This window comes from Carassius auratus, chromosome 44 (assembly GCF_003368295.1).
Source record: "Carassius auratus strain Wakin chromosome 44, ASM336829v1, whole genome shotgun sequence".
Taxonomy (NCBI): Eukaryota; Metazoa; Chordata; class Actinopteri; order Cypriniformes; family Cyprinidae; genus Carassius; species Carassius auratus.
In genome coordinates, this window is record NC_039286.1 from 892,733 (window position 1) to 1,181,090 (window position 288,358).

General features: G+C 36.8%; 6 protein-coding genes and 2 long non-coding RNA genes across 15 annotated transcripts; 5 read left to right on the plus strand and 3 right to left on the minus strand.

The window, feature by feature from the left end:
• Positions 1-2,806: 2,806 nt before the first annotated feature.
• On the plus strand, positions 2,807-5,137 carry LOC113062042 (uncharacterized). Its single transcript, XR_003278497.1, has 2 exons — positions 2,807-2,965; positions 3,119-5,137. It is a non-coding gene; the product is annotated as an uncharacterized LOC113062042 (long non-coding RNA).
• On the minus strand, positions 5,004-6,761 carry LOC113062041 (granulins). Its single transcript, XM_026231549.1, has 5 exons — positions 6,621-6,761; positions 6,340-6,534; positions 6,066-6,203; positions 5,537-5,666; positions 5,004-5,398 (listed from the first exon to the last, which is right to left on the minus strand). Exons 1-5 carry the CDS (start codon positions 6,711-6,713, stop codon positions 5,385-5,387), a joined length of 570 nt encoding a protein of 189 aa, XP_026087334.1. The 5' UTR covers positions 6,714-6,761; the 3' UTR covers positions 5,004-5,384.
• Positions 6,762-40,484: 33,723 nt separating this feature from the next.
• Positions 40,485-42,529, minus strand: LOC113061969 (uncharacterized). The gene is made up of 3 exons (XR_003278474.1): positions 42,293-42,529; positions 41,359-41,442; positions 40,485-41,078 (listed from the first exon to the last, which is right to left on the minus strand). It is a non-coding gene; the product is annotated as an uncharacterized LOC113061969 (long non-coding RNA).
• A 5,694-nt stretch (positions 42,530-48,223) lies between these two features.
• LOC113062043 (cyclin-dependent kinase 6-like) lies at positions 48,224-87,067 on the plus strand. Of its 3 annotated transcripts, XM_026231552.1 has the most exons (8): positions 48,224-49,033; positions 50,411-50,739; positions 54,790-54,925; positions 60,487-60,654; positions 72,785-72,894; positions 81,929-81,979; positions 82,098-82,233; positions 82,663-87,067. In XM_026231552.1, exons 2-8 carry the CDS (start codon positions 50,516-50,518, stop codon positions 82,810-82,812), a joined length of 975 nt encoding a protein of 324 aa, XP_026087337.1. In that variant the 5' UTR covers positions 48,224-49,033; positions 50,411-50,515; the 3' UTR covers positions 82,813-87,067. The 3 variants fall into 3 exon arrangements, 2 of the variants coding, with proteins under 2 accessions (XP_026087337.1, XP_026087336.1); XR_003278498.1 differs by lacking the exons at positions 48,224-49,033; positions 50,411-50,739; positions 54,790-54,925; ... (1 more) ...; positions 72,785-72,894; positions 82,663-87,067 and adding exons at positions 75,150-80,274; positions 80,855-80,946 and having other exon boundaries at positions 82,098-82,174; XM_026231551.1 differs by lacking the exons at positions 48,224-49,033; positions 50,411-50,739; positions 54,790-54,925; positions 60,487-60,654; positions 72,785-72,894 and adding an exon at positions 75,150-79,242.
• A 1,525-nt stretch (positions 87,068-88,592) lies between these two features.
• fam133b (family with sequence similarity 133 member B) lies at positions 88,593-93,822 on the plus strand. The gene is made up of 11 exons (XM_026231555.1): positions 88,593-88,750; positions 89,283-89,380; positions 89,485-89,563; positions 89,656-89,739; positions 90,045-90,074; positions 90,294-90,368; positions 90,480-90,578; positions 90,831-90,878; positions 93,035-93,115; positions 93,239-93,289; positions 93,463-93,822. The coding sequence occupies exons 1-11, from the start codon at positions 88,727-88,729 to the stop codon at positions 93,550-93,552; spliced, it is 759 nt and encodes a 252-aa protein (XP_026087340.1). The 5' UTR covers positions 88,593-88,726; the 3' UTR covers positions 93,553-93,822.
• Positions 93,823-94,093: 271 nt separating this feature from the next.
• Positions 94,094-104,174, plus strand: LOC113062044 (HEPACAM family member 2-like). Of its 3 annotated transcripts, XM_026231554.1 has the most exons (10): positions 94,094-94,746; positions 98,773-99,129; positions 99,929-100,213; positions 100,760-101,059; positions 101,605-101,730; positions 102,182-102,203; positions 102,293-102,327; positions 102,810-102,883; positions 102,995-103,145; positions 103,916-104,174. In XM_026231554.1, exons 1-9 carry the CDS (start codon positions 94,686-94,688, stop codon positions 103,103-103,105), a joined length of 1,371 nt encoding a protein of 456 aa, XP_026087339.1. In that variant the 5' UTR covers positions 94,094-94,685; the 3' UTR covers positions 103,106-103,145; positions 103,916-104,174. The 3 variants fall into 3 exon arrangements, 2 of the variants coding, with proteins under 2 accessions (XP_026087339.1, XP_026087338.1); XM_026231553.1 differs by lacking the exon at positions 103,916-104,174 and having other exon boundaries at positions 102,995-103,435; XR_003278499.1 differs by lacking the exons at positions 102,810-102,883; positions 102,995-103,145; positions 103,916-104,174 and having other exon boundaries at positions 101,605-101,985.
• Positions 104,175-104,977: 803 nt separating this feature from the next.
• LOC113062046 (syndetin-like) lies at positions 104,978-213,215 on the plus strand. Of its 2 annotated transcripts, XM_026231556.1 has the most exons (29): positions 104,978-105,146; positions 106,591-106,659; positions 112,606-112,728; positions 113,297-113,368; positions 117,780-117,833; positions 122,486-122,556; positions 124,043-124,160; positions 124,279-124,314; positions 125,901-125,983; positions 133,720-133,762; positions 134,709-134,807; positions 140,581-140,721; positions 149,224-149,359; positions 161,704-161,795; positions 161,903-161,997; positions 162,395-162,493; positions 164,759-164,849; positions 166,059-166,235; positions 167,774-167,892; positions 169,022-169,128; positions 169,829-169,950; positions 173,585-173,659; positions 174,587-174,667; positions 194,411-194,559; positions 197,718-197,814; positions 198,472-198,630; positions 204,653-204,774; positions 211,573-211,762; positions 212,234-213,215. In XM_026231556.1, the coding sequence occupies exons 1-29, from the start codon at positions 105,114-105,116 to the stop codon at positions 212,351-212,353; spliced, it is 2,973 nt and encodes a 990-aa protein (XP_026087341.1). In that variant the 5' UTR covers positions 104,978-105,113; the 3' UTR covers positions 212,354-213,215. The 2 variants fall into 2 exon arrangements, with proteins under 2 accessions (XP_026087341.1, XP_026087342.1); XM_026231557.1 differs by lacking the exon at positions 173,585-173,659 and having other exon boundaries at positions 104,979-105,146.
• Positions 213,216-226,859: 13,644 nt separating this feature from the next.
• On the minus strand, positions 226,860-283,110 carry LOC113062047 (calcitonin gene-related peptide type 1 receptor-like). 3 transcript variants are annotated; one of them, XM_026231560.1, is made up of 17 exons: positions 282,812-283,110; positions 266,737-266,811; positions 251,892-251,957; positions 249,601-249,763; positions 248,616-248,723; positions 247,755-247,858; positions 246,661-246,829; positions 246,428-246,538; positions 246,012-246,124; positions 245,158-245,249; positions 239,955-240,081; positions 237,067-237,220; positions 234,695-234,755; positions 234,530-234,596; positions 233,966-234,184; positions 233,837-233,878; positions 226,860-229,124 (listed from the first exon to the last, which is right to left on the minus strand). In XM_026231560.1, exons 3-17 carry the CDS (start codon positions 251,934-251,936, stop codon positions 228,903-228,905), a joined length of 1,797 nt encoding a protein of 598 aa, XP_026087345.1. In that variant the 5' UTR covers positions 251,937-251,957; positions 266,737-266,811; positions 282,812-283,110; the 3' UTR covers positions 226,860-228,902. The 3 variants fall into 3 exon arrangements, with proteins under 3 accessions (XP_026087345.1, XP_026087344.1, XP_026087346.1); XM_026231559.1 differs by lacking the exon at positions 266,737-266,811; XM_026231561.1 differs by lacking the exon at positions 282,812-283,110 and having other exon boundaries at positions 266,704-266,754.
• Positions 283,111-288,358: the final 5,248 nt, after the last annotated feature.

Below are 288,358 nucleotides of genomic sequence, written 5' to 3' on the forward strand. Positions count from 1 at the left end.
CTTGTCAAAATGGTCAAATATTTATGGTTTAGGTTTTAAGACCCATAAATGAAATCGTTTGAGTGCTGTGAGTGTAAACATCTTACATCTTTATTAAGTTTGGTGTTGTTTACACATAGCCATCGAGTCTCTTCCTTCACATGCTAACAAACCAGAATGAAATTACATTTTCTGAATATATAACAGCTTGTCACTGGGGAAGGTACATTTTTATACTTTCTTTATCCTAAATGGAGCCTGTTAGTACCTTGTAGTAGTTGTAATGTGTATCCATAAGGTACCCTTAAATTTTGCCCATATTTGACTTTAATTGGTCTTGAACATAATCATTTAATATGTTAACATGATCCTGCAGTCATACAACATAATTAGAAACTCTAAACTCAAAAAGATTTACTGCAAACATTTGCTTGTTTATCATAGACTGTACTCGTACTCACTCTTCACTTGAAAAATGCAATTATGTGAGAATATATGAGTAGAAAAACGCCTCTCAATGAAAACTCACCTAAATGACACTCATTTGGATCATCCTTGTCAACTTCGTTAATGCATCACAAATATGACCTCCGAGTATACAATGTCTTAAGACATTTCTCTTTCAGAAGGGATGCTTCTCAATGCTTGTATCAGCAAATTATGAGAAGTTAATGAAAAGAGAAACCTGAATCTAGAATCATGTCATTATCTTATGAAATATATATGTGAAGTATATTAAAGACTACATTGGTATACATGCATGTTTTGAACTGCAGGACCTCTCTGAGTTGGTCCAATTAATTTTTTTTATTTTTATTTATTTTTTTTTGCCAAAAGAATCATCTTGTGTTTAGGTTTAAAATAAGTCAAGTTTAACAGTTCTGTGATCTTTGACAAATTCATTAATAACAGCATAAATGCAATATTACAGAGCACTGCTCAGTGTATATTCAATGGCTAGATATATGTATTAAATTAACCTTTTGTTTGTTTATTTGGGAGAAACATTAGACTGTGTTTTTATTTTATTTTTTGTTTTGCTTTTTGTTTTTCATTCATGTCCTATGGCGGTCGTTTCTGACAGCTAACAAGAGTGACTTGTTTAGCCTTTTTGAATCATGTACAGGTGTTGGTCATATAATTAGATTCCCAAATTCAGAATATTACTTAAGACCAATACAAAGAAAGGATTTTTTAGAAATCTTGGCCAACTGAAAAGTATGAACATGAAAAGTAAGAGCATGTACAGCACTCAATACTTAGTTGGGGTTCCTTTTGCCTTCTGCAATGTTGGGTCTGGCATCTTCCTCTTCACAATACCCCAGAGATTTTCTATGAGGTTAAGGTCAGGCGAGTTTGCTGGCAGGGATTTTGGCGAGTTTGTTTGCAGGGATACCATGGTTCTTAAACCAGGTCCTGGAAGCTTTGGCACTGTATGCAGGTGCCAAGTCCTGTTGGAAAATGAAATCTGCATCTCCATAAAGTTGATCAGCAGCAGGAAGCATGAAGTGCTCTAAAACTTCCTTGTATACGGCTGTGTTGACCTTGGACCTCAGAAAACACAGTGGACCAAAACCAGCAGATGACATGGCACCCCAAACCATCACTGACTGTGGAAACTTTACAAAGGACCTCAAGCAACGTGGATTGTGCGCCTCTCCTCTCTTCCTCCAGACTCTGGGACCCTGATTTCCAAAGGAAATGCTAAAACTTTGGACCACTCAGCAGCAGCCCAGTCCTTTTTGTCTTTAGTCCAGGCGAGATGCTTCTGACGCTGTCAGTTGTTCAAGAGTGGCTTCACACAAGGAATGTGACAGCTGAAACTCATGTCTTTCATACGTCTGTGTGTAGTGGTTCTTGAAGCACTGACTCCAGCTGCAGTCCACTCTTTGTTAATCTTCCCCACATTTCTGAATGGGTTTTGTTCACAATCCTCTCCAGGGTGCAGTTATCCCTATTGCTTGTATACTTTTTTTCTACCACATATTTTCCTTCCCTTCGCCTCTCTATTAATGTGCTTGGACACAGAGCTCTGTGAACAGCCAGCCTCTTTTGCAATGACTTTTTGCCCTCCTTGTGCAAGATGTCAATGATCATCTTTTGGACAACTGTCAAGTCAGTAGTCTTCCCCATGATTGTGTGGCCTACAGAACTAGACTGAGAGACCATTTAAAGGCCTTTGCAGGTGTTTTGAGTTATTAGCTGATTAGGGTGGGGCATTAGGTGTCTTCAATATTGAACATTTTCACAATATTCTAATTTTCAGAGAAAGTGAATTTGGGATTTTCCTTAGTTGCCAGTTATAATCATCAAAATGAAAAGAAATAAACATTTGAAATGTATCAGTCTGTGTGTAATAAATGAATATAATATACAAGTTTCACTTTTTGAATGGAATTAGTTAAATCAACTTTTTGATGATATTCTAATTATATGACCAGCACCTGTAGACGATATGAGTGTGCGTTTATGACTCTCTATTATAGATCAGTGGTTTACATAGCATGATGTGTGACAAAAGTCTAAGTTTCATATCTTTCTGGTGAAGTAAAAAATTTGAATGGTTCGAAATCGAAATACACCTTGACAACACCTGAGTGACTGAATGAGTTAATTTAATACAAGGTTTAATTATATTTTAAATTACATTTTAATGATTTTTTTTTATTAAATGTTCAATAAAATGCCATTAAATTGGTGCGTATCTTGTTCAATTAGGAATTAAAATATGTAAAATTAATTTTGCAATTGCCAATCACCACGATAACAATTAATATGGTCGTTTAAAAAAATGAGACTTGTATTTTGAAAACTTTTGAATTTTGAATTGTGTTCTTTGGTCGCTGGCTTCACCACACAAATGGACCGTTCGGTCTCTAATCCCTCTATGTGGGACACACAAAAAGTGTATAAACACCATGAGCAACAAAATGTTGCCGAAACACGACCAAAATACAGAGAGGGAAGACGCCTCAAAGCTGTCAAGGTGGGCTTATTTTATAAAAATGTTTTAGTGTATGTGATTATGTGATTTAAGCATAACGTACTAATCAGTGTGCGCCTTCTCTGCAAAGATGTTAGTCATCTCTCTAGGTTTTGAGCCACAGCCAAATATGTTTGACTGAATCACTGATTTCAGGTGTATACCATCAACTTGGAGTCTCGGTTCCTTGATAGTTCAAGGGGTTCCCGCTATCGGAGTGATGACCGAGCTGGTGCAGCTCTTTGCTCTGTATGGAGTGATCGAGGAGTACAGGGCGCTGGATGAATACCCAGCAGAGCAGTTCACTGAAGTCTACTTATTTCAGTTCCAGAAGCTGACGAGTGCAAAGTGAACATGTTTAAAGTGAGCTTGAGCCGCAATTATTATTGTTATTTTTATTTTAGTTTTAATGAAAGAAACCTCTTATGCTCACCTAGGCAAGGCTGCATTCAGTTGATCTGTAGATTATATTCTTTCATCCATGCCGAGATGTCTGCCAGGCAGCCTAAGATCTGTGCAGCTACCATTGGATCATCTGGTTGGAGTGAAAGATAGAGCTGTGTATCATCAGCATAGCAATGGTAGAGAATCCATGTGCCTGTATGTTGGGATCCAGTGGTGCTGTGTATATGGAGAAGAGGAGGGGTCCAATAACTGATCCCTGAGGAATCCCAGTGATAAGTTGATGTGCTTTGGACACCTCCCCTCCCCAAGCCACACTGAAAGACCTACCAATGAGAAAGGATTCAGACCAGGAAGTGGAATCCCTGTGATGCCCAGTGATGAGAGGTGAGACAGAAGGATCTGATGATTGACAGTGTCAAAAGCAGCTGCTAGATCCAGCAGAACAAGAACTGATGATTTGGAATCAGCTTTTGCAATCCACAGGGCTTCCGTGACTGACAGTAGTACAGTTTAAGTTGAATGGCCAGTCCTGAAACCTGATTGGTTAGCTTCCAGTTTGAGGTTCTGTAAAAGAAACAATGATCTGGAACATCTGGTTGAAAACAACTCTTTTGAGGGTTTTCACTATGAATGAAACGAGAGAGACAGGTCTGTAGCTTTCTGTAAGTGAAGTTATTAAAATTAGTTGTTGTTTTTTTTTGAGCAGAGGGGTTACCCAAGCCTGCTTGAATGCAGTGGGAAAGGTGCCAGTGAGTAAAAGGTCACCAGTAAAAGGTTTTTATCTTTGACCGTCTTTTCAGAATCAGAATAAGAAACTTTCCCATCATGGTCATACAGTAATCCTGAAAAAAAATAAATGATAATTATATAGATAGATAGATAGATCGAGAGAGAGAGAGAGATGTAGATATACATTTATGTATATATTGTACTTAACAATGGTTAATTATTACTGACAAATGGCAGGACCATTTTCATTAAGGCGATCTCTACAATGTCCTTAATCCTCCAGTGAGATGTATCCATTTTGTATAAATCTATACACTGAACAAAATTATAAACACAACACTTTTGATTTTGCCCCAATTTTTCATGAACTTGAACTTAAAGATCTAAGGCTTTTTTTATGTACACAAAAGGCCTATTTCTATTAAATATTGTTCACAATTCTGTCTAAATCTGCGTTAATGAGCACTTTTCCTCTGACGAGATAATCCATCCACCTCAGGTGTAGCATATCAAGATCCTGATTAGACCACATGATTATTGCACAGGTGTGCCTTAGGCTGGCCACAATAAAAGGCCACTCTACAATGTGCAGTTTTATCCCACAGCACAATGCCACAGATGTGGCAAGTTTTGAGGGAGCATGAAATTGGCATGCTGTTGAATATTAATTTCTCCACCATAAGCCACAGCAACACTAAGTATTACAGCAGCATGGTAGTCTAATTTATTAAAATCTTTGGTTAAAAGATTTCAGTATATTAAAAACATAAGCTGTTGGAAGTACATTGAACTGAAAGAACAATTTGTCCCCTTAAAAGATTAATTCATGATAAATTATAAAAAGTACAAACAAACTAAAAATATCCAAAAACAACAGTTCAATGAATAAATGACAATGAAATTTGACTGCAGTTCTTTAAAGTTTTATTTTGCATTAATTCAGCTTGAATCTATATCAACAGTAATTGTCTTCTGAAAGCTGTCACACTTGGTTAGAATAAATGCACATGATAATTCAGGCAGTTTTTAATAATCCAAACAGAGTAAATGCAACACAGAATAGTAGCAAGTAGAGACAAGACCTGACAACCAAGAAGTTAAACAGTTCAATTTAAATACATGACCAAATGGGGTGATAATAAATGATTGATAGTATACAGTCGACACTAATGAGTGTCCATAACAACAAATTAACAAAGGGAAAATGCTGCGTGAAAGTGTGACAAAAGCCTCTTGCACTTGGTAAGTCTTTAATAAGACCTGCACCCAAGTCACGGGGGTTGTTTACTTACAACACCATCTCTATAAAAGAAAGAAATACAAATAATAACATGAGCAAACACAAATTTTTATTATTGATTATGGGTTATATTAAAACCTATGTTCGTCTAAATTTATATAAGTGTCATGATTATGATAGCAACATAAAGTTTGTTTTACCATTGCAGCAACCCCACTGGCCGGCTGCTGTCTTGCAACAGAACTGCTCAGTTGAGCAGTAGAGATTTCCATCACAATGAACTGACTCAGTCTCGCTCTTCCATTTAAGAGCCTGGTCAATGGGCACAGACTGCAACAAAGATAAATACATATGCAGCTCAGATAAATATCTTTGAATAATAGAATATAATATACCATTGAAGTCATTATCTGTCATGCATGTAGGTCATTGTTACACAGTGGTTTTCAGTCTTGGTCCTGGGGTTCCATCGCTCTGCACATTTTGTGTGTCTCCTTTATTTACCACACCTCATTCAGATCATCAGTTCATTAGATGAGAGCTCAGATGTCAGAAAAGAGAGACATGCAAAATATGCAGAGCGGTGGGTCCCCAGGACCAGGATTGAAAACCACTGTTTTCGTGATAGGTTAAATTACTAACAACACAGAGTTACTGGTTGGATGGTTTGCATTACTGGTTGCATATAGTTTGCATTATTTTAGCATCGTATACAGAGTGCTGACTCACCTGAGGTTTCTGGATAGCCTTGGTGGCCGGCTCAGCAGAAGATGGCAGTTTCAACCACCCCCTCAAACAAAGGGTCGATGACGCATCGCAGTGATAACCATGACGACAGCAATGGCGTCCATCTCTGCAGCACTGACCCTGAAAGAGTGGGAAGAATGAGCCAGGGTTAAACATGGAACATACCAAATTTCTCCCAAGGGAGACGAATAAATGAACTTGACTTGACTTGACTTGATAACTTAACAGAGTATAAAAGAGTTACTGATTCACTGACCATTGAGAATGGGCAGCAGTACCAAATACCAAAAGGAGAACGACAGCACGTTGTTCCGCTAGGACATGTAGTAGAAGCATCACAGAATATGATAGAAACAGAGGCACTGTCAGACTCTAATGGGCCTGAGAGATCCATCATTGGCTCATCTGCAGCTACAAGAGCTGCCATGAGTAACATCAACACTGGAACCATCTGAAAACATTAAAGGAATTTGTTTTATATTGTTGTAGCTTTTTTTTTTTTTCTTTTCTCCTGACAGTGAGAATAAGAACATTTACCTTGCTGTCTGGGTCTCCTCTGGTGTAGATTGTTTTGCTGCTGGTTGGGTGGTCCTGTGATGTTCTGACTGTACCTCTTTTATATGTACCCATGGCTCCTCCTACAGTAAATACAGGAAATCTCTTCAGTTTGATTTTAATCAGGACATTTAGATACCACTTTATGATTTTCTGAACATACAGAAGTTTTTTTCATGATCATAATGTTATCAGATATGAAAGAAAGGGAATGAGAGTGAGGCAGAACTTTACAGAGGTAGTGAGAGGATCACTTCCTCCCATCCAAACGCATTTATTTAACAATGTATTTGTTATTAGTAATAAACATTAATTAATCAATGAATTAAAAACATATTATTACGGTTAAATAACTGTTTAATATTTTTTTTAGATGTTATTTATTCCTGTGCTTATTCCTGACTTTTTAGCATTTGTTATTTCAGTCTTTAGTGTCACATGATTATTCAGAAATCATTCTAATCATTTCACCAATCAATTTAATGTGTCCTTGCTGAAAGAAGTATTAAATAAAAAAAAGAACCTTTTGCATTACTTGTTGCATAAAGTTTGCATTACTTTGGAGCCACTGACAGATCTGAGTTTTCTGTATATATATTTCTCACTCATAAATATCTATATCTACAGCGCCCTCCAAAAGTATTGGAACAGTTTCAGCTCATACATTTTTTACATAAGAAGAAACTTTAGAGTTTCATTCCTGTATCTCATGATCATAATTATCTGGACAATTTAACTTAAAGCAAATGTAAAAGTTTGGAAGCTAGAATTTAGCTGCAAATCCCTTGCATGCAATCACAGCAGTGACTCCACGACCCATAGATATCACCAAGTTCTTGGTCTCATCCTTAGAAAAGCATTTCACTCAGCCATTTTCTGCCTGTAGTCTCTTCTTCAGCTGGTGAAAAGCATGTTCAGTTTGATTTGTTGTTTCTTTTTACAAATGGAGGGAGAAATAGAATTGACTTTACTGTAATCGAGAACATGCCACAGTGTGCTTTGAAACCTATTTTTTTTCCTGTTTAAAATAATTGCCTTTTTATTGTCCACTGTTTATTTGCAGCTTGAAAATATTCAATAATGTTCTATTACTGCTGGAAAATTAGATTAAATGATATCAGTGTAAGTTAAAATGCACTCAGATTAAAATTATACAAGTATGTGCAGTACAAGGTCATTATAACATGATAGGTTGCATTACTGGTTGCATTGTTTCCATTACCATGGCATCATATAGTATCTGATCCTGCGTTATGTGTGCATGTGTGTCATGAGATTCCAGGTCTGATTAAGATGTCCTAGCAAAAAAAAAGTTAGAACAAATATTTATTTTAAATTTATGCGAGAGAGTTGAGAAGATTGCATTAAAATGATTTCTTAAATAAAATTTCCCAAGCTCTGACACAACATTTGCAAACCGGATATTTTTAAATTGAGGTTGCCATTCACTTATTATGTAATGTCTGGAATATAAACATTTATTTGAAAACCACACCAACTGCCTATACACTTCTATTCCTTCACTTTTTTTAATGCAGATTGTAGTTGTTGTTGTTTTTTCTTTGACTTCTATACAGGGACATATGACATATGACACATGGAGGGTATATTAAACTGTCTGTCATGCAACCTTATGTACATCAAATGCAAACATGCCATATTTTTTAATCTTTGTCTATTATTAATCCAAACACAGCTTAAATTAAGTCTCAATTATAGTGCCTCACCACTGCAGACAGCAAACATGTAAACGGTTTAGTTCACCCAAAAAATGAAAATTAGCCTGTGTTTTATTCACCCTCAAAGCATCCTAGGTGTATGTGACTTTTTTCCTTCAAACGAATCCAATTGGAGTTATAATAAAGATTCTCCTGGCCCCTCCAAGCCTTTAAATGGGGGTAAGTGGGTGTTGGTTGTCAAATGTTTATTACGTTTGAAATATGGATATTTATCTTAGAGACATGCATGGATTTGCTACAGGAGGACTTTATTCACTACCCAGAGCCGTGTGAGGAATGTTTTATTACGGATGGGTGCAATTTATTTCACATCTTCTAAACACCTGCTTTCCCCATTGAAAGGGCTGGATTCGTCTGAAAGAAGAAAGTCACATGATGCTTTGACGGTGAGTAAAACACAGGCTAATTTTCTGGGTGAAATAAACATTTAAATCTAGTTTACCTTTAACACTTTAACACTCATGACTATCTTATCCTCCCGAAAAAAATAAATAAATAAATATATATATATATATATATATATATATATATATATATATATATATATATATATATATATATATATATGTGCGCGTGTATTGTGGACTATATCTTCATAATCATCATTCATATCCTTCTTCTTCCTGACCCCAGACTTTTGAATGGTGGAGTATACAATTAAATGTCTCCCAGGGAAAATACTTATGAATAATGATATAATGAATAATATGAATAATAATATTAAATGATTAATAATATTTGTGAATGTGCTTGTATGACTCAACAGTGCTTATGTTTGGGAATTAAACATTTTATAAGGATTTGGTTGTGAAACCCCATTATCTTTCTGACTCCATCCATTCAATAAATAAACCAGTTCAACATTTATACTTCTTTTATTTTTTCAATAAATAGGAACATAAAGAGAATTTGCCATTGAAGCTCTTGATAGAGATATTATGCAACATTTATAGCTTCCTTATAAGATTTCAACACTAACTGCCAGCCCGTACACTTCACTTTTTAATACAAACGTTGAATTAAGTGTGGTCAGTTACAACCAGTTGGTTTCCAAATTATTCAGCTGCTTTAATTGTTATGTTTGTTTGCAATTTCTATTCTAGCATTATAAATTATATTGTATTAGTGATCACATACCGGTCAAAAGTTTGAATTCTAATGTTTTTAAAAGAAGTCTCTAATGCTCACAAAACATGCATTTACTTGATAAAAAATATATAGAAATATTACAATTTAAAATGACTGTTCTTTATATATATGAAAACATTTAAAAATGCAATTTATTCCTGTGATGGCAAAGCAGAATGTTCAGCATTATTAGCCTTCCCATATATATATATATATATATATATATATATATATATATATATATATATATATATATTTTTTTTTTTTTTTTATTTATTTATTTATTTATTTATTTTTTTGGAGTAAGATAAAGAAATAAATACTTAAACTAAAAAGAGAGAGAAATGTATAATTTTACTCAGCAAGGATGCAGTGATTTATGTTACAAAAATGATTATTGAACTTTCTATTCATCAAAGAATTCTGGAAAAAAAAGTATCACAGTATTTTCAACTGGGCTGGGATTTCTAAATCGCCCAAAACGTCGGGGATTCATCTTTTTCTTTCTACATTGTGTGCCATTTATTGTGTTCGTTTGAGTTCGTTCGAGTTTTCTTAATCCCGCTCCCGCTGAATTTCTGACCATAAACACCCACTCCTGCAGTTTCGCTCCCTGAGATTTTTGTGCCCCGTCCTGCCCTGTCACATTCTAATATTGCATATAATTTTATTTCAGGTAGCCGCTGTCAATATGCGCATTTCTTTTGAATGAGAGCTCGATGTTGACTTTCACTTTCGATTTTGCAGTCGCGCACTCTGTGTAAAGGGAGCAGACATAACAAGAATTTGTAAGATTCCACCCGACAGCCCAAAAAAGCGGAATCCAGTGTCCCGGTCGAAGGTTTAATGCCTATTCGATATTTCACTTGTGCTTCTAAATTTATCTGGATTTAGTTTAAAATTTAGTCTAGCTCCGTGTTCAGGCTGACTCCAATTTCACTTGATCATTAAATTTAGGCAGTAGTTAAAAACTGATCACAAATATCTATTGTTTATTATAGTTTTTAAGATCGTTACGATGATTTTTTCAATAGCCTACTTTTATCAATTTTCCTAAACTCTTAACACATTTAATACAACTGTACAATTACACATTTCTTGTTGCTTCGACACAAAATGCATAGAGTTATCACACATTTAAAATGCGTGTTTACACACAAGCTCAACCAAGATCATAACAATGTAATTTTACTGACAAATTTCCAAATGCTTTCACACTGTATGCCAGATCAGATAACATTATGTTCTAAAAGTTACTTATAGGTTGAAGTCAAAGTGAACAGCTGTTCATATTGTGAATCTATCTATTTTATTATATAGCTAATTTACAGTAAATAAAAGTGCTTTGTACTGTTACTGTAAGCAAACTAAGACTTGCTATAGCACTTGCTCTTTTGTTGATTGCTTCCATTGTCCTCATTTTGTATGTCACTTTGGACAAAAGTGTCTGCTAAATATTTAAATGTAAATGTAATGAAAAGTGCACTCCTTGCCCCTTACTCCCCTTTTCTCAACCCCATGGAAGGTTTTTCAACATCGTCCCTCCAGATGTCCCTCCAGGATGCAATGGATGCTGAATGCCAAGACATCACAGCTGAACTATACCGGGAAGGAGAAGACATACCAAAAGATACTTCCCATCAATATGCCTTGTCAGGTGTGATGTGGATGAGATCATGTGACCAAACGCAGAGTACCAGGCAGACTAGATTACATTTATTTTATTTTATTTTATTTTACTGTGACTTTTTCTGTTTGTTTATTTTGTAATTTCACATAATACAGTAAATTACAGCTATATTGTACTTTTGTTGTTGTTGTTTTCTTGCATTATTTCTCTCTCTCTCTCTCTCTCTAATGTCCTGTTGCAAATAAAGTATTTGCTGAAATTCTGTCTCTGTCTTTTCCCCCCCATAAACCGTTCACTCTATACTCTGAGATGGTTCATTCAATTTTTGTACTGAATTTTTGCAGCAAAATCAACAAAATACATGTATTTACTAAACCCAAAAACAAAAAGAAACTGTAATGTAAAACACAATCTATGACCAATGCATTATACTGTCTATTTTATAAGGTCAGACCTGACACCTAAAATAATGCAGTTTCTGTAATTCCATTTGATGTTAGTGTTTTTATTATATTGTGCTATGATTGACTAAATGTTCCTGTAGAAGGAGAATATGTGGCAGTGTTTTGGAATAAAAATTTGATTTTGAGACATGTTTGCAGTGTTTTGGTAGATGTAGTGTAATGTGTCAGGATATTACGTAATTTGAAAATGTGTGTTGAAGTTTAGTTTTTACAATGTGTGATTTTGAGCATGAAATTAATTGTTTTGTCAGTTGTGTGTTGTAGGTGTGTTGATGTGTTAAGAGTTGTGTTAAGAGAAAATTGTTAGAAGTATTTAAAAAAAATGTAATTTAGATATTTGAGTATTTACATTTAATCATTTAGCAGAAGCATTTATCCAAAGAGACTTACAAATGAAAACAATAGAAGCAGTAAGACCAACAAGAGAACAACAACAGTATACAAGTGCCATGACAAGTTTCAGTTAGTCCAGTACAGAACACGTAGCCAGAAAAGATAAGTGCTAGCATTAGTTGGTTGAGTGCTGGCGAAAAAGATGAGTCTTTAGAGGTCATTCCACCAGCTGGGCACAGTCCAGGAAAAGGTCAGTGAGAGTGATTTTGGCATTTTTAAGGCATCGTTCACTTGCAGAGCACAAACTTCTAGAGAGCACATAAGATTGAACTAGTGAGTTTAGGTATGTTGGTGCTGTGCCAGTGGTCATCTTGTAGGCAAACATAATTCCCTTGAATTTAATACCGAATTTGAGCCGCTACTGGTGGCCATTGTAACCTGATGAGTAGCGGAGTAATGTGAGCTTTTTTTGGCTAATTGAAGACAACCCTCACTGCTGCATTCTGGATCAGTTGCAGAGGCTTGATAGTACATGCACGAAGGCCCGCCAGGAGAGCATTACAATAGTCCAGTCTGGATTGAACAAGAGCTTGGACAAGAAGTTGGGTGGCTTGCACTGACAGGAAGGGTCTAATCTTCCTAATGTTGTATAAAGCAAATCTGCAGGGTCGGGTCGTTGTAGCAATATGGTCTGTGAAGCTTAACTGATGATCCATGACATATGATTGATAGTTCAAACTAATGAGTGTCCATAACAACAAACTAAGGGAAAATGGTGCTGACTGAAAACATAATTCATGTCATGATTGAGATTGCAACATAAAGTTTGTTTTACCACTGCAGCAACCCCACTGGTCGGCTGCTGTCTTGCAACTGTCACGATCATTAGATGGAGTGCCCATGAACTTCGGTACAGGGCACTCCACTCAGGACCATTCCACCCATCAACCACCAGATGCCACCATATCATCACTTGGACACTAGCACCTCTCATACTGTTGCACCACACCCGAACTACATTCCCCATGAGTCACTGTATCACAATCACCTTGCCACACCTGCACCTCATTCATCAGCCAATTTCCTTGCCACACCTGCACCTCATTTACCCACACACATAAAAGCAACACGCAGGCTGCATCCGAAATCGCATATTTAACGAGTAGGTACTAAATTTCAATAAGTACTTACTTAACGAGTGCTAAAAGAGTACGTACTCTACACCCAAATCTCGTTGAGTATGAATGAATTCCGCCATGTTTACGTTATCATGTGACCTATGACGTTATAACAACTTCAAATATATGACTGACTGCTACAGGTTTAATATTTACTACCTAAATATTTTGATGTTGATGCAATTTGCTCCTTTTGTGGTCGGTCTTGTTGAATACACAAATGCCCTTTTATTGTTATTGTAGTTTTACCAATATATTTGTGTTGTTTTTATGTTTTAACTATTGAAATGACCCACAGTTTAATCCTTGAAGATTGAACACTTCATAGCATCAGTAACTCCACAACCCTACCTCGTATGGTTTTCCTCAGCTTTTGCAGTATTTTTAATATCTGCACAAATTAGACGTTGATCATGTGCTTGAAGATCTCGGCTTTGGAGAAGAATGTTGATTTTACACTTGAAAAATGTAAGTATTACTACTTAGAAATTAAGATTACCTCAGAAAGCATTTCTAGCCCACCCCAACACTTATCAACAATAATAATGATAAATGGTGACTAATAATTATATATATTTTTTTGTAGAACAAATTGTAATTCGTTTTTTTTTTCATATCTATGAATAACTTCACACTAGACAAATGCAGCTAAGATGAATACATCTAAATATTCAGTCAAGTAGTGAATTAATGTATGTGTTAATGAAACAATTAGGCTATATTTTATTTACTGACAACAACAGGAGACATGAATAAACAAGTAAAATTATAAATAAAAGTAACCGTCACAATAAATAAAATACAAGTCAACAACACATGAAACAAAACTTTATTCAGAAATTTTTCTGTATTTGAATGTTTACAGACAGTGAACCCGCATCCGTCCATCAGGTCCCTCACTGCTGCAGTCAGACTGAATCTGATCATGATGAGAGAGGGACATTGAGTCCTTGTCTGAGTGCACAGAGGAAGGAAGACCATGATGAAGACCCCGAACCACACAACCCTGAACAAGAGCAGGAGAACATGTGCGGGATGATCTGACTGCTGCTGTGTCTGCTCTCCATGAGTACCACGACCTGGAAAACACTTACACAGAGTAAAACACTTTGTCATGTTGTCAGCATTCTATTTATTGCTGAATTAAATTTTATATTTTTACAATTGCATGTTAATTTGATAAAGCTTCATTATTTCTGTCAGCAGAAGGTTTCTGGATCAATCTTCACCGGTGTGTCTTTACTCCAGGTGACTCCAGAGGGATTGAGATCCTGTAATAACAGCACTGTAAATCACTTCAGATAAAAGTGTCTGGCAAATTAATACATGTAAATGTGAATGTTGTGAATGCTTTTTTTGAGTCTTGGGCAGAAAAATGCTCAATAAAGCTGTTTATTTCTTAAAGCTTTTCTTCAATGTTCTACTATAATATTAATGCATGCATACATTTAATACAGTTTCTATTTGGGGTTTTAAAGGGTCAGGTCATCTAAACATATAAATTCAGTCATTAATGACTTGCCTCCATTCTGTTCAATCCTTTGCCTGAACATAAAGGTGATGTTGGTCAGGTTTCTCCTGCTGGTTTGTGTTCATACAGTATCAGTCAATGGAGCCTGACTTTCAGATTCTTTGTGACATTATTTGATGATACTTTAGAAACTTCTGAAACTTAGGTTTTATTGACTGATGTTGTATGAACAGAAATCAGCAGAACAAACTTGACCAAAATCACATCCTTGTGTCTTTTGGTTTTTCTCTAGATGTTCTCGCTGGCTCTGGGGTCACTGAAGATGAAGAGACCACAGCAGCATCTGGTCCTGATGAGAAAACAAGAGGAGATGCAGTGATGGAGCATTTCACCCATGGCAATCCATCTTCTCCATCCTCAGTGCACACAGCAGTCTGCAGACATTTCAGATCCTATAAAGATGCACAAACACAAAACAAAAGCAGTCGTATTAACAGCACAGTGTCACTTCATTTCTGTATTAGAAGTAACAGAATGATCTTACTTTATATTTTTCTTTCAGGTTTTTTCCACAGATGCTGCTGTCACCTGCTCCACCACAAAAGATCTGCATCAAATGTACAGCAAACAAGAATCAGAAAAGTGCTGTAATAATTGTTTATTAATAAACTACAACTTAAAATGTAAAATATGTTTTGATGACTGTAGTGTACTCATTGAGAATCTTTGATGGCAGCATTTCTTCATCAGTCTCTCTTCATCAGATAAACACACGTGTGTCTCATCTGTCCCTGTAACATCCAGACAAGAGTCAGTCTCTGTCATTTATCTGTGATATACTGCATTTACATGTTGAGATAGATGCTGATGTGTTCACTCACTTAATTTATCAACAACACTAATGGTCAAATGAAATAGATAACTTATGTTTACTTAATGTAGATTTATTTATTTACATTACTTTCGTTCATCTAAAGCAATGTAGACAGTTTATTCTACATAATAACACACACATCTCTCACTCAAATGTCTGTTCATGTGATTTGCTCTTTTGCAGTTCCGATAGAACATTTCTCTGTCTCATATTAAATAAACAATTAATCGTCTTTAAGATTGATATGGTTCATGTAAATCCACTTTGGAGACGTACATATGCTTACTGGACATCCGCTGTTCGCTTTACATAATAAAACATTGTAACGATAAAAACTCCCTAATCATCGGGAAGAAGGAGGCGGGAACCGGCGCACAATCAAAATACTTTAATAATTCAAAAATAAACAAAACAGCGCGTCAGCCCCTCACGGCGACTGACGCGCACAAATAAAAAGCAAACACATAAAATAATGTCCCAGGCCTGGTCCTCTCTCGTCCTTCACGGTCGTCACTCCAGTTTTATATCCTTCCATCTCCTACGTGGGACTCGATACTGGCGGTGGGGCGCAGGTGTAGCTCATCTCCAATCTCTACACCTGGCCTCACGCCTCGTTCCCACGCCTCTCGGCCCCGCCCCACTCGCCACAAACATGTTTTGATGTTTTTCATCACAAATATACTATGATGTTACTGGCTAGCGTCTTCACCTTAACAAATCAACAGTTTACTCTACAGTAGCTCAACAAATACGATTTTATCACATGGGAACCGTGTTTTGTTTTATAATACTCACCTTTGTAAACACCCTCTACGCTGCTCTCCTTCACGTTCGATGACGATTTATCCCTTTCGCGTGGCATTCTGGGATTGAAAAGTTACCTTGATGAACCCTTCAAAATCTTCTCTGAAGCAGTAGGACATCCGGGGATTACTTGCCTACTGTTTTATGGTTTAAGGTTTCGAACGTACTTCTTTCTTCAAATACTCGTTTTCCGTACTATATAGTAGGTGAGTAGGCATATTAGAACTCTTTTATGAACGCAAAAGATTCAAACATACTAATTTGTTACATACTGCTTTTTCAATACTATATAGTAGAGAAGTATTCGATTTCGGACGCAGCCAATCACTCTCACTCACTGCGAAGTCTTGTTTTAGCCTGTCTGACATCTCTGAGCATTTTTCCTTGTGTTTGTTCTTCCCGTGTCTGATCTTGGATTGTTTAACTGACTCAGATTCTCTACTGCCTGCCCTGATCTCTGCTTGTTCCTGTTTTCGATACTGTTTATCCCTGACGCCGTTCCTGAATTCTACCTGTTTGACCATTCTTAAATAAAGCACTGCATTTGGATCCGAACTTCGCCACACCAGGATCCAGCAGCCCGGTAACCCCTTGTCACCGAGGTATCAGTTCCAGTTTCCATATCAGCCTAACCATGAATCTGTTCGACCAGCTATTAAATCTACAACAAGGAATCTATTGAGGACTATGTTCAGAAGTTCTGTGAGTAAGTGTATCAAGTTCCTCTAAATGATGAAGCTTTGTTTAAGGACTTGTTTGGAGTCAATGATCCTATTAAATCATGGTTACCTGGAGGGGAATTTAATGGCCACCTAAGGGATCTCATAGAATATGCTCTTTTGTTGTGTGGCTCTTTGTTCACTGTGGGTGAGGCAGAGGACCGTGTTGAAACCCCAGAGTCACTGCACAAGATGGCCGCCAGTCCGGTGCCGCTGCACAAGATGGCTGCTGTCGACTGTCCAGAGTCAAGTCAGGACCCCGTCGACTGTCCAGAGTCAAGTTAGGTCCCCGTCGACTAGGTCCCTGTTGATTTCCCAGAGTCACTGCACAAGATGGCTGCCAGTCCGGCGCCGCTGCACAAGATGGCTGCTGTCGACTGTCCAGAGTCAAGTCAGAACCCCGTCGACTGTCCAGAGTCAAGTTAGGTCCCCGTCGACTAGGTCCCTGTTGATTTCCCAGAGTCACTGCACAAGATGGCTGCCAGTCCGGCGCCGCTGCACAAGATGGCCGCTGCCATCGACTGTCCAGAGTCAAGTCAGGTCCCCGTCGACCAGGTCCCTGTTGATTTCCCAGAGCCTAGTCAGGTCACCGTTGACCATCCAGAGTCAGGTCAAGTCACCACTAACACCCAAGTCATGTAAAACAACAGTTAAACTTCATGACTTCCCAGGGCCTAGTCAGGTCACCGTTGCTCAGGTCCCTGTCCATTTCCCAGAGCCTAGTCAGGTCACCATTGCTCAGGTCCCTGTCCATTTCCCAGAGCCTAGTCAGGTCACCGTTGATCAGGTCCCTGTTGATTTCCCAGAGCCTAGTCAGGTCACTGTTGACCGTCCAGAGTTAGGTCAAGTCACAGTTGATCTTCATGAGCAAAGTCAAGTCACCATTAACCTCCGTGAGTTAAGTCAATTCACAGTTGATCTTCATAAGCAAAGTCAAGTCACAGTTGATCTTCATGAGCAAAATCAAGTCACCAATGACCTTCATGAACAAAGTCAAGTCACCATTAACCTCCGTGAGTTAAGTCAAGTCACAGTTGATCTTCATGAACCCAGTCAAATAACCAAAGACCTACCAGAGCCTCGTCACGTCTCAGCCGAACTCCCAGAGCCTCGTCACGTCTCAGCCGAACTCCCGCTGAACTCCCAAACCCTCGTCACGTCTCAGCCGAACTCCCAGAGCTCTCGTCCTATCCTGTCACAGCCATGAAGGCCGTCTATGAGCTCACACTCGTTCCAGTCATGACTATGGAGGCCATCCAACAACTCTCTTTGTCTGTCCTCTCATGGTCATGGAGGTCCTCCATGAACTCACCACCTGCCCTGTCACGGCCACGGAGGCCAGCTACCATCTCATCACAGCCACGGAGGCCGCTATTAACCTGTTTATGTTCTCCGTTTCTAGTTCTCCGTTTCAGCTCCACCTGACCAGACTTGCTCTCCTGTGATATCGACTCCACTGTGGTGGTCCTCTGCTCTGCCCTGGTGGGCTTCTGTGCCCGAGTTGAGCCCACGGCGGGCCCTTGTTCCCGAGTTAAACCCACGGCGGGCCCCTGTTCCTGAGTTAAGCCCACAGCGGGCCCCTGTTCCTGAGTTAAGCCCTGTTCCCGAGTTAAGCCCACAGCGGGCCCCTGTTCCTGAGTAAGGCCTGTTCCCGAGTTAAGCCCATGGTGGGCCCCAGTTCCTGAGCTAAGCCCTGTTCCCGTGTTAAGCCCACGGCGGGTCCCTGTTTCCCATGTCAGGTCCAGGAAGTGCTTCAGATCTCCATGTTAGACCCAGGAAGGGCTCCAGTTCCGCCTTTTCTTCCCTGGTCCCCGGCCACTGCACTTCCACATGGACCTGGCCCTCCATCCCTCCCCTTGTTCCACCGCCCTCCTAGATTGTTTTGAGCCTCTGGAAGCCGGTCCTTTGGTAGTCATTGTCTGTCATGCATGTAGGTCTTTGGAACACTGTGGTTTTCAATCTTGTTCCTGGGGTTCCACCGCTCTGCACAATTTGTGTCTCTCCCTTATTTACCTCACCTCATTCAGATCATCAGTTCATTAGATGAGAGCTCCATAAAATGCACTGTTTGTCAGAAAAAAAGAGACATACAAAATATGCAGAGCGGTGGGTCCCCAGGACCAGGATTTAAAACCACAGTTTTCGTAATAGGTTGCATTACTAGTCACATATTTTAAGTTACTGATTGCATAGTTTGCATTATTTTAGCATCACATACAGAGTGCTGACTCACCTGTGGTTTCTGGATAGCTTTGGTCATCAAACGGGAATGAGAGTAAGGCAGAACCTTAAAGAGGTAGTGAGAGGATCACTTCCTCACATCCAGATGCATTTATTTAAAAATGTATTTGTTATTAGTAATTAACATTAATCAATCAATAAAAAAATATATTATTACAATTAACTCTTTAACCTGTTAGCTCTATGCAGTGGCGAGGTGCTATGATTGAGACTTCATTCAAGCTGTGTTTGGATTAATAATAGACAAAGTTTAAAATATGGCAGAAAAAAATCTGAAATAAATTGTGACCTGGACCACAAAACCAGTCATAAGAGTAAATTTTTCGAAACTGATATGTATACCTCATCTGAAAGTATAATAAACAAGCTTTCCATTGATGTATGGTTTGTTAGGATCAAACAATATTTGGCCCAGATACAACTATTTGAATATCTGGAATCTGATACTGCAAAAAAATCGAAATGTTTAAAACATTTCCTTTAAAGCTGTTCAAAATGAAGTGAAAATGACAAAGTAGGGTGATTCATACTCGGAATTAGTGCTCTGCATTTAACCCATCCAAAGTGCACACACACAGCAGTGAACACACATACACCGTGAACACACACCTAGAGAAGTGGGCAGCCATTTTTTGCTGCAGCACCCAGGGAGCAGTTGTGGGTTCGAAAAAAGAAAAATCTATAGTTTTGACCCATACAATGTATTTTTGCCTATTGCTACAAACATACCCCAGCGACTTACAGTAAGACTGATTTTGTGGTCCAGGGCAAAAATTTTGCACTTGATGTCATTGAGGTTGTGTGGTTGACAGACTGACAAACTTAAAACAGTAACCATGAAAACTAAAGGTTTAATATACCCTCTGTGTCACATGTCATATGTCCCTGTATAGAAATCAAAGAATAAACAACAACTACAATCTGCATTAAAAAAGTGAAGTGAAAGTGTGGGCAGTTGGTGTGGTTTTGAAATATATGTTTATTTTCCAAATGTTACAATATAATGGCAACCTCAGTTTAAAAATATCCGGTTTGCAAATGTTGTGTCAGAGCTGGGGGAATTTTATTTTAGAAATCATTTTAATGCAATCTTCTTAACTTCCATAGCATAAATGCAAAATAAATATTTATTTAAACTTTACTTGCAAGGACATTTTACATTTGACATTTTTTTTTACTATTGCTTAGACACAGTTTTACAAACAAGGCTCATTTTGTCAAAACACTACACACAATTAACACATCCACACACACAAGTATCAGAACATCACAGAATTTTTGCAAAAACTAAGCACTTCATTCAAGACTTTACAATAATTTAACAAAACCCAATTTTGGTACCATTAACACACACATGATTCATACAGTTGGATTCTGTTTCTATTTCTAATTTTTATGCAGTTTTTTTTTTTTTTTTTTTTTTTTAGATATTGTTAATGTACATGAATGTATTGACCGAACATAACACATGAGACAAGTACTGCATATTCATGAAAATATTTATTTTATAATATAATATTGTAAAGTCTTTCAGTACATCATTGCAATCAGGCTGCATTTTGCACTGAAAATCTGAATATATTCCAAATACAATTTAAAGTAGTACATAAACTTTTTTGGAGATGAGTAATCAATACCTTAGCATCATCTTTTCATATTTTATTTAGAAGACGACAACGACAACAAAGAAAGTTAAGTCAAACAGAGAGAAAGGGACCGATGTGTGTACTTCTAACATGTTTGGTTGGTAAAATAAATGTTGTAAATTCACATCACAGCGTCTTACGTGTCCGGAATGGATGTATTCTTGAGACTATAAGGTGACAATAATATAATAAGATAACCTTGTTTGAAATGGGTTTGGCTAAAATAAGATTTTGGTTTCGTCTATACTACTAGGTCCTTATGCTATATTGACTGGGTTAAATAGAGTTGCATTACTAAAAATAGACTAATATACAAATTTCATTGACTAAAGCTAGACTAAATGTCATCAGTTTTCATCGACTAAAACTACACGAAAAAAGTAATGGATAATTCTGACTAAAATAAGACTAAAATGGCCAGACTTTTAGTTGACTGAAACTTGACTAGTCTAAAAAGAGTATTTTAGTTCTAAAATTAAAACTTAAAAATTAAAATAATACAATAATATTACAATTTAAAATGACTGTTCTTTATATGAAAAAAAAAGATCTAGCAATGAGCTAACTGATCAATGATGCAACTGCTCAAAATACTATATAACTGTTGCATTACTCTTGAAGCATATTTTTAAAAGGGGGGTGAAATGCTCGTTTTCACTCAATATCCTGTTAATCTTGAGTATAGAGTAGTACTGCATCCTTCATAACTCCAAAAAGTCTTTAGTTTTATTATATTCATAAGAGAGAGATAGTCATTACCGATTTTTCCCGGAAAAACATGAGCGTCTGGAGGTGTGACGTGTGGGCGGAGCTAAAGAATCACGAGCGCCAGTAAGCTTTTGCGTTGAGAGCATTTGGAAGCTGTGACATTACCGTGAGGAAAAAAACATCCAAAACAAACCATGGCTAACAGTCAGATTCAGCGTATATTTATGATCCAGAATCAGATCCAGAGGCTGAAATTTAACAAGAGCAGCATCAGCAACGACGTCTCTATGTGGTATGTATTGAGACTGTATATATTTGCTTAGCGGTTTTGGAAAATGACTAAGTTCCTTTATGTCTTCTTTTTTTTTCTTCTTCTTTTTTTTTTAAGCTGTACATGTGGAAAGTGCAGTTTGATGACAACATCGCATGTTGTTTACTTGATGTGCTTACGCACCGATAGTTAAGTTAACAACACAGAGATATTTGAAGCAGTTTTACTCACCGCCTGCGGTTCCAACACATGATCGTGACCCCTTTTCATTGGGACTGCATTATCCTTAAGAAATAAACGATGTGCAAATCCGGCGTCAAACTGGGCCTTGTTTGTAAAACAATCATCTTCGAAATGCAGGGAACAAACAAAAACACTTGCACAACTCCGTTGATGCTCTGTAAAAATAAACTCCATCCACTGGTCCCTAAATGCTGTTTAAATTAAAAAAAAATTTTGGCAATCTGTGCAGGGTTGTCTTGCCCTGCCAACCAAAAACACACTTATTTTGTGACAATTCGGTCTCTCGCTCTGATCAGTGATTGTCTGTGCTCTCAGTGCTCTGCTATATGGGAGCGCGCGCTCTTCCGGGGAGAAGTGCCCTTAGGACCCATATAAGGAAATTCCGCTCCATCTAACGTCACACAGAGCCGTACTCGAAAAAAACTTTCCGAAACGTGTGACAAACAGGAAGAGGTATTTTTGGAACAAACTTACAACTTAATTTTTTAAACTTTGTCCATGTTTAGCATGGGAATCCAACTCTTTAACAGTGTAAAAAAAACTCAGTATGCATGAAATAGCATTTCACCCCCTCCTTTAATGGAAAATTATGAACATTATTACAGTTTTTACAATAATTTTTGCACCAATAACTGAACCTTAATGTCATTTTTCAAAATCCTAGACACAAAACTCAAAAGAGCCATAATTTGTAACACAGGCTGTTCAGTGTTCAAAACTTTGCATATTGCATTGATATCTGTAAAGAGGCCTTGCATTTGCAAAAGCACTGGCTGAAAAAACTAAATTACTATAAAATATCATAGGAACATTACTTTAGATCACCCATACACAATATAACAATAGTTTCACTGTTAAGTTGTGTTAATACAATCATTAAATATAGTTGTTCAAAACACATGATGCAACTTTCATTATGGTTCTACACATTCATTCATCATTCTAATAGACTAGAGTGAAAAATACAGACACCTACAGCAGCCTACAGTAAAATGTCAACTGGAGTGTTCCTCACTGCACTTCTATGTTTTTTTCAACCCTGTCTTGTGGATTTGGCCACAGGTTTTTGGCCATATCAAAATGTATGTTTTCATTAGCTGAAATCTTGGAATCTTGGCATGGCAAATAAAGGCCTGGCGTTGGTCACCTGTGATGTCATCGCACGCATAATTCATGGCCAGGGGAAGAGTGACTTGTTTGTGAGCCTTCCACCTCCATGTAAGGAAAGGGGAGTATGTGGGTAAATACAACTGTGGATGGGCCTGAAACCATGATCGCACTTGGTGCTGTTGTTAGGAATTCTGGGCTCGCTGCACTGATTTTGCTGTGGGGCCTCCTCAAAATCACATTCAGTGGGGGCCAAGCCACCCAGCAAACATCATTCTGGGCCACTCTCAACCTCTCCTCCATGTCATGGACAGGTTAAAGCCTGCCTTATCCAAAAATATGAATGGCTTTCATCAGCTTCCAGCTCTGTCACCCTCTAAAATACATTTACTGCATTGTAGGAAAAACAAATACTGTTTTTATTCATACTACAAATACTGATAACAGTGATATAGAATTTTGGGGGATCCCCCCCCCCCCCCTACAAAATGGTTAATAAATTTTTTTAGAGGGTGATAGAGTAATGATCTAAAGTGATGTATCTATGATATTTCATTATAAAATTTGTTTTTTGACCCAATGCTTCTGCAAATGCAAGGCTTCTTTAAATATATGAACAGAGAATGAAAGGTTTTCAACACTGAGCTGCCTGTGTTACAAATAATGGCTGTTTTGAGACTTGTGTCTAGAGTTTGGAAAAATTACATTAAGGTTCTATTATTAGTGCAAAAATTATTGTAAAACCTGCTGTGAGTTATTTCATCAATCGTTTTCTAATTATCTAATTTTCTAATGATTCAAGTGGCTTTACTTTTCTCTCTAGTCTATTACAATGATGTATGAGTGTGGTGAACCATAGGGTTTTGAAAAATGACATTAAGGTTCAGTTATTAGTGCAAAAATGATTGCAAAAAAACTGTATGAAAGACACCAGATGTTATATTGAAACTGTTTTATTGGGAAACTGGTTTATTAAGAAAGACACCACACGTTATATTGAAACTGTTTAACGGGAAAGTGGTTAATTAAGAAAGACACCACACGCTATATTCAAACTGTTTTATTGGGAAAGTGGTTTATTAAAGTTTTTATCTGAATTGCTAAAACATTAAACCCCAAACTCTGGCCCAAATTCTTACTAGCTTAAATCAATTTGTCAAATAAAACACTCTTTCTGCTAGACAAACACATTCAGGCAGTTAGGCTCTATGTGCAAATCTCATGCACTCTTTTTTACAAAACTCTAAGAACAAACTCATTCACTTAAACACTAATCACACTTTGATGCATTTGTACTGCAAAATGCTAAACACAAGCTGCAAAGGTTAGACACAACTAAAACACAATTGTCATCGTTTACACAGAACAAATCAAAATAGTTCATACTTGTTTATAATGAGGATATCAAACCTACTGTACAAAAAATAAGCCAGTTCAAAGTGCACAAGTGGCACAAGTCACTGAATGATGCTACGAACAATAGAAGGAAACAATTTGAGAAGTAGGGGAGGAAGAGTACATGTAAGAAGTGGAGGATGAGGAGAGAAAGAGTAAGGTTTAGAGAGTGTTATCAAGGCTGGATCTGTCAGACCAGAGGGGTTTTTCTCTTTGTCTAGCAAAAAAGACAACATAATTTGTGATGTGGACGAAGTCTCCAGGCACAAGCACTAGGATATAATGCTGAGACAGAATGAATCTCTCAATGACCCTGATTTTACACTTGCACCACTTGAAGTATTTGAGTGTACTTTAACATTCTATTCATGTAGAGTTTTATTTGACCTTTTTGGCCTTTGCAGTTGGACTGCAGTATTTTTCCAGTATCTAATATATACAAACATTCACTACTATTCAATATTCAGCACAATACTGTTCTTGCAGTACATACAGTAGACTTATAGAATATATTCACCTTACTCAGTTGCAATTACTGTACTGTACTTTTTGACAGAATTCCAAAATTGTTTAGTCAATATAGTGTCAATATAGTATACTATTACGTGAATCCAAGATGGCGCATTTTTTCTCATGGGGGGAAACCTGTCTGAAGTTTAAAATCATTAAAATCGCTAGTTAGTGGCTTTTGAAGATTATTCTCAAAGAGAAATTAATGAGTGGGGAGCCACCAAAGACAAATAACGAAACACCAAAATAACCTGCCTGATTTATCACTGTTTCCTCTAATACATTAGAGGCTGTTGCCCCCATCAAATTGAAAAAGGTTAGAGAAAAACATACTGTGCCATGGTAATAGTAATACTCACTCGTGGAAAAACAGTATGTCCAGCTATAGACAAGCCCTTAAAACTGCCAGGGCCGAGCATATCCACAAACTCATTGAAAATAATCAAAACAATCCAAGGTTTTTATTTCGCACAGTGGCTAGATTAACGAATAACCAGACGCCACCTGATTCTAATATTCCATCAACGTTTAGTAATAACTTTATGAATTTCTTCACTGATATAATAACAAATGTAGATTCTACAGCGTTTAATACTTCAGTCTCATCCATCGCACCCAAAGATAAACTGCAGCGCTTTACAACTATGGGACAGGAAAAGCTGTACCCACTAAATTACTGAAAGAGTTGTTACCTGTATTAGAAGACCCGCTTTTCAACATTATTAACTCATCTGTATCTTTAGGTCACATCCCAAAACTATTCAAGCTGGTGGTTATTAAGCCTCTTATTAAGAAACCACAACTAGATCCTAGTTAACTGGCAAATTATAGGCCTATTTCAAATCTTCCATTTAAGTGTAAAATGTTTGAAAAAGTTGTGTCTGCTTAATTGAGCTCCTTCCTGCAAAAGAATGATCTGTTTGAAGTAGGTTTCGGGCCCCACCATAGCACAGAAACTGCACTTGTTAAAATTACAAATGACTTGCTTCTTGCATCAGATCAAGGCTGCATCTCATTGCTTGTTTTACTTGATCTTAGTGCAGTGTTCGACACCATAAATATACTCAAAGATCGGTAGGCTCTAAGATGCTTTAGATCCTACCTGTCCGATTGCTACCATTTTGTTTATTTAAATGGGGGGTCATCTCATTTATCACAAGTAAAATATGGAGTGCCACAATGATCTGTCCTAGGTCATCTTCTATTTTCAATATACATTTTGCCCCTTGGTAATATTATTAGAAAATAAGGGATTTGTTTCCACTGTTATGCTGATGATACTCAACTATATATGTGTTAAGAATGTAAAAGTTATAAATCAATAATATATAAGTCAATAATTTTATCCTATTAAATTCGGATAAGACAAGAGATATTAATTATTGGACCAAAAAACAGTACACAGAATCTTGTAGACTACAGTTTGCAACTAGACGGATGTACTGTTACTTCCTCTACAGTCAAAAATCTGGGTGTTATGTTAGACAGTATCTTGTCTTTTGAAAACCGTATTTCCCATGTTACAAAAACAGCATTCTTCCATCTTAGAAACAGCTAGTTCATGCATTTATGACCTCTAGACTGGACTTTTGTAATGCACTTCTTGGTGATTGTCCAGCATCTTCAATAAACAAGCTTACCAGGTCAAGAAAATATGATCATATTACCCCAATTTTACAGTCCCTGCACTGGCTACCTATTAAGTTCCGTATCAGTTACAAATTATCATTACTTTCCTATAAGGCCCTTAATGGTTTAGTTCCTGTGTACCTAGCTAGCCTTATACCACCTTACAACCTACCACGCTTCCTAAGGTCACAAAACGCTGGACTTTTGGTAGTTCCAAAAAAAAACTTTTTTTTTAAATCCTCCACCATTGTACCAGTTCCAAAAAAGCTAAATCCAGCCACCCTGAACGACTTCAGGCCAGTGGCACTCACGCCAGTCGCCATGAAGTGTTTGGAAAAACTGGTTCTCACACACATTAATCACATGGTCCCGGACACGATCGACCCCCTCCAGTTCGCCTACCGTCCCAACCGTTCAGTGGACGACGCAGTGGCCTTTGCTCTACACCATATCCTGCAACACCTGGACAACAGAAGAACATATGTGAGAATGTTGTTCCTAGATTACAGTTCGGCCTTTAATACCATCCGCCCGGGCAGGCTGACTGAGAAGCTGACAGACCTCGGCGTCCCGACTCCCACCTGTAACTGGATCCTGGATTTCCTGACTGAAAGACCACAGGTGGTGAGGATGGGAAGGAGGGTGTCTGCAGAGCTCATCATCTGCACAGGATCACCACAAGGCTGCTGTCTCAGTCCTAAACTATTCACCCGGAACACACACGACTGTATCTCCACCCAGGACAATACCATCATCATTAAGTATGCGGATGATACCACCATTCTGGGCCTCATCAAGGGGGGGGGGACGAGTCGGGCTACAGGAGTTTGGTGAACGACATTCTCACATATGGTGAGGTGAACGATCTTTGCCTTAACACAGACAAGACAAGAGAAGTAATCATGGATTTCAGGAAAAACCCACCCCCCCTGCAGCCCCTCATCATCAAGGGGACTGAGGTGGAGAGGGCCGACAGTTACAGATACCTGGGACTGCAAGTAACATCAGATCTGAACTGGACTTTGAACAGTGAAAAAAGCTCAGCAGAGACTGTATTTCATCAGGCTGCTTAGAAAAGCTGGTCTGCACTGTCGTCCTCTCACCAAGGTCTACAAAGGACTGATAGAGAGCATCCTCACCACAGGCATCACTGTATGGTATGGAAACACCAATAAGACAGAGAGGAAATCTCTGCAAAGAATCATAAAGACTGCAGAGAGGATTATCAGAACAGAACTCCCCTCCATGGACACAATTTACACACAGCGTCTTCAGAAAAGAGCAGAGAGAATTATCAGAGACACACTACATCCAGCTCACTCCCTGCTCATTCACAAAAACTGTACATACAATCTCAGGCACAGACGAGCGGACAGCATTATCACAAACAGATCACGTTTTTATAAGAGCTTTTTCCCAGCCACAGTGAGACTCTTGGCCAAAACAAAATGAACTACTGTCTATAGGGTCTGTGTAATATGCCTGTGTATTTGATTTATTTATTTATAACGTAACTTTTGCATTATAATATTATTGTTATCTCTGGGGCCTGTGTAATATACCGGTGTATTTTATTTAGTTATTTATAACGTAACTTATTATTGTTATCTCTGGGGCCTGTGCAATATGCAATATACTAGTGCAATTCAGAATGAAAATCTACATTTTTATGGGTGTTGTGCAATTTACAATGTATATGTGTTATAGATACTGTAGATTTATGTTTTCCTTGTGTGTCTTTTTAAACTTGACTTGACTCTCTGAGCAACAACTGCACAAGAGTTCCTATGTGTGCAAGCACATCCTATGATAGCAAAGTCGACTAAAGGATGTAGAGCTTTTTCACATTTGGCTCCCAAACTCTGAAATAGCCTTCCTGATAATGTTCGCAGTAAAGACACACTCTCTCTGTTTAAATCTAGATTAAAAACACATCTCTTTCGCCAATAGTGCATCTCATAATTTGTAACTGCAGTTGTATCTGATCAAATGTGCATTATTATTCCTTAGCTTGGGTTAAACTAATTAATTTTACTTTGTTGGAAGCAGCTATGCTAATGATGTCTCTATTTGTTTCTCTGTTTTGTCACAGGACTTATATCCTGTGGTACCTAAGATTTACACAAGCTCCAGTCTGGATCCAGAACACCTGAGAATAGATGATGCCAGCTCCATCAGATGATGCTAACTGAAACAACATACAGAACTAACAAATATTGCTATTTACTATGCAATCACATTATAATTGCTGTTAATAGTGTTCATCATCTGGTTGACTATGTCTTGTATAATTGTTTTTTTAAAATCCTGTCATTTGCACATAAACTGGTCACCACTTATAAGCTACTACTAAATATTGTAGTAACTTAATTGTCTGTAAAGTTTCTTTGCAATGATTTGTATCGTAAAATACGCTATACAAATAAACTTGGATTGAATTGAGTTAATCATAGGTGATAGTCAGATAAGTAACTCCAAGGGAATGTTGAGACCAGCTAGACAACGGTGAGATTGAGCGTGATGGCTTAAATATGGTTCTTGATTAACTGGGGCAGGAGTGAGTGGTTAGAACTCTGGTGACTCAGATCAGATATAGGAGGAGATAAGGAATTTGGTGCAGTGAATGGAATTGACTAATGTTAAGTGGTATTTATGAAATTACACCATACTATACAAAAACCGTACAACTTTACTACGTTTTTTTCACAACAAAGGTTTCCCAATTTTGAATTTCTGAAAAGGTTTCTGTTGTACAGTAAATCTATTATAGATCAGTGACCAAAACCTACCATGGTAGGCCTACTGTCATGGGTTATTTTGACTTGGTAACAATAATAGCATCCTCTGTGAACATGTACTACAGCAATGTTGTTTTGTACATATTCCCTGGCTGTACCATGGTATTCTTTGTAATTAGAACAGTGTAGAACAGTAGAACAGTGTAGTAACATTGTTTTAAAATAATTTGTTTAAATTAAAATTTTGTTATAATTAATATTGTTGTTGTTATTTTAAATATTAATATTTAGGTTTAGGTTTTATTTCAGTTTTTACTTTTTTTTAGAAAATAAGTGATTAAACTTATTGTGAAGAGTCCGGGCCCTGCGTTTCTACCTCTCACCACCAGAGGTCGCCATCTCCCGTCCTCCCGGACTCCATTCCCCAAACTCCATGCACCTGTTCACACATCACGCCCTCAGCTGTTCCCCATTGTCACAGACTATTCTCCTCTCACTCACCACTCTTCCTGACTGAATTAATTGTATTTCGAATTCTAAATGTATTTGTAATCATTCCTGAGTCTGTTTTGTTTTGCCTTGTTGGCCTTTTTGTTTATTAAAGAGAAGTCTTTCACCTGCATTTGGACCCAGACTGTTTTTTTTCTACGGTGCTGCCTTACCAGACTGTGACACTTATTTTGGTTAGTTGTCAAGACAGTGTTTTAATTTTTGTTTCTAATTTTCATTTGATTAAATGTTTCCATCTAATATATTGTTTTAATTAACAGATGTTTTTAATAGAAATAATTAACAACAATAATCCTGTTTGGAATACCAAGTAATTAAATGCTATAGGTGAATATGATAACCATAGTACTATGCGTGACAAATACACTTTTACCATTTTCATGGTAACACTTTACAAAAATGTTTGTTTAATCATTAAATGGGTGTGTGTGTCTTTAAGATACTAAAAAGGACCGTCATCATGGAGTATATTTCAAAAAAGTTGATGGATTTTATATATCTTATATGTATTTTATAAACCAGTTTAGAAGTGTACTCTTTCATAGTCCTTTTAGTATCAGTAGACACTCTGTGAGAGGTTAAAATCCAGTAGGAGAACCTTCTCAAACCGCTCCGGCTTTCCTTCTTTTATCAGTCTGTGTGTACAACAGTCAACCTCAGGATGGCGCCATTGAATCACTGGATATGTCTGCTGATCATTGAGCTGCAGTGCGTGTAAAGCAAAACAGGACAGTCATCTCCTGTTCAGTAATAAAGAAGCACATATCAAGAAATGTGAGTGTTTGTATATATATGATGCAATGGCAATGACTGCATCTTTTTTGCAATGGCTTGCACTGTTTACACTTGCTCGGATGGTTGTGATGAGCATAGGACCTCTATGCTGACATTGTGCAGGATGGAAAGACACGGCCTGAGCCAAGAGAGGCTGGAGGGAGGCCGCGGTCACACTGCAGAGCCACTATCCCAGTCTGAGCCCACCTCATTGAAGATGAGGCACTGCTTACTTATATTATTTCCTGAGAAGAAAGAGATAGAATAAAGGGGGACGTGTGCAGCTAGCATAGTTTAGTGCAGGTTGGCTGCCAGAGACAATGAGCAAATATACAGTTCTCTGGTCATTTGTAATCAGAATCGGAAAGAGCTTTATTTCCAAGTGTGTTTACACACACAAGCGATTTGGCTCTGTGACAGGAGCTTCTAGTGCAAAGTTAAAGTACAGACATAATTAAAAATTCAATATAACACTAATAATAATGAGAACAGACAGTAAATAAATACAAAATAATAATAACTATGAAGCATTAAAAATATAGAGAAAAAATATCAAAAGACAAAATTTGACTGTGCAAATGTGCAAATGGCTATATAAAGATGATCAGTGTTGAGAAGTTTACAGATGTTGGTACAGATTGTGCAGTCATGAGATGTTATGTATTGTTCATGTGTAATATGGCCTGAAGGAAAAAGCTGTTCTTGTGTCTGGCTGTTTTGGTGCACAGTACTCTGTAGCGCCGGCCAGAGGGCAACAGTTCAAAGTGGAAGTGGGCTGGATATGAGGGGTCTGTAATGATTTTACCAGCCCTTTTCCTCACTCTTTCCTCACTCATGAGTTTTTGGAGGTTAGGCAGGGGGCACCAGGGGCACCAGGCAGATGAAACACGACTGCCTTTCTTAGGCCTCGTCCACACGGAGACGGACCTTACCCCAATCCAATCTTTTTTTTCCTCGTCTCAAGAAATAGCAAAGACGGAACACATTCACATATATTCACAGAAACGCGTCTCCGTGTGGACGGGGCCTTAGTCTTCTGTTTTCTGAAGACCTGGTTCACTCCTTCTACACTTACCTTAAGCGGAGGGGGGTTGCAGGGAGGGTAGGTGAATGAGTGAAGTGCAGATCAGAGCGGGTGTGGGGTGTGAGATTGGGCTTTTCGAACGGGCAGTAAAACACATTTAGGCCCCGTCCACACGGAGACGCGTTTATGTAAATACACACAATTTTTTTAGCGGATAGGCGTTTCGTCCACACGCATCCGGTGTTTTCGTAAGGTGAAACCACTATTTTTTGAAACTGGGTCCCAGAGTGCAAATTTGAAAACGCCGTCTGCATTTTCGTCTGGACGGCTAATCCGTATATTTTCTGAAATGATGACGTCATCAGCCCACGTCTCCCCCCTAGTCAGACACTTCTACGTCACGTAACAGCAACAAAAACATGAACAAACACTGAACGATTGTCTTTTTATTAACTTACATTAACACAAATTAATAAATGTATTATTCCATGTTCGATTGTGTTCCACGCGCAAGGTTTATGAGCATAGTCCAAGTCTTCTTCTCTGTTTTTAGTGTATCTCTGTGGCAGAATTACAGCGCCACATACTGGTCTGGCATGTATACTACATCATTTTGTGGTTTCGTGTGGATGCGGATATTTCTTGAGACGAGGAAAAAAAAGATCGGATTTAGGTAAGCTCCGTCTCCGTGTGGACGGGGCCTTAGATTGTTACCCAGTTGTTAATTCTCCACAGATCACAGGGGTGGTGTCTTGTTCCTGGTGATTTTCCTCAGACCTGTCCAGACTGATTCCGGGTTGTTGACTGAAAACTTTTTTTTAGCTTTTCAGAGTAGTTTTTTTTATCCACTCTGATCTCCTTCATTAGTCTGTTTCTAGCCTGGTTATACAATATTTTATCCTCACTTCTGCAAGCATCGTCTTTGGCATTACAAAGCTGTCTGAGTTTCCCAATAAACCACGGTTTATCATTATTGAATGATAAGAATGTCCTGGTAGGAATGCACATATCATCAACGAAATTGATGCATAATGTTACAGTCTTTGTGAGCTCATGCAGATTGGTGGCTGCCGCTTTAAAAACACTCCAATCAGTGCAGTCGAAACAGGCTTATAAATCCTGTTGTGCTTCTTTAGTCCATCTTTTAACAGTCCTTATTACAGTTTTAGCTGATTTTAGTTTCTGCCTGTAGGTCGGAATAAGATAAGATAACCGAACAGTTATCAGACAGCCCCAAAGCTGCGGGACAGGGTGATATGCATCCTTTGTTGTGGTGTAACAGTGGTCCTTTATATTTCTGTCTCTGAAATATAATTATATTTCTGTCTCCATTTCCGATATTTGTTCAGCCAGCTTTTGCAGCACTGTGCTCACGCACAAGTTTTGAGGGATGTAAACATTCACAAGAATGAATGAAAAAAACTCCCACCGTTAGAAGAAAGGTTTACAGTTTATGAAGAGCACCTCTAACTTAGGAGAGCACATCTTCTTCAGAGTTACATCTCAATACCAACTTTCGTTGATGTAGAAACACTATCAACCACCTTTTGTTTTTACTGTTAACTCAGTGATGCGATCCGTTCTGAACAGCTGGAAGCCTGGCAGATGTAGTGCATTATTCAGAATAGAACAATGCAGCAAATTTTGAGAAGTCCTTGTTTGTGCTGGTGAGGAGTAGTAGTTCATCCATTTTTTTTAGGACGGGATCGGAGATTTGCTAAATGGGTTCTAGGAAGTGCAGTTTGAAAGCCACATTCCCAGAGCTTAACCAGCGCGCCACCACACTTAATTGTTTCTGTCTGATCGCGTGTTTGGACAAAACTGCTTCCCCTCCAACTAGAAATCCAACAAAGTGTCTGAATAATTAAAAAGTGGAAAAAATCGTCTGGTGTGGTTTGCCGTATGTCCAGTAGTTTGTCTCTGGTAAAACTGATAATGACTAAATACAGAACATACAAACACAACAGCAAAAGAATGGAGGAGCGCCACACCGAGGCAGCCATTCCTGTTTTACAATCATGATTGTAAAAAAAAGAAGACAAAATTGAAAAAAGACATACATATATATATATATACCTGTAGCATATACAGTATAGTTTTGTTCAAAAGCTTTTTTTAAGAAATTAACATTTACTCAGCAAAGATGTGTTAATATGATCAAAATTGACATTTGAGACATTTTAAATTTGACAAAAGGTTTCTATTTTAAATAAATACTAAACATTCATCAAAGAATCATGAAAAATAAAAAAAATTTCATTATTAAACAAATTTATCCTTGTTGTGAAAAAGAGCCAACATCAAGACTTAAGCCCCTTACGTGTCTTACATTTGCGGCTATAGAAAAAGGCTCTTCTTTTCTTGATTATCATTGCAGTCAGGCGATCTGGTTGGCACATTCGGTGGGCAGTTATCCTCCCCACAACGGCAGGATTTTATCCCACAACATGTGAGGCCCAGAGATAATAATAATAATAATGTCTCCTAACGACATGACTGCACATGCAGCCCTGCAAAAGCGTATTGTTAATGCTGAAGTTCAAGCCATATAGACTTATAAGACTCATATTCTGCTGTAGATTTCCTCCCACATTTCTTTGGTAATGCTGTGTTGACTGATGGTTTGTGGCGTAAGAATGCGTGAATGTACTTAGTCATGCCTGAAGCTGCGCATTTTACCTTTTCACACTATAACTGTCCCTCAACCTAAAGCATAGGAAACAAGACTTCTGATTTCAATACAAGTGACAAAAGAGAAATAAGCATAAATATGCAGTACATAATAAGCATTTCATAGTTCCTGTAACTACTGATGGAAATACCCACTTTATGGCATGTTTGCACTCCATGAACTCAGAAAAATTTTAGTTATAGGAGCACTTTTTGATGGGGGACTAAATGAGTTTTTATCTCAGAGTAGGGTCTAACCCAGCACTGCCAGTGATGTAAGTGTTTGTTGATTGTCCTTTTTTTAAAAAGCTGCAGAAACACACAATTTGCATATACTTTCTCCCTGAACTAACTCCATGAACATGTAAATCAGTGATAGATTGACTGATGCTAAAGGCTAGGCACTTCTCTGTCCTCCATCCTCCAGTTGTTGATGTGGTTGAATGCTTGAATTGAGTCCTGCAACCAGGAAGATGGCCCTAGGGGAAAGTTTAGTTCTTGGGGGATCGCCCTGGTGACTGGTTCCTTTAACTGAGTTCCTATTACTACTTGGTACGAAATCCCCTATAACCATAACGTAAATATGAAGCTTTGAGTTATTTTAAGCAATTTCATAACTCGACTTCAGTAATGGATTAATTATTTATAAGCTATTTTCTCTTGGTTTGTGTGCCATCTTGGATTTATTTTTTCAGTGCATAGGGGATTGCTAAGGATAACTTTTGGACCAATTATTGTTTATGGAGTCTGTGATGCCTTCAAATGTCACCTAATGGGGAAACATGCAAGGTTTTAGGACAAAATTTTGTGTATTAGCTTTCTAATACAAGAACATTCAGAGAGTAAGGAGAAGACTAGAAAAATGAAGAGGAGAAATCTTGATGCTCACTATATCATCTGTAGTAACAGAAGTCAAGACTTTCAATTACAAGAGGCCATGCATGAACGGGGTATTTATTCATTTATTTAATTTAATTTTATTTTTCAACAGTATCTTCTATATAGAAAATAGCTGTTTGGAGTCGTTACCAATATGGCCGCAGAGTTAACTGACTTGCATTAAATTGACTTTGGTTATATATTTTTTTGGACACGTTTAGACAGTGCTGAATTTTAAACGTGTTTCAGAATGACTTAATTTATAAATACAGCTGAAAAACAACATGTACAAAAAAATAGAGGAAGTGACAACTACAGTTTTTAGACTGGATTGCATTGGGCATTGAGCTTAATCTCACTAATAATTTACAGAAACACACACACACACACACACACACATTTGTTTTTGTGAAAGTGAGGACATCCCATAGATGTAATGGTTTTTATACTGTACAAACTGTATATTCAATGGCCCTACACCAGCCCTACGCCTAACCCTAACTCTCACAGAAAACTTTGTGCATTTTTATTTTCTCAAAAAAACAAATTCTGTATGATTTGTAAGCGTTTTGAAAAATGGGAACATTATTTACTCATAAGTCTCCCTCTCCTTGTAATACCTGTGTCATACCCATGTCATTATACAGAGTTGTGTCTTGATATCTCCCACACACACACACACTTTCTGTCTATTTATCTTACTTAATTTTATAGTATATTATTATATATTTTACAAAATAGTGTTCATTTTAATGCAATGGAGCACAAATCCCAATAAGAATGCTTTGGTAGCATGGATGAATTAGTGAAGTATGAATGTGTGTGCATAAGTGATTTATTTTCCTCACATCAAGCACGTTTCCTTTATTCTTTAAGCACTTAGCCTCAGCCTGCCCTCCCTGATGACTTCTTGCACAGCTCTGCCTGAAAATGTCTTCACATTCTTTACTTGCTAATGGCTTAGACAGTCAGAACAGTAGTGTCTATGTGTGTGAGAGTGCGACGTCTGCACTTCTGCCTCGCCTCTTTAACGCATTCCACTTTCACTCAATCTCGCCCACACATTAGGCATGTGACTGCCAGTGACAGGAAATTAAGGATGTCAAATCCTGTACTCAGCTATGCAGTGCCACATTCTCTCCAAGAAAACATTCTCAAAAGCTCGCCAAGCTTTAAAATGTTGTCTGAGCCCAGCAGTTTTTTCTTTAAATCTTCTAAAATTCCAGAATACAAGTCAGGATAAATGTAGGACTAATTTTCCCCTATAGCTTTCTTTTTTTTTTTTTTGCACCAATCCGTCACAAGCATATGTTTGTAATCTTAAAGGGCAATCATGTTTTTAATTTTATATATATTCAGTGTGCTCCACTTTCCTTTCAGGTACTCAGAGAGGAGAACATTTTAAGACTGGTCAGCTTGACAGTGTTAAGACTTGATCTAAACCCCACTGCTATGACAATCTGGCGCTTTTCAATCAGCTACTATAAGTATGTTTTGTTATTAGTATTTGCTTCTGAATGTTCAAATGTGGAGTTTTGTGCGTAACGTGTGTGTGTGGCTGAGTGCACATCTGTAAGAGAAAGAGAGACAGGGTCACAAAGTGGAGTCAGCTGTCTTAACCATCCGTGGCTTGTGTACTGCAAACACATACAAGCTTCATTGCTGTGTCTATCAATCCAATCTGTTCCCCTTTCAGGCTTGGACTGATGGTAAAACTAAGGACATTATTAACCGTCTTTACATTTATTTTGAAAGATGAAGCTCGCGATTATGGAAAGGGGCGTTATATATCTGACGAGTGCTTGTGGTGTTCAGTCAATCACAAAGCAGTGGGTCAGTTGGCCAATCAGAGCAGACTGTGCTTGTCACAAGGAGGGACTTTGTAGAAAATTACACGTTTGAGAGAGGAAGGGCATAGAGGACTGTACAATAATGTACAGTATTTGAAAAATAATGTGTTGTTTTAACATTAAAGCATATCAACATATTCTGGTACACCAACTACACAAAATTATCTTTAAAAAAAGCATCATATGACCCCTTTAACAGTATTCTAAGTTTCTTTTTCGCTAAAAATGGCACATTCCATTTTTATTTGCACAAATCTAATTCTATACACTTGTCGCCACCAATTGGCATATCAATGTAGAAAGAAAAATCCCACCACTAATGAACAGATGGTCTGATAAACAGTGAGTTGGACTGAACAGTATATCAGCACTCTTGAACGGCACTCGACCCGAGGTATTTTGGCTCAGGTGATTTTACTCTGTCACCAAATTATTCAAATAGACAAGCCAGATGGGATTTATTCAACTGCACACGCACACATTGCTTCACCAAAACTTTCAATGTTATATTCTGCAGTTACCACAACTGCGATTCATGTAAATATGATAGACCTCCAAACATGCGGTTTTATTATTTTGAAAAAAGAGCACTTAAACCTTATTCAAGTAAAGTCAAGTAAAGTTCCATGTGTCCAAAAGCATGCTGATTGGAGAAAAACTGATACTACATAATCCTTAATGAAAGTAGTTGCTGTATAATGATTTATATGCCAATCTAAATCAAAGCACTGGTAGCGGCACCTTCAAAGACCTTTAAGATCAAATGATCCTTTATTTCTTTTTATGGCATATATATAAAGGACTAAACTATAAAGGACTATATGAATTTATGGCTACAATATTTACACAGTGTGGTTTCTTGACATATTGCACAATATGGGTGACAAAGCAATAACACAAAGTTAGTGCGAATATGATGTGAACCACAGTTTCCACTGGAATGTCATTGTTGACAAAGCAAGCAAAAGCAAAAGCTGTTGCTAAGCGACAACATCGGATATCTTACACTCATCTTACACAAAGAAAATGACACCAAAACACTTCCTTCACTGTGTTGGTTGCTTCTAAGTAAATATTTGCACTCTGCAAAACTAATTTAACAAGTGGCATACAAATGCCTACTGTAAAAAGCAATAGCTAAAAATATTCACCTTAAAATGAACAGTTGTACTGAATCAAAATATGAAAGCAAATTGAACCAAAAGTTATTATGGCTGGGTTCCATCATTTTCTGCTTCAGAAATTCTCAATTCGATTTCTATTAATTTCTCTCTATTTTGCTTACGTATGAATCTCTCAACTTTGTAGATATACAAAAATATACATTTATAAAATGAACAAGGTTTAAACTACGCCATTTAACTGCTATTATTTAAAGAGGGGGTGAAATGCTATTTCATGCATACTGAGTTTTTTACACTGTTAAAGAGTTGGATTCCCATGCTAAACATGGACAAAGTTTCAAAAATTAAGTTGTATGTTTGAAGGAGTATTTTTGTTCCCAAAATACTCCTTCCGGTTTGTCACAAGTTTCGGAAAGTTTTTTTCGAGTATGGCTCTGTGTGACGTTAGATGGAGCGGAATTTCCTTATATGGGTCCTGACGCAGTTCTGCCGGAAGAGCGCGCGCTCCCGTATAGTGAGGCTGAGCAGACATTTCACTGACCAGAGCGATTCACTGATCAGAGCGAGAGCGTCGCGAAATGTCACAAAAGAAGTGTGTTTTTGGTTGCCAGGGCAACACAACCCTGCACAGATTACCAAAAAAAAAACAGCATTAAGGGACCAGTGGATGGAGTTTATTTTTACAGAGCATCAACTGAGTTGTGCAAGTGTTTTTGTTTGTTCCCTGCATTTCGAAGATGCTTGTTTTAAAAACAAGGCCCAGTTTGACGACGGATTTGCGTTTCTTTTATTTCTTAAGGATGATGCAATCCCAACGAAAAAGGGTCACGATCGTGTGTTGGAACCGCAGGCGGTGAGTAAAACTGCTTAAAATATCTCTGCCTCCTTGTTAGTGCATCCAGTCCCATGCCGGAGACCCGGGTTCGAGCCCCGCTCGGAGCGAGTCGTTGCTGCTGCTGCTCTCGTTCAGTTTCAGCCTCGGGATCTGATTCTGGATCATAAATAAACGGCTGAATCTGACTGTAAGCCATGGTTTTTTTGGATGATGGTTTTTCCCTCACGATAATGTCACAGTTTCCACATGCTCTCAATGCAAAAGCCTACTCGCGCTCGTGATTCTTTAGCTCCGCCCACACGTCACGCCTCCAGTCGGTCGTGTTTTTCCGGGAAAAATCGGTACAGACTATCTTTCTCTTATGAATATAATAAAACTAAAGACTTTTTGGAGTTATGAAGGATGCAGTACTATTATATAGGTACTCAAGATTAACAGGATATTGAGTGAAAACGAGCATTTCACCCCCCCTTTAAAAGATGCGTTTTCTAGTCTTTTTTTTAAATCATTCATTGAAAGAACTACCCAAAATAATAATTTGTTCAGGAATCAGATTAATTGAGCTATATGATTTGAATTCACCAGTGTAATTTTTCTTGAATCTGATCAAACTGTATGTTATGGAGCCAGCGAGATAAACTCAAAAGAAACGTGTTTTCTTGCCATTATTTCTTTACATTATTATTACTATTATTCATTTTAGATAATATTTGGTTGCTTTTGTCGTGGAGGTGTAGGCCACCAGGTAGGCACCACTGCTGCAAAGTGGCACCTGAAAAAAGGTCAATATTTGGGATTTTAAGAATTGAGATTGAGATTGTTCAAATAAAACTTGTGATTTATCGGAAATGTGTGTGTGTGTTTTTTTAAGCCAACCCTATTCATTATACATGTAAAATAAAGCAAATAGTCACTAATATTAATGACTAATATTCAAATCTCTGAATGCAATAGTTCAAGACACCCTAAATGACCCCCAGATGAACTCTCACAGTATTTCACATACACTGGTAAAAATGATGTGTTGGATTTACTTAAAATATATATGCACCATTTTTGCAACACACTTTTTAAGTAAACCTAACTTGGAACAATTTTACTTAAAATAAACAAGATAATCTTTGTTATATGAACTGAATTATTTGAGTTCACTCAACGTTCTTTACTTAAAATATTCTACAATATATAATCTACCAAGTAATCTCAAATTGTGTTAACTTAACATTTAAACTAATTTATATTGAAAAAATTGAGTTGAACCAACTAAGCATTTAAACTGATTTTAGATCTTCAGCTATTGGTCTGCTTAGCCATCGCAACTAAAATAAATTAAACAAGCAAATTACACAAAATAAAGCATTTCAGTTTATTTTTTTGATAGGCTGCGGTGAAGGTGAAGCCTAAAACCACACATCATGAATTTACAACAAAATGTGACAAATATACAAATGTAGCTTAATTTCCAACATGTTATTTTCTTGATTTTTCACCCTTTGCAACACTTCTTAAAGGGTTTACATTTTTCAAACATTTACTTTTGTACAAAATTCCCAATTAAACTAGACAAAAAAATAATTTTCTTTCTTTCTTTTATGTTTTGTTTGTAACACAGAGATTAAGTTTGCAATAGATTTTTTTTCACCCTTTGCAACAATTTTTCTAACATTTACTTTTGGAACACGCGACAAACATCCTAAGAATAAATCAAGAATTTAATCGAACAGTTGCAGACAAACATTGCACATTGATCTCTTTGGGGTAACTCAGATTAATTGCATAAATTAGGCCAAGCAGAAAAACACAAGCCTTTGCAACACCTGCCAATCCCATCATCACCTCTATGCCTTCCAGCACTATCCCAGTCTGTAATGGATCATCTGTTGAGCCACCTTTCATGATGATTTTAAGTGTGAGCAGTTCCAGTTTCTCCTTATTCTCATGAGTATCTTTAAAAAACAAAACAAAGCAAATGTGTATTTACTTACAACACCACTTGATATTTTTTCTGATTGTTTCTCAGTGCAAAAAAAAATTCATTGCAATGAAATAACACACAAAAAAATAAGATTTTGAAATAGACATTTATATTTTAAAATTAAATAAGTGATTTACAGCCATTCATTTTATTTCTATCTCTGTTGGTTGAATTTAATTAACTGCCTTTACATAAGTTGTTTATTTAGTTTTGGAGAGTAACTTGGTTTTTGATCGATTTCAGATGCTCACCTGATGGTGCTTGATGATATTCTCAGAGATGCAGACAGTTAAGCATAGATTTACAACTCCTTTACGTTGTTCCACAGGGCTGGTCTAAAAAATACAACAAGTGCGGTTTGTTATGGTGCATACACACAAAATCACAACTATACAGCGAATCCATAGAGTTTGTGAATCAAGGCATTATTTGACCAATTCATCTCTAATGACAGTGAAACCGCTGATGGAAATGGAGTTGAAAGGAAAATGAATTTTGAAAGAGAAAATAAAAATCTATACACCACAACAATGATCTGAAATTTCTAGAGTGAAGATTTTTTTTAAGCTAATTGGAGAATGGCCAAGTCAGATTCCCACAAAATGTTTTCATTATTTACTCATCCTCACACTGTTCCTGATTAATGACTTTCTTTAGATAAACAGATAAACAGAAATATATTTTCAATCCTGATCCTGAAGAGCCACCGCTCTGCACATTTTGTATCTACCTTAATGGCACTCTCTTTGGCAGAGGAAACACAGGTTTAAATTTACTGTTGTGATCATAATTTAGAAGGTTTACTAGACAGAGGAATCATTGTCATTTAGAAATAAGTTTGCATGTGTCTGAATCGAGATCACCATTACTTAATTATCATGCATACATATTGACATGTAGCACATATTTTACAATGTAATATAAACCAAACCTCAAAATTAACCTGTGCTCAGGCCCAGACTGCCACTTATAGAGAACATGAGAACAATTATTATTATTATTATTCTGGAATGGGTTAACACAAACAGACTCTGTTTTCATCAGTATTCATAACACGTTTCTAATTTCAGAAGCATTATTCTAAGCGATTCAGAAATTCAGTTTAACAGTTCCTTTTTAGATCACAAATGCAATAAACGAGATAAATCTAATATTATACTTAGTTTTCAAAAAAAGTTAGCTTACCTCTTCTCACCGTCTTCACATGTGCTTCACAAAATGGCTCCTTGGCAGGAAACAGCATATCACTGGCTCACAGTCAAATACTTAAAATTTTATGCTATATTTACTTAATTTTAACATAATTGTACTAGTAGTTGTCATTACTTATTTTCTTTCGTTGTATTTATGCATACACTTAAGTTCACTTTGTAACTCATATTTTTGTGTTACATAAACTATATATGTTAAGTAGACATTGAAAAGTTATAAATACTTAGTTTTTTGTTTTTAATATATTTACTTTTATAAGTAATGGTTGTTCAGACAACGAATCGTTTTTTTCAGTGTAGGCAGTAATGTACAGTATGCATCTGAATTTCTCCAAACATAGGCTGATTTTGGAACAGTGCTTCATTTTCACATGAATGTGAGGAGCAACTGTCAGTTTATAAAGTTAAAGGGACAGCTCTGTGTGAGCTCTTCTATCCCAAGCCTCAGAGCTGAATAAACAGTAGACAGCTGGCCTGGGACAATGGCACCTCAGTTAATGATTAATGCTGTTAATGAACAAATCAAGAAAGCTCTTGATACTTTCCAGAACTCTTTACTCACAGCCAGCGATGTGCTGACCCTTAAAGGCCCCTCGTCACGGGTCCATGGTAGAAGTGCTTTGGAAAGGAGAGGCAGAAAATTGCAGTCACAATTTGTATCATTACAGTCCCCTCTGAAAAAGGCCAGATACGCGTGAGTCAGCACGCTATGGACTGGCTTTGTTTTTAAACAGTACTAATGCAACATTGATACTGTGTTTAGCCTCAAATGCTGATGTCATCATCACAATATAAGCAATTTCCTGTGCTGAGAGAGCTTCTGCTAAGAACATAAATTCAGATCGGCTACAAAACACAGCGTTGGCATTGATCCTCTGCTGTGATAGTGAAGGCTTTGAGATCTATGTGATATCCTTACGATGTTTATTCCGCTTGCGCTCAGTCCCCCGCAAATCACTGATAAATGGCTATTCATGAAAGTGATAACAGATGTGAGGGTCTCATTGAGAGCCAGTGAAAGTGTGTTCTGTATGTGATGTGGAAAAGCGCTGTGTGTTGGACCCTCCATTTACAGAGGTGGCAGGTGTTCCTCCGTTCTCCAAAAAAAGCACGTTTTTATGTTCCTCCTCGAGTTAGTTACTTGGTTTCCATGGAAATGCTCAACAGAAAGAGTCTTGTCTTAAGGGGCCTGTGCCGGGGAAGGCTTTACTAGCTGCCTGGACTGGACTTCAGTGAAGAGGGGTAGAAAAAAGGGGAAAAAAAGATGAAAAATCAATCCAACATTGAAAAACAATTGAGCATTGTCTGCGCGTCTGATGCTGAGACTGGATGTTCAGAGCAGATGTTTCATATGAGAGAGTGCTGGGCTTTCATAGTACAGATAGCGTCACTGAATTATCTTAAAGTGTCCTCTTTATAAGCAACAATTTATTTATAAAACACTTAAAGGGATACTTCACCCCAAAATGAAAATTTTGTGATTAATCACTTACCTCCGTGTTGTTCCAAACCCATAAAAGCTTCTTTCATCTTTGGAACGCAATGTAAAATAATTTGGATGAAAACTGGGAAGCTTGTGACCGTCCCATTGACTGCCAAGTAAATTACACTGTCAAGGTCCAGTATGAAAGTATGAAAGACATCATCGGAATAGTCCATCTGCCATCAGTGGTTCAACAGTAACATTATGAAGCAACGAGAATACGTTTTGTACACAAATAAAACAAAAATAATGTCTTTATTCAACTATTCGTCTCTTCTATGTCTCTCCACATCACCATAGCACCATTTTGGAGAATAACAGCAGAACACAGGCAGTGTACGCTCTTCTGTCAGTCGCGCCACAAGGATACGTTTGCTATGTATATTTACGCTTTGATTTAAAAGAAAACAGCACATCCTTGTGTTTATCATTTGACTCTGAAGACTGGAGTAATGGCTGCTGTAAAACAGAAAACAAATATTTTAATATTTTAATACGTTATATGATTGCATATTACTGTATTTTGTATATATATTTTTTCAAATAAATGCAGCCTTAGTGAGCATAAGATACTTTTTTTCAAAAACACAAAACATCTAACCGCCCAAAACTTTGGAAAAGTAAGCTATTGGCAACCTGAGTGGGTGAACAATAGCTGCATCTCAGTTTATTTAGACTCTGAATGAGGTTCCCACTCCAGTTCTGCAAGTTTGAGAAGTTAACTTCTAAAGTTAAGTGTTGTTTGATATAACTGAAGTGCTTTAAAGGGATAGTTCACACAAAATCTTAAATTCTGTCATTTTTTACTCACCCTCATATCATTCCAGACTTGTAAGACTTTCTTATCTTGAGGATCACAAGAAGATATTTGTTTGTCCATACAATCAAAGTCAGTGGGGTCCAAAACGTCATCACTGGATTCTTTACCTTGAACTGTATGGACAAAATAAATAAAAAAAAAAATAAAAAAAACCTCAAGTCACTTATAAGAGAAAGCTGACAGTCAGCATGATGGTGAGATTTTCTGCCTCTGTGATGTGCACACATATCTAAATGTAATTTACTAATTTTGAACTTTATTTCATGATGTAAAAATGATATTGACAGGACTTGATTGATATTGACACAATATAAGAATTTAGTTTTAAAGTGATCTTTTGCATGTGTCCTGTGTTTTTACTCTGTCAAGATGATACTTATCATCATCATCCACCCAACAGCATCTGGGAAAAGTGTTGCTGGCAGGGAATGCTGTGGGAATTCTGCTGTCTCAGACTTGGACTGCATTGCTTTTAATAAACAATGTTGCTGCTCAAGCCGAAACATTTTCTGATACTTTTCATTTCTGTAGGCTGTAGCATGACCTTTTGTAGCATGACCTCCTTACCGTGTCCATGAAAGGGTCCCTAAAGTCAGCTCAGCTAGTTTCCATTGGCTCCCTTTGACATGGAGCACAATACGTAATTGTGGTGAAGAATAATTATTTTGCCCTTCCTTTCGACTTGTCAACTATCATTGTGATTTTGTCTGTCCATCTTTTGACCAGGTTTTTGATTGAATGAATTGTTTCAAGATGAGCAGAATGCATTAGATCATTACATGAGATGGGAATTTTATGTTTTGAACATATATTCAAGTATATTTATGTTTGTAAAAGCATGTTGGAGTACATCAGAACAATTTGAGACCTTGCTGGTATTTTACATGTTCTGAACTTGCAGACAATATGTTCTATTTGACAGTGTTTAATGGATACATACACGTTTTATGGTATTTGATTAATAATGTTTTTATAAGAGGAATGGGTTGAAGTGCTTCTTTAACAGGTTTGAAATGTTTTAATATAAATTTTTAACAGTTTTACATTCAGAATACTGCAATATAACAGTTAAATGAACACATTGTATTATAATGGTTTCCATGTTAAACAGTGCGTGCTTCAATGGTTCTTTGTGTGATTTCACAATAAATGTATCTAAATTGTTAACAGACTATTAACTTTTATTCTTAGGTTAGGGTTAGAAAAACGTAACTTAGTAACACACAGTTGTGTAAGACGCCTACCAAAAACATTGCATTAATGTGTTAACTAAAGTGACAATTTGTGTGTTATAGTTTTAATTCAAAACGTGTTATCCCTGAGCACACTCAGAACATGTGCTGAAATTAACACGTTGTGTTGTCTTTCACACATTTGTTGTAAGAGTGCAGACACTGCGTTTGGGGTGCGATCAGCAGTTATTCTTTGTGCTGGGGGGACAGTGAATCAACGAACATGAGGACTGTCGAGATCCCTTTCACAAATGCTGCCTCCATGTGTGGCTGAATCTGATCTGAGAGGCTAACCGGCCTGGTATCTGGTTAGAAGTGTATGGGGTGGAAAGGTAATCTGGTAGAATGTCACCTGCTCTCCACTAAAGAGAGGCTCTCTTACATAGACAGACTGATCCCCATCTGCCACTCAAGCTTCTCAAATAACCACAGAGATTGTCATTTAAAAAGAAACTGAGAGTGTATGATTGGACCCTTTAATCTACAGTATATGGCTTACACTGTGTTCAGCCAGCAGTTACTGTAATGATACACAAAACATCTGCAAAAAGACATATAAGACGATTGAAGTTTTATAGATTCTTACTCTAATTAGAACCTCAAATCTTAACAGCCTAAAAACAATTGTGTGGCAATATAAACAAATATTGTAAAGGATTTCCAAAAAGTCACTGTAAAAAAAAAAAAAGAAGTTATTTTAAAGAAGCAAAAAAATAATAATAAAAAAGGAAAGGAAAGGAAATTATCACTGCAATTACTTTTTTTTTTTTTTTGCTGACTTATTTATTCATTTTTTTATTTGTAGCATGTGCTTTTTGTTGTTTTGTTTTTTTTATAAACCATTAAAGCTTTTACTGGGAGACAATTAAAATGCTTTGGTTAGTGTTAATTATCTCAGCCACAAAATTCCTTTTCATCCTTACACAAAAAGACAAACGTAAAAACAACACTCACGACCATGAGTTTCATTCGCTCATTTATCTCTGTGCCCTGGTCCCCAATAATTATTTCATGTCACATATATATTGATAATATTGCTGCTTTCTAGTTTTAGATATACATATAGTGAATCATTTGAGTCTTGTTTTATAACATCTGCATCGCTCAGACTTTTCTAAGAATGTGCAACCGTTTCTCCTTTTTCAGAATGGATACTTTGGCATGGCTCAAAGGACAGTGAACATACCACACACAAACCAATTTAATTGTTTTGTTTTTCACTGCCTAATAAGCATGTGTATGCATGGTAATGTATTCAGTCTGGGAAATGGCTCTCAGAGCTCATTTAAAATGAACAATCATGATGCATAAATGTACAGGGAAGCCTTTGCAGTTATTGCTTTAGAGCCCATTGTGTGTAATGTGTGCTTTGTGATGCAAAAAAGTTGAATTTTAAGTTGACAAGAAGGGGCACACATGGAGAAACTGTATCGGCAGACAAACCTACTTCAAACTCATCATCTGCCCCCATGCCGAACCGCTCTCACTCTAACCATGAGCGCTCAGTTTCTCTGAATACTGAAGATGAGCAGATTCATTCACCTCATACAAAGCCCTCCCACCTATAGCCAACAATACAACTCATTTAGGAAGATTCACCCATATTCTTTGCCTGATTATCAACACTTCACATTTTTTTTTTACAGTATATCCAGTATATATGTAACAGAAGACCAGGTTTTACCAGGCTTTCATAAGGCGTTTAAATAAAATATAAAATCAAAGCTAAAAGTGTTTTGGCTTCATCTCAAAAAAGATAACATTTACTCACATTATTTGATTTACACAGGGACAAGACAAATATATATTTTCATTCTTCACTCACATATAATTTATTGCTAGGTAGTCTCTAGACAAGACGATATACAGGACAGCAGTGCAGTATTGATCCGCAAAGGCAACATGGATCCAGTGACACTGAACATGAACCCTATCATGACAATAACTGCAAAAACAAATGAAAATTCCTGACAAACCCCTTTGAGTTGTGATCCCAGAAATGTTGTAAATTTAGGCTACAGATAATCTACTACATGATTAATTAAAATTCATTGTAAGTATATCCTGTCTGGCCAAATACTTGTACTAACATACTTGAACACACACTAAAATATTAATTATATATATAATTCCATATTATATATTAATTATAAATAATAATAATACAATTATAATAAATAAAAATAAATAAAATCAACAACAAAAAAAAAACATTTGACAACAAGGAAAAGGAATGTAAAAATCATACAATGAAAACTATATTTAACAATTGCATCTACATTCAAGATAAAGTATATTGTGAAAGTTTAGAAAAAAAGTTTGGGCCAGTCCTGTAAAGTTAGAATTTTTCACTTTATCACATTCTTCTTCCGTTAAACATTTTGTACTGCATTTCTTATCATTCCAGTACAAAAGCCGTATTTTTAGAAACATGATTTAACATATTAAAGATTATCAACGGTACAAGATCCCTGCAAGTCCATTAGTGCAGTTGTTGATCAGGTTAATAAAAAACATGCATTCATTTAGAAGAGGCAATTTGTGCATTCATTTAGAAGAGGCAATTTGTTGCTCCACAAGTCTGGATTTTCAGATCCACAAAGTTTCCATTAGATGGGATGAGGCGTCCAATAACCTTTCCACGTCCCAGCTCTTTCCCCCGCGGTGATCCCGTTTTGACACCGAGACAAAAACCAAAAAAGCAGTATGAATGGTGAAGGAGCGAGCAGGCAGGGAGAAAGCTAGAGGAGGCGGTTAGGCTTTGTAGTCGGTGAGGAATGCGGAAACACTCCTGCTCTGTGTCAAACTGCTCTGAGGGGGTCAAGGCACATTCAGCCAGCGTGGGAAAGCGAGGAGGAGACCGAGCACACACACGCTGCATATTCCTGCATAGATGGGAAAACATAAAGGGGGAAGGACGGCCATTGCAGATCGATGAATATCAGTCACTTTTTGTTGTCCACCCCGCTCTCGAGGGACTGATCAGTCGATCTTTCACTTGATTTGCTGTTGCAGTGGTGTGGTACTGGTGGGAGATGGGGCTTAGCGCGTGCACCATGGGACTACCTGTGTGGCCCTTTGCGAGGACACTGCACGAGCTGTGATGCGTGAGGAGACGGTGGGAACTTACTGAAGTTTATGAATGACGCGAGACTCTCCGGGCGGAATTTAACAAACGGGGTAACTATACTGAGCAGAGTCATTCACTTGCGTTACTTCTACTTTCAGTACGGGTGTTTGAATTCACAGGGCTTTGCGTGCACTCTAGATGGATTATTAGAGAAACGCGTTCATGTTTGAGTGTGTAAGCTAATGCATGCGCTTTATTGATATGCACGGCTAAACAATGCAATCAGTAGACAACCACGTGCTCAAGGCTCGTGTGGCACAAAGAAGAGCAGGGAAAATTTAGTCATTTAGAAATCTCAGTCCGTTTATTTTTATTGACAATATGCGCACGAGTTAGATTCCAAGCTTGAGTCTATTCCAGTCGTTTACTGTACGTTAGGGATACATGTGTTGACTCAAAGGTTAAAACGTAGCCTAGTTATGGATCAGTGACGTGAAGTTCTTCAGACAAAAATTAAATACCAAATTCATACAGAATTATTTGAAGAGCCATTTTCTGTGATTAACATTTGTTGAACTTCTCAATTAAACACTATTATGATTATTTAGATTATATATACAATTTATGTGTATTTATTATTTAAAATAATTTGTACTTACAACATATATGCCTATATTTGTGTGGCTTAAAGTGAAATATGTCAGGGTGGTGCAACTGCTGAAAAGAGTATATTTTAAAGGTAATTTTCTACTATTGTATTTATTTTTATTTTTGTAATTGTAGTTTTTTCTAGATTTAATTTGTTTTATATATATATATATGTCTGTCAGTGTGGTTTAACTACCATGTATTAAGCCATTTTGTTGTCATGTGACAAGAAATCTATAAAAACAGGAAATATCACATTGAGGTCCATGTAGACCCTTATAACTGGATGTAAAGGTCATTATTTTTATAGCCAATACAATTAATAATAATAATTAAAAAATATGAAAACAAGTTTTGTTCAGGTCAAATCAAGAAACCTAAATCACTTTTTAATATTTCTAACTCAAAAAATGTATAACAGTCCTTTAAAAATAATTAAGTTGTGTGTTCAGGCGCACGTTCAATCTGCAAAGAATTGATGGTTATTCACGTTTAGAGTCATTATTAGCTCGAGATGCTTTAAAACCAACGTAAAAAACAGGCGTAATTCATCTAATTTGACACTTTAACTAGATATTTAAAAGATTTCTGCTTTATATCACTTGGGAAATCATTTGTCATTCACACATAGGCTGTGCTTTATTATGTAGAACATCAAACGTTGATATATTAACTGGACTTTTTTTATTTGGCCGTTAAGGCGGCTAAGCTAGCTTTGAGTATGTTGTATTTATGGTTTAAGCTACATGTCTGTTATCTTCAGTGCTTAGATAAGATTTTATTTAACTTTGATCACATTTGTGTTTACCTCTGCCTCCTTTTGTGCTCGCGCTCTACAGGCAGTGCACGTGCCAGCGCTGCTCTCCCAATAATGCCTTTGTGAAATATCCGCGCGCTCGTCACTTTTCGGGATTCCCCGCAGTACGCAGTACCCGTGTGAAAAAATGGACAAAGAGAGCTTGACCCAGCAATATGAGCCGGTGGCTGAGATCGGTGAAGGTGCATACGGAAAGGTGTACAAAGCACGGGATTTGAAGAACGGGGGCCGCTTTGTAGCCCTGAAAAGAGTTCGGGTGCAGACCGAAGAAGAGGGAATGCCGCTGTCGACCATCCGCGAGGTGGCGGTGCTGAGGCAGCTGGAGTCCTTTGAGCATCCCAATGTGGTCAGGTAAAAAAAAAAAAAGTGGGGGGATTGGTGGTGCCATTGATGAGGGATGCATGATAACAAGTCTGCTTTGGGTTGATTATAAATGATGCTATAATTCCTCTTGCTGTGTGTATTTCCTGCAAGGGTTTGTTTGAAAGTAGATAACCTTGATATTGTAATGTTTTAAAACATGATTAAAGGAGCGAGGAAGAAGACATTGCACATTCAAAATGTTTCTGTTAAGAAAAGCCTGGTGCTTCAATGGAAATGACTTTATTCCTCATATTACAGGTTTCATTTCCTGCATCTTTCTGTGGCCCACAATATGAAATATGACTGCTGTCATATACTTTTCTTGATATCAGAGGATATTATACTCAAAATCCTGTCCCTACCAGTTGTTAAAAAACTTTTAGGTTGGCTATGTTGCAGTATGTTAAGTACTATTGGTCCTTCTAGTCAGCTGGGGTGGTCTGGTAATATGCAAAATAGGGGGTCAGATGTCATGTGATCTTATCCATAATACTCAGTAGGGGTGGGCGATATCTCGATATTTAAAATATATCGAGATATTTTTTAAACACGATATGGATTTTGACATATCGTATATATCGATATGTTGTTTATATTTAATTCTGATTCCGCCACTTTGCTTCTTTGCCTTCTCTGTGCTTTCCTCGCCCCCGCTCGCTCGCCCCCGCCTCCTTGCTTTTGTCCCCACTCCCTTCGCGTGTATAGAACTAGTCTAAAAAACAAAGTCTAAAAACAAAAGGAAAACTGGCTCCATTATATGGAGATACTTTGGTTTTAAGGCGTAGGACGAACAGAAGGCAGATGTCTAACGTAGGGCCCAATGATTTCCGCGATGCAGAAAACGCGGACGGAATCCAGTCATAAAAACGGTATTTACAGTTAAACGCGGAATGTCACGGAATTGGTTAAATTTTGAATGAATTATCAAAAGTAGGTCATGCACTTAAATCAAATCGCAATATAGACTAATATCTGCAAATATTAACCCAGAAAAGTCTATTTAAATATGAATCCTGCATGTTCTGCGTGTCTGTGTTAACGAATGGAGCAGAAGCGCGTCTTCATTCATTAAACACACGGAAGCGCGTGATGTTCGCGCTGATTTCAGCGTCTTTCCTCTCACTGATAAAGATGTGAACACATGAGGAACATCTCCAGAACTGAACGAGAGTCACTTCATGAGCATCTGACCATTTGATTTGAGTAAAATTAGCTCATATCACATCATAGACTGTAGTATTACATACACAGAACTGTAAAGGTAAACCCGTCAAAATAAAAGTATTTGGCAGAAATATTTTAATATTGTTCAGCAGAATGTACATAGCCCACTACTACTATTATTAAAATGAAATGAACATATTTTTTTAAGGAATAATCACACAACATTTCTTCCATGTTTTATTTTTAATAGTAAATCCCCTTTGTTTACCAAAAAATAAAGTTTGCTTAATTTTAAATAATTAAAAGATAAATTAAATAAATGTTTTATGCCTTCATTTGACAACCAGAAAAATGTAAATACACAGAATTTCTGAAGGGAAAAAATTTCACATAAGGCTATTTTAAGATTTTTTTAAACTAATTAAGTTGTTTTTATGCATTTAAATAATTACACATGCTAAAACACAGAATTAGGTAACAATAAAGCATATGGTGAAGAAAAAAAATAAAACGTTTCATAGGGCCCTAAACATGTAATATTTGGCATATTTGTTTTTGCAGTAGTTTTAGGGGGGTTATTTTTCCTGTAAAGATATCGAGATATATATCGCATATCGAGATATAGCAAAATATATCGAGATATATTTTTTGCTCCATATCGCCCAGCCCTAATACTCAGTGATCTCTAGTGTGTAGGCTTCCTAAGATGTTTGGGTAAAATTGCCCAAAAGTTGGTTCAGACATACCCTATATCATGCCTATGATTTCCTGTCACGTCATTTTGCACTCACCAACCCTTGTTCAAGGGAGTTCCCCTAAGAACTTAAAGACAACTGAAACACTTATTTCCATTTAAAGATGGCTGCATAAGTTTGGTGGATTCGCACCCATCAGCTACTTTTCTTGCAGAGCATTATGCCCACTCAGTTTTCAGTTGCTAAAACAGCTCAAGTGTGGTGAGCTTGCTGTTAAATTTGCAATAGACGTATATATTGGCTAATTTGAGATTACTGGCATTAGATGATAATTATCTTAACTTGGCCACTGAATTTTGTGAAAATATTATGTAAACATAATGTACTTTAATTTGAGCCTTTTTACTGCATCCTTTTTGCTATATTGGTATCAGCATTGGCCTCTGATGTATTCATATCTGTCAGTGACTAACCATAATGATAAAATGAGTCATCTTTCCTCAGAAGCAGAGCATCTCTGCAACATTATCTAGTGAACCAAACCACAGTGTCTTCTCTCTTTGCATTTAAGATGCGTATGTCTTCAAGGAACAGCTATTCGGCTTCGGTTGTTTTGATAATTAGAGTGCTATTCGGAACATTGACACATGCACTGCTCTGATAATTCACCTTTACTAGTCAACTGAAACCATATCCATTGTTGAGCTTTATGTGCAGATGTGAAACCATTGATGCACGTATATCTGTGAGCAATCGGCTGTCTTTTTCAACTGTGAACAGATGTATTTTAATTACTTATCATCTGTGTCTGGCATCAAGGTTATCTTGTATTATTTTGGCAATGTGTGTTGATATTTTTAGCTTGGTGGCATATGAATGTCAAAATGGGTAGGTGGAAAGTCTTGATTTAGATCATCAGTGACTCCGTCAGGGGAGTTCTTGTTCTGGTTCAGTAAAAGGAGGACTGAACTCATGTCATTGGCTGGCCTAGCTCAAGGTTTTAACCTTACCATGGACTGTTGTGCACTAAAAGCTGCTGAACATGTATATTGTAGTCTTTTGGCTAGACCAGACAAATTTAGCTGGTTTGTAATTTGTCCATGGAGCAAATTCATCTTTTTCATATTGTTTTTCCTTTTGTTTTATCTTTTGCTCTAATGACAACAGCGCTCAAGCCGTGTGACCTCTACAGGTTTGTCAAAAACCTGATGATCATGTTCTCCAGCATGATTTGAAATGTTCCGAATAGCATTTTGAGCTTCAATAAAAGAACATGATCAGTGTCCCGATTAGTCACCTAGAAATAGTGCATAATCTGAAATATTTCTTATTCGTTATACATCAAAAGCTTTTTTTTTTTACCTTCCCACTTTTTAAATGTTTTCATTAGGGTTGCAGACTTTTGGGCCCCAATAGTTTAAGTATATGTGGGCTCTAGAGAATTTTTTTTTTTTTTTTTTTTTTTTTTTTTTTTTGTAGAGCGCAAGGCATGAAAGCGAATGGAAGAAAATTGTTTTAAATGAAAAAACTGAACAGTATTAAGAGATGTAGGGGCCTGAGAATCTTATAGGGCCGTGTTTTTGGAACGCCGTGAAAGTGCAGGCAACTTCTCAGTGCTTATAATGAGAATATTATTCATGCCATATGTTTTGCTGGTTAAAAGAGGCTTCATTGTGGAGGCACAATCTGGATTCCAGCAGAAGCGTTTCCTGGAGGTTCAGTTTATGATGTCATGGGATCGAGTAACATTACCATAAAAGATTCTTTTTGTAGATTACAGATATTTGACATTGTCTTTCACTAAAAGTCTGGGATAATTCATTATCTTTGCAAGCGACATCAGGCAATTGGAGAACTCCTCCCCTTCTGTCAAATATCTTATGTTGTGATAGAGCATGCATCTGTGTCCTTGAAGAACAAGTAGGAGTTTCAAGTTTTTGGCCATCTTGCATTGATGATGCTATGCTGACAGGTCATGACAATGTTATTTTGAGGACAGTGTCAGCTTGTCTTGTTTAGAAGGTTTCTGCTCCATTCAATTTATTGCAGATTATATTGTAGAATTTGCATGACCTATTTATATGTATTCTATGAACTTGTCAAATACTAAATAAGTTACAGAGATCACTCAGACAGCTTTTAATGAAAGCGTTCTTGATTATGTCTTTCCCTTGTTTAGGTTATTTGACGTATGCACAGTTTCCAGGACTGACCGGGAAACCAAACTTACTTTGGTCTTTGAGCACGTGGACCAAGATTTAACCACATATTTGGAGAAAGCACCTGATCCAGGAGTGCCTCCTGAAACCATAAAGGTACCTTCACACCAGCAAATAAATCTCAGTATTGACAATCAGGCAAAGAAACAGTAACCTGATGCCTTCAGCTGAGAACTTTTATAGTTTAAGGTCCCCATCAACAAATCAAAACAAACCCTTTTTGCAGTTTAATGCACATATTCAATGTAAATCCTGGTCTTACTGTGCTAAATTCATAACTGTGTTTATAATTATTGTGTTTTATAATATTTTAATTAAAATAAATAATTTGCTCTGCCTCTAAAACGATTTCCATTTTTGCTGATGTCATGAATTACAATATGTTTCAACCACAATATGTTGACTGTTAGGGATAAAACAAGATCTTTTCTTTAATTTTACTAGTTGAAAATCCAGTTTTATCTCTAAATAAGTCAGGGGATGGAAGTAAAAAGGATTGTGCATAACATTTAACACTGACCTTAAGCTGTAACTGAAAAGAATGAACTGATACTGCAAACTGAGGGAAATTTTGAAAACCTACAATAATAACTTGTGTTACAGGTAAGCATGTTTTATGGATGCTTAATTCAAGCAGAATTTCATTTCAATGGTTCATATAATTTTTCAGTAGGTATTCTTATTTTTATTTTTTTTATACATTATAATAAGGAATTTTTTATTTGTACTTTGAGACCCTGAGCAAAAAAGCAGATGAAGGATGGCGCTCCCTCAGATCACATAGTCCTGTCCTTTTGATGGGCAGTGCATGTGGTGGATGGGCTTCTAATTAAAGGGCTGGGTGCCTGTGTGCCTCTATTTTCATTCAGCTCTGGCTTTCACCAAAGATTGGCCAGAGGAATGTTGCTTCAGTGTATGTGAGTCTGGAAGTGTCTGTGTATGTTAGTGGCCTCCCTCTCAGCCTTTCACTAGAATGAACCTGTGGACTGCAAAGGGCTTCCATAAGGGGCAATCAGTAATTCAGGCCAGATATCATTTTCATTAGTCTAGAAATAAGCCTGGTGTGTGTCCCGTATCACTATCCACTTATGTTCATCCAGAAAGCTTTCAGCGGAAATTGTGTTTTTTTTTTTTTTTTTCAGATCATCTACTCTGCCGTAATCTATTTTGACTTTTCCCACATGGTAGTCTTTCAAATCCATTCATCATATTTCACTACCTCTCCCCCTAGGACATCTTACATTGATCTCTCTCTTTGTCACTTGTGCCAAATTAAAATAGAAACAGAAGCTAAGAAACATTTGAAAAGTTTAAAAAGTGACACCTAAGGGTTTCCTCTGCAAATTTTGTATATCATTAAGGAAGGATTGTGTATCGATTTACCTATAGCACATATCTGATTCTTTTGGCTTGCCATACTTTTAGGAATCATTGTGCTTCAACAGTCAAATAGGCACATATTATGTTAAAATGCCCATCTTGTCTTATGACTAAAGATAAACTGATAAGAAAGAAGTGTATAAATAAATTGGATCCCTGGTATAACCTGGCACCAAAATAATATTTTGTATTTGAAATACGTATTTGAAATACATGTATGATAAATACTGCCCATCCCTATGTATCATGATATAAGTTATCATGAAATAAAATTACTCATATAGTGAAATAAGATCTTGGTAATATTTCATATAATATAATCATATTTTTCTTCTAATTAAATGAAAGATAAATGAAAACGAAAAAAATCGTATTGATCAAGTCACAAATGAACAGATAATAAAAAAAAAACATTATTTATATTTATTAAATATATAATAAAATTAATAGTCTCTTATACTTAATTTATGCAATACACCGTCTTCCAGAGTCTGAATATTTTAACCAAAGAGCTCTTGAATATGCATTAGTGAGACTTCATTCTGTCAGGCCACACAGACATCAGATAACAGACATCAGTTGCAGACCCTCCCAAAGAAGCCCAGCAACCTTATTCACCACCCTCCTAAGGACACCAGATTGCAGAGGTCCCAGCCTCCACCCCATTCCAGCCCCCAAACTGCCCACTTCTGCCCCATTTCAGACCCACCGCATGCTAATTGATGAGAGAGGCCCCGGGAATCAAATGAGCTGGAAGGAGATCAAGCGGCCGGCCCTGCATTGGGGAGAGCGGCTAGGCTCTCCGGCCCGCGCCTTCCTGAGGCCTGTCTCTGGTCCATAAAGGAGAGCCTAATGAAGCATGGGGAAGGAATTACACTAACGCTAACTGGCAGATGTCCTGCATTGTGCCAGGGTACAATAAACAATATGGCTGCCTCTCATGAATTAGCATGAGAAAGGGGGGTGCCTTCTGGAGGCTCTGTTTTGACTGCTGTTTTTGGGGAATTTTCTTTTTTTTTCTTCCACTCTCTCCTCTGCTTTTTTCCCCTCCCTTTTTCCAAGAAGAGGTACTTTAGGACAGGTGCTATCAAATCTTTCCTTTGTTTAGAGTCTGAATGCCTCTCAGCAAAGCCTTGTTATTTCAGGTTGGTTTAATTTGAGGCATTAATGTTTTGATTGTAAATTACGGTGCCTCTGTTGTGTGAATAGCATGTTACAACAAAGAACTGTCTTTAAGAATCATTCAGATTCCTCCTGTTAGGTTACTCCTTTTGAGATTACAACATGAGATTGTATGACAGGTATATCAAGGTTGATTTTTCCACTAAACTGAAGTGCTTTCCAGAGTATCACTTAAGCAGATCACTCATAATTGAATGCTTAAATTAATGTTAATGAATAGGATTATTTTTACCCACCGCATTCTTTAGAATTCAAAAGTTATCTATCTAATTTGTAAATGAAGTAACATTTTGTATTTATAAATTGAGAATTTCGACTGATTTAATACATCCTTTCTGAATAAAGGTAGTCCTTTATTTAAAACAATCCTACTTATAAAATATTATATGCAGCAACCAATTTACACAATTAAACAACACAATCTGCAGATTTTCCTCTAGAAACAGCACTGAAAATGAGCACAGACTCTTGTTTGTCAAGATAATCAGATACATAACACGTACATAAAAGGTACACATGCTACATAAGGAGATGATATGCGTATTTATCCTCGGGTTACGCTTCTGACTCAGTTGTGTACCTTTCCCTTTCTTTTCACCTTTGTCTTAAGGAAAAAGTGGGCCAACCGTGGGCCATTTTAGGCTGAGACAGAGAAGCTGGTAGGGGGTGATGCCGTTTTAGGAGCTCCCAGAATAACTGCCTGTGCCTGAAGGTCTGAGAGGTCATGGCTGGATGGGCATTCAGAAAAGCTCCTTGTTTATAATGGCTGCCTGACTCTAACACACACACGTTCCCAGTGCAGGCCCCCAGTGCTCACATTGTGAGGACCTCCATCCCCTTCCCCTCGCCTGGTCTGACTCGTGCCGTTTGCTGTGTTCTGCTTGAGTGTGCACCCCATTGTTTCAGTGGTTTTAATCACTCACCAGCTGGTCTGGGATTGAACAGTGCTGCAGGCTCAGATCCATGTCACTTGTGAGGTCTTGGCAGCGAGTTTCTCAGGGGTAGGCTGCCACCGCTTGATACCTCTGCTTTGGAACAAGTTAAGCAGCAACTGTGAGCAAATGCTCCCCCAACCCGAAGACTTTTTCTATCCCTCTTTACAGAGTGCCCTATTTGTTTTTGTTTTTTCTTATCCGTTTGCCAGTTAAACCTAAAACCATTATCGTCAATTTCTACCGAAGGAAATGACAGTTAGGTTGCTGTCTTTTCTCCCCACCTTCTTTTAGAGCGTGTTGCTGTGTGTGTTTTTCTTCTTTTGCTTGTTTGTTTTGAATTTCAGTATCATGGTCTGATTTCATATCGGCCCTTAGGCAGAACGAGACAATACACAATTAGCTGTGATCCTGGGACAGCTGCAGGGAAGCAGAGGCCTACAGATATGGAGCCTTAAGGCTGTATGTCTTTCCTGCTCTGCCATCATGTCGGTTATCAACATCTGCTATAATTTAGGTTTAAAGGCACATGCACACTGTTTCCCTCCCCTCAACCACACACACACACACACACCTGCCACTTTATTAGGTACACCTGTTCAATTGCTTGGTTTAACAAATTGCTAATCAGCCAATCACATGGCCGCATCTCAATGCCTTTAGGAATCTAGATGTGGTGAAGATGATTTGCTGAAGTTCAAACCAAGCATCAGAATGAGAAAGAAATGGGATTTAAGTGACTTTGAACATAGAATGGTTGTTGGTGCCAGACGTGCTGGTTTGAGTATTTCAAAAACTGTTGATCTACTGGGATTTTCCGCACCACCATCTCTGGTCCGAATGGTCCGAAAAAGAGAAAATATCCAGTGAGTGGCAGTTGTGTGGACAAAAATGCCTTGTTGATGTCAGAGGACAATTGAGAGACTGGTTAGAGATGATATAAAGGCAACAGTAACTCAAATAACCACTCATTACAACCTAGGAATACCATATGCAGAATACCATCTCTGAAAGCTCAACACATTGAACCCTGAAGCAGATGGGCTACAACAGCATGAGACCACACTCCTGTCAGCTAAGAACAGGAAACGGAGGCTACAGTTCATGCAGGTTCACCAAAATTGGACAATAGAAGACTGGAAAAATGTTGCCTGGTCTGATGAGACTTGATTTCTTCTACGACATTCAGATGGTAGTGTCGGAATTTGGCATAAAGAACATGAAAGCATAGAACCATCCTGCCTCGTCTCAATGGTGTTGGTGGTGTAATAGTGTGGGTATATTTTGGCACACTTTGGGCCCCTTAGTACCAACTGAGCATTGTTTAAATGCCACAGCTGACCGGAGTATTGTTTCTGACCATGTCCATTCCTTTATGGCTACAATGTACCCATCTTCTGATGGCTACTTCCAGCAGGATAGTGCACCATGTCACAAATCTCAGATCATCTCAGACTGGTTTCTTGAACATGAAAATGAATTCACTTTACTCAAATGGCCTCCACAGTCACCAGATCTCAATCCAGTAGAGCAGCTTTGGGATGTGGTGGAATGGGAGATTCACATCATGGATGTGCAGCAGACAAATCTGCAGCAATTGCATGTTGCTATCATGTCAATATGGACCAAAATCCTTGAGGAATGTTTCAGACACCTTGTTGAATCTATGCCACAAAGAATTTAGGCAGTTCTGAAGGCATAATGGGGTCTAAGGTGTACCTAATAAAGTGGCCAGTGAGTTTATATACTGTGTGTGTGGGGGGGCATGTTTTTCAGACATATCAGGACAGAACTCTGTATAATGACATGGGTATGACACAGGTATTACAAGGAGAGGGTGACTTATGAGGACATAACCCATGTCCCCATTTTTCAAAACGCTTATAAATCATACAGAATGAGTTTTTTTTTAAGTAAAAATGCACAAAGTTTCCTGTGAGGGTTAGTGTTAGGGGTAGGGTTGGTGAAGTGCGATAGAATATACAGTTTCTACATTATAAAAACCATTACGCCTATGGGATGTCCCCACTTTTCACAAAAACAAACAATGTGTGTGTGTGTGTGTATCTTGATATTAGTCCATTTCAGTTTTTTTTGTATATCCACTTAAGGTTATTAAAAGATATTTGGAATGACTCCGGTCTTCTGGTTTTGTTTTGGCAGGATATGATGTACCAGCTGCTGCAGGGTCTGGATTTCCTCCACTCCCACCGTGTAGTTCATCGAGATCTTAAGCCTCAAAACATTCTAGTCACTAGTGGAGGACAAATCAAGCTGGCTGATTTTGGTCTGGCTCGGATCTACAGCTTTCAGATGGCTCTTACTTCCGTGGTGAGTAATGGGGCTGCACAAGTGTCTTAAGCAGCACAGTGTTTTTCTTAAATTTCATATTATGTCATAAAAATACCACACACACAGAGGTGACACGCGTCAAACATTTATCTTTGTAGCCTGAAGTACAGTACATGTATTTGATGTTGTCTTAGTAGCTTTAGTAATGTGACATGCAATCATACATACAAATAGATTCCTTGAGACCGATATGGATGATGTCCAATCAGATGTAGCACTGAAAGGCTACCTGTTAGACATGTGCCTGAAAACAAGCGTATAATGTGTAAAATGAAACCTGCACAGGTTGTACAGTGACTTTTGCCTCCATAAAATGGATGCCAACCTTTAATATCAAATTCTCTTGAGGATGTCAAAAGACAGCACATAAACTAAAATGGACAGTGTGTGTTTTCTCTACTTAGATAAAGTGCAAGTTAAGCCAGCAGCTTTTTTGTGCATATATTTAACATGGCTTATTTTTCACATTTTTAAATTTAGTTAAGATGTCAAGATGCAAATACTGAATATATCATATCTAATTACAGTTGTTACCATGGTCCATGTCACATATACAAAGGAGTTCAAGAGCATGCTACATTAACCCACTTTTTTACATCTCATTCAGTTTGCAGAATCTGAATGACTGCCAGTGGCTTTTGTCAGTTGTGTGGTTTCGGTGGTTTTGGCTGCTGTGCAAAAATGTTGTTTCAGTTCTTTAATAAGGGGCTGCTGGCTGTTAAGTCGTTGGGCGGGTGAGTCTTTGAGTTCACCTGGGGATCTACCACTAGAAAATATCCCCTCCGTTTTACCCCACCCCACACATACTGAGAAAAAAAAAAAAAAACGTGCGATAGATAAGGCAGGGGGTTGCTTACAGTGAGCATTGACTCTCTGGCTCTCCTGATTAATGTTCCTGTGTCTGGAATCCCCCTATCACCCGGCCTTCAAGCAGCTAAAAAAAATCAATTTCCTCTCTCTCTTGACAGTTACAGGAATGTCGTTATTGTGTATGCAAAAGCAGACGTGCTGTTATGGATTTTGGCTCCTCATTCTATGACAACACTCAGTGTTAGCTAGTAGTTTGCCATGCTGACATAAACTGAACATTCAAAGACTTAAGAAGTGCTGAATGGACCAGCTGGCTGAGTCATAACTGCCCACCAGAATGCTTGCAGAATTTCGATGATTCAAAACAGACTACCGTTCTCAACGCAAAGAGGGGAATCAGACAGTTTGTATAAAGTAAATGATATCTGTTTTGCATAAAGCATAAAGAAATATCCCCTTTGGGATTTTTCTGTACAGTGTTTGGTGGTATTTTTTGGTGTATGTGATTAAGCCTTTACTGTAAGCATATCTACTAATATACTTTTCATCATTGTTGTAAAAGATAATACGGACTACAAAACTCAGCTTTACTGGCTTTCCACTCTGCTCCCGCCTTGTAGATGAGAAAAACCAAGCGACCAAGGGCTGAATGGACCACCCATCGTGTGCACAGAGAGGTGGAGATTAGCCTGACCCTACAAATCTCATGGGTCTATAGCATTGTTGATCATTAGAATGACTCTGGTTCTCTTGGTGGCCTTTGTCCACCTCTGATTGACAGCTTAAAGCACAGACACAAAACAAACTTTTATTTTTTCCTTTTTGAATGAATTAGATGCCTTTTTTCCTACCCAGGATCATTGGATGAATGTTTCTTCTTTAATGTTTTCGTGACACTTTTTCGGAGTGAAATGTCCAGAGTATGGCATTAAATGTGTTGAGTTTTATCTGAAGCAGATGAATGTCAATCCTGCATAGTTTTATTACAAGTGGGTGAAAATTAAATGCCCGGTGAGTAGAGCTAAACGTTTAATTCTCCAATGTGTTTGAAAATAATGGATGGCCTACACTAAACCCTACCTTAAACTTAACTGATAGTGTTAACAAACGAAAACCTTAGATAAAAACACATTTGCTGAAGCACCCATGACATTTTAGCAATTTTATTTTGGCTTATGTTTTATGGGATTCATACCAGAGCACTCTGCATTGCAAGTACAGTACTATACCATGTCAGCTACAGAGCAAGTTTACTATGCCAGAAGAGCCATGAATTTAAACCTGGCTATGTGATGCAAAGCGGTTTAATTTACAAATTATGCACTGTGGTAATAGTGTTTTGATGTCATAACATAGTATTGTGCCATGTCAAAATAAGAATTTATGAATCGATAATCTGCCACTGTAATCATAATTTTTTGTGAAGGAACAAAGGTTGCATTTGTTTTACCACCTCTAGTGTTCATTTCAACTGAAAGCTGCAGTAAACTGTATATGTAGGTATGTTTTTGGAGTTTTGTAGGTACAGGCATGTCCACTATGATGCATGCAAACTGTAATCAAATGAACTGTATGGGTTGAAATCAATTGCGGCCTCTTCCTTTATACCAAATGGTGTTACTGTAGAAATAGAGGCAGCTGGGATTGTCCCATGAAAGCGATTAGGATTCTGCTAAAGCAGACATCATGTGCACCACATTGCTCATGAAATTGGATTTAAGCCCGAGACACACCAAGTCGACGTCCATTTGCCATTGTTGGGGTGACAGCGAGCAACGGTCGGGCAAGTTTGTTTGGTATGTTCCACTTGTCGGGCTCACATCGGCTGCAGTTTGCCCGATTAAACATGCTGAATCGGCGTCAGGGCCATTGATGAGAGTGAGAGCTCTGATTGTATGTTCAGTTTAGCGAACAAGTCAGTGCAGAGAATTAAAGTGTAAAAGTGATGAAAACAAGCATGTGAATGAAGGCGGTTCAGACAGAAGGCTATTTAGATGTTACATGATTTTTTTTTTTTCAAATCATTCTAATATGCAAATGTTTAATCTGCATTTATCTTGTATATCTTATTTTTGGTTTCTCCTTTTGAATGACGAATATATACTATTAAAAGCTGCTAATATGAACAGCTTGTTCCTCTCAAGGAAAGTGCACAATGCATGTGTTAGTTTGGTGTCAGTTGTAGTCTGTGCAGTGTGTTCCAGCGCAGCTTATTGGTCCGATGCTGCCGACGCAAGGCTACTACACCGTTGGCTTTCGTCGCCCGCTAGTTCTTTGATGTCGGCTTGGGGTGTCCCCGCCTTTAGGGAACAGCAGGCAAATGCCTCTGATCATTTATCTGACTGATTGTTGTAAATGTTTTACATCTTTTAAGTGATAAGTAAGCATACATTAATCTAGTGCTATGCTCCTCATGTAAGACCTCCAAACATTTTTGCACTGAACAAAGAGAATGGGCTTGTCCACTCCTTTTATCATCTTATAAAACATACTTATAGGCCTTTCTAAAATAGATGCCATCTGCAGAAGTGATCCAAAAGTGCATGAGAATCCTTCAAGTCCTTTGGTTGGTTTTTTGTAGGTTAGCTGAACAAGTGGCTGTCATGACTCAAATTGTGGTGAGATTAAAAGAATTCCTCTTTTCCTGCAACGGTTTTTCTGGATACCACAAACTTCATAACTTCAGTGCTGTGGGTGTCCTGTGGGCCCTGTCACTTCCTTCCCCTCTCATGGTAGAATGAATCCCTTATGTTTGTATCACCTAGTGACCATAGTTAGACTCTTGTTCTGTAACAGAAAACCATTCCACAATTGAATGCTGATTGAGCTTCACTGAACAAATGTGGATGACAGATATGTTAAAATCTGAAGCTGATCGTGTCATTTGACATCTGATGGGTTTGGGGCTTCAATTTACAGAATGATTCTTAACTCTAAAACTTAAATAACAAATATCTTTTATGAGCTGTTTTATTGATTCAAAAATATAAAGTGCAACCACAGTCTGATTCACAAATAATTGACTTAATTTTTTTAAGAGTCGTTAACTAAGACTCGCAACCTCAAGGGTAAATGTTTGCGAATAATTCTGGCTGTTTTATTCATGCCACCAGAGTGGTCCGATTCATTGAAAATAACTCTTATGAGTTGAATTGTTCAAAAAGACATTCAAACTCATAAAGCCCAATTTATATTTCTTTAGTTGTTTTAAATAATGATTTGATACTTATTTGCCACCGTCATGGCTATAATTCTTCTCTGACGACCCGCTTATTCTTCGGCTTTTGTCGTGATATTCAAGGTTACACCATCAACATGCCTGTGGACACTGCAAACTAGCGGTTTGCACATTGACGTGGACAACGACGCAGAAGTATAAATGAAATCAACATCGCAAAAGCCTTTAGAGTAGACTGACCAATTATGATAATGTCATTAAATCTCAATGAGGAGTATGTTACAGCGTAAAACATGTCACTTCCTGTTGCCATCCAGTGGCGCCTGTCATTTGGTGGTGCTATGACTATCACTGAATATTGGTTTATAGATGCCTTCAGGCTAGGACTACTATCAAACATTAAGTTTGGTACAGACTGAACATTGTATTCCAGTGTAAAACATGCCAAACATTGTATGTTTAAGCTTGTATAAAACATTCCAGTTAATTTTGCCAGCAGGTGGCTCTGTGATTATAATTGAATATTGGCATGATTATGTCTTCAAGCCAGGAATTAAAGCATAAACGTGAAGTTTAGGGCAGAATTGACATGTCTTGTTTGAGTTTATGTAAAACATGCCATTTCCTGTTGCCAACAGACCTCACACTTGTTAAATTTGGGGCGGATTGGACAATCTATGTTTGAGTTACAGCAACTTCCAGTTTCATGCCATTAATAGCATGTTTTAACCATTAGCAAAATGATGCTAGCATGGTTTAACATGTTTCTACCATGTTGCTAGCATGTTTTGCAGTTGCTGGCATATTTTAGTACATTATAGTGTAAAACATACCATTTCCTGCTACCAGCAGGCGGTGCTATAATTGTAACGGAATATTGACATGTAGATGTGTTCAGGACAGGACTCTTATCAAACTTGTTAAGGTTGGGGCTGATTGGACATTGTATGCATGAGTTACTGCAACTTCCTGATTTATTCCATTAACCCATTAATACATAACTCGAGTCTTTAGCAACCCGAGACATCATTCACTAACCTTTTCGCTAAAAAGAAAAAAAAATCTTTCTTAGTAATACTCAGGCTATGCATTATAAACATTATAACAAGTAAAAAATAATAAAATATAAAAGAATGTATGTTTTCTGCTGAATTTTTTGTAAAAAATGTATAGAGTTGCGATCGACCCAAGGTATGTAATATAGTTTAAGTATATTTTTCCTGTGCAACAATAATTAAATATCTGATGACTCAAATGCAATTCACCTTTATTCCTCATTTAATAAACAACGATGACGTGATGCTTCACTCATAGCCTCACCTTATCGCAGGCATAAAGCAAAAGAATATCAGCAAAAACTGGACTGGATGCATTTAAGGGTTAATAGCTTTGCTAAGTTTTGCTACCATGTTGCTAGCCTATTTAACACATGCTTTTTAATATGCTGCTAGGAATCATGTCACATGTCACTTCCTGTTGTCAGCAGGTGGCGCTATGGCTATAACTGAACATGGGCGTGGACAGGTGTTGAGGACAGAACTCCTATCAAACATGTAAAGTTTGGGGTAGATTGGCCATTATTTGCCTGAGTTAACGCATGGCAAATTATAGAATTTTGTCAGGCTTCCAGGGACACGCCCATCAACGAAAACTCAAGATCTTTGCAATTTAGCATCGCCAAGGATTTATGATTACACTCACTAAATTTGAAGATGATGCGATTTGTATGAGTAACTGTTAAAGTTAAAATGTTTAAGTATGAGGCCTGAAAATGGCAAAAACTGCACAAAAACCATAGAGGAATTTCAAAATGGCTGACTGCCTGTTGCGACATTTTTTTAGGTATTCAGACTAATGTTTTAGTGAATAAACTCACTGAATCTGTTCGAGTGGCTACTGATTCAACATCTGACTCACTGAACTTTTATCATTGATTTCGATGATGTCGGGCTCAAAATTAAGCAAGTTTTGTGTGCTTACGCAATGCGAGTATCATTTCTGATTGTTCGTTCATATGGCAATGTGTAAAAATATATGTATTTATTTATATAAATATAAATATTAACTTTTTTTGATCAATTTACACAACTTGACTGGTCATACAATCCTGGATAGTAGCTACTGAAGATGAATTAGATGAGCTAGCCTTTTTTGGCTCTCCAAACAGCTTGACAAGTAGGGCCACAGTCCAACAAACTGATAATGCAATTAACGGCCCACTCCATCTGTCCTCTCATTAAGCACGTCTGGTCAGATTTGCAGCCGGAGACTCACGCCTCTTCTAATCTCTCCTGGTTGCAGGCTGTTGCGGATGATAATCATTGTGATGTGAGCATGAATAGGAAGAGACACACAGACAACCTGCTGTGTTTTAAAGTCCCCGCTCTGATCAAAAGTAAAGCTAGGCATTCTTAAATGAGGCTGTCGTTGTTTCAATATACGTGCAGGGAGGGGAAATGACTCATTGTTTGACAGCAGAAATGATTCAACCCCTTTTACGAAATGAATATGCTTAATGGGATTTCCATTTTGGGCTCAGCTTTAGTGTCCAGTGCAAACCAAGAGTATCCAATCAGATCTTCACCTTCAAACCGAGAGTTTAAGCGTGCTAGCGGAAGTCTGACAGAAACGTAATAGTTTAAATGGAGTACATTTTACTTGAGCTTTGTTTGGAATATTTGTTGCATGTCATAGCAACAAAGTTAGTGATCTTCAAATTAAATAATTCTTATAGGATGCTTTGTCTAAAAATAAAAATTGGAAGATTTTCTTATCTGCGTGTCACTACAAACTTGTATGACGTTCTTCTATGGAACCCAAGAGTGAAAGTAAGTTATACAAGTTTGTAACAAGATCACATTCTCATCGTTGTTTGGCAGGTCCCCCGTCCCACCCTTACACTTCAAAAGAGGTCACACTTTCAAGGAGATACACAGACACATGCGCTTTAGTGCTTCCACTTGGCCGAAAGAGTTTTGTTCGTATAAAACCTTTCCCATGTGTCCATGACACTTAAATTTATCAAAAATGTAGCCATGCTGAAACAAGCTATGGGCGTTTGCCGTTGAAACAAGTTTTAAAAGGCACAGGGCGGTTGGTACGCGGAGTTTTACAAATCATTACGTTTCTTAGCAAGACATTCTGTCCAAACCATAAATCTTAATTATGAAAAATTGTTTAGGTTCAGCTGAATCCAACCAGATTTTTTTTTTAGACCGGTTCTGGTTTGAGATGAGCGCAGTGGCTTGTTTGTTGCCAGACAATGTGCTTCTGCTTTGGACAGACTCAGAGGCAGCGGCATGTCTGGAAAAAGGAAAACATGGCACATAGGAGAGCACGTGCGGCACACTCTGGGAATGTTTAAATATCTCCCCCGGTATTTCAAAAAAAGAGAAAGGAAGAGAGAAAAAATCAAGCGGAGAAAGCAGGGGGCTTCTAAACACCAACGGACACACAAAGAGTGGCGCTGTATGAGGGAGCGTCTTATTTGGTATTTCCTGTGTGACCTCTTTTGCTAACAGTCCACAGAGAGCGCTGAACCCTTGCTCCCAGACCCTGTCAGTATTAAATGTTGACAGACCAATGGCTGCAGGCCAACTGGGAGAATTTGGGGGGACTGATTTGGGGGTACGTTGCAGGATCCAGTGGCATCTGGATATTAAAGCCTTGCCTGTACCAGAGCAAAAAAATAATAAAAAATTACAGCATATATCAGGAATTTTCCAACTAATGATGTGCGGATGTGGTAGCGCTGGGGAAAAAGAGTCTGACTGCGCTTTCTTTGTTCGCTCAGAGAGGGCCCCATACAGCATTCCTGTTAGCTCTGCATACTTTGGCAACAGTTGTGGAGTTTTTATTTCTTTACTGTATACAGTTTATGCTGCTGCTCGCTTGGGCCTTCATATATCTTTCTCCAATCTCCAAAGCTGGTAGTATTGTTGCCATTTTTAAACAGATTTTTAGGGGAAAACCCTTGGGCTTCACAATAATAGTGTTTACAGCCTGTTTGACTGTGAAGCAAAGAATGGCTCGTCCCAAGAAAAACAAGGTTGGAGGTGAAGAGGGAGGCTTGTTCAGTATGCCTGCAATGTGCAAGCACAGCAAACACAAAAATAGACTGTGCATTCAGTCCAACCGTATTGTATAATTAAAATATTTTATAACTGAAACCTTTTTGCACCGGATGACAGTTTTAGTTCATTTTTTTTTTTTTTTTTTACTTTATTTTCAACTTATTTTAACTAACTTAAATCATGTTAAACTTTTGTATAGTTAAATAGTTTATATAAATAGCTTTTAAATAACTCCAGCCTTCTGTTCCATTGCATTGCGCTCTGCCTTGCTTTTTTTTTTAAACATAAGATCATCTTATGTAAATTTGCCTCTAAGTAAAGCATAATTATACATGTAGGTCGAATTAGTTGACTAGTCACTCATACGATCGACCAACTACTCAGTTTTGAAAATATGTAATTTAGTGTGCAGAGGGCTTTCAGGAGCTAGCTAATGATATCACTCACTGATCTATTACCAGCTGAATAATGGGTCATCATGGAGGCGCATTTTTAGCAAACGGCATTGTACTGTGCCAAGTTAGCCGACTTGCCCCTTTAAACGTGTCCGGGGGCGGCCTGAAAGAATGCGGATGAATGTCTTGTGTTGAAGGGGCCTTTTATCCTTTGCTTCCTTTGAGAGACAATGTAAACAGAGGCTCCTAGCCAACTCCATCAGAGCCAGGCTCATTCTGAATCACATTGTGTCTCTATTGTTTTAAATCTATTGAGGTAAATCAAAAGGAGGGGTTTGGGTAATGGGGGCTAGAGGTGCATTAGCTGGAGTGGGGTAGAGAGAAATGCAGGGTGGCCCGGTGCAAGAGTTGAGCCGCTGGATCGTTTGGATATGCTTGGTCAGTGGCGCTGAGAAGAGTTTCTTGGTTTCCCTCAGGCTGAGAGGGCCCACACTGTCTCACAAGATAGGAATGCACAGAATGCTCTCTTTTAATCTAAAGTCAGCCAGAGCTGTTTTATCTGACCCTTTTATTACCGGCCAGTTTCAGAAAAACCTCTGTAGGCCACCCTGTCGCACAACCACTAGCATGGTTAGAAATTTAGAGAGGAGAGAGAGAAACTTTAAATGCAAGCATGTATTCATGCTCAGTCCAAAGTATACAGACTGGAATCTTTTCACTTAAAGGACATTCTTTCCAAAGCAAATATTATATGTAATCAAATAAAAAGCAAACCATATCCAATGATGAAATGTTAAATCAAAATGGTTTTTTTAATCATTATCAATGTTGAAAACAGTTGTGCTGCTTAATATTTTTGATGAAACCATGATACATTCTTTTGAGTGGCATTTACTTAAAATATAATTTTTTTGCAACATTGCAAATGCCTGATCAATTTGAGGTTTCCCTGCTCGATAAAATTTGTAAATAAAAAAAAATTAATCCTACTGACCCAAACCTTAGAATGGTACTATAGATGTCACTCAGTGGTCACTAAATAGAAAATTGCAGCGTAAATTAAAAAGTACCACCCTAAACAACCTGTACAAAAACTATTCTAAAAGTTGTCTGTTGTATGCAACATCTGTACGCACCTAAAATTACTGATAATAGAGTGGTAGAACCTTTTAATTTAGTGACCCGCAGGACTAAATGGGTTAATTTCAGCATTAAAATACCATGACTTGCATAACATCCTTTGCTTTCAACATTCTACTTTTTACATTTACAGTAGTCCCTCTGTCCTTTTGTTTAATAATGGTTGTATTAAAATGATGATGAAACAAGTTCCTTTTCTGCAAACCTTCATCAATTTACGTCAGAAGCTACATGCATATCCTTTGAAGTCATGGCATACAGCCTCTCTGACATATATTCTGTGTTTGACGTGAGCTTGGGTGATGTGAGTACATTCCGTCTCCGCTACTATTGGCGTCATGATGCAAACTGTGGCATGTACCATTTGACAGAGGAACTCTGTGGGTAAATGTCACAGGCTGTTGCCATCTTTGAGTGTCATCCATGAGAGAAACATCGAAGAAAACCACAGCTCTTGCATGCATTGTGATATTCTCAGAATGCACTGTGTTTTATCATGTGCCTTGGTACAATAATTCTGAAGTGCTGTCAGGCAGTTTGTCTAGTACTTTTGATGGTTTACAGTGTTTGATCACTGCAGTGTATCTTAACCTTTACTAAGCTGCAGCTTGTTCGAGAGATGCTGTGTGAGCCAGCTATTGCGTGTATACGCTTGCGGTATGGCCTTTTATTAACACTGTCATACAAGCGGATATACTTCAGTTTGAACATCAGCAGCGGTATGTGGTTCTTCCTAGAAGTCAAGCAGCATACTCTCTTTTTTTTTTTTTTTTTTTTTTTTTACATTTAGATAAGACAACAGCAGTTGACAAGCTCAGCTGAGCCAGAATGTTTGGATTGAAGATGATAGAGTCAGGTTGGGCTTTCAGTCTTCTGAAATGATTGTTCTTGTTTGACTCGATCAGAACGAGCTTTTAGAAGTATTTAGAGCTTAATATTGAAGAAGGCATTTAGATGAGCCAATATAAACTTTAAACTGTCCTTATCGTAGTATTTGAGTCAGAGTCTCACCTGGTTTGAGTCACCATGTGTCTGACCTTTGACTTCCAAAATTTGTATAAACAAAAAAACAATTTCCTAATAAAGTGCTGTTCACCAGAGGAATCTATTTTAGAATATGCAATGCGCTTTTGCTGTGGTCACATGGTAACAAAGAGGCCAAAATGTTTCATCCTTTTTATTTCACCTTCAACTTCCTCTCCATTTCCACTAAACCAGGAAGACTTAAATGAAAAAAAGTGTCAACACAGCACTTGCAACTTATTTCGCACTGCAACCATTATAACATGAATGAGTCATTGGTTTTTACAATTAGAATGATTTACATACTGAATCTGAATGATTTGCATTCAATTCAAGCTGACAGTGTTGTCTAGAATTGATCCACTGTAGTGTCAGTTGTTGGGCATTTTTACCCCAAAATGTACTGACAACCACCTCGATAGTGCAGGGTGTAAAATTGACCACGGTTTGAATGCAAAATGCAGCCATGCAAGGTTTTTTTTTTTTTTTTTTTTTTTTTTTTTTTTTTTTTTTTAAACCATAAATTATAGTCATTCATAGTTTTTACTTGAAAAACCTAAACATTTGACAGTGAAATTTGTTTTAAACCATTTACAGTTTTTAAGTGTAGACATGTCTGGTTAATTGAACCGAACCAGTTCTTGATGCGTCTTGCATTTATAACCCAAGAATTAACATTCATGAAGGTTCATTGTTTTTCGCTGTAAGGATTTACTCTTTTTCTTCAGTTCCTGGCGTACCCTCGAGCACTGCACGTTTTAGGATACGAGTCACTGATATACGCTCCAGGCTTTGCTTACAAACACAGGCTGGACTGATTTGGCTGATAATCCTGGGGGTTTCTGGGCCCAGAGCCTACTGGGAGGAGAGCGAGAGAGCGAGCGCTGAGGAGGGAAAGCACCTGGAAGCCATCCACCCTGGAGCAAGGTCACTGAGTTTTGTCTGGAGGCTCTCCCTACTGTAGCTGTTAACAGCAGTGTCCTGCATACTGAGTCTTCCTGGGCTCCTGCAGCCTGTATAAGGTGTTTGATTGGTCATTACAATATAGACTGAACAAGCACTCATGTATGGGCATTGCCAGCAGCAATACAGTTAAAACCCTGTGAAATTACCTTAAAGAATAGATTTTTTTTATTTTAAAGTGAAAAGTGACGTGAGGTATAGCCAAGTGTTGCGTCCCATACTCAGAATTTGTGCTCTGCATTTAAACTATCCAAGTACACACACAGCAGTGAGTAGTGAACACACACACACACACACACACATTGAACACACAAACAGAGCAGTGGGCAGCCATGTGCCGTGGTGCCCGCTGAGCAGTTGGGAGTTTGGTGCCTTCCTCAAGGGTCTCACCTATTGACCATTTTGACTAAGAATTGTCATTGATTATATAGTCAAGAGCTACTCCTACCAGTTAGTGGCCGGTAATGCAATGTAAATAAGGATATCTAGTATTTATTTTTCTAATGATTATATTTGTGTGTGTGCAGGTGGTGACATTATGGTATCGCGCTCCTGAAGTGCTGCTTCAGTCCAGCTATGCTACTCCTGTGGATCTGTGGAGTGTCGGCTGCATCTTTGCCGAGATGTTCAGACGGCGGTAAGTTTACACAGCATTACTGTTTAACTCATTTACTGTAAAACAAAGTCAAATGGAGGATCTAAATGGGTATCGTTCAGTTAAACGTGTCAAGCATGGATGACCTGAGTGCTTGCATGTGTCCGGCACAAAGGGAGCAATGAGAGTTATGATTTCTATAAAGAGGAGCCCATTCATAATTATTGCCCGGGGTGCATCTCAGAAATGTACCGTGTAGAACTATACTACATCTGACCACTTTTTTTGCAGGAGGCTGAGGTTAAAAAAAAAAATAAACCCTGTGTCACTCACTGTAGTTGTTACAGGCACTACAGACCTGATCCGTTCATCTGTCTGCGGTTTAACGAATCTTTCCAACCGCTTTACTCAACGCTGGCATATTTATTAATGCTGCTCAATCCAGTGACAGCAGGATTTAACAGTTCAACGGTTCTTTCTTTGTGGCTTCTACTTCACCAATTAGCCTCTTAAAATGATTTCTTTAAAACTCTATAAAGAGAAAACTTAAGATGCATTACATTTGCTCCCAAGAATATTGGAACAAGAGTTTTGCAAATAAATTTTTGTCATCATTTCTTAATTCAGTGAGAATACTGATATAGATTATCTCTATATCTAGGGTATGTGATGCAATTTCTCTAATTAAACTGGTCACCAATCTTAACTCTCTGAAGTGCCAGAAAGGCACACATTTCAAAACAGAATTGTGCGTGAAAAAAGTTCATGTGTGTATGCATTGCTGCCACATTCCATTCCTAGCTGTTCGATGATGTTGAATAAACCACCCCTCATCGTGTCGCTCGTGCGTGGGCAGATGTTATTTTCTCCTGACGTGCCATAACAAGTGCATAATCGGATAAAGAGAGGGGGGATTTGTAATGGAAAGCACAGACACGAGCATGGACACACTTTAAAACGCATCCGGTGTTTCACATTCTGTCAAGCTCCCCTGTCCACCCCTTCCGCCATCCATTGATGGTGTTTGCTTTACAGGAACGGTAGATAAACATTAGCTGACTCAGTGCTTAATACAATAATCTTATAGGAAACTTTCAGATAGGAAAGTTATGATTAGTTGTGTGCGCATAACTACATGTTTAAATGGTGGCTTTGTGTTTGTTAATTACTATAGAAACCCTAAAACAGCAGTTATATTCATTCAAGTGTTTGGTTTCCACTCTCTAAAGCAGTGTGCCATAAAAACGCCACTGTGCTGGGCTTCTGGCGAGCCTCCACGAGGGCCTGAGGGTGGAACAGTTAGGGGGGCTTTCATTGCTGCTACCAGCACACCTTTTCTCCTCCTGCAGGTGATTAAGAATGCTTTTTAAAAGGCCACCTGTTGCAGATTAAAGGGCACCTGGGACTAGGTTTCTCTTCTGATGTCTGAGAAGTGCACCGCTCTGTACACGCCAGCTCCAGTAAAGGAGGTATTCGATTCACCTGAGAGTTGTTATAAAGATGTAGAGCACCTCAGCCAGCAACATATTGTATGGCTTTGTTTAAGATGGAAGTTGAACTGTTAAAGGGACAGCGTTTTCCTGGAGAGGATTGCGTAATGTTTTGTCATTTTGTCAGGTTTTGTCGAGGGTTTTATAAAATCGGTTTACTTGTCTGAATGCTCACAATGCACAAAGTTTAGACATACTTCATGCAAGTCTGTATCTGTGTCTCATGGAGGATGTAGTGATCAGTCAGTGTGTTTCTGAATGACAGAAAGTGCTTTTGACATTCTGCTTTTACAAGGGTTGAGCCTATCGCGTGAAGCGTTAACGCGCAACGGCTTTCAGGTCCTTGTTTTCACAACCTTAAGCTGCTCTCACAAGAAGAAGAGATACTGCCTATAAAATGTAAATAACAATAATGAAGTGATTACTGTGCTTTATTTTATTTCTTCAACAACGTTCACGTTTTGTCTTTTGTTATAAATTCAGCACAACCTTTTCTTTTTCAGTGAGAATTTGCCCTCCCTCAATGTTTGGCTGTATTCAGTAGGTTGCAGAAGTGTGCCTCAATTGAATTATTTTATTTTTATTTTTATTTGTTATGTTATTTATTTCAATGTATTTACCTTTACATTATTTATCATTCATTTTACTTGTCTTTTTCCTTTTTTTTTTTTTACATTTGATTATTTTGTCAGTTTAATTTTATATATATATATATATATATATATATATATATATATATATATATATATACACACATACACACACACAAAGTATTTATTTTTATTTTTATGAATGCACAATGTTTAGAAAGTCAGAGGGTAATTGTGGTAGATTAACTCAATAATTACCAAATTGTTGTTTTTTTGGCCATAAACAGATACCTCAAATGTGTATATATTTATGGGCCATAAATTACTATTTAGTATTAAGGCGTCTTATTTTGTGTTAAGGAGTTTGCCATAATCTTCTATTATTTTTATTAATAATAATAAGTCCATTAAGTCTCTAAGTTCAGGTTGCTAAGTATGGGGTTGCCATAACATATTCAAACTTAATTATGATTAATTGGTTACATTTAATTGATATTTCTCTTAAAAATGTAAATTTGTTTCCTTAACCACATGAAGCCAGCATGGACAAAAAAAAAGCGTTTTTCCAATGACATTGCACATGTAACTGAACTTTTCCTTTCATGTATCCTGGACACTGTTATTCGTCATGACTCGCACCTTTTCCGGCCTGTGTTCAGCGATTCAGATACACCGATGCATTCCAGAGGTGACTGGCGTGGGTGGAATGTGGAAAGAGACACTCAACCGCGTGTGCAGGCCTGGTGTGTGCCCGTCTGTGCCCACTCACTCAGGAAGCCTCTGCCCCGCCATAATGTCTTCCTTGTGCAAAAAGCCACTAATTCATTCAGACTAGCAAGTAGCCCAAAGGAAGGCAGAATGTGCTTTAGAGATTTTCAGCCATAACCTTACTTGTTTTGGCATGACACTGCTTTAGGTGAGATCTTTCGCTCACTGTTAGAAAATAGAAGGACTTGTGTGATTTAACTGCTCGGGACTGAGTTTGCTTTCGAGGGCTTCAGCAGTTGATGCGGTATGTGAAAGGCACGATAATGGCAATTTTCTTTTTAACAAGGAGGTTGACGGTGAAAGGGATCGGAAGCATCCGGCGCGTCCATCTCACCTGCAAAGAACGTTCAGCATCTTAACCGCACAAAGACGCCTTTGTATTGCTCTCTAATAGTCTTTCCGGAAAATATGCATACTTTTGTTTGGCTTGGTTTTGTGGTGTAATCTATATTACATGTTACCACTAGAGGGCAGCACGGGCATGTAGATGGGGGAGTACTGCATGAGCAGAGTGAGAGACGCACAATGTTATTGTTGCAGCCTGTTAATAAAGCGGCTTGATGAACACTCAAGGGAACAGTCTTTATTTGTAAAAGAACCCAACGCAACATGGTGTCAGAAGTGGCTGTGCTTTGAGAAGGAAGTCAGCTTTACGCCCGGCTAGCTATTATGAGTGAGGAAGACCAAGCGAGAGGTGCCTCAGCAGCGGGAGCAGCCGCGGCGGCAGGTCCAGTAATGGCGGCGGCAACCTTCACCATCAAACCACCGGAGCCGTTTGATTTTGCAAAGCCTCAAGAGTGGGAAAGGTGGAGTAGACGGTTCGAGCGTTTTAGACTGGCAAGTAACCTGAATAGTTCTTCGGAAGCAAACCAAGTTAATACTCTGGTTTATTGCATGGGAGATGAGGCTGACGACGTGCTAAGAGGGCTCGAGCTAACGGCCATGCAGCGCCAGCAATACAATGCAGTCAAAACAGCTTTCGACAGACATTTTGTCCCAAGAAAAAACGTGATTTACGAGAGGGCAAAATTCAACAAGAGAGTGCAACAGCCATCAGAACCTGTGGACACATTTATTACAGCTCTTTATGCACTAGCAGAAAACTGTGAGTACGGTGCTCTTCATGATGATCTTTTGAGAGATAGGCTTGTAGTGGGTCTTAAAGATTCGTCTCTGTCAGAAAGAATGCAGCTTGACAAAGATCTCACCCTAGCTAAAGCTATCACTATGGCAAGACAATCTGAAGAAATAAAGAGACAGCAAACTGACCTGAGAGGTGAAGTTATCGCCAGCAAAACAGCTATGGATGCAGTACAAATTAGAAAAGCCAAGCTGAGTAAGTTTAAAACCAAAGAGCAAAAACAGATTAAGTCTCCGAAGTTTCAGCAGACCAAACATGACAGTAAAGCATGTTCCAGGTGTGGCAAGGCACCCGCACACGCAGCAGTGCAGTGCCCAGCAAAAAATGCAGAATGCCATAACTGTGGAAAACGCGGACACTATGGTAGAGTCTGTAAGTTCAGCACATCTGTGAACGAGGTTGCGGACAGTGCGGCTGGACTTTTTCTGGGTGAGGTGGATTCTGGAGAAGAACCATGGCTGGCAGACATAAACGTGGGCGGACATAAGGTGACCTTCAAGTTAGACTCCGGAGCAGATGTGTCTGCTATTTCCGAACAAACATTTTTGAGCTTCAAACTCAAAGACAAAGCATTGGACAAGGCAGAAAAACCACTCTATGGACCGGGTGGGGCTGCGTTAACTGTTTTGGGGTCTACCACAGAGACTATTGTGTATGGTGATAGGAGCACTATTGAGAAGATCTATGTAGTCCGAAACCTCCGCGTGCCACTGCTGAGTAGAACTGCTTCGGTGAGACTGAAGCTTATCACCAGAGTCGATACTATAAACAAAGAGACAGTGACTAAAGCATACCCCAAGTTATGCGAAGGACTTGGGCGGGTACAAAAGCCATACACCATAAAACTAAAACCTGATGCAAAGCCCTTCTCGCTAAAAGTGCCAAGGCGCGTGCCACTGCCGCTCATGGGCAAAGTTAAAGAAGAGCTGGACAGAATGGAAGGGTTGGGAGTTATTAGTCGCGTGGACGAGCCGACCGACTGGTGCTGTGGCATGGTTGTAGCTCCCAAAAAGGACAAAGAGAAGGTGCGTATCTGTGTGGACATGACACCTTTAAATGAGTCCGTGTGTCGTGAAAGATACATACTTCCTTCTGTAGACCAAACGCTAGGCATGCTCACAGGTGCTCAGTATTTTTCTAAACTTGACGCAAATATGGGCTTTTGGCAAATACCACTATCCAAAGAGTCTGCACTCCTCACCACCTTCATTACGCCATTCGGCAGGTACCATTTTAACCGTTTGCCATTTGGCATCTCCAGCGCGCCCGAACATTTTCAAAACATGATGGTGACGGAGGTTACAGCAGATCTCGAGGGAGTCGTCTGTCACATGGACGATATCCTGGTCTGGGGATCGACCGTAGAGGAGCATGACACAAGACTGCATGCTGTCCTGCAGCGGGCAGAGAAAGCCGGCGTTACGTTGAACATGTCGAAATGTGAGTTTAACAAACGAAAAGTAAAATTCCTTGGATTCATCGTCTCAGCAGATGGAATGAGTCCTGATCCAGACAAAACCCAAGCTGTTCAGGACATGAAGGAGCCAAGCAACGTGAGTGAGCTTAGGAGCTTTCTCGGTATGGTGAACCAACTGGGGAAGTTTATTCCAAACCTTTCTGAAAAGGATAAACCACTGAGAGACTTACTTTCAACTAAGAACATGTGGTACTGGGGGCACGACCAGCAAAAGGCGTTTCACAACCTTAAACACGAACTGTCTTCTCCTCCTGTGTTACAGCTCTACAACCCGAATAAGCCACAGAAAATCTCCGCGGATGCCTCTTCATTTGGCCTGGGGGCAGTCATGCTACAGAAAGAGGGAAATGTGTGGTCACCAGTTGCTTATGCTTCCCGATCTTTAACACCTACAGAGCAGCGCTACGCTCAGGTGGAAAAAGAAGCGCTAGCTCTTACGTGGGCCTGTGAGAGGTTTAATGACTTTATTCTAGGCCTTCACTTTGAACTCGAAACTGACCACAAGCCACTAGTGAGTCTTCTGGGAGGACAAGCTTTGGATGCGCTTCCGCCGCGGATACAGAGGTTCCGTATGCGCTTAATGAGGTACTCATACACAATAAAGCACATCCCTGGCAAAAGTCTCACCACAGCTGACACACTCTCACGCTTACCGCTTACAAACAGTGTTACGGGCGATGATACAGATCTTATGGAGGACACTAATATTTACCTTGAATCTGTGCTAGAGGGCCTTCCTACAAGCAGTAAATATCTGGCAGATCTTCAAGAGCAGCTGATGTCTGACAGTGTCTGTTCTCAAGTCATAAGGTACTGTGCAGAAGGCTGGCCGGATCGTAACCAGCTACAAGGAGCGGTGAAGCACTACTGGCCTGAGAGAGCTGTTCTGAGTGTGCACAACGGACTACTACTTAGGGGCACAAGGTTAGTTATTCCTGCTAACATGAGAAACTCAGTTTTGGACAAAATACACGAGGGGCACCAGGGGGTGGTTAAGTGCAGAGAGCGTGCCCGTCAGGCAGTGTGGTGGCCAGGTTTAAGCAACCAGATCAGTGAACTTGTCCTCAAATGCAGACAGTGCATACAGGAAAGAGTCAATGCAAGAGAGCCTTTAATGCCCACAGATTTACCTGAAAGACCATGGCAGAAGTTAGGTGCTGACTTGTTCGCTCTGAAAGATAAAAACTATCTGTTGCTAGTGGACTACTTCTCTAGGTATATAGAGATTGCTCAGCTCAGCCCAACTCGCTCTGCCAATGTCATTGTGCATTTGAAATCAATATTTGCACGTCATGGAATACCAGAGATACTGATCACGGACAACGGCCCGCAGTTTGCATGTCAGGAAATGAAAGACTTCGCAAGTGAATACTGTTTTGAACATGTGACCAGTAGTCCCAGATACCCCCAAAGCAACGGTGAGGCGGAGAGAGCTGTCCAAACAGTTAAAAATCTCCTCAAGAAAGCTAGTGATCCGTACAGAGCTCTATTAGCCTATAGGACCACAGCGCTGGCAAATGGCTACAGCCCTGCACAGCTACTCATGGGGCGTCGACTTCGTACCACCCTGCCGATGCTTCCAGAGGCCTTACAGCCTTGTGTGCCAAATCTTCGACAACTTCGGCATGTAGAGAGGGAGAGAAGGATGAGACAAACCGAATGTTTCAACAAAAGACACAGAACAAGAGATCTGGATAAACTGATACCCGGAAACCCTGTTTGGATTGCAAATGCAAAAGCAACAGGCACAGTGACATCTGTCCACTCAACTCCACGGTCCTATGTCATCAGTGGACCGCAGGGAACTATTAGAAGGAATCGCAGTCATCTTGTGCCTTTGCCGATATCAGAGACTCATACTGAAACACAACTGACCCAGTCTAATGAAAGAAACACTCCTGCAGAGATACTTTCCGAGCCACAAGCACATCAAACACCAGATGTTGTTCGAACCAGGTCTGGTAGAGAAGTGGTAAAACCAAAAAGACTGGATCTATAAAAGAATGCATTAACAATTCAGTATGCTTCGAATAAGTCTGAATATGCCTTAATCTAATGTGAATTTGTGCATTGAAAATGTTCTAATGTTTCAATAACTGTTCGATAAGGGAAAAGAAAATGGTATGGAAAATGTTTATGCCCAGACATTTACAGTTGGCTACCAATGTGGCATTTATAAAAAAAAAAAAATATATATATAAATGCTAATGGTTTGAGTTAAAGCTAAGGGTAGTTAACTTACCTTCAGTAAGGGGGATGTGGTGTAATCTATATTACATGTTACCACTAGAGGGCAGCACGGGCATGTAGATGGGGGAGTACTGCATGAGCAGAGTGAGAGACGCACAATGTTATTGTTGCAGCCTGTTAATAAAGCGGCTTGATGAACACTCAAGGGAACAGTCTTTATTTGTAAAAGAACCCAACGCAACAGGTTTCTCACTCATCTTTTAATTAGTTTTAAGGGTGTTTGAACATGACGGAGGCGTAGGGAATCATGCATGTGCTCACTTCTGGCCCTTTTGTCTGATTACAGTTGAGCTCAAGTTGAGGACGGTTGTCAAGAAAGAGCGGTTGCTGCTCGTCTTGCTGTTGGGCGACATCTGGTGGTGGCCTGGGGAATAACAAGTGCGGTTTTGCAGCTTAGTCTAAGACCTAACGCTTTGATAGTGTGCTTATTTTAGCTCATTAATCATATATCTTTATTTCTGTGCTTCTGTTTTTTCACACAGTTCATTTTTAGTCTCTCTCACATGGGGTATGTGGAGAGGGAAAGCAGATAAATAGATTTTTTCGCTCTCTTTTACTCTGTGTGGTGTGTTTTGGAGACCGAGCCCTGTGCTTGTGGCTCCTGGAATTTGTGAGCATGCCAAGGGAAGCATGCCCGCCCACGGGTGTCCTGACTGGCCGGACGCCACAGGCCCCAGCAGCGGTGCAGGCCGGTGGACTCCAGCATGTGCTGAAGAAGCCCTCAGATCTTCTCAGTCTCAGGCTGGCCAAGAAACAACACACATACAGTAGACCAATGTCTGTTATGTGGCTTTGGGGCCTTATTTGTACAGTGAAACCTATAAGGATTTTCTTTCCCTTCGCCTTCATGTCTAGAAGACAGGCGGGAGACTGTTCGTGATTATAGCAGAGCGTACATCTAAACATAACCTGTGTTTTATGACTGTCCCTGCAGTCTTGCACATGGCGTTTTTTAAGCTATTTATTTATTTTAGTTTATTTATTCGTTTCACTTATGTATTAAGGATTATTCATTTCAGTTTTAGTTTATTCATTCATTTGTTTTATTTATTAAAGACTATTTTAGTTATGTTTTATTTATTAATTTCATTTGTATTTTTATTTTTACTTATAGATTTATTTAATCTTTTAGTTATTTTAATTTATTTATTCACTTCATTGTTTTACTTATTCAATATTATGTTAGTTTGAATTTATTCATTTCAGTATTATATAAGAATCACTTTGATTTATTTATTTTATATAATTTATTTAATAGTTTAAGTTTATTATGAATACAAAAAGGTCCTTCTGGGTCTAGTTATTGCTGTAAAAGGAATCATGCAATTAACTGCAATCTTTCACCATTCTCTATCTTCAGCCCTCTTTTCCGTGGGAACTCTGACGTTGACCAGTTAGGCAAGATTTTTGAGTGAGTACCATAATGGTCTAGTAACTCCAACAATAGCTTGTTAGAATTGTTTAATTGGACTGTATTGAGATGTAATTAAAATAAAAGCAAACTGAATGTTCTGATTGTAATATTCCAGTGTGGTGGGGGTCCCTTCTCCAGAGGACTGGCCGCAGGAGGTGGGCCTGCCACAGAGTGCCTTTTCCCCTCGCCCTCCCCAGCCCATAGAGGACCTGGTGCCTGACATGGATGAGCTGGGCAAATCACTTTTACTTGTAAGTAGACATCAACACTGGGGATATTTTTAATGTCTTAATTGTAGAATGCCATTCTATGAAACCAAGACCTTTGCCATTTTATCATGCAAATAATGTTTTAGTTAAAGTATATTTTATTATATTAAGCTTACATTTGATTACATTTCACTTAATTTATATAATTTTCTTGGATGCAATTATGCCTTAAATCACTTGCTTGTACTTAACAAAATAAAACAAGCAGACTTTTATTTCATTAAGGGATGATGTCATTATCACAACTTTATTTCTTTTTCAAAAGTGTGATGTGTAACCTCTAGAGAATGCATATGAGGGACACAAATAGCACCTGTTTGTAGAAGGACTTTTTCTTATATACATATATAAAAGTGCCATAGACTGTGTTTACTTATTGTTTTCTCTTCTTCTTATTTTCTCCCTACGCAGCGTTTTCTGTCTTTTAACCCCTCCAGAAGGATATCAGCTTATGATGCACTGTCTCACCCATACTTCCAGAGTCTCGACAGCACCAGCAAGAGTCTGTACGCCCAACCCTTTCCCAGCCAAAAGCCCTCCCTGGAGGAGAGAGCTGCTTGAAAGACATGCTTTCCCACTGTAGACCCCCATCCAGTCCCCCTGTGAACCAGTCTTCCAGAGCATAACGTCACATGCTGCTTTTAAAAAGATCACCGCAACTATTGGTGGATCATGTTTTGTCTTTGCCCTCACTACTGCCAGCTCATCCGGATCAACATCATGCTGCCTGGAATTACATGTTTGACAATATCAGAAGCTGCTCTCGTCTCCCACCCACCTTCCTGAAAGGAAGTCTGTCTGCTCAGAGGAAAATGTGCTTCTCGAATCTGAAGCCACATCAGCACACTGCCAGGGATTGTCCGTCTGTTTGCATCAATGCAATGTACAGGTCTAAACTGAGTCTTAGCTGCACATCACTGCCATGAAACAGCAAGGTCTTAAGTGGGACCGTGTCCGTCTCACTTGGATTAAGCAAATGTAGAACCACAACTACTGCGAGATTCAGGCCCGTTGAACGGAACCGATTATTTGACACCTAAAGATATAACCGCTAATTCACTTTTGTGTTTTTGAGCTCACACTTTCTAAGTCCTCAGCCAGGAGGATTTTTGTGGTGTTTTCTGTTTTATGTTGTTACTCTGCAGTTCAAGCAGGAGAGTGTGGACACATCTCCTCATGTGACTTTTTATTTTTTTTTAATGACTGCATAACCACAGACAAGCAGCTTCATTTAGTGCTCGGTTTAATATGGCATTTCATCACAAGCATCCTGGTATCCTGAATCGTCCAGGACAGAGCTACCAAATGCTTTGAAGCACTAGTTAACACCATATTTCCTTGATTATAATGTGTAAGTGATTTTACCTTCCATATAAGTTTCACATCCTGTACACACATTTTATCTCAGTGTTGATTGTTGACTTTTTTTTTTTTTTTGGCATGTTATGTCTTCATTTTAGTGAACTTGAAGGTGTAGGTTGTTGTAGAAATCCCGTCGATACATATACCAAACAGTCTGCACCCTGTTGTCAGGGATTTAGCGTAGAGACGTAGTCGAAGGATGACCCTCGCCGGGTTGCATGTTGACTTTAGGGTTGGTTTAGTGCAGAAATAAACCAAGATGGCTAACAGAAATACATGTATGAAAGTGTTAGAGCATAGTTATGAAAGTCTAATAAAAGTAACTATAGAGTTGGTGAGCGTTAAGTTCAAGGTCAGGTTGCGAGATTCGTTGGAGGCTCGGAGAGTAATGTATTATCCCATAATTCAATGATTAAGTCCAAGTCCTTTCTTATACAATCAAATGCTGCATCCTTCCATTACCAATTTCACTTCATTGTCTGGATAGATCATCACAAATGGCTAACAAGTCGTAATATCTCCTAGATGGTTTGCTTTCAGTGCCGTCATGTTTAGCGTGTGATGGTAAAAGTGGAGGGAAGGAAGGACGCTGCTTCAGAATTTAGCATTTAGCCTGCTGAATCCAGTTGAAGCTTTTGGATGAGGAGCAATAGGCAAGCACTGTAGTACTACAAAACACTCACACAGTTAAAGGGATAGTTCACCAAAAAATGATGATTCATGCTCCAAACCGTCTTGTGGAACACAAAAGGAGATATTTTAAAGAATGTTGGCAGCCAACCAGTTTTGGTTACCACTGACTTGCATTGTATGGACAAAAACAAACACTGAGACATTTCTCAAAATACATCTTTGCATTCCGCGGAAGAAACAAAGACTTACCGGTTTGGAAGGACATGAGGGTTCGAGTAAATGATAAGAGAATGTTGATTTTTGGGTGAACCATCCCTTTTAGAACCGATGCTTGATTCATTTTCTCAGGATCAGTAAACTCATTCTGTCACATTCCAAGCTCAGGTCTATTTATGACTAGTTTTAGATTCAACAAAGGGTTCAGGTTTTAGCTTAACCATTAATCTCGCAGTAATCCTCATCGATTATGGACAGATAATGTAACATACAGTTGGTCATTTCAGCATTTATCATTTTTTATTTATATAATATTATTATTATTAATAATATTGATATTATATTGTATGTATTAAATCACTGTCGTGTGGTAACTTTTGTACTGTTAGCATTTTTGATTTCACAAATATTCTGTGATCAGCTATCCGTTGTCTCAGTGCATCAGTCTATCAAATGATTTCAGTTTCTAATTGGTGTGTAACGCCACCAGTTTTAAAATCTCCACTGAACTGACGTTACGATGGCTTTACCCTCCTCCAAATAAGTCTGAGATGAGATTTGGTGATTTCAGAGGGCATTAGATAACAAACAGTGTAAACCAATGTAACTGTAGGCCTTTATGTAAGTGGGTCTTGTACAGAACTAATCCGTTTTTTGAGCTTGGTTAGTAATTCTTAGTGTTTTAACATTCTAAATGTATTAAATGTTAGGCTTTTGAATGTACAACCCATTCTTGTTAGTGATGGAAATTAATTTTGGCATGATGTCATGCTGGATAAAAAAAATAGCACCTTTTGATATTTGCATTTCCCCATTTTTTTTTTTTTTTTTTTTTTTTTTTATGATTTGTTTTAGTTAGTCCTCTTTTAAAATCACTTTTGATTTGTGTGATCGGATATCATTTTAAGCAAATTACTTTTGAAAACGCTGGACATTGGTACATGTTTTGCTCCCTACATTTTGTGCTTATTTATTACCATATTATATTAGTTGGCTGTAATGCTTCAGAAGGCATTCTGTCAATGTACTACTCAAATTTGTGAGTGGACAGTGATGAACTAATGGTGCTACACCTCACGTCACTGCAGACTTGAACAACTCGAATCAATAAGGCAAATTTGTTCCTAAAAGAACAGTAACAATAAAAGTGTCTTTTTAAATATTCTGTTTTATTTTGGTTTCCTTTTTATTGTATTTTATTTGCATTATATTTTATCAGTTCTACATGATTTACTTTTTGCTATGTTTTCCCATTTATAATTTACTCCAGACAGAGAAAACTTTGAATTTAAAATCATAAAGCTGGAAAATACTATCCATTAAATCACAGTAATGTAATATGCTAATTCATCCACCATGCATACATATTCTAATCAATGTGCACAATCTTTTTATTCTGTTTAGCTGCTGCACAGACACTGTGTAATGAAAATGAATTATTACCATTATAATACAACTTTGTTCCTTTATAAGCATATTTTAGTCATTAATAATCAAGTGTTATATCACTTTAGACTGGCTGAAATGTATATGGTTCATTCCACTTATTCTTTAAAACATGTAAACTGAGTGGAATGATTTCTGATGTTTTATGATGTATTTCTATTTTATAATCATATGTATGTCTTATATTTTGTAGTTATGTTTTATGGATTTCTGTAATCATTTAAAAAAAAATATATATTTTAGTCTTTTAACTGTGCACATTGATTAGAAGTGGGAATTGTTTTTCAAGGGTTTCTTTTTTCACACATTGGCTGGAGAGTGATGTTTTTTTTTTTTTTTTTTTTTGCAAGAAACCAATCTGCGGTGTACATTTTTAATGTTAATGTTGCATTTTATGTTTTCAGCTTTGTCATGAGATGTGGGGATGGAAAAATGCTTTGTTTAAAAGTCTTGTTCAACTGTATGTAATTCTACTGCTAAAACATTTAGCATTTTTCTGCTTTTAGCATACAGATTTTGTTTTTGTTTGTTTTATGTAATGAAAGCGCATGTGGATGGACTGTAGATCACATGCATTTGACATTACTTTTTTTTTTTTTTTAAAGCCTGGTTCATCTAGTCATGACTAGTCCAGTAATGATGGTTAATCATAAAGGAAGTATAATTTATCTCCTTTTATGATGAAATACTGAAATTCAGTTTAAAGTGAATCTCTTTTAAGCTATATGTTATTCTGTTAAAACCGCGTGTTCTTGAATTGAAAGCAGATGCTTTGTTGATTCATTTCAGTGAGCTACTACATTGTCAGTAAAGTGCAAATAATTGTATGTTTTTTGCAAGAACCAAATTGAATTGAGTGTCGGTCATTGTGCCCTTATAGGACCATATTAGTTTGTTTTTCTTTGAATAAGGATGAATGAGATATGGTAGTGTTGTGGCTTTGTTTTTGTATTTTCTGGACTGGTTTTGCTGCTAATGTTTGTCTTAGGCTCTGGCTCCTGTATGAGTTTTATTAAACTGGCCCACCTAAAGATCCCAATTTGCTGCCATTGAGAAAAAAAAGCTGCTTTTGCATTTTGTTTTATATCTGTATTTGCCTGACGTTCTCATATTTTTGTAAAATAAATATTCCAGTGTGTTAAACTGGGTTGTAACATTGACTCTATTGATTAGAAAAATCTGAATGCTTCTCTACATTTCAAAAGTCCTAAGTATGAATACATGTTTTATTATTTCACGTTAGTTCAATTGGTAGAGCATTACACTATCAAGCGTACGGTTGGGGGTTCAATTCCCCGGGAACACATGATAGGTAAAAATTGATAGCCTGAATGCACTGTAAGTCGCTTTTAGCGTCTGCTAAATGCATACATTTAGTTAAAATGGGGGGTAATTGAATAAACCTTGAGGTACAGACACTATTAAAGAATAAACGTATGGTGCTGTAAATCTTAAATGATGATAAAATTGCAGTCAGTATCAATTATTAAGTGAATATCAAGTCATTATTTTACTTTTTTATGCATTTAGCTGACACTTATCTAAAAAGACTTACAGTGCATTCAGGGTATAATTTTTTTATTTTTTACCCAGTATGTTTGTTCCCTGAATTGAACCCACAACCTTTTGCACTGCTAATGCAATGCTCTACCACTGAGCCACAGTTGTAAGTGTTTTAGCAATGGGAAGAGATATAAAACATGGGACTTTGAGATTGGTTATGATAAGATTGGGCTTCTCTGTTTAGGGACAGTGTTCCCATTTTCGTGTTGTAATTTGTGCCCTCAGTAGTTTTCTTTTTGTGCTTTCATACTTTGATTTCTCTGAGGGCTTTTATGAAAGCAGGCCTAAGATCAATTGTCTGAGGAGTCTTGGTAACACTTTGGTTTAGCAATATGATCGCACACAACCATTTATACGTCATAAGTATTAGGCATAACAGGTAAATCTGTGTTTTCAGTTCAATAAAAGTTCATTGTGACTCTTTTTTTCAACACTCCATTTTCAAGTTTCAGTGTATTTTAAATAACAGTTCAGTTTTCATATATGTCTTTCTTTATACAAGTCTAGTATGCCAATTTGTGTCAATTTGTCAGTGATCCTTTCAATGGTACATGGGCAGCACTCCAGGCCCCCTGAGTTAAATAATCGTAATCGACGCCACACAAAAGCGAATTTCTATTCTATATGTTTTTTTTTTGTATAATAAAACTATGAAGGCTACTTTAAAGGTGGCACAGGACCCTGTGTGTTCTTAATCCGGGTCTGTTCAGTCTCCAAAAATACAGTAAAGTTATGACAATTTAAAATAACTTCTAAATAAATATAGCCTAATAATAATTTATTTATATGGGGGCAAAGCGGAATTCTAAGCAGCCGTTATTCCCGTCTTTAGTGTCACACGATCCTTCAGAAATAATTTAAAAAGGCTGATTATCTGTTTAATAAATATTATTATTATTATTATTATTAATAATGTTGAAAACCTTTGTGCTTTTTAGTATTTTTGTGGAAACTATTTTTTTTAGGTTTATTTGACAAATATGTAGTTCAAAAGAACACCGTTCAATAGAAATACAAATGTGTAACGTTATAAATGTCTTTACTGTCAATGTTGAGCTTGAGTTCACATATGAGAGGAGGAAGCGCCCCCTAGTGTTCACGTGGAGCACGCCGTGCTTGCTGAGGAACCGCTAGGTGGATACTATTCAGAAATTCTCGCTGAACGCTGAGACACACCACAAGCACCAGAGCCATGTAAACAGAAGGCTGATTTCATAGATTTTAGCCTACAGGGTTTTAGGCAAAATCTGCAGGAATGGGCAAGCGAGATAATAGAGTGGTAAGTAAAGGTAATTTACTAACTCGTATCTTCCTGATATTTCAAGGGAAAATAACCAAGAGGCCTTTAAGCCGCAGTGCTAACGCGTCAAAACACTTAACGTAGCTAAACACATTAGCCACGTCCACTTACAGAATGAAATCACACGGTTATTAGATATTTTATTTACATAGTTTTATGTTTGCAGTTTGGTATAACTTGTAAAATGTTGCCATTGCTTAGATAGCATGCTAGATTGCTGGTATGGCTAATGCATGTGGCTATCTGTCTCAGACGTGCTAACTCGGCTAGCACACGTTCATCTGAAGTGCTCTGTTACATAGAACGCTTGCTACTGTATTTTTGTTTAGCATATAAAAATGCATTGCGTAAGTCATTTAAATACATTTTTACCCTAAGTGAAATTATGATAATTTGTAGCATTCAGTTATTTTAGCAGTCTCCTAGTGAAACTTGATCGCTGAAGGAAGTGTTTTTTAAGCATGTTTTGTGTTTGCAGTATTACCAATGTTAATATCTGATTGTGTTTCAGGCGTACTTGAACCCAATAGCTGCTGCCAGAGCCAGAGGACCTGCTCCCAACTCTGGCCCCACCATTCAGGACTATCTCAGCAGACCACGGCCATCATGGTGTGATACATGATTGATAATAATTGATGAATAATTGATAGTGTTTGTATGTGATTATAAGGTCTTATTTCTTTATATGTTTCTCTGTTTGTTCTGTAAATCAGGGAGGAGGTAAAAGAACAACTGGAAAAGAAGAAGAAAGGCTCCAGAGCTCTGGCTGATTTTGAGGACAGAATGAATGAGGTTTAAAAAAAAAAAAAAACTATATTCGGTGGATTTGCAGGAGATTCAGATCTTATTTGTTGATCCTATGTGCTTTCACTCATTTCTCTTAGCGATGGAAGAAGGAACTGGAGAAAAATAGGGAGAAGGTACTTGGTGGAGGCGAAAAGAAAGACAAGGAGAAGGAAAAGAAAGAGGTAAGGCTTGGTATAGTGATCTGAGATCTCATTTATGAAACGCAAATACAGTCAGATTTTAGCTTTCATTTTATTGATTTCTTCCTAAGTACTATATCAGAATAACTGGATTCATAAAGGCAGAAGATGGCTTGAAAATATTCCATCTGAAGAGATTAATGTACTAACATTTTGAACTCAAATTCCAGTTATTAAAAAAATCTGACATCAGCTATAAGTTGCCAATCACAATATGTATTTATTGTTATTATGATTTGCTGTTATATTTAAAATTGGTCTATGATTTCCTGATTTGTGTTTTCCAGAAAAAGAAGGAGAAGAAAAAGTCCAGTAGGGTGAGGAGACCTCTCCTTTTTCATATCCTGAGCAACTGTAAACCAGTAATTAATCAATAATGCAAAAGTGGAACATTGGTTTCAGTTAATGTCCCATTCTAGAAGAGGGATTTTGCATTTGTAGAGTATTTGGTATCCATCTGGCCTGTTCTGGGGCGGTAGATCAGTTTTAGGTTGCTTAAAATCTAACAAACTCTGCTTTTGTTGTGTTTGGTCAAGCATTCCTCATCTTCCTCCTCCTCCTCATCGAGTTCTGATTCCTCCTCCAGATCCTCCTCAGACTCTGAAGATGATGTAAGTCTTGCTTATAATTAGAATTATACGTACTTTATTTGCATGCATTGTTAAAATGGCCATTCCTTATCACTAAATATGATCTGCTTGTCTGTGTTGCTGCCTTTTCAGGGTGAAAAGAAAATTATGAAGAAAAAGAAAAAAAGAAAAAGATCCTCTGCCCGTAGAGCGTCTGATGATTCTGACACAGAGTCAGAGACTGACAGCAGGGTATTGTTTGTTTATATCTGCAAGGATAAAACTTTACATGGTTTAAAAGGATTGTTCCTGTCAGTCAATGAAGTATCTGGCTTAACTGAAACTAGCCATGATGTATTAAACATTATTCTAGATTTAGAAAATCTTTTGCAAAGTTGATTTGCCTTCATGAATATTCATTTCCAGTGCTGAATAAGATTGCTGGTGATAATGAAAAGATACGTCTAGACTTGTGAGACTAAGTCTGATGTTTCATATCTCTAGGAATCATCCAAGAAAAAGAAGAAGAAACTGGATGGAGAGAAAGACAAGGTACTCAAGACTCATTTCATGACATTAAAGAAATCCATCACACTGCTAAAGAACATTCACCCTCCTTTCATTTCACACAATAACGGAGTTTTTGAAGTTGTTTTTCACTAAAAACCCAATACTTTTATTTAGGGCTGTCACTAATGATTATTTTGGTAATCGGTCGAATATTCTGACGATTAATTGAGTAAATCAGAATCGTTTTGGAATAAAAATAGACCTAAGCAAACAATAAACTTTAAAATGAATAAAAATACATACTGTATATATTGGCAATGAGGCAATAATAATGGGTTCAAAATAAAATATCAAAAGCAAGTAATCATGTGGTTGTATTGAACAAAATACATTGCGTTAAAATGCATAAGGTTACAAAACTTTATAATCATTAACTTATGTACATGCATACAGCACACATTAATCCTGCAGTGCATTTAAATATACATACATATATATACATAGATATATAATTTAATTGCAGTCTTTGTGAATTCACAGTAGCAACTTGCTTTTATGATTTTAAAATCATATTATGTCTTAATATTTTGTGCAGCCTTAGAAAATGGTCTAATAATCAGTCCCTCCAGGATGTTGCGATCACTGAATTTATCGCAAAATCAAGCAAAGTCTGCAATTTTTGCAAAAGCTCACAAATTTTCGTAATTGCCACAAATTTTCCACAGAATATGAGCTTAGATGCATCCCGTGACATCATCACAAACGCGTTTTCAGTCAAAGAAAGGTTGTTTCTCAGTTCCAAAAATGGAATGAACAGCCTTGCGTTCTAATCATTACTGATTTACAAGTGCTACTTTAGATAAACGAAACTGAAAGAGGAACCAATCCCCACTACTATAGTTTGAGCTACGCAGCACAAACCGTTTTCTGCTCGAGCCGGAGCCGCGGGCTGATCTCAAACACACGACACTGTTATAAACAGCGATGGGAGGTACAGTGTGAAAAAAAGCAGTTGAATTCGCCACCTCTCTGTTAAATCTTGTGAGAAGCATTCACATTCGGGGCAGATTTCTGTTAAAGGAAATTCTTCTTCCCTCAACTTCGACGAGTTGATGCGTACCTCTCCCGTTTCAGTTTGTACACTTAATCGCTGTAGTGCACGGCTCCATTATGTTTGCATTTAGCTTAGCACCATTCATTCCTTAGGATCCAAACAGGTTTGAATTTAGAAGCCACCAAACACTTCCATTTTTTCCCTTTTTAAAGACGTTTACATGATGAGTTAACACGCGTAAGTATGGTGACACGAAATAAAACGTAAAAAATGATAACTATAATGTATGGCGGAAGAGCTGTTCCGGTTTAGATCCTAAGGAATGAATGGTGCTAAGCTAAATGCTAACATAGTGGTGCTGCGATTAAGTGCAAGCACAGAGATGGGAGAGGTACGCATCAACTCGTCGAGGTAATGGAAGAACATAGTGGAATATGGAAAAATCATGGTGTTTTCCGTTAATGCTACAGATATCAGAAACCAGGAAAAACATTGTTCAATAAACTCAGATCTCCACCACCATTCACCATTGATTTCACAAAACAGCGCAATGCAACAGAATCTCAAATATCACAGCCATTCAGAAGCGCACTGCACTCCCAATTAAATGGACAAGTTTATATCTAATTCATAAATATTAAACCTTTTTAACATTATTAAAAGTACATATTGTGTGACTGATACCATCTTTGTTGTGGAAAACACTTGTTGGTTAACTTTGAGTTCTCAGTTTTAACATGTTTACTTTATTTTAGAATAACTATCTCTTGTTGCTTTCAGTATGGCTAAAAATGTCAAACAATATGATATTCAAATTCACATTAGACGCATTTAACATTGATTAAAGCACATAATCGGTACCTGAGATTATCATTGTCATAGTTTTTATGTTGTTCTGCAGTTCCACAAAAATAGAAACCGTTTCAGAATAATAAACTTTGTGTGTCATCATTGTGGATGGTTAGGACAAAAAAACTCTGATTAACATTGAAATGATAGTTTTTATTGCATGTCGCAGCATGTGTAGATCAGGCACGGTGTAGGAGTTCTTTTTTAGAATTTAAAAAAAAATAGAGACCCCAAAATTTGAAACACCAGTTTAACAATTCATATGTATCATATATTAAATGTTTTTGTTTGAAAGGATGAAAAGGACAGCAGAAGGAAGAGGAAATCTGAAAGGAGTCACTCAGAGTCCTCAGACGAGTCTGATGTAGACAGAGATGTAAGAATGTGTTTAAACCCTCTTTGACCTTAATATGTGTCATTAAATAATTTTAGCACAGCAAATAAATACCATGTGACATGTTAAACTCAACTGACAATTTGTTTTTGTTATGTTTTTTAGGCTGAGTCCAAAAAGAAAAAACGCAGTAGTGAAGAGAAGGAGAAAATTACAGTAAGCCTTCCAGTGTCATTGTTAAAGCGGATTGTTTTTTTTTGTTTGTTTTTTTTGTCCATATGAGGGTGGAAATGACATGCTACCCACATCACTCTCAGAAATGTTATTCATAGTGGATTCGCTAAACAGAACTTCATAATAACTGCTTTTACTTTTTAATCTATTTACAGGACAAGTCTAAGAAGAAGAAGAAAAAGAAGAAGCATAAGAAACACAGCAAGAAGAAAAAGAGGAAGACATCCGGCTCTGAGTTGGACTGAAGTGCTTGTGAGTGTGGTGTCCTGGAATTCAAGTGGAAATACAGATGAAGCTCTTGCCAGACTGTGGGGGGTGGGTGGGGGGGTCATTATATATTTGTCCAAGCGACTCTTAAAAGTGGATGGTTGTTAGCACTGTGTGGCTTTGTGGCAGACTTGGGCGAGAGGATCATGTGGCCGGGGAGTTTATAAGGGGTTCGAGGTTCTTTTGTCAGGTTTGTGTTTGTTTTTTAAGCAGATGATTCTCAGTCCAAATAAAGATCATTTACACCACTGGCGGCCCTGCTGATTTGTATCTGCATGAGAAATTCTGGTTTACAGGTTATAAAGGCGGCCGATTTGCATAATTTTTTTTTTTTTTTTTTGAAAATCCATGATTCTGTTTTTCCCTATGAAGCTGACAACAATGGTCTTTCTGTGATATAAGAACAAAGCAAAATTTTCAGCTGCATGGCAAAACAACTGTATTCTACCCAAGCTGTGATTGTGAGTTTGCACTTTGTTAATTGTTATGCAATAAAACACCACAAAAAAAGAAGGTAAAACTGCACAAAATTCAAATATACACTACCGTTCAAAAGTTTGGGGGATGGTAAGATTTGTAAAGGTTTTTAAAAAGCAGCTAATGCTCACCAAGGTTGCATTTATATGATCAAAAATACAGTAAAAACTGTTTTCATGTCAATTTGGGTATTTATCTCAAGCTTTGCTCCAAGTTTTTGTGTGATGTCTCTGAAAAACATTGTTTTGTCTTAAGTCATGCATGGATTTAGGTGAAACTTTGCATGTCCGTGCATTGTGTGCTTTGTCTGTCTGGGACTTGATTGTCAGTCTATGCTGGTTTCACACTCGTACCTGTGTGTGTGTGTGTGTGTGTGTGTGTGTGTGTTTAATGCAACTGTTTAAGAGAACTTTCCTCCTGTGATCTGACACTGTGTTTAAGCTGTGTATATCTGCAGTGAGGGTGAGACAGTCTGGCCCTCAGGGTGACGGCAGTGTTTTGGAAGCTCAACCAGGTGTATGTATCCAATATGGCATGTGGGAGGGGCCTCAACTAGCTTCTCTCATTTCCCTGGCAAATCGTGTCACCAGTTCCCTTTTCTTGTCACACTGCTTCTAGAGATTATATAGCAGAAATGGAATGTGTTGGAGTCACTATGTTTCTGCTCATGTTCACCTTATTTCTAATCGTTCCTGGTAAGATGCTTTTCATTAATTTTTGAATGAATAGAAGCAGTAAAACTTTACACACTAAAACTTTAAATAGAATTTTATTTTTATTTTTTGGGCCGAAAATGTGGGGTTAAGACATAAGGGAAATTCAGTATTTTGGGACATCATATAATTAAATGCATTTCTAGAGTTTGCTGTAAAATGTTTATTATTTAGCCTGAAATTACATTGAAAAATGTTTTTTACATATCTAAAGAAAAATATGGAGGGGTACTCTGGAAAACATGTCATTTAAATATATATATATTTGTAAATATTGTTTCTTCCCATTGATGACTCTTAAAGTTCAGCAAGAAAAAAAAACCTCCACATTATTTCAAGTAGCAAATTGGCATGGATCCAGAAAGAATAGATCTGTGGTTATGTTTCAATTCTGTAATTAGCAGAAAAAAAAATTGCAAGGCGTTTACTTCCTGTTTTCACTTCCATATTGAATTTTCAGTAGAACATATTCCCACTGTAACATCAGTCATTTATAAAATAAAAAAAAGAACTGGTCAAATATAATTTTAATAATTCAATGGGCATTTTTATGTATAATCCTAGAATTTCATACAAGATTTTATGCATTAAATTTTTTTAAATACTATAGTTTTTTTGTGCTAAATAAAATGTTGAAAATTTTTACATAAGCACAATTTGGGATCACAATCATGATTGTGGAATTTCTGATGTCTAATATATTAAAGTTTTCAAAATTATATTTAAATTAACACACAAAATATAGTACATATATATATATATATATATATATATATATATATATATATATATATATATATTAAATACAAATATGTAATACAGTTCTAGATTAAGTTAAGACATGACAAGACACATGACTCGTAGTCTTATGGCAGATGGTTCCTACATTTAGCTTTTTGTGTCACATGATGCTTTAAAAATACAAAAACATAAAAGGCTAAGTGGATTATTCACAGTCAGGCTTTTGTCCATTTTCCATTTGTATGAGCGTTTTGGCTGCAGCATAAATGACTGTAGTGGATGATCAAGGGGTATGAATAGTCTAATGTTTGTTTGGGTTTGGGGATGCATAAGGAATGGATTGTTAGCATGTTGGCGTGAACAGCTCAATTCCTACTGCCTATTGTCGTGGTAGTATAAGTGTACTGTTGCTACCTCTGCAATCATTCTCACCTCGTTTGGAGACAATAAGAACAGAACAGGCAAAGCACACTTATTAATGATGTATTCATAACTTAGTGTAGCGTAAACACAGGCATGCTTTTTTTTTTGCTTTCACCAAATCTGCCCCTTGGTCATTTGTGCGTGCAATAGGGGTGTCTTTATTTATTATTTAGTGCACAACACGAACCACGCAGTTATCTATTGTAATGCACAACATGGGCTGCAAGAAGGCTGGTAGAAGCGAGTAAATGGGTGGAGAAGGCAGTTAAGGGGCCCAAGAGTGATAAAGGGGGACAAGTATGAGACTCTTTAACTGCTTACTGCCTACCTGCCTGCTGCCACATGGCCTTGCCTAGCAACGTAATGCTGATTAACAGCTGTCAGTTAAAGCAGGCCCTCCAGTCCACAGCCTACTTTCATTTCATCCATGCAAAAGAAATCTTATCCTTAAGTAAATGAGATACGACAAGAGTTCAGAAAAGTCCTCATTATATGAACAGCATTGTGGGAGCATAATTTTTGCAATCAGGTCTCCATGACTTCATGCGGTGTATGCGATTCCTGAGTGTTTGCTCATGGACCAGTTCAGACAAATTAGAAAGAGCTAGATGTTTGATCACTATCATTCTGAGAAGCTGGTCAATATTTGCTCACACAGGTATAGTATCAAGCTGTGAGGGCAAAGGCAGTGGTGATTAAACTGCGGATCTGTGTTTATAAACTAATTAATGATGTGGATGATCCAGTGTCATGCTGGAATTGCAGATTATGTGAGTGTAAGGTATGTCTGACTTACTCTTCTAATTTCCTTTTGTTTAGTTCATTTAAAAGTGTTCAGGTGAACTGAAGGAGAAGGAAAACTGCTCATGTTAGCGACTGATTTAGATGAATGATTTTACCAGCAATGTCACTGTTAATGATAAACATTAATGATTTAACCAGCAACGTCACTGTCAATGATAAACATTACGGGTTCTTAAGTAGTACGGTTCTACGTAAATGACCAAAAACATAAATATTGAGCAGTTGAGGCCTGGGATGATTTTGATGGTGTACATACAGAGGGTCTTCTCTGCTTTATGGACAGTTCTGTATGTGCTGTCCCCTGTGAAAAAGAAGTGTGCTGTACTGAATGTTCACTTGTAGTGTACTTCAAATATTAAAAGTATATTTTTGAAAACTGTACTGCAGATAATAATATTAAGGAATTGGGTATAAAAAGAGCCTCTCAGAGTGGCACTGTCTCTCAGAAGTCAAGATGGGCAGAGGATCCCCCAATGCTGCAGAGAAAAATAGTGTAGCAAAATGAGAAAGGAGTTTCTCAGAGAAAAATTGCAAAGAGTTTGAAGTTCTCATCATCTACAGTGCATAATATCATCCAAAGATTCAGAGAATCTGGAACAATCTCTGTGCGTAAGGGTCAAGACCAGAAAACTGTACTGGATGCCTGTGATCTTCGGGTCCTTAGACGGCACTGCATCACATACATGTATGCTACTGTAATGGAAATCACAACATTGCCGTTGTCGGCTTAAACTCTATAGGTAAAACAATAAGCCATATTTAAACATGATCCAGAAGCACAGGTGTTTTCTCTGAGCCAAGGCTCATTTAAAATGGACTGTGGCAAAGTGGAAAACTCTTCTGTGGTCAGACAAATTAAAATTTGAAGTTCTTTTTGGAAAACTGGGACACCATGTCATCCAGACTTAAGAGGACAAGGACAACCCAAGTTGTTATCAGCGCTCAGTTCAGAAGCTTCCTTCTCTGATGGTATGGGGTTGCATGAGTTCGTGTTGAATGGGCAGTTTACACATCTGGAAAGGCACCATCAATGCTGAAAGGTATATCCAAGTTCTAGAACAACATATGCTCCCAACCAGACATCGTCTCTTTCAGGGAAGACCTTCCACTTTCCAGCATGACAATGCCAGACCACATACTGCATCAATTACAACATCATGGCTGCGTAGAAGAAGGATCTGGGTACTGAAATGGCCAGCCTGCAGTCCAGATCTTTCACCCATAGAAAACATTTGGCCCATCATAAAGAGGACGATGGACAGTTGACAGTTGAGCAACTAGAAGCCTGTATTAGACAAGAATGGGTCAACATTCCTATTCCTAAACTTGAGCAACTTGTCTCCTCAGTCCCCAGACGTTTGCAGACTGTTATAAAAAGAAGAGGGGATGCCACACAGTGGTAAACATGGCCTTGTCCCAACTTTTTTGTGGTGTGTTGATGCCACGAAATTTAAAATAAAATAAAATCTTATTTTTCCCTTAAAATGATAAATTTTCTCAGTTTAAACGTTTGATATGTCATCTATGTTGTATTCAGAATAAAGTATTGAAATGTGAAACTTCTACATTGCATTCTGTTTTTATTCACAATTTGTACAGTGTCCCAACTTTTTTGGAATCAGGTTTGTACAACACAAAAGAGACAATAGTGCTGTCCCCAACCTAACAGAGCAATTCAGGTTAAGAGATTGTTATGTAATGGCAGCTTATTAGAATTAAGTGCTGCTAATGCACACGTTTTCAAACTTCATACTTTAACTATGGCTGTGTGCAATTTATGTTGTAGAACAAAAATGGTGATGAAAGTCTCTTTAAGTTCAGTGTCCTTATTTTTAACCATAAATCAAAAAACTCCATTCTAATAATCAGTTTGAACTTCCTGAGAGAATCCATGGTGACTTAGGCTTCCATTTGGCCTACAAATGGACGTCATGACTGAATAGCTCTTTTAACAATACACAAAACTGTTTATATGTGTACATTTTACTTGTATTTTTTGACCATACATTTAAGCACCATTTAACATTATCTTTTAAACAGGTACAGACTCTAAATGCATTGAATGCGTTTCACTGCAGCCCACACAGCATGGGAAAATGGGGGACCCGATGCTCCTCAAAGTTGAGACTCATTTTGATGTCCACAATGTGAGGTTCCAGGGGTCCTGGTGCAAGATTAAGCCTAATAACACTATTTTGGTCACTTTCAACAACATCAATGCCATCCCAAATCTGCGCCTAAAGAACAGTCCAGCACTCAATTTGCCTGATGTATCACTATATTTTGAACATCTGGTTGAAGACACACAGGGGGAATATGAGCTGCAGATCAACATCATCTTCCCAGGAATTCCCAGTCCAGTTGCTGTCACAAAAAGAGTGACAGTCACAGTCAGTGGTAAGAACATTTAAGTGGATCTCATTTATGACAACTGTTGATGTAGTATTAGTTACTAATGCTTTCAACGTCTTGTGAAACTGTCATTCATATGGAAGCTGTTTTCATCTCAGAGTAAAAAAAAACCCACAATGGTGATTTAAATTCTCACAGTTAACTTTATACCTCCAAATCTCACTTAATAAATTTCAATGACTTTAAATCCTGCCATGTGCCATATTGCACAACTGTTTCTCATAATTGTGACTTTTACCTCACAATATAACTTTTATCTCACAATTTAATCTTCATATTGCACTACTCTGACTTTGGACTTTGTAACTCACAATGTGTCTTTATATCTCACAATTGCGTCTTTATCCACCTTATTTTTTAACGTGAAAGTTAGCTATTTTCTGTGAATGTATAAGACGTCTGCTTCATTCAATATTCACTATTGGTAAATAACTAGAAAAATAACAGCAAACAGTTAAACTATTTGTACTAGAACCAGTGTGTTCATGCATAGGATGATTTTTACAATATGATAACAAATACCAGTTTCTAACGTTAAGCAGTGTGACTGGCTGTTTTTGTACAGTTAAAATAACTGGATGCAAATGACACCGGAAGCCGCACATATTCATTTACAAATGGTCACAGTTAAAAAATAAGGAGAATATCTGACATAGTTATTTTTATTTAATTACATTTTTTTTAATTTCTCTCTGATTCTGAGACATTAGCAGGCTTCCATACTACACAAATACACACACACACACACACACATATGTTTTATATATGTCTTTTCTGCTCTTAGTGCCTGTGTCCATGCCTGGTATTACGAAAACCCCAGAAGCAGAACTGGTGGAAGACAGGGACAATGTGACACTGACTTGTTCTGTTGAACATGGGACAAATGTTCAGTTCAAATGGCTAAAAAACAACAGGGTGGTTGATCCAAGTGAGCGGCATACATTCTCACAAGATCATGGGACACTTATTATAAACCCTGTCAAGAAAGAAGACATCGGTCAATACAATTGTGAGGCCCAAAACCACATTAGCAGTAAGCTAAGCAAACAGGCTGAACTCATTGTGTTCTGTGAGTATCTAATATACTCTTGTGACTCCAAGCTCGCTTATCATCTGTTATCATTTCATGTGTAAATCACCGCAGACTGGTTCCTCCTGCAGCCTGAGAATGACCTGCTGTTTGCATTGTTACTCAGACGTCAAACGTGTTCTGACATGTCATTTATATTAAAACAAAAGTCGACCTGAAATATGAATATGGATAATTTATGGATAATTTTTCCCCTCATTAAAAAAGTACAAAAATAAATTAATAGTATTTTTAAAAAAATATGTTGTTTACATTCACATAATATCATTAGCCTAATAAAAGTGTATTTATTTTACATAAAAATGTTTCAAAATGCAATTTTGAAATCACATGACAACCTGAAAAATTACACTGTTTTTCTCCCCAAACTTCCCTACTGTTGTATGATATCACTGACATAATAAAGTAATATTAATTTAACTATAGTACTAAAAGTAATAGAAAATCGCAATGAAATTTATTTTAAATGAATGTTGAAAAGAAAACTACTAATAAAATGTTTTGTAACGTTACCACATTTTTCAGACGGGCCTTATAACTTGGCAGTAAATTCGGACCAAGGTCTGAAGACTGCAGGGGTGTTCATGGTGAACCCGGAGGAACTGGCCTTTTTTGAGTGTATTGCAGACTCCAACCCTCCCAACACCTGCATCTGGATCTCGAAGACAAAGAACAGCACAGAGGTTCTCATGACTGGACCTCGGTTTGAAGTGAAGCCGTACGAGTTACCCCAGGGTAAAGAGTTCTTGTGCAGAGCATTCAACAATATGACGAAGAAGCAGGACGAGACCAAGTTCACACTGGTGATGGCCAGTCTTGACAGAGGTATGTTTGCGTTCATTGTCTAAGATCTGAACATTCATCCTCATCCCAAAATAAAGACAGTGATTTCTGACCTTGAAGCTTAAATAATTCTACAAACAAACAAATAAATAAATATTGTTTAATAATAATACAAAATAGGCTATATGTATTATTATTAATAATAATAATAATGACAACAACGTTTACTGGCTTTAGTATTTTAAGTTAATATTTCTTATTTATTATTCTTTAATTCCATCCATTGCGTGGTCTTGGCAAGCTGAGTTTTTTTTTTTTTTTTCCCAGTTGCTAAGTGCAAATCTGTCCCACCTGTGATTAAGTGTTGCTGTTCCACTGGAAAGTAAATAGGGGCTGGCACCTGTCCTTGTTGTTTACGTTGTTACAGGCAGTGAATTTTGGTCCAGAGTGCATACAGAATTAAAAAAAAAAAAAAAAGTGCAAGCATGCAATAAAAGTTCTTGTTTGTTTAAAGATGAAGATCACACCAGAAATCACACATTTTCAAATATAAAGTGTAAGTAACACTGATATCGATCTGTTTCCAGGAAAAGCCAAATACAGCCAGGAAGGGAGTGTACTCTCTTCAATGGCTTTCATTACGATCTCGTCAGTCCTCATCATAGTGTGTATGATGTTTGTGCTCCTAAGGAAGAGCTGCCATCCAAGAAGAAGTATGATATCATTCTGATTTTTAAAGATATTCAGGCATCACCTTAATAATGTGTCATTTGAACAAAATCAATTATTTATGAAATCATTTGTTTAAAGACCCAAACCCTCACCTTCCCCCAAAAAATCTGAATTTAAGATTTGTGTGTTTGCCATCTGCACTCCTAAATATTGTCAAAATTCACTTTTAGCGGATGTAGAAATGACTCATTCTGTACTACACAGATTTTCATCCAATCAAAAGCTCTCCAGAAAGAGTATGTCCCTCAACCCCTTTAACTATGTCTGTTTTCTTTAAAAAAAGAAGAAAAATGTATTATAAAATATCAACACAGAAAACTGTTTCATCTTATTTCAAAGGGGTCTTTAATCTTTAAATCAGTTTATATTTAAATTAAATAACTGTTATTCCTTAGCAATAATTTACATTCAATTTGTATCCTTTTTCTACAGTGATAAAGACTATCTACAGGCGGTAAGAAAATATTTCTTAAATATCTGAGAAATATATGACACGTTTGTTTATTTAAGTGACATCACTGATGGATTGATCCTGTCCTGCAGGCCAGTGACAGAGCAGAGAGGACTGCGGCGCTCTGGTAGGTTTACTGTGTGTCTCACACTACAATATACCTGAGTTGTTAAGCGCTGATGTGTACACTACCTCTCTGTGCAAACAAACTACTATATTCATATCAGCTTGGTTCCTGTCAGCATACTTTAAACATATTTTCCACCTTAACTTGGCTATACACACAGTTACTCCCTTTGGAGAATAAATAGGATATTACTAATGACTTACTGTCTAAAATAAAATGGTTGTGTGCTAGTGAACTAAAACACTGTTTAATTATTACTGTCAGACCAAATTGCTTTAAATACACTACATAACATCGATCTCAATAGAAATTAACGGCCAATAAAGTTGTTTTATTACAAATAAAATGGTAAATAAAAATGAATAAATAGATGAAAAATAAATAAGCTGAAGATTTATATTATTTAATGTATAGAATATATTATACAGTGTCTTAAGTTTGCTTTGTATTATGATACACTAATCTGATTAATATACTTGCAGGTCATGAAGATGCAACTGAAGACTTTGGCATTTATGAATTTGTCTCTGTACCTGGGAAAATGGAGTCAACACAGGTTTTTTTTTTTTTTTTTTTTTTAAAGTCATAATAAATAATAATCACTTGGTGTTTTGCATGAGCAGTTTTGCCACAGAACAGTTTGCTATTTCTTCTCTGTGTTTTCCAGGCATCCTGCAGGTCTTTGACACGGCTTGATTCAGTCAAAGATTTGCATACCACTATCTATGATGTCATCAAACATGTGCCTGAAACTCCAACACTGAGTCTTTTGAAATGAGAGGTGGATAGTCATGTGTGCTTGGATCTAAAGATGAAAGGTTTTTTTTTTCTGCTAATTTTTCTCTCTACAGTCACACATTTAAGCGTTTCTTTTGTTTTACAATTATTCTTTTTTTAAATTACTTATACTAATCATACATTTATAAACTTGTGCTGGCCACTGAAGTTTTTAAATAAGAAAACTATGACATTTTTGTTCTGTAACAGGCATGCTTAATGAAAACGCTGAAAGTATTTATATATGAATACAGTCCTCATCTGAATTTCGAATGTAAATATGATGTATGCATTTTGTACATTAAATCTGTATTTGTTTTTGCACACTGCAGGGTATTCTGTTATATTCTCATTACATTTTCAAGATGCCATAGTTTTCTATTTGATGCACCTGCTCCTCACGTTTTAAAACACATATGGACGCTCCGGAATTTGGAAATAAGGTTTTTTAGAAAAAAAAATGTATGCATTATTTTATTTGTTAAATATAAAACATAACAAGAATTTGGATTTACTTTTCAGAGTTTAGCTCTCCGACTTTATTATGTTGATGAAAATGCTGCATCTCTGAGTCTCTTTTTATGTTTGTGCATCATAAGTGTTTAAATGTATAAAATCTCAAAGGTAAATATTAGAAATAGGACAAGTGTTGCAGTGAATCTTTCTGTGTACATATTAAGCTGATCATTTTGATTATGGGAAGCACTGTTGGGTATTTCAACTGGCAATAATACTGAAACAAACACACAGTGTTTATAAAAGGTAAAATGATTTATAATATGATTATGTGTTTAATTGCTCTGTTTTAAAGGAAGAAGCGAAGCATTCATCAACAGCTCAGCTGCCCGGAGCGAGGCGCCACTCCCTTATTTGACAGGGAAATTTTCAGCGATATCAGAGGCACTTTATTGACGAGAAACACTTGCTCTTTTATGTGTGCTCACATCAGCATGAACAGCCAGTTGAAAGGACTCGTCTCTAACACCCACGCTAGAATATTTTTGTCAGGTAGCAGATATTTTTGCTGTAAACCTTTCCCTGAACTGTGAGATGTAAAAGCCCCAAACAAATTAGGTTTTGTGGTCTTTTCCAAGAATCTTTGACTCATTTCATGTTTTGTGTTTGTGGACCTCAAGTGCAACACACAGTGCAGTCTTCTACAACAGACACAAATAATTTGTGTGTGTGTGTGTGGTCAGGAAATTGTTAGAAAATTCAGCAGATACCCTAAAGCTTTCATTTTTAATTATCTCTCAAAAAGCTGGGAGGAAGAAAATGAATGTGAAATATCTAATAATGGTCTGTACACCTCCTTATAAAAATATAATTGTTCTCCTAGAGGCATGTTAGATTTTTTATTTGCTTTAAATGTAAAACTGATAAAAACAAATAAGCACATGAACCATAGTTTTGTATTCACAGGGGGAACAAATGCTGCAAAAGTAAATTATGGAAATATACATTTGACTGAGATAAAAATAAGTTATGACAAGCATAGTTATGTCAAAATGTGAAAAAAGTTAAATATTATCACTCGAAAAGTCGAAATTATGATATAAAAGTCAGAATTATGACAAAGGTTTAAAATATGACATGAAAAAAAAATATTAAAAAAGATTATGAATGAAATCATGAATCAATTTATTTGTAATTATTAATTTATTTTTATAATTTCTGTTTTTAGGTCATAATCACTAGGCCTCTGTATCAAATCATGATTTGTTTTATTTTTTATTTATGTGGCGGAACTGCAATGCGCACACCAATATTATGCAATATTTGTGTTAACAGAAATGAACAGTTTTTGTCTACTGCTCTACTCCTACTGTATCATAGACTGTATGTGGTTGATCAGAGGAACTACATATCCCATGCTGCACTAGCCATCTGTCACGTGAGTCCAACAGTGAAACATGGCACCTGTCTAGCACAGCAAGGAGTGAATCGCGTTTGACAGAAAAAGACCAGAGGATACATAACGTTTACTGCTTAGTGTTTTCAGCCATACAATGCAGAAAATCAAGTCTTTGATGGCCCGTCAGGTGGGTTATTTCTCCTCTTACATCAGTCTGCTTCTTGATCTCACTGACGAATCCGGAAGCATTTTTATTAAGCTAGCCTGCTACGTTAGCTAAAATACAAATACAAACAAACAGAAAAACTGCTTATATTTTCTCAGATATGCACATTTATTCATTGTATCATAACGCATTAAATAATTGCATATGGGATAATTAAAGGAAATATCTGAATGATAAATTAAAAGATAATGGTGAGCTCTTGGACAGTAGCTTAATATTTTCAAAGCTTAACGTTACATGTACAGTTACTTAATAGAGTTTGTTTATTTTATTATTAAAATGTTTAAAGGAATACCCTTTCAAACCTGTTATAAATAGATGTTAAAACTATAAACGTAGACGGTGTGTTGTTAACATCAAGGGAAGAATACGTCCTCTGGCTTGTAGTTTTGGGTTCGAGTCCAGCTGAGTCAGAGTCCAACGAAACTGTATTATTTATTAGTATCTTAACATTGTTTTAACATATATAACTAGAAACACGCAATGTCCATTTAAATGTAATAAATGCAAGTCTCGATTGCATCTTGCCATTTTGATTAATAAGAAAGCGTCCTTCTTTGCTAAGCAAACTTAATGATGTAACACAAGTAATGGCGACATTTATTTATATATTGTGATATATTTTAGAGTAAAACAGGCTTAGGATCGTTAAAGTTAATGTATAAATTCAAGGAGTAACTATCTTGGTGAATGGGACCTTAAGAGCAGAAAATGAACCCTTTATCTCTATAAAAAACAAGCTTTATCATTTTTTATTAATTTCGAATAATTAAAATCAGTTTGTGTCTGCTTATTCTATTCATCAGTGTTTGAACCATTAAAGAAGAAACTGCATTTTAATTTCTGGGTACCCAAAAAAATAATAAAAAAATAAAATAAAATAATACAATAAAAAATGAATGGACAACAAAGTACACAGACTCCTTCGGAAGGGCATTTTGAATTTCTTGGATGAGAATGATTCTATGAGAGATAAACCTGGTCTGTACAATAGCACACACTGTGTACAAAAGCTCTATACATTCCATAAGTCACAGACTCACAGGCAACTCACACCTGTTTTATTTTTGAAAAAGCATTTACAGTTGCACTGATTACAGTATATTACATTATGTAAGCAATAATTTGTGAATATATAAATAAAAATGTGACTTTTAATAAATAAATACAGTACTATAGTAAATTTAAAAATATATATATATATAAATTACATATTTTCCAAATAATATTTTACACACATTAAAAACAGTATAAATTGGGTCTTAATATATTGGGTCCCTTGCATTAGGAATGTCATATTTGGATGCATTTGAAAGATTGATTTACTGGTTTAAGGATCCCAACACCCCTTTCTCCAAACATCACTGCCTAATATTTATAGTTTAATGCTTCTTTTCTCTGCCAGGGTCTGAAGAGTCCCCAGGAGAGTGTGGTTGACATGAGCCCTGTGGAGAGCTTCAGGTCCCCCAGCAAGGTGACTAATGCATCAGTTTATGTTCTCAAACCTATCCTGTACTCTTTCAGCATTAAGCTGTCACATTTGTCAATGGATTTTGTTAGGATGCTATGTAGCTTGCATCTTAGCCCTCACTTATGACGGCTGTCAGATGCCTGCTGAAAAATGTCTTTATTGACTGGATGAATCAATCTACCTTGTTTATTGCAGTCTAGGTCTGGATTACATGATAACAGTGAATGTTTTTTTTTTGTTGTTGTTGTGAAATGTCATGATGTGTCTGAGTAGAAAATATGCAGAACATAACCTCAGACAGGATGCTCAATTTGGGTAATTTTCCTGACTGACAACCGCTGCGGAGTTCTACACGATCGCAAATTCTCACATTACAACAAAGAACGTGTAGACATGACGTTAATAAGAGATTAATTGTGTAGTGTAAAGCTTCTATGATTACTTTAAGTCAAAGGTTTTTGACTCTACTAAAGCATAAAAATGCCATAATATGTTTGCAGATATTTAAGAAACATGCTAACAAGTTAACATATTTGTATATCTGAAAAACAATGCTCAGTTATTCTTTGAAAATATGCGTTCTGGGCTGGAATGTCGGTCTCTGTTTTAGATTGTGAAACCCGCCAGTTGGCGGAGAACTCAGCACATTTCATTTCATTCATTGTCTAGTGCTCTCCTTCCTGTTTGTGTCTTTCTATTAGGGCTGCACGATTATTCGCATGCGATTGTCACGCGTGTCTTGTTAGTAAAGCCGGTTCTGTGATTAGCAGTAAATGTCCATCACCTGCTTTCAAATGGAGCCGCGCTTAATAGAGAGGGCCGTAGTTCGCTGACAAGCTACACAATATCGCGTTCATAATCGCAGATGAATCGCATGCGATTAATCGTGCAGCCCTACTTTTTAGGCTATAATCTAAGTAAAGGTGAAGCAAGTGATTGCTCAACGAAATATGTCTGTAGGCACGCTGCATGTGTCAACACGCACCCATGAGTTAACAAATACATGTAGCGCTTTTTTTTTCTTCACCATGCAGCAAAAAGAAATTAAACCTTTTAACTACTTCTTACTTTCAGTTAACGGTTAAACTGGCAATATGAGCATCCCTAGAATAAATGCATCTTATGTTGAGCTTTGTGAAATGACATTTCATATATTGAAGAGATAATCAGACATGCCTTTATATTCACGTTTCAGAAATATAAAAAAAAAAAAAGTGAATCAGACTTTGGCTGAGCCTTCATTGAGTGAGATGGAAGTTGGTCATGGTCCAGTGCATTACCTCTAGCGCTACCTCTCAGGTCCATTAAATCAGCAGGACGTTCTGTGATGAGGACCCTTTCAGATGTTCTGGCTGTAGGTTTCTGAGGTCATTTTAGTGCTCGATGTACACTCTCAAACGCAGCTCTGATTTTATTTATTTATTTATTTTACTTTTAGTCCCTGGTTATTGCAGACATATGTAACCCAAATCAAGGAGACTCATTCCCACCATTGGAGAGTGTTTATTGTTATTCTATCTTTTTTTTTTTTTTTTTTTTTTTTTTTTTAATGTTACACGTTCTTCAGGAAATGATTTTCAGAACCATCTGGCTTCTATCCCTGGTGGGATTTGTTCCAACACTTTTGATATGTTCCTGAAACGACTGAGGCACTGAGGAAGTGTTTGATCATTGAAATGAGCGCTCTGTCCATAGCGTGTACTAGAAAAAGATGGATTAGCCCTTAATATAGCTTCTGTGTCATTTATGAGGATTGTGTGCAGGAAAAATAGACTTTGTTTTCGAAGTCCTTGTCTGCAGGTTATCATTTTCAAGTTACAATTCTAAGAGAGCATCCTGTATTTTAACAGTTTCTTTTAACAAGTAAACAAGATTTTTCCATCTTATTGTTCAGTTCAGGACATTACAAGAAGGATTTTCTCTCTCCTTCAGTATTTAAGATTTTGGTTTTCCAGCATTTTTACTCTTTGTCTTTAACAAATGTGATTTGTATTTTATATCTCAGAGAAAAGGGTTTCCTAAAGCATCTTGGAGACGTTGCCATAGTTCTTCCAGATTTAGTCTGTCTCAGTTTTTTTTCTGGTTCTTCATGTCATTCCAGACAGACTGGATGATGGCGAGATATCAGATCTCTGTCTGGAGCACTAGCTGTTGCCAGACAAAAATCTCACTGAATTATTACAAGCAATGGCAAAAGAAATGTTTGGAAATGTAAACTGATTTTTCCTTCTGACACACTACAGCAAAAGATGGAGATAACTGTCTTAATACCTTTTATTTTTTTTAATACAGTGGCCTAAGACTTGTGCACAGTAGTGTATATGTATACAGGAATCAACACATTTTAAAACATGAGGGGGATGAAGATTTTTAAAGATGTGTGACAGGTGCTGAGTTTATTTTTTATTATTATATAAACCGTGTGTTATTTTACAATGTCACAAGCCAACTGGCTAGTGACTACTTCATTTTCTAACGCCATCTATTACTCAAATTTAGTTCTTGGCTAGTGTTCATTTTGGGACTTGTGTGCTTGACAGATGTCCTGTCATTTCTGCTGTATGGCTTTGTGACTTGAGGTTTTGTAATTTTAACTTGCCAAATAATGGGATAAAAAAATTGTAAAAATGTTATTTGGGATGTTTGTGTGGCCAGAAAACGTTTTTTCCCCTGCACAATCTCTCATGTCCTCTAGATGGCACTATAATCACATAATAAAGGCATTATCAAGCAGTCTTTCAATAACTCTTGAAGAATGGCTGTGAAAATTAATGAACATTTTATACAGTTGATTTACGTCATTAGACTAATGTCATCATTACCATCATCATATTACGCAGAAAATTGTAATGAGTAAAATATTATTCATAAGACTCATTCTAAAGCGTGGTACTTTTGGAGGTTACAACCACATATAAATTCATAGTCAGCAACTTTCTCTTCCTCCTATTTCATATTGCAATCTGGAAGAATTCGGTTATTTTTAATGTGGTCTGTTATTTGTAAAATCTCACAGATAAAAGCTGGAGCAGGGACCGAGTACAAAGCAGTGTGAGTAGGGTTCACTCAGGTCCTGTAGCAGATGTAGCTGTAGCTGTCTGTCTGTTCTCTCTCATCTCAGTCCACGTGAACAAAAGCTCATTGTTATTTTTAATCTGATTCTAAATCACACTCTCTCCTGCGTTTGATCAGCAGCATTCAGTTTCCCTTCATCAGCAAACTCCTCTAAGCTTCGATTGATGGATAGCACGTCGAGTCACACTTTTATGTGCAAATAGACTCACATTTGTCTCCGTCTGTGCAGGGGGAATAAAAGGATGAGAGGTGTTAATTTTGGTAAACATTGGAAGTCTACATGGGATGGAAAGATAATTGAACAAAGGCTTGGTGATCATTTTAATTAGAGTGGCTGGGTTTTTTTTTTTTTTTCAAGTGACCGTTTGTTTTATCTCATCCCATCGAATCGTAGACTTCATTCACACTTAATTTGTTGCAAAACTTTTCATTCTCACCTAGTTTGTTGCTATTTAAGAAAGCTGTTTAAAAGGGGCTTTCACATATTCATATAAAATTTCTATTAAATGAAGACATGTAAAAGTTAAAAAATTGCTGGTCTGCAGGAAAGTGGAAAGTATTAAAAAGTGAACAGATTTTTTTTAATAATAATGTTTTTAAAGCTAACTCAAGAATCTATGCAACATATGCTAAAGAACCGATCCTTATCTCGTGGGATGCATAACTTTATCCACAGCGCCATCTTAAGCATTCTGTTTTAATGGTGAGATTTAGGTGAGGGATTCACTAGGCCCTTTTTATTCTTCATGTGGTACTAACTTGCAAAATCAATCCGAGAAGTTGTTTATGAATGTTTTTTTTATTATTAGTACCAACAGACAGTTGCTCATGCACTTACCTAGATTTCAGTAAAGAAAATGTTATAAAGTCAACATAGTTTCCGCTTTTTGCTTAAACAATGTTTTACAGAAATACCCATAAAAACAAACAAAAAAAGACCCATCTGTACACCCACATCTGTAAAACTTCATTTTTAGAACCAATTATGTTTTTTTCACCTTTGGCCTTTCAGGATGTTATGCAGCTTTTGGTAGATCAATAAATCAAATTTGACCCAGAAATTTTGTAAAGTTTTTTAAGATTTAGCCCCTCACACGTACTGTTCTGTAACCCCCTGGGAACTATCTCTCCCACAGAGTAGATTTTTTCCTGTGAAGCAGAGTGTGTGCGCACATTCACATGCCCACACACACTGTATAAATTCATGTGTAATCCCCCAAGGGGGGTAAAAAAAAAGCTGTTATTTTCAACTCAAACTCTTCAAGGCACCAAAATCACTGCAGGACTTTCTTAAACACCTGTAGTACTGAAACAAATAGTTTGCTGTAGATTTTCTGTGAAAAGTCAAAAAGTGAAAAATATTTTATACTAAACTCTACGGTAGTTTAAAGATGTACTCATTTATACAGAAGTTGTTATAAAATAAGCAAGTTATTTGAAATGCAAAAATATTTAAAAACAATAAAAGGGACAACCATATGTCTTTTTATTCTAGGGAAGTCATGTTGACTTGAGAAGGCTAACGTGATCAACTCACTGTCTGCCATTGTTACTTTAAAAAAATAAAAACTTTAACAAAAAAAATTATAATAAATTCCAAACATATTTCTGAATTAACTTAATAAAGAAACAAAAAAGAAATCTAGCCACTTTGCCATTAAAAACCAAAACCTAACTATTTTAATGGCTGCAACAGCAGCTGTGCAATGGGGGGAAAGAGAGAGAGAAAGGACAAATCTGTCCGGACCTATATGCACCTGCATACCCTGCATACCCAGACGCTATGCCCCTGAGTACACTTGTAAATATATTGATGACCTCAAAGCTATTAGACTTACTAATAGCCACAAATGTCCAGATTTGATTTCAAGGTGTCTTTGAAACCTAATGATAACAAGTGAGCCCAAGGATTTTGTCTTTTGTTCTTGCTGTGCGTGTACCAGTGGAGAATGACTCATACCACCCCACCCCCTGTTGATGCTGATGCTGGTGCCGTTCCTCAGTGAGTTCACCCACGCTCCCTCACAGCGCTGCCTACATCAGACTGCACTGCATACACACTGCATCATGTGTCTTTGAGGTGATTAAAGTCTTTCAGGCCAAATCATTCCTCAGCTTCTATCTCAATGACATCACATTGCAGCCTTTATTAAATTTAAATAAATTTATGCATTTAGCAGACGCTTTTATCCAAAGCGACTTACAGTGCATTTAGGCTAACAATTTTTACCTATCATGTGTTCCCGGGGAATCTAACCCCCAACCTTGCGCTTGCTTGCTAACGGAATGCTCTACCACTTGAGCTACAGGAACACTTTATAGGAAGAGCCTTCATATATTACCAAATGTCCAACCCTGAGTTCTTTCAGTAGTGTCAAACATGAATAAGTGGTTTATTGATTTGGAATGCTTTCTGTGATTTGTATTTTTTCTTTTTTTTGGTTGTAGTTGAAGGGTTTTTAAGCATTGCCTCCACATCTGCACTTGTAATTCATTGTGGCTTAGTAAGTTTGTCTTAATCATGGAACTGTTTAAACCACATTGCATCACGTCATGTGAATCATTTGTAATGAGCCTCTCAGCACCCCTCTTCAAAGAAAAGAGGACGACTTTGTTTCTTCAAGTTGTTTTGAGGGAAATTGATGCTCCTGCTCTGATCCTCTTTAAGGTTCATGAAGGGTGTTCCTCAGGGATGGGTGCTAAGACTACTTAATCTTTGCACTCGGCTTGGCAACAAGCCAGACGTTAGAAATAATCAATATTCAAACCCTGTTTTTAGGTTCACGGCAAGCTTCCCCACAATGGTGTGGTGTCCCAAAAGTAGTGAGATTTTCCTGCCAATAATCATTCTTATTTCTCTTTTTCTCCCCACAGGAGGAACTGAGGGAACTGAGAGAACAGCCCACGGATCCACAGGCAGAACAGGAAATCATTGATAGCATAGAGGAAGTGTACTTCTCCAGTGACTCCTTTGACATGGTGCAATACGAGCTTGAGGTGTGTATTATCTTTTACACCATTTGCAGAATCTGTAAGATTTTTTTTTTTTTTTGGTCACACTTTACTTTTCTCAGAATTAACTAATTTTATTAACTAAGACTTTTGCCTTTAATAAATTAGTAAAGTAGTTGTTAAGAATAGGTATGAGGTAAGATATCTATATATAAGGTTGCAGTCAAAGCTGATTGATGGATTTTTCATGTCTCGCAAATATGAAATCTAATTAGATTTGTTAGTGCATTGAAAAATCTGCATTGAATGACAATAACAGACAAGAGGCAAGTAACTACTGTTATCCGAGTCCAGACTTTTGAGTTTTCACTGTTTCTTTGTTTGAGCATGGGGCATTGGGTATTATTTGTTTATTCCTCTAAAATAAAATTGGGCTGCATCTCAAGTAAAATTTAGTTTCTCTGTTCAGCTGCTGTTGTTCATAGAGCTCTTCAGAGTTGGAGATGATTTGCCTGTGTGAGGGATATCTGTCACAGTGGTTAAACTCATGAACTTACAGTAAGAATAAATATATATTTTTTTTAATCTGTATTTGTGAATGTTTGCCCAATAGAAACTCCCACCGGATTTGGACCTTCTGGAGCTTGAGGAGTACAGAGATAAGCTGAAGAGACAACAAGCAGCCGTAAGTATTACATGCAGAGAAGTCTTTAAAAGGTACATTACCTCACTCTCTCAAAAGATGTTTGCAGCATTCATTTTGGAAACATATGACATGACAGGCTGTTGTTGCATCATAACTGATACTGTTTTGTTTATGGGTCATACATTGATAAAATGCTTTTATGACAAGACTTTGTATCATGATGATTTGAGTTCAGTTTAGTTTCCTCTCATAAAGGCTAATAGTTAGTATTTGACATTGTTACTAATGAAGAAGCACAAACTGTTTAAAAACAAATTGTATTTATCTTAAAACTCATCAGTCAGACTAAAATCTATATAAAACACTTTTAACATGAATTTGAACAATGAAAAAAAAAAAATATTAATGAAGAACTTTTGCCATGTGCATGTCTGAACAGACTTTTTTCCCCACTGAGCTTTGGAAAAACTTTCAAAACTTTTTTTTTGTACAGTCAAATTTGATTTATATTATGATTTTTTTTTTTTTTTTTTTCTCGTTACACCAAGCACTTACAGTTTTAGAAATAAACACATCCTGTGACAAATTTGGCGCATGGAAGTTATCATTCTAAATGTTCTGCAAAGTTTTTTTAAATATTTATTTATCTCATCCTGCTGCAAACGTCACTGTTTTATTTATGTGTTTTTACCACTTCCCAATGCATGGTGTAGTGTGCTTGTGAACGCGTGAACACATTCTGTCTTGGTCCTGGGTGATACACAGTTCACTGCTGGCTGCAGCCTTAGAGAAAAAATGAAAAGAGGAATGCCATCCTCTGTCTTGGTTGTTTCTGGCTTAAGATGCTTGCTTACGCACAGCTGTCTTATCGGCTTTAGGGTAAAAGATACGGTCCTCTGAATCCTTGGGGGTACCCAATGAATCCGTCTGATGCTATCTGTAGTGGCCTGCCATGGGTAGCCCATTTACTGGCAGTGCAGCGGCCCTCGGGTCACCGGCGAGGGGGGGTCCTGTCCTCAAATGCTGATCCTGGGTCATGACAAACAGCTGCAGGCTTCACAGGAGGAGCTGTGTGAGGTGAACTTCCTGCTGAATGCCATTAATTCTCACTAAGGACGCTCACATGGTGTGGTATTTTATTCATGATTTATGCAAGCTTCTCCAGTGTCATTTACATAAGAGAACGTGGCCTTATTGACATTAATGATGCGTTTTCTCTCTCAGCCCATCTGAAATGATTTTGGAGATGGCTCTCTCTGGAATGCCCATATGCACAGTTTCTGAATGTTTCGTTGGCAGATGTAGGTTATTGTGGATTTGATGGGTCAGTGGGAGAGAAATCCATCTGGTCTATTGGAGGTGGCAGCCTATTCTTCTGCAAACACGCAGCTCTGACACTTCTTGGGCAGGAACTCATCACTGAGCTAATTACTTGCCTGTAATGCAAGTGTGTTTCAGTATAAGCTTGTTTCTTTATCTTTTTTTGGAGGGCAGGAAGAAGTTATCTGCATTGACAACATTCTTAGCAGTCATTTACCCACTAAGGATTTGTTGCTGAACATTTAATTAATATTTATATACTAAAATTGTTAAAAAATTTAATGAAATGTATGCATTTAGCAGACACTTTTATCCAAAGTGACTTACAGTACATTCAGGCTACATTTTTTTTACCTAACGTGTTCCCTGTATACTTTTATTCAGCAAGTATACATTAATTTGATCAAAAGTATAATGTTACAAAAGATTTCTAAAATAAATGCTGTTCTCTTGAATGGTCTGTTCATCAAAGAATTCTGAAGAATATTAAGGAGCACAGCTGTTTTTAATATTGATAATGAGAAATTGTAATATTTCACAAAATTAGTGTTTTGGCTGTATTTTTGATCAAATAAATTCAGAAAAAGAGATTTCTTTCAAAAACATACTAAACCAAGCTGTAAATGTTTTTTTTTTGCTTTCTTTTTCTGGTTGATGCAAGGATGAAGTTGTGTGAGAAATATTTGAAAGTGACTGTTTGTGCACTTTTACAACTTCTGGAATTTAATCAATGAACACCTTATGAACTGGAATTAGTTTTTTAACATGGCAGAAATTACCCCAGTTCCATATTTAACAACTCATAAGGATTCATGTGATTAATTCTTAAATGCATGCTTTTTAAATGTGCATCTTATTGTTTGTTGTATCTGACAGTGAATGACAATCGATTCACTTGAATGAAATGAATGAAAACCTATTGACCAGGTCCCAACAGATATCTTGTTTACTGCTAGCCTTTGTATTCATTGTACTGTCTAATGGAGTTTTTCTTTCCAGTCCTAATTAAATCTAATGCTGTTTTAGCTGATTAGATGAATAGGGAGAAGTCTTTGCTTGTAGTCATTAGCTGAAATGAAAAATATTAATGATGAATAGAATTAAGTAATATTTGTTTATGTCCTTAAGATAAATTGTCCTAATTGAAAAATAAGGTTGAATTGTAAGTTAGGCTGAATTAGAATGCAGGTCCTCCCGCTGTATTATGGATTTGTAAAACCAGCGGTAGAGAAAATTACAGGCTGTTTACTGCTCTGGTGCAAGCTCTGGTTAATAGATTTCTAATTAGAGTTATTACCCATGCAGGAATCACTCACAGTTGGCTGCGAGAAGGCATACAGAGAGTCTTGTGCCTCGCTGACTGACAGCTTTGGCTGGTTGCCTTCGTGTTTGGCCTATCGAAGTCAGGCAGAGTGTGTTGGGCACCTGCTTTTAAAGTCTCTGTCTTGTCGTTTTGGGAAAAAGCTCACTGGAAGGCGCCTCACAGCTTGTTTTCTCATTCTGGCATCGATCCGTCCTGTGGGGCCTTTTACAAAAATGAATGACCAATAGGTGGAGCAGTGAGCTTTGTGAAAATCACAGATGTGAAAATCATGAGGTCATCTTACAGAATGTCAAACTGCCATTACTTATTCCATAGGTAAATTTGCTTGCCGTTAATAACATTCTATCTTTCAGTTTTTACAGCTTGTGATTTTAATAATGGGTTAGAAAAATGTGGCTTAAATGTATCGTTCACCAAGAATGACAATTCTGTCATTTACTCACACTCTTAAAACCTGTATCAGTGTTACTTTAGTATAATGAGATACTATTATACTTTTTAAATATAATTTTAGTGAAAGTTTTAGTCATTTATTTGTATCTTTGTGTAATTTTGTAACTTGTATTTTTTATATATATATTTGTCTTTTTACGAAGTCTTGATTTAGTTTTTGAAGTGTACTAGAATAGATTTTCATGCTTGTTGGTTCCATATTATTATAAATATATTATTATTATTATTATTATTATATATTTTTTTTTTTTTTTTATTGCAGCACCTTTCTTCCCAGTATCTCAAATGACTTGTTTTAGCTGTTTTGATGAAACCTCTCCTTATGAAATATATAGAGTAGAGAATAGAGAATATCTCCTTTTTTGAGTGGCCTTTGAACTTTGTAACCTTGCAGATGTTTTATGCTTGAACAGCATCATTACTCACCGACTAACTAAACTAAAGTCCTACGGGAACTAAAGTGAATAAGGATTATAGGACCCCTTCCATTATACATTTTATTTCAGTTAACAATTATTAAGTAGCAATTTTTTAATGCTTTGTTTATTTTAGTGAACAGTAATAACCCTGGTCTGATTCTTTCTTCTGTGGAAACACAAAATATATACTTCTTGTAATAAAAGTCAGTTTTGGAATTCATTGATTTATGTTTATCGTTCAGGCTTATTCTGCAGAATATGTTCTGTTATGAATATAATGCAGGTTTAGAACATGAGGGTGAGTAAATGATGACCGAATTGTAATTTTTGGGGAACTATTCCTTTAAGAGCCAAGAGCTGATGCATATGTAAGAGCAAGTTGAGGTGCTCTTGAAAATGTTTCTTTCAGTTGTCTTTATAACACACACACACACACACTCTACCCAGAGCTCTCCTGCCAGTCGGTCTCAGCTTTTCGCACATTGAGATCTGCTAACATACGCCGCTGCTCAGCTGAGTCTGCCATCTGTTCAGATCTCACGACACTCCAACACGTCACAGCCGTCCCATCCTCTCGTTCCTGACAGCCCCAACATGTGACGCACATATCGATCAAAGCGTGCCACAGTGTGCCTTATATTTATGACTTGACCTCACGTGGAGCCATTATTACCCTCCGAATGTTTGAATGCCCTGAGAAAACATTTATTATATTGTTATAGAGTCATTGTTGCAGGTGTGGAAGACATGAAAAGCCTAAAATAGACTTCAATTCAATTAAAGGTCTCAAGTGTTATGTTTTTGTTGTTGTTTTTTTACTACTTTTAAAGCCTCCGCTAATGGCGTAAAATGATTAAAAAGAGGTGTTAAATGCACAAGCCAGTTGGACAGGTCGCACAGATGTTAACCTTTAGCTTCTGTTCTCATCTTACAGGTTTCTAAAAAAGTGGCAGACCTCATTTTGGAGAAACAGCCTTCCTATGTTAAGGTAAGCAGCCTGGCACATCTGAGAAAAATAGGTCTGCAGGATAAATTCAGTCAAAATATTACTGTTCCTTTTTCATCAAGGTCAGGGAAACAGATTTACAGTATTTATGGCATGTTTTTGCCCTCCCACAAATTAAAGCCTTAAAAGATCCTAAATCAGAGCAGAAAGTCTTATATCCATAAAGTCATGGCATTAAAGGTTGCATGCTCTGCAAAAAATGTGTATCTTCCTCATTATTTCTGTCTTGTTTTCAGTACAAGACATTGTTTAATTTGAATGCAAAATAAAATTATGAAGAACTTGTTTTCTGAAAAAAATTAATAAAATTAAGTGAGTTTGTTTAAAACCAGAACAAATATCTCTCAGTGGAGTAGACCATTTTTTACATTTTTTTTTTTTATCTTTTCTAAATTTGATCATCCTTACTCCATGGTTTGAGAGCAGAGCTCTCAAAAAAACTAAGAAGTAAATAAAAGACCTGTTGGAAGTTGTATTTTCAACTTAAACGTGTTGTAAATACAGCTCAATGTCTGCTCCCTAGCCATTTAAATTGATCATATTGATATCTTGTTATCTTTAAGTACTTAATTTTAAAAAGGTCTTAAGTTGTAAATGTCCCTTACCTGCAGAAACCCTTCTAAAAGAACTGAAAATTGATTGCTTAACAGCTCAAATTATACACTAGTTTTAACAGAAGAATTAATGTAAGTGCTTTCATAAAATTATTAACTTCCTATTTCTGCTTATAAATCCTCCAAAAATGGTTCCCATTCAATTCCACTGTAAGTGCCTCATGCTAACCTTGACATCTAACATCTCATGACGACTGCAACCGCATCCTAGTTTCCTTGGTGATAAAACTGTTGAACTCTCTAAATACGTATTTGTTAAAATAAGATTTGTGCAGTGTTTTTTGCAGATGAGGCTGAAGAGACCGTGCCATTTTTATCTCAAATGAATATTTTCATGCAATTTGGGCTCAAAGTAGAAGACCAATGCTCTGTGTCCTCTTGCCGCTGGTTTCTCCCACATCCTTAAAAAAAATCACTGTGAATCCCTTTAAAAGTGGATCACTTTGGATCACTTTGAAATCTCTCTTAAAGATATTCACAGCTTGAAATGCTTGGCTTTGATCCTGTGCCAGGATTTCCACCTCACACTTGATGTGTGGATGGAATTGTTTGGTGTGTTGCCCCCACTCTTGATGAATCCTCAGTGATAGTCTTGATGCATCATCTTCATTGATGGATGCGATAGTCAGTTTTTGTCTTGATAATGCCTTGTTTAACATAAGAGAACCAAACTGAGTTCAGATTGCTGTTCAAATGTGGTTTCAAATTCTACAGCCCATCTCACTGTCAATCTGATGAAGTCACAAAGGGAGAAATACAGTTATACTGTAGACAGTTCCTTTTGGTGATGCTGGTGGCTTAGAAACTACATGTTTGACCTATCACACGTCTTCATCTAAAAATGGAATGAAGATATTCATCTTATGACCTCAATCTCAGTTTTTGTGATGGATAGCGGAACAGAAAACATTTAGAGATTGCTGCTACAGTCATGTCACAGCAAATTGCCCTTGAGTCATTGTAAGTATACACAAAAAGCATTAGATATTCTTCTTGCATTAGTCATTGAGTAGGACAATGACATATTTCATGCCTTCTTAGATGTTTTTATACAATGTTGAGGATGCACGCTGAATAAAATACATTCACATCACTGAAGTAATTCCTTTTAGCTGAAGCTGATGTTTTGAATGTTGAATTTTAGATCAGCCTTGTAACCCTAATAAGATACGCTTCTGAAAACCCAGTCATAGATAGTCAAAAACTACGAGTCAGTGTTGTTTTTAAATCATTGCTGTCTTAAAAAACGGATATTAACTCGCCAAAAGGATGTAGAGAAAAATGTGCTTATTTGTGTTCCTCCTTTTGAAGAGCTTTTAACTCTGCTGGTGTTTTACCACAAGCCATTTTACACCTCAGCAGCCTGCATTTGTCCCAGGTCTTTCAGAATAAGATGGGATTTCAGCCATGCTTTTGAGCTGTATTATAGGCCACCCATGCTTTTAGATTTTCTTGTGCCTCTCACACAAAAAAGTCAATGAGAGGATTGATCACATCACTTGGATTCTTTTCCAAAACTTTGCTGTACTTTGACGATATCAGCATAGAAACCAATGTTCTGTTTATTGTAAGTTTTACTTTAAATGGTTGAAGTCTTTAAAGTCAGGTGGATTCTGATTGGCTTTTAATTAATACATTTTTTCATTTATCACCTGAAAAAAAGAAAGAAAGAAAAAAATATATACTGGAAGTGATGAACATGTTCCTCTGTCTGTTGATGTTATAGCTGTGGGGTGGACTTTTTTTTTTTTTTTTTTTAGTTCTCTTAAAATTATAACAGTTATTAAAAATGTAATGTTGGAGTTATCATTATAAATATCATCCTGACCAAGAAGGTCTATAGTTTATTACTAGTGAAGCGATGTATGAAGCACAACTTGTGCTGAAGACCTTCAAACCAAGCAGCTTTCTGTTGGTCAGTACATTGAATTAGCGTGAACAACTTAAACTCATTGTGAATCTGCATGGGAAATCTTCATCCTCAGGAATATAAAAAAATACAAATAAAAAAACAAGATAAATTAAGTTGAATTTGCTTGTGTAATTCTTGGAAAACAAAATACTGATTAACTCCTTCCCTGCCATTGACAGAATTTTCCATAAGATTACGCTTCCCTGCAATTGAAGGAGCTTTCTGTGTTTTCACTGGAAATAGTATTTTTTTATCTTCTGAAATAGTATTGAATGTCTGGATCAAAAACTAAGAAGCAGCAGAAACAAGCGATTGTATATGTAAGCAGATGCATGTGTAAATTGCCTAATGTTACTGCATGAAATGACGATAGGATCTATTCAAGCTGTGTTTTGAGCATCATTCTTGATCTGGTCTTGAATCAGATTTTCTTGGCTTTTTGTTTAAAATGTTGCTTTTTTAATAACGAAACTTACCCCGATTGAAGTGTTTAAAAAAAATAAAATAAAATAAAATAAAAATAAAGATTGCATGAAGCTAGCAAATTTTTTTTTTAGGTTTTTAAGCTGATATTGAAATATTGCATGTTCAGATATTCATACAAACAAAATATTCTTGGTGCAAAAATTCAAAATTAAAAAATGCTGCTGGTGGCTGGCAGCTTAAAAAAAAAAAAAAAACACTGGCAGGGAAAGAGTTAAGCAGGGCATGAATTACTTCCAAAATTGCAGTGACTGGCATTGGCAATTATATGTCTTTTGTCAGGGGCATGTTTAGAGTTTTAGGGGCTCTAAGCAGGCGGTCCCTGGGGGCCCCCTAAAAATCGCGTTCTGCGGGGGCCTCCCTAAAAATTGCGTGTGGCCTAAACACGCTACTGGTCTTGGTTATATTTAATTCTATTTGTGAGGGAATTTAATTATAGAATTTGGTTTGATTAAACACATTTTTGTGTTCAGAATGGGATTTAGTTCTCAGAACAGGACAGTGACGACCATGTGTGGAGGCAGTGAGTCACTCTTGTTCGAGCTCCGAAGCCCACTGGATTCCTTAATTCAATTCAATTCAATTCCTTAAGGACCGGATGACTCAGCGGAGCTATGGCTGGGTTCAGCTTCCTGCTCTAGCGAGGGCAACTCCAAGGGCACTTCAAAAGCTCTCCGTCTCACAGAGACCGAGATTCCTCTGAATAAATCACACAGATTTATTCTGCAGATGCCTGGCTAAACGACCAGCCTGTGTTTCCTCAGCAAAGACACCCTCACGCCTTCCATGTGTTTGTCGGTAGACTGAACAGCAGGGAAAATCAAACACTAGACTTTGTTTTATTCCTGTTTGTGTTGTCATCTATTATATGGTACTTTAGTCTGCAGGATGTTCTCCAGGCACCCAACTTAAAGCTCAATACAGTCTGTTCATCTCCCAGAAGCCTTCCCGGATCTTCTGGGGTATTTGATAGTCTTCTGAAAAATGAATGGTTCTTCTTGATATGCCTTGCATAAGGATCCACTGTTTCTGCTGCTGTCTCTGTGGAATCAGTTATTTCCACCTCATATTCTTTGGCCAAAAAAATGTCTTTAACGCGACACTGGAATGAAGTTTCAGTGCTGAAGGCTGGCTCTTTGTTGGCCCGACCTAATGTGCGTCGAACGACTGGGTCACTCGGTGTGAGCTCACCTCAGGCTGCGACAGCTGCGCTCATCAAAAACCCAGAATGCTGCGAAGGAAGGCCCTTGCATGAGAAAAACCTGGCAACTGTGTGTTAGTTCATGTCGGTGTAGGCTTAGGGAGCGTGTTCTTTCTCATTGTGCTGCCTTTCTCATTCCTATACTAAAAACCTTGTCACCATTGTCATCTCTCTTGCTTCATTGTTCCTAACAGGCCTGAAAAACTAATAGACTAATAGAAGAGAACATCTCTGGTTTGAACCCAATAAGCATATAGTAGGTTAGAATCACAGTTATCCGTGAGAGGTAATATCCTGATATATGGAGGGAAGGTTTTAGCCATTGTCTCATTTGTCTTGTTTACTTCAAAGGATGCCAAAGTAGTGTTTGTCTAATGTTTTGGATAAACTGTCATAAAACTTGAAAATCATTGTTGTGTTGTAGGAGCTCGAGAGAGTGACATCTCTGCAGACCAACTTGCAGCTGGCTGCAGTCATCTGCACTAATGCACGAAGGTCAGACACTTTTGCAAATCAGGTTTAAAGGAATAGTACATAAATAGTAATAAATGAAAGCTGTGTTACCGTTTTTCACCCATATTTTATTTAAAACTGACTTGTTTACTTAAGTGGGACGAAAAAAGAAAAAAAAGAGAAAATTTACTTAAATGCCGACAGGAGTTTTCAGGTTTCAAAAATAAAACATAAGTGCTTAAATGTAGGATAAAAAAAATTGTCTGAACGACTCGTGGACTATGTTCCAAGGTTTCTGAAGTTGCACATTTTTGTGAGAAACAGACATGCAAGAGATTTACAGCATTCATTTCAGATTTATCAGCGAGTTGAACTAGATCAATCAGAACAAATCCCTGAGACATGAAAGAATCAAATGTATAATTTCTTCATGAATTTAACCTCTTCACTTCCCTCATGAACTTTCAAGAATTACAAATGCTTGATCACAGTGTATGGAAGTTGAGAGAAAATTAAACACAGGGTCCTGTATGTAAGTTTTTGACACTACTAAAGCAAATACCGTACTATGTTTGCAGATTTTTAAGAAACATGCTAAGTTAACATATTTGTTTATCTGAAAAACGATGCTACAGTCAGTTATTCTCCTTTGAAAATGTGTGTTCTGGGACGGAATGTCGGTCTCTGTTTTGGTTTGTGAAACCCGTCAACTGCCAGTTTGTATTTTGGCACCCCGGTTGGCAGTTGGCGGAAAACAAAGCGTATTAAAATTCATTAATCGTCAAGTGCGCTCGTTCCTGTTGGTGTCGTCAATCTGGCAACCTGCGTGTGTGTCAAGTCTGAGGAGGAGGAGGGGCCAGGTGGAAAAAAACCCCTCTCAATATTTTGAATTTGGACTGCAATACCTAGTTCAACCACTCAGTGTCAATCTTACATACAGCACCTTTAAGGAAGGACAATGCAGGACAATAGCAAGACAATGCAATATTTACGCTAAAGGTACTTAAGGCTTCAAGAAATCATTGGTAATTTTTTTATGCTGTAATATAATATCCTAAAATGTTATGTTTACTATAGGTAACAATGTGCATGATATACTATAATACAATTAGTTCTGTTAGACTAACAGACAGAAATAAGAAGAAAGAAAGAGTTTACTGCTGCCACAGTTTTCTATGGGAGAATACTATACTGCAGATATAATGTTGAGATTTTCTGAAAATAACAGCATACATTTCTCATGTTTCCCTCAAAAAGCTATCTTGTGACTTCAGAATAATTAGAATATGGCACACCAGTTGTACGGACTATAGTACTATGCTAATGTTTTTGTCCTTTTGATGCTTCAATTCCCACATATTGTAATTCTTTGAAAAAGAACATGGAAAACAGTTCTTTTGTTTTTGTACTCATTCAGTTTTAGGACAACATGCAGAAATGAATAAATGTTTTCATTCTTAGGCCAACTATTGCTTAAAGTTTCGTTGAGCAGTAGAAAAGGGCACAAATGCTGTATTTCTGCTTTCAGGCAGCTTCGTTCTGCTAAAGAAGGCTTCACTGAAGCCAGTCTGGGGCTGTTAGCCAATCAGAGACGACGGCAGCTGTTGACAGGATTGTTGAAGTCTTTGAGGACCATAAAGACTCTGGTAATCACTTCATCAACATTGTTAATGGCTAAACCGAGAGTTTTAGTCCTCTATGCATGTTAATTTCCTTCTGCCCAGTTTCACAGACACTCTGTCCTTCCCTTTGCTTATTTTGCAGCAAAGAACTGATGTTCGACTGAGTGAAATGCTTGAGGTAAGTTTGCACAGAAATCTGTCCAAATGTACAGAACAAATCCACCCTGTATGTAAAAGATAACCAAAAAAGTACTTGCAAGCAACTGAACATGTATTAGCTGGACGAAGATGCTTTGGATTGACATCTCTCACACGTCTCTCACACTCACTAGTAGGGGTGTAACGATACGCGTATTCGTATTGAACCGTTCGGTACGAGGCTTTCGGTTCGGTACGCGGTACGCATTATGTACCGAACGGTTCGTTGGACTAATTAATTATATTTGGAAAATAAAAAAAAAATTGTGAAATATAATGATATGCGTTCAACAAGGTAGCCCAATAACCCAAACGACGTAACAGGCAACGCCCCTGACACCCCCGAAGAAGAAAAAAAAACACCAGCCTATGTTTATGTTAGGCTACTCAAGTTAGGCGCTCGCTCACTCAGTACACGCTGAAGGCTCGTTGCAAAATGGCCAATGCGTTTAACAGACCACAAATAGAAGATCCTCCGATAACCAACAGGTCTGGTGTTTGGGTGCACTTTACCAATCGATCGGGGCATCCAAACAAGCACGGAAATCAAAATGGACTAGTACTGTACTGTGTCGGAATTTCCTGAGCAGTACGATAGACTACTATTAACAGGCCTGCACGTTATTAGATAGAAGAACTGTTATAAATAGAACGTATGCACGGGCAGTTTTGAAAACTCAACCTACTTTGCTCTTGCCATAGTGCAGCGCCAATCGCGTTGTATCTGAAGGGCAACGCTGAGCCCAGAGTCCAGTGCCGCGCATACTGCGTCCTGTGTGAAAGACCCTTGAGCCATTTTGCAACGAGTCTTCAGCGCGTACTGAGTGAGCGAGCGCCTTACTCTGTAGTGGAAAACGCAGGTTTTAAGAACATGCTTAATGTAATTGAGCCCCGTTACAATATTCCTTCACGAGCCCATTTCAGCCAGACCATAATTCCTGCTTTGTTTCAAAAAACATAATCCCTATAGAGAACTAATTGAATAAAAACACACTCAATATAAAGAGTTATAGAGTTCCATATAAAAAGTTAAATCTTTGTATTTGTTCATAACTACTACAACAATATAACATTTTAAATTTTTTTTATAAGGAGCTGTTTTTGTTTTATACAGTATGCTGCTAAGAAAACACCATAAAAGATGGGTAAAGAATAGCTCCATCATTGTTCAATGTAAAAAAAAACAACAAAAAAAACATACATTGTTAGTTTTAATAAATATATATATTTTTTTAAATCAAGGAAATGTATCTGCCAATTTTTTTTTTGCTGTATCTAAAACGTACCGAACCGTACCGAACCGAACCGAGACACCAGTGAATCGTATCGAACCGAACCGTGAATTTTGTGAACCGTTACACCCCTACTCACTAGTGGTGTTTAGTCTGTTTATGTCTCCGAAATATAAATTTCAAATGTAATATGAGATTGCTCTGTCATTGTGAGGGTTATGATAGAAATCTAACATACTCGCTAAACTGTTAGCTTAGTTGTTCGATTTTATGCCCTGTAGAAAAAAAAAATGTTGACAGATATTCAGGTAAAATGGAGTGTTTAATTTTACAGGAGGAGGACTATCCGGGCGCCATCCAGCTGTGTTTAGAATGCCAGAAGGCTGCCAGCACTTTCAAACACTACAACTGTATAAGGTGGGTGGAAAACCGCTGACTGGATCGGTGAGCGAACAAACTGATCACATTTGTACATAGCCATTCTTTTAAAACAGTCTCTGTAGGGTTGTATTCAGTCCATATCCATACAGGATCATTTTTTAGTTGACAGCCATTCAGGTGTTGCTTGCTAAAAAGTCTTAATAAACAGGTTTATTAATGCTTTGTCCTATAAGTTTTACAAAATATGCAAATGTCTTTTATATCTATCCAGGGTTTAAGTGTCTATCCATGGTGTTATCGAAACCAGTGAACTTTCCATGAGTTTTTATGCAAATTCTGACAGCATAAAAGAGTCAGCACTGTAAATAAAAATTGTGAAGCATGTACTTAATACACTAATATATATACAGTAATGCCATTTTCTGTTATCGTTGTACTACATAGCCTACAGATTTGTGTCCCACCATGCCCACCTCTTTCGTGTCTCTAATGGGCATTATAAAAGGCATTACTTAAATTAAAGGTATGTATAGATGTAAAACCTATAAGGTGCCATGAAAAAACTTTTGTAGTCAATTATAAACAACAGTTGTTGAAAAACACTTGTGAAAATAGTACCCAAAGCATTAATAAACTGGTTTATTATTATTTATTTTTTCAAAGCCACACCTGAATGTCTGTCAATAAATTCTTTCTTCAGACAAAGTTTTTTTTTCACTTCAGCTTTTTGGAAACCTAAATTATTGTATATTTTAAAAATAGCAAAACAATTAATAGTCACACACGCTGTCTCCTAATGACTTTGCATCGCTTTTATTACACAAGATGTTCTCATTCTGGTGTAAAAGAGTCTGCAGTCTGTTGAAGGATAATGTTCTGAAGCTGTGAAGTTTCATTAGTGAGTATGATGGGGAGGAACAAATGCACCTGTTTGCTTTCCAGTGATTGATATGTCACGACCCACACTAATGGAATGCCTTTATCTCATTAGGATGTGGCTTAACAGACAGAGAGGATGCAGTCAGTGTCTCATGTAAAGGAGACTAGCAATTGTTCATCAGCTCTCCCTCTCTTTTTGTGACTCTGCAGTGCAGCTTTGTTTAAGCTGGTACAGGAGGTTTTTGGTATATGATCAGCATCCAGTCTGCTCTGCACACATTGATATCCGTGCGAGTGCATGGAAACCCACCCAATGTGATTTCCTTCTGTTTAAAAGCTCTCTCTTTGAAGGGAGAATAGAATTTTTCAAATTGATCAGCTATTGAGGTGCTGGGTCAGTTTGGATAGTATGGTCCTGTTGGTAGATGCCATAACTACAGTACATATCTGGCTGTAAAAATGTATTCTGACATTTTTTTTATGTATTTAATTTTTTCCACAATGCTATATAGAGGGAAAAATGGAGGTGATATTTTATAGCTTTACTCTTGCATTGAAGCATGTCTTAATAAAGTAAATAAAGGACAACAGCTCCATTTTATTGATTTGCGAAATGTTTACTCCCGTTTAGCCATTGGCAAGTGTTATTTTGGGACCCTGCCCTTGTTTGAGCATTTCAGTTGTTAGGACTTAAAAAAGCTGCACACAGCCATAACAGCCTGCAATGAAGGAGTTGTAATTTAAAAAAAAAAGGAAACGGTCCCATTTACTTACACTCTGGCCACTTAAAGTTATTAGGAGTGAGATTGGATAGATACTGACTGACAGACAGACAGACAGACCACACTCCATAAGACACTGTCATTGATAAAAGCATAGCTGTGATATATGTGAGCCTGAGACAATATAGAGCTGATTGGCCACTTGATCTTCCTCCTCGTTTACTTGTTTATGTAATGATGTGCTCTCATATGTTTGTGCGTTACTCTGATACAGAGTGACTAAAAAAAGCATTTTTGGCTTTGCGTACTGGGGTTTAACACTCTGGCAGTGAAATATTTTTCAGGATGTATCAGCCATGTGTTTTGTCATGTTGTTTTTCCACCTTGCCTTATGTTTTTTTAGGCAATTAGTCTCCAACAAGCAGTGAGGGAGGTGAAAACGACTGTCTGCTGAAAGTGTGACGTCAGCTCTGCATTACTCACAAGTCAGGTTGAAGGGTTCTTGAAATTTGGACATAAGTTTGAGAATGAAGGGCTGTAATTTTCCCCCTAATTTACAAACATCTGCTTAGCATCTTGAGCTGGGATGCAGATAGAATTGATAGATGCAGCACTAGTTTTAGATCATTTAAGAGGAGAGTTTGAGACCATTGCCTTACCTGGAAGTTTCAAATGGTCTGAGTTTGGTTTGGTCAGTATGGTAATGCAATAACTTCTTTTTTTTTCTTTTCATTTGTTTGTTTTGTGCTCGAAATTGTATGAATCTGACAGCACTCTTCACATCTTTGGTCAGGATTCAGCTACAAATCATCGCCTCTCCTCTTGAACTTTGGTGCAGGTTATGTCCTTTGACTTTAATAAAGCTGTGTGCATCTGCATTGAGCCACCGCCAGTTGAACCACTAAAACTTTCCTTTTGACTGCAAATTCTTCCACCTGTTTTACAATTCAGCACACTCTTTCTGAGAAATGGAGTACTATTCAAGAGCCACAACCCTTGTTAATAAGAGTATGTTTGATGGAATCTCATGATTTTTATGGTGATAGCACTGTGGTTTGCTCATTTCGATCCCTGCAGGGAAGAGCGATAAGATGTATAATTGGAAGCATTGAGATTCTAAGCTATGAGCGGGCAGGTATTGATGTCACTGTGGAAGAATGCTGCTTGAATCTGAGCACGGGAGTTTCAGAAGGGACCTACTCCATGTCTGAGTTTAGGGAGTCTAGGAAAACCTGTGGTCAATATCACGGAGTGAAATAAAACTCGGGTTATTTCCTTACTTTTAAGTAAACTTTATTTCTTGCCTTTGAGATTGAAATTCTAAGATTTTATTATACTCAGATTTCAGATCTGTGTCTCTCTGTGCTTATATATATATATATATATAAGTACAAACTTTTTAACAGAACTACAGAGAATAAGAATTGACAGGGATGCCGTAAAGAAGCATACTCACAGATTTGTGAATGCAAGCAGTTGCAAGGGTCTGTGGGGAGACTGTCAAAAGCTGGATTGCTGTTGGTGTGCTTGTCAAAGTGCCTGTTAACTGACCTTCAAATATTCAAAACAGGTTTTTCTGCATTTTTCTGAAACGATACGCATATTACTCTCAGCTGAATTTTTAGAGTAGAAAATAAATGACTAAATGCTGTGTTTTCCTTTTGTGAAATGCCCAAAGATTTGACGTGCCGTTCAGTGTAGTTATTAAATACTGCATCATTAAGCAGCAACCTTTTTTGCAAAGCCTGGGTTGAGTTCAGATGGTCCGCTTGACATGTAAAATATTAAAGTCATCTGCATAATACTAGACAGGTACAGAAGTTCAGGCACTTTATTTGAATGGGAAGTTTCAAGTTCTGATGGTTACAGAATTTGTTCCCGTTTCAAATACTTATCTCAAAAGATCAAAGGAAATTTGGTTTCTTGTGATATGACAGCTGTGAAGTCAAAGCAGATGTCCATCAATTGCTTTCTTGGCATGAACTATGTGCTGTTGCAACGTAAAGAAATTGTGATTCACATGTTGCTTCAGCTTAAAAACAATTTCACAGATAAACCTGTTTTGGATTTTGAGGACATCTTCAAGACATTTTCAAGCAGTTGCTTTTCCAGCAGCTAGTTGTGAACTATATATCAATGCATATTCTACCAGGTACTTCAGTTGTCTGCTCGCTCAGGTGCAAGAAAGCAGAGGTAATTGGAGAGAGACATGAGTGCCCAGTTGTGTGGTTTTACAACCTAGCATACTCAACTTTTTAAAACACTTTAAAAAAAAATCCAGCTACATCCTTTAATTTAATCACATCTAAGACTCACTGGCCCCATGCTTTTAGCAAAGGATTTAAGTTCTGAAACGAGAAAAAAGTCTTGGTCTTTCCTCTCTGTGAGTTCATGCCTAATGGCATGATAATGATAAGAGATTGTTTAAATGGAAATGTTTTTATTGTCCAACGGATCCTATCGTGAAAGCTCATTAAAATGTGATTTCTCGTGGCCTCCCTGAAGGAAACAGAGAGGCACAGCTGACGAGCTGCGAGTCGGAAGTAATTGATCAGCTCGACGTAATGCTGGGTTTCCTCTACGGGTCCTGAAGGAAAAGGGGGACCCACATTGAGTCAAAGCCCACTGTGATGGATTGAGACAGACTAAAGGACTTTTGCATTCTCATCCAGGACACCAGGACTCAAAATCACTTGTCTAACGGCATCAGCTTTTTCACAAGAAGGTCACATCCTCTCCTGCTGTTTTACAACAATATAAATAGAACGTTGCATATTGTAACACCTCCTGTTTTTGCACACCAGCTGGGCGATGGTATACGTGGGGGTTCCTCATGCCAAGAGTCATGCATTGTGGCAAAATTAGACCATTTATTGGAACAGTTTTCTGGAACACTTCTTTTTGCATCCAGTGCCTTTAGAGAGAAGGAAAAAGTGAAGAATGAGGAAAAGGAAGAGGCAGTTTAATTAAAGTTTTATGCACAGGGGCAAGGCAGTCCCTCATATCAAGCAGAGTTAGCTTGTGAAATAAAATACAGTTGTTTTTAATTGTCAGATCATGATTATGCGCGGCCACCGGCAAAGTTCCTCATAGTAGCCCTAAGGGCTGCTTTTTTTGGAATTTGATGGGTCAGATTATTATTATTATTTTGTATTTTTACTGGCAGTACTTTGTAGGGATAAATTTAGAGATGCTACTGGTCCATTCCATTTAAAGCACTGCTAATACTGCATCAAAACAGGACTTGTTTAACAATTCCACTATACTGTGTACAGTATTTACTGTCAGATTTAAGTTTCTCTTCTGTGAGCGATATTATTATATAATGCACAAGTAATGCTTATTTTTTGTGTAGATTATATGTATGTGTATGTATGTATATGGGTATGTATGGTATTTATATGTATATGTATGTATGTACAGGTCCTTCTCAAAAAATTTGCATATTGTCATAAAGTTCATTATTTTCCATAATGTAATGATAAAAATTAAACTTTCATATATTTTAGATTCATTGCACACAAACTGAAATATTTCAGGTCATTTATTGTTTTAATACTGATGATTTTGGCATACAGCTCATGAAAACCCCAAATTCCTATCTCAAAAAATTTGCATATCATGAAAAGGTTCTCTAAACGAGCTATTAACCTAATCATCTGAATCAACTAATTAACTCTAAACACCTGCAAAAGATTCCTGAGGCTTTTAAAAACTCCCTGCCTGGTTCATTACTCAAAACCGCAATCATGGGTAAGACTGCCGACCTGACTGCTGTCCAGAAGGCCATCATTGGCACCCTCAAGCGAGAGGGTAAGACACAGAAAGAAATTTCTGAACTAATAGGCTGTTCCCAGAGTGCTGTATCAAGGCACTTCAGTGGGAAGTCTGTGGGAAGGAAAAAGTGTGGCAAAAAACGCTGCACAACGAGAAGAGGTAACCGGACCCTGAGGAAGATTGTGGAGAAGGACCGATTCCAGACCTTGGGGGACCTGCGGAAGCAGTGGACTGAGTCTGGAGTAGAAACATCCAGAGCCAACGTGCACAGGCGTGTGCAGGAAATGGGCTACAGGTGCCGCATTCCCCAGGTCAAGCCACTTTTGAACCAGAAACAGCGGCAGAAGCTCCTGACTTTGGCTACAGAGAAGCAGCACTGGACTTTTTGGACAAATTTTGCATGTCATTCGGAAATCATGGTGCCAGAGTCTGGAGGAAGACTGGGGAGAAGGAAATGCCAAAATACAAGTCCAGTGTCAAGTACCCACAGTCAGTGATGGTCTGGGGTGCCATGTCAGCTGCTGGTGTTGGTCAACTGTGTTTTATCAAGGGCAGGGTCAATGCAGCTAGCTATCAGGAGATTTTGGAGCACTTCATGCTTCCATCTGCTGAAAAGCTTAATGGAGATTTCATTTTTAAACACGACCTGGCACCTGCTCACAGTGCCAAAACCACTGGTAAATGGTTTACTGACCATGGTATTACTGTGCTCAATTGGCCTGCCAACTCTCCTGACCTGAACCCCATAGAGAATCTGTGGGATATTGTGAAGAGAAAGTTGAGAGACGCAAGACCCAACCCTCTGGATGAGCTTAAGGCCGCTATTGAAGCATCCTGGGCCTCCATAACACCTCAGCAGTGCCACAGACTGATTGCCTCCATGCCACGCTGCATTGAAGCAGTCATTTCTGCGAAAGGATTCCCGACCAAGTATTGAGTGCATAACTGAACATAATTATTTGAAGGTTGACTTTTTTGTATTAAAAACAGTTTTCTTTTATTGGTCGGATGAAATATGCTAATTTTTTGAGACCGGCATTTTGGGTTTTCATGAGCTGTATGCCAAAATCATCAGTATTAAAACAATAAAAGACCTGAAATATTTCAGTTGGTGTGCAATGAATCTAAAATATATGAAAGTTAAATTTTTATCCTTACATTATGGAAAATAATGAACTTTATCACAATATGCAAATTTTTTGAGAAGGACCTGTATATATGTATATATATATATATATATATATATATATATATATATATATATATATATATGTATTTGTGTGTGTGTGTGTGTGCGCGCGTGTGTGTGTGTGTGTGTTTTGCTATTTATATATTTAGTGAAGTTGTTGGTAGGGCAAGCACAATACTGCCTCATATGAGAAAACAGACAAAATCCGACAGATCGGAAGTATTAATTTCCAATGCAGAAAATAACTGGAGCTACATGGAGTTTTGACCATATGTGGTGTTTATCAAGAAGATTGAACATTTGACGCCTAGACCAAACATGACTGTCAGACCGGATGTACTGTATTCAAAAGAAAACCGAATGTAATGTGAGAATTACCAATATTACACTAAACAGTTAATCCTTAAACGCTCTTTCAGTAAAATATGCACTTATGAATAATTATGTCCCAAAGAATTACCATTTATTTACATTAATTAGCTCTAAAAACCTACATGCGTTTCTTTCACACATATTGGCAATCGTTTGTTTTATGCATTCATTATTTATTCAATTTATCATGGTGAATAAAGGGTAACAGCTGCTTCACGACCAGTTTGAAAGTTCAGCTGTGAGACTACAATTAGAGCCGAAATGTGACAAACGTACATTAATGTTGGAAATAGTGGAAAGACAGCTTTATGGTTGAGTTCCCTAAGAAAGACATCTGATTGGGGTGTGATTGACGTGACCCTAAAACAGCCTTATTATTCATGGCTTTCCTAAGACAGACTAGTAAACTTCCCTCGCTCATTCGGAAAACCCACTAACTAGTTTAGCGCACACCTCTCGACACGAACAACACACATCAGTCTTATTCCAGCTGCACAAGATAAGCAAGAAGCCACGCTTGGTAAAAATACACCCCTGTTTTTCCAAATGTCATTGCCTGTTTTTTGTTGTTGGTTTTTTTTTTAAGAAATGTCACCGTCTGTGAGCTTGGTTTTGTGTTGTTTAGTGCTCTCTCGCTCCGACGGCCCATTTCTCTGAGAAAGCTAGCTGTTTTTTCTCCCAACATGTTCCTATATAGTTTTTGGTGGTTTGTGTTACTCTGCAAACAGAATACAATAGTTATTTGTGTTTCACAATGAACCAACATTTCTGTTGTTTTGTATTCCTATTCACTGTTTGCTTCCCTTGTCTCCCTTTTTTTTTTTTTTTCTCAGTGAGTTGAATTCCAAACTGCAAGACACTCTGGAGCAAATCGAGGTATGTGACTTCTCTTTCCTTTTTGTCCTTAGGCAAAGGATGAGAATGTAGGATCTAGGACCTTCTTCATCGAATCAGACATTCAATCTCAGATCACCCGGTTCCCTTCAGAAACACTCACGCACCCTTGACAGATTTAACAACAGCAGTTGCCCTGATGTAGTTCCTCAACATTATATGAATTAAACAGATCGGAAGGAACACTTGACCATGCGTTTGTAAATCTAAAAGTGGCGCTCAGGTTGTCATCTGCCAGAATTTGGTCTCTCAAGCCCAAAGGCAGATGGACTGTGTTTTATTAAATAAATTGCTGTCTTTTAAGACTTGGTAGCTTCGTTCAAGCTTATGCTGTGACAAAACACAAATAGCCACACACACACACACGCACAGAGTTTCTCCCGGCAGTGCTGTTTGTGTTATCTACTATATTATGCAGATATTTCAGTGTGGATTGTGGACTGTAATTGGATGGCATCCAGCCTTGCATACAACTCCTTTACTCATTTTTTTCCCTATTCTTTCATGTTTCTCTTTTAATATCTGTCTCTCATGCTTTCTTTTCCCTTCCTCCCCATCATTTTATCTCGTTCACTGTCTCATCACACGCATTAGCGAATAGCATTGCGCCTGTGCCAATAAAGAGCGCTTCTACCAAAATTACAGTGATTCATGCCACTTTTCTATTTCTGTAGCAGCGCACGTCCCAACTCATTAAGAATGTGAATGCTTATCTTTGAGCTCAAAATGAAGTTGTGCGTTCAGTATCATTAGTGATTTTAACCCATTGATTATTCTGGCCCTCTTTCATTTGTGTTAATTGTATTTCAGCACCATAAAATGAGGCTTTTAAGTTCTTTTTGATTGTATCTGCTTTCCATATGCACTCAAATTATGCCGCAGAACTTCCTTTGCTGATCTCTTGTTGATTTCATGCTCGTCTGTGCAGGAACAGCTAGATGTGGCGCTGTCCAAAACCTGCAAACACTTTGATGTTTCTCACTACACCAAAGTTCAACTGGCATATAAGCTGCTGGGGAAGACGCAGGTGAGTCATCGCTGCTAGAGCTGTCACGACCTTGATATTTTGACTGATGTTGAATTGTCATTTAAATAACTGAGGTTATCCCATTTTTCTGTTTGTTTGGTTCGCGAATCTTACATGCAGCAGACACTTAATACACATACCCCTTATGAAGAAGTACTTGATTCATATTGAACATTGAATAATACGTTAACAAAATATCTGATTTTCCTTGTGAACAAATATGAGAAAGTGTATAACATGAATAATAATGCTAATATATTTACAAATATTTGAGTCTACCTTACATTCATATAAAATCTTAGTATTTTAAATTGAGTTAATTTGAAGTTTATTCTATTTTTATGCATTTAATTTTTATGCTTTTTTTCCTGCTATAATGCATTGCTATTTATGTCCTAAATTCTTGACTTTCAACTCAAGTCAAGTCTGCTTTGTCAATTCTTCAAAATGTATAGTACATACATACAGAGAATCAAAATAAGGTTACTCTCACACCCTTGGTGCATACAAATAACACTAACAGTAGAGCCTAAAAATCTAGATCAAATAGAAAATAGAAAATCCAGCTGTACAATAAGAGAATGTAAATAAGACATGTAATAAAATTAAAAATTAAATTAAATAAAGCAGCGCAAGGCACATGGAAGATGCAAACCAGGGAAGTAAACAAACTAAAAGATTTTTAGTGCAAAAAATAAAAAAGCTTATTCGGTCCGATTAAAGTGACAAAGGGCTCAAGAGCAGTTATTTTGTTTAACTGACTGATGAGGTAGTAGAGTGACGTCAGTTCCATGCTGAATAAGGTAGTGAGCAGATCAATGCTGCACAAAGTGACTGGTGCATGCCATCGTATTTTAGTGGGAGGACCTGGGGATGTGGAATGTGGGATCCGGGGGGAGGGGGTCGTAGTTCAGTGGTGCTTGGGGCAGAATAGGGATGGGGGGGCAAGTTGGGCCTGGAGACTCCGCAGTGTCCTCCCTGATGGCAGCAGACTGAAGAAGCTGTGTGATGGGTGTGTGGGATCACCTGCAATGCAGAGGGCTTTGCGAGTGAGATGGGTTCCGTAAATGTCCTGGAGGGAGGGGAGAGAGACACCAATGATCTTCTCAGCTGCTCTCACTATGCATTGCAGAGTCTTTCGGCAGGACGCATTGCAGGCGCCATACCACACAGTGATGCAGCTCGACAGGATGCTCTCGATAATTGCAATGCTCTCTCATCAATTTGCAATTATCTGACCTTGATCAGCCAAATTTATTTGCCATATATTTAAAAAAAAAAGAAAAAGAAAAAAAAAAGATGAAACTGAATGCTATTTAACGGCTTGATTATACTTTTTGAGAGCGGCATGAACAACCATAGACGGTGCACACACACCCCAAAGCGCTGCAGAGACGTTTGTTCTTTTTTCATTTATTTGAAGTGCTTTTCATGGCATTTCTGTATTCATGTTAAATTGCCATATTTGAATTGCAAGTGCACAATAATCACAGTTATCACAAATATTCGCCTGGATAAAATCCTCGACATAGTCATCACAGCTTTATCCAGTGTTTCTTGACCCTGTCTCCCTCTCTGTGCCACTATTCTCTTTATTTTTTCTTCTTCCCAAAATGGGGAAATGATTCATACCTGACACAGGATTTGCTAGAAGGAAAGTGCACTCTGTTGTATTCCGCTTTTCTTTTCCAGAAGAAAGAAAGAAAGAAAGAAAGCTGTGATTAAAAGCAGAATCCGGTAAAAATATCTCTTTGGTTTTATTATAAGCCGACTCCTACCACTTAAGGTGTGTATTTGTACAACTGTTCGTATGATTTTTTTAATGATAGTATATGTGGTGTTAGGTCTACATCGATAGGACTAGTTTTCTCAGAGAACATGTTTACTTTGTGATTTATTTCTCCTCTGCATTGAACATGTCTTTGTTTCTCAAAAAAAAAATAATAATAATATGCGGAGAAAATCACCCACTGTTTTTTCGGGCTAACTCGGATCCTCAGAGAAATACTATCTGGATATAAATATCTGGCAATGCAGTCTATTCTTTTTTTTTCCACAATGTTTCTCCTCATTTATTTTGACCTTGAAAACTGCAACTGAAGGAAAATTTCTTTTTGTGCCACTTGATGCGCCTTCATTATGAATTTAGACCTGTTTGCCAACATTCTGGATAAAATAACAGTTGTTGGTTCAGATTTTGCTGGCATTCCATCTGTCGTAAAAAAATCAAACATGCTTAGAACGGTGACTTTAGCTGTACATTTTAATTTAATTTTGATTCAAAATTTGTTAATTAAAATATATTAATTGTATAAATAGTTCTATCAAGATGTTATTTATGTAATTAATATTTAGGTCTTTTTTTTATTATTAAAGTCTTGTTTACAGTCAATTCAGCAACTCAGAGTAATTTTTTTTGTAAAGCTAATACCTCGATTTGCTCCAGAGTGTCTTGCAGTTTGGAATTCAACTCGCTGAGCAAGCTTATCCAAGTAGTGTGTTCTTTGTGTGTCTGTGAGCATTTCTTATTGTGTGTGTTTGTCCATCAGCCTACCTGTGTATAAGTATTAAAGTATGTACGTCCTGAGACGTCCCCCGTCTCATCTAAAATAGTTTTTCTCGTGTCACTTTGATCACCAAAGCCTCTTGGGTAGATGGCAGCTGTGCTGTTTATTCATACATATGTTCATTCTCCCACACAAGCCTCTAAGAACTCAATTTATTTGCCGTCTGCAGTCCATACAATGGCAGGTTCATCAGTGGTTACTGAGCGAGGGTGTTTAAGCCGATCAACACATAATTACTGAAGGAACGACTCCAAGATGTGTGAATCAAACGTAACCCTTGAAACCGATTCTGATTTTAATAGTCACCTCTCTGGAGACCCCTGAGAGGGTTACTCCCTGGCTCAAGAGATTATTAGGTGATTCAGGACACTTAACGGTGATGCATGATCTAATCCATGCAAGAAGTAGTTATGAAAAACATGCTTTTGAGAACCGTTCCACTGCATTTATATTTATTGAATGTCATGTGGTTGCCGACAGATTCACATGCTTTAACAGATTGCTTAAATCATTTATTTGAGAGGTTTTGTCTTATTAATTCAAAGTAATTTAAGTTTTTCCATTTTGCAAAACAGCTTGTCCTAACGTAGTTGCAATTAAACTTTAAATACACTGAAGTGCAAAAAAAAAATCTTGTACACGCCAACCAAAAGGAAGCCAAAGCAATCATTTTGACTAAAATCTTAATTTTAACGAAATATTTATGGATGGATTTTGTAGGTTTAATTATAAAATGCTAGTTTTAAACTAACCATATGTAGTTGAAATCCTTTTTAGTTATATTCCTTTAAAAAAAACAATAATAATAATAAATGACAAAGGCATATGACCTCTGAAAGACAAAAAAGAAGGCCAGAAACACCCAACTGTCTACTAAAGCTTTCTAATAAATAAAAATATTACTAAAGCAATAATAATATTGTGATGTAAAGTAAAAAATGAGCAATTACTATTACTAATCTTACTAATAATATTAATTATAGCATTGTTTATTGTGAAGCAAGCTGCTCTGAGATATCATGATCTTCTTGTATGTAAAAGAACACAGTCCTGTGCTTCACTATGAAACATGCAGAATGTCAGATAATATACTGTGTGTGTGCGTGTGTGTGTGATAAAACTGAAGCCTTTGAGATTTGATAATTGCTCCAACTGGTGTATTACAGCATTTCACATACTCTCTAGTGTCTCATTTGCCACTTGGTGAGTGTTAATTTTGAATTTGGCTTAGATGCCTTAGAATTGTTGTCAGTAACAATCCATGCATTCAAATTCATAAATATTTTTGGAAATGCATCAATTTGCAGTTTGTTGACTAAGTTTAAGGCAATTTTGCTATTAATGTGGGTCGTACTTCTTAGGTCAGATAATACTGAAATTTATATTGATATGAAAAGAAAAAAAACATCCTTTAAGACAGTAATGTTAATATGTTCAGAATTTGTAAAGGTTAAAGGGATCATGAACTGAGGAATCAAAATTCCCTTGATCTTTTTACATGTGAGGTCATTGTACTATAAAAAACATCCTGTAAGTTTCAGAACTACGAACTTTCTCGTAAGTCTAAAAACAGCTTATTCTGCCAAAACAGCAGGTTTGTGGAATCTGCCACTTTGACATAACAGTGTGGCTAAACACCGCCTCCACACAAGGTCAATGCCTGCTTCTACACCATTGCCTGTTTAGCCCTGCCCACCATTTAATATTTGTTATTTTAGGTTTCTGTTATACCATTTGACTCGCAATTGAAAAAAACTTTTCTCATCTTTTCAAAAATCTTTTGTAAAGTCTTAGCAAAAATTATTATTAAACTAAAGCACTAGCATTAGTTGCTGCCCTATAGGCTGAACCCTTCCAACTTTTTTCCTGCTTTGTTTGACCATTTTCCAACATGGTTTTAGCTGGATATTTGCTGACCTTCTAGCTTCAGAGTTTAAAACAAATCAAAATCAAACCTTGTTTCAGTTTGTACGTCATTCATTAAAACGGTTGTTTATGCCTCTAAAGAGGTGCTGTTCTTTCAGGCTCTATTCCATGAACTCCGCAATTAGCCTAATGACTGCACATCTAATTCTCCATCTTTCATCTTCTCTGTTTTTCTTGATTTTGTTTTTTTAAATCTATCTAATTGATCTAATTGCTCGTTTTTCTCAGCACAATTAATATTTCCATCGCATTTGTTTTTTAGATATGTTATTATGTTTTGATGTTTTCAGGTTTATTTTTTTGAAGTCTTTTCCCACACAGAACAAATGCAAAGTTGATGACTCCATCCGCTCCATTATTTTCATTTAAATGCGTTTGAATATTTTTGAATATTTCCACCTATCTGCTTTTGAACACATTGACCTGCAGGAGAATAGCCATTTTTATTGACTGAATTCAGCCAAAGCTGGGCGAGGGATGCACTGATGGCTGAAGGAAGAAGGAGAGCAGTGAAAGCAGGAGGGAAGAAGCGTAATTAAGCTGAAACAAAGTGTTTCTTTTCCCATTGGGAGTCTTGGGACTATACTGAGCCTCAGTATGTAGTTCGTAATGATTCATCTCCTGTGAGAGTGTGAGTCAGGCTCGCTGTTATCCAGAAGTTTTACCTTCAAACAGATCTCCTTTGGCAGGAAAAAAAAATAGATTATCTTGTAATTTTCTTCTAGCTTCCAGTAATCCATAGAGCAAAGTACACTTATAAAACTTGATTTCAGAAAATGTCTTTTATCTATCTTTTTACTTAACTCTGTAGTGGTTTTTCGTCCCTTGTTTTAAGCATAAGTACAACAATATTTTGTCCAGTATCAGCATATTTATGCAAACTATCGTTCAAAATTTTGGAGTTAGAATTTTGTTTTTAATGCTCACCAAAGGTGCATTTTTTTTTCGACCTAAAAGATAGTAAAACAGCAATCTAGTGAAATTTTACATTTTAAAATAAATGCTATTTTAGTGTTTTTAAATGTAATTTATTCCTATGGTGGCAAAGCCATATTTTCTGCAGCCATTACTCCAGTCTTCGATTTAATTTCTATTAATGCTGATTTGGTGCTGAAGAAACATTTTAATAATAAACTGCTTAGTACTGTTGTGGAAACAGATATTGAGCTTTCTTATTGATGCCTTTGTGAATATGCTATAGAAAATATTCTTATATTAAAAAGATAACTCTTCCTACAGATGCAGTGTTACTCATTCCTGTTTCTCCTCTTTCTCCACAGACGGCAATGGATCAGCTGCACATGCATTTCACCCAGGCCATCCACAACACTGTCTTCCAGGTGGTGCTGGGATACGTAGAGCTGTGTGCCGGCAACGCCGACACCAAGTTCCAGAAGATGCAGTACAAGGACCTTTGCACGGTATACATGTTCTCCATCCATTCTCCCAGATCTCCAGATAAACTTGGTGAACACACACAGAGGTCACTTCCAAAAGTCACTGTGAACCAAATTCATCGCTTGAGCGCAAAATCATTCATTGATTTAATTCTCAATGTGCTCTAGACAAGCGTAAAATAGGTTAGATTCCTGCCTTTGGAAATTACATATATGTCGTGAATAGAGCTGGGACAACACGTCTAGGTCTTCGATGACGTAGACGCAAAAAATACGGCGACGCAAAATATGCGCATCGATTCATCAACCTGTTTTTATTTCTCTAAAAAACGTTTGCAAAACGTTTACCTTATGTGCGCTGAATATACGCGATGGCCAGATCAACATTCTATCCAACGTTATATAACCAATCCAGGGGTTTTTCTGCATTGATCTTTTTTTTGGCGGCTGTCAAAGCCTTATTTGATTGGTGAGTGATACCTGACAGGGCGCGTACGAGAGAGAGCCCCGGCTGCGCGCGCACACTCACAGTGTTCAAACAACACGAGCGCTTCTTGCCCTCTCTCTCCCTTGTGCATATTAATCAAAATCATTAAATTCAATTCAATTCAATTCAAGTTTATTTGTATAGCGCTTTTTACAAAATAAATCGTTACAAAGCAACTTTACAGAAAATTATGTTTCTACAATATTTAGTAGTAGCTAGTAGTTTGTGCACATTTGACAGGATTTTAGAAAAATAATAATAATAATACAAGACGTAGTCAGCTAGACGATGAAGTATCAATATTATTAAGTTATTATATGATTCAGTCGCACATTTAGCAATAATTGTTAGTTCTGTTTGTTGATTCAAGGTTAGCATCATCTGGGGTCCTCTGAGGGTCAGCATCATCTCTTCTCAGGTGTTCTGGATCCAGACTGGAGCTTGTTTAAATCCTAGTTACATCCCGTGGCGAAACATAGAAACAAAATACAGACATCATTAGCATAGCTGCTGATCCAACAAAGTAAAATTAGTTTAACCCAAGTTAATGAATAAAAATGCAACTTTGAACAGATGCAACTACACTCACAATTAAAAAGAAACATTATTCGAATGCTTGGCGAAAGAGATGTGTTTTTAATCTAGATTTAATCAGAGAGAGTGTGTCTGAACCCCGAACATTATCAGGAAGGCTATTCCAGAGTTTGGGAGCCAAATGTGAGAAAGCTCTACCTCCTTTAGTGGACTTTGCTATCCTAGGAACGACCAAAAGTCCAGCGTTTTGTAACCTTAGGGTGCGTGATGGATTGTAACGTGGTAGAAGGCTAGTTAGGTACGCTGGAGCTAAACCATTTAGGGCCTTATAGGTAAGTAATGATAATTTGTAACTGATACGGAACTTAATAGGTAGCCAGTGCAGAGACTGTAAAATTGGGGTAATATGATCATATTTTCTTGACCTCATAAGGACTCTAGCTGCTGCATTTTGGACGACCTGTAGCTTGTTTATTGAAGAAGCAGGACAACCACCTAGAAGTGCATTACAATAGTCCAGTCTAGAGGTCATGAATGCATGAACTAGCTTTTCTGCATCAGAAACAGATAACATGTTTCGTAGCTTGGCAATGTTTCTAAGATGGAAGAATGCAGTTTTTGTAACATTGGAAATATGATTTTCAAAAGACAAATTGCTGTCTAATATAACACCCAGATTTCTGACTGTAGAGGAAGTAACAGTACATCCGTCTAGTTGCAGATTGTAATCTACAAGATTCTGTGTAGTGTTTTTTGGTCCAATAATTAGTATCTCTGTCTTATCCGAATTTAATTGGAGAAAATTGTGTGTCATCCAATCTTTTACATTTTTAACACACTCTGTTAGCTTAGATAATTGGGAAGTTTCATCTGGTCTCGTTGAGATATATAGCTGAGTATCATCAGCATAACAGTGGAAGCTAATTCCGTATTTTCTAATAATATTACCAAGGGGCAACATATATATTGAAAATAGAAGGGGACCTAGGACGGATCCTTGTGGCACTCCATATTTTACTGATGATAAATGAGATGACTCCCCATTTAAGTAAACAAAATGGTAGCGATCGGACAGGTAGGATCTAAACCATCTTAGAGCCTGCCCTTGAATACCTGTATAGTTTTGTAATCGATCTATGAGTATGTCATGATCTATGGTGTCGAACGCAGCACTATTAAACACGATAGAAAAAGGGCGAAACACCAAAGTTTCACGTGGAGCATTCAGAGATTTTTTTTCTTCATGACAGGCTGCTAGCTCCCACTGTTAATTTTTATTTTTTGGGAAAAGCACTCTCCGTATTAGCTTAAAGCCCTCAAGTTTACATTGGTTACTGTCTTGCTCTCTCTCCCTCGTGCATATTAACCAAAGTCATTAGACACGATAGAAAAAGGGCGGAACGCCAAAGTTTCACGTGGAGCATTCAGAGATTTTTTTTTTCTTCATGACAGGCTGCTAGCTCCCACTGTTAATTTTTTTTTTTTTTTGGGAAAAGCACTCTCTGTATTAGCTTAAAGCCCTCAAGTTTACATTGGTTACTGTATTCTTTAAATTGCTCTAAACAAGTATTTTGGGTGACCTTTTTTATTGAATGCTAGACATCAAGTTGTTGTTATTTTCATCTGAAAGAAGAACTTTTTTTCAGTAAGCTAGGCCCTATGTGTTCAGTAACCTTGTTTCAGTAAGCTATGTGTTTTCAAGGCTTCAAGGTTTTATTGAATGCTATCTCTATACAAGTGCAAAGTAATGCATTCTTAGTCTTTTATTTTGTAGTTTTAAGAATAATAAACATATATAGCAATGTTAAGGAATTCATGTTTTTTTCATTCAGATATGTAAATCAATGTTAGTTGTCAATTAATGGGGAGATAATCGAAATCGAATCGGTCTGAAAAAATTAAACGTTAGATTAATCGATGCATCGAAAAAATAATCTGTATATTAAATAATCGTTTATCCCAGCCCTAGTCGTGAAGCAATTAATTTGAGCTAACAGGTGGAGTGTAGCTACTCGCCACAAAATGTACTGAAATCATGTTAATGTGCTGATTTCGTGCTCAAGTAACATTTTCGTTTTGTCAGTGCTCTAAAGAGTTGTGGTGATTCATTTTTTTTTTTTTTTGTGGAGAAGAACAGCATTTTTTTGAAATAGAAAAAGTTTGTAACTTTCTTTTTAGCTTTTGTAAGCAATTGAATGCATTATTGCTGAATAAAAGTATTAATATCATTCAAAAACACAACAAGAGGTATGCTAATGAATCCTGAACTTTGAACCGCAGCATGGGATTTAAAATGCAGTGTAACTGGAATGCTCCAAAGGTCACATCATAATGCAGAACGCTACATGAATTTTACATGAAACTATCATAATCCCATCCCTTCAGAGGTCTTCTTGTGCTCTCTCTACTCGTCTTTGATGCAATGAGTGAAGTAGAAGAACAAACGCGAGGAAGGCCTTGTTTGTGAACATCAACAAAGGGAAAACAAATGTAAAAAATTGCACACACTCTGCAAGTTACATTATGGCTGAGTGTCAGTGTTATTTACCATCAGTATAGTTGAGTGAATCCCTCACACTCTTATTTTAGAGAGCTCTAGATGGACCCTAGTGGTTATTGACCTTGCCACTGAACATGAGCACTCAATGAGAGTGTACCAATCCCATCAGCTTCTCTTTAACCCCCTCTCCACCTCCAAAACCTCTGCTGTCCATCTCTACAAAAGGTTACTCTCATGTGTGTCAGTGCTGTACATCTTGTACTCCTGTTTATTAATGTTTAACAGGATGTGCATTGGAAAGTAAGTGAATTTCAACAGTTCAAGGCAGTTTTTTTTTAACTATTCTGATTCCATTTTGAGTCGAGAATGACTGATAACTCTGTTACAGAAAGTTACTGTCTTAAGTGTGTCTGATTCACTAAAGGAGCAGCTCATAATAGTTGTTTATTTTGGAATCAGACTATAGATGCTATATATTTTTGGTTCGCTAACAGTAAATGTAAGAGTAATTTATTTGAATCAAACAACATTGTGGCCATTGTATGATTACGATTCACTTAAAAGAACCAGCTGATAAGAGTCATTTGTTCAGGAATCAGTCATAATTACAATTTTTTGGTGTTCTTGCGATGCCAAAATCTAGTCATTTAAATAGGAATTTCCATTCGGGACTATGCAGATTTTGCAACAGTTTTTTTTTTTTTTTTTTTGCCTGCGTAGTTTAGTTTCACTAAATTTTATTTTTTTAAAGAATCGGCACACAAGCACATTGTACAGGAATTGCACTGCACCAGTCATGCTGTTTGTAGATTCAGTAGCAGTGTTGCGCACTGCTAGATAGTTAATTGAACTGAATATCACGAAAACCCTTTGAATGCTGGATTGTTTTTTGTTTTTTTTATAAATGGATTTTGAACGAGAAGGACTTCTCGCTTCCCACCCCTAATTATATTAATAGATTAAGCAAATATCTTCTGAGCTGTCTTTCTTATTCTGTGCCATCAAGCTGTCATATTCTGAACTGTCAGCCTCATGAATGGTAAATATGCGCAAACTGTTATCTGTGGCATCTCTGATTATGCCGCGTTTTGATAACTTACTCTCATGCAAGGACTGCATGTGGAGTTTTGTCAGTGGAAGTTCCAAACGTGGGAACGTTTGATTGATTCAGTTCATTAAGACAGCAGGGGAGCTACATTGATGTAGCTAATAAGGAAGGCCGCACATGCAGCAGTTTTAAGATTCATTAAGGATGAGACCTTACACAACCTCAGAATAAAGCTGCACATTAGTGATTAGAGGCATGAGTTGTCCTGCTGAACTAAGAAATGTGTTATGCTGTTCTTTATGTGTCTGTGTAAATACTTATCACATACTGATGCAGCAGTTTGCAAGTTTTCCCAAAGGTGCAGTGTTAGAATAAAAGCTCAGTCTGCATTTCATTAAACCCTTGTGAAGAATCGGGTCAGCACAGCTTTTTTCTCAGCCATCTTCCATCTCTGGAGGGTGACAGAGATCAACATTTGGGTAGAAAGTGCCTCATCGACTTCTGACCCTTAGTGAAACAGTTTCAGTCTAAGCAGCGCGCGAAGAGATTACCGGAGCTGATTTTAGATCTGTTCTCTACTCATCAATCCTGCACCAGACTAATTAACTCTCCCTTTGTTTGATAATCATGTGGGAAGATGAACCATCATTATTGCATTAATCGGATACATATGGCGTTGTAGTTCATCCAACTTAGGCTCACATTCACTGGAAAAATAAAATGGTTGTAGAAGCAACCTTCACTCATGTAAAATTAAAGTAATAATAATTGAAAGAAACAGCAAGTAACACATTAAGCATGAAATGTTGAAGTAGAAAATCCAAAATAGTATTTTAATAAACATACTTTATTTACAACTTCAGAAATGTTGTTTTTACAGTGTTTGAAATGCATGACTCAACTTGACCAACAGCTAATATTTCTTTTCACACAAATTATAATTACAAAAAAATAATGACATTTCCTTGCACAGTACTGTGTTATGACCTGAAAATACTTTTACCAGAATGCAAAAGAATACATTTTGACATTTGCATTACATGTGACATTATATTGGTGCCTATAAATATAAATGGTTGTTGTTGTTGTTTCTTATAAAACTTTAAATCATTTTAAGTAATTTAAGATGTAGCTCTGAAACGTGTGTGGGTGTGTGTAATAAATGACCAGTGATAAAAGACAAACACCAAAAAAGGGAAAAAGATGCCTATTGTTACAAATCCGTAATAGTATGTGATCCTAACATCCAGTTCCTGAAGAACTAGAGAAGCCTTGATACCCTTGAAGCCTCTCCAGATCTGCGTGTGTGGTGTGATTTCTTGAACTTGGCTATGATAGAGAAGACGCCACAGATTTGCTGACTTTACGTTTACAGCCTGCTGACCACAGCAGCACATTTCCCTTCCCATCCCCTTTTTTTTTGCTCTTCTGCACTTGTAAGAGATTTACTGCAATCATAATAGTGGTGTAATACCCACCTGGCCATTCAGTGAAGTCACCACTGACCTGAATCTGTTTCTGTGCAATCCCATACATCATCCCATGAGTGTGAAATGTTTGGATCAAAATATCAGCTATAAATGTCCATCTGTCTGTCTAATATGACTCCTTTGAGATTAGAAAGACATTTATCATCCTTTCTCTCCACCAACACTCAGTTGCCAGGCAACAATGCCTTGATCCCCATAGCAGGAAGTCATCTGGAGAGGTTGGGGATTGATTGGTTGAATGGGATGGCTGACTTCTCCCTCTGCTCACGTACAGGAGTCATTAGACTTCAATTAGAATACTATACTTCCTGTGTAGTAACCATTGGATCAGTGCTAATCCATCTGAGCATCCATGTATCTCCTTACACTCAATGATGGCAGCGGTACAACTTTATTAAAAGAAGGGATGAAGCTGTCCTAGACAATTAATCAACTTTAAATGAGATGAATGGCTCATATAATTACTACTTATGACCATTAGTATTACATTTTGGCAGCTTTGGCAATGTTACACATACCCTTCAGTGTAATAGTTGAGCCACAGTTTATTGCATTAGTTGGAGCCGCTCTAGTGTAATGAGTTGTGTGGGATGGTTTCATAGGAGCTTGTTTATCTGTTACTGCAGAATTACCGTAAGTGATGATTCACCTCTAAATGCCCAAAGCTTTATCTGTATGTAGCACAGGTCTAATTAGATTTATTGCAGCCACTCGGATCAGGTCGCATTGTGTCTCAGCATGTGAATACAAAAAGTGAATGAGTGTTTTATTCATTTGATTGTTTGTTTTAAATACTCACTTTGTTGAATGTATGTTATTTTTTTTTAACTAGGGTCTCTTAAAACAACTGAATTTTTTTTTTAGACATGCTGGTTCTTGAGGAGTGGTTGAAAACAGGGCTGAAACAAGTTTATGGATCAAGGAGTTCAGTTTAATGTATGTGTTCAGAAGTGTTCATTTATGTTTGGGAGGTCACATTTTCTCTCTCTCAAAAAAAAAGGGTGCTTTTCTTTGCTTGTTCCTCGTTGTCAGATACAAAACTATTGTGACAACTTTTTGTATATTTATCCACTTCAATGAATAATGATTTAATAGCATTTTCATTTTGTTTCTCAGCTCATCTGATTTTTTTGCCTATGCCATCTGCTATATAAATGTTGTTCACATATTGGAAGTTCCTACGCTTGACCTCAATCGTATACTAAGTAAAGCTTCAGTAAAGCAGATTAGGTAAATGTTTGGTAGTAGACAATCAGAAGCTGAAAGGCGTCTGTGGTGGGACTATTTTGCAAATAAGCCTTGCAGTAACTGGTTTCGTTGTGAATAGGGATGACAGTGATACATAAATTGTAACTAAAGTGCAAAAACTGTTAGCTTTTCCACAGCTGGAGGCTGTGTTGCTGTGTACCGTTCCCTTGCCTTCAAAAACAGCCTCGGCAAACCTCAGGCTGATCGTAATTTACCAGGCTCCAGCAGTTTGCAGAGTTTCCAAGCTTGGTTAAGAAGAAAAGGCAGAGATAGAGCTCCAGCATCTCACTGCAGACAGCATTGATGAATATGTGTATGGACGAGTCGACAATGCAGCGGTTCTAGACATGGCAAAGTTTATGTCAGCTTTCCCCAGCAACAAATTGCACTGACCAAAGGAAGTTTGTCAGCTCCTCTAAGAACACCAAGAGTCACCGAAGTCAAAGTTGATTCAAACTGTATTTTATTTTGTACACAGCCCACCTCCAGATTTGATATACAGTCTCTCATCCCAGACACAAGCTTGTTTTGTTGTCTCTATGGTATTATTTCTAATTATAGCGTTCCAAGGAATGCTTGAGATTCTCAGAGGTTTTGAAGGATTGATCACATGGTAAATATTCATTAAGGTCCACAGCAGGTAAATCATTATCTCTGGTGTATTCATGCTTCCTCAATGTCAGATTTACTGTTTTCTAAATGTCTCTTCAGCTAGATTTAGGGATACACACACATCTGAGACTCATAATGTCACACTAAACTGGCTTCCACGCCAGATCTTTAGTGGCTTTTATTTCTCAGATTTGAATTTTTATGGAGTCTGTATATCCTTACAAAGCATTGAGATGTCTTAAATATATTTTTCCAAATTTAAGTATGAAAAAAAAAAAATCCCCGTCCAATTCATTTTTTTGTTGTCCATTTCACTGTACTTTGATTCAGGGAATCAGTGTCCTGTTATTGATGTTGAAAACATTTGTTCTGCTTAATATTATTTTTTTATGTATAGCAAAAAAAGTTTTCTCAGAATTCTGTGGTGAATAGAAAAAAAAATGCATTTATTTTTATTTGAAAAATCTTGAATTCTTTAAAGTTCCTGTTTATCTTTATGGACACTAGTTTTTAAAATCAACTCTTGTTCTCATGGTAACATTGAAGGCACTTGTAAAAATTCAAAACATTGAGAATGAAGTTCTTTATTTTATTTTTCTCACCCCAGCACATTACCACAGACAGCTACATCCCCTGCTTGACTGATCTCTGCAAGGCCTTGTGGGAGGTGATGCTCAGTTACTACCTAACCATGCAGTGGCATGATGAGCACTACAAAGAAGAAGAGACGACTCCTGGAGCAGGTAAGGGAAATCAGTCACTCTTGGCACCTCTGTAAACTGACCTGGGCTCATTTTTTTTTTTTTTTTGTTAAACTGTGTTTTGAATATAATAAAAGTGACAAAAGACAGTTACTTATTTCAGTCTTACCAATGGCACTATTCAGAAGATTCAAAGTGACATGATTTGCCAGTAATATACTTTTTGGCTGACAACTAAGGCAAAATTCCAGATGCTGGGCCTGAGCTGTCATGCAGAGACCGTCAGCAACAGCAGAACAATAACAACAATGGCACCAAACAGAGAATAAAAACGACTTCCCGTGATACAATCAGTAGCTCTGATCAGATCAAGCAGGCTGAAATATTGACACTCATATACCCCATCACAGCACCTCCTGTACAAATGACATTTTGGGGGGTGGGGGGGATCCTTTAGCTGTATTTTGGTCTTGTTTTACAGTGAAAACATCCTTTAAACAAGATAAAATGGTAGAAATGTTGCAAGATGAGACAAAATATGAGGCGTAGGATCTCTAAATGTCCCAAGCCAGATTCAAACTCTGGTGAAACGTGTCTTGTGGACTACTTGCTGTGCATCATCTCTGACAGTGATGGTATTTTTTGAGCGTTCTTTGTAGTGGTTGACCGATATATCGGCTGATATTTGGCATTTTTCAAATATCTGCGTCGGCTGATAAGTTTTTCTGTTTGGCCGATGCGATCATGACAGGACTTTTATTTTGACAGCGCCTGAACACACAGCACTCACATCAGTGTTGCCAAGTCTGCGGTTTTGCCGCAGGTTGCAGCGACCCCAATTACGTTATATTTAGCCCCTGAAATGCAAATTTTACTGGAGGAACCCCAGCAAAAAAACTTTTAAATTATTAATATTTTTATAAATAGATTTTTTATTTAACCGGGGAATCCCTCTCAAAATGCAATTGGGAAAGATTTGGGCTATTTTGAGTAGCAATTGGGCAGGTTATTTGCGAAAACCTGACTACCCTGGCTCACATTCTCCCTCTTCTTCACTTTTTTCATTAACAATCAGATTGAACTGTTAAACAAAGGAATTAAAATGTATACAAAAAAGTATAATAACGATTGCTTTTATGTTGTTAGTAATAGAAAGGCAGTCATTATAATTTGCAGACAGCATTCAGCAAATATGCATTTATGAAATTTTTTTGTTTAATAATTTAAACAAATCTTTGAATGACTAATGAACATCAAATTTAAAAAAACCTTGCAAACTTAGTCGAAACCAACTGTGAGATCTTATGAAGTGCGCATTTGTATCCTACACAATCGCGTATACTCTCTGTGACGGTCTGAATTAAATACGGACATGAGGAGAGTTCCGCTTCATTGAGACATGCAATCTACCGTATTTCCCAGACTATAAGTCGCAATTTTTTTCATAGTTTGGCTGGTCCTGCGACTTCTGGTCAGGTGCGACTTATTTATCAAAATAAATTTGACATGAACCGAGAGAAATGAACCAAGAGAAATTGACCAATAGAAAACGGTACCGTCTCCAGCTGCCAGAGGGCGCTCTGTGCTGCTCAGTGCTCCTGTAGTCTACACTGAAGACATAGAGCGCCCTCTCGTGGCTGTAGATGGTAATGTTTTTTCTTGGTTCTTGGCTCTAAATAAATGCGACTTATAGTCCAGTGCGAATTATATATGTTTTTTCTTTCCTCATCATGACGTATTTTTGGACTGATGCGACTTATACTCAGATGCGACTTATAGTCCGAAAAATACGGTACAAACTTAAACTGATTTCAAATTATGCTTTTGCCCCAATCTCATATTCATGTCTTTTCTACTGTGTGCTGTATGTAAAATGAGTGTTACCTTGGCTTTATAAAAAAAAAAAAAAAATGTGATTCCCAATGCACACAGACTTCCCAGAATACTATGTCCCCTTTTGGTTACAGTGTTTACTTTCTTTCTTTTTTCTAAATATTTGTTAAAAATACATTGTCATTTAAATAATAAGATAATAAAATAATAAATATTTGCGAAAACCTGACTACCCTGGCTCACATTCTCCCTCTTCTTCACTTTTTTCATTAACAATCAGATTGAACTGTTAAACAAAGGAATTAAAATGTATACAAAAAAGTATTATAACGATTGCTTTTATGTTGTTAGTAATAGAAAGGCAGTCATTATAATTTGCAGACAGCATTCAGCAAATATGCATTTATGAAATTTTTTTGTTTAATAATTTAAACAAATCTTTGAATGACTAATGAACATCAAATTTAAAAAAACCTTGCAAACTTAGTCGAAACCAACTGTGAGATCTTATGAAGTGCGCATTTGTATCCTACACAATCGCGTATACTCTCTGTGACGGTCTGAATTAAATACGGACATGAGGAGAGTTCCGCTTCATTGAGACATGCAATCTACCGTATTTCCCAGACTATAAGTCGCAATTTTTTTCATAGTTTGGCTGGTCCTGCGACTTCTGGTCAGGTGCGACTTATTTATCAAAATAAATTTGACATGAACCGAGAGAAATGAACCAAGAGAAATTGACCAATAGAAAACGGTACCGTCTCCAGCTGCCAGAGGGCGCTCTGTGCTGCTCAGTGCTCCTGTAGTCTACACTGAAGACATAGAGCGCCCTCTCGTGGCTGTAGATGGTAATGTTTTTTCTTGGTTCTTGGCTCTAAATAAATGCGACTTATAGTCCAGTGCGAATTATATATGTTTTTTCTTTCCTCATCATGACGTATTTTTGGACTGATGCGACTTATACTCAGATGCGACTTATAGTCCGAAAAATACGGTACAAACTTAAACTGATTTCAAATTATGCTTTTGCCCCAATCTCATATTCATGTCTTTTCTACTGTGTGCTGTATGTAAAATGAGTGTTACCTTGGCTTTATAAAAAAAAAAAAAAAATGTGATTCCCAATGCACACAGACTTCCCAGAATACTATGTCCCCTTTTGGTTACAGTGTTTACTTTCTTTCTTTTTTCTAAATATTTGTTAAAAATACATTGTCATTTAAATAATAAGAGTGTTTATTTTACACAATTTTTAAATCCATTTTCAAATTATTTCAATTTTTTTTAAATTTAAAATAAATACAATTATATTGGCTTTATATCTGCCATTGGCCATCCTGCTTTCCAAGATATCGGCTTCTGCATCGGCTGTCAAAAAAACACTAGTTCTTTGGCACCTTTAGTTCATCTTTCTACTGATGCAACTCTCTGAGTCCTCTAATGTTTCTTTAAATTGTAAGGAGGTTCGACTCGTTCTGTATTTTAGCTCCTTTATAAGTAACTCTAAATCAGTTGTAGTAGAAAGAGCTAGGGATTCATTAGGGTGCTCACTACCCTTGATAGTTAGTTTTATAAGCATTACATTTGTGCTTTTATAGTGTAATGTCCTGCCTTGTGTATTTAGAGGAAATGGCTTTTGGTGTGTGCTGTAATCGGCACAGCAGTGGCCAAGGAGACTGAGCAGGTAATTGAAAGTGGCGCTGCTCCATTAGCCAGCTGCAATGTAGTCTGTAACGTTTGCCTTTCTGTCATGCCTCCGCTTCGATTTCTGAGGTTATTGAGTAGTGCTGAAACAGATTGGCGCTTGTTCTTGCTTAGGTGTGTCATTGGAAATTCATTGAACCTTTCTAAAGTACCCTCATGAGCCCTACAGAGGGAAGCATATCAAATGCTACTAACTGAACAGTCATTGTCGCTGCAGGTTATGATGGGTTGTTATTTTCTATAAATATTAAATGAGGGAAGTAAATCATTATTTTAATAGAAACTTGTACCACCGTTAGCTCTGTACTACTTTGGAATTTAGCAATTGTCTTGTACTTACATTGTCAATCTTTCTATTCTTCACACTATTCATATTTATTTTTCACATTATATAAGTGAATTAAATAAGCATAGCAATACACAAATTTCTGAACTTCTCTCAACATCAGTCCGCTGAAGAACAAATACTTCAATGTCATACATTTTTAAATATATTATGCCAGAATTGGCTTTTAGAAAATTGCATACTGTAAAACTTTAACAATATAAAATGCAGCCAGCAAGCACTGGAAGTGTAAAGCCTGCCAGTGGAACAAAACAAAATACACTTAATATTGTATATATTTTTCTATAATTTAGCCTGGTCCACACTGCAAAATTTTGTCTCATTTAGCCATAACGTGTAAAAAAAAAAAAAAAAAATACACTAATTAAAAATACTCAAGTTAAAATCAGTGAAGCCATCTTCAATGAATGATATATACATTTCTTATACTTACACAATAAACAACAAATCTTGTTGACCGCCTCTGATTGGCCATTGCATTCATAAACACAACAGAAACATGTGTGATTGATAATTACTCACAACACTGTAAAAACGTGAAAAAAGAAATATAATTGAACAAATAAGCCATAATATTAATTAGATGATAATACTACACTGATAATGATAATAATAATAATCATCTTAATATCGTCAGGAAGGCATCAGCAATATAAGCAATATCTCTGACTATCATTAATACAGGATACTATCGTCTATCAGCCTATTTTGCAGCCCTGTTGGATGTTTTATATTTTAAAGGTGTTTTCTCATCTCCTGCACATTTTTTCAGTTCTTTTTTCCTCTCTTTCCCATGTTCAATAGCTTCTTCAACTAAGTGACTGCACTAATTGACAGGCCTGCAAGGCAAAGGACGCTGTGACAGTACATTAGTGTCAGTGTCTGGGCTTTTTGAGGATAAGCACAGAATTTCTGCTTGTGTCATCAGTTACTCCACATAGCTTAGGTATATTTTTACTTATGAAGAGCTTATGAGGTGGCTTAAATTATTCCTTTTTCACCCACAAAATTTAGTTCCATTTTATTTGTATAGGTCTTTTTACGATACCTTTACGATAACGAAATCATTGCAAAGCAACTATCCAGAAAATAAGTCGCCTATCAATTTAAGCAATAAATTACTAATTTCTTTGTAAGAAGTCTCTTACACACACCAAGGCTGCATGAATGCGTTTCCTAAGCGTTGATGGCTCATACACTAAACTTGTGAGTTTTGTATTAATTCCACATACTCCTAAGAAGCTGTTGTTCTTGAACAAGAAATATGCAAAATTTGTTAACTGTTAATTCTCAATGGCTGTCTGCCCATTGAGTAGAACAATTACTACTGTATATAACTGAAGTAAACCTGGCCTGGAGGGTTTTAAAAATAGACATATTAACAATGACATTAAATACTTAAAATAATAATTGAAATTCATGTACCACATATGCTTAACTGGTAAAAATTGTACGACAAGATCCCATAAATTGCTTACATAAAATAATACAACATTTATTAATCTTGGTTAATGCTAATTTCTTCATATGTTATTTGAAATTGTATTCATTACCATTAGTGTCTTGTATTTTGAATGAACATAAATTACTGACAATAGTATATTTAGAACCATAGTATATTTATAAATGTATATATTAACATTACCTAGAATTTATAAGTACTGTGAAATTGTTTATTATTTTGTGATACATCATACATCAACTAATGTTATCTTAATGAACTTTATTATTAAGTGTTACCTTAAGCTTAAGTCAGAGCTTTATGGTATTAAATATGAGATTGCATTTCATAATTTAAAAGGGGGAATGGTAATGATGTTGGGTAAAATTCAAACATCTACATATATCTAGTTGAAATTCTCTTCTGCAGTGAGCGTATATCAGGAGACCGATATGCTTTACTTCTTACATGTGTCCGTAACATTGAATAATGCACCAAACCCTGTGTGAAATTGACAATTACACCTCTTGTTGCGTGCCGCTGCGTACGGTATTCATCTTGGTCTGTGGCAAGATGACTTTACTTTCCTCTTCTTAGTTGCCAGAGCTATCAACAGGTAAATTGCCTCCGCTGGCCTGTGACTTGCTGTGCTATCTAATTTCATAAGGTGTATAATCACTGACAGCCATGTGTGGCAAAACCGGTCGAAAGTAATTCATTAGAATGCAAGTTAGGTCTTTCTCAGGATCAGTTTTGGGGTTCGGTTCGCAGTTTAGATTGATTGTGTCTGTGCCTTTGGTCACACATGTGCTTGAGTAAGAAGGGATGAAGATGTTGTAACTTTGGTTGAAGGTCCTGTTTAGTGGTTTGGTTTTATGAGTGGGAATGGAACAACTGGGAACTTTGGGAAAGATGCTTTCTCTGAACGAGGCAGTAAATCATGCATTACTTTTGTTCCTAAACAATTCAGACATTTGTGTGAACGAGGGCTTTCCAAAATGAGGATTTTAACCGTTTTTGTATTTAATGCCTCCCTCATGTCTCAGACTAGTAGATTTACTGGATGGTTTGAGAAAGTCTGACCATATGATTTTTGATGATCGTTCCTAAGCACGAAATCATCGCTTCAAGACTAAAGAACGCAGGGCAGCAGTTATGCATTTCTGAGCAGTAAAAGGGTGGTTTGTCTGTTTTTCGGATATATGTTTTCATTTTGGAAGTTAAAAATATCCTGGTACTTCGCTTCTTAAAGTCAGTTTGTTGTTTTCAGGCTGGGAAATATGAGGTTTTGTCTTCACAAACTGTGTTTCATCTGGAAACATTAGTATCATGAAAGCATTCATTACTCTGAGGAGGTATTTTTAAACAATGGTGCTGTGTTCTTGATTTGATCAAAATTGTTTTTGATTATTTAATGGAGAAATAATGTGGCATTAACGGTGATATACTTATGACATGTAAGGTTTTCTTTTTTCCATTCTGCTGAACTAAATTAGCTCTAATTCTTGCTGAAGCATTAGCCATCCAGTGTCAGACCGTCCTGTCAGCTTGGGTCAAAAACGAAGTGTTTTTTATTTATTTTTTTTTGCCACTTGTCTCTTTTTGTGCTTGTCCTCATCATTTTCTTTTAAATTGAATTTGCTTTTAAGTTAATAAGAAACCTGACAAGCTAATGACCCTCTTTTAATAGAACCCTATTTCCTGCTGTTCGTAGTGAATTACAGTTGTAGACCTGCATCCTTTTAGATTTACCAGTAGGAAAGGTTATGAGTAACTGGTGTCACTTTACCCTTCATGTCCCTCCTGAATGAGCTGTAAATAAAGAGCTGGCAGAGAAGATGAGCTTCAGTGAGGGGTAGCACATTACATATCATGAGGGTTGTCAATCAACTAAAATTGTAATTGAATTAATTGCACATGCTTGTTAATTACATGATTTAAATATTTTATGATAAAATCTCATGCTACTGTATAGGGATGGGTCACGATTGAATATTCGGTAAGTTGGCTTAACCTGCAGAGTGCTGCTCCGTATGTATGTGTGATCGTGAATCTTGCGAGGTAGTGATGCACGGGTCGGGTTGGGCCAGAAAAGAATTGTCCCTTTATCTGTGGGGTGGGTTGGGCCAGGTCATAAAAACAAAATAAATTTAAATCCGTGTATGTTGTGTGCAATTATCATATAGCCTATATTACATATTTGGAATATCTATTTTTATGGTGTTATTTTACTGACAAATTTCAAGTGCACATTATTGTAGCATGAAAACAGTGAGCGAAAATCTCTCCGCTCGCGCGTGAATTTTCTTTGCTCTTGCAATTTATTTATTCATTTATTTGTATTTTGGTTTTTGTAATATGTTTGTTTCCATCAACCTTCCAGGGATTGTAGATGAAAATTAGTCTGAATGACTAAATCTGGCACATTTACATAGTAGAATTATTTACTCATGTTAATTAATTTGTTTTGTCCCTTTAAAAACAAAAACAAATGTATAGCTAACATAAAGTGGATTTTCATGGGGGAGGGGGGGGGGACTGAACTGAAAACAACACTGGATTTAAAAATAAATAAATAAAACTGTATATATATATATATATATATATATATATATATATATTTTTTTTTTTTTTTTTTTTTTTTTCTATTTTATGTTTTGTAAATTAGTGTGTATTTGTGTATATAAACAAATAGAAGCCATTTATTACCAACAATGATGCCAACAATTCAGATAAGCTAAGTAAAACAAACATCTTCCTCTTTTACATTCTTAGTTCAGTTACATGTAAGGGAGTATATGCTGATGGCAGCACGTCAAACCAAAGACACTTTTAGACGCGGTCAGCTGCCAGTGTAAAATCATTACTCATGCTCTAAAGAACTCCTGCGTGTTAGTGATCATTAGTGAGAGGACTCTGGCTTCTTGTGTTGCTTGGTTCATGTTCTGTATTTTCCTCACCTCATTGATTTTTCCTCGAACAGCTTGTCCAGTTAGTCTGCCTCTCTCCTTTCCCAAGAGTTCCCTGGGATGCTGAAATCTCTACAATGTGCTGTAGCCTGTTTGTGGCTGTGTGGGAGCGAATGTGTGCTCATTCCGCTCCAGTTTGTATGTGTGAGGAGCTGCTGCCAGGGAGATGATATTTTTCTTGTCCTCTCCAGCAGTTGGCTTGCATTGATTAACTCTGTTGCTCTGCATAGCTGCACTCCTCATGGACTGAAATGATTGGGGAAAAGTCCAACTCTATTGCCAGGAGCAAAGGAGCTCTTTGATTCGGCTCCAGAAGCTCTGATCGTGCAGGTTTAATGAAAGGACCTTAGAAAATAACTTCATTTCAGCAGCTGAACATTGTTGGACTTACAAAGAAACACCTTTAGGAGTTATTTCATTACATTTAAATGGAGAAGTTCACACACACACACACACACACACACACATATATATATATATATATATATATATATATATATATATATATATATATATATATATATATATATATATACATACATATACATACATACATATTCTTTTTTAAATCATTTAAATGTTTACTTTTTAACATAATATTTTAATATAATATTTTTTCTTGTTAATTTTTCTGAAATTCATGTGTATTATTTAGTCTAACTTGATTTGTTATGCTGGTAATGAATGATGAAATATTTAATATTAATGCTAGTAATATGCAACTACTGGGTGGTCTCAGACTTTTTGACTCCGCTGTATAGGTCAAGGTCTTGGTGCAAAAACGATTTTTCTTTCGTGGTGCTGTCAGTCTTTAAATTGAATTTTATTGATCCTGCAGCTATATTTTCTGGACAAATGCATAGATATAATCATGAGCAGAAAGAAGTCATCTCTTCTCTTCATTGCTCCAAGGTCACACTTTCTTTTAAACTTGTTAATGCTGCTTCTACAGCTAACAAAGTCAGTGTATTGAGGTCATATGTTGAGGATCCGTGATTAAAAACCACCACACGTTTGCTTGACGGTGAACATTCCATACAGCTGTCATTCCAGGAACTAAGTGTTATACTTTCATCAATGAGTCTATTTACATGCGCACATTGCAAAGCAAAATATTCTCATATTATCTCAAGAAAATGGTGTTTACCGTAAATTGGAATCATTAGGTTTATATGTTTTACATCAAAATGTACAATGGTATGTGCTTACTGCTTATTGTGGCCCATAGCCAATGAAGAAACATTTGCATTGAAAGTATTTTACACATTGTTGGGCTTTTCAGGCATAATCCATGTAAGATTGTACATTTTATCATACTCAGTATTCCTTACCTGAATCTTGTGTGTAAGCGTTTGAGCTGATACTGTTATCAGGTCTGACAGGAAGGTTTATTTATATGAATTAATTTTTTTCAACCCAGGTTTAATAACTTCCTTCCTCTACTTTTGCCTGCATCTTTGTTCAGTGTGAAGATATTACACTTCGGAGGCTAGATATATCTGTTGAGGCACTGGATTGTCATGTGACAATTTTGAGGTGTTAGTTGCTCACACACCAGCCGTTTCTTCCACTTCATTTATTTCCTGATGTGTGGTTTGGATGCACTTTCCCCCATGGGGTTCAGGAAGGTTCCCATCAGCGATAGGCATTTCATAAAATCCTTCATGTTATGAGTAAGGAAAAGGGTAAAGGCGGCCTATAGCTCTGTGGATTTAGCCTCTGAGAAAAATCAGCCTTCTGCATGTTCTATAGCTGAAGTCGTGATCTGTACAACTAAAGCCAGATGAGATTTGTGAGCATATGTACTGAAGCATGATGCAAATATAGTTCTTAAAGTAAACATGAGTATACTGTAAAATCTAAAATGGGTTTGCTTTTACTATGGGAGTTATAGTTATTTTCTTCTCTGCTGTGCAACTAAGATGACATGAAGCCTGCACAGACACAACTCTTGAGTGATGACTGTGTCTCTCTGGGGTTTAAGCATGTACTGTTGTATAAAAATACTCTTCCCTTATATAAAAGCTCTCTTTTCTGAGCGCCAAGCATCCGTTTGCTGGCTGCGCTGAGCATCCGCTGAAAAAGCTCATCAATCACTGGTGCTGAGGTCTTCTTTGAATCTTTCTTTAACAGTCCCAATACTTGTGGCATGTTTTATTTACGCATTTTCCACCAATTGGGTGCCAAAGGAACTATTTTGGTCTGTCTCATCTTAACCTCACAATGTTCCTGGATGAAGAATTGTGCCAGCCTCTGAAACAAACTGAGAGGAACTGTTAACGTAATATGTCACAGGGAGGGATAATATTTGCAATTAAGTTTTCAGAACATGGTGACGCAAAAACAATTTAGATGATGAACGTCCCACTCCTTCACTGCACAGCACAACTGCACAACTTTAGGCACTCTCTTTTCCCGGTTTAGAATTTCTGTGTGTGAATATGCTTAGATTTCTGTCACCCTGTGCCCTTTTGTTTCATTTTTGTTTTGATTTCTGGTGTTTTCTTTTGTTTTTGTCTTTGTTTAGCCTTGCTTTGTTGTTTGCTTTGAATTGTTTCATGTTCGTTTGGTATGGTTTTGTTTCATGTGTGATTTGTTTTGTTTAGTGTTGTTTATGTGTTTTGTTTCTTTTTTTATTATTCTATTTTATTATTTATTTAGTCTTTTATTTAATGTTGTGTGTTTTGTTTTTGGCAAAGTTTTGGCTTTGGCAGACCAGCAGCATTTTAGTGTGAAGGGTTTAGTTGTCTTTGGCAGGAAAATGCAGACAGGTGGAGTGTTTCTTCAGAGCATTTGGCTTTTTGCTCGGGAAGTTCATGTGTAAATGTTTGTTTGTTTTCTCTAGAGATGACTTGCGGTGAGAGTGCTGAGGTGGAACTGTTTGTATAATCTGCACATCAATGACACAATGATTATGTTGTGTCACTAAGAGCCTGCTGGAGTATCAGTCCTGAATAAATTCCACCTGAAGGGCTTTTGTATTTAGTCACTCTCAGTCACACTGTGCGAATATAGACATTAAGATCAGTCGCCCACATTCGCACTCCTAATACACTCATCTCTCGCTGCGCTCATCTCTGCAGGTCATTTCATCATTCTCATCATAAGTATCCTTTTCTTTACATTAGAGCGGATGCATAATGGCCAAAATAATGAAAAGCAGCACTATGAATTCACAATGAACTGACGCAGAAGTTTTTTGAGGTTTCTGTTTCAATTTAGTTTAGTGCAGGTTACATAATGGGTACAGTTCTGTCAGGATAGATGATGCACATCTTTGTGGTAAATTTGGATGATTCTGATAGGTGCCCTCTTTGATTAAACTCACTTTGCTATGTCAGGATGAACACTTCCCCTGATGATGAGCGACAGCTGCTTTGTTGCAGGAAGAGCTTGTTATCAGTCTGAATACTGTAGGACAGGAGTGGCAAACTCATTATAGTTAGAGAATCAAGACACCTTATGTTGGCCAAATTGTGTGTATATATATATATTTATAGAGAGAGAGAGAGAGAGAGAGAGAGAGAGAGAGAATTATACTGGGTTTAACAGTTATTGGGTACATTCAAAGAATAAAAATATTAAATGAACTTAAATTTTAATCCATAATTTTCAGTATAGAATTTGATTGAAAACCATTTTATCTCAGTGTCAATCAAACAACAAATCTGACAGAGAAACTACAGTCGTCTTTTGACTGGATAGCATTAATACTGAACATAGTTAGGCTGCTTTTGTGTCTGACATTCATTGGGGTTGCAAACAATTGTGAAATTTACTTGGGATGTTTTATTATTGGTGCCTGGTTCCATGTGCTCCTTATGGACATGAGCCACGTGAGCTTCAAAGTTGGAGCCACTTTTTATGTATTAGTATTAGTTTAATGCTCTTGTTGAAATTGTCTGTATTTCATCATTTTAGTACATTTTTTGGAGTCAGTTTTTATAAGAACATAAGATTCTGGTTGATTCATGATGAAATCGTGCACCAAACTGTATCAGACTAACCTCATCTCCTATCATGATTGCATGTAATGAGTATACTGGAGTATTAGATTTTTTTAAAAATGCTGTGAATCCTGTGTTTGTAGATGATTCCAGCGCAGACGGCTCAGACGAATCCACTGTGGGCCGCAGTTATGTGAAGAAGAAGCTGGAACATGGCTTATCGCGGATCTGGCAGGTAGGGAGTGCACTCATTTACTTGTTTCTTTCTCTGTTTGTTCTTTGTTCCTCCATTAGCTTCATGACTCACCTTCCTGCATCTTGTCCTCCTCTGTCTGCACCCAGGACGTCCAATTGAAAGTGAAAGCCTATTTGCTGGGAACAGACGTGTCCAACTTCAAGTACGACGACTTCATTGTGGTTCTGGATGTTATCAGCAGGTAGGGACCCACTTCCTCATTAGTGCTAATTGGATTGGCCTGCGGGGACCAACTTCACCGTTTCCCTCACCATCCCTTCTGCCTCATGAGAAACCCCCCTAAAGAGAAAATGGGGCCAGGGGGCATCAATGAAACCGCTTGTTCCTCAACAAGAGTGGTGGTGCGGTCATCCCTATTAACAGGGCTCAATTAAAAGGCCATTTTGTGTGTGAAACCACTGCCCTCTGTATTTATTCTGCCTTGGGGTCACTGACTTGTGTGAATAGAGGCACCATTTTCTGCCCTCGCTGAGACATGTAATGTAAAGTAACTCTTTGGGGTTAATTAGAAGAGTGAACTGCTTTCTACTTCATTATTTTTTTCTTGTCTGTTTTTGTTTTTCTTTGCTGGTTGACAGGTTAATGCAGGTGGGAGAGGAATTCTGCGGCAGTAAGTCTGAGGTGTTGCAGGAGTCCATTAAGAGACAGAGCGTAAACTACTTTAAGAACTATCACAGGTAAGATAAACAGCCCATTGCCAAACTAAACTCATTGTAGGAAGGATTCACTAAAAATAAATAGAGTGCTGCAATGATTTTGTAGGGTTATTGCAGGCAGTAAACTCTGTGACCAACACAAGGTTCGAATTCTTACACGTTTTGTTCATCAACATTATATTCATGAAATGAACACAACTTTTTACAATTATTTTTGAAGCCTAAATACAATTGCCAGAAGGAAACAGCTAAAGGTTGGCTATAAACAATCTACATCACAGTCGCATGATAATAAATGTCATCACCATCTAGCTTCTCTCTTTCAGTATTTGTTTAAAATCTACAATTTGGAAATTTTTATTTTGCAAAAGTTGAGTTAGCATGAAAGCTTCATCCATGTCTAGTGTCTGCTCTATTTGTCCCCAAACGTTATGACCGATAACAAATATTTTTGAACTCTTTTACACCAAAGCTGGGCTATCTTCTACCCTCTCACTCACAAGCATTAGCCGTCTACTGTTTATGCAGTCTCTCTGCTATTTTGTTGTTGTTGTTCTGTCAATTTAGTTTCATTTTCTACTGTGAAACAATGGCCGAGGCCGTAAAAAAAAAAAAAAAAAAAAAAAAGGTATTCATTCCTGCAGCACTGTGTTGTGGCCAATGATAGTCTTCTTTATTTGTTCATGCTATTTTAGTGCTGATATCTGGAGAGAGGAAAAAAATCTGGATTTTTTTCAATGTCCCAAACATTGAACACCTACCTGTAACTCAAAATGTAGAATTGCACTAGCAAGGCCATGGGATCAGTTCCCAGAAAATGCAAGAAATTATGTAGATATAAATACAATTACTACATTACAGCTTTTTATGATAGATGTAAACCATCACATTAGGACAAACAGAATATGGTTAAATGTGGAGGTCATCCATATCTCAGTATTGTGTATTATCTACAATTCTGGGTTGTAAAAAGAAAAGTGTGCGTGTGTGTGTATGTATGTATGTATATATATATATGTTTAAGTAACGGTCACATACTGAAATCTGAAAATGTATTCTGATCTCTACATTGAGACTTGTATGATAAGAGGATAGCCAGCTGGGTTTTGTTCACACTGCTGGCGAATTGGATTTAATTTTCAAATGTGGTCCACAGGACTAATTCTTCATATTGTCATTGTGCAAGTATTGAAATCTGATTTTGTGGTCTATATTCAGTGCATCTGCATCAGTTGCTTTAGTAATGATATATTTCAACCCAATGCCAAGAAACAACTACTGTGAGTAGCTGTCATTGAGAGGTCGAAAAACTGGTCAGTTTGCTTCAGTTTGCTCCTGTCTTTCACAACTTGTCCAAAACTACTGACTCATTCACTATATATTGAATCCTGTGTAATTCACTAGGTTCAAGTATTGTGGACTTAGTTTGCGTAATTTTCTTAATCAGGAACGAAAACTTGAAATGCATTGCAAAATAATTAGTGGTTTGGAAACATCTGAGCTAATGTGCTTTTTGGCGATCACGCTAGTAAACAACTATAGTGATTTGAGTCAGTTACACCAAACAATCAAATGTTGCTGTCCGTCTGAACAAAGCCAAAATATCCATCCCTGCTGCTGTAGTCAGCATTACAAAGACCTTTTCTGCTTGATGAGATGGAGGACGTTGAAAGAGGGCATCTTACCATTATTTCTGAATATTCAAGCAGTTGGATAGCATCCATAAAGCGATTATCTGTCCGTCCTCTGAATGCTTAATCTCTGCTGTGTCACTGCGTCGCTATTAACACATTGTGCCATTACAATATATATTGTGCCCTCTGGCTTAGAGGACAAATCGGATTTGTTTTTCAATCTAGTGCTGTAAATTTGAAGCATTTAAAAATATCATGTATTGAAGACATGACTAGATATGATATTTGAAATGTCAAACTTCATTTGATCTAGAGGGCTCATCCCAACTTATTATCATGTGAACTGCCAATATGTTCTTTAGAGATTAATGGTGGACTTTTGTAGTGTCCCACTTTGTGCTAACCTAGCATTCAACATGAATTATAGTTTTTGATGTTGACATTTTGTACAAGGCTGCTGGCATTGACCTTGTCTGGCAGTGGGCCACTTTGACACTCATCGTAGCATGACTTGCTCTAACCTTCTTCACTGATCGACTCTTTTCTTGAACCGTTTTTTTGCCAGCCCATTTCACTTTCAATGAGTTGAATGGCAAAGGGTCTTCAGTTGACAAAAGCCAACCTCTTGTCATTTCTCCTTGAACCCCTGCAGAACTCGTCTGGAGGAATTGCGAATGTTTCTTGAAAATGAAACATGGGAGCTGTGCCCTGTGAAGTCCAACTTCAGTATCGCCCAACTTCACGTAAGTCCTAATACCACATATAAGACCTTGAAATGCAGCAGTGTGATTTTTATTCATGACCGGGAGTCTTTTGGGATTTCACGTTTGCATATAAAGATGAGGCGGAGAGGTTTTTTTCTTTGTTTGCTTCGCAGTGACAATCAACACATGGCTACAAGCCAAATGCATATGAATATGCTTTCTTATATAACAAGCACTGTTTTTAGACACATTCTCTCATGTTTAGTGGGTCAAAAAGTGTTCTTTTTGTGAGCCACGCAGGAAATTAGACCAAATAGAAGGCGTTGTTGTAGATAATCTTCCTTCAGGTTGCCCGTCTTGCCGTAATGGAAGGATTTTATATGCATTTTAAATCTCTGGCAAGACTTGACAACTTGATAAATGAGCGTAAGCATCATCACTGATTGTATTCCAACATTAGCTGTTTTCTCTTCTAGTCAGGGTGTCATCCGTCTCAAAACAAATTACATCCTGGTAGGCAAGTATATTCACCCGAGAGTATCCATCAAATAAACCGAAATTAATCTCTTTCAATTATTATATGCTAAAAAGGGTCTTTTGCTCGATAAAGTGTTCTCTGTTAGACCTTTTTATGCTGTTTTGTGCAGAATATACAGGTATTTTCACACACAAAAAAAGTACCATTAGATTTGTGTGGTAGAGAAAGCTGGCGTTGAAAAGCACATTGGTGAATGGCATAATCAATGGTGCTCTTTAATGAGCCTCATTTGCATAATGACTTCTTGCTGGAGTTATAATGTGCAAAGCGGTTTAACTGTGAGAAGCTTTAGGTCACTTAGAGCTCCTGCTCAAAGCTTTTGCACTCTCACCCTTGCAGTTTAATTGTTCATTTAAAAAAATATATATAATTATTACAATTTTGCAGTATGAGCTTCTTTTTAAGTACATTTTCAAACCTCAATGCACCCGTAAAAAGTAAGGTTTGAAATACCTGACGAATATTTAACTTTGTGCTGTGTGCTTTCCACTCAATAATAAAATAACAAAACAAAATTGACAGGGGTGAGAAAGTAGCAGTTAAGGAAGCATCTGATCATAATGAGGTGGGTATGTTTGTACCAGCATTTATTTATGTAGCACTTTATAGCACATGTAAAAACAGAGTCAATGCCTAGCCTACTTTTTTATCTTTTTGATCTGTATGATGTGAAATCTGATATATTTGTTTCATTTTCCCCTCTTTTTCAGGAGTTTAGGTTCATGGGTCAGTGTCGTTCTCCTTCGGTGTCTCCCAGCAGGCAGCCGGAATCCACAGAGCCGGTGGAGCTTTGTCTGTTTGAGCAGTTCCTGCAGGGTGGAAATCCTTTTGAGATGCAGATCGACAATAAGGAAGAGGAGACAGAGGATGTCCTGGCTTCTAATGGGGTATATGAAAGTGAAAAAAAAAAGAAGTGAAAGTGACATGACAGAATTCAAGCATCCAAAGTGCACACACACAGCACTGAACACTCACACACACACACACACACACACACTGTGAACACACACCTGGAGCAGTGGGCAGGCATTTATGCTGCGGCACCTAGGGAGCAGTTGGAGGTTCGGTGCCTTACTCAAGGGCACCTCAGTCGTGGTATTGCCGGCACGAGACTCGAACCCACATCCTTAGGGTTAGGAGTCAAACTCTCTAATCACTAGGCCATGACTTCCCCCTAAATATAGTAATTTAAGAAACATTAAGGGTATTCAGAGCAACATATACGTTCTAGCAATAATTAAAAAGTCAGATTACAGTAAATGCCAACTGTATGTGGTGAAACAAAAGGTGTTTGATTTTTTTTTTTTTTTTTTTTTTTTCACATAATCCGTTTTTAATCTTATTGAAAGTATTCATCCAGTTTTTGCTTGAACAAAATTTCAGTGCGTGTCTTGGTCTAGAAATTACTGTAGTATATCCATATACATCTAAATCCTTGATTGCTCTATATTTCAGTATTTTCCTAGAATATTCTACACAGTTCAACAATATTTATGCTAAAATATTTGCCATCAGGCTTGGGCAAACATGCATTTTTAAAGGGTTTGCAGTTACATTTATATTCATATTAGATGCTTGCCAAACCGACTGCTTAAAAGGAATGAGTGAAAATTTGTTGTGTAAATATTTTGTAATGTTAAGTGGCTCATTGTTCCTGTAACTGTTGGCCGAGGCCATTACTTCTAAAGTATGTGGAGAAAATACTCATCATTATTAAAGCTCTGATGTGCCTGGCGTCTCTGATTATGCTCCTGTAATAAAAAACAAACACTCTGTGTTTATGACTGAGAATGTGAGCCCTTGGTGCAAGTGCTTTTGCCCTGAGAGAGAACAAAGTGTTTTACATAGTGTTAAACCCCCTGTTTTAAATATTCCATAGTGTTTTGTTAGTAACTAGATACAAAGTGATGCATCCATCAGCTTTACATTCTCTCATTTTCTTTGCTGACTGGAGGGGTTGTTAATGGTTACATTTATCTATGTTGAATCTGCAGCATTTTTTGACACTGGTGCATTAAAGGCCTTTTTTGTTTCAAGGCCAGCTCTGAAGCTCAGAGAATTAAGGCTGAATCACTGGGCTATTTTTATGATATGCTTTGTTTTTACACATCAGTTATCTATTCTTTCCTCTGGTTTGCTGATCTGTTTTGAGTTAAATATAGTTGCCAGATTGTTTATAGTTAAATATTATAATTTAAATTCACCTTTTTTCTATTTGTATATATTTTAAAAATGTCATCTATTTTTGTGATGGCAAAGCTAAATTTTCAGCAGCCACTTCTTTAAAGATCAATGTAATTAGGTGATTTGCTGCTTTGCAAAACGTTTGAACGGTAGTGTTTGTATATTTTTTGTCAATTTTTGGCTTTTATGACTCTGGTTTGCTTATGATTCTGGTTTGCTGTTCTTTTTGTTCTCTCGGCAGTATGAGTCAGATGAGCTGGAGAAGAACGTGTATCAGGACTATGACAGTGACAGTGATGTACCTGAGGAGCTGAAACAAGACTATGTAGATGAACAGACAGGAGACGCTCCAGTGAAGAGGTCAGTACCGAGTCATCATCTAGATGCTCACGTCACACACTACCACCTCTAGGTTCTGAATAGTAATTTACCACCGTATGGTATGCTATGTGGACATTTAGTTTATGCATATGCATGGTTTGAATGGTGACCTGTCTTTTTTCATAAATTAGTGTGCTGTAGATTCAGGTCATTTATAATTCAGTTCATTAAACCAAGACAAGGTCAGGAGGCAGCAAACTTCTCATTTATGGACTCATGTTTCCTTTAAGGCAGCAGAAATAGTTTAAATTCACACTGTGTACAGTGAACACACAAGCTATCATTAGCCCCTTATCAGCAAGAAAGGCTTTAATTATTTTATTAGGAATGAGCCTTTAAAGTCCACAAGGCTCCCTTTTAGAGCCATTCAGAGCTTTGATGTTAAACAGGTTTTTTTTTTGGCTCTTTGCTTGGTCTCCATGTCTAAGTGTGATAGAAATATCATAAATCAAGGGAATGATTAGGGATGTGATTAGACAGTGAACCCTGATGAATATTTAATACTTATTTGTTCCTCACAAAGATGACTGACAGTTATCCCTGCTGTATATCAGCCAGCACATTCCATGTTGTGACACTTCATAGTTACAGACTGCGGCATTTTGTTGGCTCTAATGTTTTATATAATTAAAATGACAGATTTTCTTAAATGCAATATTTTCACTCTTGCTCAAGTTCTGTGACTTCAGTGCTTGTTTAGAGCACATCTGGACAATTCTGGGATCAAGCCATATTCGATACAGAATTCCGACAGAATTTGTTTTAATGTTCATTACCAGAGAAGTAATTTCGACTTTCTCTACATTTTCTTTGAAAAAGCAAAAATGTTCATGTCAATTTCATGGCTATGAAGTAACAAAATTGGATATAACTTTACATAGAAATGGTTGGCAAATAAATAAGTTAATGCACATACTGAAAATATGGTCTATTATAAAGATCATCCATTTGTTTTGTAAAACCCAGAATGCTCGCTTCAGTTAAATTCGAACCCAAGTTAATGAAGGAAGTGTGTGAATGAGACTCTTCCGTTTATAAAGGTCATCGAACTATAATGCTCCTAATAATCCTGGATCTGCATCTCCCTGCTCTGTCCTCCTTTAATTAGTGTGTCCAGGGAGACACTTCGCAGCCGGAAGAGGTCCGACTACAATCTGAACCGAGCCAATGCCCCCATTCTTACCAACACCACCCTCAACGTGATTCGCCTGGTTGGTAAGTAATTGACCTTTGAGCTTGTACCCGTGCAAGACTGATGGTGCATGATAAAGCTGACCCTAGGCAGAAGACCACAGTTTGCCCTCTAATTAAGAGCCTAATAGCTCAGTTACTAAGAAAGAGGTGCATCTTAGAGCCAGCTGTGTTCTGTTTCAGCTTCCGGTCATTAGCTCTATTCTGAGCATGTGCCTGCTCATCTCTTCAGGTTCATTTGAATGCATGTTTGACGTGTTAAACGAGATAAAGGCTATGATGCTACTCAACTTTAAATGTACAGTTAAAGTTAAACAAAATCTTACTGCAAAAAGATGCTGGCAAAATTCTGTCATCGTTTACTCACCTCCATGTGCTTTAAATCCTGTAAGACCTATTTTAATAAGATATGAAAAAGATAAGATAAGATATTTAAAAAAAAAAAAAAAAGGTTTTGTCCACATTGTGAAAGTCAGTGATGTCCAAAACAACATTGGGTGCTATTTGTAGTATTTTAGTTTTTCAAAAATATTTATTTTAAATACAGCTCAAGGGATTTGGTATGGGACATTAGCCAAAGTATTGCATTTCAGTTATGTACATCTACAAGATTCATATTTCCCTTTGCTTATACTGTGGTTTTGTATTCTGTATGTGAACCTCATTTGTTTGACTTTCATATATATTTTTTTACATTTTTTTCTGATTGATTTTGCTTTTATAGGAAAATATATGCAGATGATGAACATTCTGAAGCCCATTGCCTTTGATGTCATCCACTGTGTGTCTCAGCTCTTTGATTATTACCTGTATGCCGTCTACACCTTCTTTGGCCGGAATGACATGGTATGCATTTCAAAGCATTTTTGTTCTCCTCCATGTTCAGTGTTAATACTTAAACTTATGCAATATTTATTATACACAACTGGATCCTTGCTGTGCTGTGTTGTATATTTTGTCTGGATAGTACATGTTCATTAAGAAAAGCCTCCCAGTAAACTCAGTTTTCCCTCTACCGTCTGCAAGCCTTATGGGCACTGTTTTATAATTACTTGCATGATCATGTGAGCAAGTGTTTAGGTGTAGAGTTTGCCTCAGGAGGCTGGACTCTGAACATCAGAGAAGGATATACAAGTCTAAAATTATCAGTTGCTAATTTTATCCATTCCTAAAAAATTAGGTTTGTAGTGGTAATTTACTGTAACTTGACATTTAGCTTGCATACACAAATGGATAGATGTGCTTCAATGATCCTTGAGAGTTTTGGATAAAAAAAAATTGTCCCTGCAGAAGTTCATGTCTAGAATTGAGTGATTTCAATGCAGACCTCTTTACAGGCGTGTGTCCTTATGCCATAGTTCTCGAAAATTTAACAAGTACAGCTTTAGGCTAGATGAATCGGTTTCGAGAGCCGGGCCTTTCTAAATAACATTAGACAGCAGCTCAATGATCCTCATAATTGTCACTCTTTGAGACTCAATAAGCCATATCTGAAGAGTCTTCAGTGCCTTTGCCACAACAGCAATATCCTACAATATAATGCACTTTAGCAGCTCCTTTGAAAGCTGCTTGATTCTTGCTTCCCAGAGCTCTGGTTATTTTCTGTGCACTGTCCCAAATGACCTTACAACTTAAGCCACCTCATCTGCCCAAACGTTACTGGAATAATAAAGCTGACATGGAGTTGCCTTGTTTGCTTTCATTTCCCACAAGTCTGACTCAGGCCATTGCAGGTCAACTGGAAAAGACCCCCACTAGTTGCAATTCAGCAGTTTCAGCTCCCTAAGACTCTAGTACCTTCCTTTTCTTCCATACAGTAATAGTCTTCAAGACCTTGAATTGGCGATGTGATTTCTACCATTTGCCCTCTAAAACCATCTTTGCACTTAAGGTTTGAGCCTTAACCCCTATTCTTCAGACTTTTGTGAGGTAAAGCCACTTTTCAGTAACATCATCTGCTGCTCAAATGGGTCATGCCTCTACCTCTGCAAACTGACAATGTGACTTTCCTTCCCAGGAAGGTTGAGATGTTCAGGACTGCCATTGCTGCTTCATAAAGTCATGGGCCTTTCGAATACTATTGCAAGTGTAAATGAGTTCCGGAGTGCAGAGGGAGTGACACTGAAGGGGCATTGAATTGTCTCACTGTTTTCCACCTATGTAAGCTGGGAGAATCTGTTGAGGAAGGCAAGCTTGTTAAACTGCAGTGGAGGTCATAATAAAGCTGTTGGTTGGGGCTTTGGTTTGGAAGTGGCAGCCCAAGGGCACCAGACAAGAACTTCCTGCTGTTCTTGGACTTCCCAGCCATGCAACCACAATGATATTGAAAGAAGTGAGATTTTCAGACCTCTACTGCCTTGCAAAATGTCCTCAACACCTGCATTTTCCACCTTGTTTCACAGCTGCCCTTACTTACTTACCTCAAAAAGGTGCTTGTTCTTGATAGTCTTCAAGAAGCCAATACCTTTTTCTCTGGAAAGAAGAATCTGAGCAGTTGGATCCTTAGTGTGCCAGTAACATTATTCAGTTCCATTGTTTTGTTGTTAATGTACTAACATTCTTATGAGAACTATACAACAAGACTCAAACCTGTCAATAATACCAGCCTGTCAGTCTAGGCTTCGATTGACATGACCAACGATGTACTGTTTTCTAAATGGAGTCTATGGCCGTCATCAGCTGTAAAAAAGTGTTTCTGTCATGGGATTTGACAGTAGTCTTTAATCCTACCACACAAGCCAGGTGGGGTTGAAACATTTGTCTTACTAAACAAAAAGATCTCCACACTTCATCTGTTGTGCATTGATTTCTGGTCCCAGTGATGCTTTTATGGCCGAAGTCTCAGCAGCCTTCAGTGGTTTTTCTTCCCATGGTTTTTCTTTTTAATATTATCACAGAAATGTGCCATTTCCACACTGTGTGCTTTGCAAATAATTGTTTGTTTGCCGTGCTGAGCCAGTGCTAAATCAAAAGGAAATTCTTTCATGCTGGTGATTTGAGGCCAGTGCACTTGCAGAGCAGGAGTGAACTCTATTTGGGATTTGCATGTGGTTTAGCATCATTATAAGTCAGAATATTCCTTGGCAGAAATGGGCTACATACAAGGGCATTTTAAAAACTGTAGGAAATGAGGGGCCCTTGTATTGATCAGGAGAGGGTGATCTGGATTTCATGACTTGCTTTCTGAAGACCTGACTTTTAATTCCACATATTTTTGAACTTTTATATTTGAACAAGACTTTGCTGAGTTTTCACTTTTGGCTTTTTATGCCACTGCTTTTCATATGAACTAATGTGAACCAGTGAGAGATGATTCAATCTTCTCCAGCTTTCCGAGGCAACTATTTTTTGATATTTAAGTGCTGACTAGAGAAATTTTCACTTTAGCTTTGTCCTGACCAAATCCAGCAGCAAATCTGAGGGAGACCGGATACAGCTTCCACAAGATCAGTTGTCAGATGCCAGCGAGGTTGAGCGCTTTGACTTTAACCTACCCGACAGATTTGAAGGCACATTAAATAAAACAACACACCTCATCTTTCTCCCTTGCTCTCATTCTGGTTTTGCACATTCACCTCTTCTGCTGAGCGGATGGCAAGAGAAAAAGCTTGAGAGGGTTTCTGTCACTAATGGAAACTTTTCAAACTCTTAAATGAGTAAGAGTAGCTGTCAGTATCAGAGACAGCCAGTCTCGAAGAAAAGCCTATGGAGACAACAAAGTAAATATCATTACTTATAAAAAATATATATATTTACAAAGTGGCTGAAATTGATATGGTCATTTGGATTCGCTTTCACCCATGAATAACTCCAAACACACAAGACATTCAGTCTCGTATGGAGATGGATATTACGTATTGCACCATTTCGTTTAATAATGAACAACATTAGGATCTGAAAATCTGTACGCCATTGAATACAGCTGGAGTATCAACTCTGCCATGCACGTAATTTAAGATGCATTGGTCTTGGCATTCATTGCTCTTTGCCTCAAGTTAAAAACTTAGCTTAAAGGCAACAAATGAAAAGAATGGGAAACGATGTGCAAGTAGCTTATCTGAAAATGGATCACCTCCAGGATGATGAAGGCCTGAGTAGTGTTTATTAAGTGTAGCAGATCGAGTTAGTAATAGATGGGAAGATTCAACTGTCACGCTAACAGATGGGTCCTTTGGAAACTTTGCAAAAATGTTTAAGTCAGGGAAAGACTGCAGTTTTATTGTCCCCTTGGCAGAAAATAAAAGTGTTAAATTGCACAATATTGTGCTTGAACTAATGTGGTGGAAATCAGTTTTCGTTAACGACTGAATGTGTTTTTATTATTATTATTATTAATTGTGCTTAATGTTTGTTTTTTAGTAAAAATTCCCAGTAATTACCATATATTCAAAAATCCTGAGTTCATCTCCAAAAAGCAGGCTTTTTGGCTCGTTCATTACTTGCTTTGTGTTGATTTTCCTTTTTGTTTCTCAATACAAAGCACTTCCAATCTGCATCTCTGCCTTCACAAGGCTCTCAACCTGGTGTGTCCAGACAGGCGGTCCCTGTCTATTGGGTAAGACTGCTGTGTGGAGCCTGCTGGCAGTAGAAATGCCTGCCAGTGTGTGCTGTGTTTTCATCCCTTTACTCATATTTACTCATTATGTATATGACGTAGATTAGTTGTCATACTACATTTTATTTGCAAGATTTTAGAGTTTACACTGCTTTTGTCTGCCCAGCTTTAAAAGAAAATCTACAGTATGATGTACATTTTATTATATATAATAAATACTTTTATTTGATATATTCTATGTTTATAAATATGTATTATATTGCTAACAGTTTTTTTTTTCACAGTTGTTTTTGTAATGCTCGCAAAAGCATGCGAGACATTTATAATTAGTTGTAGTCACCCCAGTGTGCTCAAAAAAAAGAATCATTTAACTATTTATTGATTCTACACCTTGAACTGAATTACACAAAGTTGTTTTAAAGGGATTTAAGGATTATACTTCACTGCTTAAGTCTGTTATGATGTCCTGAACAGTATTATCCTTTGTTAATTCTACTGTAAATTCAGTGCTACTCTATAAAAGTTTTTGACTGCTGTCTAATTTAGAGATTAACTGCTCTGCACCCATGGTAAAGTTTATGTCATGTTCGCTTGGCTCCCGCTGATGTCAGAGCTATTGCATATTAATAACACGTTGGCTTGCTTGCATACATTTCTGCGTTTGTGAATACATTTCCAGTGAACATTCCCAGGAGGATTTGCCAGTCCCATTCATACTTACCCCTTTATTAAAAAACGAAATGGCAATTAATGAACATAAGTCATGAACCACACTTGTGGGAGCTGTGTGTTTCCTGGAGATGATCGGTGGTGTGTGCACACTGGAGCTTTAAAGATTGCACTTTGTGAGTGTGTGTGTGTGTACCAGTATGATTGAAAAGCAACAGAGCCTCTTTCTCACAGGGTATGTTTTGCTTTCTCCTATAGTATGAATCATCTGGGCTGGGTTTGATCAGCAGCAGACTGAGGACTACGCTCAGCCGAATGCAGGAGAGCCTAATAGACATGGTAGGTTTTTTTTTTCTAGCTCCTTTTACTCTGTCTTGTCTTTTACTATGGTTCATCTCCTCTCTTGGCCTCTCTTATGTAACCATGATAAATCTGAGTGTAAATAATGGTGTGCATTTACAGTATGTGAGTTCCCTATAGCCTCTCATCAGGTTCTCTGATTATCTTATACCCCCTCTTACTTTCAGCTATAGCATCCACAGGTGAGCTAATCACCATCAGTACACTTAGATAGCCCTGCACTCTTGTAATAAATGTCCTTTGGTTTCCATGGTTGCGCCCAATAAGGCTCAATGTACCAAAGGCCTGAATACCCACAATGCACCATATACCTCTTTCTGCTGCACAAATAAGCATTCATTATATGGGATCCATTTCCCCAGATGTCTGAATGTCAAAGAGCAAGAAAAGATACCAGTCTGCATAAAATAATGAAACATTATTCTTTTTATCCTGTCAGACTTTAAAGTTATGGTGCTCAGTGGAATCTGGGAGTATGGCTCTGTCTCCAAAACTAAATCTAAGCAACCTAGACATTGTAGAAATTGCAGCTAGAAATTGCAAATGATTAAGCTGTCTCCTAAACAGATGTCATTTTGGCTGCATTTTGAGGAAGCTATAGGTGTATTTTGTGGATAAGGCAGTCCCACATCTATTTTATGATCAGCTCAGCAAGAAATTTCCATTCAATGTAGCAAACAGAGCCAAGATAATTTTTTTTTTGTCGTCGGTTGTAGACATGTCAGGTCTACTTGACGTTATACAGGGCTTAAATTTCTCCAGCACCGTGCCGGATTTCCAGCGTGCAGCATTCCTACAAACCTACATTTAAAAAAAAAATAATAATAATTTTGTTGATTGATATCACTTTCAAGTCCGTGAATTTGCCTACCAATGTTATGAGAGGAGCAGGTTTCACTCTCAACCAAACTATTAATACTAGCCAATCAGATTGTTTTGCTCTTATAAACATGAGATGCGCATAATAGTATCCAACTGCAGAGTCGCAGCCCTGAAGAATGGAGAAGCGTGACAAAAAAACTGTCAGGCACTATGGTCAAAGATGTCCATCTAACTCATATTTACATAGAAAAGCTAATTATAAAGCAGCTTTGTAAACAGTTCAGACTCAGAGTAATCATGTCATCTCCATAAGAACAATATAATTGACAGAACATATTTACCGGGATTTTTGAAAAGGTCCTGTTCACACATGATCTATTAATAGTAACTGTAAAAGTAAAAAGGGGCTAAAACTGTTTCTCTGTATTTGCTGTGAATTTGAATTAACGTTCATCTGAAAAACAAAATAAACGTTTCTGCATGTGGCCAAATATTAAAATGTAATGGATTCAAACATTGTATAATCAAACTGTAAAGTGAAACGTCACTGTGCAGGTGTTTGTTTTAATACATGATGTACTTAAGTTGCTTATGTTCTTATTTTGTATGTATCGGTATCTTACATTATGTATTCATAACATATAACAGTGTTGTGCAATACAATCATGATTTCTTGTTTTTTATATTTTATTTGAGCCAGTTATTATTGCCTCATCTTTAGTTTATATATAAATAGTCATACTTAAGCCTGGTTTTCACTTAGGTCTGTTTGTGTTACTAAAAAATATCAGATTACTCAGTTGTCAAAGATTACTTGATTAGAAAAATTATTATTAGTTACAGCCCAAGATTAGATAAAATATTTCTAAATACAACTGCATTGTTTTACGTTTTGTAATTAAAAGACAAATATTTTGTCAGTGCAAATTTTGCTTTAACCCCTGGTTATATTTTTCCATTTTCCATTCCATTTTAGCTAGCTACTATCAGCAGTGATCATTTAATGACACTCTTGTGCAGAACAGTAGTTTTTAACAAGGTTGCTGATCAGCTACTGAGGTTTCGTGAAATAGACAGCAAGTTAGGTCTCTAAAAACACTTACTTTGCCATCTGTTTATGCTGTGTGCCTGATGGGGTTTTTTTGCCCATCAACTGTTTCACAAAAAATGAATTAAAAGATTGCATATACTCATTTATTGGGTCATCAGTGGTGAGTGGCTCTTTTAAGTTTCTGTTCCCTTGGGCTGCCAGGAGATGTCCGAGATCTGTTCCAAGACTTTTAGCACCTCTTGCATCACATATCAAGTGACTACTTCACTTTTTCCAAAGGTCCTGGAAGGGCTTCAGGTGTCTGAGAGTTGTTGGACTGAAGAGTCTTGAGGCCAGTTGTTTATTGGCTGGAGGTACAGGCAGGTTTTTAAGATTATACTAGCTTCCTGATGATCTATTATGGCTACACACTTCATATTCTTCATATACTTAAAGTAATGCTTTAAGTTTTCAGAATTTGAGTCTTTTATGTTCGGCGAGTCTGCATTCATTTGATCAAAAATATGGTAAAATCAGTTTGTGATTGTGAAATATTATTAAAATTTAAAATAACAGTTTTGTATTTTAATATTTTTTAATGTCATTTATTCCTGTGATGGCAAAGCTGGATTTTCTAATGTTTCCAAAAGCATTAGGTATTTTTATCTCCAGACTGCTGCTTGACACAATCACAACCAATCAGAACATTTCTGAACATTTGTACCTTAATCTAAAAGGGTGCCTATTAGTCATTTAAGCTATTAATATTTAGCCTTGAGGGGTTGATGAGAGTGAATTATTGTTGGTAGAATGTTAATTTTTGGTTGAAATATCAGGTCCTGGGAGATGCATGATTTTGACATGGCGTGATTTCTAGGGTTTTTCTAAATTATCAATGTCGTCTGTTTCTTAATGCTTCATATTGTTCATGTCATCTTTAATTTCACATCTCTTCTTAATAAGGTCAAAGCGCTGTGTATATAATCTCTTGTCAGCAATCAGAGACAGAGCTGGAAATTCAGATTCATAGATCAGTTAGCACCACAGATGGGGAAGATTCCTTGCCAGCTTCTATATTAAATGAGATGCTCATCTGACATAGGAGCTGAGAACTTTGAGAATTGAAATAAGACAGCACACTGTAGCAGAGAGCATTCTTTCTGCACTGGGTTTGGTGGGTATTTCCCATGGGTGTGGGATGGAGCAGAATTAAAAGCTCTTTAAACATTATCGCTTCTTTGGCAAGACCAGACACAGGAGGTGAGATTTGATCTCTTCTTTTCTCGGATAGCATGGATTAAAAAAATGTTTAGAGGGAAAAGCCTTTATCCACCCACAACGTTCACAGTGCTTTTTTTTTTTTTTTTTTGTATGACTCAATAAATTTTTGTTAGCTAAGAGTCACCTCCTGTAAATGTTTAGCCTCCCTGTTCTTTTCAACTATATGCAAAATATCTTTTATAAAGATACGCATTTTTGTATGTGTTGCCTAATTTAGTCAAATCTAGGTCGCCTTCATCAAACCCTTTTAGAAAATAGCACTCCCCGTTTAGGCACTGGCATCTTTGCTATTTTTGTCAAAGGTATGCTGTTTTCCAAATGTTTGATTCATGCCACACGCATGAACAAGGTGGGCGAGACCTCATTTAGAAACCCATTCTTGCTGCTCAGTTAATAATCTCTTTTCTGTTCATGGGATAAATCAGTGGGAATCAGTGAGCGTTGAGCGTGTCTATTCTCAAGAGGCTTGTGTCACTCAAACCCAAATGTTGTTTCTTGTCACCTCTTCTCATTTCAGTCCTTCTGTTTTACACGTCTTTCAGTGCTCAGTTCTTTCATTACTGTGACAAGCTAGTTCTGGTGATTTTCAGCAAATCTCTGTCTGTCTGTCTGTCTGTCTGTCTGTCTGTCTGTCTGCATGTCTTTCGATCGTTCTGTCTGTATTTATGTCTTTCAGTCTGTCTGTCAATCATTCTGTCTGTCTGTCTGTCAATCATTTTGTCTGTCTGTCATTCATTCTGTCTTTCAATCTGTCTGTCTTTCAATCTGTCTGTCTGTCTCTCAATCGTTCTGTCTATCTGTCTTTCAATCGTTATGTCTGTCTCTCTGTCTTGTCTTTAAACCGTTCTGTCTGTCTGTCTGTCTTTCGATCTGTCTGTCTGTCTGTCTTTCAATCGTTCTGTCTGTCTGTCTGTCTGTCTGTCATTCAATCGTTCTGTCTGTCTGTCTTTCAATCGGTCTGTCTGTCTGTCTGTCTTTCATTCATTCTGTCTTTCAATCAGTCTGTCTGTCTGTCTTTCAATCTGTCAGTCTGTCTGTCTGTCTTTCAATTGTTCTGTCTATCTGTCTTTCAATCATTATGTCTGTCTCTGTCTGTCTTTCAATTGTTCTGTCTGTCTATCTGTCTTTCAATCGTTCTGTCTATCTGTCTTTGAAGTGTCCAATGGGCAGAACTGAAGGCTTCAGTTTCAGATCTGATAGTGAGTTCTCCCTCAGGCAAGCTGCAGTTCTGTGATTAGCTCTCTCCAGCAATGCCTTCCAGTCCCTTCAGTCCGTTGTTCTGTGGAGCGCACTGTAAACACTGTATTTTAGCTTTGTTTGTGTTCTGGTGTGTGAGCATCTGTTTGTGGGTTTTACCACATCAACAAAACCCTTGTGTGGTAACTGCTTTTGGGTTCCGCAAGGGTGTATGTACCCTTTTTTTTTTCTCTCTCCAGTAAGAACATTTCACTGTTTTCTGAAGAAAGAAAGGGGTTTTACTTGATCTCCTACCATAGATCTTCCTACAAATATCAATTTCATTTTTCGTGGTCCAAATCCAGCAGTATTAGCATGCATGCAGACAAGATGATGCTACAAATCTGTTTTCTGTCAAGATTGATATGAAAAATTCTGTCTTGACTCACAATCAGAGCTATGCTAATCAGATTTCTGCAGTGTGGCATCAGTCTTTATCAGGTTAATTTTGAAATCAGATAAAAATTAGCACTTCTTTATTCTGTTGAGGATCCCTCAGGTCACAGAGGTTGTGGCCGTCTGCCATGGCTCTGTTTCATTTATCAGCTTGGTGGTTAACCTTAAGCTTGTGGTTGGATTGTGGGAGCCGGCATCACTGTGACTTGGCTCATATCACAGACTGGCTTAATGGCTGCTTCGGAGTGAAGCATCAATTATTTCTCCCCTGTGTTTATGGCAGTCCAGAAGGATATCTGCCTCCGTGATTTTCCCACAGGATTAGATCAGGAGACTAGGGTATCCTCAGTGTATGCTGTTCTGTTGTTTGTTTGTTTGTTGTCCAGTTTGTAAGATATACTATTGTAACAATAATTATTTTATTTTGTTTTACTTTGATTTGCCTTACTTTAGTTAACACTCTGTTTATGGAAGCATAATGCACAACCACTTTATTTTATTTTTCATTTTTTTATATAAAATATTTATCATTATTATTGTTATTATTTAACAAATAGAAAATATATATATATATATATATATATATATATATATATATATATATATATATATATATATATATATATAAGGGGTGTAACGGTTCACAAAATTCACGGTTCGGTTTAATACGATACACTGGTGTCATGGTTCAGTTCGGTACGTTTTAGATACAGCAAAAAGAAAAAATTGGCAGATAAATGTCCTTGATTTTTTTTAAAAGTTTTATTTATTAAATCTAACAATGTTTTTTTTACATTGAACTGATGGAGCTATTCTTTACCCATCTTCTATGGTGTTTTCTTAGCAGTATACTGTATAAAACAAAAACAGCTCCTTATTAAAAAAAAAAAAATGTTATTGTTGTAGTAGTTATGAACAAATACAAAGATGTAACTTTTTACATGGAACTCTATAACTCTTTATATTGAGTGTGTTTTCACTCAATTGTTTCTCTATAGGGCTATAAGCAGGAATTACGGTCTGGCTGAAATGGGCTCATGAAGGAATATTGTAACGGGGTTCAATTACATTAAGCATGTTCTTAAAACCTGCGTTTTCCACTACAGAGTAATGCGCTCGCTCACTTAGTACGCGCTGAAGGCTCGTTGCAAAATGGCCAATGCATTTAACAACCCAGAAATAGAAGATCCTCCAATAACCAACAGGTCTGGTGTTGGGGTGCACTTTGGATTCCCTGTAAACTATAATGGTGATGATAAAATGAATGGTAAATAGTAAGGTCTCATATCCGCGGCTATAACATAAATGTAACGTAAATGTACCAATCGCGGCAGTGATGTATTTTGCCCTGTTTGAATCCGTTGGAAATGTCTGACTAAATGCTGCGGGGATAGTTTGTTGCGTGTATGTTTCTCCTTTTTTCGTCTTTTCCCAGATACTGACACACTAAGGTGATGTCGGTGTAAATGAGTTGACATGTTTTAAGTATTCCCGCTGGTGTTTTTTTTTGTTTTTTTGTATTCCCTCTGGTGTACCCTATTGTCATGTAGCAGATGCGACCGTTGTTTTTTTTTATCCACCACTCTCTTGCCAATTCACCATTATAGTTTACAGGGAATCCAAAGTGCACCCAAACACCAGACCTGTTGGTTATTGGATAATAACATAATGCGTACCGCGTACCAAACCGAAAGTCTCGTTCCGAACGGTTCAATACGAATACGCGTATCGTTACAACCCTAATATATATATATATATATATATATATATATATGCAATGTTTTTCCAATCTTCTATTGTCCAATTTTGGTAAGCCTATGCGTTTCCTGTTCTTAGCTTCTGCTTCTTAGTCTTCTGCTGCTGTAGCCCATCTGCTTCAGGGTTCGATGTGTTTTGCATTCAGAGACGTTATTCTGCATACCTTGGTTGTAACAAGTGGTTATTTGAGTTGCCTTTTCATCATCTCTAACCAGTCTGTCCATTCTCCTCTGACATCAGCAAGGCATTTTTGCTCATTGGATATATTCTCTTTTTCTGAACATTCTCTGTAAACCCTAGAGATGGTTGTTCGTGAAAATCCCAGTAGATCAGCAGTTTTTGAAATATTCAGACCAGCCCATCTCGCACCAACAACTATTCTACGTTCAAAGTCACTTAAATCCCCTTTCTTCTCCACTCAGATGATCGGTTTGAACTTCAGTCCTCCTTCACAATATATATATATAAATAAGCATTTGAGGTTATTCCTGGAGTACCAGTCCAGAGCCAGAAGATACAACAGCTTGTGTAAAGATTCCTAAATTGACAGCAAATTGCCTGTGACTTTCCCTCAGTTGATATGTGACGTTTTCAATTTATCTCCTCAATTTCAAAGAACCACCTTTTATGAGCTCCAAAAGCTGTTGATTTGATTTCCTCCAACCCAGTGAAGCATCAGCACCTCCTCTTCAAGACCCCATCCTGTAATTTCAAGAAATACTTAAGAAATGGGCATTTAAGAGGTTCTAACACGGGGATAAGTAGACCTGCGGACTGACACAACACATGCAAATGAGGCCTCTAATTCTGTTTAACACCCTTCTAATGAGAAACGAATTTGGAAAATTAAGGGAGAAAGAAGAAATGAACAGAGAAATACATTTGACGGTAATTGCCAACTGACATTTCTGCCTCGTTTCTTACTGAAACCCTTGAGAGTGAAGAATCAAAGTAATATTGAAGCCAGTGCATTGTAAACATACTTACACAAGGAAGAGCCTATTATGAATGGTGCATCTTGGGAAAACCTTCCGTTTAATTTAACATTACAGAGCCAAGGCATTTTTCATCACTGCAAACATAATGCATGCGTATGACTAGACAGGTTTTTTTTTAAGGTAATTGTTGTTTAAAGATGAGGCGAGTTTAAAGATCAGTGTTGTTTAAAGATAACTATTATTAGACACATCAATGCATAGATACTTGAGATTATTGTTAATACATAAAACTTTTCCTACCATGTTTCTCTCAGTGTCAAGGTGAATGTTCTGTAACCTTGTTATAAATAATGAGTCCAGTGGCATGTCAAAGATGTCATCAGGTTATCTGAGACCCGAGCAGGTCAAACTGTAGCTCTAATTACTCTATTTGCAGAATATCAGCTTCTACAAGACAGACAACTCCCAGTGAAAACCGTTATAATTTAAGAGGGTGCACTTTCAGCTCATCCTTCTTTGAAATACATTATATTTTTCCAGATGATACCATTATGATATTAGACCTTACATCCAGGAAGATTGAAAACATTTTTGTTGGTATAAAGCCTTGATTAAAGCCAGAAAATATTACTTACAAGGCCAAGGCTTTGAGGATATAGTTACCGCAGAGGTTTGTAGTACAATGTTGGCAGTATCTACCATGAGTTCTTGTTTTGTAGTGAGATCTTTGTAGTAGTAGTGCCCTGGAAAGTAGAGGTTGGTCTCTGTATTTTTAAGTCTCTGTTACTTTTAAAATAAGCACAGTATGTCTCTGAAAGAGCAAAGGTTGAAAACGTTATCAGCTCAGGAAAATGAGAATGTCACAGACCCAACATTTCCCAACATTTCTTTAATTTCGAAACTAGAGTAATTACATACCAGTAGAGCCATGAATGCTAAAGATGTCAAAATACCAGATTTTTTTTATAAAGCCTGTAATTTGTCAGCAGTTAACCTGAAAATGTTCTTCTCTCAGCACTGCCTTATCCATGCTTCAGTACAATAGACTGTATAAAGACATGGACGTAGTGTCTGTGACATCACCTGTAGGTTTCTGAAGAGCGTTTTTGAAGCTCAAAGTAGGCTGAGTGGGCCGTTGCCATGTCGGCAGCGCGTCACTCCCGGATAATCAAAAATGTGCAAGGAGGCAGGAGTTGGTTGCTGAAACCACGCCCACCTAGCTCGACGGTGTTGACAGCAGCAGAAATCCACCTGTCACTCAAGTGGCCACGCCCTTTATTATGCAGAACTTTAAAGTGCCCCTATTATGCCTTTTCAACTATTACCTTTCATAGCTGTATGTGAACTTTCTGCAAAGTTGTGAAGAAGACAGTGCATGACAGGGCTCTAGACTAAGTTTTTTGCATTGGTGCGCCTAAAGTTAGGTGCACCCAAATTTTCGACCGCATCTCATTTAACACTGCAGTTTTACTGTAGTTCACTTTTTATTTAAATCGCTGTCCATATAGGCAGTATTGACTTGTAGCCTAAATTATTAACTTACAATCTGGTCAACATGAAGTTCTTTATTTTAAACCTGTCATTATGTCCTGACAGTAGAATATGAGACCGATAATCTGTGAAAAAATCAAGCTACTCTGGCTGCTCTCAGTGGTCCTATTGCCATTTGCAGAAAGTCTTCTGCTCCCGGTAAGAAACAACCAATCAGAGCTGCGGTCCGTAACTTTGTTTGTGTTCAAAATGTAGAAAAATGTATATAATAAGCGAGTACACCATGAATCCATTTTCCAAACCGTGTTTTTAGCTTGTCCTGAATCACTAGGGTGCACCTATAATAAGTGTTTATATTCGGACTATTTTAGATTGCTTCGGGGATACCGCGGTGGAGTAACCCAGTACCTTTGTGATTCTTCATAGACATAAACAGAGAGAAGTAGTTCCGGCTACGATGTTCTTCCGCAAGACGCAAGCAGTTCTGTTTATTAACTGCTAGAGCGTCAAAAGTTACCTACCGCAGCTTTAACTGCATACACACTTTCAGGTTTTTGAAGGTTTTTTTTTTTCTGTACTACTGGTGTGATGAAAATACATCAGGTGTGCCTGCAGACACTTGTGAAATGTCTAATACAAAGACAGGACTCTGTATATGTTTACAAGTAGTGTTTTTCCCCAGTCAAGGTGTTTGAAACTGACAAAATCAGACCACTCTGTCTAGTTTATGGGTTCAGATACCACCTGTTTGGAGCAGGCTCTTGTTAATCAAGCCGCTTGCAAAACTAAAGTGACAGCCGGACCTACTGGACTGAGTTAATTTGTGTGACAGTTCTCCAGCGTATACCCACATGGGCGTTGGGATGCTAGCTCAACAGTGATGGACTACATGAAGAGTAGAGAAGGGGGGTCAGCTAGGGCCAAAGGAAACATTGCACTCTGTGTGAGAAATAGTCGGAGAGATGTTAGAGGGTGAAGCGTGGGAGGGGAGGTGTAAAGAAATGCTGGAAGAAAGTCAGGAAGATTTAGTCTGATTTAGTCTTGGAGTAGGCCGTAATGAGCAGACAGATTCATGGGACTTTAACAGTGACTGCATAGAGATGAATGGGCTTGTGCATGCAGTTTGAGTGCCAGATTTGGCACTGTTAATGCTCTTTATGAAAATAAATAATATCAGCAGAACCACCTAAATAATCAGTGTTGAACTGTAAGAGGGGTTAGCGTGGGTGATGGTGGAAATGTTTCTACCTACCTACATTTTTCTTCATATATGAACACTTTTGGGATTTTTGTCACTTTACACACATTTACTAGTTTGTAGTTTATAACAAGACCTTTTATCATTTGTGGATTTCTTTTTCTGAAAGTTGTAAGCATTTGCGCCACATTTCAAATGATGTATTTTTAACAGCATGGTTTAAAAAGATTATTATGATTATTATTATGTTTAAAAGATAAGTTATTCTTTACTAATAGTTACTAATTTTGTTAGTAAAAACAAATATTGTGAATGTTTTCAGTGCTCTATTTAAATTAAATATATGCACATGCTTTATGAAGTGACCTTACATTGCTTGTTTTCTTTTAGGACAGTTATGTAAAGGAAATGCCTATATTATTCGAATATAACAACATGATGAATGAGAATTTTTTTTATATTATTATTTTCACTACTTTAAAGTGGCTGAGACTGATGTTCTCTCTGCACAAGACAAAATAATCAGACTAAACAGTAATTCAGTTTGGCCTTATTAATACATTTTGCCCTAAAAGGCGTAAAGCATAAAAGGGGCTCCCTACAAGGTCCCAAATGTCCAGTTTAAAAGCTTAATAGGCATAAATGCATATGGAAATGTGATCAAATGGGCCTGTGTCAAGAGATTCCATTTGTTTAGTTGCACATTAATTGCCGTCTATTCCCTCGTCAGGTTTGTCAGTCAATATTTTAAATATGTCAGTGTCAAAAGCCTGACGCTTTGAGCTTTTGCATAATGCATGATTGAAAATGTATTTTGTGTGTTGATTTTGTTGAAGCATTTGATGAAGTGTTAAAACACTATGCTGTGAATTATTATGAGTGCTCTTGGGTCAGCAGTTGGCTTTCAGATGATTACCAATGAATGATTGCACATAACATTTTAAATGCAGCGGATTGTAATTAGACGTGCTTTATCCACCCTCATTTACAGGATTGTTGATAAGTTGCTTGGAATTTTATCAACCATTTTCACGAAACACTGAAATATCACTTTATCTTTCAGGATCCTATTTTATGATGCTTTTATAAAGAGTGTGATATAAGTTACTCACTGGGCCTTTTCTTTCTTTTTCATAGTTATTTTGTGCATGGTTGCGATAAAAAGTCTTAGCGATCCATTACATTTGGGGCCACTCATATTCAGCTGTGAGGGCTTTGTAATTAAATTCAGCTATGTTCACAATGAAATGGATTATTCCTTGCCTTACCATTCCCACTCATGGTCTTTTTCTTCCCTTTCTAGAAGCAGATTAGATTTAAGCATTCTGAGGCAGTGGCGAATGCTAGACCATTGTGGGTATTTCAGATGTGTGTTATCAGATTCCATTTCTTTCTCTCTTTTCTTGTATTTTTTAATAAACCCCAAGCCTGAGTTCAGGATATAGAAGCACAGTAGCCATTAGTTTATTCGCAGTGAACCAAAATTCGCGAGATTAGGTATTGATTTTTTTTCTTTGAATTTTTGTTAATGGCCCCTTTCCCCTTTAGCTCATGGTAGCTTTAGCGCCTGATAAGAAGACAATTTTAAACCCTGGTGCATTGTAACACATTCAGATAGATGGACCTTTAAATCATGGTACGGTTCCTCCTGTTTACAGAGGTTACGCTGTCCGCCAGCTGTTAACCACCAGCGTTTTTAGTTCTGCGGTACCCAAGTTTTTTTCAGGTTTCATTTCTATTTAGGGTTTTTGAGCATTTAATACATTTGACAGATTGACTGAAGCATTGTTCAGTGTTTAAACAATTATTATTTTTTTTTCAGCAGCATCTGTGACTTGGTCATTTGCAACAGAAAATAAGTTAATTTGTCAAAGCAAACAAAAAAAAGTGAGGTGTGGCTCATGTCTTATGTTCCAAGAAAAAGTATTTGGCCCATAATTCCTCATAAAACCCTTAAAATAAAAATAAGAGAATTCCAAAAAAAAAAATTAAAAATACAAATATTTTAAAGATCTCACTAGAAAGGTGCTTTTATCAAAATGCTTTTACACAGTGTGATGTGTTAGCTCCCAATTTTGTGCTCTCTGAATAATGATGAATATTCCCAGAAGTGTAAAGTCTTTGGCAAAATGTTCGTTTTTTTTTTAGGTGGACTGTCCCTTTATATATAATTTTAGAATTCAATTCAAGTTCAATTCAAGTTTATTTGTATAGCGCTTTTTACAAAATAAATCGTTACAAAGCAACTTTACAGAAAATTATGTTTCTGCAATATTTAGTAGTAGCTAGTAGTTTGTGCACATTTGACAGGATTTTAGAAAAAAAAAAATAATAATACAAGACGTAGTCAGCTAGACGATGAACTATCAATATTATTAAATAAGTTATTATATGATTCAGTCACACATTTAGCAATAATTGTTAGTTCTGTTTGTTGATTCAGGGTTAGCATCATCTGAGGGTCAGCATCATCTCTTCTCAGGTGTTCTGGGTCCAGACTGGAGCTTGTGTAAATCCCGTGGCGAAACATAGAAACAAAATACAGACATCATTAGCATAGCTGCTGATCCAACAAAGTAAAATTAGTTTAACCCAAGCTAATGAATAAAAATGCACCTTTGAACAGATGCAACTACACTCACAATTAAAAAGATACATTATTCGAATGCTTGGCGAAAGAGATGTGTTTTTAATCTAGAGAGAGTGTGTCTGAACCCCGAACATTATCAGGAAGGCTATTCCAGAGTTTGGGAGCCAAATGTGAAAAAGCTCTACCTCCTTTAGATGACTTTGCTATCCTAGGAACTACCAAAAGTCCAGCGTTTTGTGACCTTAGGGTGCGTGATGGGTTGTAACGTGGTAGAAGGCTAGTTAGAATGGAGCAGTAGATTAAAAGACTAAAGTAATTCCACATCTGAACAGCTGAAAAGAGCGAAATTGAATGAGTGGCCTAGTCACAGTCCTTTCTTGAACCTTCTATAGATGATGTGGCAGGACCTGAATAGAAAAGTTCATGCTTGAAGAGCTACCCATCTGTCAAAGTGAAAGAAGTTTAATAAAGAAGAATGAGCCCAGATTCCTTCACAGTGATGAGAAGGGCTCATATCGAATCACAAGTGGTGATGCTGACTGCAAACATTACATTTAGTTTGAAACCGTGCAAACATAAAGTTCTCCAAATAGGCAATAATGGAGAATGTTATGGGGACACATACTTTTTTCACAGCACTGTATATTAATTCCTGTGTGTATGGTATTTGAATTAACAGGACTGATTTTGAATCCCTTGTCTTTGATCTTGTGCCTGTGGCAAAGAATCTTATTTTAAAATCTGCGGATGGTGTATTGGATTGCTTATGGATTTTTTGCAGGTTATGATTTAAAGATGAAGCTAAAATGACTATAGGTGAGTAGGAACTATGGGTGCTTTTAAAAGATTAGTTCACAAAAAGCACGCTGGTGTGCCATGCACTTCCTGTTTTACAGATGATTTATTTTACCAGCATGATTCGCTAAGTTTTTTAATGGTTTCTTTTATTGTACAGTATAATTAATGTTAATCCACAAATTGTCCCCCAAAGTATTTTAATGATTTAGCTTTGACCTGCAGTTTTTGTTGTTTTCTTTCGCATAATGTTCTGGATCAATTAAGATTAACAGTAAATAATTGTTTTCAGAGTTAATGCTCAGTCTAAAAGGAGGGATGCTTAATGGGATGCTAAGTAACCGAAGTCTACAGTTACATTCATATACAGATAAATGAGCGTTTGTATGCAGGCCCATCTGCCAAATTAATTTCCTGTTTTGTCATCCCTTTATTTTAAGCCACGCACCTTTACAGATCCTTGTAGTTACTCATGCATAGCTATTCCCAAAGTAAGAAAACTTTGTGTGCTATAATGTTTACTTCCCAAAGGCAGATATTCTGTGGATCCGCAAAAACTGTGAACTGTGGAATCTCATATCAGCTTTATTTTAATAGGATGATGGTGAAGTGTAAATGATTGAACCTTATTGGTTTATTCAAACCTTGCTTTTACAAAGATGTGCACATTACCTAAACTTGTGACTGTTTTTGTCTCAAACTGTCACAGAATCACTGTTGTTTGTTTAAATATATTGTTTCCACAAGCTTATATATTACACTAGTTGTCCAAATTAAAGATACTTTCTGTGCATAGTTATTAATATACATAATTGTAAGGGGTAATTTAACTAATTTCTTGATAAAAACGTTTGTTGTAATGATTCAAATGTTTGTGGTCAGTAAGTTTATATATATATATTATATTTTTATATAATTTTATGTACTAATGATGATCAGTGATGATGACTATTCACTGATTCTTTTTTGAATAAATGCTTCTATTTATCAATGTTTTCTGAAAGTATTAGTTTCCACAAAAATGTATAGCAGCCACTGATCTATATTATCTATATCTATATTCAAAATTGATAAAAATGTATTTTGCACCATATCAGCAGTTCAGAATGATTTCTGAAGGATCATGTGACCATCACATGAATAAACTACAATATACAATGGAAAACAGTTCTTTTAATTTGTAATAACATTTTATAATATTAACATTTTTATGGTATTTGTTAAACGACCAATGTAGCCTTGATTATAAGAGACTTCTTTCAAAAACATAAAACAATTATACAGACCCCAGACTTTGAGTGGAAGTGTAGACATACTCTGACTCATACATGGCCTCCCATACGTCATATTTTGAGGAAGGCAAACCAGCATTACCAACAGTTTTTAGTCTCCTGCACCTGCATTCCTAATTTAACATCAACAATGAGTTTGTGCCTTGACATGCAGTCATAGTAAAGTGACTGCTCATTTGCTCATTATTTTCTGTGAGCTTTCTCACATAGCTGATTAACCTGTGGGTCATTATCAGAGCAACACCTCTGATGTTCAGTGAATTTTACAGCTGAAATAGTGTTTTAAGCACATTTGTAATTTCAGGCTGTATCGTCAGAGAAGTTTTGCAGTTGAATTCAAAGGGAATTTATTCATCTTTCATCTCCAATTTCTGCGTGGTATTAAGCCTAGTAATCCCATTATCCTCTTTCATGTTTGTTGTAACAGGAACAGAATGTTAATGGTAACCTCATTACAGTTGATCTCAATGGATAGCATTAACCTCAGATACCATTCAGCAATTATTTGATGAATACTGTTTACTTGATACATATTCAGAATTCCCTGAAAGCTTCCATAATTATATGACTGCATTTAGATTTATTTATCTATCCAGTGCAACTTAAAAGGGAGGAAGAGTACAACAACTGTCTTGCTATGCAATTTAATTTATTTAATTTATTTATTTATTTTTTTATAACAAATAATAATAATAATAAAAGTGCTCAGTCAGGTTACATTGGGATTGACAAGCCTTTTATTTCGGGACTACCTATAAATTTTCATTTGGATTGAGATTCAGACACTGACTTGGATGCGCTAGAATATTAATATTGTTTTATGCCATTGGCTGTGTAGCTTTGGCTGGATGCTTGAGGTCATTGTCTTATTGATAAATCTTTTTCCAAGTCGCAGATGCCTTTCAGAATCCCATCAGGTTTTCGTCTGGGATTTCTTCAGGTCTTCCCAGGTTTTTTATATTATTATTACATTTATCTTCTGCTAGGGCTGGGTTGCATGAAGTTGGGTTGCACTGATGCCAGACTTAACATTTGTTATAAATAATCTTATCTTTTGGTTTGCGTCCACCAGGTTTCAAATCATTAAACATGTTTTTTTTTTAATTAAATTAGACGTTCCATTTACAAAAGTATGTTATTCAGTATATTATTCAAATAAATACAAATTACTACATGGTTCTTTAATGAGAGAACAAATTCTTTGTTGACTTTCCAGCAAAAACTAAATTGCTCAACCCCCTGCCGCAGAGAAATAACCTCACAGGGTGATGCTGCCATCACAGTGGGTATGGCATGATTCTGATGTGTATGGCTTACACCAAACCTCATTTAGTTTATTGCCAAAAAGCTGAATCTTTGATATTCCAGCTGGCTCCTGCTTGCCTTTAGAGAAAAAATATATACAGTATATAAATCAAGCAGCAAAATCATGCACTAGTTTTATTTCAGTTGTGTTAAGGGTTAATGTATCATAGAGCTCAAATTAAATAAAACTCTTCAAGGCACTATATAGTATATTACTCTTCATATCACCTAATATTGCTGGAGTCCCATTAATTGGTGATCTATGTCCTAAAACACTCCACATTTATTATACGCACAACACAGCACAGCTCAAAAGCGATCATTTTGAGTCCTACATTATAAGATAATTTCCACATTTTAAAGACACTGGACACCCTGTAGCAGACTGGTGGAACTGACCTACGAGTAGAACTGCTGAAGGAATGGCTTCTTGGCTGAAGGCATCGTTGTGTCAAGATGAGGCTGATGGAACTCAAACCAAATCAGAGAATGTTTTCTAATTGCTACATTTTTGTTACCCGCGGGGAACTGGCTGTGCTGAAAACTAATTACACTGGTGAAAAAAGGTGGGATGTGATTAGGAAGTTTGAGGGTTACATTTGTCTCCTTTCATATTATTTTCAGACACAGACAACAGATGGAGACTGAGTGCTGGATATAAGTTATTCTATTTTAAGATTATACAGTGACTATAAAAAGTGACTGTTTTTGTTTCATTTAATCACACATGATGTATTTTGGCTTTTGTGGCACCTGATCAATAGAAAAGATTCTTTCATGTCAAAGAGAAAAATTCCTAGTCCGTATTTAGCAGATGCAGTATTTGGTCTGCATGGATACTGTTGGTGTCTGTTAGCCACATCTGGACAATGCAGTTTCTCATTCTTTTGTGTAGAACTGCTCAGGATCAGCAGGATTCATGGAGATCCAGACCCCACCTATAAATTCTCAACTGGATTGAGACCTGGACTAGGATTTGGCCACTCCAGGACATTAATATTGTTGTTTTTTAAGTAGCTTTGGCTTTTACACTTTGGCTCACTTAGAAGACAAATTATCTCCCAAGTTGCAGGTGTCTTGGAGACTTATCAGGTTTTCCTCCAGGATCTGCTGAGTTTTAGACTTTTCCTAAATTTATACTGTTGAAAAGGGGGAAAAAACCAAATTAAGTCCACTGTGATTAAATGGTGTGAATTGAAAATGGCATAGTGAAATGGGCTGAATACTTTTTCTGTTCTAGATATTTTAAATAAGTTTTATGTGCATAATTTTTAAGAGGTCTCTGTCGTTTGTATTTCACTTTACATTTCATCAAACATCGTGTACTACTCATGCCTTTGGGTTATGTTTTTTAAAGGTCATTTCATGGACGGATTGATTAATGTGGCCAGTGTTTTTCATATATATAGTACAATCAGACAAAAGATTTGTCGTTTCCTTCAAAATCAATACTCTTTTGGAAGATGTTTGTTCTGACCTCATTGTAAGGATGAATGTCTTATATTCGGGGGTGCACATAATTGGTACGCAGGTGTGCATGCGTGACCAGAATAAAAATTGCACTTTGTAAATAAGTTCATACCGTTCATTTGCGTACCGACATGGTTGACGGTTGTTAATGCTCAATTACAATTTTAGATTCGACAAACTGTGTACTACATTGTAAGATTTCTATTCAATCTGATAGCATAAATCTAAACTGTCCGCTGCTGTTTTCAAAACACAAAAAACTTACTTTCAGGCAACCCGACAAAAATAAAAATTTGCTGATTTCAAGTTGAATTATGAAAATTATGAAAATTCATATGAAAAAATAAATATTAGCATTTTATTTTTAGGTTTACTATAAAATAGATGTATTTTTATGTAATACTCCCTTTTTATTTTAAAATATAATAGTTTAATTACACTTTATTTTATTTTATTATTTTATAAAAAAAAAACAAAAAAAACAAGTGCAATACTATTATCACTTTTATATATATATATATATATATATATATATATATATATATATATATATATATATATATATATATATATATATATATATATATATATATTTAGTTAGATAGTTAGTTATGTTTAATGGGTCACACTATGTGCAGAATGAGGACCAAACCAAATCTCCAGGTGCTCTTTTGAGAATCAGGCTGAAAATCTTATGTGCACCTCTGCTTATAGTGGCCATATAACTATGTTGTTCTGAATTACTCCAGACAACAGAGTAATATTTATTGCACATAGTGAAACTGATGGCCAGGAAATGACCTCAGAATGTATGTTTTGCTATTATACTGTGTCTCACCAGATCTTTCAAATTTAGACCCTCTATTCAGAATTCACTGAAGAATCGCTTGTTACTTACTCTTCAAGTATTTATACAGTATTATTAACATTTTATAAAAATATGTCTGTAACAATATAACTGTCACTTTTGCATCAATTTAATACATCCTTGCTGAATAAAAAAATAATCTTACTCACTACGTAATCATTGCTAAATTAGTGTTACTAATAGGAAAGAATGTGTCTAGGATAACAATGTGGTGTTGTTTTTTCCACACACTCATATATTAATTAACATGAAAAGCTCTTGTAAGTCTGCAAACAATGCAAGCTGACTTTATTGGATCTCTTTTTAATTCTACACATGTACCAAATCAAGTTGTATGATTAATTCATGTAGAAAGTAATACATGTTTTTGCAAAGGCAGCACTTCAGCTGTAATCGCATATGACCTGAATAGGTTTGTGTAAGAATATTGGGAAATAAGGCTTTGAATATGAATGGAGTTGGCAAGGTTCAAAATGCATTTCAATGTTGTGATATCCCAAACCAATTTGCATGTTTTGTTAGTTTTCACAACATCCACATTTTAGAACGGATTTATTTTATTTTATTATTATTTTAGGTGTAAGAAAATATTGATGGACGTGAATATCGTGATATTTTGCTTGGCGATACAATCTAGATATTTATAAATTAAAAGAAACCACTAATGTTAGCATTTATATAGTTTGCTGCTAGTAATAAAGGGTGAAAGAAATGTTGGACAAACAAGTCCCGGGATTGATTCCGGCATTGCAACCGGGTGGGGGACCTAGTAACATTGCCGGGTTCAATCCCGGGACGAGCGCTGTGTGAACAAAAGCCAGATCTAATTCTGTGTCGAAGTGATGACGCACGTTATCGCGCGACTCTTTTACCGGCTGTTTTGAAGGAAGATCAACATTCACAGACAAAAAAATATGTGCAAACTTTATGAAGCATAGATCAGTTTGTTCCTCACTTTCTACGCTGACGCGTAGATAATTCGCCAGCTTCAGTGAAAGTATAACATGCCTAACATTTTCGACTCGTACATTACAAGTCACGCCCTGATGTCACGTGTTGTTACGGAATCTTTACGGGTTGTGTGTGAAAGCACGCACATATCCCGGGTAATCACTGACTGTGAAAGTACAAAATCTAGCGACCCGTGAACAATTGCCGGAACACTTTACCCCTGTATTTACCGGGATCGCAGTGTGAAAGGGGCTTAATTTGGACAGGATCAAGATGTAAATCTTTTTTGTTGTCTCTGCAGGAGGCTGGAGGAGAGAATGCGGGTCCTCATGCATCTCCTGAGGAAAGGAAGGAGAAGGTCCCCAGTCCTCATCTGAGTCAGCTGGTGATCCTGACGTCTAGTGATACGCTCTATGGCTTGGCTGAGAGAGTCGTCGCCACTGAATCACTGTAAGCTACTCTGAAACTCCTTACTTAAAGAATTCAACCAAAAATGAAAGTTGTTTTTATTTTATTTACCCACCCTTGTTTTTGCAGATTTTTCAGCAGCCATTACTCCAGTCTTTAGTGTTACGTGATCCTTCAGAGATCATTCTGATCTGCTAAATTGGTGCTCAAGAAACATTTATTATTAATTTTGAAAACAGTTGTGCTGCTTCATATTTTTTGATTGAATGTTCAAAAAGAAGAGCATTTATTTGAAATCAAAATCAATTGAATTCATGCTTGCTAAATGAAAGTATTTATTTTATTTTTTAAATGTTTCTGACTTTGAATAGTTGCTTACAGATACATAATGGATAAATATAATTTCCATTTTGGGTGAAACATTTCTAACCAGTGTCGTCAAGTAATTAGTGTTTTAAGAAATTCCTACATTTAAAAAGAGAAGGCTTCCAGATGGTATCTGCATCATACAGTATATCCAGCTGTGTGAAGTCTTTGTAGCAGAAGTGGAATGAGACTTGCAAATGATCAAATTTACATTAGAAAGCTGGTTGACTCTTGTCTTGTGATCAAGCTTACTGTTGCTAGGTGATAAATGTCTAACTCCGGTAGCCACTTTCAACCAAGCCTGTCTAACCCAATCAGTCATATCACTGTGGATGTTATCTAATCAGCGAACCCCATTAAGCCTTGCTTTTCTCCTGATGAGTCTGCAGAGGTGGGCTGAAGCAGCATCGTCAACAGTCAGGGAAGTTCATTTCATTAAAGCCCCTTTCACACTGCACGTCGGACCCGCAATATTCCCGTAAAATTGCCTGGTCGCCTTCTGTGTGAAAGCAACCACGTCCCGGAATTGATTACCGAATCGAACCCGGGTCGGGGACATAGTAACATTGCGGTAATCGATCCGGAACGAGCGCTGTGTGAACAAAAGCCAGATCTAAATCCGTATCGAAGTGATGATGCGCGTTATCGCGCGACTCTTTTACCGGCTGTTTTGAAGGAAGATCAACATTCGCGACGAAAACATATGTGCAGACTGTAATGAAGCAGAGATCAGTTAGTTCCTCACTTTCCGCGCTGACGCAGAGATCGTTTGCTTGCTTCAGTGAAAGTATAACGTGCCAAGCGTTGTCGACTCGTACATTACACGTCACGCGCTGATGTCACGTGTCATTACGGGATCTTCAAGGGTTGTGTGTGAAAGCACGCACATATACCGGGTCATCAATGGCAGTGTGAAAGTGCCAAATCTAGCGACCAGGGAACAATTACAGGAACACTTTACCCCTGTATTTGCCGGAATGGCAGTGTGAAAGGGGCTTAAGTGTTGTGATGTCGCAGGGGCTGATGAGAGCTACCTGACTTTCCAAGTTGTCAGGCCTCCAAACCACATCTTACCTTCCAGTCCTTCTATTCTGACCTTTATCCCATTCGACTGATTGTTCGGCAAGATGTTAAGCCTTTGTGCAACAGCAGGGAATCCTCCTTTCCAAATTCACAGAGAGAGTTTGATCCTCCCTATAGTTGCTTTGCATGCACCCAGATGGTGTTCGATTCGTGCCAAGCTTTGTGCTGGAGAACGTTTTCAAAGTCTTAGACTGAAGACGGGTCAGAAGATCCAGAGTTTAAGCCTGGAAAAGGTTCTTCTCAGGAAAGAATGACTCTCTATCTGCTTTATCGTGATGCACAGAAACTTCACCATATTGAGTCATCAATGTGGTGAAGGTCTCTACTCTCCTTGCGGAGCATGAACATGCTCTGAATGGACTACACTTGAAACCACCAATGGGGTTTTTTTTTTTTGGAGAAGGTTTAGTGGCAGTGCAACCTCTTCTCTGCCCCCCATCACCCACTGCACTTCCTTTATTAATGGAATAATCAATGAAGGCTGCAAAGTCTAAGCAGGGAGCAGGCATGAGGGTGTGCATGATAAGCGACCAAACAGGGTGTCTTTTTACTTTCTGAGTGCTGTGCTTATACAAGCGTAACCATACAAACCAAATAAAAGAAACAAACAAAAGATTATTCCCTGTTCCACTGGCACCGCTGGCAATACAACAGACCTGTTTTTCTCTTTCAAGATCAAGTATTCTGAATAGTAATATATCAAATAATCTGACCAAAACAAGAGACCTCTTACTCCAGAAATAATGTATTGGTTCTTTGACCTTTTACCTTCCACATAAATGCTACATATTTAGATGTAATTTGCTTCTGCCCTGATCATGATTCACTCGATTCACTGTTTACCTTTACATTTATTTTGCCTGTTTTAATAATCAACATAACAAAAGTTGTTGTTTTATTATTAATAATGATTGATTTTTATTTATTTTTTTGACACAATGCATCGTGAGTCTACTATAGTATCTATAGTATACTATAGTACTATATAGTATCTACTATCTGCTATAGTAATGTGCATCATGTTTTCTTTTACTGTATGTTGTGGATATTTCAGCAATCAAGTATTCACCCCATGGACTTTCATTTTTGTTGTTTTAAAGCACCCAATCACAGTAAACTTAAATTGACTTTGGCACCAGAAAAAGGCTGAACAGATGAGCAGACATTGACAATTGTACATATACAATAATATATTTTGTTTTTATTATTGTTCTAGTTTTAGTTAAATAGTTTCATTCAGAAAAATGTTTGGAGCAATATTGTAATGCATCTGTTTAATGTTGCAGAAATGGTCAATGATACATTTCAAAAGGGTTTTAATTGAGTTTAGAGATATAAAAAAAGCAAGAAAACAATTACCTTTTGTTTAATAACTGTGGCACATTTTAACCAGTTTTAGGAAATATTTTATTTTGACAAATAAAAATTTTACTGCAAAAAAAAGACTAAATAAAACTATATAAAAAACTATATACTTTTTATAGTTACTGCAGCTCTTAATATAGAAACCCTTATTTCCAACACTCAGTCTCTGTCTGTAGCTCATGTCAGAAAATAAAATGAAAGCAGATAAATGTAAGACTGACAAATGTAAGCCTCAAATTTCCGAGTCACATCACACTTTTTTTTTTTCATGAACATAACTAGTTTTCAGCACAGCAGGTTCCCTGTGGGTAACTGATATGTAGCGATTGTGTGCCACTGAAAACATGCAAAAAGTGTTATTTTTTGTGCCTTTTTTCCCCTTGCAGAGTTTTTCTGGCAGAGCAGTTTGAGTTTCTTCAGCCTCATCTCGACACCACGATGCCTTCAGCCAAGAAGCCCTTCCTTCAGCAGTTCTACTCACAGGTCAGTTTCATCCCACCGTTTACAGCCCTGCTCCTGACCTCTACAGTTTCTCCTTTACAGAGCCTTTTCTATCAGCCTCCAGTCCACTACATAGTGTCTAGTGTCTTTAAAATGTGGAACCTTTGCTATAGGACCCTAAATGTATTATTAATGTGGAATTTTGACATAGATCACCAAATAATGGACTATAACAATATTAGGTGAATTGAGGTGCAATTACTACAATGCCTTGTAGAAGGTTATTTAATTTGTTGTCTGTGATATGTCAGCCTTTAAAACAACTAAAACATGTACCCCTCTTTACTTTTATTATGAGTGTTTTTTTTTTATTATTTGTACTGTTTATACAGTTCATATTTATTTTGTAATATTACTGCATGTATCTATCCATATATAGTAAATGTTTTATTGTTATAATAAACACATATTTTTATTTTGCTTAATTTACATATATATATTAAGTCAAATATGTCTTTATTATGGATTTCTCTATTCATTCATCAGAACTGAAAGTATCATTAAGAAATAAAGTTGTACAGTAGAACTTCCGGGATTTGGGAGCTTCCTTTATAAATATCTTGAATATTCAAGGGATAGAAAACTTTGTCTCCACTGTTTGGCTGATGGTTATGTAATTCTACTCTGTTTTCTCTATAGACTGTATCTACAGCCAGCGAGCTCCGCAAACCCATTTACTGGATCGTGGCAGCCAAAGCCATAGATTACGAACAGATGCTGTTACTGATGGCGGGAGTGAAATGGGACATTAAAGAGATAATGTCACAGCACAATGTCTATGTGGATGTCCTTTTAAAGGTAATATGTTTGTGAGGTCATGCAGTGGATTTTATGTGCGAAAAATAATGTGTTGCCTCCTCTACAGTATGTTCATTTTCACACTAGAGGAGAACAGGTGGGAGTTTGCTTAGAAAGTGAATCAGCCAACCTTTTCTCCATCTATAGTTCATTCATGGCAGTTTTTCTCCTTCTCTGTAGTCAATTACAACATGGTTTGTTGAGTCTTAAGAAAACTGTCGTGCCACAATATGAGACCATTGCTGACATGTCATATCCACTCATCTGCTGTACTCACCTAACAGGAAGCAGGATGATCGAAATGCGTGGTGTCAGAATGTGTGTGTCAGAAGGTTATCCAGAGGTCTAAAGTAAAGGTTGACATGCTGGGTTTAACCGAGAGAGACAGGCGACTTCTCCAACACTCACTCAAGTGACGGATGTGATTATGGGTTGACTTGACTGATGAGGTGACGGAATATCAGCTCCTGGGAGTCTGGAATTATTTATTATTTGTCTGTAGTTTACATGATAAACAGTTGTATAGAAGAGCATAAAATTTATGTCTGGCCGATGCTGGCAAAATGAGTCGGAATACGCACAGGCTAATGACAAGCAACAGGCAAAACAAGTGAAAAATGTAAGATTTGGATGATTTTGAGGCTTTCACAAAAACGAGTTAAGCCCTCGTCTAGAAATTGCAATACTCCACACAGTGATTAAACATTTAAAGCTATCTTAATTGTGCATTTCTGAGAGGTCTACTTTATTTGTTTTAAAAAGTTGCGTTTGTCCATCGGAAGCAGAGTACTTGCGTTTGACGTTTTGGTTTTGAAAGGAACATGCAGGGAAGAGAAAATAAAGTGTGGGACTTGATGGCGTTAATAAAAAAATTAAACAGAGCCATAAGCTAATAAAAGAATCTTTCTCACCCTGACTGACACATCCGAAGAGTGCGCACAAAGATGCCTTTCAGACATTGCATGATCCCGATATACACATACACACAGAATTACAGTACTTCAAAATATCTTGGTGAGTTTTCATAATCTATTATGTCTTTTTGAGGGAAGTCGTGGCCTAATGGTTAGAGGGTTGGTCTCCCAATCGAAGGGTTGTGAGTTCTAGTCTCTGGCCGGACGGAATTGTGGGTGGGGGTAGTGCACGAACAGCTCTCTCTCCACCTTCAATACCATGACTTAGGTGCCCTTGAGCAAGGCATCGAACCCCCAACTGCTCCCCGGGCACCGCAGCATATATGGCTGCCCACTGCTCCGGGTGTGCGCTCACAGTGTGTGTGTGTGTGTGTGTGTGTTCACTGCTCTGTGTGTGTGTGCATTTCGGATGGGTTAAATGCAGAGCACAAATTCTGAGTATGGGTCACCATACTTGGCTGAATGTCACTTCACTTTCCCTTTTCACTTTAAGTGAACGTTTGGTTAACTGTTGGGGGGAAAACATCTGATGTGTAACATTCTTTACATTTATATTAATTTATATATTAACATTATATTAACATTATATATATCTTTCTCATTAATATTAATCAGACAATTAAAGAAAAGAGGGGATCACTCAGTGCTCTTGAAAAAAAAAAACCTTCTTACAGACCCCAAACTTTTTAACGGTATTGTATATACTGCATAATAATAATATAATTATAATAAATAATTATAAATTATCTATTATATATATATATATATACACACACACACACACACACACACACACATATATACAGTATACTTTAGTCAACTTTGCATTATTATAAGTGTTTGATTTCTGAATGAATTGCAGCAGATAATTCTTATTTACTGAAATAAAGTCTAAGTGCGTACACCTTATGTTGTTGAACCCATGCCCACTCACACAGCTGCATGCTTAAATTGAGATAATTCAGGTTAAGTGCTGCATCTCTAGATGCTTCTGTGGAGAGACATGGGATTTGAACCCTTGAATGAAAGCCCTGTCACTGTCCCCTTTCACTGTTGCTGTTCCACATGCAGCACATTACAAATGCATGGAAATGCTACGTTTATGTTATAATTTACTGGACCAATTGTGACTTCCACTGAAGCAAACAAACAAGTTAATGCCCACAACGAGCAGGCTTGATTGATATGTTTACCCTAAGGTTGCTAGTTAACTTTCTTCATTTAAATTTTTTTCTTCCTCCATTTTTTTCACTTGCCTAATGACTATGCCTCATGAATTCTTATAGATTGAAAGATCATGATATCAATTATTTGTCAGGATCTGAATTATTTAAATAGTCAGGCTTTGGGAGTCACATGCAGAATTTGAGGGGCAAGTTTAAAAGGAAAAATGTTAGCCCATGTCTCAGTTATATGTGACTGGTTTGAGGGTGTCTCATTCCTTTGCATGTCCACATCTCTTCTATAACCTTTGCTCATTAGCCTATATGAATTTTTCATGGAGTTAGGGAGCGGTTTGAATGGCTGACACATATACTGAAACAGAAATGGCTTCATGAGTAGATGGGGTTTCATAATTGAATTATCTCTTTGGCTTATTTGCAGAGGAAGCTTGATGAATCCAGAAATATGCATAATTATGTGGATTTACACAAGTTCCTGATCTGAGCTGCAAAGTTTTAGTGGGGAATGTAATGGAGCTTGGCTGCTAATGAAGAAATGAGGCTCAACTTTGTGCGCCTGTTGACTGAATTCATTATCTAACTGTGGAAATACAGCAGTGAGTCAAGTTGACTCTTGCCTTATTTAAAATTTCCACCAAAAAATGGCGTCCAGTTGCCTGGGCCCGAAAAAGACATTTGCCTGTACTGTATGAATTAGTAAATGTCACAATTAGTTTCCTGCATTATAGAGCAGAGATGCACTGTTATTTTTCTCTAACTGCCATGTACTGGGTAAACCGGTGCTTATTTCTGTAGGTTAAAGTAAGATGTTAAATATTCATGAAAATTCTGACCTAATTTAAATGCTGTTCTGAACCTTTATGATTTCTGTGAAACACAAAAGAGGATATTTTAAATAAATTTTCAGCTGTTTTTGTCCTAACAATGCAAGTAAATCTGGACCAAACAACACTGGATTCCTTTGACATTTCATAAGTTATTCAGTTTACAACCACTATTAGTGTGACACAATTTACCCCAAAGCATCAGGCAGAGCTACTCAGATATAGACAAATAATTTCCATGATTTTCATAAATAGCCAGGTGATTTATAAGGATTTATTTATTGATTTATTTTTAGACCTGCAGTTATTTTTTTATTTATTTTTTTATTAATCTTATTTTATTTTATTTGTATTTTTTTCTTATCCACAACAGTATTTACCCCGCTCCACATGTTAGATAATGTTGGAAAAGAAGCAAGGTTAATTCCTCACTATTAAAAGCTTGCACAAACTACAGGTAAATAATTTGTTCTTAGCTTTCTCTGTTCTTGGATTTAAGAGACTGATATTATGACCATTTCGAAACAAATACTGATGATAGCTCAGAAGTGGCATTTCAGTTCTTTAAGATATAAGTGGGATAAAGCGTTTGTTTTTCATCTCACAGCACAAAAGCTTTAGTGTTGGTATCAACAGGGCCGGCGCCTGCCTATAGGCAAGAGAGAGAGAAGGCGAGAGAGAGAGAGACAGAATTATTAATTTATTTTTTTGTTTTACATTAGGTTACAATTATCGCACTTATATCAACAGCATTTTTTTACCCACTTCATTAGTATAAATTTAAATTCACTTTTATTTAAATTCCCTCCCGGCCGTGCTCTATTAGTATATGCGTGCAAAATACTTTAATGTATATTCCAAAATGTCAAAATGAATAAAATTAGGCTATCTGGTCATGAGTACAAAAGACGACCGCTTTTAAATGAGAAACAACGAGGCTCCTTTTTGAAATGCATCGCCTCTGTTCCGTGAAAGAGCGCTTTTCGCTGCTTCGAGACCATGGGCGCGTATTTGGATTTTAAAATGACATCGCATCTCTCAAAGAAAAGGAGAATACAATAGTTCTTCAGGGTTGCTTAAGACTGAAAAAGGCCCTGACTCATGGAGACTCGCGGGATGTTGATGGGCATGAATTGTTCGAAGAGCTGACTGCTCTGGGCGGACGCCTGGTTGCTGGATCTAAACCACTGGATGCGCTTAAATTCATCTGTGAAAAAGAGATGGAATTGCCAAATGTTTTTGTAGCATTAAGAGTGCTTCTCACTCTCCCCTTCACTGTGAGCTCTGGAGAACACGGTTTCTCAAAGCTTAAACTGATTAAAAATGATCTCCGAAGAACTTGAACTTGAACAAGTTAAACTCGAGGACGCAATCAAAGCGTTTGTTGCTGCGAAAGCCAGACGCGCGCACTTCTGAAATTTAGGCTAGTTGTGTGAATGTGTGTTTGTGTGTATCTGTCAAGAAAAAATCGAAACCTCCATTACTTATGAGCTAAAAAGTTGTGTGCATATGTTTAGTTTTATTCTGTACACCATCTGTTATAAAACAGAAATTATATGCAGCTGTTGCATTGTGTACTTTTTTCACATTGCAGTATGAAAAAAAAACATGATTTTATTTTAGTGTAATTTTATAGATTAAAAAAATATGTAATTTGTTTACATGCATTTTAAGGATACATAATTTGAGTGTGAGGTTGGGGCGGCACGATCGTGCTCTGCCTAGAGCGCCATTTGAGCTTGCGCCGGCCCTGGTTATCAACATGACCTAGTACAAATAATCTGATCTGTGTTTGTTGGAATTAGTTAGTATGAATTCTTATACTGTCTCTTGCAGTAAATATCAATTATAATTAGACACTGAGAAACATCAATCTTGACCATCACTTTTGCATTCTTTTTAAAACCATGTTTCTAAGTTGTAAAATAAACTGGATATTTTTTTAATTAATTCAGAAGATTAAAGGTAGCAAAGTAACCCAGACAACTTACACAGCAGTTTAAGTGCTCTTGGCAGTGTATCAACGTTCAAGGTGTGAGCTCACAGTACATGCAGTCCTTGGCTCTCAAATGAGCCATATGTCATTGTGTTAAGAAAGTTACGGGTGGGTTTTCCTGTCACAAGTGAAAGAGAAATGGGCTCGAGCACAGCTGAATCAACACCTCTGTGAGCAGCCACCTTATACAGTGTAGATTTTTGTACGTGGCATGGCTTTATCGAGACATCTGCACTACAGAAACAGTTTCTTTGTATAACCTGAATCCTGTTTGACAACCTGGTCTGCCAATATGGCTCCAGGGAAGATTTATAGACTGCTGTTTCTGCTTCTCTGATTCTGTGATTAATTTACACCTTTGTTGGGATTTCTGGATTTGTATGACATGCTTAAATAGAACCGTATCCAGCCCGTTTGTGACCTCTCATCCAGATGGTTCCAACACCACCCAGTAAGAATGCTGTGATGGTTGAGATGAATGGGTATAAGCAAGCACTGCACACAAGGGAGGACGCAACACAAAATGGTTAAGGGTCAATGACAACTAAGAATGTCCCTATAAAAAGCTATCTTTTAGCAATCTAGGTTAAGGCTCACATTCAAAGATTTTAGAAATGTACTATTTGTAATCATGTGGGTTTTGCGTCGTCTTGAAAACTTTTGTCATTTTCAGTAAATGTTTCAATTCAATATCATGTGTTGTGGCCAAGTAAAATGTTATCTATTTTCCTTTTTGAGTAAGCTTATTGTTTTAAAATCTTTTTTTATTTTTTATTTTTTTACAGATATTGTGAATTATTTATTCATTAATATTATGTTTTTGAAGCTTTGAATTCAGTGTGGTATCAGCAGAGTTTTATAGCACTGACAGTTTAGACTCAAAAATCTTTATTTTATATAATAATTATATAAATGTATATTTACATTTGGAAATTAAAAAGAGGGGCTTTCAGGTCCTTCCGTGTGTTAATTGCAGTTGTAATGTTTTTATATATATTTTTAATTTATTTATAAATTTGTTTTTGTTCTTTTATCAATGAATAGATCCAAACAAAACATGAGTGTCATGACATTGACCCATATATCATCAAATGTTTTCCGCAGGAGTTTGAGAAGTTTAACCAGAGACTGGGAGACGTGTCGAAAATAGTTCGGATTCCTTTGCCTGTGTCCAATGTCTTATGGGAGCACTGCATCCGTCTGGCCAACAGGACGTTAGTGGAGGGGTAAGTGGTCGAACAAGCTGAACCAAATGGGTGTGGATGTATATGAGACCACCTGCTCTCAGATAAATCTCCTACCACAGACTGTTTTTATTGGAATACTGGCCATCACAAACCACTCAGCCCTTTCCCAAAGAAAGAAAATAGCTTGCAGGAACAGTTTGTTCAATTACAGGTCCAATGAGTCCAGCAGTGGCCAGAGACTTCCTATTAATTTAGCAATACCTCTTCACATTGGTAGTATTGATGGAACTAGTTTTACAGTGCTTTGTATTTATCCCATAGTGAATTAAAAAAAATAAATCCAGTAAATTTACCTTTAGCCATTTATTTCTCCACTTATATTTCTCATTTACAAAAAGTATTTACCTTTCAGCTTCTCCTCAAGGATTTGCCTATATTTGGCAAATTGTTGTCTCAAAGTTTTCAGTTCTTCCTATTGAAAAGCAACCACAGAGTATTGTGTTGTCATCATCTTTGCTTGGTATTTTTGGTATTGCGCTGTATTTGGTGTGCCAAACATAGCACTTCACTTTCAGGCCAAATAGCTCAAGTTTAGTCTCATCAGACCACAAAATATTCTTCCAATAGATTTCATGTTTTGTCACATGGCTTCTAGCAAATTCCAGGCTGTCTGTTCGCTGGTCTCAGAAGTGACTTTCTTCTGGCTGATCTCCCAAAGAGGCATAAGAAGTCAAATGCTCAAACACTTGCTGTTGTCTAGACAGTTTTCCCCTCAAACAGCTCTGGAATTCCGTGTAGACATTTGGCATCTTGATCATTTTTCTTACAAATGTCCTTTTTATCCAGTTGCTCAGTCTTATAAGATGGGCTGACCTTAGAAGTGTTTGGGTTGTGCCGTGCTTTTTCTGTTTTGTTTTAATGGACATAGAATGTTAAAAGCGTAGCTAGTCTTTTTATAACATCTACATTCCTCTTAACAACTACTTCTTGAAGTTCCTCAGGTTGATTTAATTTTCTCAAAAAAAAGTCACTGATATTTACGCTGCAAGCAAGCACAAGTGAACACAAGATGCGATATGAGCATGAAGCTGCTATTCTGATCCCTGGATAATTGAAATGTATTCAGAAGCAGACTTGTTTAATTTTCTACGACTTCAATAATACATCAACTTTTAAAACAAAAGGAAATATGTACTACTGGCCCGATGCTTTTAAACCACAGCTATATGTGTTAAAACAGCAAGCCCGAATGAAAGGTTCAGTTTCTCCTGTGCTTTATTCCTTGGCTTAAATTGTGGAGTGTTTTTACGAGCAAGAAGAGCTTTTGGCTTTTTCGATCATGGCTTGGCTGGCAGTAATTGTATTGATGAATGTAAACCCTTTATCACTGGGGATTCGTGGGTGTGCAAAATCTTGTGCTACGTGTTGATGGTGTTTGATTTAAAGCAAGAAACGCTGAGATTTTCAGCTGCCTCATCAATCTTGTGTTTGGAACAACTCTCGTCATTTTATTTACCTAAAGGAGTATTTTTTCCCCATTTCTACTTTTTTCCTGAGGCCTGTTCATATGGTAGATAATGTAAAAATGGATTAGTTCTGTGAGGATTCATCAAATGTCTGTAATGACTTTGTGCCAGGAGCAGAATGGCTTTGTTGCTCTCAAATAGCTGCATATATAAATCCATCAATGTTGTTTGATTTCTTCATATTTATTTTTCCTTCTTGTTTCCTCTTCTTGCACCATCCTTCTTGAACCTATCTGCTTGTTATTAGTCGAGAGCCGGGTTATTGTAAATGAACATCAGGGAAGTTTGTGTGGCATAGTGTGACAAGCAACATAGAAGCTATGTCTTCACCAAAGAGCTGTTGTCAACCTGTCTTCCATCACCCTTTACTTACTCCAGTACATTATCTTCAGTGTGCTGACAATCTTGCAGCTCACAGACTTGCAGAGAAGCGTCACCCCAGCATAATGGAGATTTGCTGGGAGCACGTTTGACATGACTTGACAGGCACTTCTTGACTTCAGAGAGGTTCTACATTGTAAAGATTTACTATAGACATCTGGATTTAGTCACAAGTGAGAATAAAATGAATCAGAATAATGCATTTTTCTAGTCATGTAATCCATTGATTGAATTCCAAAGCTCAGGAGTGCATAAAGAAGTAATCACACACTGTCCAGACATGAGCAGGCTTTTTAAACAACTGAAAAGCCTGGTGCAATTGCACGATACAGTGCACAACAACAGCACAGATGGACTGATGTGGAAAGACAGTATGTTCCCAAAATATCTCTAGATAATCTTCTACAAATGCATCGTTCCTGTATTGTTCTGTCCCATGTGGGCACCCGCTGGCCAAATGTGTGCCTTGGTTAAAATCACCATTTGATGCCTTCCTTAGTAGTTGGTCCTCTCTGCAGTCTGCATACTCATGTGTACAACGTGGTGTAAATTAAGACCTTAAACACCATGATGACCTTAAAGCAAAGTCACATTCAATTTATCAAAAGTAACATTCAAGACATTTATTTGATACATAAAAAATAATTGTTGTATATAAAAGCTGTTCTTCAAAGGCATAGGTAATATTAAGCATTAATATTAAAAATTTTCAACATTGATAATAAGACATTTTTTCCTGAGCACCAAATAAGCATATTAAAGCAGTTTATGAATGATTATGTGACTCTGAAAACTGGAGTAATGACTGTTAAAGTTTTAATTCAAGTCACCTTTATTTATATAGTGCTTTATACAATACAGGTTGTGTCAAAGCAGCTTTACAGTGTTAAACAGGAAAAAATGTGCTGATAATGCAAGAGGACAATAGAAAACAGTTTGTCAGTTCATTGTTGATTCAGTGATCTCTTCATCCAGCTCAGTTCAGTTCACTTCCAATGGTGTCTGAGCAATCCAAGTAGACAATGTTGCTAGATATTGTGTCCCCAACTAAGTCGAGTAAGAGTCTTTAAGCAATCGAGTCCGAGACAAACATTGTTTTAACCATTACAATTAGAAAAAGCAATGTCCATTTAAATGTAACAAAACCAAACCTCTATTGCATTTTGCCTTTTTATTTATTTTTATTAATAATCAGTGGCCTGCTTTGCTTTGCAAACTTAATTATGTAAACAGAAGTAATGGCTGAATTGATTTTTGTATGGACATATTTCAGAGTGAAACCAGTTTTATAATGTGAAAAATTAAAGGGCGGAATCGTTAAAGTAAATGTATAAATTGAAGAGTGGGGTAAAGGAGTCGGTATCTTGGTGAATGGGACCTTTAGAGCATAAAACACATCTTTTATCTAAAAAACAAAACAAGCTTTATGTCATTTCTATGATTTTTAATGAAATATAAATTTTGAATAATCAAAATTAGTTTGTGTCTGCTTATTCAATTCATTAGTGTTTGAACCATTAAAGAAGAAACTGCATTTTAATTTCTTGGGAAAATAAATAAATAAAAAATGAATGGACACCAAAGTACACAGACTCCTTAGACGGCATTTTGAATTTCTTGGATGAAAAGGATCCTGTGAGAGATAAACCTTGTCTGTACAATAGCACACACTGTGTACAAAAGCTCTACATATACATTCCATAAGTCAGAGGCAACTCACACCTGTTTTATTTTTTTAAAGCATTTACAGTTACATTAATTACAGTAAATTACATTATGTAAGCAATAATTGATTACATTTACATTGTCATTTTGCAGACGCTTTTATCCAAAGCAACTTAACATTGGGGGATACATAAAGTGATTCTTCTTAAAGAGGCAAACAGACACACAAAGTGCTTGTAATACCAAGTTTTAGACATTATTCAAATAAGTACAAGCTAGAAAAAGAAGGAATTAATTAATTAATTAATTAATTAATGTTTGATTTAACATTTATGATGCAGTCGGCAGCTGCAGGTTTATGCTGTTTCTTTAAGATCTGATGCATATATATTTTTACAAAATTATTTTGGTAAAAATATTTTGACACATCTGTATCTCTCCCAATTGTTCAAGCTCACTTAAGACAAAACCCACTGCATTTACGCGAATAGTCTCCAAGACTATTTTGCCATAACTTTTTATGTAAGTGTAGGGCAATATCAGTACTTAGGAGAACTTAAGTGAAAGAGAACTCAGCATTCGCACACTGACTGAGAGGCGCGTTATTCTGTGAGCGCGCTTTCGATGTGAACACAGAAACCCATCGGGTTTCAAGTACTGGACAAGACTTAAAAACACATGCAAATACTTTATATCACTTTCGTGATGTTGCATTGAGTCAGTGACAATTCCATCAACTGTCCCAGGACTCAGTTGGACTTGAAAGCCTACAGTCTGTAACAAGTTCGAGTCCTTTAAAAAACTGTACTCAAGACCAGACTCGATTCCAGTTACCCCAACTCTAGTAACGAGTACTTTGGGTGTTATGGGAAGTGTTCCCAGTTCTGGTTGACATAATTAATAAGGGATTTTAATTATAGAAATATTGTTAAATCTTTAGTCTGTGACCACTCCCTCTAAGTGTGAAAACATTTGTAGTTTTTTTCTAACAAAATAAATTCTACTCGAGCCCAAGTTTTTACCTTGATACATCTTGCACCTGATTCTACTTTTTACTGTTCACAGTGAATTTGAGCTGGTCTCCCTTCAGACATTTAGGGAAATCACTTTAAAATTTATACTTACTTTACACCTCATGATATTCTTCCTTTCAATTTTTTTAAAACAGATCTTTGATATTGTCAGCCCAAATATCTTGCATATCATTAACACATAAATGTTTATTGACTGGGACTGTTCCAGCCTGCATTAAAAAAAATCACTTGATAGCACAATATATGCTAACTACAGTCCCATCTCCAATTTGCTGTTCATGTCCAAAATCCTTGAAAAAGCAGTTTTTACACAATTGCAGAATTACCTTTAAGTCAATTCCATTCCCGCCGTTTTCCAGTCTGGCTTCATAGCCCTTCATAGATCTGAGTCTGCTCTCTTAAAAGTTTTTAATGACATTTTAATGACCACAGCCCTTAGTGCATTTAGATTTGTGGATCACCGGTTTCTTTTATCTCGGCTTGAACATTCCATTAGTATTACAGGTATGGTACTTAAATGGTTCCAGTCTTATCTGTCAAACTGAAGTTTTTCTTTCAGTTTAGGTGTTCATTTGTCCTCAGTAGCTCACCTCACTTGTGGTGTACCCCCAAGGATCAGTTTTAGCACCATTATTATTTTCATTATATACTGTATGCTAACTCTGGAGATCAATCATGAGTAAATTTGGGGTCTCATACCACTATACAACTGCTACTCGGACGTCACACAACTTTACATACCTGTACATTTAAAACATAAAGACAATTTGGCATACAAGAGAATGGAACCTTGCCTCCATGAACTCAAACTGTTTGCTACTTAATAATGACAAAACATAAATCATTTAGTTAGGGCCAAAAGAAAAATCAGATGAATATTCTCGGCACCCTTACATAATATCTTACTTCAGATGTTAAAGATCTTGGAATGTACTTATAAAATTGTATCAGATTAGCCTAACAAATCAATACCATCGTTAGTACCAGTTTTTATCATATTCGCCAGTTAGCCAAAGTCAAACCTTTCTTAAGCAGGAAATGATTTTTAACTATTATTCATGCTTTTATCTTCACACGACTGGACTACTGTTCATTTTTGTACATCTGGTTACCTCTCTTCTCCATCTCTCGCCTTCAGTTGGTCCAAAATGCAGCTGCCCGTCTACTCACAGGAAGCTCCATGTGCTTCTACATATTATTTTCTTCTCCTAATTTTTTGTACAGCACTTTGGCCAACTAAGGTTCATTTTTAAATCTGCTTTATAAATAAAAATAAAATTGAATTGAATAGAACTGAATTACATGTAATTAAGACAAATTTTGAAAAATCTCTCAAAATCTAAATGGCCCCTTAGCTGATTCAACCTAGCACCGAACCTAATGAAAGCCATTTTAGCTGCTCTTTTAGCAAGTAAACTCCGCCAGTGCAGCGCTGAGTTGCATTCCAAATCATTGCCGGCCATCAAGCAGAATGTGACAGAAAGAAGGAAGGAGGCAGGGAAACAGAAGGATATATTGGCAGACTGGATATACTCAATAGGCCCAGCAATATCATTCCCCTCACAGAAAGTAATTACATCGCTGTCAGCCAAAAAGTAAACAGGGGTATCAGTAAACTGAACTCTGCATGGATGCTTGTTTGCTTTGGATGCAGCTACACTGTAAATCGATGGTTTGCTAGTGTAGGAAGCTTAGGGCTCAGGTCTGCAACCGAGACTTACAAGCTGGACAAATCGAAGGGTGGCAAACTGAACAAAAGAAAAATGACCAAAAATGGCCCTCAGCATTTGGTGTCTCTTACCAGTCAAAAGGCTGAATTGTGCACCCTTATATTTTAAAATTTGAATGTTTAACATTTTACTTAACATTGAGAAGGGGAGGAGCAAACATAATTATCTCAGCTGTCATACTATAAATTTTGTTACAAGGCCCTGGATATTAGAAGACTTCATTCTGATCAGTCATGCATTGTTGCTCTTTTTATCTGTTTATTGATGTATTCTTATTGACATTCAAATTACATTATGGCGGTTAGCCAGGTTCTAGTTTCCATCAGTAATAGGGCAAGTTTACATGTAACCTTTGGAATTACAAGCACTACTGTTCTCGTAAACGAGACCCTTAACCAGAGGTTACTGTGGGGAGACTGTCTCTACAATTAATGTAGCATAAACTGTCAACTGTCTGATACACACTCACCTATGCTCTCTTTCTCTCCTGCTTTCTGCCAGCTATGCAAATGTGAAGAAATGCAGTAATGAAGGACGTGCACTGATGCAGCTGGACTTCCAGCAGTTCCTGATGAAGCTGGAGAAGCTCACCGACCTCAGACCAATTCCAGACAAGGAGTTCGTAGAGACCTACATCAAAGCTTACTACCTTACTGAGAACGACATGGAGCAGTTCATCAAGAACCACAGGGTAAGAGGGATGACACCTGACAATGCAATGTAGACAGGTTATTAAAAGGTGCTAAAATGTTTTAACACTTTCAAATTGCTAAAAAGTAAATAAAAAAACACATCAGTAGTAAACAAATCAAAAGCAATCAAGACTTGTTTTTCACAGAAGTGAATCAAACTTTCAGAAATTTAAATTATATATATATATATATATATATTTTTTTTTTTTTTTTTTTTTTTTAAACACCCGTCTTAAAACTTTAGTCAAAATGGCAGTATCTCTAAGCTAATCTAATTTACTATCACCATCAAAACCATTGTGAAATATCTGTCATGCGGCACTAATTGATTACTATTTAAATGTTAAAAAAGCCCTGTGATGCTGCTAAGTAAAGCTTGTCATGTAAGATAGACTTTAATTCCTCATTAAAATTATGTAAGCCATTTAAGTAGAGATTTATCATGAGGATTTGTGTGTGTGTTTGACCAGGAGTACTCTATGAAGCAGCTGACTAACCTGGTCAACGTCTGTCTCGGGTCCCACATCAACAAGAAAGCGCGACAGAAACTCCTCGCAGCTATCGATGACATTGACCGTCCGAAAAGATAAATAAATGTCACTGAACTACCCCACCGAACTCCACAGAAAAAAACACACACACCTACACTGTTACTTATCTAGTATCTGTTATCGTGCGCAACCTGCGTCTTCTTTTCTGTCTTTCTTGGGGTTTTTTTACCATGTAAACGTTTGTGTTTACATATTATAATGAATGCAAGCAGGATGTGTTCTGACTACACACGGAACGGTCATTTGAAGAGCTGTAATAAAAGCTGGATAATGAAAGTGTTATCAGTATCACTTAAATAGCAACATGAACGAATGACTCGTGCGGTATCAAACAGTCATTTAAACATAGCTGTGGCTAAGCAACTATATTTTTCCCTTTTTGAAGAATTTGTGCTGGTTCTGTTGTTCTGTTGCTTCTTAAAATGAGACCAAGATATCCTCTAACACACTGAGGCTCCGTCTCTGATATTGTACACAAAAAGCATGTGCGTTTCTGTCTGGTTTTGACAGGTCACTGTCATTTTGCTAGGTGTGTGTTGCTAGTATCGCCCCTGTTACCTCAACTAATTTTTTGGTATTGATTTTATCATTCATGACCAGATTCCAGAGATGTATTGTTGTCATTTTTCATGAAACACATTTGTGCAGGAATGTGATTACTTGGCATTTCTTAGTAATAGTAGTAATAGAGGAAAGAAAAAAAAAAGACCTGAAACCTTCCTGTTAGAAAGTGATAAAACTATTTATTTCAGATGTTTTACTTCTGAAATGCAGAGATACTGTATTTCGCCTGCTGATATGTTGCTTTGTTTGTGGTTACTATATTGTGTAATAATAATCAGCTGTACCAAGTTGAAGGCAAAGCCGTACAATAAATACGCTAACATTTTTTATCATGTGAGTGATATTTTATCATTCAGTTTCATCCTTTTTTCCTTTTTTTTTTTTTTTTTTTTTTGGGTGATATGAAAACTTATCACAATACGCCAATGTACTTTAGTAACACTGAAAAATGAAGTTTCTGATCTGAATCCTGGAACATGCCTCTGTTTCCCGTTCCAGTCTATCTGTTTGAAGTTAGCGTGGGACTTGACCCTACCTCCGGACCTCTTGTAGTGCAGTAAGCAGAAGAAAAAGAAAACAACATTTATAGAACCTACTTAGATATTTTTAGAGCAGCATTGTGGGTTTTTACTATTATTATTTATTTTTTAATCCAAGTACACCACATGCTCCACTTTAGTAGAAAAGTACTAGAAGATCAACAGTTAGATTATCAGCACACGTTACAAATCCTAAATTTGTATTTATTTTTTTTCATTAAAGTTCATTAACAACTTTTCACAAGGACATATTACCCTTCAGGGTTTTTTTTCTGCCCATGTGCTGTTTAGTTCTCTTTAATCCTCTATAGGAAGTGAAGCTTTAGCACTAATTAATTGGCTTCTCCTCCTCCTGTTGTGCTGCACTTGAAATAGTCTGCTTGGGATGGAGAGTATGTATTGATTTGTCCGTGACTCACTGTAAGTGGGAGGCATTTTTATGGTTTTTTAATGGCCAGAAGGGGGGCCGTCTGGAAATCATTGTGTTCAAAACATCAGGGGACCACCTGAGAGAACATCTTCCCTCACACCTTCATAACAGTGCAGTTTATCATTCACTGAAGTATGGAAATACACAGTGACGGAGAGTTTCTCCTCTGAAACGGTAACTCACATTCGTAGTGCAGGTAATTTCATCCTCTAGGTGCTATTTAGATTTTATTTGAATATATATTCTTATTTTGTTTTATTTTATAATTTTTATAGCTTTTTATTAGCATTTACTATTTTATTTTATTTACTAGTAAAAACAAAATTGACTACTCTGATTTCTACTTTAGTCTACTTTAAAAAAAAAAAAAAAAAAAAAAAGGTGCTCTTTCCTCAAATCATCAAAAATAGCTTTCAATTATTAAATTCTACCAGTTCAGCTATTTCATAATGGAAACATTTCAAAAAATAAACTCTTATTAAAAAATGCTTATTGTAAATCCACCCATGGCAGCATGCCTGCCTGCTTCAGAACAACATAATCACATTTGCATATATAATAATCGCAGTTTATCTTCTTTCTACATCTGCTTGTATGCTGAATTATGGTATGCTGTGTGTATAGTTCTTCCTTGCAAATATTTAAGCATCTATAGCTGCCAGAATCATCTCCTAAAACCTAATTTTACATAAAAAGCCAGTACAATTTTTTTCTTCTGCCTTGCAAGCCCAGGAAAAGCAAATGTAGTTGTGTATCTGTTGCAAGTACTCACATGTGTGGCATGCTGCAATTCCTCCATGGGGAACCAGCTTAAATCATACCACATTTAGGCATGTGATCCTGATCAAGGTTATATCAAGATATCTGTGCTTCGCTGGTTGTTGATATACTCAATCAGCACAATCTATTTTTGTGTACACCAGTGATTCTCACTAGTGACCAAAACAGCTTAGATACCAACGGTGTTCATAATGCCTTCTTTTATGTTGTGCAATAGAAAGTATGCCATTCAGGTTTGAAACAACATGAGGGTGAGTGAATGATGACAGAATTAATTTATTTTTGGTGAACTATCCCTTTAATGTTTTTATGAATTAAATGATACTCTAAAGAAGAAACTAAAACTACCAGCAAATGGTGGTAAATGTCTTTGAGTTGATTCGTTCAAATGGCGGATTCATTCAGGAATTATGTAAAGGGCTGTCTTTATGAATGGGCCTTTGAATCATTGATTTACACAATTTGTTCAAAACGCGGATTCCCTTAGGAACTAAACACCGCTGTGTTGCTCGGAGATACACAACAGTTCTTCTGTGCCTTTAAATGATAATATACACATTGGCAAAACTGAACAAAATGCACAATTTACTGAACTGTTGTATGAAATCACATTTGTACTCCAATTCATTGTGACAATAATGTCACTCATGTGATATCACTTATCATATGATATATGTATATATACAGCTGCTGGTCATGTAATTAGAATATCATCAAAAAGTTGATTTGACTAAATCCATTCAAAAAGTGAAAATTGTATATTATATTTTGCAAAGTTTACGAGTTTGCTGGCCATTTAAGAACTGGGATACCATGGTCCTTAAAGCAGGTTCTGGAAGCTTTGGCACTGTGTGCAAGTGCCATGTCTCTTTTGGAAAATGAAATCTGCATCTCCATAAAGTTGGTCAGCAGCAGAAAGCATGAAGTGCTCTAAAACGTCCTTGTATACGGCTGCGTTGACCTTGGACCTCAGAAAACACAGTGCACCAACACCAGCAGTCCAGTCCTTTTTGAAGCGAGACGGTTCTGACACTGTCTTTTGTCCAAGAGTGGCATGACACAAGGAATGTGACAGCTGAAACCCATGTCTTGCGTACATCTGTGCATAGTTGTTCTTGAAGCACTGACTCCAGCTGCAGTCCACTCTTTGTGAATCTCCCCCACATTTTTGAATGGATTTTGTTTCACAATCCTCTCCAGGTTGCGGTTATCCCTATTGCTTGGTCACTTTTTTTCTACCACATCTTTTCCTTCCCTTCGCCTCTCTATTAATGTGCTTGGAGACAGAGCTCTGTGAACAGCCAACCTCTTTTGCAACGACCTTTTGTGTCTTGCCCTCCTTGTGCAAGGTGTCAATGGTCGTCTTTTGGACAACAATCAAGTCAGCAGTCTTCCCCATGATTGTGTAGCCTACAGAACTAAACTGAGAGACCATTTAAAGGCTTTGCAGGTGTTTTAAATTAATTAGCTGATTAGAGTGTGGCACCAGGTGTCTTCAAAATTGTACCTTTTCACAATATTCAAATTTTCTTAGATACTGAATTTGTCCTTAGTTGTCATTTATAAACATCAAAATTAAAATAAAGAAACATTTGAAATATATCGGTCTGTGTGTAATGAATGAATATAATATACAAGTTTCATTTTTTGAATGGAATTAGTGAAATCAACTTTTTGATGATATTCAAATTATATGACCAGCACCTGTATCTATGAGACAAAAACGCATACAGGGGCATTTCTTTGCCCCAATATCTTGTATATAAATAATATTTAAAAATCGTTTCATTAATAGTGGTCGTATACTAAACTTATTGCAGTATTTGACTGTATAGATAGGTACTGTATAACATTTGAGTTCTGAATAAGCCAAATTCAAGGGAAGTTGTTTACTGTTTGCATTTCTAGTACAACCTTCTTTCCTTGACTCAAGTATGCAAACCTCTTTGCCACATGCACTGGAATAAATGGCAGAATGGTCATTTTATAAAGTATGCTTTCATATGTGTTTCATTTTCGGATGAGGAGTGAATGCAGTGAAGGCTGCAGTAGATGGGCAATATATGGGGATATTTTGTAAACTGGATTTATGACAAAGATCTGCACAGATGCAGATTTTAGTCTATCGATAAACATACACCTTGTCCTCTGTTTCTCGCTCTGCGGATTGAAAAAGAACGTGCTGAAAGACAGGGAAGAGCTGATTGAAGTCGCCGCCATTTTCATATGAAATTTAGGGGAATTTGAAATCACTAATTTGTGTTCAGTTTATGGAGCCAATTACACAATTTTATGGGGGGCTGAGTACATGTAGCTATAGCCCCCCTAAAAATTGCCTGTCGACGCCCATGCTAATTACCCTGGAGCATTGTCATTTTTGTCTTGTTTTTCCTAATTGACCTTTACAGATCAACAATTTCATTGCGTAGAACCCAGTCTCCTCTTACACTGTAAATGATTGTATAGCACAGAGTTACTCAATTATTAGTAGTGACATTTTCATGATGGTCACATCAGCCATTCTTCAGATGAGATCAGATCACTCAGCAAAGCTTTTTTTGTCATATTGAGACATCCGAGGTGAAAGATTCATTTATATATGGTATGATTGCTTGAATTTATATGAGTGTCCTGGGTATTCATGCCAGGACTTATTGGATCAAAAGCCACATTCTTACTTAGCTGGATTTATATCCCATGCACAGGGTGTAGTGAGACATTTTTCAAGCTTTGTCTGTCTTCTCAATCCATCTCTCTGTAAACAAAGAACATGTGGAAATGTGAACACTGAGCGCTCTGGAGGCTCTGCGCACCCCCATCATTCAGTTGCAGGAGCATCTCACCATGGTAGCTGGATTACCGGCTCGACAGACTCCCCTCCACTTGTTTCACGACTTCTGTGGGTCAATAATTTTGTTTGCTTGTGTTACCATGCATATTTCTACGTCCTCGATACAATTACATCTTGGGAAACGCATCTGCACAAAAAAAAAAAAAAAACAAGTATTTTTTTGAGCAATGCTATAGAAGAACTATTTGGTTTCTCAAAGAAACTTTCAGTGAAAAGGTCTTAAAATATATATTTTTTTGTCTTAATGCAAAGCACATTTGAATAATCTAAGGTTACATTGCGGTCTACATTAATCCAGATGCATGTGCAAATTAACCTTTTAATCTACGTTTTTGCTGCCTGTCCACAATGAGACATTGCTTGTGTCCAGGAAAACAAGAGCTTTTTGAAGACTCTCTCTCAAGTGGATACATTTCAAACTTGTAGCATGGACTGTGAAAATGGAGGTATTTGAAAACCATGTTGCATGTTTTGTCATGTGATGCGCATTGTATCAATAGATATCTGTGTTTATAGCATTATGCTCCTGCTATGTGTTGCTAAAGCTACACTAGTAAATATAAAGGTTATTTTACGGCTTTGAATTTACCATGACGAACCTCAACATCCATGGAATCTTTCCATTCCACAAAATGTTCTTCAGATTTTCTAAATGTTCTATTAAGTGTAATTTTTTTTTATTATTATTATTTTATCTTTATTATTTAAGTATAAATGCTATGATGTACAATCTTCATATACATTCCTGCAAAGATTACAGAATATTTACTTTTAATTGCATTTTAGAACAAAGACGGAATACCTATCGAGGCATTCCATTGAGTGGTGAGATGTTTTGCTGATAAAAGTATCATGTCAGAAGAATTTTATTTTAACTGGTCTCTGACTTCTTTCCCAGGGATGTTTTATTTTTTTCTCTTTCTGACAGCTAGATGTATTTGATATAATTTTGCATTAATCATAAGTCTTTTGCATTTTTTTGTTGTTGTTGACTACGCAGGAGGCTGTCTTTAGACATTAAATGGTACATTTGCAGCATACGAGGACAGCTCAATATTTTGAGCAACGTCAGATCTGCCAGTGCTGCAGGTAAACAGCAATTCTAGCATTCAGACCTTGAGCATAATATGAGATGGCAGGTTGAAAGTGTATTTAGTGTGCAGTCAGTTTGTCTTATCGATTCGGAGCTAACTTTAATTGGACTGTCTGTGGGGAAACAAGTGCTTGGTCGATAGAAGTGAAAGAGCAGCAAAACGTTTTGTTTACATGGATATTCATATAAAATACCATCCGAATGCTACTGTACAATATCACAATTTTGTGAATGATCTGTTGCTTTTTCAAAAGTAGGCAGACCAGCCTAGTTTCAACACCAGAACTTTGGCATCAGCAGTTTATTAACTGTGCCACTCACTTGCTTTTAAAGGGGTGTTTAATTGAAATACATCCTTTTTTGCACATTAATCCCCATTTAGGATTTAATTATGCGTTTTGATTTTTATGAAGACTTTTTCAGTATTATTCTGATCATACTGTGAGTCTTAAGCTTTATGAGACTGAAGGAATGAATATGATTGTTCTGCTCCATAAAGTCTGAGCTCTGTAATCTAATAAAGAAACAAATCTCACATCCTTCCTCCCAGATTAATGTCGTTTGGATGCAACACATTTTTGGATTTGTCTTCAGTGTTAAGTTGTAGCTTTAGTTGAAAAGAAATGACATTCAATGAAAGGACAGCCATTTGTATCCACAACATCAACAAAACAAAGAAATCTGCTGTCATTTAGGAAACTGAAACAGATGAATTGAAAGTTAAATATATTTTTTAAAGCATCTCTGCTTTACAGCATGTTAACACAAGTGCCTAAAACTTTTCACAGTATTGTTGCTTTGCTTATTATTGTTGCTTTATATATAATTATAAAAAGAGACATATACACGCTAGTAGCTTTTAAATGGAGGATGCAAATAATTTATCATAATATCACCCTATTGTATATTAATTGAACTATTAAGTTTAAAAGTAAATAAATAATCTGACAATGCATGTCAGGAGTTTCAAAAGCACAGAGATTATTGAGAGAAATGTGCTTGCAGTGAAGGAGTGTCCGTGACCGAGGGAGTCCAGATGAGCTCAGTCTGTGAGACGTACGCTGACTGATTCGTGGACGAGGCCCAGCGAACCTCAGGTGCACCTCATCCTGAGCTGAACTCGGTTCTCACGTCCCTCCTCTTGGCCATGCGCTCTGTTTCTGTGCTTGGACGTGGGCCGAGGTGACTGTGATTGAAGGAATGGCAGATCCCCAGTCACCATGAGTCAGCTGCAACTCCATGATGCATATGATTCGGAAACTAGATTTTCCATTTCCTGAAGGAAAAACTAGTGATTGTTTTGAAGCAAAGGTAAAGTTTTAAAGTTTTAGGTAAATATACATTGACGGCTGTATTGAATGCACCTTGTTGTTGTCATGACACTGAATGTGCAATTTGTTTTCAATCGGCTGCACGTTCATCAACATATCGGCTGCATCTGGAACCTAACGCAGTCCGTGAGTTTCAGACATGCTTCAAATCATCATATGGCAGGTCTAATTATCTAGAACAAATTCAAGAGCGCTTTACACACCAAAAAAATAAAAATGTTCATATGTTCAGACTTCTTATGTCATTTTGCATCTGTCAAATAAGACCAAGTAAATGATTTTTGTGGTGTAGACCTAACCAAGCAAATATTTAGTGAGTGTAATGCATATTTCTTAGAAGAAAAGCATTTGTGCATTTGAAATTAATTTGCTGCCTTGCTTATTTATTTTTCACTTTCCACCACTGCCAAACCACACACACAGGACTGTGAGTTATCATTGCCTTCAAAAACTGGCCAGATGGTGGCCAAGGTTTCACTACAACAGGGGTCTCCAGCTTTATTTCATTCTGGAGCTTCTTTTTAAAAATGAAAGTGGCTGAGAGCTACGATGTTATACAGTACTTAAATCTCCTAAATAATGTATCAATCCAAACTGTTATACATGGCGTTGTTAAAATGTGCTGGAAATATTGAAGAAGTACTGATACTCCGACTGAAATAATTTTACCAAGTTTTATGAAAAAAGCCAACAAATACAATTTAGCAGCACTATGCACTTTTAATTTGCCCAAACAGTGAAATAAAACATTTACAAATCATGGTCAGATTTTAAACTAACAAAAAAATATTCATGTGCTATGTTCAAATAAAGTTTTGACCATTTTTAAAATAAAATTATCAGCCTTTAATTTTTTAATTTATTTTTTAACAAAAGGATGAGTCAGAATGATAAATAAAATTGTATATCTGCTCAATAAACAGTTCTATAAGCTAATGTGCATTCTAACAATCTCAAAACTTCTGATAACAAGGGTAGGCTATTTTCCATCTACCGATTAAAGGTGGCATAGAACATAAATGTTTTATAAGGTGTTTGAACACAGTTGTATGGCCTCTGTGTGTGAAAACTACCAGCCTATAATGGTAAAAATACACCCAATCATTGTTTTATAATTGCAAAAAATCATAAACGGTCTCTCCACACGAGCAGTTCCAGACTATGACGACATAGTCGGGGGAAAGTCCCACATTGTGATACAAAGTCAGCGCCAAAGAGCCACTGAAAGTGTTGGGATGCACCAAAGAACATAGGAGTCTCCATAGACCGCTCAGGACACCTGGTTAACTTTCTTTTTCGAATGAAATGTCCCGGGAAAAAAATGGTAAAAGTCCTATAATTTGTGCTAACATTTTACACCGGACTCGAAAGCCTCGCAAACGAGGGTCAGTTCAGCGCTGGAGTTGTGCAAAGATTTCTTCTGAAAGAGTGATCGATACCAATGCTTTGTGCGCAAATGTCCAGACTCCAGACAAAGTAAGCCTCACACATCATATTTTGTTTTCCAAAAAAGCTTCTTGGCTCTCTGTAAGGGTAATGTTGCTAAAGCTACCGTTGTCTTCGCCTGTTTTCACTAATGCTGCCTTTGCGTGCTTCCAGAAGGATCGTGAATAGGAATGTGGTAGCTAAAATGGTTAGAGAGTCGGACTCGCAATCCAAGGGTTGTGGGTTTGAGTCTCAGGCCGGCAGGAATTGTGGGTGGTGGGAGTGCATGTACAGGTCTCTCTCCACCTTCAATACCACGACTTAGGTGTCCTTGAGCAAGGCATCGAACCCCCAACTGCTCTCTGGGTCCTGCAGCATAAATGACTGCCCACTGCTCCAGGTGTGTGTACTCACTGCTGTGTGTGTGTGTGTGTGTGTGTGTGTGTGTGTGCACTTTGGCTGGGTTAAAAACAGAGCACGAATTCCAAATATGGGTCACCATACTTGGCTGTATGTCACGTCACTTTCACTTTTATAAAACGAACATCCCAGGAATTTTTTTTTATAATAATACTAATAATAATAATAACAGCTTGTTTATATCTGGCATAGCTAAATAACTAATTAATAATGCACTTTATTTGTTTCCATAAAATGTCACCTGAACACAAAGGTTTGTTTTTTTTTTTTTTTTTTTTGCTTGCTGTAGTCAGTTAATATAAAGATCCTCTGATGAATGTAACAGACACATGAAAAGTGTCCTGCCAAACAACTGATCTTGAAATAACCACTTCTTGAAGAACACTTTAAGAATCTGAAGAACGTTTTTCCACTATAAAGAAGTGCAATGGAAAAGTTCTGTGGATGTTTTGTCAATCCCAATAAAGAACATATATCTAAGAGTGTATCTTTGATTATATTTAATATATTGTCACATTAGTACAACAACTGACTTCTCTTGTTAAATGCTTTGGCATGATCAGAAGTCACGTGTTATTGAACAAGGCTCATGGAAAAGACGTGCTGATTCAGAGGCCATGGCCAAGACATTTGGCTGTTGTGTATCTTTCTCCACCCCTCAGCTGTTAATCCTGCTCTTTTTTTCCCCCACTGTCCGGTGTGTGATTTCTTACACAGTGACCTCTGCTGAAAGAAAAGAGGTGGCAGACATGGGAAGAAAATAAAGGTCAGGTTTTTTGGGGATTTTCTGCAAAGATGCCAATAGAGAGTTAGCCTCTATTTGTATTATCACGAATATGTTCCTTTTTTTTTTTTTTTTTTTTTTTTTTGTGCTCCCAGCAGACGTGATCAAAGAGCAGGGGCTTAGGCCAACTTACTATTCAGCTCATCAGAGATCAGAAAGAGCTCTAGACCCCAGACAGACATTAATCAGTTTAAACGCTCAAGCTCAGCTTCTCAACATTTCAACTCATTACCAAAAAAAAAAAGAAAAAAGAAAATGCATATATATATATATATATATATATATATATATATATATATATATATATATATATATATATATATAGAAAAATATGGAAATTCAGTTAAAAACCAATCATTTCAAAGATTATTAAAGTTTAAATATAACTGTTATAAAATATTTAATATAAAACAATTATATATATATGTATATTGCAATGACCTTGTTTTCAGTATTTGTTGCAACAAATGCAAATGCTGCACATGGATGATTTTTTTGATGAACAGTTTACATTAGAATTACTTTCATTTCTTGATCAGTTTAATGTATCTATTTAATAAATTAACTATAATTCATTTATATATCACTTAATTAAAAAAAACAGTTTGAATTTGATTATCCCTTAAAATCCACTTGTTTCACTTGCTGTTCTGATGTGCATTCTGAGAAGATTTAATAATATAATAATAATGCTTACACTTTATTTTAACACCTAATTCTCACTATTAAGTAGCTGCTTATTAGCATTAATATTACTAGCAGATTGGCTATTTATTAGTGCTTATAAAGCGCATATTAATGCCTTCTGCATGACCATATTTCAGATGCCTCAATCTACCCCATACTTAAACCTAACAGCTACTTTACTAATTATTAATAAGAAGTGAATTAGGAGTTTTTTCAGGGAAAAACTTTTGTTAATAGTTAATATTAAGTTAAGTGTTACCATAATAGTAAATTCAGAAAATAAAATAATAATAAAATCCTCCTGTTCAATATGAAGATTAAAAGTCTGTCAGTATCACCTTTTCTATTAAATAATTTCAGATTTATAGAAAATAACCAATCATTCACCAACATTTTATTGTCCATTTCATTGTATGTCTGTGTTGTACTTTTTTGTGTGTATTTGTAAATATATAATATTTTTTTTAAATACTAACAGTTTGTCCCTCAGTCATTGTTAATGGAGTCTGCCTGTAGAAAACTACTGTACTTAAGAATGGAACAGAGGGATGATTTGGAAAAAAGCTATTAGTTTCTTCTTTCACTTGTCTTAGCCATTCTTTCCATTTCGCTTGCATATTAATAGAAGTAGACGTGGGTGATAATTGATACTTCACGAAAAGCTCTACTATACGTTATGAAAGCAGAGACCTGACAGCATGCATTCTAGGGCTCTGAAGAAATCATCATGGAGATAAATGGAAATTTATCTCACGTGCTATTCATATATATTCATATTCGCTGTTTGTATATCTGTTTCTCAAAGAGCATTCTTGGAAACATAAACAGCAGTTCTGGTCTGTGTGTGTGTGTGTGTGTGTGTGTGTGTGTGTGTGTGTGTGATTGTTCTTTAATGAATCTGTCACTCTGACTTTATAGAGTTGAAGATCTTCCCATCATGCCTAAAGGCTGTAAGACCTCAGGCTGAGACTTAAAACAATGCTATGAATCTCCCATATAAACACTCAGCAAGATACCAGACGTAAACTAACCTTCCCAAATGTTTACATATTCTATTTGCAGAACAGACTAAGAATTAGCCATTAATCGCCTAAAGAATCAGTAAACACAAATGACTTCAATCCTTCTTGACACTAACATTCATTTTTTTACAGTAATGGCAAGTTTTGGACAAAAGCAAACTGTCATTCTTTTTACACTAATACACATACTTTTAAACTCAGATTTGAATAAAAAAAAAAAGATATGAGTCATACCGAGATTATGCTCTTTTCATAATAAAGTCGGCTAATACTAATAGGGCAGGTCATAATCATATCATTTTAACAGCACTAAATTTTGTCCAGATTTCACAGTGACAAAAATGTATTATAATGAGAAAGAAAAAGAAATTAAATTTCCAAACTGCAAGATAGTTGAATCTTCTTGATGCAGGACCACTGGGGGGTCTCCTCTCTTAGCTGTTTTGTTTAGACATTGCACAAATGGCTTCCGGAAATAATTTATTGAGAATGATAATTGTATTTCTGTGTTCATACAGCTGCACTGAGTGATTCTCTTTCATATATCCCGTTGGGCTTGCAGATTGCACAGTTATTATGTCATGATACAGTCAGTAGTGTTTGTTGTGATGAAGTTAAATCCACTCTCATTGTCTTTAACACAAAGAGATGAGAGAGATTCTAAGGCCTGGAGAAAAGCAGAATCAAATGCTCACGATTGTCAGGTTATGTAGCATTTTGTTTATGTGTGTGATTATCACTTCCCCCAACATGACTAAATATTAATCTCGTTGCGTGTGACGTGATATCAGCAGAGTTTGTGCTGAATACACATGATTTATTGGTGTCTGATAAATCTGAAGTTTTCAGAAATGAACGGTTGAGATGCATCCTTCATTGTAAGAGCTAAGAGAAGTCAGGAATATTCCAGGATTAGTACAAGTTAAACTCAGGGTAATGTTGACTGCTATAAAAAAATATTTTGACTTGTCTCTCCTTTTCTTTAAAAAATACAAATACTGCAAAAACCTGGTTTAAGTTAAAGCACTTGCAATAGAAGTGAATGGGGCCAATCTCAGTACTCACTGTTAATAGTAAAACGCAAATAACATGTGTTAACAGGTTTTTAGAGTGAAAAAAAAATCACTTGTTAACCTTTTCTGTGTAAAATTACAGTGTAACCAGTTTTACTGTTCTGTTGCCATCACATAAAACCATGTCTAAAAATGATCATTTAAACTGCTTCAACTGAACAACTAATGTGAGAGCTTATAGAAAATTATAAATTTCACAATTCTGCTTCCAATTCACTCAAAAAATGGGCCCCTATTCACTGCCATCGTAAGTGCCTCACCGTAAACTGGATATTAGCCTTTTATGCCACAAATGATGTCAACTGAATTTAACTGAAAATATTCCTTTAAATTATCTGTTTGTAATTTCTCAATTCCCAAACAATAACACGCAAGTTTGGTCACAGAATCCAACCAAAAAAGAAAACAAATATCAAAGTGCCAATATCATAAATCGGTAAAGAGAGACCAGAGCAAATCAATTTCATAAACATATATCTAAACAAAACAACAACATCACTAGACTGTCATCTCTTGATCTGCAGTGAATGAAATGGGATGATTTTCAGAATGAAACAACCTTTATACTCACGGATCAAATTAACTCACTGTTTTGTTTTCAGACTCGAGATGAAAAATGCAATCAGTAGTTTCTTTGCACCTAATTATCATTCAGATAATAAATAATGTGTGAGATTCATGTTACAGTTTGAAACCCTTACAGATTAAAATAATATTTGAAGACCGCCTTACGGTTAAAAATCAATTATTCCCCATAAATGGTGCTACTGACTACAGAAAGGCCAAATATTCGATATGTCATAATTATGCATGTTCTGCATAAAACACACAAATGTTTATTTATAAAAACTATGGGTTATACAATTCCTTAATAATCATATTAAGACATATGATTTGTTAAATGTCTCAGTACTTGTAAAGTTTCCTTTATACTGTTATTTTAAGACCCATTAGGAAGATTTCTCACCGTCCTAAATACTTTAACGATGGAACATTAAAACTAAGTACATTTATCCAAAATCAGCTTAGTGTTATAGTCGTTTTTGTCTGAATAGTCAGAAAGGAGAGCATATGTTAGGAGCAAACAAAGGACATTTGTCAGTCCTGCACCTGTAGAGGCTGATGTTTAGAGGATGTGACACCGGCTATGCCAGAAATATCCTCAACTGCTGTGTGAGCTTCCACACCCTCAGGCCAGATCAAACCACATCTTAGTCACAAAAGTCAAATACACTGAATGTGATTAGCCGTGAAGTTAAACCTTTAAACTGAAATGCCAAACGAAGATGCCTGCTCTTATTGGGAATCAGACATATGCCTTAGATTTGCTGGCGCGAGTATGATGAGTTTATGCTTTAAATATAGCAAAGAATATTTGAGATGTGTGCTTGAGATTAAATATCAATGTGTAAAAACAAGCAAATTATAAACAGGGTCATATAAAACTATCATCTATAAGCTATATTTTATGTGCAGTGTAAAAGCAGGTGGAGTTTGTACACATGGACACCATTACAAAGAGATGAAAAGACTGCCAAAATAAAAATAGTATTGTTATTTTTTTCTGAAAGCACAGTAGTTTTTCAGGTCACATCTCCAATATAAGCAATAGACACTTTAAAAACATGAGCAAGAAATGTAGCTTTTTGACTTCAAACTTATAACTGTAGCTCAAACAAGCTTAACGACTGGATGTATTTACACCATGAAAAATCTGTTTCACTTTAGACTAAAACAATTACATGGTAAATACCAAGTCCAAGATACTGACACAACTCACAATGGATGACCCAACTGTCACAATTTCACCTCAAACCTGTGGAGACACAACACACTATTTACAGTTAAACATCTCTTTTAAATAAAAGTACAGTGTTGTAATCCAAAAGAACAAAACATAAACATTTCGTACAGAAAAAAAGACAAGATTGTGTCCAGAATAGTGTTGTATTAAATACATAAATTCACATTTTTAGGAAACGTGAGCATTCCTATACTGTAAATGTGAGCTTTAAACTACAAGGTATTCAATTTTTGTTTAGCAGTAACTGATGCATTTATAAAGAACCTTTTCATTGTAGTTGCACATGTGCATTTGATATCTGTGTGAGTTGTTACTGCTTTCTTGTGACAGGCAATGCAAACTCTGTGACAGCTGTCATCACATGCACCCCAGACATGACTGATTTGAGCCAAGAGGGTCTTGTTATCCCCACAGTTGTCCAGTCTGCACACGCTTAAGTATACTGAACATGGGAGTGCTGTTCTGCATTTAGTTTCAGAAAACACCAAAGTATATCTGAGGACATAATTTCTTCAGGCAGAGCAAGATGGGTTGCTTTGATTTAAAAATAATAATAAAAATAAACAATTTTTTTTTCAAACCTACAGCATATGTACGGTATATGTTTGTTTGTCTGCATGTATGTATCACTTGCAGTTCAAAATTTTGTGTGTGTGTGTATATATATATATACACAGTGGAAACCTATATATAAATATATATCTAAATTGAGGTAAAGATATAAATGTTTTATTCAGAAAACAATTTATTTTGATCAGTAGATCTAAAGTTCTAAATTTTCGTTTCTTATTTTCAGCCTAAATCAGTCAGTCCCAGAAGTAATTTGTGGTCAAATAGAGGCAAGTGAAGAAAAGTGGATTATTGATCACTAGTTGAAAACGTGAAGTGAATGTGGTGCATTCGTGAGAGGTGGATTTCGGTTGCCAAGAGGAAATGCACTTACTGGCAAAGTAGCACTCCAGAACTCTAAAAAGATGACCTTGAAATCAGACTTGATAAATGCAATCTGCACTCTGAAACACGGGAGCTTATTTAATATATAGTTTTTCTGTTGTTTTTGTTTAGAGAATACATTTTTGTGCATATCTATGCACAAGTTTATGAATTTGCTTTTAAGCAGTCCTAAAATTGTCCATGTTGTTCATCTGTTTCCTCCGCACCCCCTTTCACAACAAAGAAGAGGCAGAGAAGTGCAGCTGCAAAAACAATAACGCAGTCCGGAGTCTCGCAAGACTGATTAAAAGCTATTTTCAGATGCGAAATGACTGTCAGACAGATCTTTGTAACCTCCTTTGACATTTCACCACCATCAGGCACAGAAGAACTTTCCTTTGTTCAGAGATGGATGAGTGTAGCCTGTCCTCTGGAGGATACGTTTCCCACTGGCTTCAGAGAGACACTCGGCGACCCACAAATCAACACATCTTTTGGTTTTTTGCACAGTAACTTTTTTTTATTTGCGGCCACAATCCCAAGAAGGATGTGAGAGGAGCTTGACACTAGCAGCTTTAGAATGACATTTTAAAAAACGCATCCCATGTCTGTATTTTTTTTTTACGATTCAGCTCGCAGAAGCAGAGCTGCAGAGAATATAAACGAAAGCCTTGAGTAATATTTCAACAGAAACAGCTTCGCCAACACACAGGCTTTGAACGTTCTGGTGTCAACGCTTAAGTGCTGTCTGAGTTGGGGGAGTTTGCAAACGTTCAGTCAGTGTTGCTTCACTGTAGTCTCCAGTTTGATCGAATCACTCCTTTCCCAGGATTATCTTTTTTCTCCAAATGTTTACGCGTATGTCTCGCCCGTCTTGAGGGCCACTAGCTCGGAGTCTTCTGTTTGTTTACCGTTCAAGTGTTCACTGTTGCAGTCGTGATGGTACATGAAGGTGGGCACCTCAGTGATGGAGGTGGCGGTGTAGGAGGTGGATCTCGTGGAGCAGTGCTCGCGTCGACGCTGACCCCACTGGGCTTTATATTGCATCCACTGCCTTTTCAGAGTTCCCTGGACCTGCAGTCAAACATGTAACAATCTGTTAAAATGTAACTTTTAACTCATAACTTATTTAAAATCTTTAGAGTAAATTGTTCACGGTTTATAATAACATCTACCCATGCTATAATACATCATATAGAGATTGAGGTTGTATGATTGAGGTTAAATATTTTTGAAAATGCTCTTATGCTCACCAAGGCAAGGCTGCATTTATTCGATAAAAATACATTATAACGGGAATATTGTTAAAGATTGTTAATATATTGTAAATTGTCACTTATTCCGATGGAATTTTAAGATGTTTTTTTGCAGTTATTACAGTCTTCAAGGTCAAATAAACCTTCAGAAATCAATCTAATATGCTGATTTGATGCTCAAGAACCATTTATTATTATTATTATCAATGTAATGCATGTACTGTAATAATGTAATAATAAATAAACCATAATAGATTTTTTAAAGGATTCTTTAATGAATAGAAAGTTCAAAAAAAGCATTTATTTGAAATGAAAAAATGTTATAATATGTTTTCTATACTGTCACTTTTGATCGATTTATTATGTCCTTATTTAAAAAAGAAAAAGAAAACGCCCCAGATTTTTCAGCATAATATGATTCCGACTGTCCTAGAGAATCTGCCAGTGGAATGAGTTTGGATGTGTAATGTAATTGGACACAGCTATAGTCATTTTTCCTTGTGCTGAGACGTCTCATCAGTCACAACATTCTTTGAGTCTTTGTAGTTTTATTATAACCTTCCTTGAGGGCCAACTTGATTTAAACAGTCTGTGATCATTTGCTACATTCAAAATCAGCTGCTATTGAATTTAGCATTTAACAAATTCAGGTAGCAGGTTGTTTATATTTGGTGTTTATCTGGAGTCCTAGAACTCAGGACGCTGAGAAAAGTGTGATTTGACATCAGTTTGTGCATCAGTTACTTTAATGAGAAAAGCTACTTGCACCTAAATGTATTTTGACTTTTAATTGAGTAACAATTGAGTGTAAATGCTGTTTTTGGTTTTAGCCTCTGTGGGCAGTATATTTAATGCATTTAGAGAATGTGGGAATTATATTACTCCATTATTATCATAACCGAATTTGATGTGCCAATTACCGCTCTGTGTATTTTTAACACCGAACAAAGAGGGATATTGGATCAGGCACAAATTTAGAGGAGACGGGAGCACAGTGAAAAGGACATTAGACTAGAACGAACCAGTCCGCTGAGGTAAACAAACATCACCACAAAGAAAAGATTATTCTGTGTCAGTGCGCCTTTCTTGTCCTGAAACAGGATCTGTGTTTAGGACACATCCAAATAGTTTGTAGACACGCTGATGTGAACTGGCTGCTCATGCATAGGCTAATAACTGACCCATTTTCCAGGCCCAGAAATAATTCAGTATGTTTAAAACATGACTTACACATAGGCGGATGAAAGGCGCTAATTCATTCCATTCAAGATTGTGCCAGGAACCTCATGCTGTGTATTCTAATGAAACGGTCTCATCATTGTTTTGGTTTTGTCATGCATAAGTGCTCTAAGTCTGTTTTCCTCAAGTCTGGTAAATGTATTTTGATGTGCTTGTTGGTATTTACTGCAGCTTAATAGTCTTTTCTTGCACCCCCTCGCTTCGAGAGAAACATTGAAAGTGCCTGGCTTTCAAATAGTTTGGAGAATGTGATAATACACGTCGTGAGAAACGTTTCCATCTTTTGCGACTATGACCAACCCTTGAGAAAACTTTATAAGTGCCAGTATAATGCCAGAGATAAAGTCTAAATCAGGTGACTCAAAAATGTTTAAGCTTAATTTTTTTTTATTTATATAAATTGAACAAAGAAAATTTTCATCCATTTGGATTACAGTTTAACTAATATATTCAATGTTACACATATTTGTAAGTGATACATGAATTAAACAAGTAAGATTTCTGCTCGGCTAAGATTTTGGCTAGCTTTGGAACAAGCAATATTCAATTAGTTAAAATTTATGAGATTGAAAGAAATTAGATTTATTGATGATAAATATAGAAACCTGATTATTGTTTATTTAAAACACATTGGGTTTATAAGGGCTATTACAGAAATATTACCTGAATTTTATGTGTTTTATATACAGTTATATATACAGTATGTGACCTGGATCTTAAGTCGCTGGGGTATAATTTTAACAATAGCCAAAAATACATTGTATGGGTCATAATAATTGATTTTTCTTTCATGCCAAAAATCATTAGGATATTAGGTAAAGATCATGTTGCTTTTCCTACCGAAAATATATCAAAACTTATTTTTTTGTTAAGTAATATGCATTACTAAGAATTATTTTAAGATTATTAGTTTAGACATATAGACTGTTACTCCCTACAGTTGTTATCAAAGCCACCAGTCATATCATGTGTCCCTCCTGACAGATCATGGAGGAAAGTGACATCAACCATGTCTGAATCAATGTGTCAGTTGCACAACATGGCCAGGTATTCAACCAGAAACTGTCAGAACGCCTGACTGACTTCCTGAATACCAGCCACCAACATTTTGGTGTTTTGACAAAACGTCAAGCTATCCTAAAGGTCACGTCCTTCATGCAGGGGGCGATTTCCCTTAAATGTAGCCTCCTTTATAAGGATGACAGGCATTATTTTGACATTAATATAATGTAGCAAGTAATTGTGACATTATTTAGTCACCCAAATGTCACATCAAATCTGAATGATGTATTCCAAGTCATGTGAAGGCATTTGATAGTTTTTATCAAAAAAGGATTGAAAACTATAGTTTTTCACTCATAATCTGAGATATCTCTAAAATGTCTTACTCCATTCCACATATTCAGTTTGGTGAATCATGTTTAGTTGCAATACATGTGAAAAGCAATTCCATTCGACATCACACTTTTGACAAGACACATCTTGTCGCACTGTTTTTTTAGTTTGAATAAAGTTTTAGTTTTAGTGAATAATCAGTCTTTTTAAATTGGGTTTTATGATGTTGCATGGAAAATATTAATATACAGGTCCTTCTCAAAAAATTAGCATATTGTGATAAAGTTCATTATTTTCCATAATGTAATGATAAAAATTAAACTTTCATATATTTTAGATTCATTGCACACCAACTGAAATATTTCAGGTCTTTTACTGTTTTAATACTGATGATTTTGGCATACAGCTCATGAAAACCCAAAATGCCTGTCTCAAAAAATTAGCATATTTCATCCGACCAATAAAAGAAAAGTGTTTTTAATACAAAAAAAGTCAACCTTCAAATAATTATGTTCAGTTATGCACTCAATACTTGGTCGGGAATCCTTTCGCAGAAATGACTGCTTCAATGCGGCGTGGCATGGAGGCAGTCAGCCTGTGGCACTGCTGAGGTGTTATGGAGGCCCAGGATGCTTCAATAGCAGCCTTAAGCTCATCCAGAGTGTTGGGTCTTGCGTCTCAACTTTCTCTTCACAATATCCCACAGATTCTCTATGGGGTTCAGGTCAGGAGAGTCGGCAGGCCAATTGAGCACAGTATTACCATGGTCAGTAAACCATTTACCAGTGGTTTTGGCACTGTGAGCAGGTGCCAGGTCGTGCTGAAAAATGAAATCTTCATCTCCATAAAGCTTTTCAGCAGATGGAAGCATAAAGTGCTCCAAAATCTCCTGATAGCTAGCTGCATTGACCCTGCCCTTGATAAAACACAGTGGACCAACACCAGCAGCTGACATGGCACCCCAGACCATCACTGACTGTGGGTACTTGACACTGGACTTCAGGTATTTTGCCATTTCCTTCTCCCCAGTCTTCCTCCAGACTCTGGCACCTTGATTTCCGAATGACATGCAAAATTTGCCCAAAAATCCCAGTGCTGCTTCTCTGTAGCCCAGGTCTGGCGCTTTTGCCGCTGTTTCTGGTTCAAAAGTGGCTTGACCTGGGGAATGCGGCACCTGTAGCCCATTTCCTGCACACGACAGGAAAAACGTTGGCTCTGGATGTTTCTACTCCAGACTCAGTCCACTGCTTCCGAAGGTCCCCCAAGGTCTGGAATCGGTCCTTCTCCACAGTCTTCCTCAGGGTCCGAACACCTCTTCTCGTTGTGCAGCGTTTTTTTGCCACACTTTTACCTTCCCACAGACTTCCCACTGAGGTGCCTTGATACAGCACTCTGGGAACAGCCTATTCATTCAGAAATGTATTTCTGTGTCTTACCCTCTCGCTTGAGGGGGTCAATGATGGCCTTCTGGACAGCAGTCAGGTCGGCAGTCTTACCAATGATTGCGGTTTTGAGTAATGAACCAGGCTGGGAGTTTTTAAAAGCCTCAGGAATCTTTTGCAGGCATTTAGAGTTAATTAGCTGATTCAGATGATTAGGTTAATAGCTTGTTTAGAGAATCTTTTCATGATATGCTAATTTTTTTAGATTTTTTGAGAAGAATTTTGGGTTTTCATGAGCTGTATGCCAAAATCATCAGTATTATAACAACAAAAGACCTGAAATATTTCAGTTGGTGTGCAATGAATGTAAAATATATGAAGGTTTAATTTTTATGAAATTTTTTTGAAAAAAATACAATTGAATTGTGAGATATAAAGTTGCGAGTACCCTGTTTTTATTATTATTGTTATTATTATTATTACTTTACAGAAACCATCTTCCTTAATAAATAATGCCACGATTTTAGTGAAATATGCCTTTATGTACTACAGTGATTTTGTTCAATCTGCTTACCTCTCCATTGAAAAAGCAGAATATGGTTGCCACTAGCAATCCCTTGCAAAATAGAAAATACAAAAGCGTTATCAATCATTTTGAGATGTCTTTGACAAGTAAAATGAGTTAACATTCAGTCTGATTTACCTGGTAATTCATTAATATGTGCATGATGTAATCGTATATCTCTCCTGCCAAGCGGTTCTCTGGCCGCCAAGGGAAGATGACAAACTGAATGCCCAATAAGGGCACCAGAATCAGGGTGGCCCTCACTGCCTTCATATACATGTTAGACTCAGCTCGATGCGTATCTCTCAGTTTGGTCACCAAGACCCGTACTATGTTCAGCAGAAAGAATAAATTGACCTACAACATAAAAAAGAAAAAGAAAACATAAAAATTAACTGTGATGTTCTCCAAATAGTCCTTAACTAACATGCTCTATTTAGATTTTAATTTCACACAGCATTGCCACCATTAAGCTTGATTAACTGTGAATGAACAAAGCCATTGACTCGATAATGCAATTTTAACAGAAAAGCGCTTTAATGAGATGTTAAACGCGATATTTGTCATTTTGGCACAAAGAACATGACATTTTCCTCAACATTAAGCATACTTAAGTTTTTTTTTCCATGATAGAAATGTATTATTCAGAAACCTCAATGTATTAGATACATATATTCAATAATATTAAAGGCGCTGACTCACTAATAAAGCTGCCATGATGGGGCCATGAACCACGTAGAGCAGATGTGTATCCACACTCATCCAGCAGCTAGTGGAAAATATAATAAATCCCATATTAGACCCACTGTCCACTAAACCTGGCCTGTCTTCTGTATTTACTGCTGAAAAGCAGTGAACATTACTCACTTGTCATCAAAGTATTTCTTTCTCGCCACAGCATGGATGGATGCAGGCACCAAGGGGAATCCTGTTGAAAGGAGAATTGAGACATTAGTCAAACACAAAATATTATATCTCTAATGTAAAATGAATGATAATGCTGTAACATTTATTAGATGGCGAGCCATGGCCACACAAAATGCAAACTTGATTTATTTGAAGTATTTAAAATCATTGAACAGTACAAGCTCATTATCTATAGGCTAAATTAAATTGTATTTTATGGACACTGGAAGGAATGATTATCAGTGAATAATGACTTACATTTTGGCCTATTTCTCACCCTAAGTTAAATAACTTCAGATAACTTCGAAAATAATGCATAGATGATATTAACTACTTTTATAAAACATCGAGCCTCACCCCACCCCATTCACTTCCTGTGGCTTGGACATTCTCAAAGCATTTGTCTTTTTTTCATGGGCAAATGTAAGTCATATGGGGTAAAACAACAAGAGAGTGAGTAAATAATGGCGTTTTTCCTTGTGAATATTGGACATTTTTTAAAACCTCAGAGCAGTGTGAAAAGCCACAAGGCATTTCAGCAGATTTTCATGCAGACGGTCAAGGGATCCTCTCCCATTGGGAATGAATGACAGATCCGACACAAGGTTATCACACAATCTTTAATAATACCCCACAATTCGGTTATTTTCTCTGACAAAACAAGACAGTTAGGGCTCGATCCTCAGTATAAGGAAAGCAAAAGGTCCAGATGGTGTCTCTCCAGCTTGTCTGTGCTGTTCAGCTGTCATCCATCTTCACAATGATCGTCAACAGATCACTGGAGCTGTGTGAAGTTCCCTCCTGCTTTAAATGCTCCACCATCATCCCTGTACCCAAGAAACCAAAAATCACAGGACTAAATGACTACAGACCTTTTGCTTTAATGTCTGTGGTCATGAAGTCATTTGAGAGACTGGTGTTGGCCTACTTGAAGGACATTACTGGACCCTTACCTCCTGAAATTTTCTTACCGAGCAAACAAGTCTGTGGATGATGCAGTCAACATGGGACTGCATTATATCATCCTGGATACCCTCCTGATTAAACTGACCTAGCTCTCTGTGCCCACACCTGCACCATCAGCACCGGAGCTCCCCAGGGCTGTGTTCTCTCCCCACTGCTCTTCTCCCTCTACACAAATGACCGCACCTCTACTGACACCTCTGTCAAACTTCTGAAGTTCACAGATGACACCACAGTCATCGCCTCATCCAGGATGGCAATGAGTCTGCTTTCAGACAAGAGGTTGAGCAGCTGACTGTCTGGTGCAACCTGGAGCTGAAACTGTGGAGTTGATTTTGAACTTTAACAGAGGACCTGGAGGCCCTGAAGTGGGACAATCACATTGACTCCATTGTGAAAAAGGCCCAGCAGAGGTTGTACTTCCTTCGTCAACTGAAAAAGTTCCACAGGCGCAGATGACAATTTTACTTTACTTTTATTGAGTCGGTTTTGTGCACTTTTATAACTGTCTTGTTTGGGTCAGACAGCAAATCAGAGATAAGAAGACTGCACCAGCTGTTAGGAGAGATGAAAGTATAATTGGTGTGCACCTGCCCAACCTTCAGGACTTGTACTCCAGAGTGAAGAAACGGTCAGGTAATCAACACAGAGCCTTTTCACTCCAGCCACAACCTGTTTACACTTCTCCTCTCAGGCAGATGTTACAGAGCTCTGGGCACTAGAATATAGGCATAAAAAATTTTTTCCCCCATGCCACCAAACAGCCAACGCAGAAATAACCACCTGTCTTCTGTAATTAATTTCTTAATAATGAATTATTGCCTCTCTCAAGTATTATGTAAATACATATATTTTTATTTATACAGCTGTATATACAGTAAATAATGAACAAATCTTCAAATAAATCTTCTGTTCCAGATGTATACCACATTATTATATTTTTTTTTCCCTTGGTCTTATTTAAATGTTCTCTCTGTTCTCATGTCGTACATGTACAATATATATGTTTGTATATATGTCATAATAACTGCCCCTGAGAACTGTAAAGTAAACCAGACTGAGGAATAAACCATGGACCCCAAACATCCACAAATGTCCAGCACATTGTGTCCTAACTGTGTATTAGCTGATTTGTCTGTCTTTAAACAAGCGTTTCTGTCGGTAACAGCATTTTCTGTTTATGTATCCAATAAATTATGGAGCAAAAGACGAATGAAACAGCTGCCTATGAAAACAGGCCACGAAACACTCCATGCTGAGCAAATAGGGAGGGGGTTCATATTTAGAATTTAGAGTTTGCTGACAGATGGGAAAGCAAAACTGGAAGCCGCGTTCAGATGGACAGAGGAGCAGAGCTGGCTGATACTCACCCCAGCCCAGAAGATAATACCAGTGCAGATGCTGCTCCTCGGCAAATACGGCCACCACAATCAGCGTGTGCAGGTAAATCCCCTCACAGAGCATCCAGAAATAGTTACAGCCCAGCATGTACATGTGGAAGAAGTGAAGCACCTTGCAGCCAATCTGCAGAAGGGGAAATATGAGAGAACAAAGAAGACAGGTGCTTTAAGTTTAACTGAAACAAGCAACTTAGGAGAAAACTAAATCTGACAGGACAGCCCAGCTGAAAAGACCAACTTAAGCCAGCGTGTATTAACATGGTCCAAGCTGATTTATGCTGGTTTGGATCTGGTCTTGCTAGTTAAGATATAATGAATTATTTGCAAATTATCTACTGCAGTTTTTCTCAATTTATTACATGTATTTTTAATTAATAGACATATCTTGAACTACAGACTGTGAGGATGCATTATTATTTTTAAAAGCTGAATGTACATTTCTAACATTACACTTTGTGTTCTCTTACCTTGGCATTACATTACATAAAACTAGTAAATTCTACTGTGTTATATTTGTTGTAGTTTCCGGTCACCACTAAATTTACTCAAATATGACAACTTCCACTTCAGAGAACCCCGGAAATGTGAAAAGGGTCCACGTGTGAAATGATTAGCATGGTATAGGCTGATTGGGACAACTGACAGTTTTGTAAATGCAGAAACAACAGCAGAAGTGTGATTTCACAAGCTAACACATCGAACAAACTGATCCAAATATTTCTGTGTTGAACAGAGTGTTTACTGGTGTTCACAAATACATGCAGAATATTTGTTTTTATCTCTTTAACATAGACATTACCTTACTTTGAATGCTTGAGTAGCCTGGCTCCTTTTTCAAGAACTTGTGCAGTTTTAACTAGAAAATGCTGGCAAATGTGTCTATTCTAAATCCGCTGAGCTCTGGATCACACCCCTTCCAAAAACACATCAGTCATCCAGATTAACTTTTTACCATATGTCCACAGCTCTCATCTGCCTGCTGCACCCACGCAACTGGCAGCAAGTCCTCACACATGTTACTCTCCACACACAACTTTCCTTTAGAAGTCAAAGCTTCTTTACTTCAATTTACATGTCTTGGATACTGGGGCACCGCTATGGTTTCTGATCCCCATGAACAGCGTATTGACTCGTCCCGGCCTATTTAATGGTGTTCTTGCCAGACTATGTCGGAAACAGAGGGTATAAGTCTAATCTAAAGTGGGTAACTCTGTCTGCATTCTGTATTGGCTTCTGCAGAGTTGGAAGGAAAACCAGAAGGAGCTTGTTCTCCAGGCTGAACAAGGATACCATAAATTAAACACTGAGAATGCACCCACCCGTGAAAGTATGCACATTTCAAGACTTCTGAATTATACTGGCCCCATAAAACAGACATCAGAAAGCCTAAGTAAGGATGGTACCTTGGCAGACACAGCAGCGTTTGGTTTTTAAACGAAGGAGGCCAGTGAATGTGATAATACATACTGTATCTTAGATATAACCCAATATTCTCAGGCATCTTTCTGCAACCCCAAAACTACACCTCCGGTGCACTCCTTTCAGAACTTTAGAATCTATTTATCCAGTCCTCCACACATAATGACATGCGATGTCAAACCCTGGACAGCAGGACACAAAAACACATTTTAGACTGTCTCACTTTTTAGCTCTGTTTTTATATCAGAAATAAGAATAGGCAATTCTCCTCAATCACATTAGATACAGTAGCTAAAAGTGAATGTTTTTCTTGAAACACGTCTCCTCCCCACACCTCTTAGATCACGCACTGCATTCCAGTGTGGCAGGTTTATGCTTTTCTCCAAAGAGAGCAAAACCTGAAAAGATCATATTCCGAGCACAGATCTTATACAATGAAAATACAATGAGAGTTAAACAGTTTTCTAGTGGACTCGATGTGTTTCATCTGAAGTGCAAAAAAGATATCTTATGAATATCTAGAATATCACTTAAATTTAAATACTGTTATTAATCAAACACTATGTTTAAAATGATGGGTAATGTGAAAATGTTTTATTTAATTATAAGTATTTAAAATTATTTAACAGAAAAAAAAGAAAAAAAATTCTCATTATTAAAATGATTATATATATACAGTATATATGAATATGTAAACTATCATTCAAAAGTTTGGGGTCATTAAGACTTTTTAATGTTTAACGCTCAGCATGGCTGCATTTATTTGATCAAAAATACAGTAAAACAGTATTGTTTTACTGTATATATGAAATATATACTGTATATATTTTACTTGTATATATGAAATCTTATTTTTATTTAAAATAACTGTTTACTATATTAAAATATTTAAAAATGTTATTTTTTACTGTAATGGCAATGCTGCATTTTCAGCATCATTACTCCAGTCTTCAGTGTCACATGATCTTTCAGAAATCATTCTAATATGCTGATGTTATGCTCAAGAAACATTGCGAGAAACATTCACGAGGAAAACAGGTGAGCGAAGATTGTTATATATTTCTTCAGAATTTCTCTGATGAGTAGAAAGTTCAAAAGAAAACTTTTCTAACAAATGTCTTTACTGTCACTTTTGATCAAGTTAATGCATCCTTTCTAAATATAAAAATATTAATTTCTTATTTCAAAACCAAAATAAATAAATAATATTACTGACCCTGAACTTTTAAACAGCCTTTAAATAGTGAAATATGTGCTTTGCACTTTGAAGGTCTAAATGAAATTGTAACAAGGAAGAATATATTTGATTTGATCTGATGCAGTAAAATTACTCTTCTCTAATATTTGGATCAGACTCTTTTTCCTCACTTTTCTTAAACAACAAGCAGTACTGACAGTAATGATAATAATGTGAGTATTGTGGAGGTGAGGGTGCGCACCGGATTCCTCTGCACCACTTTGGGGTTGTTGACCACAGTTATGAGGTTGACGATGGTGAAAGCTGAGTTGAGCACATACGAGCAGAATAAGTTCTTGTGTAGAGTGATTCTCTGACAGCTCAGGCTCCTGAATGATAGATAAAGAAACATTAGTCACTGATCATTCATGACAGAAGCAGTTTTTGAAGAATAATTCAGTTTGGCAGGTCATTTCAGGATGGAAATAAACAGTTTTTTGGATAGTTTAGATACATAATCATTCATAAATTAGTCTGCTTCTGATGGATTACATTTTTCACAAGCCTTGAGCACTGAACTTTTCAGCATTTTTAAGATTTGCCAGGTTTAATACAGATTTTGTCTGTGCTTCCAATCTTAAAGCCCTCTTTGCAAAGCCTGAATTAGATTGTCTGATTCATAAAACTAGGCAAACATGCAGTGCAAACAGTTACAATTAGTCTGACATGACCAGGAAAATCAATCAAATAAATGTCAGCTGCTTGTTTCTAACAATGGTATCATTCTGTCAGATACGCTACACAGCCAGAAACAGCACGATGTTTGACTTTTTACACTTTTTATTTTTGGTGTTTAGGAATAATCTATGCAATTTCCTCCTTATGACCTCATCATGAATTGGCAGGCATTCCTGATGTGCGAAAGCGTGTGGTCATACGCTAATATCAGGATTTCAGATGAGACACTTTTTAGCCCAGTTTCAGTAAATGGATCTTTCTGGACTTCTGAGTTCTGAATGGTACAGAGTGTTTGCATAGAACAATGAAGTCAAAAGATCAGGGGATACTTGATTCATCATGATATGACCCATTTAATGACACAAACAGAGCAAAAATGATACGTCACCTGAGGCCTGAACATCCTGGCTTCATTTCAAATAATGTGATTGTCAGATGCTTGCCTGTTTTTACTATGCATTGCTTAGTGGTTGAAAATAAAAACTCAATGTGTTTGCAAGGAATATTAAAGCTGAATTTATGAAGCTCTATAAGATTAAGGAAAAGTCATCAACTGGAAAAGCATTTACAACATATAAAGATACATTTTGTTTGTTACACCAACAACAAAGCAATTTCTTTCTAATAAATGCTGTTTTGTTGTTGGTCACGAGTTGTTAAGGCAAATTTGGGATGTAAAACAAGCTCACATCTGCATCAGATATCTCTGTCAACATACACAACGTTTGTTCGACAACAAGTTTGTCTATACTTTGCTGTCTAAAAATAATGATAAAATATCCTACAAATGGCATCACCATCACCGAATTAAGAAAGTCATGCTACTCACATGAATTCATTCAATTGAACCTTATTAATTTGAGTGCAAAGCTGCTCCTGGAGCTCTACAAGGATGGGAATGAAAGCTGGCCTCATTTTCCAAACTATTTCCCATATTCCTAACCAAAAAATGTCTGGCATTATTCAGCGGCATAAATTAAAGCTTTGTGCAGCTGTATGCTGACACGTACCTCTCCTAGCACCACATCTGGACCCAGTAAGACAACATTAAGACTTTGACATCTCATAAGATCGGCCTGTTAATGTCACCATCACAGTTGCTAGTTGCAAGTTGCTATGTTACACTTCCACATATTGTACTAAAGCAGATAAACACAATTTGTATTGAATGTGATGCACTCTTTAAGACACAATAAAAAGATTTTTCTGCGAATAGTGTCTCGTTAATCCTTCAAGAAATGTATCAGACCCCCTTAAATAAAAATAGAAAAAAATAACATGCATACAAAATGTTTAAATATTGCTTTCTCTCTTTTTTTTCCAGAAATGATATTATCTTTGATTTACATTTTCAGAGAGATTAAACATTGTATGCCATAATCAATATTGCTCAGTTAATTAAATTCACTAAAAAAAAAATGTTTCATTCATCCTTCGTGCAAGTTCTTTATGTTTCATTAGCTAAAAAAATATAGATGTGAATCATTACCCTACATTTTATAATTGGATGAATGAAACTTTTTTTCAGTGTTACTTACAAATATTAAATTAAATTAGTGTTCTATGTGTGTGTTTTTTTTTAAGTACAACAACACAACATGTATTTACATTGCACTAATATTGAAATAAGGTCTTAACATAAATTTGCTTTAAATACTCCGGATAATAATCTCAAAATCTTTCTACTATAGCTTAGTGTCCTGAAAAAAGTCAACTACAAGATTGTAAGTTTACACGCTGGAAACAACTGTCATTCTATGTGACATATAACCCAAAGTTTATGTGCCGTCTAATGTACAGTATATAAGACTCTTTGGCTCCTACATTTAATTACCCATGAAATTAAGTTTACCCTAGGGGATACAGACATACGGAAACCAAGTCAGCATGAAATGACACATAAAACCTGACAAATAATACTTGTCATTTGGCTCAGTCAGTGCTTAGTGCAGCCCTGCCAGAAAAATGGACACCAAGGATTTACACTCAATAAAATACACAATGATGAGAAACTAGCATTTTTGCGATGCCAGAGCTAAAGGACCTTTCTCTTTCAGTCTGTATGTAATTCAAAAAGTTGGGTCCTATTAAAAGTTCATTTGTTAATGACAGAAGCATCTTTAAATCATTAAACGTCCATAAAAACATGCACAGTCTTTGAAGTGGATTACCTACAATGAAATGCATGTTCTGTAAGGTTTTTATCTCAAGCACCAAATCAATAATCTTCAATTTATGACTGACAAAAATAAAAATATACTTATGTGAATGGAAAATTAGCATTTTCATCTACTGCTGTACCTTTACATAGACAGACAATAAGACTACAGATAGAACATATTAAAGTTTGAGGGGAAAATCTAAAACTATCTTGATATTTTATCTTTATTTTGATATTTTATTTTATCAACCAACTTTATGAGATGTATGTTTTTAAATAGTACTGAGAGCGTTCTAGAGGTCTTCACAGTGCACCCGAGACCCGTCGACCCCGGACCTGACCCGGGACCCGTACGGGTTCGGGTCTATATTTTAAATCATCAGCCGGGTCCGGGGTCGGGTCCGAATCTATTACCTCGGGTCCCGGGTCTGTTTAACACATTGTGTGTAATACCCGTGCGATCGGAGTCATCGGACTCGGAGAACATTCGGCCGTGATCAAAGACTGCTTGTGTTTTTTGTAACTTGCAACTTGTAAAATTAGGAAAAGAAAAGAGTGAGCCAAAAAAAAGTTATCTCTCTCTCTCTCGCTCGCAGACTCAAGAGTTAATACAAGTGCACACACGGTAATGCTTGCAGACTTGACACACTCATGTTTAATATATTTCAAATGAGCAACACAATCTGAGGTGAACTTTCACATGAATGTTTTCTATTACGCTCAAATTGCGTTAAGGCATTTTAGGTTGATAAAGCTAGCACGCATGTGCAGTCATGTTTCTATGGCAAGCAGTGAGGGACACTTCGACCGCCAAACCGAGTTTTACATTTTCTCCCATTTTTATATTATTATAAATGAACCGTTTAATCTTAAAGTTTTAGTGGTTCAGATTCAGACTCGATGCTGAGCAGAGAGCACAGACAGAGATCAGATGATAGTAAATAAATAATGTCAGCGGCCATGGCATTGCACGAGCGATCGTAATTATAGTTCAAAAGGCAAACAGTGTAAGTTATTATGCGAATTAACTCGAGTCAGAATGTACATGTGCACAGTAGCATTTGTCATCCGTCACCGTGACATCAAGTGGACTTTTGAAGCTGAAATAATGAGTGGATTCAGCTTGGACTTGGAATAACGAGAGGAATAACATGAATAACTTTCTTGTCAGAGGATTGTAATGCATCACAGGCAGTCAGGTACAAGGAAGAGAGACCACGGCTCTTTAAATTAGGTAAGACAAAAAGCTGTTTTCTTCGCAACAGGTTTATTGACTTGTAATAGCAATTTAAGGTGGAATATGTCAACGTCGGGTCCAGTCGGGTCTGTGTCTTCCCGGCGGGTTCGGGTCCAGATTTCAAATAATATACGGGTCCGGGTAGGCATTTCTCGGATCTACACGGGTCCGGGTCCAGCTTTTGAAATAATAGACGGGTCCGGGTCGGTTCGGTGTTGTACATTACGGGTCTCTGTCGGGTTCGGGCAAGAATTTTTGGACCCGTGAAGACCTCTAAAGCGTTCCCATTTATGCTGGAAAATTGTTAGATGCTTTTCTTTCACAATCCAGTCGAACCCAACCAATAAAACCTGTTTGTAAAGAAACTGAAGTTCATTCTCCTATTTAAAGATGAACTTTCAAACTATTAAAACTGGTTCCCCAGTAGAATTTCCATGCTTTTTGCCCCATAAATTTTTCCTCCTTTTTATTCTAAGTTAGTTCTTTTGAGGAAAAGAACTAACTTAGAAGTAAATGCTTTTTAGATTCATAAAAGGATTTTTGCTTGTTCAGTAATAAAGATTATGCATAAATTATTTGAATGATTTACAGCTAGGGCAATCATGGATAAATTGTTAGCAAAAAGTTTTTCATCTGTATAAAATTATAGGCTTCCAAAAACTTTTTTTTTTTTTTTCACCAAAACTATTTTGACATTGAAATAATTCCATTTGGGTTTCAGTGTGTACACAAACATGAATTACATTTCAATGTATGATTTCCAGTTCAGTCAAATAAGAGGGTTGGTTTAGAAGCTGATGCATTTGCAAGGCACTGTATATGGTAATTCAGTCAATAAGCATAGAGAAAAGTTTTTCTGACTTTGTGGAAGAAATAGCCTGATCCGCAGTTGTATATAATTCAGGGGTTAACGCATTTAACTTCAGGGTTCAGACAACATTTCCGTGTGGCCATGCTGATAGTAATACCGATCCATCTTTTCTATTTGGTTTGAATTGGCCACCGTGATAAATGGGGTAACCGAGAGCCTCTTGGTAAATCTCTCTTTGAACAGCTTAAACGACAACTCCGTCAATTAAATAAATCTCTCAGACGCCACTGTAGCAATCTAAAGTACCTCTACACCATCATCGTCAACTGCTCTGACAAATGACAAACTGTTTGAGAGCAGACAACACACAGCCCTGCCAAAAACAAGTAAACAACCTGAGCAACCTATCATCAAGAGGCTTATTGATCGCTATGAAGTAATTGCAACTATGCAGCAGATATTTCAAGACAAGTCGTATGGGTGGAGACAGTCAAGGAGAGATGTACCTGTAAACTCACCTGAAATAAAAGAAAATGGACAGCGAAATGAGAAGGGACACTATAGAAAGAGCATGGCCCACAATCGCCATGTAATACAAAATATACGCCATCTGAAATGAGAAAAATAATGTTAAAGTTAATCTCCGAGACTTCTTACCATATTCTCCTGAGATTCACTTCACTGTTTTCCTTTTTTTGGGTTCAAGAGACTTTTGAAATTCACCTTTTATATTCAGATGTATTCTTGCAATTCATCATTCAGTACTTTTCTATTAAGAATAGTGTCTCGTGGTATTAAAAAAGGTTCTAAAATAGCATAAAAGGTCAAAATAGTTTATATACAGAACGTACACCAGTTAAACAATCATATCATATAGAAATTCATTCGTCTCTGAAACTGCAATTAGATTATTCATACATGGTGTTTAAAATGCATTATCACATTAATATTCTGTTTATAATCAGTTCTGACAAGATTAGAAAAAGTATCAACCTGTATTCCTCAATCATTTTTCAAGGTATTAAACATAACATGATAAAAGATTATAAAAGGCATATTTTTCAAAAGTGTGCTATTCAACAGCAAATTTCAAGCAGCAAGGATGAAACCCCAAAGTAGTAAGAAGGCCTAAAAGTAGCATATCTCAGTTTGAAAGTGCAGTCTCAATTTGTTGTGCCTTTTTTATGAACCCTAGTTGATTTCATCTGGTCTGATAGAGTGAAGACTTAATTAGAGCTTGTCTGAGCTGACATTTTCCCTTCTCTTCCTCTCTCTATTCCATTTTGTCATAGTATCTTACCATTTAATTCAGAGATATTCATGACACAAAATGTTCATTTTAAGACAGGTGCAGAATTTAAAGACGACCTACCTTGAGCTTGTCCTTGGTGTGAGCAATGCAGAGGGTGTAGTTGGACCATGTCCTGTTTGTCTCAGGGTGCCTGAACCAGTTTCCTGTCTCATCACAATATTTGGTGACCTTTTCTAAATAAACAAGGATAAAGATGTGAGAATAAGAGCCTTTATAAAAAATGTATAACTTCACACTTTAGCTTTTAAAATAACCCTGGTAACAATAAGACTTTAACGTAACTTTCGAAATGCTTTAGTACACTTTTCAAAAACTAATCTGTGTTTTAAGTGCAAGTCAGGTTTTAAAGTATCCTTCAAAAACCCTTTGAGAATCCTTGAAGAATTGGGGTGGTGTACAGTGGTTATAAACTGGTTCTGCTTCAGGATACAGACCTATAATTGTAAAAACTTTAATAACAAATGAATGAATTGTACCAGTGGAGTCAAAGTCAGGGAAATAATTGGGGCAGTTTTGTGATGTGTACGTTCCTGCTGGTGTGTCGTCCCAGCATAGCCATCCATCCCATGTGCGGTTGCAGTATGGACCTAAAAGACAAGCACACAAACATTCAGGGCCAATTCCACCATGCAACTGCTCTTTACACTCTACACTATGAGTTTCTGATGATTCAATCTAAAACCTCTTCTGAGGCTCTCTGTTTCCACACCTGATTTGTTATATGGCTGGTCTCTGTTCATTTTCTCAAAGCATTTATATTGACCATTGATGATCTTCTTCCTCTCCTCCACTTTCTGAGTCACTACGGGGCTGACCTGACTCTCAGCGGTAGGATCCATCTCCGTCTCGGTCTCTAAAAAGCCATGAACTGGTAACGTCTGAAAAAGGAGGCTTTTTTTAAATATAGACATAAAAGAAGTATCTAAATATAGGCCTATAGGTTAATTGGGGGTCTAGTGCCAAAGTATCTGCCTTATCTGTCGTTTCTCTTTCTGTTTGCTGAGAGTCTATGGCAGTCCAATAAATCGTATTTAAAGAAATACATATTCCCATATATGTGCGTATATACTGCATGAGAAAATATATGTTCGTATATACTGCATGAGAAAATATATGTTCAATATATTTCTATACACATACAGTACCATATCTTATCACATGTACTTCTGTATATTATAAAGTGTATTACTGAATATAAAATTACATGCATTGCTATATACAAGTAAATATATTGCAACTCCTTATGTATTATTCAACATATTGTAATATAGTTAGACAATATATAAGGATATTTTCTATGTGTAAGGGAAGGCTTTATTTATATGATCAAATCAATATTCTATTACAATAAAATGTAACTGATTCCTTTAATGGCAAATCTAAATCTTTAGCAGCCTTTACTCCCATGATCCTTCAGAAACCATTCTAATATACTAATTCTGTATAGCTTGTATTACATTTTTTTTATATCTATTTTCATATTTGATTAGGTTCTTTGATAATGTTCTAATATGAAGGCCTATGTAGCAATGTAACTTGAGTGATGTCCCTGTTGCACGGGTCGTCTCATAACCCGCGGACCCTGCGGGTTGGAAAAAAACACGACCCGTGCATTACTTATCTGCGCAACTCTGCATGTTGACATAATGTTCAAATTCCTTGGCACAAAATCAATTTGGTGACTGCACTTCCTACTGATTCAACGTTATAAGCAAATGTATTTGTTTGTTCTTAGGGCAATTTAACCCAATTTTAGGGTCGTGACCAAACACATCTATAGCTCATTAGTATGCTATATTTTACCTTTATTTTCTCCTTTGAGAATGTGAGACAGTGGGACCAGGTCTTATTGATGGACGAACTGTGTACCCAGTTGCCAGATTCATCACAGTATTTGGTTACTTTTTCTGCAGAGAAAAAGAGGTTTAGTGGAATGACTTAAGCTTAAATTTTCAAGTGATTATCTCCAGCCTTTGGCCTCTGGAATTACCCAATCTGTGTATCAGAACAAACACAGTGGGCTGAGTCTCAGACAGAGAGATCTCTATAAGCGAACAGCAAAGAATATCAATATTACGATATACTTACATTTCATTTACCTGATGCTTTTATCCAAAGCGACTTACAATTGCTATATATGTCAGAGGTCGCACACCTCTGGAGCAACTAGGGGTTAAGTGTCTTGCTCAGGGACACATTGGTATCTCACAGTGGATTCGAACCTTGGTCTCTCTCACCAAAGCCATGTATCTTATCCACTGCGCCAACACCACCCCATATACTTAGCTCAGCATTGCTGTGTTCACAGCTTCATTTTACTAACATTTAGAATCGGGGGGAGAAAAAATTCATACATGTTGGATACTTTGTCCTGTACCAAAGATCCATTCCTCATAGAACAACACTTCCTGTCTACTAATAAATAATGTTTACGCTTCTAAATAAAAGCTCCTATGAATGTTTCTGTTCAGTCTGAGACAGTGATTTTATCATCTCTGTTTCATTACAGTAGCTTGCTGCTCGTGCTTTGGAATCCATTCTTTAGAGCATCATCTTTTTTTGTTCCATAATAGACAGACCGATGGCATGTAAAAGATGTCATGTCTGCTGTAGCATTTGGTAGCGCTTTGGTCTGGATTGACAATCCAGATGTGATCGTCTTACCCAAGGGGTCAAAGCTGGGGTAGTCTGGGCAGTTCTGTGAAGCGAAGGTTCCAGCTGGGGTTTCATCCCAACAGAGCAAGCCATCCCAGAATCTGCTGCAGAACGAACCTATAAAAGTTTAATAGACATCTTAAAATGGTCATTTTATGAGGAAATGAATGTTCCTTGATCTTTTGAGATACAAGAGTTCATTGTAGAGTGGAAACATACTAGTTGTTAAAAAAACTAGTTCCTTCTTGCCGCTGATTATTTTATTCTGATACTGTCACATTTCAACACATATAGTTTTGTGACCCTGTCACTAAATGATAAAGGTTTTGTAAAGAGGTCGTTGTTGAAACATGGGGTAGTTTGAACGTATATTGGGCTCAACAACAAACTAATAGCTGTGAATATTTCCAAACATAGTGCTGTTAGACACTATGTATATATATTTTAATTTCTAAGGATCAGAAAGGGTGGGAAATGGTCATTAAAACTAAATAATTACTATTTTTGAGGGGGAAAAAACTATAAAAGTGGACCTTAATGGAAAAAAGTATATATCACATGACCCTTTAAAAGGTATTATTTCTGAACCCCTAGTGGCACCAAAAAAATTATCCCCAAAAACCCTGCCCATCTTTCCATTGGTAGATCAAGTAGCTAGTCCCGCCCAAAGCTCACACCATTAGTTGAGTCAGTGGTGCATTGTGGGCCGCTCAAACAGACTAACATTGAAAGTGTCACAGAAGCACAGTGTTTACAATCAATCACTGAATTATCTCTGCACATTAAACCGAGATAAGAGAAAGTACTTTAACATTTAAAAAGCCCGACACACATCCGCTTTCAAGATAAACCTTTATTGTTTCTTTGATCACCTTGTGATAGCTTTCAGCCATTTAATGTTCCACTAACAGCCGTGGCACTTAACAAGATTATGAAAAGAGTAAAAGCATCATTGTCTCTCTTTCAGTTGAAAAGGAATTGAAAATAAAACTACCTGTTTTATTATGGGATCCATCTCGACCCAGAAGCTCCAGACATTTGTACTGAGACTGAGTCATGATCAGTCTCTCTCCCTCCATTGCCATCATAACAGGAGTAAAGGATAAGTCAGCGGTGGGCTCTGCTTTCGTCTCTGTTGTTCCAGCCTTTGTTACACTCTGCAAAGAGAGATGAGCTTGAACACAGCAGCAGGGTTGGGTGAAATCCAGTTTTTAAGAACTGGCTCCCTTTCAATTTATGAGTTGGAATTTTAATTGTATTGCCCAGATTCAAATTTAAATGGGAATGACAGGCAGAGGACGTTCCTCAACTGCTATTCAAAAATATTCAGCATAGTCACACTCAGGTTTTGGAACAAAATACGAATAATTACTTGACTACTTTTTGATTAAATATAGATAGATGCATACATGTATTCATTGATATGTAGAAAACAATTTAGAATTATTATTTGATTAAAATGTAATTAATTTCTTATTAGCATCCTATGAAATGTCTTCTTCAATATTGGTAAACTAATTTACGTCATTTAATTCATGAAATGTTTCTAGAAATAATCCATATGTTGTGTATGATAACATTGTATGTATGATAACGTTTATGGGTATTTCAATGTATATATATATATATATATATATATATATATATATATATATATATATATATATATATATATATATATATATATATATATATATATATATATATATATATATATATATATATATATATATATATATATATATATTTCCTAAATTCTCTTTCTTTTCCTTCCCTGTTTGTTACCTCAATTCAAACTCAGGAATAAGACTGGGGTTTAAAAGCCATTCTCCATTCATTTCTGAATGGCACACAACCACAGCAAAAACACCATAAACACACCACAGTCCTTTTTTCCCCCTTGCGACCTCATATGCATAACTTCTTGATTCTGAGGACATTTTTAAAAAGCATGATTTCACACATAAGAACTCACACATACATTTCTCTGCTCATATCAGTATTATGAAGATAAGAAAATATATTTTCAGCCATTGGAGCTTTTCTAGCAAAGAGTTACAGGGATAAAGCTTTACCCACAAAGAAGGGGTTGTTATCAAAATTCAAAGCGCATCTCTAACCATTGTGCGGCTGGTATGAGTCATCTTATGGTTCAATAGGAAGTCAAAGAGCCAATTCGAAAGAACTTTACTTTTTGCCCCTTTTAGACACCTCACAGTAATGAATTCTAAATTCATTTACGACTGAATCTTTGATGTCTTTGTGCAAAGATATTAATTTTGGCAGATCCTCTCAAGCCCACCTTTCCGTTTATGCCATCAAATATATTGAGAAAATTCTGTGGCAGCTTCTTCAGTGTTGTGTGTCTGTCTTACCTGCACACAATAATGCATTAACAACACCAAATTCATCTGTGAGGTCTCTGATGTCCCATGTAGCAGTTTAGCAGCCGTACATATGATGTCACTCCAAACTTTGAAGCAAATGACGTCATACATACGACCACCAGGCCACCACCCAAGTCAGGAAAACCATTTGTCCATCAATAGAAACTGAATGTCAAGAATAGATAATATCATGTTTCAGGAACTTTTAACTTTAAGTCCTATAGAAAAAAAAAAAGTATGTTACTTTAATTTATCAAACTTTTTAGACTCGTATTTACACTATTTATACATAAATACCAATCCACACGCTTGCTCTCAGTTTGTGTTGTTTATGCTAGCATTAATTAAATGCCCATTCTACGTTTAAATGCATTGAGCTATTCTGAAAGCTCATTACTATTTCACTAAGTTAGATATATATGCAGTCATGGGAAAGTAGCCTCAAGGTAAAAAAACAAAAAAGAGAGTACTTAGACATATTAATGTACACATACAATTAGCGAAGTATGCTATTGGCTTGTTTGTGACTACAGTTGCGGTTTTAACATAGTTCTTATGTACTACATGCAGAGGGCTTCATATGCTCCCATTTCATCATTCTGACACAGAGCCAGCTGCTCTGATACCAGCATTGATGGAACTGTGCGGAGCCACCATTTCATGCCTCAGGAGTTCTATGGGTTTTCAGGTCACCTCCGCTTGTAATTACCAAACTGGAGCAATTAGTGAGTAATGGATTTTTTTTTACTGGACAGTTTTGAGGTGGGGGTGGGGTAATCAGCAGAGAAATCATCTAATGACAGTTTATGGGGAAAAAAACCTTTAGTTGCCACAAGTATGTAAAACAAATATTCATTAAGTTGAATAAACAATTAATGTGATTTTACATTCCACTCACCAAGATAAATGATGTCAAAAGCCATAGGGTCTCTTGCCAACCCATGCTCTCAGATCCTTACTTTATCTGTGAACACAAAAAAAAAAAAAAAAACATTAAAAAAATTGTCAATTTGTCAAAAAATGCAACAGACTCAGAATTCGAAGATTATCTAAAAAATTTATTAAGAAATAAATGCTGGCCATAAATATTTCTCACAGGACATTAAACTGTAAATATCAATATCTATTTATCAATGTCGATTAATTTGGAGGGGGCTGTGAATATAAGACGACATGCAATTCTAGACTGAAAGAAAGCTAATAGGTATAATAAATCAACTAACAATAATTGTCCACTTTAGTAGAGAATTCCATTATCCTTGATTTAGTAGACACTTTATATATCTTTGATTTTAATTACTGGTAATACTTTATTTTGATTGTCATTTTTGAATACTAAGTCACATTATTAGGAGACTTTCTGCTTAATGTCTGCTAACTCTTGTGATGGTCTCCAAACAGACATTCTACTGACTATAAGTAACTTTGCAAGTACGTCAGCTTATTCTAACCCTAACCCTACCAGTCTAGTAATACTCTACTACCACTCTAATGAGAGTTTTTAGACATGTAGTAGGTGCAACGTTACTGACAGTCAACACGATGTATTAAATGCACCAAAATAAAGTGAAACCCAATCACTTAATGTACATACATTACAGAGGGTAAATCATTTTTACAGTTTGACTTAAATCATATTATTTTGTAGTTCCTTATAACATTACTAGGACTGGACCAGAATATTCAATTATTGAATGGCATTAGATTTTCAATTTTTAGATTTGAATATTCTTTTTTTTTTTTTTTTACATCTGGCATGAGTGAATCATGAATCAGTTCATCTGGAAGAGAAGACAAAAATGCAGAAGACCTCCGCTTTGTGGGAGCACTTTAAATTGAGTGAGGACAAGACAAAGGCAGTGTGCCAAATATGCGATTTGAAACTGGCCTACCACAACAGCAAATCAAGTTTGAAAAAAGCTTAAAAGAGTTCTGTAAGTAGTACGCCTCTAGTATAATGTTGGTGTAAAATAACGAGCCACTTTTATCCGCCATGTTAATCAGTAATTTTACACATGATTAAAATGTGTACTTCATTTGCTTGGAAAATACTTGCAAATACAGCTGTCATAAAAAGAATCTAGCCCAGCCTAATAATAATTTGTCTATATTAAAAGTATTGCTCTTAAAAGACCTGTGTGTTTTGTATCACTAGTGCAGTATCCGTTCTCGGAGCATCGGGGTTCACGGGTTCCCTGCCCGTGTGAGGCGCCATTTTAGGCTTGCGCTGTTCTGTAGTTTACTAAAAGTTTATTTATTCTAAACGTGTTGCATGTCCATATTGCACAAAAATGCGACACTGCACTCCCTATGACTGATTACTTAGTTACCAAAGTAAAAACATAAATCACACCTCATAGACACACAGAGATTCCTGCCTTTATCACAACGTGTCTACACCGGATGCGACAGATGTCAAGTGGCACCGCAACAGCCAATGTGAAAAATGGCCGAAAAAATGTTGAAAATCATTTGAAATTTGTGTCAGTACATCATTGATAGAATGCAGCAGCAGTTTACTGTCGGGAATTTGTGGTGGCACATCCGGTGTAGACACGGTGTTGAAAGAAGAATATGTTCAGCCCCTTCCCTCCAAATATTTTGTGTTGATTATTACCAAAGCTTCAAAGCTTAAAAAATGGTATTACCATTACTAAACATTACCAGCCATTGTGAGTAATTCAGTTTGATTTACATGCCAAAGTCATTTTATCCTCTTATTTGGCTCTTGGCAACTGTTATTTTGGACCCTGGGTATGATATATCAAAGCTAGACTCTGGCTGCTAACCTAGAGCACTGGAATATCAAAACTTATTTTCTTAGCCCAGTGTCATGTAATATTGTAATAAGTTGAAGCTCAGTCTCTGCCAACATACCAACAACAATATGCTATCCCATGCTAACAGTTTAACAACTGTATTCTCTACTTTGTCAGCACTTTATCAACAGAAAATGCTATCGCAATAAAGCAGAGGGGTGGGGAAGAGAAAAACACATTAGAGATATTAAATAATTTTACTGTCACTGTGACGCATGTTATGTGTCTCCAGTTCAGTAGCTAAGATCATAATAAGCATTCCCTTCCGCTTCTTTCCTCATGCAATTCAAAACTTGCTTGCTCTACTGTGTAACTAGGTTTCAGAATGTTTTCTCTCAACACCTCTCTTCAGATCACAGTGGGGGTATTTCTCTGATAGACAAACAGACAGATACCAGGAATAGCTACTGAATCTCTGGATCCACTCAACTCTGTTGACATTAGCTCAGATTAACAGCAGCCAAGTCTCCACAGACTGCCCTGGTATACATGTAGTTTAAGTGCTGATTTATTGGGATGTGGAGTGTGATTACCACCTCAGGCCTCTTACTATGTTCTGTCACAACACATATCACATTCATAGAAGAAAAGTTTCCTTATTTAGTTGTTAAAAAACAGCATGCAGGCAGGGCTGGACTGGGGCTAAAATTTGGCCCTAGCCAAATCCAGCCCATTTAACCCACGAGTTCAGACGTGAATGTTTTTTTTTCTGGGGATAGGGCCTTAAAATGTCATACATAAATTAATAAATAAAAAAGGAGAGAAACAAATAAAAATAGGTATTATTTAATGAACTGTGAATACAGTTAACAGACTTAATATTGCATTTTTGTTACAAATAAATGCACCTGACAGTAAAGCACTGATCTGAGCTAGGATATTGTAAAGTTAGTGCTATTCAATTCTCTCTTCTGTGAAAGAAATTTTGAAGAATGTTGGTAACCAAACCATTGACTTCTTTTATATACATAAAACAATAATTAGTTTCAAATGTTACACAGAATGAAAGTGATACAGATTTGGAATGACAGTAACATTGTTTAAGACTTAAGAGTAACTGAGAAGGCCTATTTATAATTCATCAAGCTCTAAGTGAATTAACAGTTTACTTAAATAAAAATTCATTAGAATGATTAAAAAGTTTTATTTATTTATTTATATTTTAAAGTGTCCTTTTATTGTGTCCCCTACAACAGGTTTAAATCCATCTAAGGTCAGAAAACATTGTAATTTTCTCAGAATACATTTAATATTAGAATAATTTTTCAATGATTTCGAAACGATTAGTTCGAAGCAATTCTGAGCTTAAGGTCTATAAACTCCTCCCTTCCATAAGCATACTCTGCTCTGAATGGTCAGCTGGCCAAGTCTGTTGTGATTGGTCTTTCCGTATACAATGCGTGTCTGAAACGAAATATCCATTACCATAATAAATATTTTGCTCCGGAGGGTTACTTGTAAACAAAGATGCTATAAGTTTACAAAAATGGCATCAATATAACCTTATCAATTCGAGCCCTAGTCCAATGATACCGATGCTCAACTGGAAACTCCATCGCTAGCACGACTTGATTAGGACGTTTCTCAGTGATAAGTTTAAACTTTGTATGTGGTACTTTACATGATGTGACAGCAGCTTTATTGCATTCATTATTAATAGTATTGACCTATTTGAGGTGTATGTGTGGGAACTATGTAAGAATGCACAGTGAGGCTGAAAACATCTCGACATTATGTAAACACACTAACGGAGGGTTAGAATGTTCGTATTTCATGGGCAGGCCGGGATTATGCAAAAGTATTGCCTTGGGACATATATAGGTAACATGCAGAAGCTTCGAAAATATGACGATTCATGAAGGCAGTTCAGAGTCAGCTATTTCTTTTGAGAGACAATATATTTATTTATCATGCTTTTTTTTATTAACAACTTTGCAGTTTATATTGAATGATAGCTACGTTACAAACTGCAAAAAAAAAAAAAAAACTTATATTACCTGCTCTTTAAATAAGATCATAGTCACAGAAAAATGTTATCAAGTTTAATCGGATAGCACCGTTTCATCACACCTTTTGCAGTAACTGATGTGCTGCAATTTAAAAACAGCACCATACAGGGGAGGGGGGAGATCTCCTCTGCATATCAACCAACTACTCGACTGGAGTACCGATGAAACATCCTACCTATCAGATTGTCCTAAAAAAAATACTCAATGTTTTAAGGGGAAGTTTAGGGTAAGGGTAGGTTTAGGGTAGGGGTAGGTATGGACATTTAAAAAAAGCCTCAAACCACATGAATAAGTTGCTGGTAGCACAATCTGATAAGTAGCATTTTTCGATTTCGATTTGTGATACCTATCTTTTTGATGGGAGGTAGTACAATCTGAGCGGATAACACAAATCGTCAGAACACTCGCCCACCAAGAAAGTCCCGGTTTTCCCTATGGCCAATACATGCATGTACTCAATTAAACCTGTCCAATTAACACATTAAATAAACTTTGTAGGGCATTTGGTAGCACATGCACTTATAAGCCCACAGTATCTACTGTAGAAGACATGAATCTCAGTAAATGGGGTAGACGTTGTTTACAGGCATTTATTTTTAAACCAGAAGCCGATGACATTTAACAAGAGCAGCATTCTTTTAGAGAAATTATTATTTATCATGCTTTTTTTTATTAACAACTTTGCAGTTTATATTGAATGATAGCTACGTTACAAACTGCAAAAAAAAAAAAAAAACTTATATTACCTGATTCGGATAGCACCGTTTCATCACACCTTTTGCAGTAACTGATGTGCTGCAATTTAAAAACAGCACCATACAGGGGAGGGGGGAATCTCCTCTGCATATCAACCAACTACTCGACTGGAGTACCGATGAAACATCCTACCTATCAGATTGTCCTAAAAAAAAATACTCCAATGTTTTTAAGGGGAAGTTTAGGTAAGGGTAGGTTTAGGGTAGGGGTAGGTATGGACATTTAAAAAAAGCCTCAAACCACATGAATAAGTTGCTGGTAGCACAATCTGATAAGTAGCATTTTTCGATTTCGATTTGTGATACCTATCTTTTTGATGGGAGGTAGTACAATCTGAGCGGATAACACAAATCGTCAGAACACTCGCCCACCAAGAAAGTCCCGGTTTTCCCTATGGCCAATACATGCATGTATGCATGCAATTAATAGGCCTGTCCAAATTAACACATTAAATAAACCATCCTTGTGAGGGCATTTGGTAGCACATGCACTTATACAGCCCACAAGTATCTACTGTAGAAGACCATGAATTTCTCAGTAAATGGGGTAAGACGTTGTTTACAGGTCATTTATTTTTAAACCAAACCCAGATGGGACATTTAACAAGAGCAATTTGCATTCTTTATATTGAGAAATTCAGTTATTACTGAAGCTATTTCCTGTGAGGAATGCAGGTTTGTTAATGTGTGAGACTAGTCCCTATTGCATAAATCTGTTTCCTTCCAGCTTCAATATAAAGATATGCAGATGTATTTCAGCTTTGAGTGTCATCCACATAGTCTGCAGAGCCCAATAATGGCACATTATGTAGCTTTCTCTTCTTAAAAGAAATGAAATAGCCCTATTCTGATGTGACAAAATGCCCAGAAAAAAATGAATTATGAACACGTCTCCATCAGTGAATACTGTCTAGTTGGCGAATAAAAGAGGTGGAAAGTGGAAAGATAGAGCGCATAGTTCTGTTCAGCATGCCAGATGGCTGTGGTCAGTGGCACCAGGGAAAGAGGAAGAAATCAGGCTTGCTTAATCCTTGTTTCCCAGAGTGCAGGAGGTCGGGTGTTTTTTAAATGCCTGCCAGTATCTGGATGGAACTTAGCCAAGATAGGAAAAGGACACAGAGGCTGAGAATGGATCCCAATCTCTTCATGTCCATATAAGTTCTGGTTATTAGCCAAGGTAATTAATGTTCTTCTGTGAGGATGAATTAAAGCTTTTCTTCATTAAAGCTCATCACGTTTGCCAATAGGCTGGTTATTCTCTAAGGAAGCACCAGACTGAAGACTCAAACGTTACTTTGGAAGTAACTATCTGGAATAAAAAAATTGACTCTGAATTCGTAACCAAGGCTAGACATTATTTATGAATGTTTTTTTTTTTCAGAATGAAAGATCCAAGAGGGCACTTATTATTCCCTGAAATGCTTTCAGAAATATTAATAATGTTTTTTAGTTTGTTTTTAATCCTTTGGTGACTGCAAAACTCAAATCTTCTGTGACCACTTCCTTAAAGCTCCATGAGGTTTAGTGAGGATTGATATGGGATTAACCAATTATTTTTACATAATCTCTCATACTTCATTCTAATTGAGGGTTTCTGCATTGAAATCTTTTTGTATAATGACCACGATACTTTACATTTAACCCTTTCCTTTGGCAAACGCTGTAGTGTACTAGTTTCAGGTCTCAAGTTTTTCTTTTTACAATATACTAGTTTGCATGTAAATATGCTTATATACTTATTGAGTTATGTTAAACAATACATGAGGAAAATTCTGTACTTTACAAACTCATTTCATTAGCATCTTTGCACACTAAACAAATTAGTGTTGGATTTACTGTAGGCTACGTTAAAACAGTTTTTACTAAGAAATTGCAAAATTTCACAAATAATTACAAAGAAATGGCAAGCAACACATCAAAGACACATAGTATATTTTAGTAGAATGTACTCCAATAATCTGTATTTACAACTTCGAAATTTTTTTTAGTGTATTCAGTGAGTGTATCTCATCCACTGTGACAGCTTTTTTGATCAAAAATCATGCAATGTAATTAAAAGTTAGGCTGAAAAGAAAGCAGAACAAGGCTCCTTTCAACTTCTCTAGGCCCTTCATTGGGATTTTTCCTACAAAAATAGTCCCCCTTTATAAACTAGATAGATTTGGGGAGAAGACAAGTATGATCAACATCAATATCCGTAAGGCGTAAGTGAATTGTGAGCCATTACAGTCAACCATGACAGAGCACCTTTTATATTTTAGTGCTGTTGTGAAATGCTGTCATGATGCCAGAGCTTTCAAATCCAATGGCATGCAAACCCAAGGCTGTTTATTCCATGTGCTATTAGGCCAGCAATTTTTCACAGCTTTCCTGAGAGCCTCATTTGTGCTCTTAAAATCTGACCTTGTACCATGCATCAGGTCGAAAAAGAGAAAAATATCTAACCTTCTGAAGTACAGATGAAACACAAGCAGGTGAGGGCATCTAGGGTGTTTTGGTATATGAGAGGTACAACATTCTGACTCATTAACCTGGCTAATTCTGTCATTGAGTGAGATTCCCCTGTACGGCAATAAGCCATTAGCTGGCTTTAACAGGCATATTTATATAGGGCCAAAATGGACTGGAGTAATATCAAACAAGAAGGCAGGAAAATGCACTCTGTAAGTGCTCTCTGAATTTAGATATCCATCAATGCTGTGGTACTGCTGCGTACTCTGCTCTTCTCAGATTAGGCTCTCAGGGCTCCAAGCAGTAATGTGAATCAAGTGTAGACACGGGTACACGCAGAGACATCATGCCCATTCAAAGTGAGGGGGCACGTGCCCCTTCAGATCATTGAGCGAAGTGGATTTTAAATGCAGCTTTCAAAAGACAAAAAAATAGAGATCAATATTTTCTATATTTAATACAACCATACCGGTGTGATAAGAACATTCAGTGCATCACATCATCCTCTGATCAATTTAAATATGCGTTCGTTCCCCGGCTGGCACTGAGCCAGATACAAATGGTTTTTAAAGCACTACGCATTATAACCAATCACACACGATGCTGTTGAGCTTATGGATGCAAAGACCAATCAGAAGTGTTCAGGTGAGTCATCACTAAAATGAATTCTTTCTGTACAATAAAAGTTTTATGATTTGTAACCTAACTTACAATGTTTTATTCAGATTAACTGTCAGTGTTAAATTCAAATTAAATGTAAACTAAATTAAACACATTAAATATAAAATGATTTTTCTTTGTCATAAATAAAACCTTTTTACGTTTTTTTTTAAGTTTATTGAAGTATGTTTTACAAGAAAATAAAATTTCAGTCTTTCTACTTCAAAATTTCACATTTGATGTGTTTAAATGCTGTTCCATTATAATTACTTGTGACATTTCCGAGTGAAAATTGCAGAAAGTAAAACAATTATCAGTGTAAAGTATGTCTGCAAATTAAATTAAATTCCAATTGTAATAACTGTAGGACTGTCAATCACATTTTGTTGCTTTGCGGCCGTAAATAATGACAGATGTAGCTTTTGTTTCATCCAGTTGTACTTACTCAGTGCAACTTCTAACATCCAAGTGAAAGACGTGTCCGTCTTCATCTGTCTGCAAAGCAACAAAATGTGTCTTTTCTCTACTCAGATAGATAGATAGATAGATAGATAGATAGATAGATAGATAGATAGATAGATAGATAGATAGATAGATAGATAGATAGATAGATAGATTTTACATTCTATACAGAATAATCAGAGTAACCATTCCAGCGTGAACATTTCTCATCATTCTCTAGCTTTTTCACCTGTAATGTTTGCAGGCAATTCACACCCTGTCAAAGAGATATAACTAAATGGCATGTGATGACATACAATCAACAACATATAAGATAGCCAAGGTATCTTATGACCTTGTCCTGAGCTTCCTCTTAGGATTGAAGACCAGTCCTCTGCGTGCTGCACAATATACCTATTTTACAAGGCAAGATTGATGCCTTCAGTTTCCAATGTGTATATTGATTAGCGATTATTCTGAAAAAGCCATCATCAAACAGACTCTGCGATGTCTGTGCTTCCACAAAATTTAACCTTCAAAGTGCTGCTGTGCGATTTTAATGAAGGGAAGTCATGCACCTCTTCCTAGGCTCAGCCAGCACCTCCTGATTCATGGGTGTTTATATATATATTTATCCTCTCCAAGTCGAGCCCTCTGTTGTGACGAGGTGTGTTAGCACTTAATCCATCTTGGCCATCGAGATTGGAGCCAGCCAAGTGCCACATGTGCTCCAGCTGTTCTTGACACAAACCCAACAGCCGGCATTCACAGACACGGGCCAGGTGTGAAAAGACGACTGGCAGTAAAACTAAACGGGAATAAAATGAAATGGAGAAGGGAGACCGCATGGACTGTCAGCTCTCAAGTGTAAACAGAAATAAACAAAAATGTTTGAACAGTTGTGGTATATAGATGGAATAGAATATAATTTAAAATGAATGCAATAAGATGTAGGGTAGTATTAAGTAAATAAAAGTGGAATTGCATATAATTTTATTAAACAGTAGGGGAGAACATTTAACTGTTCATGACGTAGATTGCCTGGGGGGAGAAGCTTTTCTTAAAAGCCTGGCAGTGCTGCTGTTCGGTGCTCTGTAGCGGTGGCCAGATGGTAAGAGTTAAAAAATGAGATGGCTTGAATGTGAGGGATCCAGAGTGGTTTTCTGAGCCTTTTTGCTCACTCTGAATCCTTTCAGCAGTCTGAACCATCCTCTGTAGTCTTTTAATGTCTGATTTTGTAGCTGAGCCAAACCAAACAGGGCGGTTTTCTCCTGAAATCCATTATAATCGTCTCAAGGTTACGAATGTAACCCTGGTTCCTTGAAGGAACGAGATGCTGCGTCGAGCACTTTGGGGAACGTCCCTGATAAGACAGACTCTGAATATCGTGTGCAATCTGTCTAATGGAAGGGCGTGACATCACTAGGGATGGGTATCGTTAAGGTTTTAACGGTATTACTACTCTTACCGATACTGCTTAACGGCCCGGTACTTTAACGGTATTCTTATCGGTACTTTGTGTTGTGTAACTTTGTGTTGTGTCAGGCAGTCGAAAACTTTGCATTTCTCTTTTGAAAGATGCTTCGACAGATTGCTTGTGTTTCCGCCCTTACATGCAAAATATTTTTTTTTGACAACCAGCATTATCTGCATCAACTCTAGTGAAGTATAACCACACTTTGGAACGTTTTGCGGTTTCCGCCATTGTCACTCTTTGTATTAAAAATTTCAGCAATGGATAAATGGATTTGCAGCACTAAAAACTGCTTGCAGTAGCAGTGCTACTAAATTAATTTAAAAATCCTCAACGTTGTTACTGAAAAAGGTGAGGAAGTTACATGACCTGCGGTGCGCTTGCAGCATTCTGAAAAGATGTTTTTAACTCGATGTGTTGTGGATGCGCCTGGAAAAAACGAGCTCGTCGCACACCTGGTCGCTTCCATTATGAGCGCACATACCGCACACCTACATTTGAAATAACGAACTTGAGCATGCGTGATATGTGAATGGCCCCTTATGCGTGTGCGTGCGCCGCACTCGTTCTTGTTGTGTGTGTGTGCGTGACTGACAGACAGCCTCCGCAGCGCGCATGATAGATTTCACAGATCTCACAGACAAACGTCTTAATATGATCTCACATTAGAAATGTGTGGTAAGATAAATTGTGCACGATAACATTATTAAGCAAATCTCTTCGCCATCGTCTCTCTTTATTATCAAGCGGGACTTTTCATACTGTGTGCGTGCGCCGCGCTCGTTCTTGTTGTGTGTGTGTGTGACTGACAGACCGCCTCCGCAAAGCGCATGACAGATCTCGCAGATCTCACAGACAAACGTCTTAATATGATCGCACATTAGAAATGTTTGGTGAGAGAAAATGTGCACGATAACATTATTAAGCAAAAATACATAGTACACTAATTTTTTCCCCTCCATTAGGCGAGAGAACAGAAGAGCCCGGAGTGGCTCACATATCAAGGTCATAAAATCGGACAAATGTAGAGGGCGTGGACCACCCCGCAGCATTGCAGATATGCTCGCACTGGACACATTCAATTTAGCTTTTCCTGGTCTGGCTCCCAAAAGGGAGGAAAGCAGAAGGCCTGCAGTACGATAGGTTGTGATGTAACAGAGGGAACCTTAGGTTCAACAACCACGGTTGAGAGACCGGATTCTATGAGCTATGGGCTACATATATATATATATATATATATATATATATATATATATATATATATATATATATATATATATATATATACATATATATACATATATACATATATACATATATACTAGTGCTGTCAAAATTAGCGCGTTAACGCATTCGATTAATTTGAAATATTTAACGCGTTAAAAAAAAATAACGCAATTAACGCGGTTGCAGTTTTTTTTATTTCCAGTTGTGGCCTATGTGTGTTCAACGTGCAAAGAAATATGGATAAGACCAAGGAAGGACTTTTAGACGGAAAGTTTCAGTATAAAACTCTGCCGGATTACTCTTCAATCTGCCACAAGAAACAGCAACATTAAAATCATGAACTCAAATGTCATTGTTTAAAAAAAAAAAAAAAAAAAAAACAATGACTGTAACAGTGCGTAAATCAGACCTTTCTGTAACGCTAACGTTAATAAGCTTAAACGAATATAAGGAAATAATTGTGTAGCGGAGTATTTTTTGTACACAGTGCCGCGAACTGTCAATCACTCCTGTGCGCGTGCATCACTGTCCTCCTCAGCTGCAACTTGCGCTCTCTCTCTCTTCATCAAGCTTTAAAACAAAAAGGGGACAAAAAGATCATATTGTCTTTGTGCATAGGCTATAGATTAATTAGATAAATGAATATCTAAATTTGCGCCTTGCCGTCTACGGGATTTTTTTAGAACTTAGAAAAAAGATGCTGCAGCCAATGAACAGCCAGCGGGGGCTGCAGGACGACTCAACCTCCGCAGACAGTTTTTAATGTTTATCAGACAATAAATACTCAAGATTTTGCTTTAGTATAACTCACAACGAGTTTCACACACCTTCTCCGGCCACGTTGAGTTGTTGACACTTAACAGTGGGAAAGCGACACATGCGCTATTCACTTGTATAACTTAAGGGTGAATGGGTAATGTAGTTTCTGCTCTGGGTGGGATGAATTAGGAAGCTTGCATTGTGAAGGGCGCTCTGAAAATCGGCAGTGCAGGTAAAAGATTAAAACCTCTATTAAAACAGATGCATAAGATGAGCGTACCGGTACGCTACAAGCACGTTCTGGGCACACGGAGAGGTGGCGGTACGCTCAAGAGCTATATTTGGAAGTGGCGGTACTGAGTGCATACCAGCCCACTTAAAGCACTGGCAATGACTATACTTTGGAATTTTTTTGCAGTCCACTTAGAATTCAACATAACAGAAATCATTTTTGTTTTTTATTGGCATTGATTGTTTTGAAATTCAAATGGTACTTACATGCCTGTGCTTTTATTTCTGTAATAAATATGGCTTTCAAGCCAACAGTTAATTTGGAGGATATTGATGGTTTATTGCAGGTATGTTGTTTACATGAGAAAATCTGTGTTACAAGTTAAACAAAAATTCCAATAAACAATCATATTTTGAATTTAAATAGTTTCTTTGTCTTGAGTTTACATTAATTATTTACATTTTACATTTACATATCCAAAAAGTTTCAGTCTTTTAATTGCGATTAATCGCGATTAATCGCGATTAATTTTAAAAAATTGTGCGATTAATTAGTTAATTTTTTTTAATCGATTGACAGCACTAATATATACATATATATACATATATATATATGTATACATATATACATATATATACATATATACATATATATATATACATATATATATATATATATATATATATATATATATATATACATATATATATATACATATATACATATACATACATATATACATATATATATATATATATATATATATATATACATATATATATATATATATATATATATATACATATATATATATATATATACATATATATATATATATACATATATATATATATATATATATATATATATATATATATATATATATATATATATACATATATATATATATATATATATGATATGCAACCCCGTTGAACTTCGGCGGTGGATGACCGAACTAAATTCAGTAGCCTTTTTCTATTGTACGCAGGACCCAAAGCCATGTGCTGTGGCGCCTGGGGAGCAGTTGGGGGTTTGGTGCCTTGCTCAAGGGGTCTCAGCTCAGCCATGGTATTGAAGGTGGAAGAGAGCACTGGTTAACACTCGGCCCCCACTGACAATGCCGGACAAGAGACCCACAACCTATGGGTTACAAGTCAGACTCTCTAACCATTAGGCCACGACTGCCCCCCAGAAAGGCTTCAGTGCCAGCGGCTCATCATCCACTGACCTTTTTGCTCAGTGGGTTCAAAAAGTATCCAGTGATGTCCTTCAAATAAGCCAACACCAGTCTCTAAAACGACTTCATGACCACAAATGTAAAGGCAACAGGTCTGTAGTTATTAAGTCCTGTGTTTTTAGGTTTCTTTGGAATGGGGATGATGGTGGGGCATTTGAAGCAGATGTCGCACTGCTCCAGTGATCTGTTGAAGATCTGTGAAAAGATGGAGGCCAGCTGGTCAGCACGGGTTTTCAGACAGGCTGGTGAGACATCATTTGGGCCTGGAGCTTTTTTTCTCTTCTGTTTCCTGAAAATCTGATGCACATTATAAGCACTGATCTGAAGTGCAGTATTGGGGAGAGCATGGTTCACTTCCTAGAGGTGTTAATGTTTTTGTAGAGAGATGGTCAGAGTGGGTATGGTAGGTGAGACTGGGAGTTTAAGATCTGCAGTAAAACTCATTCAGGTCTTCAGTTGTTGATTCGCCTCAGGGATGGCGTCTTGTAGTTTGTGATGTCTTTCTGACATTTCCACAATGAAGCACGATCGTCTTCTGAAAACTGGGTTTCCTAGTTTTTAAAGTAGCTCCTCTTATCCACTTTGATATCATTTGTCAGTGTGTTCCCAGCCTGATTGTACAAGATTATGACCCCATTCCTGTAGGACTCCTCTTTGGCATGATGAAGTTGTCTGTGTTTTGCTGTGAACCATGTTTTGTCATTGTAGTATGTTAAATAAGTCATGGTAGGAATGCACGTATCTTCACAGAAACTGATGTGTGTATATGGCTTATACGGCTGCTCTGCTCTGCTCTGCTGTTCTGCTTCAGTAGTCCATCTTTTTACAGTCCTTATTACAGGTTCAGCTGATTTGAGTTTCTGCCTGTAGGTCGGTATAATATGTACCAGACAGTGATCAGAGAGCCCCAAAGCTGACTGTGGGACAGAGTGTTATGTATCCTTTATTGTGGTGTAACAGTGGACCAGTATATTACTGTCTCTGCTAGGACATGTAATGTGCTGTCTGTATTTTGGCAGTTCACGTGAGAGATTTGCTTTATTAAAATCGTTAAAATCGTCATTTGGAGGCCCTAGGCAAAATTCATGTTGGACGCCCCACACCCCCAATAAAAAGCACTTGAAACAAATACGGTTACTGACCTTTATTTATAAAACATCAATTTAAAAATTTCTATATTTTTACAGAACTGGTTAAAAATTGACATTTTTATGTTTTATGTTTTTTTTTTTAAAGAAACAAAGATTATAGAATACCTAAGACATGTTAATCGTATAGTTTTGAATGGTGGAAAAAACAACCCTCAAAATGGCCACTCAATCACAGGAAGCCCCGCCTTCTGAATGAAAGAGCCAATCGCTAATTGATAAAGTCAGCATGTCACTGCTGCTGCCTTAGAAGTCCTGGTTGCTATAGAAACAATCAGCATACTCTTAGGTTCTTACTGATCTAACCTGAAAAATTAGCTTTTAAAAATGCTATTTGAGCAAAAGTTTTTTTTTTTTGACACAGGTGTCGTCAGATTTCTTTGGTGATTTCAAATATGAAATTTAATTGGTAATACTTACGCAAACGTTGATCACACTACAAACAATACAAACTAAAATGCTATAAGATACAGAAATGATTAATTCATTCTTTACCTGGGTCTTCAGTCTGTGATTAGCTCACCTCACCTCTTTTCTGACAAGTCTTCGGGTTCAAGTCATTCCTTAATCACGTGACAGCCCCATACGCTAAACCAATGCAATCTGAGCCGGAAAGAGAATTGATTAGTTCATCTCATGAGTCTTTCGGGTCAAATCATTTCTTAATCACGTGACAGACCCATACGCTAAAACCAATGCAGTCCGAGCTGGAAAGAGAATTGATTAGTTCATCTTTTGGGTCTTCAGGTTGAGTTTGACTCGTTTCTTAATCACGTGACAGACCCATACACTATTTCTGACATTTCTGTCACTATGTTTTTGTTACTGTTTCTTGAGGATCTGTGGTGTGTTATTATTTTATAAATAAATACAATTTATTTTATAAAAATAAATAAATAACCCTGTTATAAATAAAATATTGATTAATTTGTCTTTTTGACTGTCAATCAGTAAATAAACACTAGGCTATATAATAATATAATTATCCAAGCCTACAATATAAATTATTTATAGCCTAATTTGTTCATTTTTAATCCAGTTTTGAGTTTGCTGAAATAATAATTGCTTTTCCTAGACAGACTTGACATATTGGTCTTATATGTTTAAAATGATTGCTCAAAAAGGACATAATGACATAAATTAAAAGAAAATAACATTTTGAATCCTTAACAAGTGTCTGAAGGGTGAACTCAAAAGACATAAATCATACAACAAGGTCATTTTTGAAGATTAGAATCTACTGTATAAAAAAAAAAAAAAAAAAAAAACATATATATATTCAAAGTGATTTCGCCATCATATGGACAAAATTTAAAGCATAACTAACTCTTTATTACCATATTCAGTGTTATGGAAAAGTACCATCATGACAGAAATTAAAATCAACAATTTGAAACTAGAAATGCAGCCCGTAACTGTAAGAGTAAATAATAATTATAATAAAAAAAAGTACTATGTATCCATTTGTAAGGAAGGTTGGAAATTAACTAATTACTCTAGCCAATGCCATCATGTCACAGGACAAAGAAATGGCTCGACCCGAAGGATGAACAAATCAATTCTCTTTCCGGCTCAGACTGCATTGACTGACACAGGTGAATTACTAGCAGAACAGAACCTATAAAATATTGCGCCTGTGCGACTGAACGAATCACTCCCCGAGATGACTCGCTCTTTCCGAGTCACATTAAAGATTCGCTCAAAATTAACAAATCATTCAAGAACGACATATCACTAATAGGGGTGTAACGGTTCACAAAATTCACGGTTCGGTTCGATACGATACACTGATGTCACGGTTCGGTTCGGTTCGGTTCGATACGTTTTAGATACAGCAAAATGTAAAAACATCTCAACTTTTCAGAATGCCGCAAGCGCACCGCGGGTCATGTGACAAGAACCAACCAATCAGCTTCATCCTTTCCCGTAACAACGTTGAGAGCTCAGCCAAGATGAAGGATCAGCTGATCATAGTTGTATATGGATTGCAATTTTGAAATAAATTTAGTAGCAGAGCTACTGCAAGCGATTTTTAGAGCTGCAAATCCATTTATCCTTCGCTGAAATTTCCGCGTCTCATGGAGAGAGCACGTCATTGTTGCTTAGCAAAGACAGACGCCTCATGAGCGCTTCTGCCCGAGCGCTTTGGAAAGGAAACCACTCTCTTGCCATCACCATTATAGCTTAAAGGGAATCCAAAGTGCACCCAAACACCAGACCTGTTGGTTATTGGAGGATCTTCTCATTTCTAGTCTGTTAAACGCATTGGCTATTTTGCAACGAGCCTTCAGCGCGTACTGAGTGAGCGAGCGCCTGCTGAGTAGCCTAACATAAACATATAAGATGGTGTTTTTTTCTTCTTCGGGAGTGTCAGGGGCGTTGCCTGTTACGTTGTTTGGGTTATTGGGCTACCTTGTTGAACGCATATCATTATATTTCTCTCTCTCTTTTTTTTTTTTTTTTCAAATATAATTAAATACTCCAACGAACCGTTCGGTATACATAATGCGTACCGCGTACCGAACCGAAAGCGTCGTACCGAACGGTTCAATACGAATACGCGTATCGTTACACCCCTAATCACTAACTTATACTACTGAATGCTAAATTTTCATCAGTCATTACTCCAGTTTTCAGTGTCACATGATCCTTCAGAAATCATTCTAATATTCTGATTTATTATCAATGTTGGAAACAGTTGTGCTGCATAATATTTATTTTATAATTTTCAGGATTTTTTGATTATTAAAAAGTTGTTTTAAAAATATAAATAATTTATATAATTCTTTACTACTTTATCAATTTAACACATTCTTAGTGCTTTTGTCATTTTTTCCCTATCTGGGTATGGGCAGGATTTTCCTCTCCCATTTATTCAACACCGACTACAGATATTGTCATATTATTCATATTAATAATATGATATTATGTATTAAATTGTTACCTTAAATATGCACTATATACACAAATCAAGTGGAAGTGAAAGAGACTATCACTACTAAGCAGAAAATAAGTTAATTTCTAGTTAGGTGAAACTGAAATTATAAGTGTTATGTTAGAGCAGTAACGTAATCATCAGCAGAATTTAGAAGATACACACATATTGAGGAGCTTTTTTTAAACCATGAAAAAATGTTTGCTTTTGACTTTGAATGCAAAATTCTTTGCTTTTACTTTTGTAAGTTATTTTGCTAGTCAGCTCCCGACACGATGTCATTCATTGTACGGCAAATTTTCCTTTCAAAAACATTATACAATTTGATCAACCCCAAACTTTTGAACAGTATTTCTATTAAAAATACTTGATAATACTGTATGTTAAACTTGATTCTTTACAACAAAGGTAATCATGCAGATAATGAAAGAATTAAAGTGAATTCTTAAGTGAAGTGAATCATAAATAAATAAAAAAGTGATTAATCAGATGATTAAATGTTTAAACCAAAAACAAATAAGTTGTGTTAGGAATAATTCTTGAAATAATAAATACATTTTTCCATTCAAACTCAACATGCCCTAAACACATAATCCTGACCTCCTCAGTGCACTGATATCATGTTAAAGTCTACTGGCTGGACCAAATTAAGAAATAAACACCTAACTCATAATTTGTTGAGGTTTCAGAGTGAGAAAAAATTGTGTATAGCAGATAAACTAGTGATACGCCGGCCAGCACCCATCAATGAGAGATCTACACTTTATCCCTAGCAAAATGGGAAGGTGGCTCATCCTCCTCTTCAATCCATGGCTTTTGACCTTCCTCAGAGAGCCCTTGATTTTTATCTCAATTGCTGTGACCTCTCTGTTCACAGCAGCAAAAAGCAACAGCACAGAGAACAGAGCTATGGAACCGTTACTAGGCTACCCAAATGCCAGGCTGTCAACGGGAGAGAAAAAAGAGCGAGCGTGGAGCACTTTTGCAGAGCCTGGATAAATTTGAAGGCATTTTTATCCGAGATGGCATACTGTGAGCTCATGTATTTTCCTCTTCCTTAGAAAACATGAGAGTGGGCTTGCCTCTGGTACCATAAACTCATATAAACTCCGGGGGAACATAAAGTAGGACCTAAGTTTCTTAGGGCACTGTTTCCTGCAGAGGAAGACATTCTCAGAAGAACATTGTCATAGCTCAAAAAAGAAGCAAAGTGAGAAGCAGTCACAGTTTAAACAATGGCTTTAAGTCATATTTGGGTTTCCAGTGTGATTTTAAATGTAATCATCTCACATCATCCCCATAGAGCTCTTTTCTGATGCATTTCTCCATAATGTGCAAACATTTCACTGTAGAGTGGAGAACCATAAAGGTCACAAAAAAAGTTTTTATTATAAACTGAGAGAGTGATTTTGACAGTGAAACTTAACATTTTAACTTTGTTAGCCTTTTAATAAGAGTAAACTGCTCTTATTTCAATGGGCTCTTTTAGCCCATTCAGATTTGAATCAAATTGCAATTTGTTTCCCTAATTCTCATGCCAACAAAAATTCTAAAAATGTTTTGCTAACGTTCCCCGTGAGTTATTTCTGAACGTTCTCTGAACATTCTGAAAGGAATGTTTTAAAATGTTTCTATTGCTTATATACTCTACAAACAAACATCCCATTTGATCATTTTGCAAATATTATAAGAATGTTACTTCTGAATGTTGTGAATGTTAGACAAATGTTAGACAAACATCCAACAAAGACAATATGTGTAATTGTAAATAACAATGATTTATACTTTAAATAATTGTGTAAGTAAGTAGTAAAACAACACAGACGCAAACGGGGCAAAAATGTGTTTTAAGTTTAGAAACATTTTGAGTCTCCCCCTCCCTTGTCTCACAGTGATGATTTTCTCTTTAATACAGATGATGCCAATGTATTTTTTGATGAGTCCGCTATGTTTGCAATAATAACGTTACCTGCTTGATGGATAGTGATGTCTAAAACAGACACGACCACAACAGCTTGAAGTTGTCTACACAGGATTTGACAAAGTGGCTGTTGCAAAGAGCTTGAACTATGTCAGAAATAGTACAAGGAATCCATTTACTGTCCAGGATTTGTCGGGTCATGTTGTGCTGCATCCAGTGTAGGAAATATCAGTTATTTTAATGGGCTTTATTGTTGCTTCTCGACCACACCACTCGCGTTCAGAGTAAACACAAAACTGCAACTAACACAGCGATGTGCGTCTGCATAATATAAAGCAGCAACTATAATCTAATAACATAATATTAGTCTGGGATGTATATGCGTTTTAATTCAGTCACCTTAGATGGGGAATATTTTGTGAAGATGAGATCATTTTTCTGAACCTGTTGTCATGTCTGAACCTGGACAAAGGTTCACCTGAACTCATTTATGTCTTACTGACTTGATTTCACATTTGATAACTGTAATCAGGAATTTTGAGCCCCTCTGTAAATGAAGTTGACCCATTTATATGTCTATGCCCCATGTAGCCCCATCTGGCAGACTGTGAAATATTAAGTAACATTTCTCTGTCTGAGTCTGAGACCACTCTGGGTGCAATGCAAACAAAAGAAAATTAAACTTTGATTATCTAAGTGGCGCAATCTCACATTTCTGACAGTTTTGACATTTTCACTGACCTTAACAGATTTCCATTTGATACAACGGCTTCTATTTCTGTGTCTCTGCAGATTGTTGCATAGATATGCACAAAGAGGACTGACTGACGGCACCTTATCTGGCACGTCCTCTTTCTCCATTTCTGAGTATTTATTCAGTCATTTTCATTCAGTTTCCTGGAATTTTCTTTCATTTCAGCTGTCAATAATTTTTTGTTTTCTTTCAGACTTATTCTGGAATAACTGGGTTCTCAGGATTTTGAGTGACACCTTGTGTAATTTTTAACACTTTTTCCTGATTTAATTTAAAAGCTTACAAAAAAAATACATATGGAGGAAAGAAAGACAAGCTATAACTTTATTACAGAGAAGTCAAATATGTTTACTTGAATAGCATTAGAAACAGCATGGACACTGTCCTGCTCCAGGTGATTAAACTGAGTGAAAGGTATATAGAAATATTGAATATGAGTAACATTGGCTGAATACAGACCGTGATTGTGCACAAACAAACAAAAAAAAAGGAAATCCCAACAACTAAATCTGTACAGAGGTGTTTAGAAAGCTAAATTGGCAATGAACGTGATTTTGTTAATGGAACAAACATTACCTCTATAAATCAGATAATGGGGCACGAATGACAAAAGAGCTTTCTGGAAGCAGACAGACTAGAAATATAGCTTCACGCAGTATCCAGAAACCATAGTCTACCTCCTGTGGGTTTAACATTTTTACTTGACCTCTTGGGAAATGGTTGTTAATACCAGGGTTTAGTCCCCCAACGCTAACATCTGCTTTCCATAACATAAGCACAATATTATGTTATGGGGGGTTTGCTAAACCAAAAGTGATTTTAATAGTCTTATTCATACACTCTTTCATTTAACTTTATACTTCTAGTAGGAGAAAACATAGATTGAAACATTTTATATTTACTTAATGCAGTCCTGTTATGCTGAATTTTCATCACATTTATTTATATAAACCATTTTTCACTTGTATCAACAGACAACTAATCGGTTAAATATGAAGCCTGCACAGCTGTGCCTTTCTTTTCCTGCTGAGAAAATGTGCAGCTTGTTCTTCAGAGAGACTTAACACAACTGACAGCATCGCAATGGAGGAAGAGCTTTAAACAAAAGACTGAATTCTGAATGGCCCCACTTTTAAGAAATTAGTGTGTGAAAAAAAAAAAAACTTTAGCTCAACCATCTGTACTGTAAGTATTTTGAGCTCATTCCTGTCAATCCCACACATAAAGAATAAGCTTAACTGCTTTGTCCTGTTTTGTTTAAAACTGATTAAATGTGTTTTCGTCTGTCAATGTTCTGATATTCAGATAATAGTCTGTGCAGATTATGATAAAACTAAAATTCCTCTTTAGACACTATAAATACACGTTACTCTGTTTTTCCACACTGAGAATCGAGAAGCCAGGAAAAGTTTTGATCACCACATGAAAAGACTTCCCCCGTCTTCAGTCTGTGACTTGGCATTGAAAATTACGCTTGGAAACATTTGATTTACGGTTTTAAAATACTTGTGTATGTGGGGAACAGTGTCTGGTGCTGTCAGCCATGATAAACCCAATCCTGGAATGAATGAATGATGTAATATAGAATTGTGGAGATATAAGTAATTCGGCACCATTTGGATTTTGGAAGAGATAATAAAGAATAAAGAAATCTTTACTTGGGAGCGGTACTAGTGTATAAGGGTATCTGCTATGCTGCTATAGTCAGGTTAAACTTAATGCTGACAAAAATATAAGTCAGTATAACTCAAAATAAGCACTTTATCATATTGTTTATACAAATGATTCAAACTTCTGATAAACTGTACAGAAATGTACATGCACAGTCTTTGTATGATTTTAATTTTCCTTCCTGCTGGGGGTAAAAACAACACTCTGTCTCAGTGCTAGAATTTTATAAACACTTTGGCAGTGTGCTCACCGAGAGCTTTTTAAGAATATTGTTAAGGATTGTTGATAATTATGGCTTTTGTATGTGAAATATCTGAAAAATTTCAGTTATATCCATGCAAGTATATGCCCATTTCTCCTGCCAATCAAAATAGAGATTATAACTAATATCAGGCCACAAGGACTGCTTGTCTTATGCCAGAGAAAAACATTTTTGTGAATGACGAAATTTTTTCTATTTAGTTTTGTTTTACCATTTTTCGTTTTTTAACATTTAAAAAATTAATAGTAGCTTAAAACAAGTTGTAAATATGTTAGGGAGATGAAAAAAATATATAAATGTCTTGGGACAGTTCAGAGTTTTCCACACATAAAAAAAGGTTATTTTCACCTACAAAAGCTTTAATCAGCATTAAGACCTCAGCTCCAGTTTCTAACCGAAATATATTTTCTGTATGTTGACTACAAAATATCTTACCATTTCCCTTTAAAAACATCAATGAAAGTTCTAAACGATATATGATCAGTGCTTGTACAGTTTCTCTAACAAGCGCATTCCTCTGCCTGCCATGACTGTCAGTCATTGCAAACCAATTCAACCGTACATAAAAGCTTTACAGAGTCCATTACACAACACATATGGCACCCTGACAGAGTCTCCTATGAGACTGCAGTATGCTTGGCCCATATTTTGTCCCATCTAAGCATGTCCATATGAGAAAATATTTTACTGCAGTCAAGCACTACAGAATTTTTTTTTTTTTTTTTTTTTTTTAATATATATATAATTTATATATATATATATATATATGATGTCCATACCTTGCAATGAAGCTGCTAACAAAACTGACAAACCACCTCACCTTCTTGGGAAAGCAATTAAGATTGTTCTGCATATTCAATATATTAAGCAAAGCAATCATGAAATGCCATTGATGCAAAGGCAGCGAATTGAGCCGACAGGCCCGTGTGATGCCAAACACTCTTGTTACACAGAGAGAGAGAAAGAGAGAGAGAGAGAAAGAGAGAGCACTCCAAACCAACCATGTTTTGCCTGCTGTCAACCTCTGCTTGTCTGTCTGTCTGTCGGCCTGCTGCTCCTGAGCAGAGAGCCACTCAAGGAAATAGAAAAAAACAAATAGGCTGAAAAAATGAGAATGGACAGTACAGACCACCAGAAGGAATATTAAGTAAGACTGCATTAACAAAAGTTGAGTACATAACATAGGTGAAGATGAAAGTGAACAAAATGGGGTAAATAAATGGCACCAAAAAATAAATAAATTAACCAATGTGGAAATGACAGACATAGTTGAGCCATAAAGTAAGATCTTATTTTGAGGTATAAATGAGAAACTGTTTGCTTTATCCAACACACACTATTTTGATTTCTCTTCCTGTGAATACAGAAATTAGATAGATAAATTCTCATGTACAAAAGAAAAGAACATTTCTCCTTCATGCACAAGTGCTTATGAAAATGAGTGTACAATTCATGTGATGTGCTTCATTTAGAAATATTAAAATCAGTTCAGTTCAAACGAGCATGATAATTTATGTGAGTGAAAAAATTAACTCAGTAAATGAACTAAATTCATTAAATGAACTCAATCATTACAAATAGGTCATGTGACTACTTATGAATTCTTATAAGCTGTTATGTACTGAAAGAACAAGTAACTCAAGAGAAGCTGCTCAGTGTAGAATGCTTTACTTCAAATGAATCATATGAAACACACTATCATTCAAAAGTTGAGCTTTTAATGTTTTTGAAAAACTGAAATATTGTGAAATATTATTATGAATTTAACATAACTCTTTTCTATTTTAATATATTTTAAAATGTGGCAAATGTGGCTAAGCTGAATTTTCGCTAGCTGATTTGGTGCTGAAGAAATATTTCTTATCAATTTTGAAAACAGTTGTGCAGCTAAATATTTTTTGTGGATTTTTTAAATATTTTTTTTCAGTACTCTCATGGGTACCTTTTCAGGATTCACTAATGAAAACAAATTTCAAAAGAACAATATATATATATTTTTTTTATGTAAAAACTTTTGTGAAATTCTAAACACTTATTGGATCGATTCATTGTACCCTTGCTGAATAAAAGTATTAATTTTTTTATAATAAATAAATATAATAAAATAAAATCGTACTGGCCTTTAATTTTATTGTAGAAAAAAGGTCCAAAACATACTGCACAATCTTCTAAATGCGTCTCTGTACATACAAGAGTCTAGATCGCTGTGTAGCACATGATTGTACTTTAGCGCCATCTACTGATTCCTTACACCTCATGTGTAGCCTGTCCAGAACAAGCATGGATGAAAACCTAACCTCAAGAGTAAAACTTGACCAAATTAAATCAAAATCCACCTGACAGAGTAAAATCAAATCTTCTAGGGAGATTACTTAACTGAAAACTGTAATTATTTTCAGCTGTTTACACTTGAGTTGAATCATCATCTGACTCCTCAAGAAGAATATGAATCTACATCCTGCAGGTAGAGCGCAAATGCCTGCTTTGAATAACAATAATGCACAAAAGATGCTCTTAACTGTCTGTGACAAAATTTTTTTTTGAAACAAACAAAACTTAATTATAGTTAATGGGTTTCATTTTCAAGCTTTGTACTTGTTAAGAGCTGGTGTTATTATAAAAGGTACTTTACTTTCAAAGGAAAGATAACTATATATATAGTTACTGTACTTATTCTGCTTATACTTATGATCAATAATAATCATAAAAAAAGAATCAATTATACAACAGCGCATAACACAGTCAAGTAGATTATTACTTTTCTTCTTTACAAAAGCGCATTAGGTCTGTGGCAAGTATGAGTTTTCTAGTAGATTACCTCCATATAATATTTTAAATCACTGGAGACAAGAATGTCCTGTCTAAAACACGCCAATGAATAATGCATAAACCATTAGCTGAATTGGGAGCAGAGCTCAACAAGTGAATGTCCATGACCCCATGCATGGACTGAAACAAGTCCTACATTAACATGGTTGTTTTCAGTCTCTATAGTGATTCACTTTCATGTTTGCGTTCCTTCATTTCGTGTTTGAGATGAACTTGTCACGCTGATCAGAAAGGAAAGCTCACAAGCATTCTTCAAAAGCAGTCGGTATCTAAAATCACTGTCTATTTGTAGCTGTACTTCTCTGCTCTTAGCCTTACTCAAATAATGCATTTTGTACTATTCAGTTACAGTAAAGTCAAACCCTTATCTAAAAAAAGAAAATCGGGCTTTTTAAGATACATCTCTGCTTAGTGTCTTATCATTTGATTGCATTGTTACTAAAAAGGTAAAATATGCATCACAACAAATACCTTCGTTAAAAGATCCTTATTACTTTATAACCAAACTGTAAAAGCAACATCTGCATGGTTTTGTTTCATCATTTTTCAGATTTCCTAGCTGCATCTCTTATATGGTGACTCCTATTTAATCCTCCTGCCATAAAGGAGATAGAAACCAAGAAACACTGATTCCTGCAGGGTTTATAGAATGAGCGAGTGTTCTACACAAATTATGAAATGGTGTGGTTATCATAATCAGAAACAAAGGGACGTTAACTAGTTTACCAGCATGGAACTGCAAAGCACTGTCAGTTTCTGAGGCATCCAGGAAAATATCTGTCAACATCTGACTGGATGCCTCATATTTAAAGCAGACACTGTTAGCAATTGATGTAATTTTTACAATACATTTTACAACAACGCACTGTATTCATGTTTTTGTTGTAAATCCAAATGCATGATGGGAAATTAACGGACAGTCCTGTAAAATTATTGTAACTACACTGTAGAAGCATTTTTTTACAGCAACCGCATAGCATTGTGGGATCGCTGCTGTTTGAATTTTGAAATTACGCGGCCAACGGACGGTACCAGAAGTATTTTAACATGTCTCAGGTATGTAACATAAAATTTGTTTTTTAAGTCTTTATATATTAATACTGCTGATCTGAGTGAGTGCTGATTGTTTCATTTGGTATAATTCAGTGGAATAGGGTGAAGTTAGTTAAAATCGCGTCTTCATACTCTATCCAAATTTACATCGCAAGAACTTTAACGTTAAGTTACCCAGAAACTATGGACTTTGAGCTGGAACTCGGTGTGCTTCCACCGCAGCTACCATGATCTAAATAAAGTTCTGGGTAAAAAAAATGCCCCTCAGAAAGTCCCTGCTCGCGAGGTACTTGTTCAAAGGTAACGATACTAAACTTTCGGGAGTGGCAATGCAGCATTGTAATTTCAACCGCCATTTCTTTTGATAATTTTTGAAATATTACTGTCATCGTGTCATGAAAGGTATAGTGTTTTAACTATTTCAGGCGAGAATGTAGTTGTTTAAAACTCGAATATGCGGTTTATTTATAAAGACTGCGTCTATTAAAAGTTTCGCTGATGTCGGAGACGGTCAACTCCACGCGATCAGCGGGAGCTCAGTGATCATTAATCCGTCGGGAGCACTCTCAACTCGGCTAGACCTTCTGACATTTGCCGCTGGCTGTGATGTCTCTTTAATGGTAAAGCATAAAATATAATTCGTTTTGGGTGAACCGAACATTTAATCTTTGGTCTTTATTCAGTTAATCTTTTAATATGTTAAAATGAAAAAAGGAAATAATAGGCTACTGTTTGGTATAATATTTTGTTTTATATTATGAAGGCCTAACGTTACACATTTCCTTGAACTTCATTTCTGCGGCTATTAATATGTTTAACGAATGAAAATGAGAACGAAAGGAAGCAGTGGTGTTTGATATAATATTTCGTCTTATTGAAATGAGGTGGGGTCGGTGGAAACGCGTCATAACTGTACCACGGTCATGAACGGTCAAGTCAGAAGGAAAAGACTGAGCGGGAACAGCTGTAGACCGTCCGCAGGATCAGCTGCACACTGGCTGCTAGATGGAACATACGTATGCTTGCTTTAAGCCCTGTTAATAATTGTCACATGGTTATATGTCAAAGAAGAAAGGACAGGCTGTAATTCAACATAATCCTATAGCATCCTTAAAATGCCTAGTCTAAATTAGGAAAAACCATACCATAACTTTGTCTCCCACCTGATAAAATTGGTACTTTTGCCCATTCTGCCAATACTGCCACTCATGCGTGTGTAGTGAAGCATTCTAGTGCTCTTTTAGTTATCATATTGTGTATGCATTTCAGGAGAGGCACTAAGTGCAGACAAATGGATGATGTCTTTGGAAGGGACAACTGTGATGGTGCCCCACAACAACCTTCTGAATGGAGTGCAGCGACCTTCGCTGTCTACATGTCGAACTAACAGTATTCTAAAGAGGCCTCAAGCACTAAAGGTATGTTAAAACTGTTTGCATACTTATAAAGAAAATAGACTCTATGATATACTCTATGCATTGATGTCAAAAGACAGGTTTCCATCCAATTCCTTTGCACCTTTTAAGTGCATTCGTAGAAATTTGGCAAAGAAACCCTATAACTGGAGAGCATTTCCATCAGCTCTGTTATGTAAATTAGAAATGGACAGGAGAGTAGTCATGAAACGCTGTGGGATCAAAACTTAAGGGGCAACTTAAAACAGCCGATAGAGTTGCAACAAATGTGCATTTATGTTGCATTTATTAGCAAGTCAATCCACATAAAAAGTTTTATTCATATTAGAATATTTTATGTGAATTTGAACCGTTTCCATTCAGGATTTTTTTGTTTGTTTTCAAAATGTAAAAAGCTGGATGGAGACAAATCTATTGCTATTAAGTGTCTAACATAGAGTTGGTATTGCCCTGCAAGACATTTATGTAAACACAGAGAAGTCTGACAGACAGCAGTTTAACATTACAATTTTCATTAAGTCAATTTTGGGGGTTAAAGTCATTAGATGTGATTTTACTTTTTCCTTTCTCTTTGGAGTGTCACAAGCTCTTGGTAAATGAAGAAAATCTGTATTAGGGCTGCACGATTCTGGATAAATTGAGAATCACGATTTTTTGATCTCATATAGAGATCACGATTCTCTTACGATTCTTTATTATTATTATTACTATTAACATTATCATTATCACAAGTATATAAATTAATTATTTTATTTTGCAAGGATTCTTTAAATTGATCAAGTGTGAAAAAGACATTTATAACAAAATATTTCTATTACACACAATTATTGTTCTTCTGAACTTTCTATCAAAGAGACCTGAAAAAAATCTACTCATCTGTTTTCAACATAATAATAATAATAATGATGTTTTTTTTGAACGGCAAAACAGCATATTAGAATGATTTCTGAAGATCATGTGACACTGAAGACTGGAGTAATGATGCTGAAAATACAGCTGCACACCACAGAAATAAATTACATTTTAAAATACATTCAAGTGAAAGCAGTTATTTTAAATGGTAAATATTTCAAAACTTTACTGTTTTTGCTGTACTTTGGATCAGATAAATATAGTTTGGTGAGCAGAAGAGACTTTAAAAAAACATTACACATCTTATGGTTCAAAAACTTTTGACTGGTAGTGTATATATAATATATTTAAAACCCCAGTTTTTTTAATATTAGAATGATGAAAAAGTTGTTTAGATCACTGATTCAACGACTCACTCATAAACCTACTACACTTGTTTCATTTCTGGATGAATCAGCGTTTTTGAACGATTCTCTTGAATGAAAAATTAATTCATTGACAAATAAATTAAGACACTTGTCGCCACCTATTGGTGAAACAATGCAATCGACACAAACGTTATTTAAAGCGCAGTACTTTCAAAAGGGGATTTGTTATATTTTGATCGCTGCCATATAGACATCAATGTTTATATTTAAACTATAAACTTTATCCCAGTATTTCTGTGATAATATAAATGACTGTAAGACAGATATAATATTGTGTAGTTGAAAAGACTGTTTGTGAAGATGTTTCTTAACCAAACATGGTAAGAGCTCTCTCTGTGTCAGCGGCAGTGCGCGCACGGATTTGAATGATCCGGTAAGACTTTGTCAAAGGTTTAACAGACTCGGGGAATCGTTGTCTTTTAGAAATGAGATCGAGAGGGTGTCTGAATCGAGATCGCGATCTTTTAACGATTAATCGTGCAGCTCTAATCTGTATAGGGTGGCCATATGCGCCGTTCATACGGGACACCTCCCCGCCAGGATTTTAATATTGCCTAAAACATCCAGGTCGATCGAGAGCTAAAGAGAGCAGAACAGACAGCTCCTTATGCTTTTGAAATCCCTCTCATGTGTTTGTTCGTTCGTTTGAATTGAAGCGTCACTCTTAAACGCTGTTTCTTTAAAAAGGGAAACTACTTTGTTTTGCCTTCCAAAAGAGAACACGACCAGAAATCATGCTTATATCACGTTTATAATGGGTTTTGACATTATAATGAAATAAACATTATAATTAAATACTTATGTCTCGTCGCTTCGGCTGGACAGTATGTTAAGGGGCATAACATTTCAGTCACATGATAGATAGATTGGATAGCTGGTCAATCAGAGCACACTTCGCTTTTCAGAACGATGAGCTTTGTAAAAATCAACACGTTTCAGAAGGCGAGGAGAGGAGTACCTGTAGAGGAGAAACAATAATGTGTTTTTTTAACCTTAAACCGCTTAAACATTTCATTACACCAAATACACAAAATAATGTTCTTTTTAGCAACGTCATATGACCCATTTTGCAGACACTTTTGTCCAAAGCGACATTCAATTTACAGTGCATACAGTGACATTATATATTTAAGAAAAACAATGTAAAAGCCAATGTAATTCTAAATGTTATGTTGTTAAATGTGTTGATGTTAAATAAATACATCAACGTCATTTTTTTTCTACAAGCAAGTTTACTTTTTGTGTTTTTTTTTTTACACAGTATTTATCATTACCTGATATGAAAACTTGTTTTCACTCTCTCTGTTTTCAGAGCTTTTTGTGGAATCAACTCCAAGATGTCAGCAAAGCAGTGAAGAGACGGGGGATCAACGCACCTGTCTGCACCCTATTAAGAAGACTCCTGGGCTTTGAGTTGATGGGCTAGTATTGATGCCCACCCACACCTCACAGCTTCCCCAGTTGGTTGGGACCTTTTGTTATTTATTACCATGTTCCCCCTGATGATAGACTGTCTGGACGTCTGGAAGTGAGCTAGATTCTTCAGTGAAATTGTAATTTTGTTTGTATGAAAAAAAAAGATAAAATAAGTTTGTAATATGTGATGTTGCATAGTGTGTTAATAAAAAAAAATAATAAAAAGTTGCCATTGTTTTGGTTTTAATTTTGGAAGATGGAAAATTGCAGTATTTTATTATATTTAGAAATTACAATATATTTTGAATAACAATATTGTAATTGTCTCCTGTAAAATTACAGGAAATTCCTGGCAACTGAGTTGCAGTAAATATACAGTAAATTAAAATAAATTACAGCATTTTACTGTAATAATGCTACTTTAATCACAGTAGCACTGCTGTAAAAATACAGGACTCTGTTGTATTAAAAAAACAATATATTACCTGTATATTACTTGCTGTAAATTCACGGCAATTAGTTGCCAGGAATTTCCTGTAAAATTACAATAAATTTTTAACAGTGGATTTATTAAACACAGATGCTGCCCATACTGTCATGTGCACTCTTATTATATAATTGCTAAACCAATAAAAGAGATCAGCTCCTGTTTTCAGATGGCTTTAAGTTCAGTAAATATATGCCTTTATGTACTGACAGTAGAAAATTATGAATTTATTTTTTTTTCTACAGTAATTTATATTTGCAAATAGAGCGTTGCATGTTACCAGGTAGACACTTACTATTTATAGCCTATTGGGCAAATTTAAGAGCTCTTTTATTTTTATTCTCCATATTTTTATTAATAAATTTTTCCAAGGCTATATTTAATAGGCTAACAAAACTAAATATCAATGTAAATCACAACACATAGGCAGAAGTCAAAAGCAATGCAAGATTAAAAAATAAAAATAAAATAAAAGTTACTTTGAGCTTTAGTTTATACATGTATGCAAAACAGACAAGTAACAAAGCAATAGAGCGAACGCCACAGTGTTTATTCCATCATAATATAATTAAAATCTTACCGTTATGTGGATGAGAATGTAAATCCTGCGTACTTCACTTTCTCACACTGGGCTTCTCAAACTGAATTCCATCGTCTGGGACTAGAATAACTGATGCTGTCGCTGCATCTCGTGTTTTATCTCCGACTGAGGAGAATATCCACTCGTTAGAAGACGTTTAATCAGAACATATTTTCATGAGCGGAGACGCTGTCTCAGTTCAGCAGCCGGTAATCCAAGTGCGTCCAACTGACACTCATATCTCTCCGAGCGTGTGGAGCGTGTGCGTGGGCTCCTCCTAGAATCACTGACAGCGGGCTCCATCTCGCTCAAAGACACACTGAGGCTGTGTTTCAAAATCTAGCGAGCTGCCCTCCCAGACGGCATTTTGAGCATGCCCAAAATAGGCTGTCTAAGTAGGCAGCATAATATTATTGTCAGGGTGAGGATAATTCGGGGAGATTTTCTGTTGAGGCTCCTCGCGGTAAAAGCATCATACAATTTGGCGCCCATAGTTAGCAAAACAAAGCACTCAAGTGTGCTTCTATTTAACTCATTGTAAAGTATTTTTTATTTATTTTTTTACCTACAGTAGGCCTAGTTAAGGGGAAAAAAATATAGCTTGTAGGCTACTGGTAAAATGAAGAAATGTCATTTAAGACTTGGGTTTGCAGGCCCTGGTGCAGGTTGTACCAGCTGACCCTGTTTAAATAGTTTCATTTGTATGCTCGTTTATTTATTTATTCGTGCTATTATACAATGTTTAAGTTTTATCAAGTTTGTAGGTTTCCAGGTACAGAAACCGAATAATTAAATGTAAAATATCACTTGATATTTTTCAATGTAAAAATTAAATATACAGTCAACCCGAAATGTAGCTATGCAGACATTTTCAACATTTCTCACATAATCACAGTTCAATTGCTATAGTTTAGAAAATGGTGATAAAATATGACAAGAACTCAGTTAAACTGTCTTGAATCTTGATAATGTCAGATAACTTTGATAGAAAAGGTATATAATGAATTATCAAACAAAAGATTCAGACAACTGTATGACAATATTTACACAAGTATCAATACTTTGTTGACCAATTACCAAGCAATGCTTAAATTTGTACAGTGGTGGTGTAAAAGGTTGCATTAGCAATTTAAGAAAATAGGTCACTTAAAGATACCAATATGAGACACATCTGTTTACTTTCACTTAGCTTTAACCATCTATTTTTTTCAAGGATACTCTCCAATTCGATGTTCAAGCGCTTTGAGACGGGTCAATCTCTGCGTGCACCCTGTGTGTACAGAACACTACACAGACGTGCTGAAGTGGGTTCTTTCACATCTTTTTCTGTTTGCTTATTTAAACTGCAATTCATTTTTTGTTCGTTCAGGTGCAGGAGGATGCGAAGGAGAGCTCGGTTCAGTGTTGTTGTCCATGAGGCGCGGTTCTCTGCATGCGCCCTGAACATGGCACTCGAGTACTCAGTTGAGATGTTCTTTTGTGACGATGCATAGCAGTGGCCTATCAACTGGCTGTCATCAGCGCAGTCTGGCAGTCCTCAGCCATGGGCCCCTAATCGTCACCACCTTTCACCCCACTAGTGACGGCCCAGCCAATACCTTTAATACTGTGCATTCATTACATTGTGTTTACATACAATGAATGCTACATTGCAATTATTAAAATCATAGCCTACAGGTTTCATATAGTTTTTAATTTCGCTGAAGAGTTTCTTTAATATCAGTATTATTGGCCTTTTTTTTATTTATTCAAATTTTTTTTTTATTTCTTTTTTTTTGTCAGCAGCCATATGTGACCCTGTACCACAAAACTCTTAAGTGTCAGTGTTTGTAACTGATAGTTATACAACATCTGAAAGCCGAATGAATAAGCTTTCCATTGATATATGGTTTATTAGGATCGGACAATATTTGGCCGAGATACAACTATTTGAAAATCTGGAATCTGAGGGTGCAAAAAAATCTAAATACTGAGAAAATCTTTAAAGTTGTCCAAATGAATTCTTAGCAATGCATATTACTATTCAAAAATTACGTTTTGATATATTTACAATAGGAAATTTACAAAATATCTTCATGGAACATGATCTTTACCAATATCCTAATGATTTTTGGCATAAAAGAAAAATCTATAATTTTGACCTATACAATGTTATTTTGGCTATTGCTACAAATATATACTCCAGCAATTTAAAAATGATTTTGTGGTCCAGGGTCACATATCACCCTGCAGCCCAAGACTGGCTGCCCACTGAAGCCAAGCAGGGTTGAGCCTGGTCAGTACCTGGATGGGAGACCTCCTGGGAAAACTAGGTTGTTGCTGGAAGAGGTGTTAGTGAGGCCTCACCCTGTGGTCAGTGTAGTGAAGTGAAGTGACACTATACTGACAAAAAGCAAGGTCCTGACTATCTGTGGTCATAAAACAAAAAACAAAAAAAAACACCGGAATCTCTATCAAAAAAGAGTAGAGGTGTAACCCCGCCATCCTGGCCAAATTCACCCATTGGCCTCTGACCATCATGTCCTCCTAACCAGCCCCATATCTGCTGATGGACTTCATCACTCTGTCTCCTCTCCACCTGTGAGCTGGTGTGTGATGGGTGTTCTGGCGCAATATGCCTATTTGTTGAAACCTGCTTACTGACAACAGTCCCAAATAAAAAGGCAGTTTTAAACCTTGATTGGTATGAAGTGGCTGTTTGCACAGAACAGTAGAGTATGTCTATGTTCAGCATGTTGGGTCATATTAAGATTTTATTTAATTTTTTTGCAAAGGTGTTTGTTAGTTTTCTGTAACTCAGCTGCTGGGTCATTTTTAATGCCAAAACAAATTATAACCCTCTCACTACCTGACTGACCCTGGGTATGTGTAACCCAATGTTGGTAAACCATGCCAGTCCAGTTAAAATAGGATACATTTGGGTCATTTTGTGTTTTGCTTTGCCTGACGGGAAACTCCCTGAATGAAATTAAGGTTTGTATTACATTGTATTCCAATCAAATTATTACTGTATATAGGAAAAGGTCTGTAGTCTCACATTGTTGCAGCTGTGGTCGTGCTATCTTTAACGGGTTTAAACTTAAATGTCTGATAGACAAGATAGCATGAGGAAAAGCTGGTTCTGATGTAACCTTTCAAACATGAATACAAGATGTCATGATATAACTGGAACAGCCTACTGATAATAGTTTTCTTCCCACAGATTCCCATTGGCTGTTTCTGCTGCTCCCATCATGTCCTAAAACATTTACTCAAGGTTTTTGAAGATTTCATGATTGTAAAAGATTTAATTGACATTTAATAAAAAATACTATATGTGAACTGTTCTTGTTATATACTCTCTCTCTCTATATACAGTACAGACCAAAAGTTTGGACACACCTTCTCATTCAAAGAGTTTTCTTTATTTTCATGACTATGAAAATTGTAGATTCACACTGAAGGCATCAGAACTATGAACTAACACATGTGGAATTATATATGGAATTATATACATAACAAAAAAGTGTGAAACAACTGAAAATATGCCATATTCTAGGTTCTTCAAAGTAGCCACCTTTTGCTTTGATTACTGCTTTGCACACTCCTGGCTTCTCTTGATGAGCTTCAAGAGGTAGTCACCTGAAATGGTCTTCTAACAGTCTTGAAGGAGTTCCCCGAGAGATGCTTAGCACTTGTTGTACCTTTTGCCTTCTGTCTGCGGTCCAGCTCACCCCTAAACCATCTCGATTGGGTTCAGGTCCGGTGACTGTGGATGCCAGGTCATCTGGCGCAGCACCCCATCACTCTCCTTGCTCAAATAGCCCTTGATGCCTTCAGTGTGAATCTACAATTTTCATAGTCATGAAAATAAAGAAAAATCTTTGAATGAGAAGGTGTGTCCAAACTTTTGCTCTGTACTGTATATGTGTGTGTGTGTGTGTGTGTGTGTGTACTGTATATCACGTGACTTTCCCCCATTCATTCTCAGCAAAGTCATGGCGCTATGGGGTCTCTATACATACATACATACATACTATATATCAGGGGCGTTTCATCCAAGGAGGCAAGGGAAGCAGTGTCTCCACAAAGTATCGGATGATAAGTTTTTTTAATTCGTAATACAAAATATAAAAAAAATACAGAACATATTACAAAGTATAACATTAAAAAGTTTATGAATCACTAGTTTTCTAAAGTATACAGTCAAACAGCGACATCTGCAGGTAAAGTTAAAGCGGAGGATTGCCCATTGACTTATTAACAGAGATGACTGTACTAGGAGGTTATTGAGAATGAATGGGCGAAAGTCATGTGAGAGGAGGCAATGCGATGTGATTGGAAATGACTGGTTATGTTTGGCTGTGATTGGTTCATGCGATAAATCCCGCCTCTTGTGTTCGTGCAGTTCTGCAGTTGCAAATCAGTCTGAATGGACAATATAACGGAGTTACTGGGAGACTAATTAAAAAAGTAAGAAAATCACACTTAGAACCACTTTGTTACGTCAAAATAAAACTTTAAGGACTTTGCCTCATCATTTACGCTTAGAATGTATTTTTATTATTTAAAATGGAAAAACATTCAGGAGGTTGATTGACCCAGCAAATAACACAGATGGTTTCTGTCCAATATTTCTAAATAACCTAGAAGTAGTTGTTTTAAACCCAGCATTTTTTTGTAGAGCTCTCGAAAAAACTTGTTTTAAAAGTTGAGCTGTTATGAAAAGCTGTTGTTCTTGCGCAAGATGCTGAAAAAGCATAGAGACACAATGCAACAGTTACACACATCTGTCTAGCAGAGTTAACACCCCATAATTTGCACCCTAATGTTTGCTTAAACAGTCACATTGCAATTTCCTGACCCTTGAGCTCATTATGAGCAATAACAAAAGGTTAATCATTTTGAGGAAGTTAATTTAACATGATTAATTCTGAAACTCATTAAAACTTGATCGTTTTAATTATAATAAATTTTATAAAAGGTATTATAAAATTATAATTCAAATTAGTATTTTAAGACAAGGCTTGTTTATGATTTTGTTTATGCATGTTTAGTTTTTTAGGTGATTGAATCAATAGTTTTGCAGCAATTCTCCAATAAGCACAAATGATTGGTGCTGGAGATAAATACTTGAAAATTATGTAGTCATAAAGGCCACCAAATCCCTAAGCTTGCAGAGCAGGAAAAAGCAGAATGTCAGTATTGCAATTAATTGTTTTCCTTAAGTGAAGAGAATGGATTTGTTACAGAAAATTAGTCCCACACTGACTGCTCCAATTACAATGGAGATTCTTATGTGAAGTATAACACAAGCTTCCAGATACAAATTGTTTATATAAAAGCAGAATGATAAGATAATGAAAATAATCTACTTGCTATCATGAAATGCTAAATGTTTTTTAAATAATACATAGTTATTCTGATTATTTCGTTACATTATAATCTTATAAATGGTGAAAATGTTTGCCTTATCACTCTTTCCACTACTGTACTGTATAAACCATCACACAAGAACCTTTTACCTCTCATAGCGTTTTTAATTACATAATTTTTAATCAAAACTAA

What these genes read in the sequence shown, in the direction of transcription:
- LOC113062041 (XM_026231549.1), bottom strand. Translation starts at nt 6,713, where the DNA reads ATGGGTACATATAAAAGAGGTACAGTCAGAACATCACAGGACCACCCA. An exon ending in GAGGAGACCCAGACAGCAAG is followed by an intron (nt 6,535 to 6,620) that starts GTAAATGTTCTT and finishes TAATGTTTTCAG; the next exon opens with ATGGTTCCAGTGTTGATGTT. An exon ending in AGGCTATCCAGAAACCTCAG is followed by an intron (nt 5,667 to 6,065) that starts GTGAGTCAGCAC and finishes TCTTTGTTGCAG; the next exon opens with TCTGTGCCCATTGACCAGGC.
- LOC113062043 (XM_026231551.1), top strand. Translation starts at nt 76,370, where the DNA reads ATGAGTGAGGAAGACCAAGCGAGAGGTGCCTCAGCAGCGGGAGCAGCC. An exon ending in CTACTACTTAGGGGCACAAG is followed by an intron (nt 79,243 to 81,928) that starts GTTAGTTATTCC and finishes CTCTATCTTCAG; the next exon opens with CCCTCTTTTCCGTGGGAACT. An exon ending in CAGTTAGGCAAGATTTTTGA is followed by an intron (nt 81,980 to 82,097) that starts GTGAGTACCATA and finishes GTAATATTCCAG; the next exon opens with TGTGGTGGGGGTCCCTTCTC.
- fam133b (XM_026231555.1), top strand. Translation starts at nt 88,727, where the DNA reads ATGGGCAAGCGAGATAATAGAGTG. An exon ending in TTGAGGACAGAATGAATGAG is followed by an intron (nt 89,564 to 89,655) that starts GTTTAAAAAAAA and finishes CATTTCTCTTAG; the next exon opens with CGATGGAAGAAGGAACTGGA. An exon ending in AGAAGAAAAAGTCCAGTAGG is followed by an intron (nt 90,075 to 90,293) that starts GTGAGGAGACCT and finishes TGTTTGGTCAAG; the next exon opens with CATTCCTCATCTTCCTCCTC.
- LOC113062044 (XM_026231554.1), top strand. Translation starts at nt 94,686, where the DNA reads ATGGAATGTGTTGGAGTCACTATGTTTCTGCTCATGTTCACCTTATTT. An exon ending in GGCTGAACTCATTGTGTTCT is followed by an intron (nt 100,214 to 100,759) that starts GTGAGTATCTAA and finishes CACATTTTTCAG; the next exon opens with ACGGGCCTTATAACTTGGCA. An exon ending in GGAAAATGGAGTCAACACAG is followed by an intron (nt 102,884 to 102,994) that starts GTTTTTTTTTTT and finishes TGTGTTTTCCAG; the next exon opens with GCATCCTGCAGGTCTTTGAC.
- LOC113062046 (XM_026231556.1), top strand. Translation starts at nt 105,114, where the DNA reads ATGCAGAAAATCAAGTCTTTGATGGCCCGTCAG. An exon ending in TACTTTAAGAACTATCACAG is followed by an intron (nt 162,494 to 164,758) that starts GTAAGATAAACA and finishes GAACCCCTGCAG; the next exon opens with AACTCGTCTGGAGGAATTGC. An exon ending in ATGTGGATGTCCTTTTAAAG is followed by an intron (nt 198,631 to 204,652) that starts GTAATATGTTTG and finishes TGTTTTCCGCAG; the next exon opens with GAGTTTGAGAAGTTTAACCA.
- LOC113062047 (XM_026231559.1), bottom strand. Translation starts at nt 251,936, where the DNA reads ATGGGTTGGCAAGAGACCCTATGGCTTTTGACATCATTTATCTTG. An exon ending in CCCCAGCTTTGACCCCTTGG is followed by an intron (nt 247,859 to 248,615) that starts GTAAGACGATCA and finishes TTTTCTCTGCAG; the next exon opens with AAAAAGTAACCAAATACTGT. An exon ending in TCTGCTTTTTCAATGGAGAG is followed by an intron (nt 229,125 to 233,836) that starts GTAAGCAGATTG and finishes GTTTGACTGCAG; the next exon opens with GTCCAGGGAACTCTGAAAAG.